Consider the following 210,394-nt stretch of genomic DNA (forward strand, 5'->3'; position numbering starts at 1 on the left):
TGTAAAAGCATTCCAGGTGAAGCTGATTGAAAGAATGGCAAGAGTGCGCAAAGCTGTCATCATGGCAAAAGGTGGCTCCTTCGAAAAATCTAACATCGAAAATATATTTTGATTTGTTTAACACATTTTTGGTTACTACATGACTCCATATATGTTATTTCCTATTTGTGATGTCTTCACTATTATTCTACAATGTAGAAAATAGTAAAAATAAAGAAAAACCCTTGAATGAGTAGGTGTGTCCAAACTTTTGACTGGTACTGTAAGTATTCAGACCCTTTACTCAGTACTTTGTTGAAGCACCTTTGGCACCGATTTCAGCCTCGAGTGTTCTTGGGTATGACGCAACAAGCTCGGTACACCTGTATTTGGGGAGTTTCTCCTATTCTTCTCTGCAGATCCTCTCAAGTTCTGTAAATTGTCCAGTGTCGATTTTTATGAATTGTTCAGCTGTCTAATGGCTTGGGGGTAGAAGCTGTTGAGAAGCCTTTTGGTCCTAGACTTGGCGCTCCCGTACCGCTTGTCGTGCGGTAGCAGAGAAAACAGTCTATATCCGGGTGACTGGAGTCTCTGACAATTTTATGGACTTTCCTCTGACACCGACTATTATATAGGTGCTGGATGGCAGGAAGCTTGGCTTGATGTACTGGGCCGTTCGCACTACCCTCTGTAGTGCCTTACGGTCAGATGCCGAGCAGTTGCCAAACCAGGTGGTGATGCAACCGGTCAGGATGCTCTCGTTGGTGCAGCTGTAGAAACTTTTGAGAATCTGGGGGCCCATGCCAAATCTTTTCTGAGGGGGAAAATGTTTTGTTGTGCCCTCTTCACAACTGTCTTGTGTTTGGATCATGATAGCTCGTTGGTGATGTGGACACCAAGGAACTTGAAACTCTCATCCCGCTCCACTACAGCCCCGTCGATGTTAATGGGGGCCTGTTCGGACCACCTTTTCCTGTAGTCCACGATCAGCTCCATTGTCTTGCGCACATTGAGGGAGAGGTTGTTGTCCTGGCACCACACTGCCAGTTCTCTGACCTGCTCCCTATAGGCCGTCTCATCGTTGTCGGTGATCAGGCCTACCACTGTTGTGTCATCAGCAAACTTAATGATGGTGTTGGAGTCATGTTTGGCCATGCAGTTGAGGGTGAACAGGGAATACAGGAGGGAACTAAGTACACACCCCTGAGGGTGGAATCAGCATGGCAGACGTGTTGTTGCCTAGTCTTACCACCTGGGGGCGGCCCATCAGGAAGTCCAGGATCCAGTTGCAGAAGGAGGTGTTTTGTCCCAGAGTCCTTAGCTTAGTGATGAGCTTTGTGGCCACTATGGTGTTGAACGCTGAGCTGTAGTTGGTGAACAGCATTCTCACATACAGTTGAAGTCGGAAGTTTACAAACACTTAGTTTGGAGTCATTAAACTCGTTTTTCAACCACTCCATAAATTTCTTGTTAACAAACTATAGTTTTGGTAAGTCGGTTAGGACATCTACTTTGTGCATGACACAAGTCATTTTTCCAACAATTGTTTACAGACAGATTATTTCACTTATAATTCACTGTATCACAATTCCAGTCGGTCAGAAGTTTACATACACTAAGTTGACTGTGCCTTTAAACAGTCTGATGAAACAAAAATAAAACTGTTTGGCCATAATGACCATAGTTATGTTTGGAGGAAAAAGGGGGATCCTTGCAAGCCGAAGAACACCATCCCAACCATGAAGCACGGGGGTGGCTGCATCATGTGGTGGGGGTGCTTTGCTGCAGGAGGGACTGGTGCACTTCACAAAATAGATGGCAACATGAGGAAGGAAAAGTATGTGGATATATTGAAGCAACATCTCAAGACATCAGTTAGGAAGTTAATGCTTGGTCGCAAATGGGTCTTCCAAATGAACAATGACCCCAAGCATACTTCCAAAGTTGTGGCAAAATGGCTTAAGGACAACAAAGTTAAGGTATTGGAGTGGCCATCACAAAGCCCTGACCTCAATCCTATAGAAAATTTGTGGGCAGAACTGAAAAAGCGTGTGCGAGCAAGGAGGCCTACAAACCTGACTCAGTTACACCAGCCCTGTCAGGAGGAATGGGCCAAAATTCACCCAACTTATTGTGGGAAGCTTGTGGAAGGCTACCCGAAATGTTTGACCCAAGTTAAACAATTTAAAGGCAATGCTACCAAATACTAATTGAGTGTATGTAAACTTCTGACCCACTGGGAATGTGATGAAAGAAATACAAGCTGAAATAAATCATTCTCTCTACTATTATTCTGACATTTCACATTCTGAAAATAAAGTAGTGATCCTAACTGACCTAAGACAGGGAATTTTTACTAGGATTAAATGTCAGGAATTGTGTAAAACTGAGTTTAAATGTATTTGGCTTGGTGTATGTAAACTTCCGACTTCAACTGTGGGTGTTCCTTTTATCCAGGTGAGAAATGGCGGTGGGTAGTGTGATTGAGATTGCGTCATCTGTGGATCTGTTGGGCGGTATACAAATTGGAGTGGGTCTAGGATGTCCGGGAGGATGATGTTGATGTGAGCCATGACCAGCCTTTCATAGCACTTCATGGCTACTAAATGAATGTTGCCACGTTGGCATGGACAGTTCACGTAGACCACCTGATGATTTGGACAATAAAATAATGTCCAGAGAGTTTTTGGATGATTGAGGGTGGGGGGGTCACTGCGTGGTGGTCGACCTGCTTGGAGTGTTGTGCTGCCGTTGATAAATTGCAGTGTATTTGATCCCTGGTCGCCATGACAGGCACTGATTAAGTGTCCAAGCAACGAAAGCAACAAGAAAACACTGTTGCAGTCCACAGGCATCAATTTACTCAGGCTTTAATTAAAATCCTGCCAGCCCAGCAGCTTCTAAGAATAGGAAAAAGGTTACGCACCGGTATATGGGGTCACAGACAGTGATGGGAGAGGAAATGGTCCGTCACATCTAGTTTTGGGCTACTTCTGACAGCCTGGTAGCAGGGTATGAGCCCGGCACCATTAAGAAAATGACTGGGTTGTTATCCTATTTTCTGTTTGCTCTTATCTCCTCTCTTTGTACAGCTCCAGTTCGTGTAATAATACCTCTCTGGCAATGGCAAGCAAGGTGTGAGTGGGTTTTGATATTATGAGACTGGTATGAGTTGCTTGAAAAGGATCCTATTGTTTTAGGTTGAGGAAATATACTCAATACTGTACAAGTGCAAATGGCTGATGCAGGGGATGGGATTTGACATACAGTATGTATGCAATAGGAATAGAGATTGAGTCAGTGACAAAGGTTAAATGAGTCAATGCTGAGATAAGAGCAACACATACAGTATAGCGTACAGAGTAGGTTGTGTCGATGCCCCAAAGACCACATCATTTTTCGTTACTGTCAATAGAGTCAATGGCACTTGAAAGGTAAATGGTAATAAATGTCAGGGGGATGACCCCGGTCTATAGCTTGAGGGTAGAATGTGTGCCAGTTCAAACAGTGGTTAAGGAAAATACACCATGGTCCAACATGCAACCTCACTGACACTGTCAGTTTCACTGAATATGTCAAAGTTGATGAGACGGCTATGGAGACGTTAGTTAAAAATCAGATTAAAACTTGTAATAACTAATCATAATCTTCTCCTCAAATTACAGAGACAGTTTGACACTTTTCCTTCCCCTGTTGGGTGCTGCTAATCTTACTTTCTGTCTAATGAGAGATGGATTAGAGACGGAGAGAGAGCGAATTGACATCGTTACCAAATGTAAAATGTTAATACATTCTAAGATTGTACAGTATGAATAGGTATCTGCCATCATGTGATCAGGCCCTGGTTGTGTTTATCCTCTCTGTGTCAGCAGTAATATACATTGTTAATGGGCAGTGAGTGAATAAACAAATCTGCATGGTCAATCTGACGTCTGCATTGGCCGTACAGTATTAAGGTGATATGGCCTCTGCAGAAGTCAGGGCATTCATACTTCTTGCGCTTCGCTGAGCAGCGCAGAGCTGGTGTGAAGGAAGTTGTCAAGGAAGTGAGTACAGTACCTTCCACCCTCACCTACCGTCAACCAATCATGTCAATGCGGAGCTATACGGAGCCCCCGCATTGTCACAAGATATGAGAGGCACATGGCAATGTAGTACAGAGCTCAATTTGGCCTCTGTGTGCCTCCGGAGACTCTGCAATTGCCTCACACCACCCACACAGCGCCTCTGACCACCTTTTCTGATCAAGCATAGATTGGCTCTCATGGCCTCTTGAACGTTAGGGAACATTTTTGATTTCTGCCTAAATAGACATACCAAAAAAGTTATAGTTTTTCATGAGATGGCCATAACAATAACTGGTAATGCTGCATAGTTTGAGAAAGGTCTGGAACATTTTTTATAAATTGCAGAGGTGTTCTCACTATTGAGGACACAAGCTCAAGTACATAGTACAAATATTGATTATATGTGATTTCTTGTTCTATTAAACAAAAGTGGGGCAATAGGTCTTGAAATTACAGACATGGTTTCTAAATATATGTAGTAACAATCAAATTATAAATGACTTATTATAAGATTTCACCTTTCTTATAAATGTAAAATAAATATAGTATGATCATACTTAGCGACAGTACAATATAAGTACCATTTCATATAACTGACTGCAGAGACATTTCTGCCAAACTTCCTCTGACTCAGAGACACTATTCAAATGTGTGCAGACTTGTTACAACAAGCTTTAAGCACAATATGATTTTGTCCGTCTGTGACCAAGAGAACGTGGTCTCTGTTTTCAACTCTACTAAATGATTTCGTATTTTTTCTTGTTGAGAGCTATCAGTCCATCACAGCAAGATAAAACGTATATTGTTGCATCCGCTCGGCTCTCCTGTTTCGTATGCGCTATTGCAAGCACAGCTACAAGGTCACAGGCACAATAAATCGTTCCTTTGTCTGGATAGGCCAGAACATGTAATTCCCTGTACAAATGGACGATTTCCTGTATCTGTGAAGGTGCGCTTGCAATAGTGTATATGAATTGGTACAACCAGCGCTTTTAGGGAGTGTAAAGCACCTTTCACAGAGCGCACTGTACACAGAAAAAAGGTCTGGAACCGATCCAGAACTGGTCAAAGTCCCTTAAATAGGGGACTTGACGGTTAAGATGATTTATGGCAATAGTAACCCTGCCTCCATAATAAGGCAATCAATTCAATCTTCTATCAATTGGATCAAATGAATGCTTCATCTTCATTCCCTGTAGGAGCCACCATAATGGAAGTTTTAAATGTCGGATCTCCATGGCAAAATGCATCATTCACCTGAGTTTAGTCAAAATGGGGCAAGTGGTGTCTGTCTAACGCACAAACGAACGCACAAGAGCATGGCCTCTTTGTCTTCATCAGATCCATAGTACGGAGACAGATTTCATTGTGGGGGACATTACATGTGATTATTCCTAAAAAATATATAAAAATAAAAACATTGCCAAAAATTATTAATTGTCAACTGTATCTGTATGGAATTGCATTGTGTATAGATAGTCTACACACCCTTTCAACATTTCTGTGAATAGGCGGATCTTATAGATCCTCATGGGAAACTTGTTTCTCATGAGGAGATGCATACACGTATAAAATGTCATGACTGTAGCGCAAACTGTACAAGATATATGCTTGCTCAAAGTTTGGCATTTCAGTTACTATAGTGCCCCTCTTGGGCCAATCAATGTGAATGCCGCATCCTTCACCCAAGTTTCGTAAACATCGGTCCAGTGGTGTCTGATATATCATGTGTTACAAACATACATACTAACCTATGTACGAACAGAGGGAGACAGATCCATAGTCCACCCCCATAATGATCATTCCCAGTACTTATAGTGAGTGTTTCTTGTTTTCACGGATGTAACACTCTGACTCATCCTCCCACTGTTGTGGGAGGAAATAACAAGCATGTCTGCCACTGTGTCTCTACTTTAGGGAGACGTGTGGACATCTTTTACCAAACAAAGCAACAGTGTAGGCGACTTGAATACAGAATCAGTCTGGTTGCCAGGCTAGAGAATATGTACTTGAGATGAATGTATTAGTCATTCACAGAAAACAAGAACCGATGGAAAGGAAGGAAATCTGAGGCTAGAGCTAGTGGTTGGCTTGTTTAAAAATATATTTCCCATGTTTCATGTGCATAAACAGTTGAATTACTGTGTTGTCCTGACACAACATGTCTTCATGCAATCATGTAAAAGAGACCCATATAACGCTAACACTAGACACAGTTGTCAAGTGTGTGTTGTCCTTGAAGTAAGTATAACTGTATAGATTGACTGCATATAGCAAGCATGAACACAGACTCCTCCCTGTGTCTGCCTGCATTGATCCCTGCACAACACATTTCTCTCATCATCCTTTCATTTACCCTCAACCTGCTTTCTCTCATCATCCTTTAATTTACCCTCAACCTGCTTTCTATCTTCATCCTTTCATTTACCCTCAACCTGCTTCCTCTCATCATCCTTTCATTTACCCTCAACCTGCTTCCTCTCATCATTCTTTCATTTACCCTCAACCTGCTTCCTCTCATCATCCTTTAATTTACCCTCAACCTGCTTTCTCTCATCATCCTTTCATTTACCCTCAACCTGCTTCCTCTCATCATCCTTTAATTTACCCTCAACCTGCTTCCTCTCATCATCCTTTAATTTACCCTCAACCTGCTTTCTCTCATCATCCTTTCATTTACCCTCAACCTGCTTCCTCTCATCATCCTTTAATTTACCCTCAACCTGCTTTCTCTCATCATCCTTTCATTTACCCTCAACCTGCTTCCTCTCATCATCCTTTAATTTACCCTCAACCTGCTTTCTATCTTCATCCTTTCATTTACCCTCAACCTGCTTCCTCTCATCATCCTTTCATTTACCCTCAACCTGCTTTCTCTCTTCCGTCTCCTTAATATTCTAAATCTGATGTGTTCTATTTAGCTCTGTTGCTTTCTTCTTTTTTTATTCACCTCTTTCTTCACCTCTTTCCTCTCTGACCACTCTCCCTTATTGCTTGGAATAATCAGTGCCGAAGCTCTCCAAATTGAAACCAGTGCAAACTGGAGAAAAAAAAGCTTTTTTCCCCTGCTCAATCAATTTCCCTTGGTTTAAATCAGGTTATTTGGCAAGAAAGCCACGCTCCCTCTAGTAGTATTGATCAAACTTTCAGTGTGGTAAATATATACTGAACAAAAATATGAACGCCACATGCAACAATTTCAAAGAATTTACTGAGTTACAGTTCGTATAAGGAAATCAGTCAATTAAAATAAATTCATTAGGCCCTCATCTATGGATTTCACATGACTGGGTAATGGCGCAGCCTGAGAGGGCATAGGCTCACCCACTTGGGAGTCAGGCCCAGCAAATCAGAGTTATATTTTTCCCCACTAAAGGGCTATATTACAGACAGAAATACTCCTCAGCGCTCCCTCAGATGATCCCGAAGGTGAAGAAGCCAGATGTGGAGGTCCTAGACTTGCGTGGTTACACTTGGTCTGCATTTGTGAGGCCGGTTGGACATACTGCCAAATTCTGTAAAACGACAATGGAGTCGGCTTATGGTAGAGAAATGAACATTAAATGATCTGGCCACAGCTCTGGTGGACATTCCGGCAGTCAGCATGCCAATTGCACGGTCCCTAAAAAATGTTTTAAAGCTGTCGTATGGTGTTGTGCGACAAAACTGCACATTTTAGAGTGACCTTTTATCATCCCCAGGACAAGGTGCTCCTGTGTAATGATCATGCTGTTTAGTCAGCTTCGTGATATGCCAAAACAGTCTCGTGGATGGAATATCTTGGCAAAGAAGATATGCTCACTAACAGGGATGTAAACATATTTATGCACAAAATTTGAGAGAAATAAGCTTTTTGTGGGATCTTTGATTTAGGCTCACTTTACATGTTGTGTTTAAGTTTTTGTTCAGTATATAGTTGGCAGAAATGATGCCATTATTTGCTGTCAAATACAGAAAGTATTCACACCCATGAATTTAAAATCTATTAAATTAGATTTTGTGTCACATGCTTACACACAATATCGAATAATGTCAGGGTGGAATTATGTTTTCAGAGATTTTTACAAATTAATAAAAAATGAAAAGCTGAAATGTCTAAGTCAGTAAGTATTCAACCCCTTTGTTATGGCAAGCCTAAATAAGTTAATGAGTTCAAATGTGCTTAAAATAATAAGTCACATAATACAGTTAAAGTCAGAAGTTTACATACACCAAATAGCCAAATACATTTAAACTCAGTTTTTCACAATTCCAGACATTTAATCCTAGTAAAAATTCCCTGTCTTAGGTCAGTTAGGATCACCACTATATGAATAATAGTAATAATAGTAGAGAAAATTACTTATTTTAGCTTGTATTTCTTTCATCACATTCTCAGTGGGTCAGAAGTTTACATACACTCAGTTAGTATTTGGTAGCATTGCCTTTAAATTGTTTAACTTGGGTCAAACATTTCGGGTAGCCTTCCACAAGCTTCCCACAATAAGTTGGGTGAATTTTGGCCCATTCCTCCTGACAGAGCTGGTGTAACGGAGTCAGGTTTGTAGGCCTCCTTGCTCGCACCCGCTTTTTCAGTTCTGCCCACATATTTTCTATAGGATTGAGGTCAGGGCTTTGTGATGGCCACTCCAATACCTTGAATTTGTTGTCCTTAAGCCATTTTGCCACAACTTTGGAAGTATGCTTGGGATCATTGTCCATTTGGAAGACCCATTTGCGACCAAGATTTAACTTCCTAACTGGTGTCTTGGGATGTTGCTTCAATATATCCACATAATTTTCCTCCCTCATGATGCCATTTATTTTGTGAAGTGCACCAGTCCCTCCTGCAGCAAAGCACCCCCACAACATGATGCTTCTACCCCCGTACTTCACGGTTGGGATGGTGTTCTTCAGCTTGCAAGCGTCCCCCTTTTTCCTCCAAACATAATAATGGTCATTATGGCCAAACAGCTTTATTTTTGTTTCATCAGACTAGAGGACATTTCTCTAAAAAGTACGATCTTTGTCCCCATGTGCAGTTGCAAACCGTAGTCTGGCTTTTCTATGGCGGTTCTGGAGCAGTGGCTTCTTCCTTGCTGAGAGGCCTTTCAGGTTATGTCGATATAGGACCCGTTTTACTGTGGATATAGATACTTTTGTACCTGTTTCCTCCAGCATCTTCACAAGGTACTTTGCTGTTGTTCTGGGATTGATTTGCACTTTTCACACCAAAGTACGTTCATCTCTAGAAGACAGAACGCGTCTCCTTCCTGAGCGGTATGACGGCTGCGTGGTCCCATGGTGTTTATACTTGCGCACTATTGTTTGTACAGATGAACGTGGTACCTTCAGGCGTTTGGAAATTTCTCCCAAGGATGAATCAGACTTGTGGAGGTCTATAATTCTTTTTCTGAGGTCTTGGCTGATTTCTTTTGATTTTCCCATGATGTCAAGCAAAGAGGCACTGCGTTTGAAAGTAGGCCTTGAAATACATCCACAGGTACACCTCCAATTGGCTCAAATGATGTCAATTAGCCTATCAGAATCTTCTAAAGCCATGACATAATTTTCTGGAATTTCCCAAGCTGTTTAAAGGCACAGTCAACTTAGTGTATGTAAACTTCTAACCGACTGGAATTGTGATACAGTGAATTATAAGTGAAATAATCTGTCTGTAAACAATTGTTGGAAAAATGACTTTTGTCAACCACAAAGTAGATGTCCTAACCGACTTACCAAAACTATAGTTTGTTAACAAGAAATTTGTGGAGTGGTTGAAAAACTATTTATAATGACTTCAACCTAAGTGTATGTAAACTTCCGACTTTAACTGTATGTAGGGGAGTGTACATGTATATAGGCTAACCAAATTGATTTAATTTGATGGTGCCTTTCTGTCCATTTGGCATTGAGGTATAGCACTAGATTTACACAACAGATGGCATGGGACATGGGCAAGTCTCTATCAGACCAATCAAGAGGTCTGATCACCCAGCGGAGTTGATTTTGGAGTGATCTTTAGTTGTAACTTGAAGTGAACTATCTCTTTAAGATAAATAATTCATACAGTATATCTTTGAACAGACTGTATCTGCGAGAAGGTACTATTCTGCAGTCCCGAAGGAATGTTTCAGTTCAACTCCACTGTTCTTAAGACCATATGGCTTATTATTCACATGGCTTTGCAAAGACTTTAAAGAGGCTTTGTAGTATAATCCACAGGTAGTACAACCAGGTGACCAGAGGGATCGCCTACTCCTTGAAATATAAAATAAATGCACCGGGGGAAAAAACGTATTTGGAGATTAAAGTGAGACTGGGTGTTTTGGTGGACACAAGAACGCATCGCTTTGCTCTCTCAAAGATGTGACTGTCTTTGGTGTGTGTCTTTGTAGAGGAGAGGTCAGAGAGTGTACAGACAGGCCTTGAGACTCCTCCGCTTTATCTTCAGGTATGGAAAGTGACGCTTCAACCATGCATGAACTGTCTCGCAATACTATGTGATCACTCTGGAGAACCTTTGTTCCCCCCACAGCACTGAGAAAGGAAAGGTAAAACAAGGTTACAACACAAGTCACTCCAGGCTGAGAAGTAGACGGAGCAATATGGAAATGGTCTGAGATAGATTTTATGTTAATGCAGCAATCTATAATGTAGTCTTAAGTTATTGAAGTGTTTAATGAAATACACTATATATACAAAAGTATGTGGACACCCCTTCAAATTAGTGGATTTGGCTATTTCAGCCACACCCATTGCTGACAGGTGTATAAAACTGAGCACACAGCCATGCAATCTCCATAGGAAAACATTGGCAGTAGAATAGCCTTCTATAAGAGCTCAGTGACTTTCAACGTGGCACCGTCATAGGATGCCACCTTTCCAACAGGTCAGTTAGTCAAATTTCTGCCCTGCTTGAGGTGCCCTGGTCAACTGTAAGTGCTGTTATTGTGAAGTGGAAACTTCTAGGTGCAACAACTGCTCAGCGGCAAAGTGTTAGGCCACACAAGCTCACAGAACATGACCGCCGAGTGCTGAAGCGCATAGTGCGTAAAAATCGCCTGTCTTCGGTTGCAACATTCACTACCGAGTTCCAAACTGCTTCTGGAAGCAAGGTTAGCATAACAACTGTTTGTCGGGAGCTTCATGAAATGGGTTTCCATGGCCGAACACCCGCACACAAGCCTAAGATCACCATGTGCAATGCCAAGTGTCGGCTGGAGTGGTGTAAAGCTCGCCACCATTGCACTTTGGAGTAGTGGAAACATGTTCTACGGAGTGATGAATCACACTTTACCATCTGGCAGTCCGAAGGATGAATCTGGGTTTGGCAGATGCCAGGGTAACACTACCTGCCCCATTGCATAGTGCCAACTGTAAAGTTTGGTGGAGTGGGAATAATGGTCTGGGCTGTTTTTCATGGTTCGGGCTAGAACCCTTAGTTCAAGTGAAGGGAAATCTTAACGCTACAGCGTAAAATTACATTGTAGTCGATTCTGTGCTTCAACTTTGTAGAAACAGTTTGGGGAAGGCCCTTTCCTGTTTCAGCATGACAATGCCCCCATGCACAAAGCGAGGTCTATACAGAAATGGTTTGTCAAGATCAGTGTGGAAGAACTTGACTGGCCTGCACAGAGCCCTGACCTCAACCCCATTGAACACCTTTGGGATGAATTGGAGTTGAACATCAGTGCCCAACCTCACTGATGCCCTTGTGGCTGAAGCAAGTCCCCACAGCAATCTAGTGGAAAGCATTCCCAGAAGAGTGGAGGCTGTTATAGCAGCAAAGCAGGGACCAACTCCATATCAATGCCCATGATTTTGGAATGAGATGTTCGACGAGCAGGTGCACAGTACACATATTTGTTGTCATGTAGTGTATCTCCTGTTTTCCTACACCCATTTCTGTTGAAAGGAGAATAATTATCAAGGGCTTACTTCACAGATTAAGGGTTTGTGGCTATTATCTTGTAAGTGGGTCATCGTGAAGGCTGCAGTGATCATCTGCATGAGCTCCTCAGGAAGAACAAACAAATGATTCATAATTGGTTCTGCCTTTTGTGGGTTTCAGTTTCAAGAAGAAATAATACATTTCAAACTACTTGAAATTATACTGCATTCACAATTTAATTAACAATAACACATTTAACCTTTTACTGCAGTGAGCTAAATCAGGGTTGCACCGAGTGTTTCTTGCTAGTCTTAAACAAATCTACTTATAAACAAAAGTATACACCTCACACATAGTTATGGGCTTTAAAAAAGAAGACACCTGTATGTACCATGTCAGATATATAGTTGAAATGTATTCGATTTTGAGTTTGCAATATTACACTTTATATACAACACAGAAGACTGAAATATAACAAAACTGTTTGACAAAGAAATGACACATTTTAAGATTTTTTAAATGTTAAGTAATGTATATTAATCCTGAAATGATGAAACATATTATTAACATTCCACTCATGAGGCCACTAGAGGGCTCTTTGGTCATTGGACTCCAGGAAAGGGCTACAAGATTTTCAACAAAAAAAGAAGAGGAAAATCCTGTGTTGACCTGGGAAAATGTACATATAAAGGTTTGGTATCAGGTGTAGACAGGTCTGTCAGTCAGATTCCAACAGATCCATGTACCCAATACCTCAAATGTTATACTGCCTACCCACGTTGAAGCTTAATATACCAAGAGCTGGTTTCATAAAGGTAAATCTGCACCATATTCCTGTGAGACATTTACAAGTGTTATAGATTATGTACAATATTGTCAAAGAGTATTCCTCTGCAAAAGCGAAATAAAACAACCCTTTTACAAACACCCGCATTGGCCTATTGTGTAACTGTACAGGATCTAAGACTTTAAGATATATATATTATTTTTATTTTTTTGCAGTTTCAGTCTAATTTCAGCAGGCATTTACTATGGTTTTTGTTTGTACTATTTTAATATATACAGCGCCTTCAGTATTCTCACCCCTTCACTTTTTACACATTTTGTTGTGTTACAAGGTGGGATTAAAATGGATTAATTGTAATTTGTTGTCAACAATCTATACGAAATACTCTGTAATGTCAAAGTTGATGAAAAATTCTAGCATTTGTAAAAAAAAATGTTTTTTTAAAGATGAACCCATGAATCAATACATGTTAGAATCACCTTTGGTGGTGAGTAGAGCTGTGCGTCTTTCTGGGTAAGTCTCTAAGAGCTTTGCACACCTGGATTGTACAATATTTGCACTTTTTTTTTTTTTATTGTTCAAGCTCTGTCAAGTTGGTTGTTGATCATTGCTAGATAGCCATTTTCAAGTCTTTGTCATAGATTTTCAAGCCAATTTAAGTCAAAACTGTAACTAAGCCACTTAGAAACATTCATTGTCGTCTTGGTAAGCAACTCCAAAGTATATTTGACCTTGTCTTTTAGGTTTATTTTCCTGCTGAAAGGTGACATTTTTCTCAGTGTCTGTTGGAAAGCAAACTGAACCCGGTTTTCCTCTGGGATTTTACCTGTGCTTCTTAGCTCTATTCCATTTATTTTTATCCTAATAAACTTCATAGTCCTTGCAGATGACAAGCACACCCATAACATGATACAGCCACCAACATGCTTGAAAATATGAAGTGTGGTACTCACTGATGTGTTGTGTTAGATTTGCCCCAACCAAACATAACACTTTGTACTCAGGACATGAAGTTAATTTCTTTGCCACATTTTTACAAAACAGGATGCATGTTTTTTCAATATTGTAACTCTGTACAGGCTTCCTTCTTTCACTCTGTCATTTAGGCTAGTATTGTGGATGAATTACAATGCTGTTGATCCATCCTCAGTTTTCTATCATAGTTGTTACACTCTGTAACTGTTGTAAAGTCTCTATTGGTCTCATGGTGAAATCTCTGAATGGTTTCCTTCCTCTCTGGCATCTGAGTTAGGAAGCATGCCTGTATCTTTGTAGTGACTGGGTGTATAGAGTACTAGAGTATGAGTCATAATAGCCATAAAACCTAGAAGTCAAACAGGAAAATAGTTCAAATTCTTTTTCCACTGCTTAATCGAGGCAAAGGTAAGAATCTCTGGATTAACTATCTAATGCTGCCATAATGAGCAGTCTGGTGACCTAGAGGCTGGAGAGGGAGCACAAGTGACAGTACACCCTCCCCTACGCGCGGCCCCAGCCGCATGACGCCGACCAAAATGACGATCCCGGGGATCAGGAGCAGACCAGTCACCTCTGCTGAGGCATGGGAAACCTGTCAGTCCGGCTGAGACGCGGGAGCATGGCAACCTAGAGCGCCGGAGAGAGAGCATATGTGACGGTACCCCCACACCGGCGCATTCGGCTCGAGCCACAGGACGCCAACCAAGGGACGATCCCGGGGATCAGGAGTGGACCATTCACCCCTGCTGATGTGCAGGAACCTATCACCAGCTGGGGCGCGGGAACCTGACAGATTGGCTGAGGCAGGGGAGCCTGGCGATCCGGCTGAGACATGAGAGCCTGACGAGCCGGTGGAAGCAGGGGGGCCTGGCAATCCGGCAAAGGCATGAAAGCCTGACGAGCCGGCTGAGACATGAGAGCCTGACGAGCCGGCTGAGACAGGGGAGCCTGGCGATTCGGCTGAGACATGAGAGCCTGACGAGCCGGCTGAGACAGGGGAGCCTGGCAATCCGGCTGAGGCATGAGAGCCTGACGAACCGGCAGAGGCAGGGGAGCCTGGCGATCTGTCTGAGGCATGAGAGCCTGTAGCGGCCGGACCCGACGTCATTCCACTTGACATAAAAAGAACAACACTCCCTGATACTTCCCTTAGGTGAGGTGTTATTCTGTAACGATTGCGCTGAAAGTCGGGAAGCAAGTTTAGGGAGTGAGTAATAATAATAGAAAATAAGAAACACGAACAACGCACAGACATGACACAGGAACAGAAACAATAACACCTGGTGAAGAAACCAAAGGTAGTGACATATATAGGGAAGGTAATCAGAGAAGTGATGGAGTGCAGGTGAGTCTCATGACGCGCAGGTGCACGTACTGATGGTGACAGGTGTGCGCCATAACGAGCAGTCTGGTGAGGCCGGAGAGGGAGCACACTTGACACTTTCCCAACAGTCTTGAAGGAGTTCCCACACATAATGAGCACTTGTTGGCTGCTTTTCCTTCACTCTGCGGACTAACTCATCCCAAACCATCTCAATTGGGTTGAGGTTGGGTGGTTTTGGAGGCCAGGTCATCTGATGCAGCACTCCATCATTCTCCTTCTTGGTCAAATAGCCCTTACACAGCCTGCTGTGCTGCTGCTCCGGTTTATTATTATTTGACCCTGCTGGTCATCTATAAACATTTGAAAATCTTGGCCATGTTCTGTTGTAATCTCCACCCGGCACAGCAAGAAGAGGACTGGCCACCCCTCATAGCCTGGTTCCTCTCTAGGTTTCATCCTAGGTTTTGGCCTTTCTAGGGAGTTTTCCTAGCCACTGTGCTTCTACACCTGCATTGCTTGCTGTTTGGGGTTTTAGGCTGGGTTTCTGTACAGCACTTTGAGATATCAGCTGATGTAAGAAGGGCTTTATAAATACATTTGATTTGATTTGATTTGGAGGTGTGTTTTGGGTCATTGTCCTGTTGAAAAACAAATGATAGTCCCACTAATTGCAAACCAGATGGGATGGCGTATGGCGAATACTGTGGTAGCCAGGCTGGTTAAATGTGCCTTTAATTCGAAATAAATCACTGACAGTGTCACCAGCAATGCACCGCAACACCATCACACCTCCTCAATGCTTCACGGTGGGAACCACTCATGCAGAGATCATCCATTCACCAAATCTGCATCACACAAAGACATGGTGGTTGGAACCAAAAGTCTCAAATTTGGACTCAACAGACCAAAGGACAGATTTCCAGGTGTGTTACTCATTATGATTTCCTTGTTAAAATAGGTGTGTTTTCTGTTGTCCTTTGCAGAAGCTTGAATTGTTAACTGTGCGTGCGTGCGTTTCCTGAGTGAGTTTTTGAGACTTAGTGTTTGTTGTTTTTGAAGTGTACTGTGATCCTGCGGCTACCTTTTCTCAGTAAAGTATTATGTTTGTCATTAACGCTACCTGCCCAAATGCATAATGTCAACTGTAAAATTTAGTGGAGGAGGAATAATGGTCTGGGTATGTTTTTCTTAGTTCTGGCTAGGCCCCTTAGTTCCAGTGAAGGGAAATCTTAATGCTACAGCATACAATGACATTCTAGATGATTCTGTGCTTCCAACTTTGAAGGCCCTTTCCTGTTTCAGCATGACAATGCCCCCGTGTACAAAGCAAGGTCCATACAGAAATGGTTTATCAAGATAGGTGTGGAAGAACTTGCATGGCCTGCACATAGCCCTGACTTCAACCCCGTCGAACACCTATGGGATGAACTGGAATGCCGACTGCAAGCCAGGCCTAATCGCCCAACATCAGTGCTCAACCTCAATAATGCTCTTGTGGCTGAATGGAAGCAAGTCACCACAGCAATGATCCAACATCTAGTGGAAAGCCTTCCCAGAGGAGTGGAGGCTGTTATAGCAGAACAGTGGGGACCAACTCCATATTAATGCCCAGGATTTTGGAATAAGATGTATTCTCTTGGTAATGGTCAATCAGCAATCTAGTAGACACAAAATAATTGAATGAAAGTAGTACACTGCACTGAAAGCTACGTATTGAAACATTGTCCACTGATGGATGCTAATGTTAAAGGTCCAATGCAGACGTTTTTTATCTCAATATCAAATAGTTTCTGGGTTACAATGAAGTACCTTACTGTGCTTGTTTTCAATTAATATTGTCAAAAATTTACAAAAATAGCTTCTTAACAAAGGGCATTTTCTCAAGCAAGAATTTTGCTAGGTCTGAGTGGGGAGGGGAAAACAGAAAATTAGCTGTTTTTGGCAGAGAGATTTGCAACTCTTTCTTTATTGGTCTATTAACAAATGTATTGCATGGAAGGCCAAAACTCCATCCCACAAAAACAGGCTGTAATGTAATAAAACACCTGAGAACAGGTTGAAAACACAGTCATGTTTTTGACTGTACTGGGCCTTTAACTCTAGTGTTTATCTCTTGGACATTTGAGAGAAGATTCGAACAGTGGCTCTACCACGTAATTGGATTGAGAATTGAGTTGACACTGGAACTGCTGCTGGCAAATGTCAATCTACATCATTTGTACATTCAGTTATTTTTCAATCCACCATAATGAACCATCATTTCAAAACCCTTTTTTAAATCATATTGAAATGTTAGGACTTTGTCAAGCAACTAGTTACTGACTAAAAAAACAGCATCATTTACCATGATTTTTTTTTTAAGTTGGAATTTGTAGCTGTGAAACTGCCATGTTCGTTTGCGATATTACAACAAAAAAGACATTACTTCAAACAACAAACACTGTTTGCTTTTTGTCTGACATTTGGATGCTTTTAAGCGAAAAATAGGATGGTGCTTTTAGGGTTAATGAATTATGCATCTGAAAACTTTGAATGATTTGCATGTCCTAAATTCACATGAATCTGATCCCACATTAGGAATCTAGGCCACAGCCTGTCACAACATGGTGTGCAAACAACAGCAAAGGGTTACATGTTTATTTTAACATCAAAAACGAACATCTTTCCAGGAAGCAAATGCTACTTCATATGTATGCCGTTCCAGTTTTACTTTTCTCAAAAGGCAAAAATGATCTTGAGGTTTCTTTTTGACTTGCACACAATGTCAGAATGAGTTAGCTTCTGAGGCATTCAGTTTGTTTCCACGGTAAAGCAACCTTGAGAGGTGCACATTTTGCTTCCAATTGTTTCGCATCAGAGTGAAAAGTATACCGTGACATTCTTTTCACAGACCTCCTATATGTGCACACGCATGCCTGTGCCAGTAATTTTTCTGAATTTAATGGTAAAAAATGTTTTACTACCTTTTAATTTGGCATGAACACAACCAGTCGTGATGTTTTCATCTGATTGTCAAACAAAATACTTCAAAAAGTAGGCTACCTGCGAATGTTCATCCATTCCAAAATAATGTCAGCATCCAAACAGTGCACTGTGCACTCAAGCCATTTGATGAATGGAAAGGGACATTGGTTACAAAACACACCCAAGTGGAAAAATACTATAATATACTATGGTATAAATACTACAGCATAAAAATACTATAGTACACTATGGTATAAATACTACAGCATAAAAATACTATAGTTGTCACGTTCCTGACCTGTTTTCTCTTGTTTTGTATGTCTTTATTGGTCAGGGCGTGAGTGTTGGGTGGGCAGTCTATGTTTTCTATTTCTATGTTGGGTTTTGTGTTCGGCCTGGTATGATTCTCAATTAGAGACAGGTGTGTATCGTTTGTCTCTGATTGAGAGTCATACTAAGGCAGCCAGGGTTTCACTGGTGTTTTGTGGGTGTTTGTTCCTGTGTCAGCGTTTGGGCCACACAGGACTGTTACAGGTTAGTCACGTTTGTTGTTTTGTTAATTTGTAGTGTTTGTTGGTTTGCCATTAAAATCATGAAAACCTCCTACTCCGCATCTTGGTCCGATCCATGCTCCTCCTCGTCCGAGGAGGAGAACGACATTGACAGCCGTTACAGAAACACCCACCAAACCAGGACCAAGCGGATTGGAGAAGGAAGGCAGGAACAAAAGCAATGGAGAGAAGAGGAATGGACATGGGAGCAAATACTCAACGGAGAAGGACCCTGGGCTAAGGTGGGAGAGAATCGCCGCTCTCGGGAGGAGAAGGAGGCAGCCACAGCCCAGGAGCGCTGGTATGAGGAGGCAGCACGTAAGAGAGGCTGGAAGCCCGAGAGGCTCACCCAAAAATTTCTTGGGGGGGGGCGGCTAAAGGGGAGTGTGGCGAAGCCGGGTTGGTTACCTGAGCCAACTCCCCGGGCTTACCGTGGAGTGAGAGGGCGTCGTACTGGTCAGACACCGTGTTATGCGGTAAAGCGCACGGTGTCCCCAGTACGCGTGCTTAGCCCAGTGCGGGCTATTCCACCTTGCCGCACTGGGAGGGCTAGGTTGGGCATCGAGCCGGATGTCATGAAGCCGGCCCAACGTATCTGGCCTCCAGTACGTCTCCTCGGGCCGGCGTACATGGCACCAGCCTTACAGGTGGTGTCCCCGGTTCGCCTGCATAGCCCAGTGCGGGCTATTCCACCTCGCCGCACTGGCAGGGCTACGGGGACCATTCAACCTGGTAAGGTTGGAGAGGCTCGGTGCTCAAGAGCGCGTGTCCTCCTTCACGGTCCGGCATATCCGGCGCCACCTTCCCGCCCCAGCCCAGTACCACCAGTGCCTACACCACGCACCAGGCTTCCAGTGCATCTCCAGAGCCCTGTTCCTCCTCCCCGCACTCGCCCTGAGGTGCGTGCCCTCAGCCCGGTACCTCCAGTTCCGGCACCACGCATCAGGCCTATTGTGCGTCTCAGCCGGCCAGAGTCTGCCGTCTGCCCAGCGGTGCCTGAACTGCCCGTCTGCCCAGCGGTGCCTGAACGGCCCGGCTGCCCAACGTCGTCTGAGCCATCCGTCTGCCCAGCGCCGTCTGAGCCATCCGTCTGCCCAACGCCGTCTGAGCCATCCGTCTGCCCAACGCCGTCTGAGCCATCCGTCTGCCCAACGCCGTCTGAGCCATCCGTCTGCCCAACGCCGTCTGAGCCATCCGTCTGCCCAACGCCGTCTGAGCCATCCGTCTGCCCAACGCCGTCTGAGCCATCCGTCTGCCCAACGCCGTCTGAGCCATCCGTCTGCCCAACGCCGTCTGAGCCATCCGTCTGCCCAACGCCGTCTGAGCCATCCGTCTGCCCAACGCCGTCTGAGCCATCCGTCTGCCCAACGCCGTCTGAGCCATCCGTCTGCCCAACGCCGTCTGAGCCATCCGTCTGCCCAACGCCGTCTGAGCCATCCGTCTGCCCAACGCCGTCTGAGCCATCCGTCTGCCCAACGCCGTCTGAGCCATCCGTCTGCCCAACGCCGTCTGAGCCATCCGTCTGCCCAACGCCGTCTGAGCCATCCGTCTGCCCAACGCCGTCTGAGCCATCTGTCTGCCCAACGCCGTCTGAGCCATCTGTCTGCCCAACGCCGTCTGAGCCATCTGTCTGCCCAACGCCGTCTGAGCCATCTGTCTGCCCAACGCCGTCTGAGCCATCTGTCTGCCCAACGCCGTCTGAGCCATCTGTCTGCCCAACGCCGTCTGAGCCATCTGTCTGCCCAACGCCGTCTGAGCCATCTGTCTGCCCAACGCCGTCTGAGCCATCTGTCTGCCCAACGCCGTCTGAGCCATCTGTCTGCCCAACGCCGTCTGAGCCATCTGTCTGCCCAACGCCGTCTGAGCCATCTGTCTGCCCAACGCCGTCTGAGCCATCTGTCTGCCCAACGCCGTCTGAGCCATCTGTCTGCCCAACGCCGTCTGAGCCATCTGTCTGCCCAACGCCGTCTGAGCCATCTGTCTGCCCAACGCCGTCTGAGCCATCTGTCTGCCCAACGCCGTCTGAGCCATCTGTCTGCCCAACGCCGTCTGAGCCATCTGTCTGCCCAACGCCGTCTGAGCCATCTGTCTGCCCAACGCCGTCTGAGCCATCTGTCTGCCCAACGCCGTCTGAGCCATCTGTCTGCCCAACGCCGTCTGAGCCATCTGTCTGCCCAACGCCGTCTGAGCCATCTGTCTGCCCAACGCCGTCTGAGCCATCTGTCTGCCCAACGCCGTCTGAGCCATCTGTCTGCCCAACGCCGTCTGAGCCATCTGTCTGCCCAACGCCGTCTGAGCCATCTGTCTGCCCAACGCCGTCTGAGCCATCTGTCTGCCCAACGCCGTCTGAGCCATCTGTCTGCCCAACGCCGTCTGAGCCATCCGTCTGCCCAACGCCGTCTGAGCCATCCGTCTGCCCAGCGCCGTCTGAGCCGTCCGTCTGCCACGAGCCATTAGAGCCGTCCGTCAGTCAGGAGCCGCTAGAGCCGTCCGTCAGTCAGGAGCCGCCAGAGCCGCCAGCCAGTCAGGAGCCGCCAGAGCCGCCAGCCAGTCAGGAGCCGCCAGAGCCGCCAGCCAGTCAGGAGCCGCCAGAGACGCCAGCCAGTCAGGAGCCGCCAGAGACGCCAGCCAGTCAGGAGCTGCCAGAGACGCCAGACAGTCATGAGCTGCCCTCCGGTCATGAGCTGCCCTCCAGTCATGAGCTGCCCTACAGTCATGAGCTGCCCTACAGTCATGAGCTGCCCTACAGTCATGAGCTGCCCTACAGTCATGAGCTGCCCTACAGTCATGAGCTGCCCTACAGTCATGAGCTGCCACCCAGTCTGGAGCTGCCACTCAGTCTGGAGCTGCCCCTTATCCCGGAGCTGCTGCCCCTTATCCCGGAGCTGCTGCTCCTTATCCCGGAGCTGCTGCCCCTTATCCCGGAGCTGCTGCCCCTTATCCCGGTGCTGGCCCTTATCCCGATGCTGCCCCTTCATTTAGGTGGGTTGAGTTGGAGGGTGGTCATTGGGAGGGGGATACGGAAGCGGGGAGTGACTATGGTGGGGTGGGGACCTCGCCCAGAGCCTGAGCCACCACCGTGGTCAGATGCCCACCCAGACCCTCCCCTAGACTTTGTGCTGGTGCGCCTGGAGTTCGCACCTTAAGGGGGGGGTTATGTCACGTTCCTGACCTGTTTTCTCTTGTTTTGTATGTCTTTATTGGTCAGGGCGTGAGTGTTGGGTGGGCAGTCTATGTTTTCTATTTCTATGTTGGGTTTTGTGTTCGGCCTGGTATGATTCTCAATTAGACAGGTGTGTATCGTTTGTCTCTGATTGAGAGTCATACTAAGGCAGCCAGGGTTTCACTGGTGTTTTGTGGGTGTTTGTTCCTGTGTCAGCGTTTGGGCCACACAGGACTGTTACAGGTTAGTCACGTTTGTTGTTTTGTTAATTTGTAGTGTTTGTTGGTTTGCCATTAAAATCATGAAAACCTCCTACTCCGCATCTTGGTCCGATCCATGCTCCTCCTCGTCCGAGGAGGAGAACGACATTGACAGCCGTTACAATAGTACACTATCATATAAATACTATAGCATTCACTGTAGTGTTTTTGCAGACTTTACTGTAGTATTCAATGTAGTGTTTTGCGGACTAAAGTCAAAGCAAAAACACTACAGTGAATAAATTTTATTTACTTTAGTATACTGTAGTATTTACAGTTAGCTATAGTATAAATATTGTAGTAACAGAACTAGTATATATTATATTAATTGTTCTTGTGGACTCTACTATACTGTGGTATTTACAGTAGTATTTTTGCAGACTGTAGTATATACTGTAGTGTTTTTGCGGATATTACTATAATATTTACTACAGTGTCTTTCTGTGGATAATACTGTAGCATTTACTATAGTATTCTACAGTATACTACAACATTCTATAGTAAGTACTACTCCTGATTGAGGGATACTATAATTAAGCAATAAGGCAAGAGGGGGTGTGGTATATGGCCAATATACCACGGCTAAGAACTGTTCTTAAGCACAACGCAACGCGGAGTGCCTGGATACAGCTCTTAGCCGTGGTATATTGGCCATATACCACAAACCCCCGAGGTGCCTTATTGCTATTATAAACTGGTTACCAATGTAATTAGAGCAGTGAAAATAAATGTTTTGTCATACCCGTGGTATACGGTCTGATATACCACGGCTGTCAGCCAATCAGCATTCAGGGCTCGAACCACCTAGTTTATAAAGTGTTGTATAGTATTCGACAGTAAACTACAGTTAATTATAAAATTATATAGTAAGTACTGTAGTATTCTATAGTAAATTGTGGTATTTTATCATGTAAGTTGTTGACAAAAGGACCTTTTTTGTAGGAAGAAAAGTTGGGAAACCTGAAAAGGGGCTGAGAGACGGGGCTGTCCCAGAATGACTTTAGTTATAGTACTAATAGAAATACATTGGTCAAGTAACAAACAAGCCACCACATGACTCACATAGCACTGCTAAACCATTGAATCATCCATAATTCAGCATACTAAATGTCATCTGGAAATATGACTTGGATGGAATGATACGTATTACTGGTGCTACCTGCCTGCTTACACTCAACAATGATATTCTCAAAGCTTTAAGTAAAGTGTGTTTTTGATTACTCCCCATCCCACCCCCTGAGCATCAGGAAAAGCTCAATTTAAACCCAATCAGTTAATGAATCAATCCATTTTACTGGATGTAACGGCGTTCCTCCACCTCTTCATCCGAAGAGGAGGAGCAGGGATTAAACCAAAATGCAGCGTCTTGATATGACATGATTTATTTTAAGTAAAGACGAAAACACGAACTTCACTTGAAACTAAACAAAACAACAAACGGAGTAGACGAACCTGAACATAAGAACTTACATAACACGATGAACTCACGAACAGGAAAATGACTACACAAAACGACGAACGAACGAAACAGTCCCGTATGGTGCAAACAAACACAGACACAGGAGACAACCACCCACCACAAACAAATTGAAAACACCTACCTTAATATGATTCTCAATCAGAGGAAATGAAAACCACCTGCCTCTAATTGAGAACCATATCAGGTACCCAAAACCAACATAGAAACAGAAAACATAGACTGCCCACCCAAACTCACGTCCTGACCAACTAACACATACAAAAACTAACAGAAAACAGGTCAGGAACGTGACACTGGATGAGAGGTTTTCTATTAATTTCTAATTAATTTCAACTTTTGGGTAGCCTAGGTGTATACAGTATAAATACCACACTGTGTACTTCAATGGGATCACTTTCTAACACTTGTCATGTGTAGTTTATAGGTTCAAATATCATCAAGCTATAAAACATGATAAGGTCAAGTTGTGACACAATGTCACAAATCAACCTTTATGGGCTTTGACAGCACACCTGGATTGAGCTTGTAAAGTTGTTTTGTCTCCGTTGCTTGTCCTGACGCAGGTGATAATGATGGCAAGGTACAGGCTGAAAGCATCTGCTAAGCCTCCCCTGATGCTGGCTGGTGCAGAGGGAGAGAGAAAGAGGTTTATTACAATGTGACAGAGCGATAAGGCTTGAAACACTAACTGGGCTGGTATTTCAGCTGCTCTATTGTCCCCAAGCTGGACACGATCATTATCAAAGCCGGAGCAGCTGGTAAAGGTCACCATCAAACTGCAGCAACGAGGCCGTACCCCAAGATCCCAATTATTATCACGCAGTTGCGGGATGACTAGCGCTCTGTCATATTCATTACCTACAGTGCCTTCGGAAAGTATTAGAACCCCTTGACTTTTTCCACATTTTGCTGTGTTACAGCCTGAATTTAAAATGGATTACAATTTGATTTTGTCACTGGCTTACACACAAATGTCAAAATGGAATTATGTTTTCAGAAATGTTTACAAATTAATTCAAAATGAAAAGCTGAAAAGTATTGAGTCAATAAGTATTCAACCCCTTTGTATGGCAAGCCTAAAATAAGTTCAGGAGTAAAAATGTTCTTAACAAGTCACATAATAAGTTGCATGGACTTACTGTGTTCAATAATAGTATTTAACATGACTTTTGAATGACTACCTCATCTCTGTATCCCACACATTAAATTATCTGCAGGGTCCCTCAGTCGAGCATTGCATTTCAGACACAGATTCAACCACAAAGACCAGGGAGATTTTCCAATGGCTCACATATAAGGGCACCTATTGGTAAAAAAAGGGCACCTAAAAAAAATTAAAAGGCAGACACTGAATATCCCTTTGAGCAAAGTGAAGTTACTAATTACACTTTGGGTGGTGTATCAATACACCCAGTCATTACAAAGATACAGGCGTCCTTCCTAACTCAGTTGCTGGAGAGGAAGAAAACCGCTCAGGGATTTCACAACTAGGCCAATGGTGACTTTAAAACAGTTACAGTGTTTAATTGCTGTGATAGGAGAAAACTGAGGATGGATCAATAACATCGTCGTTACTCCATAATACTGATCTAATTGACAGTGAAAAGAAGGATGCCTGTACAGAATAAAAATATTCCAAGACATACATCCTGTTTGCAATAACAAGCTAAAGTAAAACTGCAAAACAAATGGCAAATAAAGTAACTTTATGTCTTGAATACAAAGCGTTATGTTTGAGGCAAATCCAACACTACACATCACTGAGTACCACTCTTTATATTTTCAAGCATGGTGGTTGCTGCATCATGTTATGGATATGCTTGTCATCGGCAAGGACTAGTTACATTTTTGGGATAAAAGGAAACGGAATAGAGCTAAGAAGTAAGATTCTAGAGGAAAACCTGATTCAGTCTGCTTTCCAACAGACACTGGAAGACAAATGTACCTTTCTGCAGGACAATAATCTTACAGACTTACCCAGAAAGACTTAAAGATTTAATCGCTGCCAAAGCTAATTCTAACATATATTTGACTCAAAGGGTGTAAAACCTTATGTAAATGAAATATTTCTGTATAAAATGTACTTAAAGTTCTGTTATTGTGTGGACACTATATAAATAATTACATGGAATATGTATTGTACTTACCTGCGGTATAGTATGTTTGCTATTCATGTTTATATGGTTATTATTGGCATTGGCATTGACCGTGACCTTTCCCCTTTGAGGACATCAACACCGAGAGTCGGATCTGCACAATGCGACTCTACCACCTGTTGAGTGGGCTGTATCGTTTTGCTGTATTTGTACCGTTTGTACATGGCTGTACACCTTTTATTTCTTAGGTTGAAAGTAAAGGAAAGTAATATTGAAATCTGTGTGGGCATTCCTTGTCAAGTTACAACAAGTTCTAAAAACATGTTTTCACTTTGTCATTATGGGGTATTGTGTATAGGTGGGTGAGAGAAAAAATATATTTAATAAATGTTTTATTCAGGCTGTAACACAACAAAATGTGGAATAAGTCAAGGGGTAGAATACTTTCTGAAAGCGCTGTAGGTTACATATGAGCCAAACATTTAGCATTCGTGCGATGATTCATTCTTTTTTCATGGGTCCTTGCACTCTGTATGGCTTTAAAGTGGAACTGACAGCATTTGAACTACTTTGCAGAAATGAAACAAACAGACATTCGTAATATCTGTGAAAAATATAAAATTCCCAGTTTATGCTCACTGGTCTCATAGACTACTAGACATAACATAGTAAATGTAAATCTGGGACACTCAAATTAGTATGGTATGTTAAGTTTGGTATGGTTACATAAGATAGAAGGTTGTTTGGTCTGGGTGGATGGGTGGGCGTATAACATGAACTTCTAGCAACCCAAAGGTTGCGTGTTCGAATCTCATCACGGACAACTTTGCAACGACTTACTACTTTTCAGGTACTTAGCATGTTAGCTAACCCCTCCCTTAATCTTTACCCTTTTACCTAACCCTTCCCCTAACACTAAACCTTTAATCTAACTTCTAACCTTAACCTAACCTTAACCCCTAACCCTAACCCATAGAGATAGCTAACGTTATCGTTAGCCACCTAGCTAACGTTAGCCACATCAAATGGGAATTCGTAACATATCATACGTTTTGCAAATATGTAACATATTGTACAAATTGCAATTCGTAACATATCATACGAATCGTCATTTGTATCTTAACATACGAAATGGATGATGGATATCCACAAATTAATACATACCATACGAATTGTAACATATCATACTAAATGGAGTGTCACGGATTTATGTGCAGAATAATATGTAATGCTCTGAGACCACGTTGGTTTATGCTACAAAAACAACTTTACAAGAGCTTTTAAAAATATATTATATTTGACAAATTCCATGACGTAGAGTGAAGCATTGTTGTCAGAATAAATGGATGCAGTTCAATGCATGATTAATATAGATAATTCACCAATACATTTCTTGGTAATCCAACAAATATTGCTATCAGGTTGTAAATGACAGCTGGCCTGGTACATTGTTTGCTGCCTGCAGCCATTCGGGATGTACTGTTTCAGTTTCAATTACTCAATATTTTCGACAAAAACTGACAAATGTAACTAAGGCTTGGAATACCAATACAATCAAACTAGCAAGGGCAATGACCACAAGTCAGTCATAACATGGCACAGTAGTGACTGTGTTGGCATCAAAATCTGAGGTGTGAACTACAAGCATTGATTGACATGGTAATGGACCGATAGTATTGGGGAAAAGTTGAACAAACTCACCCCTCCGACGCTGTACTTTATACATATAGCATGTATAAAGCAACTCATTCTGTGTTGTACAGCCTCTCTCCACCAACTTCTCTCGCAGTTTAAAAATAAGAAAGGGACAGGGACCGGGTAAGGGGGGATACAGTCAATTGTACAACCTAATGCATTCATTTTTTGCGTCATCACTGCAAGCCATCATGACTCTCAAAAGCCGCGACAGCCGCTGTTTACTTCTGAAGATGACTTTAGCGCCGCCCTAAAAACCCGATTCAAATTCGACACAAACCTTCATATAGGTATGTAATGACACGTTATATAAACTCTTTATAGTGTTTTATTTACATTTTAGAGGTGATAAATTGGACAGATCGGGAGAAAAAAGCAGCTTCCCCACACGGCTTATCTCCCCCTTTCCCTATCACGCAGTAGGTTTCGCTTCCCCACCTGTCAGTCAGTGAGCTTATTTCCTTCTTCAATCATGCAGAGACGGGCAGCATGAAGGACTTGTCATTGATTTTGCTGGAAAGGGGAGAAATTGTGCTTATACATGCTTGAATACAATGGTAATCATATTACAGTTGATCTGGAAATATTACGTATTTTGGGTGCTAAAATAAGGTCAATTGTACGTTACAGCACGATGTACAGAAGAGCGTTAGCTTACAGTACTACCCATTGTTTATCAGAGTAGTTTTGACGGCCAACTACAAGCTGAAAAAGTTTGAGAGGGTTTATCTACTGTTCCCTCATTAGATTTTAGCTCATCTCGCTCTGGCTAACCTTAGTTGTTGATCTTGCTGTTGTTGTTGTGCATAGGCAACTGAAGGAGAGAAAGCCTACCTGTTCATGCTTGTTTAATCAATAGGAATGTAAAGTTCCCAAATGTAAGACGACTCCTATGGTATTTACATATTTGCAGAAATCCATTCAGGTGTATTTTGTGGCTTTTGGCGAATTTGTTCTAATGATCTAAAGTCGCACTGTTGCTTCTGCCTGTAAACAGACAGCCCAGTTCAACATGAATGATGGCAGGCCCGTGTGGAAAATGGCTTAATTGCATATAGGCCTTATATGACTGCAGTATCTATAAATTGTCCAATCGACGGTCGCTTTCGAACTCTATATTACTATAGAATTTTCACTAAATGCCTTACTCTACGTAATTCCCAAACATTCTATGAAAGTATGAAAATGTGAAAATGACCATATCTAAGTGCTTGCTTCTCAAAAACAAATATATGATTTATGTTGCTAAAACACTGTCAGTTCCACTTTAAAAGGCTGCTGTCTAGTGCTGAATTTCCTCGGGAGCTGAAAGGCTATCAGACTGGTTCTGTCACCCTCTAAACTGCTCTGCTGACTCCACTTGTGATTTCCAGGAGATATTTGATTTGTTAAACTGACCACGTGTCCATTATGACATCCTGTAAGAGGCATTAGAGCTCTCATAGCACTGCTCTTAGAGGTTCAAATATAGGTGACCTGGTCGTAATGTGCTGCACTTGGGTTGGCATATTTGACCTGCTCATTATTACTTTGACAGAAGCAGGCCTTTACCATAGCAAGTCCCAGATATTACAACTGGGAACCATGTTGGTTTAAAATCTACTTTCCGAAAATCATATTTCAAGTTACAGACATGAAATAATGCCATCTGTAAGTACCAGCAGGGGTGGAATTTGAAAAAAAATGTCAACGTTCCCCAGTGAGATTTTCAATTTGAGAGCTGCCATGTACTTTTCTGAGTCACGTCAAAGTGACTTTGATGTCAAAGGGGAGCATCTCTGCCCCTGACACACCTTGTCATGAATCTGCGTGGGCACGAGAAGTGTGCCTGAAGTTTGCATTTAGAAAACTGTAGCGATTTCATACTTAGTTGGATCAAAGCTGCAGTAGAAAGTGAGATAAACCAGGAGAGGGAGGAAGGAAGACACAGAGTGGGTTGTTGTTGGAAATGCAAAGTTGGGAGGAGAGTGCAGGGGATTAACAGTATGCTTTAGGACTGTGAGAGTTTACTTGGCACAGTTCTTAAAGAACAATATTTTGCATTTTGCATCATCATAATGATGTGGCCGGTGACACTTTTCTTCTTGAATGTCCAATATCTTGAAAACTTGACTGCTGACAAGCAAACCATTTGAGGACTGTATCAACAGTGGTCTAATAAAGAAAATACCAAAATATAGTTTGAGTGGACTTTTCCTTTAATGGGCTCAAATATAAGCACCTTCTCGTGCTGTGGACAAGATAATAGTAAATTGAATTACATCATTGACTTGAAAAGATGTGGATGTGTGTGTTGTTGGAATGGTCAGAAGAGGTGGAATAATTTAATAGGAAATGATGGGGGGGGAACAAAAACAACTCTGGTGAGAGGAACCACAGCAGATGTTATTTACAGTATACAGTACATTTACCCAGGAAAGCCATTCATTCTGGGAAGCTTCTGAAAGTCAGGAATCAAGGTAAGACCCAGATGCAGACACGTCGAATAGACAATGGTTTAATATTCCAACAGGGGCAGGCAATATACAGGTCAAGGCAGGCAGGGGTCAGTAAACCAGAGGTGGGGCAACGGTACCGGACGGCAGGCAGGCTCAGGGTCAGGGTAGGCAGAGGTCAACAATCCAGAGGTGGGGCAAAGGTACAGGACGGTAGGCAGTGTCACGCCCTGACCTTAGTTATCTTTGTTTTCTTTATTATTTTGGTTAGGTCAGGGTGTGACATGGGGGATGTATGTGTTTTGACTTGTCTAGGGGTTTTGTATGTTTATGGGGTGTTGACTTGTCTAGGTGTTTGTATGTCTATGGTTGCCTAGATTGGTTCTCAATTAGAGGCAGCTGTTTATCGTTGTCTCTGATTGGGAACCATATTTAGGCAGCCATATTCCGTTGGGTATTTCATGGGTTATTGTCTATGTGTAAGTTGCCAGTGTCTGCACTTATTGATTATATAGCGTTACGTTCGTTGGTTATTTTGATAGTGTGTTTAGTGTTCTTCGTTTCGGTAAATAAATAAGAAGAATGTATTTATATCACGCTGCGCCTTGGTCCTCCTCTCTTCCACCATACGACGAACGTGACAGGCAGGCTCAGGGTCAGGGGAAGGCAGAGTGGTCAGGCAGGCGGCTCAGAGTCAGGACAGACAAGGGTCAAAACCAGGAGGGCGAGAAAAAGGAGAGACTGGAAAAAGCAGGAGCTGAGAACAAAAACGCTGGTTGACTTGACAAACAAGACGAACTCGCAACGGATAAACAGAGAACACAGGTATAAATACACAGGGGATAATGGGGAAGATGTGCGACACCTGGAGGGGGGTGGAGACAATCACAAGGACCGGTGAAACAGATCAGGGTGTCACACTGAATGGTTCTAAAAAAAAATGTGAAGCAAGGAATTCATCTGGAGTCCTCCCTGTCATTTATGGCAGTCACTCAATAAGAATCAGTCATTGACCTTGGGGAGATGGAGAAAGTGCCTCTCAACTCCACCCACTCCTTGAAGTATTGAGGAGAATAAAGGTTATTGCAATGTACTTGGGTATTCATAGGCTGTCTCTGTGACCAATTATACTCCCTAGTAAAAAAAAATCCTTTCGGCTTATTGATTTTTCCAGTAAAAACAGAATCTGATTGTAATCCCTTTGGACTACTTTTGTCCTATTGGATATAAAAAAGTCAAATTAGAATTCTATTCGACTTATTTATTCCTATTGGGAATGAAGAGTAATCATATTGGACCATATATTATTCGAGCAATCCTATAGGATTTTGTATCTCCCCAATCAGAATCCTATTAGAACTTTTTTTCTTAATTGAACTCATTAAATTATAGTTTGTTGTCATTAGGTCAAGTACGATACAACAACATTAATTACATTTCCATTGATCTGAAACAACAGACCTATATTAATTTCTATATTCACCTATAAGAAAGCATGTCCCTTTAAGAGTGACTGATGAACTCACAGCTAGCAGAAGCTTGCAGTGTTAATTTACCTAACTCTCTAGGTCAGCTCACCACCTGTGGCTGTGCAGAGAATCTCTGGTGGTCTAACAATATTATTCTAACTGATTTATTCTTCACTGTGCGTGAATGCAGGAACTGTGAGTACAGTATTTGTTTCCTTATGTTTCCTGATGAAGTTGTCAATGTTTTAGTAATATTTTCGTCATTGTACAGTATTTTATGCTCGTGTTTTTATGCTAGCTAAGAAACTACTGTTAGTCACATTTGCCTGTCAGCTGACTAGCTAGCTAGCTAAGTTGTACCAATTTGTATGTTGTTTTTAAGTCAGTGTATTTTTATAGCCGATGATAAATATGTTTTTATTGTTTGTTATTGCTAAATATATGTGCTTTATTATAGGCAAGTCAACCCCGTTTTCATGATTTCTGGTAGATCATCAAAGTAAATAAATAAATCATGTTTTTGGAATCATTCAGCAGTTTTTACCTAATTAAGTAGACTACTATTAGAAATGAATGTTGAAACTTCCATTTATATTCCTAAAACATAAGTTGAAAATGATGCTGTCACTGCTTCCCATTGACAATAACTTTTGATAAATCAATAATAAATAAACAGTTTGTGATATATAGACAACCTACACATAAAATGTACTACTTACACATACATGTGCCACAATAGTAATCATATTACTTTATTCTTTTTTTAAACAAGCCCCTTGTAAACTGCATATGCACCAAAAACCCAGTTGTTTTGAAAAGTTGTAATTAATCACTCATATTGATTAGTGGGGAAATCAGGTTGCATGTGCTGTTGAAACTAACACAACTCTAAAACCACATGTAAACTTGAAATATTGTTTTCATCACTTGTTAGAGGACAACCAGCTGAAGACAACCGGCTACATTTTGGAGTGATGCATTTTGATTTGGTGGTTGCCAAAACGGAAAGAGAAATGTAACACTTATTTGTCAGTCACTCATATTGATATCACATTGAAATCAATAGAATGAGAGAGGGGTCGGGTTGCAGGTCCTGTTCAAACTAACGTTACTAAAAAAACACACGGAATCTTGGAATAATATGTATCTCACTGGTTAGAGGACAACTTGTATCAATTTGAAATCAATAGAGCAGGGGCCAACATTTGGGGTGCATGCACTGTTTAAACTAACACTATTCAAAGGCCACACTGAATATGAGAATCATTTTTAGAACACTGGTTAGAAGAGAATTTGCTGAAGGCAGTCATCTAAATTCTAGAATGTCGGATGGAAGTTTTGGGAGGCTGCCAAAACGGGAAAGGAAACAAATCAGTTGCTTTATTATTTAACTTAAACGAATCACGACCCGACATAGCATATCAACAGTGACAAGTGTTGGCTGTTATTTGAGTGATAGTTTGACGCTCAAATCCATGTATAGGTGCGTGGCCGGCAACTATTATAGCATCACGAATTTTCGCGTCACGAATTTTCCACCATTTGAGTTTGATGATAATAGAAGTCCTAAGACAGCCAGCTCATATAACTAAATCAACTGTACAAAACCAATGATATTGATCTGTTTCAAGCAATTTTGTGTCATGGTGATTAGTATAAACTTTTATTCTTATATCACTAATCTAAGGTAAAAAAGGATGTGCCATTACACTCAACCGATATGGTCAAAATGTGAGTAACACATATAGTACCAGTCAAAAGTTTGGACACACCTACTCATTCAAGGGTTTTTCTTAATATTTTCTACCTTCTACATTGTAGAATAATAGTGAAGACATTAAAAGTAGGAAATAACAAAATATTTTAGATTCAAAGTAGCCACCCTTTGCCTTGATGACTTTGCACACTCTTGGCATTCTCTCAACCAGCTTCATGAGGAATGCTTTTCCAACAGTCTTGAAGGAGTTCCCACATATGCTGAGCACTTGTTGGCTGGTTTTCCTTCACTCTGCGGTCCAACTCCTCCCAAACAAGTTGAGGTCGGGTGATTGTGGAGGTCAGGTCATCTGATATTTTATTTATTTAACTAGGCAAGTGAGTTAAGAACAAATTCTTATTTACTATGACAGCCTAGGAACAGTGGGTTAACTGCCTTGTTCAGGGGTAAAACGACAGATCTTTACCTTGTCAGCTTGGGGATTCAATCCAGCAACCTTTTGGTTACTGGCCCAACACTCTGACCACTAGGCTACCTGCTGCCACTGATGCTGCTGCCACTGATGCAGCATTCCATCACTCTCCTTGGTCAAATAGCCCTTGGATGTGTGTTTTGGGTCATTGTCCTGTCGAAAAAACAAATGATAGTCCCACAAAGCGCAAACCAGATGTGATGGCGTATCGCTGAAGAATGCTGTGGTAGCCATGCTGGTCAAGTGTGAATTTAATTCTAAATAAATCACTGACAGTGTCATTAGCAAAGCACCCCCAACCTATCACACCTCCTCCTCCATGCTTTACGGTGGGAACCACACATGCGGAGATCATCCGCTCACCTACTCTGCGTCTCACAAAGCCACGGCGGTTGGAATAAAAAAAAATCTAATGTCCATTGCTAGTGTTTCTTGGCCAAAGCAAGTCTCTTCTTATTATTGGTGTCCTTTAGTAGTGCTTTCTTTGCAGCAATTCAACCATGAAGGCCTGATTCACACAGTCTCCTCTGAACAGTTGATGTTGAGATGTGTCTGCTACTTGAACTTGAACTGAAGCATTTATTTGGGCTGCAATCTGAGGTGCAGTTAACTCTAATGAACTTATCCTCTGCAGCATAGGTAACTCTGGGTCTTCCTTTCCTGTGGTGATCCTCATGAGAGCCAGTGTCATCATAGCCCTTGATGGTTTTTGCGACTGCACTTGAAGATACCTTTAAAGTTATTTACATTTTCTGTATTGACTGACCTTCAAAGTAATGATGGACTGTCGTTTCCTTAGCATTTTTGAGCTGTTCTTGCCATAATATGGACTTGGTCTTTTACCAAATAGGGCTATCTTCTGTATACCACCCTTACCATGTCACAACACAACTGATTGTTTCAAACGCATTAAGAAGGAAAGAAATTCCACAAATTAACTTTTAACATAGCACACCTGTTAATTGAAATGCATTCTAGGTGACTACCTAATGAAGCTGGTTGAGAGAATGCCAAGATTGTGAAAAGCTGTCATCAAGGCAAAGGGTGGCTACTTTGAAGAAGCATTTCAAGGTCCTGGAGTGGCCTAGCCAGTCTCCAGATCTCAACCCCATAGAAAATCTTTGGAGGGAGTTGAAAGTCTGTGTTGCCCAGCAACAGCCCCAAAACATCACTGCTCTAGAGGAGATCTGCATGGAGGAATGGGCCAAAATACCAGCAACAGTGTGTGAAAACCTTGTGAAGACTTACAGAAAACGTTTGACCTCTGTCATTGCCAACAAAGGGTATATAACAAAGTATTGAGATAAACTTTTGTTATTGACCTAAATACCTATTTTCCACCCTAATTTGCAAATAAATTCATAAAAAATCCTACAATATGAATTTCAGGATTTTTTTTTTCTCATTTTGTCTGTCATAGTTGAAGTGTACCTATGATGAAAATTACAGGCCTCTCTCATCTTTTTAAGAGGGAGAACGTTTTTGCCCCACTGTATGTACAAATAAATTTACATTTCAATTTATGATGATAGTGTACACATTCAGTATTTCTCACTAGTTTAACCATTTACATTTACTAAATGCTCTTATGCACAATTTAACCGGGCGCTTTAGAGAGATCTCCCACAATGACAATCACCCTGCCTATATATTATAACCTGTCAAGCCATAGTATTGATATTATTCTATTCATTGTTATTTCAGACCACATTGTATGAACAATACAATTGGATAAATACAGCTTTATTGGACAATTTCATAGCTAAACCTTTTTTTAAATTGTTAAACTGCAATCAAGATTAAAGACTGAGGAACAGCCTCTCTCACACATCTCCAGAGCACATACTTTATCTTTGCCTAGTCACACCAGTGATAATTCCCTAAGCTTCTCAACCTCTTCAACGCACCATTACAATATGGGAGTGATTCCAGGCAAGTTCATTTGCAACATGACCAATAGAACATTTCAATTACATTTTGGAACCAGGATTTTCTTATAGGATCCTATAGGATTCCAATACAAGAATCCAATAGAAAGATCCTATCAGATATTGGAACCAGTCCTGTTGTACTCCTATAGGATTATATTATATTAGCTAAAATCATATAGCCTATTCATATAGCCTAAAATCACCATGGCCTGTTCATTGCCTCCCTTATCCTACCTCATTTGCACACACTGTATATAGACTTTTTCTACTGTATTATTGACCGTATGTTTGTTTATTCCATGTGTAACTCTGTGTTGTTGTATGTGTCGACCTGCTTTGCTTTATCTTGGCCAGGTCGCAGTTGTAAATGAGAACTTGTTCTCAACTAGCCTACCTGGTTAAATAAAGGTGAAATGAATAAATAAATAAATATAGGCTAGGTCCCAAAATCTGATAGGATTTTCTATTAGATTTGTTTTCTTGGAATCCTATAAGATTTTTTGAGTAGGGCTTCCTGTATTATTCATCAGCCTAAATATGTAATATCATTAATGGAGAGATATTGCACACGTCTAGACTGTAGTCAGCTAATTTACTTATCATCTGATGATTTTGCACTTTCAATCACAACGTGACCAATTTTAGATTTCTTAGATGGTTTGCAAATTCTTTGCCCATGAATCTGAAAGTTTAGCTATGCATTGCTATAAGGCAATGTCAGGCTAAGTAGAAAAATTGTTAAAAGTCAAGTGGAAGGTGATACCAAATACATTTTCTATGGATATGCAGTGGACCCTGGTCCATCAATGACTAATGAATAAATCACAGTGCCTGGGAAAGGAGCTCCTTAAGGCGATACAGCAGCCCTTGATGGCCAGCTGGTGTCAAAGCATTTTATTTGTTACAGGTTGAGAAAATAAAGAATCCTCATAATTTCTCAGGCTGAAAGTTTGGTATGGTTTGACAGAGTTTGTCTTTCAGTGCAGGAGAAGAATAGCCTGGTGAACCCAGAATGAACGCTACGTGAGAAGGATGAGGAGAGCCACATTCCTGTCTACATGCTGAGAATGTCAAGTATTTAACAGCATAATTAGAGCCACTTCATCACTGGGACCCTCAACGGCCAGCCAGTCAGATAAACAATAGATAATACATCCCCATCAGCATGCTCTGAATTCTAACACGGCCCAATTAATCAAAAGAGAATGTTCAAGTTGAGTGGTTTATTTATTAGTCTTACATAATGCAGATCATGTATTCACTTGTAATTTTCATAATTACTTAGAAAAACTGTTTATATAACGATATACCTAGGCAACACAATTACAGAGAATGATGAATCACAGTAGTAATACTGTAGAGCTTTTGCAGTATAATCTTTACAGTACATGATTTCACAGAGACTTGTGTTTTTTAAATTCACATCCCATTGAAAGTTTAGACTATTTCAATATTTGAATATGTTTCCTTCAAACTGATTTCTGAATACAGATGTGTGAATGGGTAGGAGGATGATATCCAATAAGACATTCACATTGTATCTCTTAAAGCAAGCAGCGGCTCAGTGTGGGTGCGTGTCTGCATGTGTGTGTGTGAGAGAGAGAGAGCAGCTCTCTGTCTGTAACAGACTGAGAATGAGTGATTAATAGGCAGACGGCGAAAGCAAGGTTGTATTTTTGTTGCAATGCAATGCAATTTCTCCATTCCTTCAAATATAATTGTTTTCTTACATTCTAGTGCACAAAGAAAGAGACCCTGACCTTGCATACATCTGTAGTTAACACTTGGGAGAAATGTTTTCCTTTTATGATCAGCTTATGTGGTGCAAGGCAATGACCTACCACTTGCTTTCTGGTATGTTCCTCTGGTACATTCCTTACCTCAATCACATATACAGTATGTTCCCACCACACTAAATGTTTCTATGTCCATTGGAGTAAAACAATACTCAAACTACTAATCTGTTGCTTGCACACACAACAAAGCTTCCTGAAGCGAGACATTTGTCCACAAAGCTTGAAGAAATGGCTTTATGAGCTTCTATTCAACACCTGACATGACCCCAAAGCAAAGAGTAATTTCATGAAGACATCCTCTTTTTCCCTTCATCAATGGTTATCTTATGAGTAATAAACAGTGCCATATATATATATACATACATGTGTATAAGGCTCTGGTAATAACAGTTCACCACATAAATTGAATCAAAACAATATAAAATGAGTCCATAATTGAGTTTATGTTTAATTTGATGAATTAAAGGATCTACCTACTAAGGACAGTTATAGCACAGGAGGACATGACCAATTTGAATAATAACAAGGTATTGAATTGCATGACAATAACACCCTACACAGACATCATGTTAGTGTGCTATCTGAATGAACTCCTGCATCCTACGAACAGTCTCTCATCAATTCAACATCTCATGAATAGAATAAGCTGCTAAAAGTATTTTCTATAGAGAGTAAGTTCACTGATTCAAATGAGTGAAAACAAATTTATTATTTATTCCCTCCTTAATGGAGATCATGGGGGGATTGACGGTCTGTATTTATCTCGCAGGTACAAAGCGGTGGGTGAAGCAGTACAGCTTGAACCTGTTAAGACCCCTATGATAAATTATGAGAAGGCAGCACAAGTTATTAAAGACGGCCTCCAGTCTCCTTTTCACCTCATTTATCATGTGATTTACTTGAACTTTCACATGTGGGCAGGCGTAAGGTCGAAGGGCAGGCATTATGTTGCAAAAGTGGGCATGTTCGTATGCTGGCTTATACTAGCTCGGTCAAAAACACACACACATCACCATTTGAACAACGGGCTACACAGACGTCTCTGACAGCGAGAGCAGCTTTGGGTCTAACTACATCGCAAGGAAGATTTGTTTCCCTATAGGAAGATCTGGAGAGAGAATTCCAACAAATCCAACCATATACACTACATGACCAAAAGTATGTGGACCTGCTCGACGAACAACTCATTCCAAAATCATGGGCATTAATATGGAGTTGGTCCACCCTTTGCTGCTATAACAGCCTCCACTCATCTGGAAAGGCTTTCCACTAGATGTTGGAACATTGCTGTGGGTACTTGCTTCCATTCAGCCACGAGCAATAATGAAGTCGGCACTGATGTTGGGTGATTAGGCCTGGCTCGCAGTCTGCATTCCAATTAATCCCAAAGGTGTTTGATGGGGTTGAGATCAGGGCTCTGTGCAGGCCTGTCAAGTTCTTCCACAACGATCTCAACAAACCATTTCTGTATAGACCTCACTTTGTGAACAGGGGCATTTTCATGCTGAAACAGTAAAGGGCCTTCCTCAAAATGTTTGAAGCACACAATTGTCTAGAATGTCATGGTATGCTGTAGCGTTAAGATTTCCCTTCACTGAAACTAAGGGGCCTAGCCCAAACCATGAAAAACAGCCCCAGACCATTATTCCTCCTCCACCAAACGTTACAGTTGGCATTGGGCAGGTAGCATTCTCCTGGCATCCGCCAAACCCAGATTTGTCCGTCAGACTGCCAGATGGTGAAGCGTGATTCATCACTCCAGAGAATGTGTTTCTACTGCTCCAGAGTCCAATGGTGGCGAGCTTTACACCACTCCAGTCGACGCTTGGCGTTCAGCATGGTGATCTTAGGCTTGTGTGAGGCTGCTTGGCCATGGAAACCCATTTCATGAAGCTCCCGACAAACAGTTATTGTGCTGACGTTGCTTCCAGAAATAGTTTGGAAATCGGTAGTGAGTGTTGCAACCGAGGACAGATGATTTTTATGCCCTACGCGCTTCAGCACTCAGCGGTTTTGTTCTGTGAGCTTGCATGGCCTACCACTTTCCGGCTGAGCTGTTGTTGCTCCTAGACTTTTACCCTTCACAATAACAGCATGTACAGTTGACCGGGGCAGCTTTAGCAGGGCATACATTTGACGAGCTGACTTGTTGGAAAGGTGGCATCCTATGATGTCAGCACGTTGAAAGTCACTGAGCTCTTCAGTAAGGCCATGCTATTGCCAATGTTTGTCCATGGAGATTGCATGGCTGTGTGCTAGATTTTATACACCTGTCAGAAACGGGTGTTGCTGAAATAGCCAAATCCATTAATTTGACGGGGTGTCCACATACTTTTGTTTATATAGTGTATGTTTGAGGCATTGGCTTCTAGTGACAAAGAAGATGTGAGTTCGGGAAATAAAGTTCAACGACTGCCCCGCGACATATGTGAATGTTATGTAACCTTATGTAGCCGAGCTACCATCGTGATACCTATCTAACGTTAGCTTGCTAAATGTATCTCTAGCTAGCAGAGAAGCAGCGGAGGAGAGAGGAAAAACACATCTGGCAAAGAGAATCTGAGTAGGGGGAGAAAAACTGGGGCACATGTCGTGGTATTTCTAACCAAAGGGAGAGACTGTATTCTTCAAAACAACTATTTATAAGATTTGCAAAAATGAAGCAATCAATAACAACCACTCAACAGTGCATCGTTAGGAAAGCTCAACGAAAAGAGTTGTCTCTCTCCTCTTATAGAAAAAGAACAACCTATTTTGTCGACTTGGCAGTTTAGCAGACCGGTGGAAACAGGGACGGAACATGGTGTGTAAAAGCTGATTTAGCTTGTCTGTGCAGATTAAGATAGCTGACGTTGCCACCATTGACCGTTCCTTCCTGCATGTTTCCACACATCTAAGTTCCTGTGGATTGTTAAAACAGGATGTCACATACTACAGTCACACCCAAATGGCTCTTATCTGTAGGCCCTGACCCATGACCCACAAAAGACGAAGCTGTATCAGCAAAATACTAACATATAACAACAGACAATTCTCAAAGTAAAACAGCATAGTATGACTAATTAAACAGTATAGTATGTAATTATTATTTAATTTGCACCGCACACATCCCAATGGGCTTGCCTTGTGATGCTGCTCCAGCAACTACAACAAACAAATTCCATGAAACTGGTATTTTGGAGAGCTGAGTGCATTCCTTGTTGTTGCCCATTGTCTACGAGAGACGCTGAGCCGCCCGCCTTTAGACATCCATCTGGACCAGCGTCATGACAGGGGGAGCCTCTGCCACCTTGGCCTTGCGGGGTAGCAGGTTGGCCAGGCTCCTGAAGGAGGGTGTGGCATGCAGCAGCTCTTTGAGGCCCGCGCGGTACTCACGGCGGATTATGCAGTAGAGCACAGGGTTGAGGCAGCTGTTGGTGTGAGCCAGACACACAGTCAGCGGGAAGGTGTAGTTCTGGACGTTGTAATATGCGTTGCTGAAGTGCACCAGGTCAAACTTAATCAGCGCGCCCCACAGCGTCAGCGCCTGGTTGGGCAGCCAGCACAAGAAAAAGGACAGCACCACGATGGCTACCGACTTGGTTACTTTGGACCGGCGCTTGTGGCGGCCTTCCGAGCCCTCTGAGCTGGCCGCTCCACTGATGTGTTGGCTCAGCACAAAGCGCAGCAGTAGCAGGTAGCACACAGTGATGACCACCAAGGGAATAACAAAGCCCAGCAGTACTTTCTGTAGCTGGTACAGCCCCAGGAGCAGCTGAGGGTTCCACCTGCCTGACTCAGGGAATCGCACCAAACACAGTTCCTCGTCGTATAGCTGGGCACTAGTGGAGTAGATGGCGTGGGGCAGGGTGGCTAGCAGCGACACTACCCAGATGCCCAGGCTGATCCACTTGGCGCTGGCTGCCGCCGTACGCCTGCTGTGCATCTTGAGGGCCGAGGTCACTGCGTAGTATCGCGCCACACTCATGGCAGTCAGGAAGAAGACGCTGGCGTACATGTTCATGATGGTGACGGAGCTGATGATCTTACACATTACTTTGCCGAAGGGCCAGCGGAAGTCCAAAGCCGTGTCAATAGCCCAAAAGGGGAGCGTGAGAACAAACTGCAGGTCGGTGAGAGCCAAGCCCATTACAAAGCAGTTGATTGAGGACTGCTTCTGACTGTGGTGTGAGTGAAGCAGGTAGAGTGCCAGAGAGTTCCCCACTAGCCCCAGTGCACACACGACAGAGTACACCAGAGCTATCATTACACGCACTGTGATGCTGGAACCATCTCCCTGAAGCTCCAGTATAGATTCCTTGCTTAAGAAGTGTAGCCAGCAGCGCAGCGACAGGTTGCCAGTAGAGCCACCGTAACCCAGTCCTGCATTATCCTCCAGTACTTGCTCACACACCTCTGGTACCAGGGTCTGCACACTGTCGTTTGGTTGCATGGCGAACTTATTCATTCACAAATCACTCAGCATGGCATGTTGGAGACCTCTTATGCTCAGGAGTAGAAATTGGTAGGAGATGCCACATTCATGATGAGGGGAAAAAAAGCAGCCTACATGTTACTTAGAACATACCTGTCCTATTCATTTTCTCTGTGGAGCTGTCTTTTTGCTAAATCCAAGTTGTTCTCCACTTTATAGGTCTGTCCTCTGCAACGCGTAGCGTATCGTCTCTCATTCCCTTCACTGAGCTCGGTGGACTCACCTCTCATTCTTTTATAGATTCCGCAGGCACGCGCAAGGTTCAGGCTCGTAATCACCACCACAGCTTCTCGCCTGTCTCCGTTAGAAACAACCCAGAAAATGCCTTGGTCGTCCTGCAATGTCTGTGCACATATCCCACTCATCATAAATACATCTCAGTACGTTCTGACATTGAATTTAAATCTTGTTTGCTGTGTGTCTTCAATTTGTTTGGTGTGTGTAAATGTGTCATGGAGTGAGCTCCGTGGCGTTATTGAATTAATTTGGGATTAAACAAAACAAACAAACAACACATTTATTCACCTGAACTGCCCTCTCTTCCTCGGAATAAACAGAGATATTATCAGCCTTGACTCAAGGTATTTTAACATCTACTTCTCTTTTTCTCAGCGCTTGAAACGTGTTGGAACAGAGAGTATGGGGAGAGAAAAGAGGCGGCACACTGTTAGCCTACTGCTCAAGTTATTATCTCGGGGATCAAATTGGACAATTGGAAAATTAACAGATATAACCAATTAAAAAATAATCATTTACCAGCTCGTTATAATTGTTTTACAAAGGGCAACAACAACAAAAATACCAATATTGTTTCCAACTGACTCAATTCTTTAACTCTCAGGCAAGGTTAATCATCAAAAGAGCATGCTTTTCAGAATGACCTATTCTTTAACCCCCTCTCCACAACAATCCTTGCAGCTGATAGGCATCAATTGACCGAGTCTAGGCACGAATGTGATTGACTGGGTTTTAACCCAGGTCGTCTGTGTGTTACAAGACTGTATTAGCCTGCTGACCTAAAGCCTAGGCATTACATTAGCTTGGGGAGCTAACACAAATTTTCAGGTCTCATGGCACATGAGCATGGTTCACTTAACCACTTTCGTTACACTTAGAAATCAGACAGTCATGGGACTAGGGATTAATAGCAGGTGTTTAGAAGGATAAAGCTGTCATATTATTTAATCTGAAATGTTTTCCTGGGGCACATTGGCAGATTCTCCCCAGTGCTTTCAGACAGGTCTCATAGACTAGACGTAAGAGAATACATGTAAATCCAGTTTCTCAAATGAGTATGATATGTTACTTTTGACATGGTTACATAAAGACAGAAGGTTACTTAAGGCAAAAATGAAAGGAGGGTGGTTGGTCAGGGTGGGTGGGCGTATAATGCGAACGTCTGGCAACCCAAAGGTTGCATGTTCGAATTTCATCACGGCCAACTTTAGCATTTGAGCTAATTATCAACTTTTCAACTACTTACCACTTTTTAGCTACTTTGCAACTACTTAACAAGTTATCTAACCCTTCCCCTAATTCTAACCTTAACCCTTTTATCTAACCCTAACCTTAACCCTTTTACCTAACTCCTAACCTTAACCCTAACCCCTAACCCCTAGCCTAGCTAACGTTAGCCACTTAGCTAATGTTAGCCACAAAAAATTGTGATTTATAACAAATCATTCATTTCGCAAATTCTTAACATATTGTACGTTTTGCTAATTTGTAGCATATTGTACGTTTAGCAAATTCGTAACATATCATACGAAATGGATGATGGACATCCACAAATTAATACATACCATAAGAAACGTAACATACTGTATCACACTAAATGGAGTGTCTCAGATTTACGTACAGAATAATACGCAATGCTCTGAGACCAGGTTGTTTCAGAAGGTAGAGATGAAAGTGGTCATCATGAGTGAAACTGTGGATGCATTCTGAGAATAAATAGGTGAGAATGCGGCGATTTCATTTTTTCAACTAAAAGCTGATAAATATACAACCAATTACAACCAGTAGACTGTTAAATATCCAATATTTTATCAATAATCTATTCAGTGAAGTAACCATTGTATTTGTAACAGTTTAAACAAACTCCTGGCTATAGGAAGAAACCTTAAGAGGATGTAGACTGTTAAAGGCAGCCAAAGTAAAATTAGGACCATCTTTCCGGCACAGCATGGTTGAGGCCGAATCAACAGGGTCAGAAGAGAGCTTGTCTATGAGAAACTAATAAATGAATTGTAAATAATTAGTATTCCAATGGGGGGATACAGAGCAATCAAACATATTCAAATCTTCCATAATAAAAGTAGTCTGGAACGGGGTTTCCCAAACCCGGTCCTGGCCCCCCCTGGGTGCATGTTTTGGTTTTTGCCCTAGCACTACACAACTGATTCAAATAATCAAAGCTTGATGATGAGTTGGTTATTTGAATCAGCTGTGTAGTGCTAGGGCAAACACCAAAACGTGTACCCAGGGGGGCCTCAGGACCGGGTTTGGGGAACCCTGGTCTGGCAGATGTTTCTACACTAACCACTTGAATGATGTAGCTGGATCTTTTCTGCTATTAGACCAAGATCATACACACAATCTACAACACATACTAAAATAACCCTGTTATATCCCCAAGTCACACATAGTAATGGAATAGGAACGTTCTTTCAGACTTTTCTCACATGTTCTTCTGACACACTAGCCATCATATCTGATGTCTTGCATTACAAATGCTCCAGTAACACTATTTCTGAAAAGAAGAACTTGGTACATTTGACTTGTGTGTTTCGATGTGAAATCCTTGAGAAAAGTGGCTGTTGCATTGATGAGAATACCTGCCGTTTCCCTGGGAGGATGAATAGGAAGAACATTGTGTTATTGTTGAAGGTAGCAAGAACAATACAGTATATCAATGCAAATGTATACTGAGTAAAGTTAGTAAAACGTACAGTACATTGTCTTCCAAAAATGTCTCGAAAATCAAATCAAATTGTATTGGTCACATACACGTGTTCAGCAGATTTTATTGTGGGTGTAGCGAAATGCTTGTGCTTCTAGTTCTGACAGTGCAGCAATATCCAACAAGTAATATCTAACAATGTCACAACAAATACCTAATACACACACGTCTAAATTAAGGAACGGAATTAAGAATATATAAATATATGGATGAGCAATGTTAGAGTGGCATAGACTAAGATACAGTAGATAGTATAGAATACAATATATACATATGAGATGAGTAATGCAAGATTTGCAAACATTGTTAAAGTGACTAGTGTTCCATTTATTAAAGTGGCCAATGGTTTCAAGTCTGTGTATGTAGGCAGCAGCCTCTCTGTGCTAGTGATGGCTGTTTAACAGTCTGATGGCCTTGAGATAGAAGCTGTTTTTCAGTCTCTCGTTCCCAGCTTTGATGCACCTGTACTGACCTTGCCTTCTGGATGATAGTGGGGTGAACAGGCAGTGGCTCGGGTGGTTGTTGTCCTTGATTATCTTTTTGGCCTTTCTGTGACATCGGGTGCTGTAGGTGTCCTGGAGGGCAGGTAGTTTGCCCCCAGTGATGCGTTGTGCAAACCGCACCACCCTCTGGAGAGCCCTCCGGTTGTGGGCGGTGCAGTTGCCGTACCAGGCGGTGATACAGCCCGACAGGATGCTCTCAATTGTACATCTGTAAAAGTTTGTGAGAGTCTTAGGGGCCAAAACAAATTTATTCAGCCTCCTGTCTGTGTGGGTGGATAATTTCAGATCGTTAGTGATGTGTACGCTGAGGAACTTGAAGCTTTCCACCTTCTCCACTACGGTCCCTATAATGTGGATAGGGATGTGCTCCCTCTGCTTTTTCCTGAAGTCCACGATCAGCTCCTTCATTTTGTTGACGTTGAGGGAGAGGTTATTTTCCTGGCATCACTCCGCCAGGGCCCTCACCTCCTCCCTGTAGGCTATCTCATCGTTGTTGGTAATCAAGCCTACTACTGTTGTGTCGTCTACAAACTTGATTGAGTTGGAGGTGTGTATGGCCACTCAGTCATGAGTGAACAGGGAGTACAGGAGGGGGCTGAGCATGCACCTTTGTGGGGATCAGCGAAGTGGAGATGTTGTTTCCTACCTTCACCCCTGGGGGCGGCCCATCAGGAAGTCCAGGACCCAATTGCACGGGGTGGGGTTCAGGCCCAGGGCCTCAAACTTAATGATGAACTTGAAGGGTATGGTATTGAATGCTGAGCTATAATCAATGAACAGCATTCTTACATAGGTATTCCTCTTGTCCAAATGGGAGTGTGATGACGATTGCATCGTCTGTGGACCTATTGGGGCGGTAAGCAAATTGAAGTGGGTCTACGGGGCGATAGTCATTTAGTCATTAACAATGTCCTTCATTGAGATTTTCCCCTGAGTCATTAACCCACTGGTGCCCAGTAAACAGTACAGTACAGTATACAACAGATAATGTTCCCTCTTCCGGTTCATTGTGACGCCAATAGTGGCTTTCATATTAGACCGCTATGATCTGGATGGAGCTCCTCCAAATCCATCTGCATGATGAACGTCATCTTGTTTGCTTTCACATTACGATTAACAATGGCTCTGATTGCTTCCTTCCTAGAATGTTTATTTTCACAGTACTGGAGAAATGCAAATTGTGTGGTGTGACCTAGAGTGGTGTGTGACCTAGAGTGGTGTGTGACCTAGAGTGGTGTGTGGCCTCTAGTGGTGTGTGGCCTCTAGTGGTGTGTGACCTAGTGTGGTGTGTGACCTACACTGGTGTGTGACCTAGAGTGGTGTGTGACCTAGAGTGGTGTGTGACCTAGAGTGGTGTGTGGCCTCTAGTGGTGTGGACCTACAGTGGTATGTGACCTAGAGTGGTATGTGACCTAGAGTGGTGTGTGACCTAGAGTGGTGTGTGACCTAGAGTGTTGTGTGACCTAGAGTGGTGTGTGACCTAGAGTGGTGTGTGACCTAGTGGTGTGTGACCTAGAGTGGTGTGTGACCTAGAGTGGTGTGGACCTAGAGTGGTATGTGACCTAGAGTGGTGTGTGACCTAGAGTGGTGTGTGACCTAGAGTGGTGTGTGACCTAGAGTGGTGTGTGACCTAGTGGTGTGTGACCTAGAGTGGTGTGGACCTAGAGTGGTATGTGACCTAGAGTGGTATGTGACCTAGAGTGGTGTGTGACCTAGAGTGGTGTGTGACCTAGAGTGGTGTGTGACCTAGAGTGGTGTGTGACCTAGTGGTGTGTGACCTAGAGTGGTGTGGACCTAGAGTGGTATGTGACCTAGAGTGGTATGTGACCTAGAGTGGTGTGTGACCTAGAGTGTTGTGTGACCTAGAGTGGTGTGTGACCTAGAGTGGTGTGTGACCTAGGGTGGTGTGTGACCTAGAGTGGTATGTGACCTAGAGTGGTGTGTGTCCTAGAGTGGTGTGTGACCTAGAGTGGTGTGTGACCTAGAGTGTTGTGTGACCTAGAGTGTTGTGTGACCTAGAGTGGTGTGTGTCCTTGGTGTGTGAGAGTGGTGTGTGACCTAGAGTGGTGTGTGACCTAGAGTGTTGTGTGACCTAGAGTGTTGTGTGACCTAGAGTGGTGTGTGACCTAGAGACGGTCAGTAAAACCAGCATGGTGTTTATCTTGTGTGCTGCTGCCTGGGTTAGACACAGGTCGTAGTGATTCACAGTCGGGTTGGCTTTGCTCTAAAGTGCTGTTCTTGGATCTGAATATTATGGCACAGTAATAGTCATTTAGAACTTTTCTGAAGTAATGTTTTCTGAGTCCGCCTTCTAGTGAGCCTTGCAGAGTCAGTATGCTATTGTCAAACGTATCAATTCAAATGAATGAGACTAAAATGGATGTTATTATCCTGTCGAAAGCTAATTAGGACATGTTTCATGTCAGAGCCCAAGGTAGGAACTTCCGGGAAGAGAGAGCCAGTAGCTAGTGTTTGGCATTTGCACAGATGGCCAGATATTGACATTTTGTAAAGCATTATGTCAGTAGACAGAGGATAGTCAAGCTGTAACATCACACAGACACTAAGGCCACGGCACAGGTTAATCCTATCAAACACCAAGATGAGCGCACCTGTGAAGTTCGATAAACCTGCAGACTTTAATCTCTTTATTGTATATCTCGGACCATACATTCAGTGATTAGCTAGCTATCTTATATACATTTTTGCATCTATAATATTTGTTGAATCATACCATACACGTCAAACAGAAATTAACAGAACCACAACTTGGCGTAAAAAACAGAAAAGCACTTCAAAACAGAAAAGCAATTTGCAGGATTAAAGGGGCAATCTGGGATTTGCCACTTGTTTTGGTAAACAGCTGAGGGATGGGGCTGGAGTAATGTAACCACTCACCAATTTATAGACAGAGCTATAGATGCAAGGAGCTATTAATGCATGGACTGACCATCCATGAGAATCTACACAGTGTTAGAATGATGTAAAACAAGCTTATATTTTGGGTCCTGATGGGTTAAGAGAGTTGAAATAATCTCCTGAGGCATTTATAAATTAAATTCTTCAATAATCAATGGTATTGTTAATTTAAAAGTCCAAAAATGTATGCTTTAATCCTGGATTGCCCCTTTAAACAAGTGAAATCAAGGACATCTCTTTGACTGTGTCCTTTTTTTTTTGTCCCTCTCTCAGGGTCTGATTTAGTGGGATATGACCCGTGGTAGGAGAACTCTATGCTGGTGGAAGATGGACAATCAAAGTGGGTCACAGAGAAGCTGATTACGAATGCTGGTCGTTGAGCTACTCTCCCCATGATTAAAGGCTGAGAGGTGAGAGGCACCACGGCAGATAACGATTGACACAAACAATCGTTGGGGTGTGCGTCTGCAGACATACACACACACACACACACAAGTCATTCATGTCAATTTGGTCAAATGAGGGAAAGGGGGATACCTAGTCAGTTGTGCAACTGAAATGTGTCTTCCGCATTTAACCCAACCCCTCTGAATCAGAGTGGTGCAAAGGGCTGCCTTAATCCACATCTTCAGCACCCAGGGAACAATGGATTAACTGCTTTGCTCAGGGGGAGAATAACAGATTTTTACCTTGTTAGGTCAGGGATTTGATCCAGCAACCTTTAATCTACTGGCCCAACACTTTAACCACTAGGCTACCTAAACACCACTGTTAGGAAGGTTGGTATAGTGTCTTTGTCATTTCCACTGACTTACTACATATGTGTCAACAAGACACTATGCACTTGAAACTGAATAGCACATCTCCATCTCTCCAGCCTGTCCCCATCCCCAAACCCCTTGATGTTGCGTGTGCCAGATATTGTCAGACTAGCCAGACTATTTCAGAATTTAATATTAAATGATCCAATTGGGGACCAAGAAGCACTGGAGAGAGAACACTTTTATTCACTCGCTGATGGGGTACTTTTTGTGTTCTGGGGTTCTATTGACAATCCAATGAGGCGAGGATTTACATGTGGTTGAGTTGTCAACTAACGTGAATTCAACGTGAAATCAACAAACAAATGTCACCAGGTCATTGGATTTAGGTTCAAAGAATACGAAATTCCGTTGATGACGTTTTTCAAATCCAATCAGTTTTCCAAGTTGATTCAATGTCATCACACTGCATTTTTGGGTTGAAATGACATGGAAACAACAATGATTCATCCAGGTTTTGCCCAGTGGAGTTGACTAGGAATGTCACACTAACAGACAAGGAAACAAACTCTGGCTGAGGGCATGTCATGGTCTGAGCATTGAGCAAGAGCACTGATTTTTGTATTTTGTCAGTGGAAGGTTATCTTAGCTTTGACCTAGTTCACTTTGGCTCACTGTCTCTCTCTGTAAATCCCTGTCATTTCAGACATTGTAAATATGCCACTGTATTTAAATTGTCAGCTTTTCATGCACTACAGAACTTTTGAGAAATCTTATTACTTTTGAAATATTATTGGAATGAGCTACTTTTTTAAAAAATTACGAGACTACACTTTAAAATGTTTAGTTTATTTGAGACCGTTTTTGTCATGTTTAGCAAGATTATTAATAAAGTTATAGTATCATAGTATCATAGTATTCAAATTACATGCAAAATTATTCTCTGAATTACTTGTAAAGCTCAGTTTTACACACCATCAGTTATGAAAAATAATAATTATTGTCTCTCTCAAAATACACAAACCTACACTGTCAATGTTAAAACAGTCAGAGGGGCAAGAGAAGCTCAATTCATCTTGAAAAATAAATTTTACAATATACAGAAATTCAGATTAAATCAGAAAACATCCTTGATACCATTTGAAAGGAAACTCTTTGAAGTTTGTGGAAATTTGAAGTTAATGTAGGAGAATATAACACATTAGATCTGGTAAAAGATAATATAGATAATTCATCATCTTTGAAATGCAAGAGAAAGGCCATTATATCACTTGGGAGTCTAGGCACAATTTAGATTTTGGCCACTAGATTGCAGCAGTGTATGTGCAACATTTTAGACTGATCCAATGAACCATTGCCTTACTGTTCAAAATGTTGTATCAAGTCTGCCAAAGTGTGCCGAATTGGTCAATTGATACATTTTCAAGTACATAACTATAGAGAACATACAAAAATGATATGGTAATAAAAAATGTAAGTTTACACACTCCCAGGAATGTCATAAATTATGGATAATTAGCTTCTGTACAGAAAAGACACTAACCTTCACACATCTAGATGGGGGGGCAGACACAGCAGGGGTTCAAACTGTAGAACCCATTTGAATATAAAAATGGATTTTATCAAACAAAACTATGCTACATTTTATCTCTGGGACCCTCAGGATGACAAATCAGAGCAAGATTACTGAATGTAAGTACATTATTTACCTTCTGAGGTGAATGTATCAAACCAGTTGCCATGATAAAAGTTTTTTTGTTGTTGTGCGCTCTCCTCAAACAATAGCATGGTATTTTTTTCACTGTAATAGCTACCGTAAATTGGACAGTGCAGTTAGATTAACAATAATTTAAGCTTTCTGCCCATATAAGACATATTTTCTTGTTACTTATGATGTCATGATAATCACATTAGTGCACGTTAGCTCAACCGTCCCGTGGGGGGGACACCGATCCCATAGTTAATTAAAACAATACAAAACAGAATAACAAACAGGGAAAAATTTAAATATATATATATATATATATACAGTGGGGAGAACAAGTATTTGATACACTGCCGATTTTGCAGGTTTTCCTACTTACAAAGCATGTAGAGGTCTGTAATTTTTATCATAGGTACACTTCAACTGTGAGAGACGGAATCTAAAACAAAAATCCAGAAAATCACATTGTATGATTTTTAAATAATTAATTTGCATTTTATTGCATGACATAAGTATTTGATCACCTACCAACCAGTAAGAATTCCGGCTCTCACAGACCTGTTAGTTTTTCTTTAAGAAGCCCTCCTGTTCTCCACTCATTACCTGTATTAACTGCACCTGTTTGAACTCGTTACCTGTATGAAAGACACCTGTCCACACACTCAATCAAACAGATTCCAACCTCTCCACAATGGCCAAGACCAGAGAGCTGTGTAAGGACATCAGGGATAAAATTGTAGACCTGCACAAGGCTGGGATGGGCTACAGGACAATAGGCAAGCAGCTTGGTGAGAAGGAAACAACTGTTGGCGCAATTATTAGAAAATGGAAGAAGTTCAAGATGACGGTCAATCACCCTCGGTCTGGGGCTCCATGCAAGATTTCACCTCGTGGGGCATCAATGATCATGAGGAAGGTGAGGGATCAGCCCAGAACTACACGGCAGGACCTGGTCAATGACCTGAAGAGAGCTGGGACCACAGTCTCAAAGAAAACCATTAGTAACACACTACGCCGTCATGGATTAAAATCCTGCAGCGCACGCAAGGTCCCCCTGCTTAAGCCAGTGCATGTCCAGGCCTGTCTGAAGTTTGCCAATGACCATCTGGATGATCCAGAGGAGGAATGGGAGAAGGTCATGTGGTCTGATGAGACAAAAATAGAGCTTTTTGGTCTAACTCCACTCGCCGTGTTTGGAGGAAGAAGAAGTATGAGTACAACCCCAAGAACACCATCCCAACCTTGAAGCATGGAGGTGGAAACATCATTCTTTGGGGATGCTTTTCTGCAAAGGGGACAGGACGACTGCACCGTATTGAGGGGAGGATGGATGGGGCCATGTATCGCGAGATCTTGGCCAACAACCTCCTTCCCTCAGTAAGAGCATTGAAGATGGGTCGTGGCTGGGTCTTCCAGCATGACAACGACACGAAGCACACAGCCATGGCAACTAAGGAGTGGCTCCGTAAGAAGCATCTCAAGGTCCTGGAGTGGCCTAGCCAGTCTCCAGACCTGAACCCAATAGAAAATCTTTGGAGGGAGCTGAAAGTCCGTATTGCCCAGCGACAGCCCTGAAACCTGAAGGATCTGGAGAAGATCTGTAGGGAGGAGTGGGCCAAAATCCCTGCTGCAGTGTGTGCAAACCTAGTCAAGAACTACAGGAAACGTATGATCTCTGTAATTGCAAACAAAGGTTTCTGTACCAAATCTTAAGTACTGCTTTTCTGATGTATCAAATACTTATGTCATGCAATAAAATGCAAATTAATTACTTAAAAATCATACAATGTGATTTTCTGGATTTTTGTTTTAGATTCCGTCTCTCATAGTTGAAGTGTACCTATGATAAAAATTACAGACCTCTACATGCTTTGTAAGTAGGAAAACCTGCAAAATCGGCAGTGTATCAAATACTTGTTCTCCCCACTGTATATATATACACACACATGTACTATAACAGGCAAAATAATGTATTTATTATTCCGTAACTCATAGTGTAAACAAGAGCCTTAGGCATGTGCTACTCTGTTTTATCATATGAAGTGTCTGGAGATGGGAGCAGAACAGAGGAATCCTGCTGGGAATACTCTCTCCAAATCACATGTCATCAGCATGTGGGCGTAGTGGGGCTCTGCGGTGTGGATTCCAAGTTACTGTAGCTATATGGCCAGTAATGGGGTCTCCCTGGAAATGGACTTGCTCGTCCATGCTATTATTATGAGACATGGGGTCAAAATTGGGCAGTCCTTGGCTGTCGTGACCAGTGCCCAGTTTACCCAGCAGAGACATAATCTCATCCACACCCTGGTCTCCCAGGACATGGTGGTCTGGAGGCTTGGCCTTGTCGTCTGCAGTTTGGTACGGCTGGTCAATCACATGCAGCACTCTGGAGGACTGGAGGTTGTGCAGGGACCGTGACTGGACTGCGGGGGCGAGAGGGACACAGGTTACAGGTGAGTATTTATTCCAGTCATTAAATGTTGAACTACAGTATGTCACACATACATCCCCAGTCCAACTTTAATTCGTTAACTGTACCCCACCCTCAACAATTTTGTACCTTGGTCTTCGGTTGTACATTTACCTAAAGACAACTAGGAATTGATTATATTCATAGAGCTAACGAACAGTCGGTTAAGATGACAAATTACATTTAAGTAATTCACAATCTTAAAACGTTGATGAGACCATTAGATATCTTTGAAGTCCATTTAATATTTTATCCAACAGTTCCTCCAACTGTTGAAAGGAATTTTACAGTCAGACAGGCTGATGAGAAGAGTGCTCAATAATACATGGTTTCTGTGCTGAGGGTTGCCAGCTCAGCTCTTTGATGTGAATTGGTGGGCCGCCTTTCTCTGCAGAGTTGTTTTAACAGTGGCGCCGTAGCAGCATCTGGCAGTAGAAGTGAGAGGAGCTCTAGTCTATTCAGCTCTCCAGCTGTGATTTGAGGCAGGAGGTATGGGGTGGCGGGGGAGGTTTGGCCAGACAGTGCAGGAGGCTGACTCACCCCTCACTGGGCTGAAGTCCCCTCCTTGGCTGACCTTGGCAAAAGGGTTCAGGCTGGGGAAGAGGATGATGGAGAAGGACAGGAGCAGTACCTGGGGAAAAAGGGAAGGGTAAAAATCACATAATTTTCTCTTTGCCAAAGTCAATAAGGTTTAGCCATTTGGGAGAGCTTCCACTCCCCAGTGGAGTTCCAGAGTGGAAGATTCACTTTTTCAGTAACTGTTGTTTAGAACTTTTCAGCTCATCCCAGTACATGGGCATCAAAGTCACACGGCTTGAACACACAATCCGTATAATTAAAATGTTTGCCTTTTCCGAAAGGCATTAGAAGAGATACAAACTCATTCATATTCATAGTGGATTTACAAGTCTAATTACTGCTTGCACTGATGTGGTGTGATTTTTGTTCTGTCCAATTATGTTGTAGACAAGGGAATCAATGGTTTGCCTCTCTGGAGTCTATCTATCTGTGTCTGTATTTACATCCGTATGTCTGGCATACATCTTTCTCTCACTCCACCTGTCTGTCTCTCTCTAATTTCACATGGTGTATGGCCTGATCTAGTAAAACTGTTTCTTAAAGTGACACTTCTCCTTACCAGGACACAAGTCCCAGCCTGGGCGGTCTTTTTGGAGCCGCCCATGACCAGAGTCTGCAGCCTGTGTAGCTGCTCCATCAGAGACCTGGGAGACACAAAGGCTCAATTAGCAAACGTTGAGACCGGGTGTACGGAGGCAGAAACAGAGCAGATTAGTGTGGAGGTCCCTCACGTATTGCATTTCTCCAGCTGGAACACTTTCCTCTGTAGCTCCTGGTTGTGTGTGCTGCAGGCAGCCATCCTGGAAGACAAACAACAAGGGAATTTCCCAGATGAGACTGACGAGCTGCTGCTGCTTGATCAGTCCAAGAAACATACTAGCTAGCTATCACTCTTACCACCACACTGAAAAACCCTTTTGTAGAATTAGATCATAATGTGACAGTCAAGTATACTGAATTACACATTTCTGACTGCAGTGGGCCCTGTGAAGTTTCTCTGTGCCACGCAACTTAAGCAGACACACATCAAGAATCTCACTGTCGATAGACTGCCGATAAGTACATATCACAGTGGGAGGCCGTTCTATCTCTTGCTAGAACTTAAGCGGTACGTGCTGCGGGCTGACCCGGTAGCGACAAACCTACCGATTCTACTTGTGGAATCGCAATGCTCGTCAGTGGCCAACAACTTGACTTTGATCCAATCAGAGAACACGTACCCCAAAAAAAAAAAAAAAAAAAATATTTTCCTTTGAGCTAGCTAAGTGCACAGACGCAATGCACACAACACTAAATACTTCCTCCAAGCTAGCTAACCACTGTAGCTAGTATTGTCGTTATAATTAAATCACAATGGATTAGCTAGCTTCCATGAAACAGCTGCCAGTGTTAGCTGCTGAGTTTTTGCAGTGTCCTTAGCTAGCTAGTGAAACATTTGGCTATGGGCTGGCACTGGCAGTATGGGATTATGGAGAGTGAATGTTTCTGCATCGTTTTGCCAGGTAGTTATCTAGCTGTGGCCATCTGGTTAGTATCAACAAGGGCTTTCTACAAAATAGAAACGTTAGCGCAGATAGCTTGGAATCTAGACCACAGGCAATACGCACGGATATGCATTGCCAAACAACACTATTGACACCTTCTGGTTTGGAGTATTTTACGTGGCTGACGACTTCCAAGGTCTTTGCTGTGTGAACACAATAAAGATTGACTGCCGACACTCTGTTCAGAGGTGCTAAGTATTGTCGTCACGCAAACGTTTGACAATCCTACCAGTGTGTCTGAGCTTCCACACACTGTTTCTTTTTCCATTTTTAAATGAAATATACCTTCCGTAAACCCGTCTTACCCAATGTGATACGAATCCGCTATTTTTAGACCTTATAGCTAGAACCTCCATCAGAAGCTAGCCATCAGCTGCTAACCAGCTAATTAGCTACTAGCTATTTAGTCATTGTTAGCCACTGCTAGCGGCTTTTACCTCTATCTCAGACACCAGCCGCTTTTACCCTGGATAATACCCGTCAGTCTGCACAGCGCGATATCAACCCTGAGCATATCAGGACTGCTTTTCCCACCATTACTCCAGATTACTGAACCATTATTACAGATCCTCGCAGCTAGCTGGCCCATCTCCCGGCCAGCTCAGTGGACCCTATGATCCCTCGGCTACACAGCTGATGCCTCCCGGACTCTTCACTAACACGACTAGATTCATCGCCGGATTCCTGCCGTAAGCTCTGGACCTTTGCATCGGATCATTGCAACTAGCTAGCTGCTACCGAGTGGCTATAGTGGCTAACGCCCTTGTCCCGAAGCTAGCACCAGTTAGCCTTGAGACAGGCGCATTTCCCGGCTAGCAAACGATATTACTCCAGCTACATTACCTCTTTTGTCAATTGGCCAGGACCCTTTGTCGACACGGAGCCCCGCAGATCCATCACGATTAGTCTGCCGACGTAATTCCATCCGATGTACCCTCAACCGGCCTTTGTCGGACGTCGATGAAGACGCTTCTGCTAGCCCCGACCTGCTAACTTTATGAACGCTGTGTCTCCTGCTTGCCAGCGTAGTAACGACTTCCCTGTTTCATCTATTGCTGTTCACTGGACCCTATGATCACCTGGCTACATAGATGATGCCTGCTGGACTGTTCATTAATCACGGTACTCCATTTTGTTTGTTTTGTTTATCTGTCTGCCCCAGCCTCGAACTCAGGCCCTGAGTGTAGTTAACTGACCCTCTCTGCCCATTCATCGCCATTTTACCTGTTGTTGTTGTCTTAGCTGATTAGCTGTTGCTATCTTACCCATTGTCTTAGCTAGCTCTCCCAATCAACATGCCTCGCTTTATGTCTTTCTCTAATGTCAATATGCCTTGTATACTGTTGTTTAGGGTACTTATCATTGTTTCATTTTACTGCGGAGCCCCTAGACCCACTCAACATGCCTCAGATACCTCTTTTGTCCCACCTCCCACACATGGGGTGACCTCACCTAGCATAACTAGAGCCTCCAGAGATGCAAACTCTCTTATCGTCACTCAATGCCTAGGTTTACCTCCACTGTACCCGCACCCTACCATACCCCTGTCTGACATTATTCCCTGAATCTATTCTACCACGCCCAGAAATCTGCTCCTTTTATTCTCTGTCCCCAACGCACTAGACGACCAGTTTTGATAGCCTTTAGCCGTACCCTCATCCTACTCCTCCTCTGTTCCTCGGGTGATGTAGAGGTTAACCCAGGGCCTGTGTGTCCCCAGGTGCTCTCATTTGTTGACTTCTGTAACCGTAAAAGCCTTGGTTTCATGCATGCGTCCCACCTAACCAACAGCCACTGAAATTGCAGGGCGCCAAATTCAAAACAACAGAAATCTCATAATTAAAATATCTCAAACATACAAGTATTATACACCATTTTAAAGATAATCATCTTGTTAATCCAGCCACAGTGTCTGATTTCAAAAAGGCTTTATGGCGAAAGCACACCTTGCGATTATGTTAGGTCAGCGCCAAGTCACAGAAAAACATACAGCCATTTTCCAAAGAAAAAGAGGTGTCACAAAACTCAGAAATAGCGTTATAAATATTCACTTACCTTTGATGATCTTCATCGGAATGCACTCCCAGGAATCCCAGTTCCACAATAAATATTTGTTTTGTTCGATAAAGTCAATCATTTATGTCCAAATATCTCCTTTTTGTTCGCACGTTTAGCCCAGTAATCCAAATGCACAGTGCGCAAGCAATTAGTTCAGACGAAAAGTCAAAAAAGTTATATTACAGTTCGTAGAAACATGTCAAACGATGTATAGAATCAATCTTTAGGATGTTTTTATCATAAATCTTCAATAATGTTTCAACCGGACAACTCCTTTGGCTTTAGAAATGAAAAGGAACAGAGCTCGCTCTCACGGCCGCAGGCCTGACTGACCTCATGGCATTCTGCCAGACCTCTTAGTCAAACAGCTCTTATTCTCTCCCCCTTCACAGTAGAAGCCTGAAACAAGGTTCCCGTTCCCAAAGAAGTTAACATCAGAAGCCTCCTCCCTAAGTTTGTTTTACTCACTGCTTTAGCACTCTCCGCCAAACCTGATGTCCTTGCCGTGTCAGAATCCTGGCTTAGGAAGGCCACCAAAAACTCTGAGATTTCCATCCCCAACTACAACATTTTCCATCAAGATATAACTGCCAAAGGGGGAGGACTTGCAATCTACTGCAGTTCTGTTATACTTTCCAGGTCTATGCCCAAACAGTTCGAGCTTCTAATTTTTTTAAATTAATCTCTCCAGAAATATGTCTCTCACTGTTGCCGCCTGTTATAGACCCCCCTCAGCTCCCTACTGTGCCCTGGACACCATATGTGAATTGATTGCCCCTCATCTATCTTCAGAGTTCGTTCTGTTAGGTGACCTAAACTGGGATATGCTTAACACCCCGTCCGCCCTACAATCTAAGTTAGATGCCCTCAATCTCACACAAATTATCAAGGAACCCACCAGGTACAACCCTAAATCCGTAAACATGGGCACCCTCATGGATATTATCCTGACCAACTTGCCCTCCAAATACACCACTGCTGTTTTCAATCAGGATCTCAGCGATCACTGCCTCATTGCCTGTATCCGTTATGGGTCCGCGGTCAAACGACCACCCCTCATCACTGTCAAACGCTCCCTAAAACACTTCTGCAAGCAGGCCTTTCTAATCGACCTGGCCCGGGTATCCTGGAAGGATATTGACCTCAACCCGTTAGTTGAGGATCCCTGGTTGTTCTTTAAAAGTAATTTCCTCACCATCTTAAATAAGCATGCCCCTTTCAAATAAATGTAGAACTAAGAACAGATATAGCCCTTGGTTCACTCAAGACCTGACTGCCCTCGACCAGCACAAAAACATCCTGTGGCGTACTGCACTAGCATCGAATAGTCCCCGCGATATGCAACTTTTCAGGGAAGTTAGGAACAAATATGCACAGCCAGTTAGGAAAGCAAAGGCTTGATTTTTCAAACAGAAATTTGCATCCTATAGCTCTAACTGCAAAAAGTTCTGGGACACTGTAAAGTCCATGGAGAATAAGAGCACCTCCTCCCAGCTGCCCTCTGCACTGAGGCTAGGAAACACTGTCACCACCGATAAATCCACAATAATCGAGAATTTCAATAATCATCTCTCTACGGCTTGCCATGCTTTCCTTCTAGCTACCCCAACCCCGGCCAACGGCACCGCACCCCCCCCCCCCCCCCCCCCCCACACAGCTACTTGCCCAAGCCTCCCCAGCTTCTCCTTCACCCAAATCCAGATAGCAGATGTTCTGAAAGAGCTGCAAAACCTGGACCCATACAAATCAGCTGGGCTAGACAATCTGGACCCTCTCTTTCTAAAATTATCCGCCGCCATTGTTGCAACCTCTATTACTGTCTGTTGAACCTCTCTTTCGTATTGTCCGAGATTCCTGAAGATTAGAAAGTTGCCGCGGTCATCCCCCTCTTCAAAGGGGGAGACACTCTAGACCCAAACTGTTACAGACCTATATCCATCCTGCCCTGCCTTTCTAAAGTCTTCAAAAGCCAAGTTAACAAACAGATCATTGACCATTTCGAATCCCACGGTACCTTCTCCCCTGTGCAATCCGGTTTCCCAGCTGGTCACAGGTGCACCTCAGCCACGCTCAAGGTACTAAACAATATTAGAACCGCCATCGATAAAAGACAATACTGTGCAGCCGTCTTCATCGACCTGGCCAAGGCTTTCAACTCTGTCAATCAACGTATTCTGTCAATCACCGCAGACTCAACAGCCTTGGTTTCTCAAATGACTGCCTCGCCTGGTTCACCAACTATTTCTCAGATAAAGTTCAGTGTGTCAAATCGGAGGGCCTGTTGTCCAGACCTCTGGCAGTCTCTATGGGGGTACCACAGGATTCAATTCTCAGGCCGACTCTTTTCTCTGTATATATCAGTGATGTTGCTCTTGCTGCGGGTGATTCCATGATCCACCTCTACGCAGATGACACCATTCTGTATACTTCTGGCCCTTCTTTGGACACTGTGTTTACAAACCTCCAAACAAGCTTCAATGCCATACAACACTCCTTCTGTGGCCTCCAACTGCTCTTAAATGCTAGTAAAACTAAATGCATGCTCTTCAACCGATCGCTGCCCGCACCCGCCCGCCCGACTAGCATCACTACTTTGGACGGTTCTGACTTAGAATATGTGGACAACTACAAATACCTAGGTGTCTGGCTAGACTGTAAACTCTCCTTCCAGACTCATAATAAGCATCTCCAATCCAAAATGAAATCTAGAATCGGCTTCCTATTTCGCAACAGAAGCCTCCTTCACTCACGCTGCCAAACATACCCTCGTAAAACTGACTATCTTACCGATCCTCGACTTCGGGGATGTCATTTACAAAATAGCCTCCAACACTCTACTCAGCAAATTGGATGCAGTCTATCAGTGCCATCCTTTTTGTCACCAAAGCCCCATATACCACCCACCACTGCGACCTGTATGCTCTCGTCAGCTGGCCCTCACTACATATTCGTCGCCAGACCCACTGGCTCCAGGTCATCTATAAGTCTTTGCTAGGTAAAGCTCCGCCTTATCTCAGCTCACTGGTCACCATAACAACACCCACCCGTAGCACGCGCTCCAGCAGGTATATCTCACTGGTCATCCCCAAAGCCAACACCCACTTTGGCCGCCTTTCCTTTCAGTTCTCTGCTGCCAATGTCTGGAACGAATTGCAAAAATCGCTGAAGTTATCCTCACTAACTTTAAGCATCAGCTATCTGAGCAGCTTACCGATCGCTGCAGCTGTACATAGCCCATCTGTAAATAGCCCAACTACCTACCGCATCCCCATATTGTTTTTATTAACCTTTTTGCACACTAGTATTTCTACTTGCACATCTTCATCTACACATCTATCACTTCAGTGTTAATTTGCTAAATTGTAATTACTTCGCTACTATGGCCTATTTATTGCCTTACCTCCTTACTCCATTTGCACACACTGTATATAGATTTTTCTATTGTGTTATTGACTGTACTTTTGTTTATCCTATGTGTAACTCTGTGTTGTTTTTTGTCACACTGCGTTGCTTTATCTTGGCCAGGTCGCAGTTGTAAATGAGAACTTGTTCTCAACTGACCTACCTGGTTAAATAAAGGTGAAATTTAAAAAAAAAAAATCATAAAAAGGCCAAGTGCAGTCAAAAATGTTTTATATATATTTCCACACTATGAGGTTGTAATAATACTGTGAAATTGTGAAAATGGTGATAATACTGTTTTAGTGTAAGACCTGCTTGAAAAGATCGTCTGAAATGTCTGACTGTTTTGGTGGGATGGAGTTTTGACCTCCAAGGTGATAAATTAGTTAGAACTTCTTAGGGCTAGGTGTCCCGCTAACTTCCGGTGAAATTGGAGGGCACGCAATTCAAATAAATAATCATAAAAATTATGGATATTAAACATTTACAGTGGGGCAAAAAAGTATCCTGGAGTGGCCTAGCCAGTCTCCAGATCTCAACCCCATAGAAAATCTTTGGAGGGAGTTGAAAGTCCGTGTTGCCCAGCAACAGCCCCAAAACATCACTCTAGAGGATATCTGCATGGAGTAATGGGCCAAAATACCAGCAACAGTGTGTGAAAACCTTGTGAAGACTTACAGAAAACGTTTGACCTCTGTCATTGCCAACAAAGGGTATATAACAAAGTATTGAGATAAACTTTTGTTATTGACCAAATACTTATTTTCCACCATAATTTGCAATTAAATTCATAAAAAATCCTACAATGTGATTTTCTGGATTTTTTTTCCTCATTTTGTCTGTCATAGTTGAAGTGTACCTATGATGAAAATTACAGGCCTCTCTCATCTTTTTAAGTGGGAGAACTTGCACAATTGGTGGCTGACTAAATACTGTACTTTTTTGCCCCACTGTAGGTACATACAACTGTCAGAAGTATATATCGGTTAAAAGCTTAAATTCTTGTTATTCTAACTCCACTGTCCGATTTACAACTGCCAGAAGTATATATCGGTTAAAAGCTTAAATTCTTGTTATTCTAACTCCACTGTCCGATTTACAATAGGCTTTACAGCGAAAGCATGCCTTACGATTGTTTGAGGACGGCGCCCCACATCAAAATATTTATCCACCAGCACAGGTTTCATAAATTCACAAATAGCGATTAAATATTCCCTTGCTTTTTGAAAATCTTCCTCTGATTTGTCATCCAAAGGGTCCCAGCTTCAACATGTAGTGTAGTTTTGTTAGATAAAATCCTTCTTTATATCCCAAAAAGTCTGTTTAGTTGGCGCCATCGATTTGAGTAATCCACTCGTTCAACATGCAAAGAAAGGAATCCAAAAAGCTTCTGCAAAACTTTGTTAAAACAAGTCAAAAAACGTTTCTAAATAATCCTCAGATACCCTAAAATGTAATTAAACTATAATATTTCATACGGAAAGAAGTATGTTCAATAGGAAAGCGATATTAGCAGGTGTGCGTCCTCTAAGTCGCGAGCGCATACACAAATTTCCAAGTCTGCATCCCAGTACTAAAACTCATTTTTCTTCGTCATTTGGAAGAATCAAGCCTGAAACCTTGAACAAAGACTGTTGACATCTAGTGGAAGCCATAGGAATTGCAATCTGGGAGCTGGATTTGGATATGCCCCTATACTTTCCATTGTAAGAGCATGGGCTCTCTCAACAACAAACAAATCAGGTTGGTTTTTCTTTGGATTTTCTCCTACCATATCTATTGTGCTATAGTCTCCTACATTATTTTAACATTTCTACAAACTTCAGAGTGTCTTCTTTCCAATGGTACCAATTATAAGCATATCCTGGCTTCAGGGCCTGAGCAACACGTAGTTTACTTTGGGCACGTCAGTTAGACAGGAAGTGGAGAAAAATAGACCCTAGCCTGAAGAATAAGAACGTGACTTCCAAACCTTTCTGCCAATAACAGCTTGTTTTTACTTTTCCCCTCCCCACTCAGAAATTGATCTTTGCTAAGAAGTTATTTGTCTTTATTTTTTACCATTTTAATTGAAAACAATCACAGAAAGGTACTTAATTGTTATCTAGAAATTATTTGATATTGAGATAAAAATGGCTGCATTGGACCTTTGATTTTAACTTTTTGTGCTCAGCACCCTGTGACATGTTCCAAATATCTTGTTAGTTTGTAGAAGTGCTTTATCAATTTTAGGCAATTCTAGTCAGAATTGATCATGTCTACTTTGAATTGAGGTCTGTGAGTCCCTGCCTTATCCATTTATTTAGTGCCTCTTGCCAGTACCTGCTCTCCAGACCATCAATATATTCCTTTTTCTTCTTCCTGCTCTCCTGAGCCGACAGCTTATTCCGGATCTTTCTGCGAATTTTCTTCAGAATCCTCTCCTCATACTAATAGAAACAGACAAAGGAAGTACATATTTAACGTGTTTACACACTTTGCAAATCCTCAAGAGCCATAAGTTGTTCTGTGAAGTTGCAAAGTGTGCAAAAAAGATTGACCTTTGTGAGAGGTAGTTGGCTAGACAGAGTCACCCCCTCCTTGGCCAGCAGTTTTTTCTCATTCTCATTAAGAATCAACTCTTGGAAGGACTGTTGGGAATGCTGTGGGGGCTGGAAGTGAGACGAGAATGTTAATACAGTAAGTCATACGTACAGCATCACAACCAGTGGCCAGCTGCAATGGGTTTTTCAGAGTGAATGGAGGGAGTGCAGAGTTACACGGCAGACAGCATCGCCCTCCATCCCTCTCATTTCATGCTTTGCTCATGCCAATTACATTGCCTGATTTTTATAGAATGACTTTACCCCTCTAACCCATTCCTCTCCACTCCAACACACTCACTCACCTACATACAAACAATTACAGACACACTCCCCCCAAGCACCACACAAACACAAACACACCCTTCATCATCACTCACCGGATCAGATGTGACAGAGAGCAGTAGGTCCTTGACAGTGAGGGGAAAGCCAGAAGACAGCTGGGTTGTGCATACATCAGAGGAACACTCTGTCCCCCCAGTCCTGCCTGGGTAGAAGCATGAGTCCAAGCCATCTGTAACCACACAGAGAGACGTGATAGGACCAGACAGAAGGGCCATCATTTGTCTGTGTATGTGTTGATACTGAGACAATGTAGGCTTTTGCCTAATGAATACATAGAGCCTACGAACACAGACTGTGTTGCTTTCAAAGGATGAACTTCTGTTCCAATGTTTGACATAAACAAATTACAATACTTAATCACATATTCCGCATGACGTAATAATGTAACTGCCTCTGTTGCTTCTTTTTACCATGAAAATTTAAACCAAGTTTTTGTTATACTTTCTGTGCTTAGTAATTTGTGCCAGCTTTGTCTTACTGATATCAATGGAGAAGTTGGCATCCAGGGCAACCTTGGTTTGTGGCTGAGGGGGGATGAAGTGGGGCTCCATGTGAGGGCTCTCAGGGCGCTGGGGGCTGTCCATCTGATCCGAGTGCGGGTCCTCACTGATGCCACTGTCACTAGGAGAGGGAGACCACAGGGGGGACCCCGACACTGAGTCACTGCCACTCAGGAGGGCATTCAGGAAGTCCTCGCTCTGTTGCTCTGCTGGACGCAACACCTGCCAAATGACACACCAAATGTGATAATTACTGTACAGCCAAACTGGAGTGGTTGAGAATGGCAGGCTAGACATGTGAATCACGTAGTAGACACAGGTAAGGGGACATTTTAAAAACACTGCAGGATAAAATCACAGAGTGAGAGATTTCACTCCACTCACGTTTGGCTCGTGGATTGGCCAGGCATGGTTGTCATGGTGTCCCATCTCCTCGTGACGGAGGATGCCATTGTTTTGATCAAACAGCAAATCAAGCAGCTCAAGCCCGTCGCAACCCTGGAACAGAACAGGCCACTTAATGACATGTTGCTCTACATTTACAACTGAGAGATAACATACAAAGAGCCTTATAGGATGGCTGTAAAAGCAATCATACCCAGGACTAATGCTTTTTATTACCATTATCGCATGGCACTCCTATCTAAAAAATGTATCAATTTGACTATGCCTTTCAATGCGTGAGTTAAATTAAGTTGATCTAGTTCTGATTCATTTGAAAGGAGAAAATTGTAAGACTATTCCTTTGTAGGCTACACGACGCACCCACATTTCTTTGTAGGCTACACGACGCACCCACATTCCTTTGTAGGCTACACGGCGCACCCACATTCCTTTGTAGGCTACTGTACACAAAGCACCCACATTCCTTTGTAGGCTACTGTACACAAAGCACCCACATTCCTTTGTAGGCTACACGACGCACCCACATTCCTTTGTAGGCTACACGACGCACCCACATTCCTTTGTAGACTTCGCAAAGCACCCACATTCCTTTGTAGACTACACAAAGCACCCACCCCGATTCACTGGCACGTTGATACAGTATGTTACCTCCTCTGAACTTGTTTCACGATACATATAACCTTGGCTGCCCTAATAACATAAATTACAAAACAAATTAACCAGGAGACACTAAAACACAGAAACTAAGACATGGGCCCTGTTACCTGATCTGAATAGTGGTCCATAATTTCAGCACTAGGGTGGCACAGGACAGAACTCCCCAAAATAAGACAAATCCAGTTAAATGTTCTGTTTCCTTTGTTGTGAAGGAGCTCTGTTCCAGATGACCATGTCTCTACTGTATCTCCCTGCTCTTGTTCTGAGGTCCAAAGTTTAAACTCCAACACAGCACACCCAGTAATCAACTCCAGGGCTGTCATCCCATTGGCCAGTTTGTAAAGATTTGATTGCTAGGGAAAGACTGACAACTAAGGAAAGTCTGTCTAGAAAAGAAAGAACCTTCTTCATGGATGAATAGATCAGAGTTTATACTTCCCTATCCTCTTATTGTGTTTGATAGCAGATTGACAGAGAATGAGGGTACCCTTTGACACAGTTTCTGTGTGATGTTAGTTAATTCATACGGTATACATGCTCTTTATGGCCTGTCAATGAGAGCTTGATTGAACATCCTTCATTAGCAAACAGTTCTGAGCTTATAAAAGTAATCAATGTACTATATGATAAGATGTATCAATTTGAAACAATCCCCATGAAAATGAAACACTGCTTTTATAACCTAATCTTTATTTGTTCATACAAATAACTGATTTAAATCGATCAATTCATTCAACTCTGACCAGAAAAAAAACTCTCAAAATTCAAAAAAAAAAAAATGTAGATCTCCAGGAAGTTGTTGTTTCTGCATATGGAAGGATCCACCTGTTGTTATTACTGGGATTCAGTTGGGCTTATGATCAAGGCCTAGGACTGCAGCATAGGCATGAATCAATAACAAACAACCCATGGGGATATTTCAATGTGTCCTCTTTTCTAAAATACATTCAAACGTGTTCGCATTTTAGTTGCAATGATGACAGATGCAAAGACCCCAGACTGGAATGGTGGCTCAGCATGGAAAATAGAAAAAGGGATGAACTGCCACTCTCAGTGTTTTAATGTGCAAGACAATCTATTAAAATCTCATTTTGTCAAATTACAAAACTGATTTGTCTGTTTCTGTTCTCAAAATATATACCAGAAGGCCTTATGAATGGCATTAAAAAGTTGATGGCAGATTCTTTTGGCAAGGCTATTAGTCTGAACATCTCGATAGTGACAGAGCTATTTCTCCAACATCTATATGCTAATAAAGCACATACAGTAGAGAAGCTATGCACCATTTATTCATATTTCTCATAAAACAGATTACATTTAATTGTTCTCCTATCAGACACTATTTCTCTTCCATCTCATGTGAGTTGTCAACGTCTTCATTTTCTATTATATCCAAAAAGCCTGACCCTTTATCTCTCCTTACTCACTGTATCACTTACAATATCTGTCACTCTTTCCTTTCGTCTGTCACTGTCCTGCGAGCTGTGTCTTCAATTTGCAATTAGATCACTGCCAATAACCAGGATGGTCTTCATATTGTGGCAGCATTAAATAATCATTATTGCTCCTCTATCTGATGGGGAATGGGTCCAAAGGTTAAAACCCTGTTCTTAGCCTGCGAGTTCCACTTGTACATTGTTACAACATCTGAAAAGCAATATAGCTATCACTACTCTCAGACTATGTGGCTTTGGGATTACCCTCATGAATATAACCTGACGTAACCGGTCATTGCTCCTACAAGCTACAAGCAAACGTTCACGTGTTGTTTGTTTAAAGCATACATCCAATTGCTACAATACAGTCTGTGCAAAAATTATTTTATTTAAAAAATTAAGACAAGTAACTAAGTCAAAAGCAACTGTGAGTGTGAGTCAAAAGCAAGTGGATGTTAAATTGGCTGGATGTAAAGGACCGAATGACAATGTTAATGGAGCATAAATGGAGGTCAAGAAAATTAACGTTGAGCATCTGTTTGGTTCGAATGATACTTGAAAAAAAAGAGAGCACTTTGCAGACTGAGTCAGAGCAGATTACTGGTTATTCTCTTGGTCACTCTGAATGGTTTTGAACAGTCTTGGTCTATGCACAATCATAATCAGTCTGCGTTCAACTTCTCGCCCAATCAGCAGAAGTCAAAACAAATAAAATGTATTTATAAAGCCCTTCGTACATCAGCTGATATCTCAAAGTGCTGTACAGAAACCCAGCCTAAAACCCCAAACAGCAAGCAATGCAGGTGTAGAAGCACGGTGGCTAGGAAAAACTTCCTAGAAAGGCCAGACCCTAGGAAGAAACCTAAAGAGGAACCAGGCTATAAGGGGTGGCCAGTCCTCTTCAGGCTGTGCCGGGTGGAGATTATAACAGAACATGGCCAAGATGTTCAAATGTTCATAAATGACCAGCAGGGTCCAATAATAATAATCACAGTGGTTGTCGAGGGAGCAACAGGTCAGCACCTCAGGAGTAAATGTCAGTTGGCTTTTCATAACCGATCATTCAGAATATCTCTACTGCTCCTGCTGTCTCTAGAGAGTTGAAAACAGCAGGTCTGGGACAGGTAGCACGTCCAGTGAACAGGTCAGGGTTCCATAGACGCAGGCAGAACAGTTGAAACTGGAGCAACAGCACGACCAGGTGGACTGGGGACAGCAAGGAGTCATCAGGCCAGGTAGTCCTGAGGCATGGTCCTAGGCCTCAGGTCCTCCGAGAGAGAGAAATAAATAAATAATTTGAGAGAGCATACTTAAATTCACACAGGACACCGGATAAGACAGAAGAAATACTCCAGATATAACAGACTGACACGAGCCTCCCGACACATAAACTACTGCAGCATAAATACTGGAGGCTGAGACAGGAGGGGTCGGGAGACACTGTCGCCCCGTCCGACAATACCCCCGGACAGGGCCAAACAGTCAGGATATAACCCCACCCACTTTGCCAAAGCACAGCCCCCACACCACCAGAGGGATATCTTCAACCACCAACTTACCATCCTGAGACAAGGCCGAGTATAGCCCACAAAGATCTCTGTCATGGCACAACCCAAGGGGGGGCGTCAACCCAGACAGGAAGATCACGTAAGTGACTCAACCCACTCAAGTGACGCACCCCTCCTAGGGACGGCATGGAAGAGCACCAGTAAGCCAGTGACTCAGCCCCTGTAGTAGGGTTAGAGGCAGAGAATCCCAGTGGAGAGAGGGGAACCGACCAGGCAGAGACAGCAAGGGCGGTTCGTTGCTCCAGTGCCTTTCCGTTCACCTTCACACTCCTGGGCCAGACTACACTCAATCATAGGACCTACAGAAGAGATGAGTCTTCAATAAAGACTTAAAAGTTGAGACCGAGTCTGCGTCTCTCACATGGGTAGGCAGACAATTCCATAAAAATGGAGCTCTATAGGAAAAAGCCCTGCCTCCAGCTGTTTGCTTAGAAATTCTAGGGATAGTTAGGAGGCCTGCGCCTTGTGACCATTCAATACACAATGTGGGATTTCAATCACATACAATGTTTTGAATATCAGCTTGATGCACGCCTCATCATATTGACCAGATGTCTCCATCTCAGTGAAAGTAAATCTAAAAGTATTCAAAAGTTTGTCTGGATTTAGGCTGTTTAAAAATATATATATATTTTCTACATTGTAGAATAAGAGTGAAACCATAAAAAAACAGATATGGAATCATGTAATAATCAAAAAAGTGTTAAACAATTTTAAATATATTTTATATTTGAGATTCTTCAAAGTAGCCACCCTTTGCCTTGATGACAGCTTTGCACACTCTTGGCATTCTCTCAACCAGCTTCGTGAGGTAGTCACCTGGAATGCTTTTTCAACAGTCTTGAAGGAGTTCCCACATATGCTGAGCACTTGTTGGCTGCTTTTCCTTCACTCTGCCGTGCAACTCATGCCAAACCATCTCAATTGGGTTGAGGTCGGGTGACTGTGGAGGCCAAGTCATTTGATGCAGCACTTCATCACTCTCCTTCTTGGTCAAATAGCCCTTACACAGCCTGGAGGTTTGTTTTGGGTCATTGTCCTGTTGAAAAACAAATGATAGTCCCACTAAGCGCAAACCAGATGGGATGGCGAATCTCTGCAGAAGGATTTGGTAGCCATGCTGGTTAAGTGTGCCTTGAATTCTACATAAATCACTGACAGCGTCACCAGCAAAGCACCCCCACACCATCACACCTCACCCTCCATGCTTCACAGTGGGAACCACACATGCGGAGATCATCCGTTCACCAACTCTGCGTCTCACAAAGACACGGCTCATCAGACCATAGGACAGATTTCCACCGGTCTCATGTCCATTGCTCGTGTTTCTTGGCCCAAGCCAGTCTCTTCATCTTATTGGTGTCCTTTAGTAGTGGTTTCTTTGCAGCAATTCGACCACGAAGGCCGGATTCATGCAGTCTCCTCTGAACAGTTTATGTCTGTTACTTGAACTCTGTGTAGCATTTATTTGGGTTGCAATCTGAGGTGCAGTTAATTCCTGATTTCTGAGGCTGGTAACTCTAATGAACTTATCCTCTGCAGCAGAGGTAACTCTGGGTCTTCCTTTTCTGTGGCGGTCCTCATGAAAGCCAGTTTCATAATAGCCCTTGATGGTTTTTGGACTCTCATTTCTCTTTGCTTTTTTGAGCTGTTCTTGCCATAATATGGACTTGGTATTTTACCAAATAGGGCTATCTTCTGTATACCAACCCTGCCTTGTCACAACACAACCGATTGGCTCAAACGCATTAAGAAGGAAAGAAATTTTACGAATTAACTTTTAACATGGCACACCTATTAATTGAAATGCATTCCAGGTGACTACCTCATGAAGCTGGTTGAGAGAATGCCAAGAGTGTACAAAGCTGTCATCAAGGCAAAGGGTGGCTACTTTGAAGAATCTCAAATATAAAATATATTTTGATTTGTTTAACACTTTTTTGCTTAGTACATGATTCCATGTGTGTTATTTCATAGTGTTTTTTATTTTTATTTTTATTTCACCTTTATTTAACCAGGTAGGCTAGTTGAGAACAAGTTCTCATTTGCAACTGCGACCTGGCCAAGATAAAGCATAGCAATTCGACACATACATTTACATTTACATTTAAGTCATTTAGCAGACGCTCTTATCCAGAGCGACTTACAAATTGGTGCATTCACCTAATGACATCCAGTGGAACAGCCACTTTACAATAGTGCATCTAAATCTTTTAAGGGGGGGGGGGGCAGAAGGATTGCTTTATCCTAGGTATTCCTTGAAGAGGTGGGGTTTCAGGTGTCTCCGGAAGGTGGTGATTGACTCCGCTGTCCTGGCGTCGTGAGGGAGTTTGTTCCACCATTGGGGTGCCAGAGCAGCGAACAGTTTTGACTGGGCTGAGCGGGAACTGTACTTCCTCAGTGGTAGGGAGGCGAGCAGGCCAGAGGTGGATGAACGCAGAGCCCTTGTTTGGGTGTAGGGCCTGATCAGAGCCTGAAGGTACTGAGGTGCCGTTCCCCTCACAGCTCCGTAGGCAAGCACCATGGTCTTGTAGCGGATGCGAGCTTCAACTGGAAGCCAGTGGAGAGAGCGGAGGAGCGGGGTGACGTGAGAGAACTTGGGAAGGTTGAACACCAGACGGGCTGCGGCGTTCTGGATGAGTTGTAGGGGTTTGATGGCACAGGCAGGGAGCCCAGCCAACAGCGAGTTGCAGTAATCCAGACGGGAGATGACAAGTGCCTGGATTAGGACCTGCGCCGCTTCCTGTGTGAGGCAGGGTCGTACTCTGCGGATGTTGTAGAGCATGAACCTACAGGAACGGGCCACCGCCTTGATGTTAGTTGAGAACGACAGGGTGTTGTCCAGGATCACGCCAAGGTTCTTAGCGCTCTGGGAGGAGGACACAATGGAGTTGTCAACCGTGATGGCGAGATCATGGAACGGGCAGTCCTTCCCCGGGAGGAAGAGCAGCTCCGTCTTGCCGAGGTTCAGCTTGAGGTGGTGATCCGTCATCCACACTGATATGTCTGCCAGACATGCAGAGATGCGATTCGCCACCTGGTCATCAGAAGGGGGAAAGGAGAAGATTAATTGTGTGTCGTCTGCATAGCAGTGATAGGAGAGACCATGTGAGGTTATGACAGAGCCAAGTGACTTGGTGTATAGCGAGAATAGGAGAGGGCCTAGAACAGAGCCCTGGGGGACACCAGTGGTGAGAGCGCGTGGTGAGGAGACAGATTCTCGCCACGCCACCTGGTAGGAGCGACCTGTCAGGTAGGACGCAATCCAAGCGTGGGCCGCGCCGGAGATGCCCAACTCGGAGAGGGTGGAGAGGAATAAACAACACAGAGTTACACATGGAATAAACAAAACATAAAAACAAAAAACAAATAAAACAAAAAGTCTATATACAGTGAGTGCAAATGAGGTAAGATAAGGGAGTTAAGGCAATAAATAGGCCATTGTGGCGAAGTAATTACAATATAGCAATTAAACACTGGAACGGTAGATGTGCAGAAGATGAATGTGCAAGTAGAGATACTGGGGTGCAAAGGAGCAAGATAAATAAATAAATAAATACAGTATGGGGAGGAGGTAGGTAGATAGATGGGCTGTTTACAGATGGGCTATGTACTGGTGCAGTGATCTGTAAGCTGCTCTGACAGCTGGTGCTTAAAGCTAGTGAGGGAGATATGAGTGTCTTCACTATTATTCTACAATATAGAAAATATTTAAAAATAAAGAAAAACCTTGAATGAGTAGGTGTGTCCAAACTTTTGACTGGTCTTTGTATGTCATGCTCCTTAAAACAGCTCTAACAATGGCACGGTGACCTTTTGCCCTATAATGGCCTTTTGGGTATGGAACAGGACATTCTGTTGTATAAGTCTATGTTTTACTGTACTATCTTTAGATAATACCTTAGGTAACACCAGTGTTTTATGGCACTTCAGGTTGAGAGTTAGAATGTAGTTGGAACTCACTAGTGATGCAGGAGGTCTGAACTCAGCACAGAGGCACCACCTGCTGGATGACTTGAACAAGTGACGTGGCAACTGGCAGACCTTCACTGTGGGAGTGCAATAATAACAAGACATTGTTTGAAATAAAGCAAAGCCATTTTTCCATAGCTTTCACACACTGTTTTATGGCACTTCAGGTTGAGATTTAGAATGTAGTTGGAACTCGCTAGTGATGCAGAATGAGGTCGGAACTCAGCACAGAGGCACCACCTGCTGGATGACTTGACCAAGTAACGTGACAACTGGCAGACGTTCACTGTGAGAGTGCAATAATAACAAGAGTACAAGACATTGTTTGAATTAAAGCTAAGACATTTTTCAATTGCTTTTTCCATAGCTTTCACTTTACATGGGATATTTCATCAAATTCAAATTGTGTACTCTAATCTATCGCTTCCCTTTAATCTGCATTAGAGCTACCCTAACATGCTGGCCTCAATGCAAAATGAATGGGAAAGATATGCACCATTTGATTTAAAATCCAATCTAAATATTTTTGTTTGTGATTGAGGACTAAACAAATGGGTTGAAATAAATCAGGCATACGTTTTATTTTAAAGGATTTTTGAGGAATGGAAAAGCACAGTCCTACATTTACTTTGGGTGAACTGACCCATGTAGCCTAAAATAGAAGTGCATTTTCTTTGAGTATAATTTACATGAATAAACATACTTGAGATTCCACTACACTTATAAGATACTGTCGAACTGCTAAATTATATATTGCTAAAGTAACTGTAGTTCAACAATTTCTGAAGTTCTGACTACAGGGTCAGGTCAGGTCGTAGCCCAACCACCCGTCAGGTGGCACTGTTATTCGTTTCACGTCATAAACGGCAGGTTGGGCTAGTCAGGTAGGGCGAGGGAAGACGTGTGCAGTGAAACGTCTATTGTTGTACCTGGGTGTGGCGCGTAAGGAATCCTCTAGCGATTACTGTTTAACGTTAATTCAGCCTAATTTCGTAGAAGTATAATTATTCGTCAATGCTTGTAGGCCATTGCCCACCAGTGTAGAATGCTACACATGGTCCTCAGAGAAAGTGTTTGTTTCTTCTGTCACAAAATGCCAAATCAACGCACCTCTCTGTCTCAGTAGACTGCGTGTCAAGACTGCGTCCGTACGCAGCACGTGAACAGTATAAAACCGTGCCTGTTGACGTAATCACTCTCTTCCCTGCCTATGCCCTCGTGAGGTGGGCAGTGTAAAATCTCGTGACTCTTTTTCCACGAAGTGAATCCATAACCATCCGTCAAAATGGTGAGTTGGATAAGTATTTTCGGAATAGTAATATCGTGTAATCATGTGTTCTGCTACTTCAGTCATAACTTTAAAGTGTAAAATGCCTGACACTAAGAAGATGGATGGTATTTGGTTACTTGGGCTTTGAACAAAATGGCACCCAATTTGTGTGAACAGACCTCTTCTTTCTGCACAGTAGTGCAGACACCCAAATGGCCCCAACTATGCCAGTTTCCCCCTGTTTGATAATGCCCCATGCCAGAGGCCACCTGTATCTGTAATGTCCTTAAAACGAGGTTCTAGCATGAAGCTACGTGTTGAAGTGCCGGTCAGTGGCTCTGATCCCTTAGCGGTCGATTGTCATGTCTTGCACGTCTAGTATTGGTCCCATATCCAGTGACGCAAACGTTAAGAACTAACGCTGTCTGTTATGTTTACAAATTGTTTGTCCTAGGTTTGCTTGTTACCTGGCCAAAGTTAATAAACTAACGCTATGTTCAAATACTGGCGTGTGCAGGATGCCGACATGTCATAAAAGCTACGTTAGCTGTGTATGCTGCGCTGTCTGAAAGCGTTGTCTCTTGGCAATAATTCGTTTTATATATTTTTTTATAACCTGTATTTAACTAGGCAAGTCAGTTTAAGAACACATTCTTATTTACAATGACGGTCTACCTTTCATGGCTATACTCTCAAGTTTAAATCTGTTCGGTTTACTATTCAGAAACAGCTGGTGTTTTAGTCTATATAACTCGCTATCCCGCTACTTGGTGGGATTAAATGGCAGCCAGGTGTAATAAACTGCCGTTTATATTTTTCTGCCGATTGCACCGAGGCCTATTTTTGTCTGATCGTTCACCGGTTACGTAGATTTCTAACGTTAGGTATAAACTGGGTCGTCGAGCCCTGAATGCTGATTGGCTGACAGCCGTGGTATATCAACAGAGATTGGGGGTACTCAATTGTCATACTTGTGTGAAAGTAAAGATACCTTGTAAAATGGCTAAAGTTAAAGTAACCCAGTAAAATACTACTTGAACGTCTAAAGGTATCAGATTTTAAATGTACTTAAGTACAGTGGTGGAAGAAATAATAAATTGTAGTACTTGAGGGAAAGTAAATGCTATACATCAATTTGCTTATATTTAGCAAACCAGAAGGCACAATTCTTTCTTTTTTGGCCGCCAGGGGCACACTCAACACTCAGACATAATTTACAAAGGCAGCATTTCTGTTTAGTGGGTCCACCAGATGTGATGCAGTAGGGATGACCAGGGACATTATCTTAAGTGTATGAATTTGACCTTTTTCCTGTACTGCTAAGCATTCAAATTGTGACTAGTACTTTTTGGTGTCAGGTAAAATATATGGAGTAAAAAGTACATTAATTTCATTAGGCATGAAGTAGTACAAAATATAAATGGTAAAGTACAGATGCCCAAAAAAACTACTTAAGTAGTACTTTAAAGCATTTTTACTTAGGTACTTTACACCACTATATATCAGACCGTATACCACGGGTATGACTAAACATTTATTTTACTGGTATAATTATGTTGGTTACCTCGGGGTTTGTGATATGGCCAATATACCACGGCTATGGGCTGTGTCCAGGCGCTCTGCGTTTTGTCATGCATAAGAACAGCCCATAGCTGTGGTATATTGGCCATATACCACACCACCTCAGGCCTAATTGCTTAATTAACTTAGTAGCAAACTCGAGAGCCAACTTTTGTGATGGCTAGTCAAATTTTCCACCGGGTGCTCTTGGCCAACCTACACGCACCATTTACTGCAGTTTACTGTTTTTGGTTGCCTAGCATTGAACAATTTAAAGCATGAATTTGGCTAATAAAGTTCTGTCAGCTAACCGAGCAGGTGAGTATGCTCATGACTGTCTGCGTGCCCGGTCCCCAATGCATCCGCTTTCAGTGCGTCATATCTGTTCTAATGGTACTACATTCCACGGTTTATAGCAATGCAGAATCAGCCATTCTCATACCTTTTGTTAGACCTCCCTACATAATGAGTTTATACAATGGGTGGGTCTAATCCTGAATGCTGATTGGTTAAAACCACATTGCAGCTGGTGTCTTTTCCACAAGTTACCACCTGCTAAATCAATGACTTTAAAAAGGCCTATTTACTGTTCCATATCAGCCCAGCCAGGCAATTTATAAACATGATCTCCACTATAAAAAGCATTTAGACATTCTCATATTTCTTTTGGACTAAATCTTGTTTTCAAATACGGAAATTTGTATAAACCTGTTTCAATATTCAAATTTGATATCCAGGTGTCCCATAGTAATGAATGTGTTGGGACGAGGCAGGCAGCGTTTCCCAGCCAGTCGAAATCATGAATCAGCTGGCATCATTTTTATGGAAATATACCCCAAAAAAGTCACTTGAAAAAAGATAAAATGAAATTAGGGCAGCTAGTTTGCACTCTTTCCAGCTTGTTTGAAGTGATTGTTGGCTGTGTTGTTGACTAGCTTTTCTGAACAGCAGTGTCCTGATGAGAGCACATTTTCTATGCCAGGTTAAATCACGCCTCATTAGCTCATTGTTATGGATGTGTCCAAATAAATGTCACTAGAAAGCCGCTTAAACTCCTGAGTGCCGCAGCGGTCTAAGGCACTGCATCTCAGTACTAGAGCCGTCACTACAGACACCCTGGTTCGAATCCAGGCTGTATCACAACCTACCATGATTGGGAGTCATAGGGCGGCGCACAATTGGCCCCTCGTCATCTGGGTTTGGCCTGTGTAGGCCGTCATTGTAAATAATAATTTGTTCTTATGGCCTTGCCTAGTTAAATAAAAGCCAGCTTGGGTAGCAACCCTAGATTTGTGTTGGGACTATCTGTGGAAGGATGAAATGGGGATGAATAAATTCATGAAAATAATATTTATGAAACAAGGCAATCGTTATTTGAATGTTGGTAACCCGTTGTAATAAAGTGCTAATGCCCTCAAAGCCATTGTTTGGATGATATATTGGCACGGTTTGCTGGTTTATCCTCAACACTGGCTTTTTGGGCATTGTCGCTTTTCCAATACTGTCAATTCCCGACGCTAGGAGAGCTGGACGATGGCGTCAGTGTGGCCATGTAAATAAGTAATAAGGCTGAGACTGCCAGAGCTGATTATACTAAATATTTATTGATGTGGGAGAACAGGGGAGACTGCTTCTATACTAGTGGCCGTTATGGAGAGAAATACGTATCGCAATAAACGGCCTCAATTCTATCGACTGATACGTTTACAACATGTGCACCAGTTTAATTTTATTTGTTATCCTTTAAACTACTCGTTTCATGGTTGTAGTAGGGCTGGTTGACGTGGCCTAATTTAATTTTTTTAAATTTGAAAAGTATTCAGACCCCTTGACTTTTTACACATTTTGTTAGCTTTATTCTAAAATTGATTCAATTTTTCCCCCCACATCAATCTACACAAAATGCCCCATAATGACAAAGCAAAAACATTTTTTTTAACAATTTTGTAAATTATATCACATAAGTATTCAAACTCTGTACAAAGTACTTTGTTGAAGCACCTTTGACGGTGATTACGGCCTCGAGTCTTCTTGGGTTGGCACAGTTGTATTTGGAGAGTTTCTCCCGTTCTTCTCTGCAGATCCTTTCAAGCTCTGTCAGGTTGGATTGGGAGCGTCGCTGCACAGCTATGTTCAGGTCTCTCCAGAGATGTTAGATCAAGTTCAAGTCTGGGCTCTGGCTGGGCCACTCAAGAACATTCAGAGACTTGTCCCGAAGCCACTCCTGCATTGTCTTTGCTGTGTGCTTAGGGTCGTTGTCCTGTTGGAAGGTGAACATTCGCCCCAGTCTGAGGTCCTGAGCACTCTGGAGCAGCTTTTCATAAAGGATCTCTGTACTTTGCTCCGTTCATCTTTCCCTCGATCCTGACTAGTCTCCCAGTCCCTCCTGCTGAAGAACATCCCCACAGCATGATGGTGCTACCATGCCACCATGCTTCGCTGTAGGGATGGTGCAAGGTTTCCTCCAGATGTGACGCTTGGCATTCAGGCCAAAGAGTTCAATCTTGGTTTCATTAGACCATAGAATCTTGTTTCTCGTGGTCTGAGAGTCCTTGGTGCCTTTTGGCAAACTCCAAGCGGGCTGTCATGTGCCTTTTACTGAGTGGCTTATGTCTGGCCACTCTACAATAAAGGCCTGTTTGGTGGAGTGCTGCAGAAATGGTTGTTCTTCTGGGAGGTTCTACGATCTCCAGAGTAACTCTGGAGACCATTGGGTTCTCCCACGATTGCTCAGTTTGGCCGTGTGGCTAGCTTTAGGAAGAATGATGGAGGTCACTGTTCTTGGACCTTCAATGCTGCAGAATTTTTTGTGTATACTTCCCCAGATCTGTTCCCGGACACAATTCTGTCTCTGAACTCTACGGACAATTCCTTTGACCTCCATGGTTTGGTTTTTGCTCTGACATGCACTGTCAACTGTGGGACCTCATAGTGTGTGTGCCTTTCCAAATCATGTCCAATCAACTGAATTTACCCCAGGTGGACTCTAATCAAGTTGTAGAAACATCTAGTGGATGATCAATGGAAACAGGATGCACCTGGTTTGAATACTTATTTACAGAAGATATTTCTGTTTTTATTTATTTGTGTGTAGATTGGGGGGATGTTAACAATTTTAGAATAAGGCTATAACTTAATGTGGGAAAAGTCGAGGTCTGAATACTTGCACAGTAGATATCTTTGTTTGTTTTTTTACCATTGTATAAATACGCTTTGTTGCAATACACTGCATTTCAAAAAGTCTGGGAAAATGTAATGAATTCAGGACAAAAAAATTATACCTAGGCTAAATAGAAGGCTAACCATAACTCAAAATATTTTAACCTGCTTTTTTTGTCATCTCTAATCTGGCTTTGAAGTCTGTGAAAATGTCCTTTTTGGTACAAATTTAACCAGAACAATGCACATCCATTACTAATGACCAACGTCTGGTAGCAGGCAATATAGAAAATTAACACCGGTCTCATAAACACTCAAGCACAAGCCCACCTTGCTATTGAGTAACACCTCATCTTTATATTTAAAGTCTAGCCAACTTGGATCCATTTGCTTGCTAATAAGGTATAACAGTTGAACTGTTATGAATACACTCGCCTGTCCTTCTACTAGGCTATATGGAATTGTTTTACGGTCATACCAAGGATAATTTTGCAATTTGACATATCAAACGAATTGGGAAAAAAATATTTTTGGCCTCACTGTTATTAGCCTATACAAGTTAATTGAATAACAGATTCACTACATGAAAGAACAGCCCCCCCCCAAAAAAAAATATTAAAATCTAAAGGAAGTTTGTTCTGGGGTGTCTCCTATATCTGAGAGCTATATTAACCCCTTTTTGTCAGTAAAGTCTCCATATATATTTCCATTAAAAAAACAGCTGGTACCGGGGAACCTTCAGACGAGTCTTCAGACCTGTGGGTGTCCTGTTGCAAAACAACCGTGTTCGTTGAGCTTCTCACCTTTACACAGAAGGATCATGTTTAGTGTGTAGTCTGACCGGTTTGGACAGACAGAAGTTGGAAGATTGGCTGTACCAACTTCAGATGTTTCCCAATACGCTTGTGGGGGTCAGTTTTGTAGGCCAAACCGTTTGGACGCTACAGGCGATTTTGTTTGAAGATCGATTTTCAGGATGTCTCATGGTCTGTCAAACACCGCTCTAGCTCTTTCACCGCAGATGCGGAAGTGCTACATAGGCAGATCCAGTGGATTAAGACGCATCCAATGAAGAGAACTCTAGCTTAACTTCTTCAGGCTGCAAGCCCGACATCGGGATCAATATGACAACAGCCTGTCCAAGTGCAGGGCGCGAAATTCAAAATCTATTTTTGTAAAATATTTAACTTTCACACATTAACAAGTCCAATACAGCATTTGAAAGATAAACATCTTGTCAATCCAGCCAACATGTCCGATTTTTTAAATGTTTTACAGAGAAAACACCACATATATTTATGTTAGCTCACCACCAAATAAAAAAGAGGACAGACATTTTTCACAGCACAAGTAGGATGAAGTAGCATGCACAAGCCAACCTAACTAACCTAAAACCAACCTAAATAACCTAGAAAAAACTACCTCAGATGACAGTCCTATAACATGTTACACAATAAATCTATGTTTTGTTCAAAAAAAATGCATATTTTAGCTATAAATCAGTTTTACATTACTGCTACCATCATAGCTACAGTAAGAAATCGCACGGGAGTAGCCAGAGAAAATACAGACACCAACGTCAACTACCTTATTACACATCAGAAAACATTTCAGAGAAATATATGGTGGATAGCTAATGAAAGAGAAAGATCTTGTGAATACAGACAATATTTCAGATTCTTTAAATGTTTTACAGCGAAAACACCACATATATTCATGTTAGCTCACCACCAAATACAAAAAGAGAGACAGATATTTTTCACAGCACCGGTAGCATGCAGCTAGCATGCAGCTAGCATGCAAAGCCAACCTAACTAACCTAGAACTAACCTAAATAACCTAGAAAAAACTCCCTCAGATGACAGTCCTATAACATGTTACACAATAAATCTATGTTTTGTTCGAAAAAGTTGAATATTTTAGCTATAAATCAGTTTTACATTACTGCTACCATCTTAGCCACCATCATAGCTACAGTCAGAAATCGCACGGCAGTAGCCAGAGAAAACAGACACCAACGTCAACTTCTAATTTCACATCAGAAAAGATTTCAGAAAAATATATGGTGGATAGCTAATGAAAGAGAAAGATCTTGTGAATACAGACAATATTTCCGATTTCTGAAGTGTTTTACAGCGAAAACACAATATATCGTTATATTAGCTTACTACAATAGCTAACACACAGCAGCATTGATTCTAGTCAAACGCTAGCGATAGCACAGTTCGACAGATATATGAAAAAGCATCCCAAATTGGGTCCTTATCTTTGTTGATTTTCCATCAGAATGTTCTCCAAAGGGTCCTTTGTTCAGAACCGTGTTCATTTGGACCTAGAACGAACGATGTCCCTGTTGAATTAGCATGGCACACTGGCCATGCCGTGCTAACCTCTCCGTCTTGACAAAATTCTTGCGTCGCATCACGTCTAAAGTCCAGAATAAATTTCAATAATATAATTAAAGTATATTGAAAAAACATACTTTAGGATGAGATTGTGACATGTATCAAAGAAAATCGAAGCTGGAGGTCATATTCACCTATAACGAGTGTTTTCCAGGAGCGCAGTCCAGTTCCTACTTCGCGCCCAGAAAAAAATATAAAGTGCGCACTTATCACTCAAAGATGTTCTTTTCAGTCCCTGACAGAGATAATCAAGTCATTTTTTCTCTCACTTCCGCATGACAACCAGGGGAAGATGTGTGACGTGTTTGTACAGTCCTAAGTGCCAAGGCCTTTTATAGAGAGTATCTTGAAGAGAGACATAGCTTCTTGGAAAAGTCACTTTTTACAGAAAATGGGCTGTAAAAAGAGTTATGTTTCACTTAGAGAAATAATTAAACCTGTTTTAGAAACTAGAAGGTGTTTTCTATCCAAAGGTAATAAATAATATGCATATTGTACGAGCAAGAATTGAGTACGAGGCCGTTTGAAATGGCAAACCTCTTTCCACTGCTTATACTTACTGCTGATTTTTGAGCCATAAGAGGTTAACTTCTCTGCGCTACGGATCCCTTTATTTCCTCAGGTTTTCGCCTGCAAAATCTGTTTTGTTATACTCACAGACAATGTTTTGACAGTTTTGGAAACTTTGGTGTGTTTTCTATCCTAATCTGTAAATTATATGCATATTCTACGATCTGGATCTGAGAAATAGTCCGTTTACCTTGGGAACGTTATTTATATACAAAAATATATATAAGAGGGAAAAAACTATTCTGGCCCCTAGCGTCAAGAAGTTAAAGGAAAAATATGCTCTTTTGTCTTTGTTGCTGTTTGGGGAAGGAGAAAAGGGGACGAGACAAAAGACAAACACTCATAAAAACAGAGAGAGAAATAAACCTTTGACTTTTGTGATACAGGCATTTGGAACATCGTGTAAAACGTACATTTGAATTAATTTTATATAGCCCAGCCCTAGGTTGTAGCCATCAATTGTATTAGCAAACTTATTTCATTTCAAACTTCACATTTCCCTAGTGTAGGCTACTTGTCATAATGAGCGACGTTAGCAAAATGCCTGTGGTAAGTGATTGGTATGGTTGGCGTCTAATTTTCAGTTTATCGTCCCAGCTCTACATTAATAATCTCCCCCCCCCTGTAGGTGAACTTTACCGTAGACCAAATCCGTGCCATCATGGACAAGAAGTCCAACATCCGTAACATGTCTGTGATTGCGCACGTCGACCATGGTAAGTCCACCCTGACAGACTCACTGGTGTCGAAGGCTGGTATCATCGCAGGATCCCGTGCCGGAGAGACCCGTTTCACCGACACACGAAAGGACGAGCAGGAGCGCTGCATTACCATCAAGTCAACGTGAGTGTCTTCTGGCCGATGGCGCATTAACATTTCTTCTGACTGGGCAGAAGTGGGAGAGGTTTTGGCTGGCCTTTGAGTGGACTAACACTTTCTTCCAATGCAGTGCCATCTCCATGTACTACGAACTCTCTGAGAACGACATGGCCTTCATCAAGCAATGCAAAGATGGCGTTGGGTTTCTCATCAACCTGATTGACTCTCCAGGCCACGTTGACTTCTCCTCTGAGGTCACAGCCGCGCTCCGTGTCACTGATGGAGCCCTGGTTGTTGTGGACTGCGTGTCAGGTAAGGACGACTTGCGCACTAGTTATGTCGGACACAATCATGCTTTCATTTCTGTAAAAAATGATGGCATGTTCTATACTTTTTGTGAACAAGTATTTCTTTATTTTCAGACATGTCATACAGGATGTCATATTGATGCTAGGTTCCATGATTACGAGGTATATTATAAAAAGGAGTAGGAGTCAGTCAACAAACCAATCCATTTGTTCTCAACATTTTCCTAGCTCACTATCTGCTCTTGTCCGTCCCTGCCCAGGTGTGTGTGTGCAGACAGAGACCGTGCTCAGGCAGGCCATTGCTGAGCGTATCAAGCCCGTGCTGATGATGAACAAGATGGACCGGGCCCTGCTGGAGCTGCAGCTGGAGCCAGAAGATCTGTTCCAGACCTTCCAGCGCATTGTGGAGAATGTCAACGTGATCATTGCCACTTACGGAGAGGATGAGGGTGGTCCCATGGGCTCTATCATGGTACGCAACTTATGTTGGCTGTACACTGCCTTGTCAGAAATTGTTGACAATTCACCTGTGAAAATGTGGCGTTGTTCCAGTTCTGTTTTGCACCTAATGACAAAACTGCAGTTTACATGAATATTGGAAGTCTTTCTCTGGAAATAGAGTTCTAGTTTCATGGCTTGGTATCAACCCTGCCCTAGTAGTAACAACTATTCTCTTACAGATTGACCCAGTCATTGGAACTGTTGGCTTTGGGTCGGGACTCCACGGATGGGCCTTTACACTGAAGCAGTTTGCTGAAATGTACGTGATGAAGTTTGCTGCCAAGGGTGATGCACAACTAGGACCTGCAGAGCGCTGCAAGAAGGTGGAGGACATGATGAAGAAGCTGTGGGGTGAAAGGTGAGGGACCAGTCACTGTCAACCTTGTAATCATCTGCCACATTGTCCTGAACTAGCTCCTGCCAGATTGCCTGGTACATGTCAAGCCTTGTCCGTTTGCAATGTAGTTAACCTCTTTAGGGGGTGTGGGACGCTACCGTCCCACCTGGCCAACATCCAGTGAAATTGCGGAGCGCCAAATTCAAAAACAGAAATACTCATTATAAAAATTCATGAAACATACAACTGTTATACATCGGTTTAAAGATTAACTTCTTGTTAATCCAACCATGGTGTCAGATTTCAAAAAGGCTTTACGGCGAAAGCAAACCATGCGATTATCTGAGAACAGCGCCCAGCAGACAAATCATTACAAACCATTAGCAGCCAAGAAGAGGTGTAACAAAGGTAAGAAATAGCGTTAAAATTAATCACTTACCTTTGATGATCTTCATATGGTTGCACTCCGAAGACTCCATGTTACACAATACATTTTTGTTTTGTTCGATAAAGTACCTCTTTATATTCAAAAACCTTGTTTTGTTCAGTAATACATTGGAACAAAGCGCAGTCACGACAGACGAAAAATCAATAAAGTACCATAAAAGTTCGTAGAAACATGTCAAACGATGTTTATAATCGATCCTCGTGTTTTTGTCATAAATAATTGATCATATTTCAACCGGACAAGAGCTTCGTCAATAGAAAAGGAGAAACAAGAAAGGGGTGCCCCCGGTCATTCACTGGACTCATGTCTAGAAATTTCCACCGTCCACTCATTGAAAGTGCTGTTTCTCCCCCATTTTTGAGTAAAAGCCTGAAACAATGCCTAAAGACTGGCCTTATGTTGTGGAAGGCATATAGATCGGGAACTGCGTCATAAGTCTTTGTATGGTGGATAGGCTTTCAATGGTAAAAAGACATTTCAAAATAACAGCACTTCCTGGATGGATTTTCCTCAGGTTTTCGCCTGCCATATCAGTTCTGTTATACTCACAGACGTTATTTTAACAGTTTTGGAAACTTTAGTGTTTTCTAACCAGATCTACCAATTATATGCATATCCTAGCTTCTGTACCTGAGTAGCAGGCAGATTACTTTGGGCACACTTTAAATCAAATTCTGAATGCTGCCCCCTACCCTAGTGAGGTAAAATGGTGATATTTTTTCCCCTTCAGGTTTTTCGACCCAGCCACTGGCAAGTTCAGCAAGTCTGCCAACGGACCTGATGGAAAGAAGCTCCCCCGTACCTTCTCTCAGCTTGTCCTAGACCCCATCTTCAAGGTGAGTGGAGACATGACTTTAACAATGTTTAGCATTAGTCCCGGTGAAAGGGAATACATACCAGCCATGTACCGATAAGGTCTGACCGGGAAAGTGCATTTCGTAGTGTGCCTTTTAGCGCTTTATGCCTATGAATGATGACTTAATACATTCTTCACTTTGACCTGATTGTCCAGTGATGTTAAACTGCAGTCTGACACATGGCAAAGGCAATTCTATAATTACCTCTCTCCATATGAGCCATCTGTATTTTATTGTATGGTCCACCCATTTTACGTTTAACTGCTGTTTCTGCTATAGGTGTTTGACGCCATCATGAACTTCAAGAAGGAGGAGACGGCCAAGTTGATAGAGAAGCTGGACATCAAGCTGGACAATGAGGACAAGGAGAAGGAGGGCAAGCCCCTGCTGAAGGCTGTGATGCGTCGCTGGCTGCCAGCCGGAGAGGCCCTGCTCCAGATGATCACCATCCACCTGCCCTCCCCCGTCACGGCCCAGAAGTACCGGTGTGAGCTGCTCTATGAAGGACCTGGTGACGATGAAGCTGCCATGGGTAAGTTTACAACCTCTCCTTTCCTTCATCTGGAAACATGGATAGTACCATATACTGGTCTGTTAACCCAACTGTCTCCTCTAAGGTATCAAGAACTGCGACCCCAAGGCTCCCTTGATGATGTACATCTCCAAGATGGTGCCCACTACCGACAAGGGTCGCTTCTACGCCTTTGGCCGAGTCTTCTCTGGCTGCGTGTCTTCCGGCCAAAAGGTGCGCATTATGGGACCAAACTTCACCCCTGGAAAGAAAGAGGACCTCTACCTCAAACCAATTCAGAGGTTAGTACTCTGGAAAGCTACACTTCAAATGTTTACTTATGTGTACTTTGTAATTTGTGTCTTGCAATCCATGAAAAACATGTAAATCTGTGACCATGCAGTAAGAACAAAGCGCATGCATGGGAGTAGCACATTCTAAATGCTGTATAAGCTCTAGTATTGAACAGTTGACTGACTCTCCCCTGTTCCTCATTAGGACCATTCTGATGATGGGACGTTACATTGAGCCGATCGAGGATGTGCCATGCGGGAACATTGTTGGTCTGGTTGGAGTAGACCAGTACCTGGTGAAGACCGGGACCATCACTACCTTCGAGCAGGCCCACAACATGAGGGTGATGAAGTTCAGCGTCAGCCCTGTGGTGAGAGTGGCTGTGGAGGCCAAGAACCCTGCTGACCTGCCTAAGCTGGTGGAAGGCCTGAAGCGTCTAGCCAAGTCTGACCCCATGGTGCAGTGTATCATCGAGGAGTCTGGAGAGCACATTATCGCTGGAGCCGGTGAGCTGCATCTGGAGATCTGCCTCAAGGATCTGGAGGAGGATCATGCCTGCATTCCACTGAAGGTACACTAGTCCTCCGTGCCTTGTTACATGTAGGGCTTTCACATGATCCCTTCTAAACTCAGCAAAAAAAAGAAATGTCCCTTTTCAGGACCCTGTCTTTCAAAGATAATTTGTAAATATCCAAATAACTTCACAGATCTTCATTGTAAATGGTTTAAACACTTTCCCATGCTTGTTCAACGAACCATAAACAATTAATTAACATGAAACTGTGGAACGGTCATTAAGACACTATCAGCTTAGACAGTAGGTAATTAAGATCGGTTATGAAATCTTAGGACACTAAAGAGGCCTTTCTACTGACTGTGAGAAACACAAAGAAAGATGCCCAGGGTCCCTGCTCATCTGCATGAACGTGCCTTAGGCTTGCTGCAAGGAGGCATGAGGACTGCAGATGTGGCCAGGGCAATAAATTGCAATGTCCATACTGTGAGACAACTAAGACAGAGCTACAGGGAGACAGGATGGACAGCTGATAGTCCTCGCAGTGGCAGACAACGTGTAACAGAACACCTGCACAGGATCTGTACATCTGGACATCGCACCTGCTGGACAGGTACAGGATGTCAGCAACAACTGAGTTACACCAGGAACTCACAATCCCTCCATCAGTGCCCAGACTGTCCGCAATAGGCTGAGAGAGGCTGGACAGGGCTTGTAAGGCAGGTCCTAACCAGACATCACCGGCAACAACGTCGCCTATAGGCACAAACCCACCGTCGCTGGACCAGACAGGACTGGCAAAAGGTGCTCTTCACTGACGAGTCGCGGTTTTGTCTCGCCAGGAGTGATGATCGGATTCATCATTGGACTGAGCTTGTTGTCATTGCAGGCAATCTCAAGGATGTGCGTTACAGGGAAGACATCCTCCTCCCTCATGTGGTACCCTTCCTGCAGGCTCATCCTGACATGACCCTCCAGCATGACAATGCCACCAGCCATACTGCTTGTTCTGTGTGTGATTTTCTGCAATGCAGATATGTCAGTGTTCTGCCATGGCCAGCAACGAGCCCGAATCTCAATCCCATTGAGCACGTCTGGGACCTGTTAGATCGGAGGATGAGGGCTAGGGCCATCCCCCCCCCCAGAAATGTCCGGGAACTTGCAGGTGCCTTGGTGGAAGAGTGGGGTAACATCTCACAGCAAATCTGGTGCAGTCCATGAGGAGGAGATACACTGCCGTACTTAATGCAGCTGGTGGCCACACCAGATACTGACTGTTTTGATTTTGACTTGATTATTCCATTTATGTTAGTCACATGTCTGTGGAACTTGTTCAATTTGTGTCAGTTTAATCTTGTTATGGTCATACAAATATTTACACGTTTGCTGAAAATAAACGCTGTTGCAAGTGAGAGGACGTTTCTTTTTTTGCTGAGTTTACAATGGTGTTACGTTACAGGCAGTGTTATCCTACTGATGTATTTAATAATTAAACACCCCCTCCACTCCCACATAGAAATCCGACCCGGTGGTTTCCTACAGGGAGACTGTGTCTGAGGAGTCTGACCAGATGTGCCTGTCCAAGTCCCCCAACAAACACAACCGTCTGTACATGAAAGCCCGTCCCTTCCCTGACGGCCTGGCTGAGGACATCGAGAAGGGTGACGTCAGCGCCAGACAGGAATTGAAGGTCCGCGCCCGTTTCCTGGCCGACAAGTACGAGTGGGATGTGTCTGAGGCCCGTAAGATCTGGTGCTTCGGCCCCGACGGTACCGGCCCCAACCTGCTGATGGACGTGACCAAGGGAGTCCAGTACCTGAACGAGATCAAGGACAGCGTGGTGGCTGGCTTCCAGTGGGCTGTCAAGGAGGTAAGCAAGACTTATGGATGTAATTTTTCCTACTTAGTTGGTCACTTTAAAACAAGCATACCATCTTTCAGAGGCACAATTCTGTGTTGGGGAATACGCCATGGGTAGTGTTCTGAGAATGTAGATTTGTCACGCAAACTGAAGTGCTTGATTTAATACCTTAAACATTACTATTTTGTTTCCAGGGTGCCCTGTGCGAGGAGAATATGCGTGCTGTCCGCTTTGACGTCCACGATGTGACCCTCCACACAGATGCTATCCACCGGGGTGGTGGTCAGATCATTCCCACAGCCCGGAGAGTGCTGTACGCATGCCAGCTTACAGCCCAGCCGAGACTCATGGAGCCTGTCTACCTGGTGGAGATTCAGGTATGCCTACAATTGACATTTAAAATGTGTCATTAAGTGTTTGGTTTCAACAAGGACTATGAAATCATGCACCACACTGAACAAGTGATGGCTAAATCCATAAAACACAATACCTGACTAGAAGTGAGCTCATCTCCAGGATAATGGAAGTTGACTAGAAAAATGCTACATCCTTGAACAGCATAGCTTTCTTGTACAGGTTGGCGTTAACCATCGAATTCAATGGCGTTAACCTTGTTTCCCCCTCTCCCTGCAGTGTCCTGAGCAGGTGGTGGGAGGCATCTACGGTGTGCTGAACAGGAAGCGCGGTCACGTGTTCGAGGAGTCCCAGGTCATGGGGACCCCCATGTTCATCGTCAAGGCTTACCTGCCTGTCAACGAGTCGTTCGGTGAGTGACCCACCAAGTGCAGTTCACTTTCCCTTATCTGATATGCACTAATCAGGGCTAGACAATTCCCTGAGTTGTAGGAAATGCCTAATGTATAAAATAAAATTGATATATGCTAATACCTGTGTTCCTTCTCCAGGTTTCACAGCAGACCTGCGTTCCAACACCGGTGGCCAGGCCTTCCCCCAGTGTGTGTTTGACCACTGGCAGATCCTCCAGGGAGATCCCCAGGACACATCCACCAAGATCTCCCAGATTGTGGCTGACACACGTAAACGCAAGGGGCTCAAGGAGGGAATTCCTGCATTGGATAACTACCTGGACAAATTGTAAAAGGCTACCCTCTCATTCCCCCCCACCCCAACACTGAGACCAGAACTGTACAGATCACCATGGGCACAAACATTTTCCATAGGGAAAGCAAAGACCTTATCAAGAGAAACAATTAGGAAGAATTGTAAACATAAATTAAATAAAAATTTAAAATATAAACGGTGGTTCGACATTCTTTGGCGAGGGTGGTGAGAACGGAAATTTGTGTGCGGACTGCTGTTAGGATCACCGGTAACACAGATGGATTAATATATGTACATTTCATACACTGAGTATACAAAACATGAAGAACACCCACTCTTTCCATGACTCTAACCAGGTGAAAACTATGATCCCTTACTGATGTCGCTTAATAATCCACTTAAATTTGGGCTCCCGAGTGGCGCAGCGGTCTAAGGCACTGCATCTCAGTGCAAGAGGCGTCACTACAGACCCTGGTTCCATTCCAGGCTGTATCACAACCGGCCGTGATTGGGAGTCTCATAGGGCTGTGCACAATTTGCCAGGTAGGCCATCATTGTAAATAAGAATTTGTTAACTGACTTGCCTGGTTAAATAAAAGTTGGTGTAGATGAATGGGGAGGAGACTGGTTAAAGAATAATTTTTAAGTCTTGAGACATTGTATGAGTAAGACAAAATATATAACTGCCTTCGAATGGAGTGTGGTAGTTCCAGGTGCACTGGTTTGTATCAAGAATTGCAGCGCTGCTGGGCTTTTCCATAAGTTACGTGTGTATCAAGAATGGTCCACCATCTAACGGACATCAGCCAACTTGACAACTGTGGAAGTGTTTATCCACATGGACCAGCATCCCTGTGGAACGCTTTCCACATCTTGTAGTCATTCCCTGATAATTGAGTGTTCTGAAGGTGTGGGGTGCACAACTCAAAATTAGGAAGACGTTCCTAAATATTTGGTATACTACACTGAACAAAAATATAAAAGCAACATACAACAAAATATTTTACTGAGTTATAGTTCATATAATGAAATCGGTCAACTTTAAATAAATTAATCCTTAACCTATGGATTTCACATGACTGGGAATACCGATATGCATCTGTCGGTCACAGATGCCTTTATTATTATTTTTTAAAGGTAAGCGAGTGGATCAGAAAACAAGTCCGTATCTGGTGTGCCCATTTGCCTCATGCAGCTTGACATCTCAATCATGGACACTCTTAATAATGACAGTTGCTTCGCGTGATGAATTGTCTCTACCTTGCCTTTGTGCTGTTGTCTGCCCAATATTTGTACCATATTTGCATGTGCTGTTTCTACCATGTGTTGTCTTAAGTCTCTTTTATGTCGTTTTGTTGTGATGTGTGTTTTGTCCTATATATAAATGTTTTTATTTTCCTATGCATAGACGTGCTCTGTTTTCAGAACCAGGGACCGCGTCCCTAGAAACCAAGGTTCTGGAACGATCAACCAGTGCTTGAGTAGTTTTGCTTTACATGGCAGTCAGTATGAATATAACTAATGGCCAGAGAACGCCTAAAATGTCACTTGACAATCAGTGTTAGTGACTGTGGCATCACGTTTTGTAGAAAAATGGATGGTTTGGTCAATCTTAATTTGTAATGCTCGTAACCCGTTGTCTAAAAGCAATAATACTGGGTGTTTATCGAAATGCATACTACCTGCTCGAGGCACGCAAATTGGGGCATGGGAGGATTAGAGTATGCGAAATGGAGCACAAGAGGGCACTAATCGAATGTGTACTCAGTTTGTACATTTTTTCAAGCATGCATCGATGCAAGCTTCAACGGAAAGTATGCAAAGACATATGACACAACCATGTAAAAGATGATGCAAAAGTTCACCGAAGTAAAGACAATTTCAAGTTTGATATTCGATGGATATTCACGCTTTCAAACCACTTGAGCCACAGACTCCAAATAAGTGTCATGATGTTGGAAAAATTGCGCACAACATTGCATAGGTATTATTTTCACCATTTTAGACATTAATTAGCTTTCCAAAGCTAAGAAACGTGGAAATGTGAGTAGCGTTTTGTATTTCTGGTTGAATTAGTTAAGGAGCGTACAAACTCTTTTTACTTTACAATTTCAATAGCTCCTTGGTCATGTGACATGACTTGAAACAAGGTTCAGAATGTCCACTCAGTGGGCCTACACTGCACACCCTTTAGTTTGTCTATTTTCATCTCACATGATTTTACATGAATTTTTCTAAGTGTAAAATTTCAATAGTTACTTGGTCATGTGACCTCATGTCTGCTGACTACCCTTCTATATTGCACACCCTTGTTTGTGTAATGTACATTTTTCATAGTTTCAAATTTGCAATAGCTCCTTGGTCATGTCAATTACACACCTAAGAGGCATGCAGTGGATATACACCCATATTGCATAACCTTTAGTCATGTGTCTTCTATATTGTTGTACATTAATATTAGTTTGACAATTAGGGGGTTCAGTCCAGTGTTAACCCTTTTCTTTAATATTTGTCTTCAATAATTGGTAGTTAAGTACTTATTTTCCATGTTTTTTATTTTTCCACAGTATTTAACTGGTACACAGTAGGAGAGAGACATATCTCCTTTCGTTGTTAATATCAACCATAAAGGAAAAGGGCAAAGTATGAGAGTCATGCTATTATTTCTCCAAACGGGGATGGAGAGAGGTAGGCTGCAGTGGGTTTGCTGGTCAATACATATACTGAACATGTAACCACAGTAATGGTGACCAGAAAATCAATGAATAAAAATGTAATATTGACAAATTAAACAATTTGTAGACCTTTAATCTTTTCCAACAGACAATTAACTTCAATTAAGTATGAAACATTAGTGTTAACTTTCTCTATCCCTGGTTGATGTACATTTCAGAGCCTCTTCAGTGTGGATGGGGTATAGCATACATTTTCAACAACAAGTTTGTGTTCTTTACTCTGTTGAACTCTTGTCTTCATTCCTAGGCACAGCACATGGAACCACCGTTGGCATGCCAAACATTCAATCAAAACAAAGTGTAACACGTTATAAATAATATCAAATATGAATGCAGTATGACAAATTACAAATTAGCCATCCATTGTGTTATATCATAAATTGTCTTACATGCCGTCACTGTTGTCAAAAGATTATAAAGATGTTAAATAAAGTTACTAACCCAGTCTTTGGGCCACATCCAGGTTCTTTATCAGTGGCACACATGAAGCAGTTGTTGGCTTTGTTGAACTGTGAAATAATAGGCATGAACTGAACATATGGCTGTCCCACACAACTACATAAAAATAAAGAATTTACTTTGAATTAAATGTCATTACATACCATGCATTTTTAGTATATCCTCAGCCGTTTCTTTTCGCAGTTGCTCCATGTGTTTTTCAAAGTTCCATATCAATGTGGGAGGGGATGTTGGGGAAGTTCTGTGCAACTTCCTTGGCCATCTACACCAAAAAATAAAATATAATTTTTGATCTAATTTTCATAACAGCTAACCATTCATTATTGAAAATGTAACTATCAAACCTGCATTACAAAGACCCCACAGCTGAAGGTGTCCTGCTGCATGGTGTGAGTTATTTTCCATGGCAGGATCTTCTCATTTTGAAGTATTCTGATTTGCCTATAACTAATGAATACCCGAGCCAAATTTGTATGCTTTTTTCCTTATTACTATAATCTAGTAGTAATTTATTAGTAGAGGTAATTTCCTTTATGCTCCATTCTACACACAGTCTAAATTATAGGCACTGAACCATTTACAGGACAATAATAAAAGTAGCATATAGGATCCAACCATATCACAGAGTGAATAAATGTAGAGCGTTTGTAGACTTTAAGAAAAAAATATGAAGTGACAGTTTCATCAGTACGTGCTTAAAGAAAGTCATATCACAAAGATCACAGATGACAGTGCCCACCAAATCTATGACAATAGAGAATGAATTGTAAGCACCAAAGTGTGTTTGTCAAAATAATATCTGAAAATGTCCGTTGTTGAACATAATACTTCTATTTGCAATAGCAATTTATGATATATGCAGTTGAGGAATATTCCATGTACCAACACTACATGTAGGACGGATATAAGACATTCCCACATACAGTATTTAAAAATATATATATTTCACCTTTATTCAACCAGGTAAGCCAGTTGAGAACAAGTTCTCATTTCCAACTGCGACCTGGCCAAGATAAAGCAAAGCAGTGTGACACAAACAACACAGAGTTACACATGGAATAAACAAACGTACAGTCAATAACACAATACAAAAGTCTATATTTTTTTTTTTTTTTTTTTTTTTTTTTACCGTTATTTTACCAGGTAAGTTGACTGAGAACACGTTCTCATTTGCAGCAACGACCTGGGGAATAGTTACAGGGGAGAGGAGGGGGATGAATGAGCCAATTATAAACTGGGGATTATTAGGTGACCATGATGGTTTGAGGGCCAGATTGGGAATTTAGCCAGGACACCGGGGTTAACACCCCTACTCTTACGATAAGTGCCATGGGATCTTTAATGACCTCAGAGAGTCAGGACACCCGTTTAACGTCCCATCCGAAAGACGGCACCCTACACAGGGCAGTGTCCCCAATCACTGCCCTGGGGCATTGGGATATTTTTTAGACCAGAGGAAAGAGTGCCTCCTACTGGCCCTCCAACACCACTTCCAGCAGCATCTGGTCTCCCATCCAGGGACTGACCAGGACCGACCCTGCTTAGCTTCAGAAGCAAGCCAACAGTGGTATATACAGTGTGTGCAAATGAAGTAAGATTAGGGAGGTAAGGCAATAAATAGGCCGTAGTGGTGAACTAATTACAATTTCGCAAATAAACACTGGAGTGAGATGTGCAGAAGATGAATGTGCAAGTAGAGGTACTGTGGTGCAAAGGAGCAAAAGATTAAAAAGAAAATAAATACAGTATGGGGATGAGGTAGTTGGATGGGCTATTTACAGATGGGCTACGTACAGGTGCAATGAACTGTAAGCTGCTCTGATAGCTGATGCTTAAAGATAGTGAGAGATATGAGTCTCCAGCTTCAGTGATTTTTGTAATTTTTCCAGTCATTGGCAGCAGAGAATTGGAAGGAAAGGGGGCCAAAGGAGGAATTGGCTTTGGGGGTGATCAGTGAAATATACCTGCTGGAGCGTGTGCTACGGGTGGGTGCTGCTATGGTTACCAGTGAGCTGAGATAGGTGGGGCTTTACCTAGCAAGGACTTATAGATGACCTGGAGCCAGTGGGTTTGGCAACGAATATGAAGCGAGGGCCAGCCAACGAGAGCATACAGGTCGCACTGGTGGGTAGTATATGGGGCTTTGGTGACGAAACGGATGGCACTGTGATAGACTGCATCCAATTTGCTGAGTAGAGTGTTGGAGGCTATTTTGTAAATGACATCGCCGAAGTCAAGGATCGGTAGGATAGTCAGTTTTACGAGGGTATGTTTGGCAGCATAAGTGAAGGATGCTTTGTTGCGAAATAGGAAGCCGATTCTAGATTTAATTTTGGATTGGAGATGCTTAATATGAGTCTGGAAGGAGAGTTTACAATCTAGCCAGACACCTAGGTATTTTTAGTTGTCCACATATTCTAAGTCAGAACCGTCCAGAGTAGTGATGCCAGGCGGGTGGGCAGATGCAGGCAGCGATCGGTTGAAGAGCATGCATTTAGTTTTACTTGCATTTAAGAGCAGTTGGAGGCCACGGAAGGAGAGTTGTATGGCATTGAAGCTCGTCTGGAGGTTAGTTAACACAGTGTCCAAAGAAGGGCCAGAAGTATACCAAATGGTGTTGTCTGCGTAGAGGTGGATCAGAGAATCACCAGCCGCAAGAGCGACATCATTGATCTATACAGAGAAAAGAGTCGGTCTGAGAATTGAACCCTGTGGCACCCCCATGGAGACTGGCAGAGATCCGGACAACAGGCCCTCCCATTTGACACTCTGAACTCTATCAGAGAAGTAGTTGGTGAACCAGGCGAGGCAGTCATTTGAGAAACCAAGGCTGTTGAGTCTGCCGATAAGAATGCGGTGATTGACAGAGTCGAAAGCCTTGGCCAAGTCGATGGATACGGCTGCACAGTATTGTCTTTTGTCGATGGCGATTATGATATTGTTTAGGACCATGAGCGTGGCTGAGGTGCACCCATGACCAGCTCGGAAACCAGATTGCATAGCGGAGAAGGTACGGTGGGATTCGAAATGGTCGGTGATCTGTTTGTTAACTTGGCTTTCGAAGACCTTAGAAAGGCAGGGTAGGATAGATATAGGTCTGTAACAGTTTGGGTCTAGAGTGTCTCCCCCTTTGAAGTGGGGGATGACCGCGGCAGCTTTCCATTCTTTGGGGGATCTCAGACTATACGAAAGAGAGGTTGAACAGGCTAGTAATAGGGGTTGCAACAATTGCGGTGGATAATTTTAGAGAGGGTCCAGATTGTGCAGCTCTTTCAGAACATCAGCTATCTGGATTTGGGTGAAGGAGAAATGGGGGAGGCTTGGGCAAGTTGCTGTGAGGGGTGAAAGAGCTGAAGAGCAAGGCCAGCCGTAGAAAAATGCTTATTAAAATTCTCAATTATAGTGGATTTATCGGTGGTGAGAGTGTTTCCTAGCCTCAGAGCAGTGGGCAGCTGGGAGGAGGTGCTCTTATTCTCCATGGACTTTACAGTGTCCCAGAACTTTTGGGAGTTTGTGCTACAGAATGCAAATTTCTTTTTGAAAAAGCTTTCCTTTGCTAACTGCCTGTGTATATTGGTTCCTAACTTCCCTGAAAAGTTGCATATCGCAGGGGCTATTCGATGCTAATGCAGTACGCCACAGGATGTTTTTGTGCTGGTCAAGGGCAGACAGGTCTGGAGTGAACCAAGGGCTATATCTGTTCCTGGTTCTACATTTTTTGAATGGGGCATGCTTATTTAAGATGTTGAGGAAAGCACTTTTAAAGAATAACCAGGCATCCTCTAATGACGGAATGAGGTCAATATCTTTCCAGGATACCCAGGCCAGGTCGATTAGAAAGGCCTGCTCGCTGAAGTGTTTTAGGGAGCGTTTGACTGTGATGAGGGGTGGTCGTTTGACCGGAGACCCATTACGGACGCAGGCAATGAGGCAGTGATCGCTGAGATCTTGGTTGACGACAGCAGAGGTGTATTTAGAGGACAGGTTTGTCAGGATGACCAAGGATCTATGAGGGTGCCCGAGTTTACGGATTTGGGGTTGTACCTGGTAGGTTCCATGATAATTTGTGTGAGATTGAGGGCATCTAGTTTAGATTGTAGGACGGCCAGGGTGTAAAGCATATCCCAGTTTAGGTCACCTAACAGTACAAACTCTGAAGATAAATGGGGGGGCAATTAATTCACATATGGTGTCCAGGGCGCAGCTGGGGGCTGAGGGGGTCTGTAACAAGCGGCATCAGTGCGAGACTTATTTCTGACGGTGGATTTTTAAAAGTAGAAGCTCGAACTGTTTGGGCTCAGACCTGGATAGCATGACAGAACTCTGCAGTAGATTGCAACTCCACCCCCTTTGGCAGTTCTGTCTCGGGGGGGAAATGTATACACATACATAGAGGCATTTTTCAGCTATGATTTTACCACTCAGAATCCAGAATGGATATAACAATGTGGCCAGCACAGTGTGGCGAAATCCTGCACTTAAGTGCGCTGCCACTTTAAGAGCGCACCGCTACAACAGGATGTAATACACCCTTACAACAATCTACTTTTTGATCTTCTTGACTTCTTATCTGGTAAACTGCTACTATGTGTCAAGAAAAGAGCCTAAATTAGGGGTTAGTGTACTCCAGTAAAAAAAGGTCTGGTTTAGATTAAAAACGTTTGCCATGTGTCCCCGTTCATAGGGGCATGAGAGACTAGTCAGTGGTAGAATTGAGTTGGCACTTTATTGGCCCAAACACCCATAGACCCACAAGGTTGAGGTTACTCATGGACAGTAATTAGTAATAAAAAATTGTTTGCATTGATGCATTGTGTCTTCTAACTGTCCAAGAATAGGATCGAAAGTGTTAGGAAATATTTGTTCCCATAAATACAAAGGAGGATGTCTGTCCTCATACCTCTGGGACTTTAGTCAGACTGCCAGACTGTGCACCACAGAGCCAATCAGGAGAGAATACATACAGGTTAACGGTGCCAATTGAAAGTCAAGGGGTGTGTCTGTGCCTTTTGGATTACTCTCTCTTTACAGAGAACCCCTGTGGTTCAAGTCTGCTCTGCCCATGTCTGAACGTGACAGAGCCAGCAGCCAAGAGAGTTTTTCACAGTATGTCATAAAAAAGTATTACACTTATGAATATATGTAAATGCTAATATGTATTAGATCCAGTACAATGGAATAACTAAGACCTGAATTTGAATCCTTCGTGTTCCGATTCCTCCTCTTTCTGTCCAGCAGGGTCAACCAAAAACACTTGGCCTGATGGTTCATGCAGATACTGGGGAAGCAATATAGAAATGTATTGATCCCTTAATACTGTTGATACTCAACAGGGTCTCTACTAACCAAATATGTGTAGTTTGAGGGGGACTGTGTTATAGACACAGTAGGGCATTTAAAATCTAATGAAATTTTATTGGTCACATACACATATTTAGCAGATGTTATTGCGGGTGTAGCGAAATGCTTGTGTTCCTAGCTCCAACAGTGCAGTAATATCTAACAATTCACAACAATACACACATCTAAAAGTAAAATAATGGAATTAAGAAATATACAAATTTTAGGATGAGAATACACTGTATACATATGAAATGTGTAAAGCAGTTTGTAAACATTAGTAAAGTGACTAGTGTTTTGTTATTCAAGTGACCAGTGATTCCTTGTCTATGTATATTTCAGCAGCCTCTAAGGTGCAGGGTTGAGTAACAGGTGGTACCTGGCTAGTGGTGGCTAATTAACAGTCTGATGGCCTTGAGATAGAAGCTGTTTTTCAGTCCCTCGGTCCCAGCTTTGATGCACATGTACTGACCTCCCCTTACCTTCTGTATGATAGCGGGGTGAACAGGCCGTGGCTCGGATGGTTGACGTCCTTGATGATATTTTTGGCCTTCCTATCACATTGGGTGCTGTAGGTGTCCTGGAGGGCAAGCAGTGTGTCCCCGGTGATGCATTGGGCAGACTGCACCACCCTCTGTAGAGCCCTGCATTTCTGGACGGTGCAGTTGCCATCATTGCCATGCAATACATGGTACATGGCGGTGATACAGCCCGACAGGATGCTCTCAATTGTGCATCTGTAAAAGTTTGAGAGAGTCTTAGAGGCCAAAACAAATTTCTTCAGCCCCCTGAGGTTGAAGAGGAGCTGTTGCGCCTTCTTCACCACACTGTCTGTGTGGGTGGATAATTTCAGATCGTTAGTGATGTGTACGCTGAGGAACTTGAAGCTTTCCACCTTCTCCACTGCGGTCCCGTCAACGTGGATAGGGATGTGCTCCCTCTGCTTTTTCCTGAAGTCCACGATCAACTCCTTCATTTTGTTGACGTTGAGGGAGAGGTTATTTTCCTGGCACCACTCCACCAGGGCCCTCACCTCCTCCCTGTAGGCTGTCTCATCATTGTTGGTAATCAGGCCTACAACTGTTGTGTCATCTGCAAACTTGATGATTGAGTTGGAGGCGTGTGTGGATACGCAGTCATGGATGAACAGGGAGTACAGGAGTGGGCTGAGCACGCACCCTTTTGGGGCCCCAGTGTTGAGGATCAGTGAAGTGGAGGTCCTGCATGTTATATTAATTCCAAAACAATAAATTAATGTACTGCTCTTTTGTTGAATATCATTTGTAAAGACAAACATTAACACTGTTTTAGCGTTTGCTTCCAGCGTTAAATGCAATGTAAACAACGACACAATGTAAACAATGATGGACTAGCATACCTGTTAATGACCTAGATTAACCAAATGGTGATTGTAATGGGTGCACCTTTACACATTTAAATCAGCCCAAGTCTAGCCTTGACATGTGCCAAAAACTGCACCAGGTCAATCATTTGGCCTGACAAATAAAATATTTTTGAGGTAGTATTTTTGTAAAATCATGTTGCTATACGTTTATATCACCCCATTTATGCATAGTCTTCCAACAATTTTATCAAACCCGCCTTGGTCACAATCAATTCAAAGGTTCACCTCTTGGGTTTTGGACTGATTTATGGATCATAGCCTATCTCTCCAAATTGTAATTTCTGAGAAAATACAAGTGATAGTACTTGTCTTTTGTCTTATTAGAAGTCCTGTCTTATTTAAAGTCCTAATCAAGCACAATATGAGGATTAAATACACTTTTCACCAGTTTTATACAGTTTGTGCTCCTTCCAACCTCCCAATTGCTGCATAGCATTTCTGACAGGAATCGCTCATTTGACAGGCCTACCTGTGAAAGGGGAGGGGCGTCATATCCCTTCAACCAGAGAAATAGGACAATGGACATTTACACACACCTTGGTTGGACTCAGCATGGTGAATCCACCTTCAATTTGATCTATTCAGAAACTATTGGAGAGATACCTTGTTGCTTTATCAGGTATGCAACAGTGCTTTTGCTGTTATTGGTAAATTTGGTTTATACTATTACTGTTTGTGTATGGAGGCCTATATGTGTTGTTAATTTAATAGACTTACCTGAGTTGGGGTCAATTCAGGAAGTAATTTGAATTTACAAAATGGATAGAAAAAGCTTGACATAAATTGCTTGTTCTTATCAGCTTATTTAAAAGTAAATACAAATCTACCTCTTCAATTATTGTATTGGATCTGGCAATGCATGGATTTGTGGTGGATGTGACAAACTATTAATTTTCTTTTTGTGACCCCATTTTAGAAAACAGTCAGATGGTAGTAGATGTGATTACGTGTGCTTATTCTTGAAAGCAGTCTTATTAGAGTGCAATATGAATAAGCTTTGTCACAATGGCATGCAATACTATGTTTTATATAATTTATCAGAGAGAAAATTACTACGTAATACATTTTGAAACTCTACAGAAAATGCCTTTGCTGACCATGATAGACAACCATCATGTCATGAATCATAATCATCCCTGAGCTCGTGAAGTGAGCGCTACTGGAGCAGGCGAGAAAGACGCTCCAGCTTTTGGGAATCTCGCGTCATGCTGCAGTCAAATTTGGCACGCTCCTATGGACACAGATAGCTGCCAAAAGGTTGAATGTACAGTTGAAGTCGGAAGTTTACATACACCTAGGTTGCAGTCATTAAAACTCATTTTTCACAATATTGAATTCGTCATATACTGAAACTTCACTGTTGTAGGTATAATACAGCTAGTGCAATCTAGACTTGCGCTAGTAAACAAATCCATTACATTAGCTACCTAAATGTGAAGTAAACACTTTTTAACATGAAAACGTGCAGGATACCTCTTTCCGGTTTCCGTTACGTTTTTTATACTGTGTTATGCTTGTTCTCATAGCACTCCTCACAGGCCGTTTGTTGTACGTTTTTCTGTTATTGGTGAGATAACACTGCCAAAACTCTGAAAGGTATTATTATTATATGTCAAAAAAGCAACACAAGATTTGTTCAAGAGTAAAATGTTAGAGGAAGGCCCAAAAAATTGTCAAAGACTCCAGTCACCCAAGTCATAGACTGTTCTCTCTGCTACCGCGCAGGAAGCGGTACCGGAGTTCTCCTTAAATAGGTCACTCATTGCTTTAAGCCACACCTCTATGGAGTGAGATACCTGCCAAAAGGTTGAATGTACATGTCGTTAGGATCGTAATAATATCCATACGTAAATTGCTAAGATTGTAAGAAAAGCCATGCGTGAAACATGAAACGTAAAGGTGAAGTTTCATCTGTGAACATACAAACACCATGTTACGATTACAGACTAAATCAAATCTTATTTGTCACATGCGCCGAATACAACAGGTGTAGACCTTACCTTGAAATGCTTACTAACAAAGCCCTGAACCAACAATTTACTTCAAGAAAGATATTTACAAAATAAAAAGCAACACAATAAAATAACAATAACGAGGCTATATACATGGGGTACCAGTACCGAGTCAATGTGCCTGGGGTACAGGTTAGTTGAGATAATTTGTGTATGTAGGTATGGGTAAAGTGACAATACACAGAAAAAAGATAGCACGTAGCAGCAGTTAAATGTGCCGGGTGGGGGGTGTCAATGTAAATTGTCCAGGTGGCCATTTGATTAATTGTTCAGCCATCTTATGGCTTGGGGGTAGAAGATGTTAACCTCTTAGTGATCCCTTCACGCGCCAATCCCTTTAGCGGGATCGATTTGACAACATCCAGTGAAATTGCAGAGCGCCAAATTCAAACTACAGAAATATCAATATTCAACATTCACGAAAATATAAGTGTAATACATCAAAATAAAGCTTAACTTCGTGTTAATTTAGCCGCTGTCCGATTTCAAAAAGGCTCTATGGTTGAAAGCAAACCATGCGATTTATCTTAGGACAGCGCCCCGCATACAAACACATGAAAATCATTTTTCGAACAGGCAGGTGCGACACAAAAGTCAGAAATAACGATATAATAAATGCCTTACCTTTGAAGATCTTATTTTTTGCAATCCCAAATGTCTCATTGACACAATGAATGGTCATTTTGTTCGATAAATTCCTTCTTTATATCCCCAAAATGTCAATTTATTTGGCGCGTTTGATTCAGAAATACACCGGTTACAACTCGCCCAACATGACTACAAAGTATCTAATAAGTTACCTGTAAACTTGGTCCAAACATTTCAAACAACGTTCCTAATCCAACCTCAGGTAATCTAAAATGTAAATAATCTATCAAATTTAAGACGGAATAAACTGTTTCTAATACCGGATAAAAACAACGTGGAGCGCGTTCCTGTTCACTCGCACCAAAATAGTAGGGACCTTAAGAGTGACACATGGAATGAATAGCACTTCTTCTTCATTTATCAAAAGAAAAACATCAACCAATTTCTAAAGACTGTTGACATCTAGTGGAAGCCATAGGAACTGCAATCTGGGCCCTAATTAATCAGGATTCCCATAGAAATCCATTGGAAAACACAATGACCTCAAAAAAAATTCCCCTGGATGGATTATGCTCGGGGTTTCGCCTGCCAAATCAGTTCTGTTATACTCACAGACATTATTCTAGCAGTTTTAGAAACTTCAGAGTGTTTTCTATCCAAATCTACTAATTATATGCATATCCAAGCTTCTGGGCCTGAGTAACAGGCAGTTTACTTTGGGCACGCTTTTCATCCGGATGTGAAAATACTGCCCCCTATCCCTAAGAAGTCAAATATTTGTATAACTAAACCAAGATAGACCACAGCCTGTCGCTTCCAATGGGAATAAATGAGTCATAGTGGACAGAACAAGCAAGGAGGTGGGCAGAGCCAAGTGCGAGCTAGCGAGTTCCTATTGGCGCGTTCTAGCATACATCTGCATATTTCCATTAGGGAACGCCTACTTATTGCCTTTGCACTCCTAAACAACACCACTTTTAAAAACGTTTGCAAAAGGTAAAGTCCACAAAACGTAGTCCACTCTGTTCATAACATATTCTAGTTTTGAGAACAGAACTGTAATTGACATCAAATGTTGATGAGAAAATTTGCGGAATGTCTGCCAAAATCAATCTCGTTCCATCTTCACCCACTGCCGGCTGTGGGCTTCCTCTCACTACCATATTTGGTAGTCAGGTGGATAAGCCAAGCGGATGCTTCACATTTAGACATCCGGTGAAATATCTGTTTCATTGTTCTATCTGTGAGGAATTGGCCATGCTGACAGCGTTCACCAAACCACAACCTCCCCGTTTTTCAACGGGCCGTTCAGTACAGCACCGTTCAATTTAACGTTACAGAACGTACAAACGTACTGAACGCAGCCCATGCCTCATTGTGTATATAGCTCAGAATTAACTAACCAATCATGTGGGTGTTATTGTGTCAGCCAATCGGCAATGAGAATACGCTCTTCCTGAAGTCAGATCAAAGATGGTCGATAAATAAAGATTCATTCAGGCCGTTTACCATTGGAAAATATGGTCAGTTCCGGTCTACTTAAGGGGGTGGCTCTCCCATAGACAGTACACAAATGCGATAGCGGCTGGGTCTGTTCTACTTAGTTAATCGACTTCCATTAGAACAGAAAAAATTAGGGAGTGGGATGTCTCGCTCCATCTTCCGTCTCTGGCGTTAGGTTGAGAGCCCATGATAAGGGGTGAGTAATAAAATATTATCTAGGTTTGCTAAATAATTACATTAAAAAGGTATATTAAAATGAATATTATTGTTAGATAAATGTTCTTGTTGGCATATTTCATCACATCTCTGACGCATATTTACCTCCTGTTCAGGGAGTGTACTGACCGTTTCCCATTGTCCGTTCCATCGATGTTTGCTAGCCAAAATTAGCTAGCTATTTATTTAGCTCGCTCTACAGTAGCCAACGTTAGAGTAGCCTGGCCAAACATATCTTCACGATTACACTTGTATAATCAAAATCAATAAATTATCGTTTTTGGACTATTTAAGTAGGCTCATTCAGTAGTTTTGACCTGATGAAGTAAAATTATGTTAATTTTTAAAGTATCATTTATATTCGTAAAACATACATTGAAAATGATACTGTTGCTGCTTCCTGTTGTTGTCATCTTTTTCTATTTATGGCTGAGTTGTCAAAACACCGGTTTTAAGTGTACAAATTCATAATCGATATGCTGAAATAAATTGTGATATTGTTAAACCCAATACATAAAAGTTACTCCCTACTACACACTTGTGTTCAGATTTACGTTACTTATATTTCGCTAAATGAGTACCGTATAAACTGTACACGCACCAATATTTACCAAGTGGTTACTCAGAACTGGAATTGATTAGGTTTGTTATACTGTAATCAATAGCGCGCGCAAATGAAATCACTCACATTGATATAACCTTGAGGACATGTACGGTTTGCGCTCTTAACAGACAGACCTCAATGAACTTGGGTATACTGCTTATAGATGACAACCTGTCGTAGCCATTTATATCTCTGTGAGGAAATTATTTCGGTAGATGGCCAATACGGAAAAAGAACACTTGATTTATGATCATTTCAACTAATCACCATCCTCACATCGGTTTCTAAAAGTACGAAAATGTATGCACTCCCTACTATACATCGCTCTGGATACGAGCGTCTGCTAAATAACTAAAATGTAAATGGCGACAGGGGTTGGCTTTCATTTGAATGATAGCTTAACCCTCAAATCCACGAATTCATGTCTGGCTAGAGACGTTTATGGGAGGAGCGCCCGATTTTTTTTTCTAGAACTGTGGTCTAAAAAGTAACGTTACAGCTGCGTTCAGTCCCATTACGTACTGGCGCATACGACAAATACACTTGTATTAAACCAAATATATGGATATGTTTTAAAAGGTGCTACACAGGATATTTGTTATTTTTTTGCATTATACTTTCAGAAAATTACCATAATATCTGGCGCTAATGGAATGATAGTGTTTCATAGCATTACTTACCCAACAGTGTTGTGATTGGCTGTGATATTTTCCTATTGATTTCTCCCACAGGAGTGGCATCTGTATTTAAAATGCGAAAGCTTTTCTGACTTTGTGGCTGTCTTATCTAGTGGAAACTGCTGTCATTTCCTGGTTGCAAAGATTCTACACTGTTCACGCAATTTCAGTTTTAGATCGATGTGAAATATATTTTCAATAACGAACATCTGTTTAAAGCTGGTGGACCAAAACCAAAAGTTCCTTTCGGTCCACCAGCTTCAAACAACTGTTTTGGACCACCAGCTTTTTGTTATTGAAAATATGTTTCACATCGATTTTAATTGTACAATGATTTCCTATACTATTCAGTAATTGTTTTCTGACATAAATAGAAATTGAGCGAACAGTGTAGAATTTCAGCAACCAGGAAACGACAGAGCGACCTGACCAAATTCACATAGAAATGTGAGTTATAGAGCTCATTCTCATTGAAAGCAAGTCTAAGAAGCAGCAGATCTGTTATGTGCTCTATCTCTATGATTCCGTTCATAATTTTCGTTTTTGTGTCTTTTACTTTTGGTTTTGTACACCAGCTCAAAATACAATATTTTTGGTTATGGAAAATATATTTCACGGCGGTTTAAATGGTACAATGATTCTCTACACTATACTTGCTTGTTTTGTCACTTAAACTGAAATTAGACAAACTAGAAGTTTAGCAACCAGGAAATGACAGCGCGATTTCTGCATAGTGCACCTTTAAGCAATCGATTTTGTGAGATTGTGGTGACTATAATTTGAGCTATTTCCTGTAATTATTGTGTGGTGAAAACCTTAGTCTGTGTAGGCTAATGTAGAAACACGTTCTGTCCACCATAGGGAACTTGGCATAATATAGCTTAATTTAAATATGTCAAAGTAATTCAATGTATTAATATATAATGATAGTAAATGTAGCACACTCACACATTCTTACAACAATTACATATTTTTTCTTCCTACTGTAACCGTGGAGAGAGCTTAATTAAAAATGCTCCTAAGTACAATTTAACTTGGCGCTCTAAGCTAGTGTCCATAGGGTCTGTGCAGCAGGCTGAACGTTTGACGTCGGTAGTCAGAGCGAGGACTAGCTACTTTATCAGAAACTTGTCATGATCATGCGTCAATAGCTGTAAAAAGGAGATACAGTTTTCGCTTTTGCATGCCTTTTATCCGACAGGAGTTAACACCACTGTTGTAGCTAGCTAGCTTATATTTATATTCTGTTTAAAGGCAAATTGGCTCTGGAAGCCAAAACAGCCAATTGCTTTAATCTAAACATGAATCGAATCTCAAATTGCGGTACGGTTCTAGAAACATAAATCCCCATACTTTCATATCAAATCAAAATAATTTCACAAATGCAAAACACCCACTTACTGTACACTGTTTAAACCGGTTTTAACACAGTAGCAGTCGGCTGTAATTTTCAGTTACAACATTTTTGTGGCATCTATCTTCCGTTTACACCGGTGTTCGAAGACGCAGATAGCTAGTTAGCGCAGGTAGTCCATCCTGTCTTTTTTCCGTAAACAAGCGCTTCAGCATGGAAATATGACCGTCTGGGAACCCAAACCCTATAAAGATGTTTGTCAATTTAACCTTTTGTTTCTTGAAAATTATTTCTCGCTGATATGAAAGATAAGGTCTTTATGCTTCCAAAAACGTAACTCAAGTGATGCGTGGTAATGTTCAACCCGAGCATCAGCGCTCTTAACAAAACTCCCCCGTACAGAAGACGCCTTCGTCCACTGACTCGTATGTGTAATGTAAAGGAACTGAGAGTCATGATCAAGAGCTAGGTTATATTTAGAATAACAAACTACAGATCTGATATAGTCCCGTCCTTCATATATCCATATTCCTCTGACAAACTCAATGAGTGAGTATAAAGTACTAATAACTCCCTAGACCTGTTTTCGAATCATATGTAATATATCCCACTTGCAGATCAATCACTGGGATAACGATATCATGGGTGGTGTGAAGCAGGAGCAAAATGATGGACCTCCACCAAGAGGCACGCAGTCCTCTGATGCAGTACAAGAAGAGGCAAGAGAAGGGGAAATACTGACATGAATAACAGTACTGTCTCTAATCTGTGTATACACAGACTACCCACTGTATGGTTATCTCATTGTTTCCTACGTGTTGTTACCATTCTATGAACTGATCTAGCTTAAAGGCCCAATGCAACTGTTTTTTATCCTAATATCAAATACTTTCTGTGTAACAGTTTCAGTCCCTTACTGTAATAATTTTCCATTAAATTGGTCAAAAAGAAATAAATAGCTTTTCACCAAAATACTATTTCCCAAGCAAGAATTTAGCTAGGACTGTCTGGAGTGGTCTGAGTGGGGAGGGATATGTAATGGTTAGTGCAATCCAGGCTCCTTGGGACATGCCAACCATAAACCTTAACCATTTTACATTTCAACTTCAATGGGGTGATGTCAGAGTTGGACATACCAAGGATCCCACTTAGACTTTTCCGATATGTAATCTAAAAACTACTTTGGAACTCTCTTCCTTATTGGTCTGTATTAACTTATACCACTTGGCGATGTCACCAGGCAAGCCAAAAATCCACCCATGCAGAACCTGCTGATTAGAAGGTCCTGTGTAGATTGTGTTTTCAACCAGCAACTATCAGGAAATAACACTTATCAAATTTCTAAACAGTTTTACAGTGTTGGTTTCATCAGCTGTTGTACAATATGATACAAAACCCATGAGAAACAGAATTCTGACTGCACTGGCCCTTTAAATTGGAGAAACGCATAAACATTGTTATGATGATGATGTCATGCTATGTTTCCTGATTCTTGATACACACTTTCACATTGCTAGCATTTTATAATTTCATCCTGGATCGCATGTCTGTTCTCTTTCTGTATAGCCTGTGAAGAAGAGAGGTTGGCCCAAGGGTAAGAAGAGAAAGAAGGTGTTGCCCAATGGTCCCAAGGCACCAGTGACAGGATATGTGCGTTTCCTGAATGAACGGCGGGAGCAGATCCGTGCCAAGCACCCCGACCTGCCCTTTCCAGAAATCACCAAGAGGCTGGGCGCAGAGTGGAGCCGCTTAGCACCTCATGACAAGCAGGTACCTTCAGGCTTTATTGGTCGGATAGAGAAATGTAGTTGTAGCAACAATTATACACTTTTTTGCCCCAGCGTTGTATTTAGTGGCAGTGCATTCAGTAGCATTGTGCATCATTTTATGCATAGTTATATTTATATGAATATTTATAGGCTAGCTAGATCTGTTTGATAAGCCCAGGTAGGCCTTCACAACTACAGGCTATCATGTTGAGGAGAAGCCTGGGAATGCAAGCTACCAGTGTATTGAGATCTCTTCTGTGTGTGTCTGGAGTGGACTGAAGTTTGCTTGTGTGCTGACCTGACAGCGCTTCCTGGATGAGGCAGAGCGAGAGAAGCTGCAGTATGCCCGGGAGCTGAGAGAATACCAACAGAGTGAGGCCTATCAGATCACCAGTGCCAAGATCCAGGACAAGAAGGTCAAGAGAGGTCAGAGTTGTGACACATCTAACTTATTAGATGAGATATGTGACACGTCTACCTTCTATTTTGTTAGTTTGACAGGGTGGTTAAAACTGTTCCTTTCAGTTTTTATGTATTTTGTTCATTTTTCTTCTTTGAGCATTTAAATAATGTTATCTTCTTTTTCAGAAGAGTCTCCATCTGTCATTATCAATGCTAACAGTTCTGGATCAGCTGCTCTGAAGGTACAGTTAGCCTTACATAATGTGTTGTGTTTCTGAATAGAGGTTATGAGTAGGCTGACTTCTGATTTTGTGCCATGTGTTAACGGGTTGATTTGTTTTGAATTATGTCCTCTAGGGTTCAGATCATCTGTCCAACAGATTTGATGTTCCAATATTTACAGAGGAATTCCTGGACCAGAACAAGGGTATGAGACAGGCAGAGGAGCGTCTCTGGGACAAACACTGTTTCAGTGAAGAAAGTACTAGCTATTTCCTTACTAATGGTTGTTTCTTTGCTCCCAGCCCGGGAAGCGGAGCTGCGGCGTTTACGCAAAGCAAATGTGGAGTTTGAGGAGCAGAACGCAGTGTTGCAGAAGCACATTTCAGACATGTACAGCGCTAAAGAGAGACTGGAAGCTGAACTGGGGCAGGATGAGCTCCGGACGCAGGCTCTGCACAGGCACCTGCTGGCCATCAAACACACCCTCGTCAGCAGCCTGTCCACTGTGGCCCTGCCAGGTCAGAACCATGTCACTGGGCCCTCTCATCCATCTCGGACCCTGATAGCACAGTTTCCCTGTATGATTTGGCTGCTTATATTTATGTTGAAGTTATCTTACCTTGAAGGTAGTAAGGTGTTTGTTGATGAATAGGCCAAAATCAACATTGATGACTTGTCCTTAGCAAGACATTTTGAAACATACAGATTTGGTTCTAATGTTTTCAAAATATTTTAAACTACAATATTTTTGTATTTCTTCCATCAACCCCCAATCTTGTCCATATAGGAATTGAATCCTTAGTTTCACTACACTTTCTCTCCAGGCACAGGTGAGACCCCCTCTCTTGGTACCCTGGACTCTTACCTGAGTCGCCTGAGTGGTACTCTGGAGAGCAATCCTCATGAGCACCGTGCCTTGCTGGCTCAGCTTCACGATGTCCTTTCTCACCTTGACAGGTAACACACCTGTGAGAAGATCTAATACCTTGAGATGTACTGAGTTATGTCAGGGAACATACATGACCTACAGTCTTGTGCGTTACCATTCTTTATAACGTTGTGTCAAATTTAAACACTTGCTAGATCTGCATGCATACAGTACAACAACTTACCTTGTTGTTTATGGATGGTCACACTGTTCTAACAGTCTCCTCCCTCACCTTATCTTCAGTGAGAAACTATGAGACGACCTCCACACCCATTCCCACTTGATGTGGATCCCAGATGGTGCAACGACCGGTCTAATCAGTGCCCATCGCAGTGTAGTCAAGGGATAGGTGGGATGTCTATCTGATGTAACAGATAAAACACAACGTTCAGTCCATATACCATTACTCTGTGGAACATCTGCATGTGTGTACAGTCTGTTACAGTTTTGGTGGCGAATATATGCCTTGGAGGCTTGGTGTGAACAGTCATTATGTCAACTGCCTTAACTGGTTCCATCTGTAGTTAATTTGGTTTGTTAAATGGAAGAAACAGTTGATATGCCTTTTATGGCATTTGGAGTGAATTAAGAGTTTTTCAAGTGAAGCCACTTGGAAATGAGGTTGCGGAAGTGTACTGGTGTCCACTGAGAGACAAAATGAACTGGAAAAGATTATAGCAATGTTTTCAGAATACTTTTTTGTATTGTAATTGATATTCGTTTTGTGGTGGGCAGTTTTGGATTAAGGGATTTTTTTTTTGTCATGGTTTATTTGCGTTAATTCAAATTGGATGTGTGTCTTCTTTGTAATTGTTTTATCAATTTGCAATAAAAGTAAATGTGTGTAATTTTCCGGATGTCATTAAGGATGAGTGTGACGCACGTAGAGCCTATAGTGACGCATGGAGGATGTTGTCTGAAATGGCCTGATGACTCAATAGCCGCAGATAGCACCTGCTGGCCCCACTTTACAATGGACAGAAGTATGGAAAAAATTATTTTGGACAGACTTGCCTGATCTTAGTTTCTAGATCCCCACCAGAGGGTGGTATAGCTCATTTAGAAAAGTCAGTTAGCTTGATTGGGTTGTACACAGTTTCTTTAAATTTGAGTTAATTTCATAATTTTCCATTCATGGATTGACTTTTCAATCCACTCTCAGTATTGACAGGTTTAATTGGTTTAGATCTTCTTGATTCACTGTAGGCCTTTCCCAATGTGTTTTTACTATAGTGTTTTTTACTATCACTTAATTAAAGCAGCAATCGGCAGTAAAAACGATAACAAAGTGTTGTCCCTGTTTCGTTTAAAAGCTGGGGGCTTGAGAAATGTAACCACTCAAATTCATAGACCGAGCTATGGATGCAAGGACTGAACAGCCATGATATCAAAATTATAGTTTTAATGATGTTTTAAGGATATATAGAGTGTTTCTTTACAGACATTGGAGTAAAAACAAGCTTATATTTGGGGTTCTGATGAGGTGAGACAGTTGAACTAAACTCGTGAGGCATTTATAAATTATATTCTTCAATAATAAATGGCTACATATCATACATTTTTAAGTGAAAAAATGTACAGTGTATATAGCAACAGCTGATTGCCCCTTTTCAAGGACATAACAAATACATTCAATTTTTTTCCTCAAAGTATGCCCTGTAATATATGTTTCTAAAAGCTTGGATTGGAACAAGGAGAGGCAGACTAATTCTAGGCGCAGAATATAATTCTGTCAGGGTAAAGATGGCATGTAAGTTATTCAATAGGTTACTTCTCTACTTTAATGTATTCCTTCTTTTTTACCCAAAGTACGCACTAGGGTAAGTCTACTTGCTTGTAGTCATCCTTGGTAGTGGACTTGAAGACTCTTTATAATCCTATTTTAGGTCCAGTTAACTGAGATTAGAAGATGTTGTAGTCTACATTTGAGATTTTCAGCGGTGCCACGTAACGTTGAGGTAGAGTGTTCCGACTGCCAAACAGCGTTGGTCCATCCCGTCCTCACTACCGTGACGTCACTCTTGGGAACTGTCCTTACAGTGGTGGTGCTGAACAAGATGGCTGTGAGTCGGGGAGCGGAGAGCTGAGGAGGAGGAAATATACCCCCCCTCCCTCCCCCCAAATTGATCCAGACTCAGTGGGTGAGAGGGAAAGGCCAGCTTTTTTTTATTGTCACATAGCAGTGACACGCAATAGCTTAGTAGTGAAGCGGAGCTGATTACGTCCACCTATTTATACAGGCTATAGAGACAGATATCTACTCCGGATTGAAGCCGGTGGACATCTGGGAGCGATCATAGCCAGAGCTAAGAGATGTCATTGCTGTGTGTTGGAGGTAAGCGATAAAAACAAACATATTTCAAGCTTGCGGTAGCCTACTGGCTGTCGAGAGAAATGCTCTTGTTTAGTCGGGTAACCAGCTGCTTCGCGGGCTGTTTTCTTCAATGAATCTCAATCTCATTCTGCTATAAAATTTATCAATTGTGGTTTTATAAATTAAGCGCTTTTTACTAAATGTGATTTAAGTTGGCTGTTAACTGAATAAACTGACAGTATGTTTGTATTTTGTGGCCAACATTTTATGGTTGTTTAATTGGTTTAATTCTTCTTTTGATTATAGGAGTGTCTTCTAGTGATAAAGAAGCGTAATAGGCTACCAATGTCATCATAAACACGTTGATTGTCAGAAGCCTATTCACCGCACCAAATTAGGATTTGAACAGAATTCGAAAACCTCATATTAGGCCTGTGGTATGAAAATGTCTGATTTCTAGTAGATAGTCCTATTTACCATATCCCCTCACTAGACTTTTGATTAAGGTTATGTCTTAGTAGTACAGTAACATTAAAACGAGTGCTTCCCGCTGTGCAGTTTTTTTGCATGCTATCTTGAACATGCACGCTTTCTATGATTACATAATACAACTTTTATAGTTACAGTAACCTCAAAATGTGGCCATGGATGAGTTACTCATTTTAATGTTTAATAAAAACTCTTACATTCGTTTGTAAGATAGCCTAAATTTAAGGCTATTTACTGTATTACAAAAGTAATATCGAACTGTGTTAGGTTGACAACGCAACCAAATATCAGCATTTAAATGAGATGTATCTAATGCTTGGGTAGTTTAATCTGAACCACTGGCTTAATAATATTCTTTAACTTTAACTTTTGGTTTAGTTGGAGACGTGAATCCAACATAGAATTTGTTAACTTGTTGACAAGTTAATACACTATTTACTGTATTGCAAAAGTGATGTTTAATTGTGTTTGGTTGTCAACGCAACCAAATATCAACATTGGAAGGAGATGTATATTTTGTACCACTGACTTAGTCTGACATTAATTCCAGTTTTTCTGGACCAAACATATCTAAGTTAAAGAATAGGACTAAATCCTATCAAATCAAACTTTAAATGCACTTTAATAAAGTTTGATTTGATTTAGTCCTATTCTTTAACTTTGGTTGATTTTTGGTTGAAATAGAGATGTGAATCCAATATATTCATTATTAACTTGAAGATTAAATTTGACGTCAACCAAAGCTTGAAACCCTAGGCCTGTATATATAATGTCTATTTTTTGTTGAACCCTGGTTTGAATTGAAACAGTAGCTGTTGATAACTTCGCAAATGCTATAATATTTTAGGCCTAAATAGTATCATTGATGATATATGACTTAGAGAGAGAGTATGATTACATTTCATTTGCTCTGCTAAACCTACCCTTTGGAATGACTTTGATAGCAACAGTGAATCTATATTTAGTAATGAGATCTCTCAATAATCATTCTCATGATAGCTCATTGGCAGTAGTCAGTGACAAATATCAAAGCTAAATATGGCTGGGCTTAGTTAAAACCCTGGATGGGCAGCCTGGTCTCAGACTAGACGTAACATAGTAAATGTAATCTGGGACACTAAAATTAGTATGATAAATTCCGTTTGGTATGGTTACATAAGACCGAAGGTTACTTAAGGCAATAACGAAAGGAGGGTGGTTGGTCGGGGTGGATGGGTAGGCGAATCTCATCATCAGAATGTCAGCTAATTAGCAACTTTTCAACTACTTACTCCTTTTTAGCTACTTTGCAACTACTTAGTATGTTAGCTAACCATTCCCCTAACCCTTACCTTAACCATTTTAGCTAACCCTAAACCTAACCTTAACCCTTTAACCTAACTCCTAACCCTAACAAGGGTTGTCTATGTTGAAAATTGCTTACCATGATGACATAACTCTGTTGTTGAATTTTGCCCTCAAAACAACAGTTGATGACTTTTTGCAAATCCATGTATTTTCCACAGATTCCACATCACAATACGTTGACAAATTTCATTGAAATCATGCCGATTCAACCAGTTTGTGCCCAGTGGACTGTTTCGCTTTTGGTCATCTAATGATGATTGCATTCCTTATGACAGCCTTCCTCTTGAGAAATCATGAGTTTCCAAGGAAATCTGCTGAATGCAGCCTTTCACTGCCGTGATCACAGTAGATTGCCTCTAGCACTAGCCTACTATGTTGAATCAGTGTTGTTGGCCATATACCCCTTCTAGAATGATTTGATTGTTTGTGTGAAATACATTTCTCAGCGGATGATAAAAGTGTGTCCAAGAGATTTTACCCTGGGCAATGGGGTATTGGCATGAATCCCTAAGCAATTTACTCTCCCAGTTACTCTCCAAACAAAACACCCAAAAGCAAATGTTTTGTAAGTTTAAAACGGCAAAACCAACTGGGAAAAAACTGGTTGAATCAACGTTGTTTCCACCTAATTTCAACAAAACAATTCAGAGTGCAGGGGCCTGTTGCACAAAAGTAGAATTAAGACATCCGGGATAAATGACTCAGCTGAGCTCAATGAAGCCAAAACATGTGCGTCCAGGCTTAATTGGTTGCACAAAGACCAAGCCAGGATGAGCAGACACGGATTCATTAAGCCAGGTGAAACCAATCCTGGATAGGTGCGCGCTCACGGCTCACTCAAATAGACCCCGCCACAGATCACAGATTAACTGATTTACCATGGCAACTAGAGCCGCGTACTTTTCCCCGTCGGAAGCACAAATCCTCATGGAGGCATACGAGGAGGTAAAAGATATAATTAAGAAGAAAGGCAACACCGCCACAGTGATAAAGCAAAGAGAAAAAGCGTGGCAAAGTATTGCAGACCGCCTGAATGCGTAAGTAGTGCACAATTACACACTCACCGCTCCGCTGAAACATCACAATTACAATTCAAATATTTAATTCACATCTCCAAAAATGCAGTTGTACTGTAATTATGAAACGGTTAAATGTTTAATTGAAATGCACTGCAGATATGAGTGAAATTGTGTAAAGTAACTCCATCACACTGTATAAAGCTATGATAAATTTTTTGATATTTTTACTGAAAACAAGACAAAAATACCAAGTAATTTTTTGCAGTGTGACTCCATTAAATGTGTGTGTGTGTGTGTGTGTGTGTGTGTGTAGATTAAACATGAACGGGCCAAAACGGACATGGCAGCAGGTCAAAATCAAATACAAGAACATTCTGCAGAATGGTATGGTCCCTGACTAATATTTAACAAAGCACAAGCATATATTGTACCCAGAAGGTGCCTGCTCACACATTGTCTGTACTGTTTTAGCAGTGAAAAAGAATACCCACAGACAAGGCACGGGTGGTGGGTCACCAAAGGCTGACCTTACCCCAGCAGAGGACATGGCCTTGGAGCTAAATAAAGGCAGGCCCGTCTTAGAGGGGATCCCTGGGGGGAAAGAGACGAGCATAGGTTCCTCCCAAGATGCCACCCGCTTCATTCAAGGTATGTCCTTCCATCTCTACATGGGATACAACCACATTCATATTGAATCAATTTGGACTGTCTGACTTTGGTTTACCTATTGCCTTGCAGTGTCTGGCAGCACTGTGTTCCTGTTAGAGCCACCAGCACAAGCACCAGGTGTGGCCACTAGCCTATATGAAGGCCCAAAATTGTGTGTTCCTTTCTGCTCTGACAATGGCATGCCCATTCGTGCGAGATGTGGTGGATGAAGAAGCACTTGTGCTGAGGAGAGCCTTCAGGCGAGAAAGGGTCTTCAGGGACCGGTTGGACCCACTGGCCTTCCCTGATGACCATCTATATGAAAGATACAGGTTTTCTGCAGATGGCATCAGGTATCTATGCAGACTACTGGGTCCCAGGATTAAGCACCGCACTGCACGGAGCCATGCACTGAGTGTGGAACAAATGGTTTGTGTGGCCTTGCGCTTTTTTGCTAGTGGAGCCTTCCTGTACTCAGTGGGGGATGCAGAACAGCTGAACAAGGCCACAATTTGCCGCACAATAAGGAGTGTGTGTCTGGCTATCAAAGCATTAGCAGATGTCTTCATCTCCTTCCCTGGCCACAGAAGACTCTGTGACATCAAAGAGGAGTTCTATAGGATTGCAGGTAAGAGGATCTACAAATTACAGGACAACTGTTAACACATAGTAGGATACTCATTACTTTGTGTGACAGGTTTCCCCAATGTCATTGGTGCAGTGGACTGCACACACATAAGGATAAAAGCCCCCTCAGGTGCCCATGAGGCCGATTTTGTGAATAGGAAATCCTTTCACAGCATTAATGTTCAGGTGAACATAACTTTTTGATATTGTCCATTGACGAACACTCTGCATTGCCAGTGATGTGCATTGATTGGTGTAATATTCCTCATCTTATGATTTCAGATGGTCTGCAATGCTGACTGTGTGATCAGCAATGTTGTGGCAAAATGGCCTGGCTCAGTCCATGACTCCAGAATCTTTCGGGCCTCTGAAATCTATCAGTGCCTATCACAAGGTAAGCCACACAACCCCTATTTATAACCATCATGGCTGTGTCAAGAATATCACTGTGTTTATGAGGTAGTAATGATGAGATTTTGTGTTGACAGGTGAATTCTCTGGTGTGTTGCTGGGAGACAGGGGGTATGGCTGCCAGCCTTTTCTCCTGACACCTTTCACAGACCCCCAGGAAGCACAGCAGGCCTACAACCATGCCCATGCCAGGACCAGGGCCAGAGTTGAAATGACCTTTGGCCTCCTGAAGGCACGCTTTCACTGCCTTCACAAATTAAGGGTCAGCCCTGTTAGGGCATGTGATATTACTGTGGCTTGTGCTGTCCTCCACAATGTGGCCTGCCTGAGGAAGGAGAGGGCCCCCAGAGTGCCACCAGCCATGGACTGGGACAATCCGGCAATCTTCCCTGATGACGACAGTGGTCGGCTGCTGAGGGACCAATATGTGTTGAATTATTTTAGTTAGTATGTGTGCTTTCAATTTTGGTTAAATATGTCCTGCGGTGGCAGAGGAATTTGGGTTTTTTTGGGTTCGTTTTTTGACGAATTTGGCCTCTTATGATGTTTGTGCGGTATACTGTGTGTAATACAAGGCTGCAGGGAGGCTACTGCATCCATTCATTTGTCTGTTCAGTTGATGTGTATGGATTTGTCCTGCATTTATTTTAGTGTGCAGACATGCAGGGTGTGTTATATACAGACCTTTGAATGTGTATGTATCATTTTGTATAATATGCTTGGATTCTGTGCTTTCCATCTTGTAGAGTCACTGTGACTTCAGTTTCGAAAGGAGCTGATGGTTTACCTGCTTTGTTTTGTCCTTATTCAATAAAGGAACATAATGTTACACATTGTGTTTTTATATTCATATGGAATGTGTATTTGTTTATATGACAGAGTACTAGGGCCACACTGAAGAAAAAGGATAAAGTCATAAATTTATGAGGCTGGTTCTTTCTGCAGAAAAGCTACATATTGTTTTTACAGTTTTGATACTTATGACAATGTGATACTTAATATTCTGGCACATCAGCATGTCTTTGTTTATGAAACCATACTGAAGTACAACTTCACGAAATGCCCCACATATGTCATTTTAACAACTGTCCTCCTTTAAAACAACTGGTTACAATATTATGACTTGTGTTTTTTTCCCCTCTGTGGCCCTACTATTCTATCATTTTATATATAGCCTTATAGTCTATGGGAAACTGTAAATTATCTAATGATAGCAACATCATCTAAAAATCATTTTTTATCCAAAATCATTGAAATTAATGATCACAAACGTTTAAATAATAACAGTGGGTCTAGTTATATGTGATAACAATGTATAGTGAGCAGTGAAATAACTATTGGTTTCCATTTGTGGTGACTGCTGACTGACATTAGGGATGAGATTAAATAGATCCTGGAATTTAGCCTGGTCTGGAGCAGGCTAGCTCCACAGAATAAATCTCCATGGTAATTTATACCATAACATATCCTCCTGCCCCCTATCCATCTTTAGTGCAACCGGATTACGGATCAATTGAGCCAGGATCACCAAGATATCCTGGCTTAATCCCTTATCCTAGTTTTGTGCAACAGGCCCCTGATGTTGAATCAACGTGGAAAACTGATTGGATTTGCAAATAGTGATCAAGGTATGGGAATTTTGCCTTTTTTCCACCCAACTTTTAACTTAAATTCAATGTCATGGTGAAATACTTAGTTGATTTCACGTTAGTTGACAATTCAACCAAATTTCAATCAAAACTAGATGTTTAACTGACATCAGAGCACATTTGGAATAGTCTTGTAACACTGAGAGTCTGGAAGCAAGTTCAGGGAGTGAGTATTTTATTAAAATAAACAGAACATAATACAAAACACACTAACAGCACACAGACATGAAACAATGATGCCTGGGGAAGGAACCAAAGGGAGTGACATATATAGGGCAGGTAATCAAGGAGGTGATGGAGTGCAGGTGAGTGTCATTATGCGTTGATGCGTGAAACAATGGTGACAGGTGTGCGCCATAACGAGCAGCCTGGTGACAAGTCTGTTTTTGGGTCAGGTTGTTTGAATATCAGCAGTTTTGTGAATCCTTTTGACCCTTTTTGCTCCCTCTGTAGCTTGTCGATTTTAATGTGTTAGTAGCCTGCCTGTTATAGATTAGGGCAGTTCTATGTTATTGTCATATATCAAGGTACTATACGTAGAGGTAGAGCGACATGCCACCCTCAGCAACCCAAACCGCCCACTCCAAAGTGTTTGTGACAGGATATGTTCTTGGCACCGTAGTTGTATAAACAAGCTGATTGCACAGATGTCAGGATTGAGACAGATCCCCAGATGTACCCTCAATATCCTCAAGCTTTGTTGGCATAGCAACCCTCTATTCCCTGGCATTTGGGCGCTTTCCCATTAGTATTGAGTGCACAGCTATGTTAGTGGTTATTTTTGGTTAACATCCAGTTGCCACGGTGAGCTTGAGAGACTTCACGGGGACTTTTCTAGGTCTTTAATACATGTAGATATGGCAGCAACAACAACCCAGGGGAGAGGAAGTGTCCCCACTGTTACCATTTTTTGTAAATGCATGAATATAACTCGGCCTATACAGGGCTTTAAGAAAGTATTCACAGCCCTTGACTTTTTCCAAATTTTGTTGTCCTACAGGCTGAATTTAAAATGGATTACACTCAGATTTTTTTTCTCACTGGCCTACACACAATACCCCATAATGTCAGTGGAATTAGTATTATTTTATTTTAACGTTTTTTACAAATTAATTAAAGAAATAAAAGCTGAAATGTCTTGAGTCAATAAGTATTTCATCCCTTTGTTATGGCAAGCCTAAATGTGCTTAACAAGTCACATAACTTCCATGGACTCTGTATGCAATAATAGCGTTGTAAATTATTTTTGAACGACTACCTCATCTATGCATGCACCCCACACATACAATTATCTGTAAGGGGCCTCAGTCGAGCAGTGAATTTCAAAAACAAATTCAACCACAAAGACCAGGGAGGTTTTCAAAGAAATGCACCTATTGATAAAAAAAGTAGACATTGAATATCCCTTTGAGCATGGTGAAGTTATTCATTACACTTTGGATGGTGTATCAATAGACCCAGTCACGACAAAGGTACAGGCGTCCTTCCTAACTCAGTTGCCGGAGAGGAAGGAAACTGCTCAGGGATTTCACCATGAGCCCAGTTACAGTTAAATGGATATGATAGGAGAAAACTGAGGATGGATCAAAAACATTGTAGTAACTCCACAATACTAACCTAATTGACAGCGCGAAAGAAGGAAACCTGTACAGAATACAAATATTCCAAAACATGCATCCTGTTTACAACAAGGCACTAAAGTAATACTGCAAAGTGTTATGTTTGGGACAAATCCAATTCAACACATTACTGAGTACCACTCTACATATTTTCAAGCATAGTTGTGACTGCACCATGTTATGTGTATGCTTGTAATTGTTAAGGACTGGGGAGTTTTTCAGGAAAAAAAAATATGGAATGGAGCTAACCACTGGCAAAATCCTAGAGGAACACCTGGTTCAGTCTGCTTTCCACCAGACACTGGGAGATTAATTCACCTTCCAGTAGGACAATAATCTAAAACACAACACCAAATCTACACTCGAGTTGCTTACCAAGAAGTCAGTGAATGTTCCTGAGTGGCTGAGTTACACTTTGACTTACAGTTGAAGTCGGAAGTTTACATACACCTTAGCCAAATACATTTAAATTCAGTTTTCACAATTCCTGACATTTAATCCTCGTAAAAATTCCCTGTCTTAGGTCAGTTATGATCACCACTTTATTTAAAAAATGTGAAATGTCAGAATAATAGTAGAATCATTTATTTCAGCTTTTATTTCTTTCATCACATTCCCAGTGGGTCAGAAGTGTACATACACTCAATTAGTATTTAGTAGCATTGCCTTTAAATTGTTTAACTTGGGTCAAACATTTCAGGTAGACTTCCACAAGCTTCCCACAATAAGTTGGTTAAATTTTGGCCCATTCCTCCTGACAGAGCTGGTGTAACTGAGTCAGGTTTGTAGGCCTCCTTGCTCGCACATGCATTTTCAGTTCTGCCCTCAAATTATCTATGGGATTGAGGTCAGGGCTTTGTGATGGCCCTCCAATACCTTAACTTTGTTGTCCTTAAGCCATTTTGCCACAACTTTGGAAGTATGCTTGGGGTCATTGTCCATTTGGAAGACCCTTTTGCGACCAAGCTTTAACTTCCTGACTGATGTCTTGAGATGTTGCTTCAATATATCCACACAATTTTCCTCCCTCATGATGCCATCTATTTTGTGAAGTGCACCAGTCCCTCCTGCAGCAAAGGACCTCCACAACATGATGCTGCCACCCCCGTACTTCACGGTTGGAATGGTGTTCTTCAGCTTGCAAGCCTCCTCCTTTTTCCTCCAAACATAACGATGGTCATTATGGTCAAACAGTTCTATTTTTGTTTCATCAGACCAGAGGACATTTCTCCAAAAAGTATGATCTTTGTCCTCATGTGCAGTTGCAAACCGTAGTCTGGCTTTTTTATGGCAGTTTTGGAGCAGTGTCTTCTTCCTTGCTGAGCGGCCTTTCAGGTTATGTCGACATAGGACTTGTTTTACTGTGGATATAGATACTTTTGTACCCGTTTCCTCCAGCATCTTCACAAGGTCCTTGCTGTTGTTCTGGGATTGATTTGCACTTTTCGCAACAAAGTACGTTCATCTTTAAGAGACAGAACACGTCTTCTTCCTGAGCGGTATGAATTCTGCGTGGTCCCATGGTGTTTATACTTGCGTACTATTGTTTGTACAGATGAACATGGTACCTTCAGGTGATTGGAAATTGCTCCCAAGAATGAACCAAACTTGAGGTCTACAATTATTTCTTTTGATTTTCCTATGATGTCAAGCAAAGAGGGACTGAGATTGAAGTTAGGCCTTGAAATACATCCACAGGTACACCTCCAATTGACTCAAATTATGTCAATTAGCCTATCAGAAACTTCTAAAGCCATGACATAATTTTCAGGAATTTCCCAAGCTGTTTAATAAAGGCACAGTCAACTTAATGTATGTAAACTTCTGACCCAATGGAATTGTAATACAGTGAATTATAAGAGAAATAATCTGTCTGTAAACAATTGTTGGAAAAATGACTTATGTCATGCACAAAGTAGATGTCCTAACCGACTTGCCAAAACTATAGTTTGTTAACAAGAAATTTGTGGAGTGGTTGAAAACCGAGTTTTAACCTAAGTGTATGTAAACTTACGACTTCAACTGTATATCTACATGAAAATCTATGGCATCACCTGAAAATTATTGTTTACCGATGATCAACAACCAATTTGACAGAACTTGACGATTTTAAAAAAGAATACTGGGCAAATGTTGCACAAACCAGGTGTGGAAAGCTCTTAGAGACTCACAGTACCAGTCAAAAGTTAGGACACACCAACTCATTCAATGGTTTATCTATATTTTTACTATTTTCTACATTACAGAATAATAGTGAAAACATAAACTATGAAATAACACATACGGAATCATGTAGTAATGAAAAAACTGTTAAACAAATCAAAATATATTTTGGATTCTTCAAAGTAGCCACCCTTTGCCTTGAAGACAGCTTTGCACACTCTTGGCATTCTCTTAATCAGCTTCACCTGAAATGCTTTTTCAACAGTCTTGAAGGAGTTCCCACATATGCTGAGCACTCATTGGTTGCTTTTTCTTCACTCTGCGGTCCAACTCATCCCAAACCATCTCAATTGGGTTGAGGTCAGGTGATTGTGGAGGCCAGGTCATCTGATGCAGGACTCCATCACTCTCCTTCTTGGTCAAATAGCCCTTTAGGTGTGTTGGGTCATTGTCCTGTTAACAAATTATAGTCCCACTAAGCGCAAACCAGATGGGATGGCATATCACTGCAGAATGCTGTGGTAGCCATGCTGATTAACCTCTCTTGGGTAGGGGCAGTATTTTCACATCCGGATGAAAAGCGTGCCAAAAGTAAACTGCCTGTTACTCAGGCCCAGAAGCTAGCATATGCATATACTTAGATAGATTTGGATAGAAAACACTCTAAAGTTTCTAAAACTGTTAGAATTATGTCTGTGAGTATAACAGAACTGATATGGCAAGCGAAACCCAGAGGACAAACCACCCCCCCCCAAAAAATTCAGCCTACCACTGTTTTCAATGGCTGTCACTTTTATTATAAGACAAAATCCTCAGAGATTGCAGTTCCTAGGGCTTCCACTAGATGTCAACAGTCTTAAGAAAGAGTTTCATGCTGTTTTTTGGAAAAATTTGCCAGAAATTGTAGTTTTTCTAGGTAGCTCCCATTTTGGCTGTAGTGTTTCCAAGCGTGTGAAAGAGAGCGCGTTCTTTGTTATTTTTCTCCGGTAAAGACAATAACGATTCTCCGTCTTAAATTTTATGGTTTATTTACGTATTAGGGTACCTAAGGTTTGATTATAAACGTTATTTGACTTGTTTGGAAAAGTTTATTAGTAACGTTTGGGATTCATTTTGTATGCATTTTGATGGAGGGAAACTGGGTTCATTATTGACTGAAGCGAGCCATCTAAACTGAGTTTTTATGGATATAAAGAAGGACATTATCGAACAAAAGGACCATTTGTGATGTAACTGGGACCTTTTGGAGTGCCAACAGAAGAAGATCATCAAAGGTAAGTTATTTATTATATCGCTATTTCTGACTTTCGTGGTGCCCTCTCTTGGCAGGTTTGTTGTGGTGCCATATTCTTCCAATTTTTTATAATGGATTTGATGGTGCTCCGTGAGATGTTCCAAGTTTCGGATATTTTTTTATAACCCAGCCCTGATCTGTACTTCTCCACAACTTTGTCTCTGACCTGTTTGGAGAGCTCCTTGGTCTTCATGGTGCGGCTTGCTTGGTGGTGCCCCTTGCTTAGTGGTGTTGCAGACTCTGGGGCTGTAACGTCTGCTTCCAATTCAAAACCTCATACACGTAGATCCCCTGAACGCAGCTCACTTTCCAGCCCACTTTCCAGCTCACACTCTCAAACACCTAGATCCCCTGAACACAGCTCACTCTCCAGATCCCAATCACCTGAATTCTAATCACCTGTTCACACACCTGTATGTCATTATCACACGCTATTTAGTTCAGTTCTTTACACCCCATCACTGTGACGTATTGTTTGTTTTGTGACACACGTCTTTCAGAGCTCTGTTTTTCCCGTGATTTACTGCTCCCGTGTATAATAGTTTTTGATTGCCTCGCTAACGATGCCTTTTGCCTATTCCCTGCCTGTACTTTAGCCTATCGGATTTCCTGTTATCTACCTATTGCCTGATCTCCTGGATTACGTTACTAGCCTTTTCCCTGCCTGTACTGTTGCCCTTTTGGACCCCCTGTGTATGACCTTCTGCCTGCCCCTGGACCCAGCTACCTGCCTCCTCCTGTGGTCCTATGCAATAAACACCTGCTGTGCCCTGCGCTTGAAACCAGCTCTCTGTCTCCCCTCATGTTCATTACAGAATACCTCACCAAAAACGACAGATGGATTCAGCGGAGCTGCAGCTACGTCTGGCCAGACAGGAGGAACGAATCGATGAACTCTGCGACCTCCTTCGCCAGTCCATTCCTGCTTCACCCATATCAGGTGTCACAGCTTCTTCTCGTTCATCTCCCCCATATCCATGCCTAATAAATATCACGGATCCCCAGGGAAATGTCAATGATTTCTCATGCAGTGTAACCTGTACATAGACCATCACCCAGCTGACTTCACCTCTGACAAAGACAGGGTGGACTTCGTCATCTCCCTACTCACAGGCAAAGCTCTGAATTGGGTCACAGCCCCGTGGGCCGCTCAAAGTTCTGATCTGTCCTCTTAATCATGTTTCCACGCCCTCTTTGAGGTATTCGACCATTCAGTTTCAGGTCGTCTCACCGGGGACCTGTTATGTGAGCTGCGACAGGGCCGTCGCTCCACCACTGAGTATGCCCTTGAGTTTCGTACCATGGCTGCCGGCAGTGGATGGAGTGAACCAGCTCTCCCTATAGTCTACCAGAGGGGTCTTAATCGGGAGTTACAGACTGAACTGGCCTGCAGAGGAGATTTAACGGACCTAAACCAGTACATCCGGATGTCCATATCCATTGGCAACCTGCTGGTGGACCGCAGACCTATAAAGTCGCCCATGGCCTGCAAGTCTTCCACGCCCTTCTCTCGTCCACCACGGTCCAATAGCCCTGAACCCATGCAACTCGGCCGCGCCCCTCTCACGTTTGCCGAGAGACATCGGAGGTTACGTGAAAACCTTTGCCTCTATTGTGGAGAGAGTAACCACCTACTCAATAGCTGTCCAATTCGCCAAACTCGAAGGGGTGACCACAACCCCTCCACTTCCGCCCGGGTAAGCACCTCTACGTTTTTGAACGTTACCAAAAGGCAGTTTGGGATCCCGGCTCTTCTTTCTGCTAATGGGGTCAATCAGTTTCTGGAGGGACTAGTGGACTCGAGGGGCTGCAGGAAATGTCATTGATGAACAATTGGCACAACAGATAAGGGTCAAGCTAATCCCTGTTAATCCTCCCTTTAGGATTAATGCGCTGGATGGACAACCTCTCGGAACTGATCTTGTGACACGCATGACCGACAGTATCACCCTTCAGATTGGCCTCCTTCACTCTGAGGTCCTTCAGTTAATGATGTTGTCTTCACCTAAAGAACCCCTCATCCTCGGTCACCCCTGGCTAAGCCTTCACAACCCTGCCATCTCCTGGCGGCAAGGGGAACTGCTGTCATGGTCTCCGTCTGTTTTAAGAACTGCTTCAGTCTACCCTGTCGAGCCACCTCTATAGAAGGATCGGAGTCTGCCATTCCAACCCACATCCCACCTGTATATGCCCAGTTCCTGGGTGTCTTCAGCAAGAAAAAGGTGTTCATTCTGCCCCCTCATCGCCCGGAGGACTGCGCAATCGACCTCCTTCCTGGGGCATCGCCCCCTAAGGGTCGGATCTACCCCTTGTCCATCCCAGAGAATGAGGCTATGGACACCTATGTAGAAGAGGCTCTCAACGTGGGATTCATCCGTCCATCCACGTCTCCGGCTGCATCCAGTTTCTTTTTTGTAAAAAAAAAAGGATGGTATTCTCCGTCTCTGCATAGATTACCGACCCCTCAATGACCTTACCATCAAGAATCGCTTCCCTCTTCCTCTGATTCCGGCCGTACTAGTACAAGTTGGACAGGCTACCATCTACCTACATAGTGCTTACAACTTGGTCCGTATCCGAAGTGGGGATGACTGGAAGATGGTGTTCATCACCGCTAGGGGTCACTATGAATACCTGGTTATGCCCTATGGTCTCACCAATGCTCCTGCAGTCTTCCAGTCCTTCATTAATTACGTATTCCAGGACATGATCAACCAGTTCCTCATCGTGTACATTGGTGAAAACTTGATCTACTCTCACTCCCTTGTAGAACATGTACAGCATGTGCAACAGGTCCTCCAACAGCTACAGCAACACCATCTTTATGTCAAGACTGAGAAGAGCGCCTTTCACGTTACTACGGTAACCTTCCTAGGGTTCGTGCTGACACCAGGAAGGGTCAACATTGACGAAGGCAAAGTCACAGCCATGCTTAACTGGCCCAAACCTGCCACCGTAAAGGAACTACAACATTTCCTAGGATTCTCCAACTACTACCGCCGGTTCATCCGAAACTGCAGCAGCACAATCGCTCCTCTCTCAGCTCTCACCAGTCAAAAAACCCATACACTCCAATGGACCGACATCGCCCTTACTGCATTTGAGACCTTCAAATGCCTCTTCACCTCTGCACCCATCCTTAGGCAGCCAGATCCTACCCTTCCTTTTGCTCTGGAGGTGGATGCATCCGAGGTCGGCTATCGAAGAGTGGTGCCGCTGATTAGAGGGAGCTCATCACCCATTCCTTGTTCTTACCGACCACCGCAATTTGGAGTACTTAAGAAGTGCTAAGAGGCTCAACCCCAGACAGGCTCGCTGGGCACTCTTCTTCACCCGATTCAACTTCATAGTCACCTACCTGCCCCGCAAGAAAAATGTGAAGGCTCATTCCTTATCCCGTCTATTTGACGCCTCTTCCTCTAACCCAGCTCCCGAGCCCATCCTGCCGCCGTCTTGTGTCGTGGGACCCATACAGTGGGAAATCCAAGCAGCCATCCAAGAGGCTCTACGCCACAACCCAGCACCTCCAGAAACCCCTGCAGGCAAGACCTAACTAATACCGTGGTGCCATACCTTGCTGAGTTCTGGCCATCCCAGAATCACCCGGACCACGGAGCTACTGCGCAAGTTCTGGTGGTCATCCCTAACAGCCGACGTCCGTGATTATGTTCTTTCCTGTCCCGTCTGTGCTTGGGCAAATAGCCCTCGCCAACTACCTAGCGGTAATCTCGAGCCTTTACCTACACAACACAGACCATAGTTCTGTATCGCCATGGATTTCCTCATGGATCTGCCAGACTCTTCCGGCTTCATGACTATTTTAGGTGTAGAGGACCGGTTCTCCAAGATGTGCTGACTCATCACCCTTCCGCATCTACCTAATGCCATGGAAATTGCCGAGTGCATGTTCCAACAGGTGTTTTGTCTGTATGGGATCCCGGAAGATATCGTTTCGGATCAGGGACCCCAGTTCGTCTCCAGGGTGTGGCGAGCGTTCTGCGACCAACTGGGTGGTATCCAGCCTATCCTCTGGATACCATCCCCAAACCAACGGGCAGACGGAACGCCTGAATCAGGAAATGGGGAAGTACCTTCGCCAACACTGCACCCACCAACCACACGAGTGGAGTCGCTATCTAGCCTGGGCCGAATACGCACAGAACTCCCTGGTGCATTCCTCACTCCATATCACTCCTTTTCAGTGTGTCCTCGGATACTTTTGCAATGCACTGTACCACCCTTACCTTGTCACAATACAACTGATTGGCTCAAATGCATTAAGAAGGAAAGAAATTCCACAAATTAACTTTTAACAAGGCACACCTGTTAATGGAAATGCATTCCAGGTGACTACCTCATGAAGCTGGTTGAGAGAATGCCAAGCGTGTGCAAAGCTGTTAAAGGCTTTTGGATTTGTTTAACACTTTTTTGGTTACTACATGATCCCATATGTGTTATTTCATAGTTTTGATGTCTTTACTATTATTCTACAATGTAGAAAATAGTCAAAATAAAGAAAACCTTCAAATGATTCGGTGTGTTCAAACTTTTGACTGGTACTGTACCTTGAAAGACTCACAGTTCTAATCGCTGCTAAAGATGCTTCTACAAAGTATCGATTCAGGGGTGTGAATACCTATGTAAATTAGATATCGCCGTAGTCCAGTGGCGTGCCGTGGGCCTGGGGCCTGGGCCTTCAGTGAGGTACTACACAGTCCCGCCCGAATTAATCCACCTCTTATTATCATCATTATGATGCCATGGCTCTAGACACTATACATTTAGACAGAAACGCAGTATAACCAGGCGTTGCGTCACCTTGAAATTGACAAATTGACATTTTTGGGTAAACAGTGTTTACCCAAAAACATGACACAATCAATGAGTCTTTTCAATATTTCCCTTCACCTTTTCATTGTGCAGCTCCGTTGCCCTGTGCGCTTGTTTTTTGAGCTGTAGATCCACTCCGGTGTCCCCAAAAGTTTTCAAAAGCACAATTGCTTGTAAGTGCCCAGCCGTACTTTGGAGTCTCGTTGCTGCCTTGGTTAGACAACTCAAGTTTGCAAAGCCAGTGTGGCTCCAAACACCAAATCGATCACTTGCAAATAATAGGCATTCCCAGCAGTACAGTTTGCAGTGCTTCTCGGAGCCTGCCATTGACAGCGTTCGTAGTTGAAACTTTGAAAGTGGCTTTCCCGCCTGTGACAGGCTTTGTGGCGTCGGGCGACCTCTCCTTACAATGTCTAACTTTTCTTGAAAAGTTCGTCTTGAGAATGGCGTTATAATTATATCCTCGACCAAATCGATATCTTCTCCTCCTTCCGCCATTGTGGGTTGAAAAAACAGCTTAGTAGTACGTGAATTAATTTGTAGCAGTGCTTCTCGGAGACCTCTCCTTACAATGTCTAACTTTTCTTGAAAAGTTCGTCTTGAGAATGGCGTTATAATTATATCCTCGACCAAATCGATACCTTGGTTAGACAACTCAAGTTTGCAAAGCCAGTGTGGCTCCAAACACCAAATCGATCACTTGCAAATAATAGGCATTCCCAGCAGTACAGTTTACAGTGCTTCTCGGAGCCTGTGAGCCATTGACAGCGCTCGTAGTTGAAACTTTGAAAGTGGCTTTCCCGCCTGTGACAGGCTTTGTGGCGTCGGGCGACCTCTCCTTACAATGTCTAACTTTTCTTGAAAAGTTCGTCTTGAGAATGGCGTTATAATTATATCCTCGACCAAATCGATATCTTCTCCTCCTTCCGCCATTGTGGGTTGAAAAAACAGCTTAGTAGTACGTGAATTAATTTGTTTATCAAAATCAGTTTCCTAGATCTGCATAGACCTGCCCATAGGACCTGCCTCTCAATATTGGTAATCCAATCAAAAGACGTGCACGCACTACGCCTGCTAGCTGGCTCCTGTGTAACACTGGAGCCAGCTAGCAGGCGTACAATAGCCAACTCTAAAGCTGATTGGTTGACACTAAATTTTCATTTCCATTCACTATAAGCTACAAGCGCCCGCACTGTTGATTCTGAAGGCCTGAGGGCAGATTTTAGACCCCTGGCAACACAAAAAGATCTAACATAAAGACCAGCCCTCCAAATCTCAACCTGGGGCTGGAAGCAGTGCAACCAAGAGGAAAGCTATGAAATGAAGAGTATAACTCTTACTCTGGGGAATAATTTAATACATATTTGTGGGAAAATATATATATATAAAAAAAAAATATATATTCTGATGATGTTTAGGCCAGCAGAGAAGGCCTTGCAGGCCCTGACGGCCCACCACTGCCGTAGTCCTATTTCATTAAAAAAAATGTCATTATGGGGTATTGTGTGCCGATGGGTGAAAAAAATACATAATTAATTTTGAATTCAGGCTGTAACACATCAAAATGTGGAGTATGTCAAGGGGTATGAATACTTTCTGAAGGCACTGTAGGTCTATTTGCATATCTTCAGATCATTAGTGATAAGGAAGAGGCTTGCTCAGTGCTCTGGGAGAGAGCAGATTCCTAGCTTCATTGTGCCTAGAGTCACATTACCATGTCAAACAGTACACACACACACTTCCTTGCTGTAATGAATGGGCTTGTTTTTATTTGAGAAACCCTCAGTCATTTCTTCTTCCCACATGAACATCCACTGAAGCTCTCAGTGTATTCCCCAGCATTTAATGTGTTCAGTGGCACAGCTAGCTAGCATGAATAATGCTGTAATCCAATGCAAGGATAATTATCTTGCGCCAGCCGAGGCCTGTTCAGTTCCATATAATCAGACACGATATTACATTATCTCATGCTCTGTTTACGTTCTGAATACATGATGCCTGTATCTTGCCTCGGAGAAGGCAAGAATCAGGCTTCTCTTTGAAAGAAAGCAAGCCCTTGGCTTTAATTCCATTTTTCCATTTCTGTGGATTCAATGTTTTTTTTATGTGCCCTTATTCTTCATAAGGGCGCATTTAATTGGATCCTGTTAAATTACACAGCCTTGACCTTTGATTATGTTGACTATTATCACGTTATAATCAAGATTCATTTCACTATACTCCCCTGAGTATGGGGTGAGTGAGTGACTTAATTTCCCCTTCAATTAGATAGAATAAGATGATATGGTGGGATTAATAAATTATGTTGTCTCATTCCTGCCTTTCAGATAATTTTTATTTTCTAGCTCCTTCTTCTGTTTCTTCATAACTGAGAATTCCTGCAGGTTACAGGTTTGAATTATATTGCTGTTGCTTGCTCTTGGTACAAATACAACTGCTCTGAAGTATGAGGTGCTTGTAAGCTTTTGATTGGAAAATCTCAGGCAATAAAACCTTGGCGCTCCACTGTAGGCCGAGAGCGGCATTATTTGCTGCAAAGAGCGAAGAGAATCTGTAATTGCTGTTGTAAGGAAGAGGACACATTTCTGAGGGTTTGCACAAAATGTTGGCTTAGTTTTTTTTGTAAACCCTCCTGCCATCACAGCCAAGATGCTTTAGCATTGTACCTGTGAGTGGCGTGAGTACCCCTCTCCTACCCCTCTCCACCACCACCCCCAAACCTCCAATCCGCTACAATTATTTTTAGTGGTGGAGGTGCAACGTGGCTCTGTTCTGCTCCTCCCTTGCTTGGCTGCACAGAGAGATTAATGGAACACAAGAAAAATAGATGGTATACACACACCACATGGCAGGAGGAGAGCGTGGGAGTGAGAGAGAAAGGGGAAATCCAGGCAGTGAATCAAGGCTAATGATGGGGAGGGCACTGCGTTGGAGGGAGGGTGGGACATGGTTGGCTGAGGCGGAGGTGTTGAGGAATAGACAGCTGAACAGGCTGGCAGAATGACTGAGTAGAATCCTCGGGGGGGGGGGGGGGGGGGGGGATAATAATGGAGCTCAACGTCTCTTTTGTTGTTTGTATTTTGCAGTGTTCCGTGGAATCACACCAAAGGGGATAAAGTAGGTTGTTAGATTGAGTAATGATATCATGAAAGACTTAGCTCTGAAGTTGGTTAAGTGCATTCTCTAACTCAGGCAACTAACTCAGAGCGAATGGTCTGGGGTCCGCAACATAATTATAATTTGTACACTGCAAATTGTCCACAACTAAGCCTAAAAAGAGATTGTATTTGAAAATAACACTAATTTCATACCTTTATTACATTAACACACAATCACATCTTTTTTTGTGTGTGGGGGAATACAGATGTCCTAAAAACTTTGTAAAACGGCGCTGCCTGTTAACGACCCCTGGTCTAACTCCTCCTCCTCCCCTGCAGACTAGCAGGTTAGATTGATATTCAGATAAAACAAACATCATCCTCAGGGTCTGTTGGGATGAGCTATTTTAAGTATATCCACTATTGTCATGATGCTTTTTTAAAACCTTTATTTAATTAGGCAAGTCAGTTAAGAACAATTTCTTACTTTGAATGACGGCCTAGGAACAGTGGGTTAACTGCCTTGTTCAGGGGCAAAACGGCAGATTTTTACTGTGTCAGCTCGGGGATTCGATCTTGCAACCTTTCGGTTACTACTAAAATCTTAATTGGCTTCATAAAAAAGGCATTCTTGTGATAATTGTTATGATATGGATTATTCATATAGGTCAGAGGGCTCCAGTTAAACCCATAATTATAGAAAATGGGTTAGTAGATATTTAGCACTCTCCGCGCCTGCGCTGCTTGCGGGCATCAGTGTTACATTCCACTGTGCCCCCAGAGAAAATCCTTTGAGGTTCATTGAGCCAACTCTGGGATTCCAAATGGACCACTTTCCTTCTTTTCCTTTTCTTAACTGCAGCTTTTGGAGATGAAGTGAATGGAGGCGTTCAGTGGGGATTAGATGGAAACCTTTGAATATTAATGCCCTGAACATGGGGGTGCTTGGCATCGGCAGGGCAGGCGGGTGGGCGCGGGATTCATTAATAATGAATGGGCCAGTTGACGTCAGAGTACGTGATAAAAAAAGTCCTGGTTGCCTAAAGTGAGCCCATAAGAGATGATAGTGGTACCTTTACCTTAACACAGGGTTTCCTAAACCCCCCCTTAGTTGGTTATTTGAATCAGCTGCGTAGTTCCAGGGTCCAAAAATAAAACGCTTACCGAGTTTGGGAAACCCTGCCTTAACAAACCTGCTTCCATTGTGTCACCTGCTTCCTCACTGTCGGCCTCACTGCCCCCTTTCATCCTACCTGTGACTACCTGTGCGTGCACACTAGGGGTGTAGTGCTGCCGGAGCAAGGAGGAGCGGCACTCCCTCACTTCTTTCAATTTGAGAATTCACGGATCTGGTAAAACTATTTCTGTAAGATTCATTCTGATGATGTTTTAATAAATTATATTTAATTACCACTAAAATTTCATGAAAAACGATAGAATGAAAAACCAAATAAATATGTATAGCAGCCTAGAGGTAGGTAAATTATGTTTTTTTCTGTCTTCTGTCTGGCAGTGGTGAGAACGATGAAGAACTATAGGCTACGTGTGTGCACTGCGGAGACCCGTCGGAGGTTTGATCACTTTGGCCAATCAGAATGTTGAAAATAAATAAGAATTCTCTGCCTTGATGTTCATAAAACTCCCCGAACCCCCTCTTGCAAAGTGGAACCCAGAACGATATGTGACCACTTGGTTACAGTGACACTGTTCTGCCGAGGACAGCCAAACTAGAGTGTCCACCTAAAAGCCCAAGGAGACTGACCCTTTCTGGAAGTTGCTGTAGCCCTGGTTGGGGTATTTAGCCTACATTGGCTATTGGTTGAGACGCAGGGCCTGTTCTAGCTTGGTATGTCAGGGTAGGAAATTGGAAATGTGAATTGGGCCAAGTTGGAGGTAATAATGCATTTAGGTTATAGTTTATTGAGATGCATGAATACACCACACCAAAGCTTGATTTTATGGCTGTTTTTAATACTTCCTTCAATTCTTTGCAGTAATGATTTAGGTTCACTACTTTGTCAGTTAATTTGGTAGCATGTTTAAGCTATGCTAATAAATTATATGAATTAATAGTTCACCTCTCTGTTTTCTTTTATTCTGTAATGGGGTATATTGTAGCCATGTGTTCAAGCTAATCAAATAAAAGTGTATTTACGATACAGAGTGTAAGCTACAGCAATAAAGCTGATCTCACAAACAGTGCAATGATACTAAGATATATGTATTTGTATTTACATTAGGCTATAGCCTACAAATAGCTGTACCACATAGTCGTATGTCTATTAGGCTATAGGCCTACCTCAAATATTGTTGTTTGTTCCTGAACTGACCGAACGGCAGAGCTATCCTTAAGCTGTCCTTCAGCACCACACATTTGTTCAACGTCATTGCATGATCCTGGTGCTGTCCTTTCAGCACCCCGAATGACGCTCCAATCGCTTAAAATGACATCTCATCAAGATCTGTTGCCTACGCCTAATAGGTCTACTCATCACTTATTATTATTATTATTACAAATAGAAGATTATCACTTCTCACAATGGTGCTAGTTTAGTAAAGTTCGATCAAAGGTGAATCAATGTCTCGCAAGATCACATAAAGATGAATTAGTATTTTAAATAATAGAACCGAATATAATAGCATAGCATAGTAGGCCTATAACATTACTGTTACACCAAAAACACCTAATTTCTAACAAGATTTTAGGATGGTTAGCTAAAGCAGAATAGTCCATGTCTGGGCATAGGCACGTTACAATTGGAGGATGCATGTTATGTATATTCTATAATGATAGGCTATTCTCTAGGCTACATCTGTCGGTACAAACTTTGATGACGTCATTTACAAAACAGTTTTGCCCTCCCTCACCTAAAAAAATAGAACACTACCCCACTGGTGCACGCACCTCTCTGAACCACTCTCGCCTGAGCATAATGCTGAGAGCCTTCCACATCTGTTGACTAATGCAGGCTTTGATATTGAGATCCAGGCATTCTGCCATCAGAGGGAGTGCATTCTACTTCTCCTCCTATGAAATGCCAGGGTCTTGTCAATCACTCACAAACCCCACATGTGATGATTTGCATATGCTGATTTGCATATTGGGCTCCCGAGTGGCGCAGCGGTCTAAGGCACTGCATCTCAGTGCTAGAGGCGTCACTACAGACCCTCGTTCGATTTCAGGCTGTATTACAACCGGCCGTGATTGGGAGTCCCATAGGGCGGCGCACAATTGGCCCAGCGTCGTCCGGATTAGGGTTTGGCCAGGGTAGGCCGTCATTGTAAATAAGAATTTGTTCTTAACTGACTTGAATAGTTAAATAAAAAATACATAAAAAAATTATAAATACAAATCTAAATCACAAAGTGATGCTGTCTTATGCAGAAAACCTTTTCAGTCCAGAGAGGTGTGGGTTATTAGTAGGTTTGTTTTTAGAAACCTGAATTTCTAGATTGATTGACCCATTGACCCCATTTTGTTTAACCCATTACAGTATGGCTCATGCTTTGTTTCTCTCTGTCTGTTTTGCAGTGAAGAAAGCCAAACTCGATGGAGCCCAAGGTGAGTCGAGACATGTTTGACCATGTTTGATTTAGTATTAAAAGTCTTAGAAACACTGCTTTGTTTTACAATAAGACTGATATTCCTTGATGTTCCACAGAGAAATTTAACACCTACGTGACGCTGAAAGTGCAGAACGTCAAGAGCACAACCATCGCTGTGCGTGGTGCCCAGCCATGCTGGGAGCAGGACTTCATGTTGTAAGTCTTCTTCCTTTTCCCCTTCTTTCTTCTCATCTTCCCAGTCTTCTTCCTTGGCTCTCCCCCTCTTTGTCCTTAGTCCTTTTCTTACTCCTTCTCTTCCCCCCACTCCTCTTTATCTTTTCTCCTCTTCCTTTTCCCTCCTATTCCTCTTCTCTCCTTTCTCTTAATTTTCTCTCTCTCTCTCTCTCTCTCTCCCCCATAGGAAATACTTACTAGTTTACACGTTGAGCTGCCCTGGGTCCTCAGTGCTCTCTCAGCGATGAGACTAGAAGGTTCTGGAGGCCTGATCTCAGATGCAAGATATGCTACTGTTGAGCTTCCCAAGGCTGCCCTGGCCCGCCATCCAGTCAGTCAGCCAGCCAGGCAGGCAGTTACACTAATGTGTTAACACCAGAGAGCACACATGTTGTGTAACACGGACTGCAGGGACTCCTGAATAAATGTTTTAAGTAGTGACGTCTAAGGTGCCCCACAGAGCCACTCTCACTGGTTGTGCAGCAGTCAAGGGAAATTATTAAGTCCAAGTTATTTTTCGGAAGTATTTCTTAACTGATAATAGGAGCAGGATGTTGCCCTGAAACAGCAGAAGAGTGAATAATAGATGATAATCACTATCTCTCTCCTGCATTTCTTAGATCCCTAAAGCTGCTAAACGTCAACACCCCTCCGTCCCCCCTCTCTCTCCCCTTTAAGTTCTTTCTCTTTCTCGGAGCCCATAATGCAGTGCCAACGTCAGCTGTTTGTGAGATTACTTCCTGGGCTCTCAAGATAAATATCTGTTTTCATATTAAAGCAGGTGTTTAGAATTAGGATTTGTTTCACTTGAGAGGCTGACTTGCTGTTGAGCGTAGAGTGAAAGTGCATCCTAAATGGCACCCTATCCCTATATAGGGCACTGCTTTTGACCAGGGCCGACAGGGCTCTGGTCAAAAGTTGTGTGCTATGTAGGGAACAGCGTGCTGTTTGAGATGCATCCTGAATCTAGCTGTGTGGATACTGAAGATGCTCAGAGTGCATATACAGTGGGGCAAAAAAGTATTTAGTCAGCCACCAATTGTGCAAGTTCTCCCACTTAAAAAGATGAGAGAGGCCTGTAATTTTCATCATAGGTACACTCAAACTATGACAGACAAAATGAGAAAAAAAACAAAGAAAATCACATTGTAGGATTTTTAATGAATTTATTTGCAAATTATGGTGGAAAATAAGTATTTGGTCAATAACAAAAGTTTATCTCAATACTTGAGGGACCTGGCGGAGTGGTGCCAGGAAAATAACCTCTCCCTCAACGTCTACAAAATGAAGGAGCTGATAGTGGACTTCCGGAAAAAGCAGAGGGAGCACGCTTCCATCCACATTGACAGGACCGCAGTGGAGAAGGTGGAAAGCTTCAAGTTCCTCAGCGTAGACATCACTTTTCGGCGTACACATCACTGACGATCTGAAATGGTCCACCCACACAGACAGTGTGGTGAAGAAGGCGCAACAGCGCCTCTTCAACCTCAGGAGGCTGAAGAAATTTGGCTTGGCACCTAAGACCCTCACAAACATTTACAGATGCACAATTGAGAGCATCCTGTTGGGCTGTATCACCGCCTGGTATGGCAACTGCACCGCCCGCAACCGCAGGGCTCTCCAGAGGGTGGTGCGGTCTGCCCAACGCATCACCGCAGGCACACTGCCTGCCCTCCAGGACACCTACAGCACCCGATGTCACAGGAAGGCCAAAAAGACATCAGCCACACGAGCCACGGGTTGTTCACCCACTATCATCCAGAAGGCGAGGTCAGTACAGATGCATCAAAGCCGGGACCGAGAGACTAAAAAACAGCTTCTATCTCAAGGCCATCAAACTGTTAAATAGCCATTCTTGGCCGGCTACCACCCAGTTTATTTAACCCTGCGTCTTAGAGGCTGCTTCCCTATAGTATATACATAGACATGGAATCACTGGTCAGTTTAATAATGAAACACAAGTCACTTTAAATAATATTTACATACTGCTTTACTCATTTCATATGTATATACTGTGTTCTATTCTACTGTATTTTAGTCAATGCCACTCCAACATTGCTCGTCCTAATATTTATATATTTCTTAATTCCATTATTTTACTTTTAGATTTGCGTGTATTGTTATGAATTGTTAGATATTACTGCACTGTTGGAGCTAGGAACACAAGCATTTCGCTACACCCGCAATAACATCTGCTAAATATGTGTATGTGACCAATACAATTTGATTTGAGTATTTCTGGGTAAGTCTCTAATAGGTTTGTGTAGCACATGGGGATGTGTGAAACTTACTCCTCAGCCTGAAGTGTCCCCACTTGCTCCAGTGAATAGCTAGCTTTTTGCGCGGCGCCAACTGTTAAGACACTTCAGGAGGGCGGTAATGTGTGCTAGCAAGGCAGAGGTGTACTCTGCCTTGCTAGCAGAAGATGTACTCGCTAAGCAACCAGTGCAACGTCCTTTACATTTGCACACTTTTATTGTACAATATTTGCACATTATTATTTTTTTTAATTCTTCAAGCTCTGTCAAGTTGGTTGTTGATCATTGCTAGACAAACATTTTAAAGCTCCTTTGTTTTGTTGATGTTGAAGGAAAGGTTATTTTCCTGGCACCACTCCATAGTCAAGCATAACCACCATGCTTGAAAATATGTGTTGTGTTGGATTTGCCCCAAACATAATGCTTTGTATTTGGTGTATCTTCTTGTCTAAGAAATACTAAAGAAAATAACTGTTCTTTAAAACATAAATCCTTCTTTATTCGAGTTAACTCGGAGCCGTACACGTATAGTGCATTGAGCTGGGATCTCCTGCTCTCCCACCGCTGTGAGTGGGCTGTGCGTCCCCTAAGTGGTCACGTGGCCTCCGATTCAATCTGCAACACTATTCAGGACATAAAGTTAATTTATTTTCCAATTTTTTTGCAGTTTTACTTTAATGCCTTATTGCAAACAGGATGCATGTTCTGTAAAGGATTCCTTCTGTTCACTCTGTCATTTATGTTACTATTGTGGAGTAACTACAATGTTGTTGATCCATCCTCAGTTTTCTCCTATCACAGCCATAAAACTCTGTAACTGTTTCAATGTCACCATTGACCTCATGGTAAAATCCCTGAGCGATTTCCTTCCTCTCTGGCAACTGAGTTAGGAAGGATGCCTGTATCTCAAAGAAATAGAGAATTAAACTAATTTTATCCTCTTTTGCTCTTTCTACCACGATATACGCTTGCTCTTATTCCAGAAAGCACACCAGATATACCCTGGCATTATGGGGCTGAGCGATGAGGAGAAACTGAAAAGTTTTTTTGTCCAATGTGGATTTCCATTTGCAGAATATTTAGATAAAGCCTGGAATAAAAGAAAAAGGGCTACCTATAATTAAATTATAAAAAGATTTAGCTTGTATAGGCTTGTCTCCCACACTAATCTTCTATTTGTGCCAGACTGGGTTCAAATGCCTTATGTTTCATTTTTCTGTATATGTTATTTATTTATGCATGTATGTATGTATGTATATGTATGTACAGTGCCTTTTGGAAAATATTTTCCACATTTTGGTAGGTTACAGCCTTATTCTAAAATTGATTACATTTTCTTTCTCTCATCAATCTACACGCAATACCCCATAATGAAAAAGTAAAAACTGGATTTTATAAATTTTTGCTAATTTATATATACAAGAAAAACTGAAATATCACATTTACATAAGTATTCAGACCCTTTACACAGTACTTTGTTGAAGCACCTTTGGCAGTGATTACAGCTTTGAGTCTTCTTAGGTATGATGCTACAAGCATGGCGCACCTGTATTTGGGGAGTTTCTCCCATTCTTCTCTGAAGATCCTCTCAAGCTCTGTCAGGTTGGATGGGGAGCGTTGCTGCACAGCTATTTTCAGGTCTCTCCAGAGATGTTTGATTGGGTTCAAGTCCGAGCTCTGGCTGGGCCACTCAAGGACATTCAGAGACTTGTCCCGAAGCCACTTCTGCATTGTCTTGGCTGTATGCTTAGGGTCATAGTCCTGTAGAAAGGTGAACCTTTGCCCCAGTCTGAGGTCCTGGGTGCTCTGGAGCAGCTTTTCATCAAGGATCTCTCTACTTTGCTCCATTCATCTTTCCTGACTATGGAAATGTGTAAATGGCGCCGGAGAGGATGGCTGACGTTTTACGTGTTCCTAACCAATTGTGCTATTTTGCAATTTTTTTACGTTGTTTGTAACTTATTTTTTACTTATTTTGTACATAATGTTGCTGCTACCGTCTCTTATGACCGAAAATAACTTCTGGACATCAGAACAGCGATTACTCACCTTGAACTGGAAGACAGTTTTTCCTTTAATGAGTCCGACGAGTCCGACGCGAAGGATATACTGCTTTCCCGGGGAACAGGCCAAAATCACTGTCATTTGCGTGAAGAAAAGGGGGCGGAGGTCGGGCTGCCTTCTGAGAATTCGTAGGCGAGCGAGTAAACTACCACTGCCATCTGTTCTATTGGCCAATGTAAAATCGATGACCTACGATCAAGATTATCCTACCAACGGGACATTAAAAACTGTAATATCTTATGTTTCACCAAGTCGTGGCTGAATGACGACATGGATAATATAGAGTTGGTGGGATTTTCCATGCCCCGGCAGAACAGAAAAGCTACATCTGGTAAAACGAGGGGTGGGGTTGTATGTCTATTTGTCAATAACAGCTGGTGCGCGATGTCTAATATTAAAGAAGTCTCGAGGTATTGCTCGAAATCTCGAGGTATTGCTCATGATAAGCTGTAGCCCACACTATCTACCAAGAGAGTTCTAATCTATATTATTCGTAGCCGTCTATTTACCACCACAATCCGATGCTGGCACTAAGACCGCACTCAACCAACTCTATAAGGACATAAGCGAACAAGAAAATGCTCATCCAGAAGCGACGCTCCTAGTGGCCGGGGACTTAAATCGGTTTGACCTAATTTCTACCAGCATCACATGTGCAACCAGAGGAAAAAACTCTAGACCACCTTTACTCCACACACAGAGATGCATAAAAAGCTCTCCCCTGCCCTCCATTTGGCAAATCTGACCATAATTCTATCCTCCTGATTCCTGCTTACAAGCAAAAACTAAAGCAGGAAGTACCAGTGACTCGCTCAATATGGAAGAGGTCAGATGACACAGATGCTATGCTACAGGACTGTTTTGCTTGCACAGACTGGAATATGTTCCGGGATTCATCCAATGGCATTGAGGAGTATACCACCTTAGTCATCGGCTTCATCAATAAGTGCATCGACGACGTCGTCCCCACAGTGACCATACGTACATATCCCAACCAGAAGCCATGGATTACAGGCAATATCCGCATCGAGCTAAAGGATAGAGCTTCCACTTTCAAGGTGTGGGACATTAATCTGGACACTTATAAGAAATCCCGCTATGCCCTCAGATGAACCATCAAACAAGCAAAGAGTCAATACAGGATTAAGATTGAATCCTACTACACTGGCTCTGACACTCCAGATGCAAGCTACCCAGTGGTGTGAGCCTACCAGACGAGCTAAATGCCTTTTATGCTCGCTTCGAGGCAATCAACACTGAAGCATGCACGAGAGCACCAGCTGTTCTGGACGACTGTGTGATAACGCTCTCGGTAGCCAATGTGAGCAAGACCTTTAAACAGGTCAACATTCACAAAGCCACGGGGCCAGATGGATTACCAGGACGTGTACTCAAAGCATGTGTGGACCAACTGGCAAGTGTCTTCAATGACATTTTCAACCACTCCCTGACCGAATCTGTAATAGCTACATGTTTCAAGCAGACCACCATAGTCGCTGTGCCCAAGGAAGCGAAGGTAACCTGCCTAGATGAATACCCCCCCCATAGCACTCACGTCGGTAGCCATGAAGTGCTTTGAATGGCTGGCCATGGCTCACATCAACAGCATCCTGCTGGATACCCTAGACCCACTCCAATTCGCACACCGCCCCAACAGATCCACAGATGACGCAATCTCCATCGCACTACACACTGCCCTTTCCCACCTGGACAAAAGGAACACCGTGTGAGAATGCTGTTCATTGAATACAGCTCAGCGTTCAACACCGTAGTTTCCACGAAGATCATCAATAAGCTAAGAACCCTGGGACTAAACACCTCCCCCTGCAACAACACGTCTGCCACGCTGATCCTCAACACTGGGGCCCCTCAGGGGTGTGTACTCCTGTACTCTCTGTTCAGCCAAACACAACTCATTAAGTTTTCTGACGACACAACAGTGGTAGGCCTGATCAGCGACAACGATGAGACGGCCTATAGGGAGGAGGTCAGAGACCTGGCAGTGTGGTGTAGGACAACAACCTCTCCCTCAATGTGAGCAAGTCAAGGAAGCTGATCATGAACTACAGGAAAAGGCGGGCCGAACAGGCCCCCATTAATATTGACGGGGCTGTAGTGGAGCGGGTTGAGAGTTTCAAGTTCCTTGGTGTCCACATCACCAATGAACTATCATGATCCAAACACACCAAGACAGTCGTGAAAAGGGCACGACAACACCTTTTCCGCTCAGGAGACTGAAAAGATTTGGCATGGATCCTCAGATCCTCAAAAAGTTCTATAGCTGCACCATCGAGAGCATCTTGACAGGTTGCTTCACCGACTGGTATGGCAATTGCTCAGAGGGTAGTGCGTACGGACCAGTACATCACTGGGGCCAAGCTTCCTGCCATTCAGGAAGAGGAAAGCCCAAAAAATTGTCAGAGACTCCAGTCACCCAAGTCATAGACTGTTTTCTCTGCTACCGCACGGCAAGTGGTACCGGAGCGCCAAGTCTAGGACGAAAAGGCTCCTTAACAATGACTACAGAAGAATTAATCAAATGGCCACCCTTTCTTTTTACACTGCTGCTACTTGTGGTTTATTATCTCTGCACAGTCACCCCTACCTACATGTACAAATTACCTCGACTAACCTGTACCCCCCTCACATTGACTCTGTACCGGTACCCCCTGTATATAGCCTTGTTATTGTATTGTGTTACTTTTTATTATTTTTTACTTTCGTTTTTTTGTAAATATTTTCTTAACTCTTCCTGAACTGCACTGTTGGTTAAGGGCTTGTAAGTGAGCATTTCACGGTAAGCTCTACACTTGTTGTATTCGGCGCATGTGACAAATACAGTTTGATTTGATTTGACTAGTCTCCCAGTTCCTGCTGCTGAAAAACATCCCCACAGCATGATGCTGCTACCACCATGCTTCACCGTAGGGATAGTGCCAGGTTTCCTCCAGAAGTGACGCTTGACATTCAGGCCAAAGAATTCAAGCTTGGGTTCACAGACCAGAGAATCTTGTTTCTCATGGTATAAGAGTCTTTAGGGGCCTTTCGGCAAACTCAATGCGGGCTGTCATGTGCCTTTTACTGAGGTGTGGTTTCCGTCTGGCCACTCTACCATAAGTGGCCAAGGCCTGATTGGTGGAGTGCTGCAGAGATGATTGTCTTTTTGGAAGGTATTCCCATCTCCACAGAGGAACTCTAGAGCTCTTCCAGAGTTACCATCGGGTTCTTGGTCACCTCCCTGACCAAGGCCCTTCTCCCCCGATTGCTCAGTTTGGCCGGGCGGCCAGCTTTAGGAAGAGTCTTGGTGGTTCCAAACTTCTTCCATTTAAGAATTATGGAGGCCACTGTGTTCTTGGGGACCTTCAATGCTGCAGAAATGTTTTGGGTACCCTTCCCCAGATCTGTGCCTCGACACAATCGTGTCTCGGAGCTCTATGGACAATTCCTTTGACTTCATGGCTTGGTTTTTGCTCTGACATATATACAGGTGTGTGCCTTTCCAAATCATGTCTAATCAATTGAGTTTACCACAAGTGGACTCCATTGAAGTTGACTCCATTGAAGTTGTAGAAACATCTCAATGACGATCAGTGGAAAAAGTATGCACCTGAGCTCAATTTCGAGTCTCATAGTCTGAAAACGTATGTAAATAAGGTATTTCAATCATTTTTGGGGGGAGGGAGAAATAAAAATGTAAAAACTGTTTTCGCATTGTCATTATGGGGTATTGTGTGTAGATTGCTGAGGATTTTTTTTGTTAATCCATTTTAGAATAAGGCTGTCAAGCCCTGACCATAGAGAGCCTGTTATTCTCTATATTGGTTAGGTCGGGGTATGACTAGGGTGGGTCATCTAGGTAATTATATATCTATGTTGGCCTGGTATGATTCCCAATCAGAGGCAGCTGTTTATCGTTGTCTCTGATTGGGGATCATATTTAGGCAGCCATTTCCCCTTTGAAGGAAGGACAGCGACAACGCTGGGGTTTGCGGCCACGACGCAAGCCAAAGAAGCAGCCTCAAAATATTTTTTTGGGGGGGCACACGGGGTGGTCGGCGAAGTTGAGGTGTGAGTCAGAGACCGAGGAGTTATTGGACAAATTGGAGGAGAGTGAACGGAGGGGAGAGTTAGAGACCTTCGAGGAGTTGTTGGACAAATTGGAGGAGAGTGAAGCGAGAGAGCTATTGGTTTAGCGTAGTATACACGGCATTCGTCCTGAGGAGCGTGTTAGCCGTCTGATGCCACCTGTGCCAGCTTCCTATACTCGTCCTGAGGAGCGTGTCATTTGTCCTGTACCATGTGGGCTGGTTCTACGCACCAGGTCTCATGTGCGCGTTTCCACAGACCAGTACGTCCTGTGCTAGCTCCCCGCACTCACCGTGCGGAGTGTGTCATCGTTCCGGCACCATCTGTGCCAGCTCTACGCACCAGGTCTCCAGTGCGCCTCCACAGCCCAGTACGTCCCGTGCCTGTGCCTGCTCCTTGCACTCTCCCTCAAATGCGCCTTCCCAGTCAGGTACGTCCTGTTCCTGCTCCTCGCATTCTCACTGAAGTGCGTGTCCCCAGTCAGGTACGTCCTGTGCCTCCTCCCCGTACTCGCACTGAGGTGCGTGTCATCAGCCCGGTGCCAAATCAAATCAAATTTATTTATATAGCCCTTCTTACATCAGCTGATATCTCAAAGTCCTGTACAGAAACCCAGCCTAAAACCCCAAACAGCAAGCAATGCAGGTGTAGAAGCACGGTGGTCAGGGTTCCATAGCCGCAGGCAGAACAGTTGAAACTGGAGCAGCAGCACGGCCAGGTGAACTGGGGACAGCAAGGAGTCATCATGTCAGGTAGTCCTGAGGCATGGCCCTAGGACTCAGGTCCTCCGAGAGAGAGAAAGAAAGAGAGAAAGAGAGAATTAGAGAGAGCATACTTAAATTCACACAGGACACCGGATAAGACAGGAGAAGTACTACAGATATAACAAACTGACCCTAGCCCCCCGACACATAAACTACTGCAGCATAAATACTGGAAGCTGAGACAGAAGGGTTCAGGAGAAACTGTGGCCCCATCCGATGATACCCCAGGACAGGGCCAAACAGGACGGATTTGATTTGATTTGATCAGCCCGGTGCCACCTGTCCCACGCATCAGGCCTCCAGTGCGCCTCCACAGTCCAGAGCTTCCGGCGACAGTTCCCAGTCCACCAGGAACTATCCAGCTTCACGTTTCGTTTGTTCGTTTTGTTATTTTTGTTATTTTTGTTCTTTAAGTTTTCTATTCCAAAATGAAGGATGGAAACATACCACGCTGCATCTTGCTCTGCTCATTTCAACGAATGTGACACATGTAGTGACTGGGTGTGTTGATACACCATCCAAAGTGTAATTAATAACTTCACCATGCACAAAGGCATATTCAATGTCTGCTTTTATTCCTCCCATCTATCAATAGGCGCCCTTCTTTGCGAAGCATTGGAAAACCTCCCTGGTTTTTGTGGTTGAATCTGTGTTTGAAATTCACTGCTTGACTGAGGGACCTTACAGATAGTTGGATGTGTGGTAAAGAGATGAGATAGTCATTAAAAAATGATTTTAAACACTGTTATTGCACACAGGGTGAGTCTATGGAAGTTATAATGTGATTTGTTAAGCACATTTTTACTTCTGAACTTATTTAGGCTTGACATAACAAAGGGGTTGAATACTTATTGACTCAAGACATTTCAGCTTTTCATTTTTTATAAATTTTTATAACATTTCTAAAAACTTAGACTTTTACATTATGGGGTGTGAATACTTTCTGAAGGCGCTGTAAAATTCATTTATTTTTGAGATGGGTTATATTGTTTCATTTCCTCATCTCATCACGTCTCTTGTTCTTTCTCATAACTCCTCTCTCTCTCTCTCTCTCTCTCTCTCTCTCTCTCTCTCTCTCTCTCTCTCTCTCTCTCTGCAGTGAGATCAACAGGCTGGATCTGGGGCTGACAGTGGAGGTGTGGAACAAAGGGTTAATCTGGGACACCATGGTGGGCACCTTGTGGATCCCCTTGGAAAACATCCGCCAGTCTGATGAGGTACGGTATACCCACCATGCCCCCCCTGGCGCCCCCCTCTCCTCCCCCACCACACCTCACCCTCCTGGGTGTACAAGGTGTTTTACAAGCAGCACATCTGAGGCTCAGACACAAGTACATCACAACACTAGACTGATACTGTTTGTTGTCACGGCATTTCAAAGTGTTTAAGGTGGAACACAATTCATATCAGGAATGAAAGGAGTTTAAGGCAGGGCTCCAGACTGTGACCATTTATTTACATTTTGCACACAATTTTAGCACATTTATTAAAATTAAAAACGGAAATATTACATTTACGTAAGTATAAAGACCCTTTACTCAAATCCAAATCCAATTGTATTGGTCACATGGTTAGCAGATGTTATTGCGAGTGTAGCAAAATGCTTGTGCTTTTAGTTCAGACAGTGCAGCAATATCAACAAGTCATCTAACAATTCCACAACAGATACCTGTCACGCCCTGACCATAGAGAGCCTTTTTATTTTTTTGGGGGGGGACACGGGGTGGTCGGCCGAGCCGAGGAATGAGCCAGAGACCGTCAGGGAGTCGAAGGAGGAACTTGACGAAAGATTCCGTAGAGAGGTGGTGGCGATGAGAGTGCTGCTGAGGAGCGTGACACCAGTCCGGTGTCATCTGCACCAGTTTCACGCATCTGCCCTCCAGTGCGCCTCCCCAGTCCGGTACGTCCTGTGTCTTCTCCACGCACTCGCCCTGAAGTGTGTGTCACCGTTCCGGTACAACTTGTGCCGGTTCTACGCACCAGGTCTCCAGTGTGCATACACAGCCCAGTACGTCCTGTGCCAGCTCCCCGCACTCGCTGTGCGAAGTGTGTCATCGTTCTGGCACCATCTGTGCCAGCTCTACGCACCAGGTCTCCAGTGCGCCTCCTCAGTTCGGTACGTCCTGTGCCTGCTCCTCGCACTCTCTCTCATGTGCGCCTTCCCAGTCAGGTACGTCCTGTGCCTGCTCCCCGCACTCGCCCTGAGGTGCGTGTCACCAGTCCGGTGCCACCTGTACCGCCCCCACGCATCAGGCCTCCAGAGCGCCTCCCCAGTCCGGTACGTCCTGTGCCTGCTCCTCGCGCTCGCCCTGAGGTGCGTGTTGCCAGTCCGGTACCACCAATGCCAGCCCCATGCACCAGGCTTCCTGCGACGAGCCCCAGTCCAGACCTTCCGGTGACAGGTCCCAGTCCAGAGCTTCCGGCGACGGTTCCCAGTCCAGAGCTTCCGGCGACGTTTCACGGTCCGGAACCTCCTGAGACGGTCCACGGTCCGGAACCTCCTGAGACGGTCCACGGTCCGGAACCTCCTGCGACGGTCCACGGTCCGGAACCTCCTGCGACGGTCCACGGTCCGGAACCTCCTGCGACGGTCCACGGTCCGGAACCTCCAGCTCCAGGGCAGGAGCCTACCTCTGCGCCGATGCCCAGTCCGAGCACGGCGTCCAGTCCAGCTCCAGGGCAGGAGCCCTTCCTCTGCGCCGGTGCCCAGTCCAGGCACGGCGTCCAGTCCAGCTCCATGGCAAGAGCCTTCCTCTGCGCCGATGTCCAGTCCAGGCACGGCATCCAGTCTCGCTCCATGGGAGGAGCCTTCCTCTGCGCCAATGTCCAGTCCAGGCACGGCGTCCAGTCCCGCTCCATGGCAGGAGCCTTGCTCTGCGCCGGTGCCCAGTCCAGGCACGGCGGTCAACTCAGCTACATGGCCGGAGTCTTCTTTGGCGCCGGTGCCCAGTCCGGGTGCGGCGTACAACCCAGCTCCATGGCTGGGGCCCTCCTCTGCGCCGATGCCCAGTCCGGGCACAGCGTTCTACCCGGCTCCATGGCCGGACCTGTTGTCTGGGTGGGGGCAAAGTCCCGCACCAGAGCCGCCACCGATGCTGGCGAATCCACGAGCGGAGTGGGTACTTCGCCCTACACCGGAGCAGCCACCAACGCTAGACGCCCACCCGGACCCTCCCCTATAGAGTCAGGTTTTGCGGCCGGAGTCCGCACCTTTGAGGGGGGGTACTGTCACGCCCTGACCATAGAGAGCCTTTTTATTCTCTATTTTGGTGAGGTCGGGGTGTGACTAAGGTGGGTGATCTAGTGCATTTATTTCTATGTTGGCCTGGTATGGTTCCCAATCAGAGGCAGCTGTTTATCGTTGTCTCTGATTGGGGATCATATTTAGGCAGCCATTTCCCCACTGGTTTTTGTGGGATCTTGTTTTTGTGTTGATGCCTGTGAGCTCTACAGAACGTCACGTTTCGTTGCTCTTTATTGTTTTTGTGAGTTTCAATTAATAAACATGTGGAACTTTACGTACGCTGCGCCTTGGTCCGAGTATGATTACCACGACGATCGTGACAATACCTAATACACACAAATCTAAGTAAAGGGATGGAATAATATAATATGTACATATAAATATATGGATGAGCAAGCCTAGGCAAGTTGCAATAGATGGTAATACAGTATATATATATAAAATACAGTATATACATATGGGATGAGTAATGCAAGATATGTAAACATCATTATTAAAGTGGCATTAATAAAGTGACTAGTGATCCATTTGTTAGAGTGGACAATGATTTCAAGTCTGTATATAGGCAGCAGCCTCTCTGTGTCATTGATGGCTGTTTAACAGTCTGATGGCCTTGAGATAGAAGCAATTTTTCAGTCCCAGCTTTGTTGCACCTGTACTGACCTTGCCTTCTGGATGGTAGCGGGGTGAGCAGGCAGTGGCTCGGGTGGTTGTTGTCCTTGATGATCTTTTTGCCCTTCCTGTGACATCGGGTGGTGTAGGTGTCCCGGAGGGCAGGTAGTTTGCCCCCGGTGATGTATCAAATCAAATCAAATGTATTGATAAAGCCCTTCTTACATCGGCTGATAGAAGCAGATGTAGAAGCACGGTGGCTAGGAAAAACTCCCTAGAAAGGCCAAAACCTAGGAAGAAACCTAGAGAGGAACCAGACTATGAGGGGTGGCCAGTCCTCTTCTGGCTGTGCCGGGTGGAGATTATAACAGAACATGGCCAAGATGTTCAAATGTTCATAGATGACCAGCATGGTCAAATAATAATAATCACAGTAGTTGTCGAGGGTGAAGCAAGTCAGCACCTCAGGAGTAAATGTCAGTTGGCTTTTCATAGCCGATGATTAAGAGTATCTCTACCGCTCCTGCTGTCTCTAGAGAGTTGAAAACAGCAGGTCTGAGACAGGTAGCACGTCCGGTGAACAGGTCAGGGTTCCATAGCCGCAGGCAGAACAGTTGAAACTGGAGCAGCAGCACGGCCAGGTTGATTGGGGACAGCAAGGAGTCATCATGCCAGGTAGTCCTGAGGCATGGTCCTAGGGCAGGCCTATTGTGCAGACCGCACCACTCTCCTGGAGAGCCCTGCGGCTGAGGGCGGCGCAGTTGCCGTACCAGGCGGTGATACAGCCCGACAGGATGCTCTCAATTGCGCATGTGTAAAAGTTTGTGAGGGTTTTAGAGCAGTAAAAATAATTGTTTTGTCATACCTGTGGTATACAGCCTGATATCCCATGGCTGTCAGCCATGCACGTAAAGGTGAAGGCAAATTCATCCCTATTGAACAAAAAATATGAAAATTATGGAGACCTATTATGACAGTAAATGAAAAGCCTAATTGTCAACCCAGAATTCATGGCAACCACTGGATAAGGTTGCCTATCAAAATAGTTCCTGCGTATACATGTTAGATTTAACAACCTATTTATTGAATATCTTCTCAGTGGTCTATTACACTTCTTAATAAAGCATTGTGAATTAATTTATAATTACTTTATAAGATGATGGTTCAAGTGTATTCTATTGTGTGACGCTGCGGGGTGCCACCAAATCATGGGCTGGTGCCACCAACTGAAAAAGTTAGTGGCACCAGTGCCACCAGGGGAAAATGTTGTTACAGGATGTATCTCCCCCGCCTCCAAAAGACTTTAGCTAGGGCTATTTTTAGCATCATCCTAGCCCTGTACAGTAACAGTCCGTGTGTGTGTGTGTGTGTGTGTGTGTGGTAGGAGGGGCCGGGGCAGTGGCTGACCCTAGACTCCCAGGTCATCATGGCTGAGAATGAGATCACAGGCACCAAAGACCCCACCTTCCACCGCGTGCTGCTGGACAGCCGATTTGAACTGCCATTAGGTCAGATGACACTCTCACTCATGTCAAATGTGCTCTCTAATGTGCCTTGAAAGTGAACTATAACCCTATCTCCTTATTATTACCTACAGTATATCTACATCATTATATCTGAATATACTCACGGACAAGGGAAGCCTATGACTGTCAAAGTATATTGCAATCATTTGGAACCATTAGAGCATTGTGTGTGCATCTGTGCGTGCATGTGTGTGTGTATGCATGTGCATGCCCACGTATGCCTGTGCATATACGATTGTCTGTCCTAAGTGACTGACCAGTAAATGGGTCTTTCTGCTTCAGACATTCCAGAGGATGAGGCTCAATACTGGGCCAAGAAACTGGAGCAGCTCAACTCCATGAGGGACCAGGGCGTAAGGCATTTCTTCTTCCTCCTCTCCTCTCTTTGTGCTTACATCTTACCCGCCACAAGGCAGGGCTATCAGTAATTGCAAAAGTCATAACTTACTCGATGCATTAAATATGATGTAGACCTTGTGTGTGTGTGTGTGTGTGTGTGTGTGTGTGTGTGTGTGTGTGTGTGTGTGTGTGGTGTGTGTGTGTGTGTGTGTGTGGTGTGTGTGTGTGTGTGTGTGTGTGTGTGTGTGTGTGTGTGTGTGTGTGTGTGTGTGTGTGTGTGTGTGTGTGTGTGTGTGTGTGTGTGTGTGTGTTACAGTACACATACCAGGAAGAGGAGAGACCACTTCAAGCACCATCAACACAATGCTGTGAGTAGTAGACACTTGATACTGCCTGTATCCTCTTCAGTCTCCTTCTCCCCTCTTTAATACAGTATCCTCCTCCCTTTCATCCTCCCTTCTTCTTTTTACTTTCTTCATGGCACTCTTCTTCCTCCTTCTCACTCTCCTCTGTCTCTTCACTCTTCCTCTTTGCTATCCTCCCCTTCATCCTCATTCTTCTCATTTTCACTTTATTCCTCCTCTTCTTCCTTTTTCTCCACCCCTTCCTCTTCTTCCTCATCCTCCTCTTCCTCCACTTCACTTTATTCCTCCCTCTCCCCTTCTTCTTCACTCTCCACCTCCTGATTTGAGGGGAAGCAGCGAATCAAATCAAAAATCGAATCATATTTTATTGGTCACATACACATATTTAGCAGATGTTATTGCTGGTGTAGAGAAATGCTTGTGTTCCTAGCTCCAACAATGCAGTAGTGTCTAACAATTCACAACAATACACACAAATCTAAAAGTAAAAGAATGGAATTAAGAAATATATAAATATTAGATTGAGCAACGTCGGAGTGGCATTGACTAAACTACAGTAGAATAGAATAGAGTATATACATATGAGATGAATAAAGCAGTATGTAAACATTGTTTAAACATTATTAGAGTGACTAGTGTTCCATTATTAAGTGGCCAGTGATTCCAAGTCTATGTATAAAGGACAGCAGCCTCTAAGGTGCAGGGTTGCATAACCGGGTGGAAGCCGCCTAGTGATGGCTAGTTAACAGTCTGATGGCCTTGAGATAGAAGCTGTTTTTCAGTCTCTTGATGCACCTGCACTGACCTTGTCTTCTGGATGATAGCGCGGTGAACATGCCGTGGCTCGGTTGGTTGATGTCCGTGATGATCTTTTTGGCCTTCCTGTGACATTGGGGGCTGTAGGTGTCCTGGAGAGCAGGTAGCTTGCCCCGGTGATGTATTGGACAGACCGCACCACCCTCTGGAGAGCCTTGCGGTTGTGGATGGTGCAGTTGCCGTACCAGGCGGTGATACAGCCCGACAGGATGCTCTCAATTGTGCATCTGTAAAAGTTTGTGAGGATTTTAGGGGCCAAGACAAATTTCTTCAGCTTCATAAGGTTGAAGAGGCGCTGTTGCGTCTTCACTACACTGTCTGTGTGGGTGGACCATTTCAGTTCGTCAGTGATGTGTACGCCGAAAAGTGATGTGTACGCCGAGGGCGGTAAGCAAATTGAAGTGCGTCCCGGGTGTCAGGTAAGGTAGAGGTGATATGACCCTTAACTAGCCTCTCAAAGCACTTCATGATGACAGAAGTGAGTGCTACGGGGCGATAGTCATTTAGTTCAGTTACCTTTACTTTCTTGGGTACAGGAACAATTGTGGACATCTTGAAGCAAGTGAGGACAGCAGACTGGGATAGGGAGAGATTGAATATGTCCGTAAACACGCCAGCCAGCTGGTCTGCACATGCTCTGAGGACGCGGCAAGGGATGCCGTCTGGGCCGGCAGCCATGCGAGGGTTAACACGCTTAAATGTCTTACTCACGTCGGCAACGGAGAAGGAGAGCCCACAGTCCTTGGTAGCGGGCCGCGTTGGTGGCACTGTACTATCCTCAAAGTGGGTGAAGAAGGTGTTAAGCTTGTCCGCAGGCAGGCTTATGGAGGGATGGAGAAAAGCTGACATGATGAATCAAGCCAGCAGGCCTGCCTCATTGTCAACTCCACACACAGTGATTTATGGCTGCTAGCTGTGTGATGGATGTGTGCTGACATACTTACACTGCCCTGTCAGACACAGCCCTGTCTGTCTGATGATGACAGCCCAGGTGAGTGGGCGGAGACGTCTGTGGATGAGTCTGGGCTGCGGTGGGTGTTTCAGTCTGTCAGTAGGTGTGTGTGTGCGTGTGTGCTTGCATGACTGCGTGCGTGGGTGAGAGACGGTTTGTGAGCAACCAGCCATGAAGGTTGGTCAGTGTACGTGTGAGTGCTTGTGCATGTGCATGCATGCGTGTCTATGTGCTGTGTTTCAATGAGTGTGTATTGATGGTGGCTGCTTATGGGCTGTGAGTCATGGGGCTCTGGGTTGGCAGCTCTGCTGGTGAGAGTTATGGCTGACTCCCCACTGTGCTCTGCTAATTACCACACCCTGAACCCTCCTTGGCCCTCCATCCGTCACAAGGTCAGCCATCTTGCCTTCCCTGCCCTGCTCCGTCTCCAGCTCCACTCTGGGTTTTACCCAGCAATCAGATTGGTTCCCGGGGGTTCAGTACCCTCACCCTGACTGGTTTATTTCCTGGTCATACAGTTGTACATTCTTTAACCTGAAGTTCATAGCTCAGGCCCAAATCAACATTGTGATAACTTCTTACTCCCTGTCCCTGTAGGTAACTGGAGTCTGTGGGGAAACCAGCAAAGTGAGTTTTTATAGCTTTTCACACAGTTAACACTATAAATGTGATGTATCTGCTTTGGCCTTGGTACTGTAGGCCTGTACTGGCAGGTTTTTAGAACTAGTCACCAAACACTCACTAGCATCCTGGGTAATGAACCTAGCCCCTATAATAATCATAATATTTCAACCATTTCCTGTGTGTGTAGATGAGGACCCAGACAGTGCGATGGACGACAGAGATAGTGACTACCGCAGTGAGACCAGTAACAGCATCCCCCCTCCCTTCTACACCACGTCTCAGCCCAACACCTCCATGCACCAGAACCCCATCCTGAGAGACCAGCGCAACTCCTCGCACATCTCCTACAACGGCTCCATCCAAGAGCTGGACTATGACAACCATAGAGCCAGCAGGTAACCTAACCTAACCTCTCTGCTGTCCTGTCCTCCTTATCTGGTTCATTATCTGGTTTACTCAGTCCTCAGGGTCTCAATAAGGGGTTCGTCCCAATAAGCCCAAGTGCCTTCCTTTCCTTGTTTCCTTCATTTTATAATTACATTTGAGTAATTTCTTTACAAGCTGCTATCCTACAGTTGTCCTAATCCAAAAACATGCAGGGTAGGTGAAATGTATAAGTTGTACATTTCCCCTGTCCAGCTCTTTGAAATCTGTGTGGGTGAAGGAAAGAAGACGAGGAAAGGAAACAACGCTGGACTATTGAGACACACACACAGCATGGATCTCACCTCCTCTTCTTAGTCAAGGGATCCATACTGACTTTGTCTCGTCTGGAGATCAACACTCTATTCTCACAGAGTAAAGCAGACTGATATAGAACAGAATAGATATGCCCCTGTGGACTTGTTTGATTTCACATTCACACTGATGTTTTATGGTAACCTGTTGTCCCATTGTGACTTCACTGTCTCTGGCCTCACTATATAAGCCTGAAGGAGCAGCCCATTGTATACAGGTCGTGTGTCAAGATCCTCACTGGCACCCTGTCACAATGATCATCGTGTGTGTGTACATGTGTGCGTGCGTGTGTGTGGCTGAAATACAGTCCCCTGTGATCACTAAGAAACTTGTTTTGCCAAAAAATCGAAATAAGTGTGTTTTTTTGTCTGTTCATCTGTTGTTCAAAGGCGCAAGTTCACTCAAACTCATGCATTGCTAGGTGCAGCCACATTATTGCATAAAGGCTTCTATCAGCAGTGATTCTGTTTTAAGATATATGAACCTGCAAGGTCCACTATGGCTAAAAACCAATCACTATCTATCTATCTATCTATCGTGCCAGTGATCTTTATGCAGTAGGTGTGCTGGGCAGTGTGTGTTTCAGTTTGGTGTTTGTACGTTGCTGTGTTTCTTTGAAAAGCCTCAGGCTGGGCTGTACTGATGCTTCTCCTCTCCTGCGTCTCCCCCCAACCTGCCAGATGCTATGATACTTTAGACTCAGCCACCAACGGGCACAGCGATCTCGATTCAGCTTCAGGTTCGAGCCGGCACACCAGCCGCCAGTACACTCTAGACAGTAGGCACTCACTCTCCGATAGGTGGGTCTCTGCACCTCCTCCTCTTCCTCCTCCTCCTCCTCCTCTTCCTCCTGCTCCAGCCTGTGAGTCCGTCCGTGGTCTCGCTGTGATGTCAGTGCTGGACCTGTCCTGTCCTCCTTGCTCGCTGTGATTGCATGCGTGCGCTGTTCGACCCCGCTCTCGCTACCACATATATATACACGTTTTGATTCTGTCTCCACCTAATAATAACTACTGTGTACACACCGGTATCACACACACATGATCTCCCCTCTCTATCGTACATCTGTTGTGAAATGTGAATGAGTTCCTCTGTTGTGTATGTTGTTATCTAAGAACTTGGAAACATAAGGGAACAGTTGTGCTACATTGATGTGAGTTGCAGTGTTGAAGTGTTAGTGTGTTCTGTGTGGCTGTGGCTCCTCTGCTTCCTCTGTGTCTCAGTGGCAGCCTGTTATTACCTCGTCCTCCTATGGTGTGCCACAGTGACAAGCAGTGTTGGGGGTAATGCGTTACAAAAATAACGTGTTACGTAATCAGATAACTTTTATGAGTAACGGAGTTAAGTAAAACGTTACTTTTTCAAATGAGTTAATATTGTTACAGTTACCTTGTTGAAACACGTGCTTTACTTTCAGAATCATCTCTACCGGGTGCTAGTTTCCATGATCTGAGCTCAACTTGTTTCCTCATTTACTCCTCGAGTGAGAGGAGAAAGACCTAGTGGTCAAACAGGGAAATGATTCCAATCGTTTGTCCACCATTCATTTTTCCCATAAGGGACTATTTTAAGTGTTTCTAAAATCCCCTATGGGGAAAATTAATTGTGGAAAAACGATTGCAACCATTTCCTTGTTTGACCGCTAGGTTTTATGGGTATTATGACTCATAATGTGGTACTCTATTGAGAGTTTTCCTGTCTAGTGGCAAGTGTGCCATCTATACATCTCTATGGGTCTATGTACAGTACGTGCGGTCTATAACCAGAACTGGCGACTCGAGAGAAAGATTTTGAATGAAAAGATAGGAAATCTGTACAGATGTTTGGCTTACAGTATATATTGTGAATTAAGCAGCCCAAATAGAGCAGCCATTGTGGACTAGCACAGGAAAGCAGCACCACAGATGGAATGAGAAACTAGTGATCAAACCTGAGTTCGTAAGTAGCCTATCTTTGGTAGAGCGAGCGTTGCTCACCTTGCTCACCCCGACAGTCAAACAAACGGTGAGATTTTCATAAAAGTAACGCAAGGTAATATAACTTGTAATATAAAGTGTTACTTTCCACACAAAGTAATATTGTAAAGTAACATGTTATTATTGTTAAATGTAATGAGTAATATGTAATATAAAGTAACTAATCCCAACACTGGTGACAAGTCCTCTTTGTTATTTGGTCTCAGTTCAAATTGTGGTAATGATGAGCTCAGGCTTTCCCCCAGCCAGTGCCAGCCCTACTGTTGGCCGAGGACCCCGGCTGTGGGGTGGCAGGAGTCATGCCTGATCAAAATGTATTGTAGCCTATCAGAGAGGGGAAGACAAATGTCCTCATGTATGTGCCACTGTGCTTCTGTCCTGCTGTTTGATAAGGGAAATGCTGGTTTCTGTCGGACAGCAGGCCTGAGTGTGTGAGTGTGTGAGTGTGTGAGTGTGTGTGTGTGTGAGTGAGTGAGTGAGTGAGTGAGTGAGTGAGTGAGTGAGTGAGTGAGTGAGAGAGTGAGTGAATGAGTGAGTGAGTGAGTGAGTGAGTGAGTGAGTGAGTGAGTGAGTGAGTGAGTGAGTGAGTGAGTGAGTGAGTGAGTGAGTGAGTGAGTGAGTGAGTGAGTGAGTGAGTGAGTGAGTGAGTGAGTGAGTGAGAGAGAGAGAGAGAGAGAGAAACAAAGAGATCGACAAAGAGAGAAAGAGAGAGAGTTTGCATGTGTGTGCGCTTCTTGATTGAGTAGCAGGTTGAGGGTCAGGATTCTGTCTGTGAGTGTGTATGTGGTTTTGTGCATATGCCGTGTGTGTATTTGTGTTTGTGTGTGTTGGTGTCCTTTCCTCAGGTGTTCTGTTTTCCTGTCCCCCCGTCTCATGCATTATTGAACCTTCACTGCTCTAATCGATAGTGTGTAAACGGGTGGACTTGTGTGTGTGTGTGTGTGTGTGTTGGGGTTTGTGTTGTTCCTGTCTGCTCTCTCTCTCTAACTCATGCCGCGTCTCATTCTCTTTCCCTACTCACTAATAGCCTCATTCATCATAGACGATAAATATATCCTAAAGAGATGCTGTTTCTCCTCTCCTGTCAGCCCAGTGTAGGCCCCCTGTCTCTCTTTATCTCTCCACTCTTATTTTCTCTCCCTCTGTTCTCGCTCTCTCTCTCTCTCACACACACACACATCACCTCACCTGAATGAGTGCCATTACTTGTTAAGGCTGTTAGCCTCCCGTCTTGTTTTGCTGTGTATTGTGTTGGCTCTGGGTGTTTGGGAATCTCTGTTGAATATACAGATGTGTATGTACAATCACCAATAATATCTCAAAATACTGAAATAAAGACCCACAACTACACCACCCAACCCACACTCACACTCATGCATCTGAACACATACTAGCCCATCCCTTGGTCTGGGTTGCCTTGGTTGGTTCACTACCTTTTTCCTCTTACTTTAGGTTAACTGTTCTGCCACACTATGGCTCCTTATCCCAATATGTCCCCTTAACTTCTTGCCGCACGGATCCCTTTAGCGGGATCATTTTCGTAAACAACCGCTGAATTGCAGAGCGCCAAATAAAATAAAATAAAAAATAATATTTATAATCATGAAATCACAAGTGAAATATACCAAAACACAGCTTAGCTTGTTGTTAATCCACCTATCGTGTCAGATTTTGAAAATATGCTTTACAGCGAAAGCAATCCAAGCGTTTGTGAGTTTATCAATCACTAGACAAAACAGTAAGAACAGCTAGCCTCAAATTAGCTTGGTCACGAAAGTCAGAAAAGCTATAAAATTAATCGCTTACCTTTGATAATCTTCAGATGTTTGCACTCACGAGACTCCCAGTTACACAATAAATGTTATTTTTGTTCGATAAAGATTAGTTTTATAACCAAAAAACGCCATTTGGTTTGCGCGTTATGTTCAGAAAACCACAGGCTCGTTCCGGTCCTGAAAGGCAGAAGAAAATTCCAAAAAGTATCCGTAATGTTCGTAGAAACATGTCAAACGTTTTTTATAATCAAGCCTCAGGTTGTTTTTAACATACATAATCGATAATATTTCAACCGGACGGTAACCTATTCAATACTACAGAGAAAGAAAATGTCGAGCTACATCTCTCGCGCGCAGGAACTAATCAAAGGACACCTGGCGCGTTTTGAAAAATCTCGCTCATTTGAAACTATGTCTAAAGCCTGGTCACAGCCTGAGGAAGCCATTGGAAAAGGAATCTGGTTGATACCCCTTTAAATGGAGGAGGGGCAGGCAACAGAACAGGGATTTTTCCAAATAAAAGGCACTTCCGGGTTGGATTTCCTCAGGTTTTCGCCTGCAAAATCAGTTTTGGAAACTTTAGAGTGTTTTCTATCCTAATCGGTCAACTATATGCATATTCTAGCATCTGGACCTGAGAAATAGTCTGTTTACCTTGGGAACGTTATTTTTCCAAACATAAAAATTCTGCCCCTTAGCTGAAAGAAGTTAACATGCCCTCTGGTCCCCACTCTGGCTCCTTATCCCAATATGTCCCCTTAACATGCCCTCTGGTCCCCACTCTGGCTCCTTATCCCAATATGTCCCCTTAACATGCCTTCTGGTCCCCACTCTGGCTCCTTATCCCAATATGTCACCTTAACATGCCCTCTGGTCCCCACTCTGGCTCCTTATCCCAATATGTCACCTTAACATGCCCTCTGATCCCCACTCTGGCTCCTTATCCCAATATGTCCCCTTAACATGCCCTCTATGGGGCCACTTTGGTTCTTTAGTGTTTATAGTGTTTCATCCCCAGTCTGGAGGCATAGGGGAACAATTGTGCCACATTGATGTGAGTTGCAGTGTTGAAGTATTAGTGTGTTCTGTGTGGCTGTGGCTCCTCTGCGTCCTCCTATGGTGTGCCACAGTGACAAGCAATGATGGGGGTAACATGTTACTTTTGTTACAGTCTGCTTGTGTGTCTGTGTATCTGACTGTGGTCCATGTGTCTACAGTCCTACAGGCAGCAGTCACTATGCCTCCTCCGGGGAGCTGAGTCAAGGCAGCTCCCAGCTCAGTGAGGAGTTTGGCCCAGAGGTCGAGGGGAACATGAGGGGCTCTGTGGAGCTCTACGATGAGAACGACGCCTACCACTCCTGTCACTCCTCTGTCAGCTACGGCTGGGATCCCGACGCACCCGAAGAGGTGTACAGTGATGAGGGGGGCTACATCAAAGATGACGAGGAGGAGGGTGAGCTTTATGAGCCCGAAGATGGAGAGGGGGAGTACGACTATGAGAGAGAGGAGGAGGAGGAGATGGACAGCACGCTAAGCGAGGAGCTGCACTACACCCCCTCCCCTACTAGCACGGCTTCCACGCTGGCCCCCAAGGCCTCCATTGCCAGGCCTCCTCTGGAGAAACAGGCCTCCCTGAGAGAGCAGCAGCCACAACCCCTCACCCTGGTTCCCTCTTCCCTGTCCCCCACCACTCAAGCCCACTCAATGCTCCCTTTCCAGCCCCCTGTCTGCACAGCCTCCACCAAGCCTACCTTCACCCCAATGATCCATCCATCCCTCATCCAGCCCCCGGCGCCCACAGCCCAGCCCCCTGCTCCAGATACCCAGCCTCCGGTGTCTGATGCCCTGGATGACATCCACCTAGACATCCAAGTGGAGAAGCCTCTGACTTTAGAGGAGGAGGTCCCTGTCGTAGAGAGCCTCCCAGCAGAAGTCCCCCCAGAGAAGATCGAGACCCCGGGCGTCAGGTGAAACCTCCCCTACTGCACTCTTAGAAAAAAACAGTTCCAAAAGGGTTCCACCTGGAACCAAAAATGGTTCTACATGGAACCTAAAGGCTTCTACCTGGAACCAAAAAAAGGTTCTTCAAAGGGTTTATCCTATGGGGACAGCCGAAGAACCCTTTTAGGTTCTAGATAGCACCTTTTTTTCTAAGAGTGTGTAATGTAGCCAGAGCACCTTCTCATATAATACTATAACAAGTATTCACTTCCCTACATCTTCTACATATACACACTACATACACACTACATATACACACTACATACTGTATACACACTACATATACACACTACATACTGTATACACACTACATACTGTATATAGCCTACATATACACTAAATACTGTATGCAGATGACATTTACTACTTATACACACTACATACACACAACATATACACTACATATACACAATACATATACACTACATACTATATACACACTACATATACACAATACATTATTCTACAGTTTTATTAGTATCCGTTACTAGCCATTACTGCCTATAAAAAAAGTTATGTTATTTTCTAACATGTAAATATCTTCACAATGAATGAGCTCCAGTCTGAATGCTCTTGTAAATTCCTCTCCCAGCTATCAGAGGCCCATCATGGAGCCTGGTTCATACAGGGCTAGGGCCAACTGGCAACGGCTCTGCAGCAAGGTCCGACTACAGCTGCAGCGGGTGAGACAGCCTGTGTGTATGTGTATGTGTGTGTGTGTGTGTGTGTGTGTGTGTGTGTGTGTGTGTGTGTGTGTGTGTGTGTGTGTGTGTGTGTGTGTGTGTGTGTGTGTGTGTGTGTGTGTGTGTGTGTGTGTGTGTGTGTGTGTGTGTGTGTGTGTGTGTGTGTGTGTGTGTGTGTGTGTGTGTGTGTGCATGTGTGTGTGTGTGTGTGTGTGCATGCTTGTGTGTGTATGTGTATGTGTATGTGTATGTGTGCACGTGGATGTGTATGGAAACCATGTGGCTGCTCTCTTTGTTTCTCGCCATAATGCTGTCACTCCTTCATATGTCCCTGCCCTGAGGTTTCTCTTCTGACATCTTTGCCCTTTCAGCTTTCTTTCATTCACTTCTCAATCCTTTGGTGGTCTGTCATTCATGTCACCTTCTATTACTCTGTAAATTGTAATCCTGTGGTTCTTTTTGCCCAGCTTTATGTTGTTAAGATAATGTGTTTTTGTTTATCCACGTTTGTTTGATTTTTTGCCACTTCCGTAGCAATTTGAATGTTGTCCGTTCTGATTGGCCAGGGCTGGAGCCGACTGCCAGGTGGGTGTGTTTGTGGTTGGTCATGAGTGCTGTGAGTGATGATGACGTGAATGTCAGTGTTGTGTCATGCTCTAAACACACAGAGAGAAAAAGAGCACAGATACAATTACTGGAATGTTAGCTCAGATAAGGATCTGTCACAAATCCACTTTCAACCATGGCCTTCAAACACAAAGGCCTCCCGACTAATGTCAATGGACAGCGAAATCACCCCCGATAACGCTCTCTTGTCTCTCTCCTGTGTTTTATGGCTGACATTATGGTTTGTTTTTTTCCCCAATGAAACACATCTTTCTTGATTTTATAGTAACAAACTGGGGTAGACTAGATAACAAACTGACTAGCCTTGTGTCACGACTCCATCGTTGTAACTAACAGTTAGACAGCTAGGGGCAGAAAACTAGGTGCAGACAACTAGGTGCAGACAGCTAGAGGCAGACAGCTAGGGGCAGACAGCTGGGGGCAGACAGCTGGGGGCAGACAGACAGCTAGGGGCAGACAGACAGCTAGGGGCAGGCAGACAGCTAGGGGCAGACAGACAGCTACAGACAGACAGCTACAGACAGACAGCTACAGACAGACAGCTACAGACAGACAGCTAGGGGTGTGATGTAGTAGACCTAATAAAACCATTTCCAGGGGTACTATGTGCCAATCACTCCTCCACATGTCTCCCCCCTCTCTCCACAGGCTCGGGGGGAGTCCATTGGGATTTGCTCCCTGTTGCTATCAGCAGGGTAAGTGTCTGTCACTATCACACCAACATACATGATAATAGCTGTATAATGATGGCCTAATGATGGCGCCGACGGATGATTGCGCCAATGGAGATGGCAGCATCGCGACTAGCTCTTAAGCAACTCTGCAGTATTTTGTTTGTTTTTGTACTATTTTTAGGTTATTAGCTCAGGAATTGTTTTGTGTCATTACATACAGCCGGGAAGAACTATTGGATATTAGAGCGGCGGTAGCTCACCAGAAATTCCAGAATTACAACCAGGATTACAACTTCCCTGGAGCGGATCCCTTGTTTTCTCTCCCCAGAGCAATTTAACTTATTCCAGAGGCTGCCCCAAAACAACACCGGCAAAGAAGAGGTACTCGAGGCGGTATTCTGGTCCGATTTAGGAAGCGTGCACACCCCCCACCACTCCTGAGTAATTTACTCGCTAATGTCCAATCTCTGGATAATAAAATTGATGAGCTCAAGGCGAGAGTTGCTTTTCAGAGAGACTCCAGGGATTGTAACATACTCTGCTTCACGGAAACATGGCTCTCTCAAAATGTACTGTCTAACTCTGTAAAGCCAGTTGGGTTCTCAGTACATTGCAGCGACAGGAACAAACATCTCTCCGGGAAGGGTGGAGGTATATGTTTAATGATTAGCGACTTATGGTGTAACTGTGATAACATACAGGAACTCAAGTCCTTCTGTTCACAAGATCTAGAATATCTCACAATCAGATTCCGACCGTACTTTCTCCCAAGATAATTTTCGTCAATATTAGCCACAGCGGTCTATATCCCCCCCAAGAGGATACCACGACAGCCCTCAAAGAACTCCACTGGACTTTATGCAAACTGGAAACCACATATCCTGAGGCTGCATTTATTGTAGCTGGGGATTTTATCAAAGTAAATTTGAGGAAAAGGCCCCCGAAATTCTATCAACATATTGATTGTTGTACTCAAACTGCTAAAACGCTCGACCGTTGCTATACTACCTTCCAGAATGCATATAAGGCCCTCCAATCGGAACACGATTCCATCTTGCTCTTCCCCTCCCATAGGCAGACACTCAAACAGGAAGCACCTGTGGTAAGGACTATTCAATGCTGGTCTGACCAATCAGAATCCACGCTTCAAGATTGTTTTGATCACGTGGACTGGGATATGTTCAGAGTAGCATCAGAAAATAATATCGACACAAGTACTGATACGGTGAATGAGTTTATCAGGAAGTGCATAGGAGATGTTGTACCCACTGTGACTATTAAAACCTACCCCAACCAGAAACCGTGGATAGATGGGAGCATTCGCACAAAACAGAAAGCGCGAACCACCGCATTTAACCAGGGCAAGAAGACTGGGAATATGGAGGAATAAAAGTTATTATAAGTTATTCCCTCCGCAAAGCAATCAAGCAGGCTAAACATCGATAAAGGGGCAAGGTTGAGTCCCAGTTCAACAACTCGAGGCCCTGTGTCTGAACCCTGCCCTGTGCAACTGGGTTCTGGACCTCCTGACGGGTCGCCCCAAGGTGGTGAAGGTAGGAAACAACACCTCCGCTTCACTGATTCTCAACACTGGGGCCCCACAAGGGTGTGTGCTCAGCCCCCTCCTGTACTCCCTGTTCACCCATGACTGTGTGGCCAAGCACGCCTCCAACTCAATCACCAAGTTTGCAGTTGACACAACAGTAGTAGGCTTGATTACCAACAATGATGAGACAGCCTACAGAGAGGAGGTGAAGGCTCTGGGAGTGTGATGCCAGGAAAATAACCTCTCACTCAACGTCAACAAAACTAAGGAGATGATCGTGGACTTCAGGAAACAGCAGAAACAGTAGAGGAAGGACCCCCCTATCCACATCGATGGGACCGCAGTGGAAAAGGTGGAAAGCTTCAAGTTCCTCGGCATACACATCACTGACAAACTGAAATGGTCCACCCACACAGACAGTGTGGTGAAGAAGGCGCAACAGCGCCTCTTCAACCTCAGGAGGCTGAAGAAATTTGGCTTGTCACCTAAAACCCTCACAAACTTCTACAGATGCACAATTGAGAGCATCCTGTCAGGCTGTAACACCGCCTGGTACGGCAACTGCACCGCACACAACCGCAAAGCTCTCCAGATGGTGGTGCGGTCTGCCCAACGCATCACTGGGGTCAAACTTCCCGCCCTCCAGGACACCTACAGCACCGGTTGCCATAAGAAGGCCAAAAAGATCATCACTGACAACAACCACCAGAGCCACTGCCTGTTCACCCCACTATCATCCAGAAGGCGAGGTCAGTACAGGTGCATCAAAGCTGGGAACAAGAGACTGAAAAACATCTTCTATCTCAAGGCCATCAGACTGTTAAACTAGCACATCAGAGGCGGCTGCCTAAAGACATAGATTAGGAATCCCTGGCCACTTTTAGAAATGGATCACTAGCCACTTTAATAATGTTCCGTATCAAGCATTACTCATCTCATATGTATAAACTGCACTCCACAATATTCTACAGAATCTAAGTCACTTTTAAATTGAGCTTACATATTGCATCACCCATTTCATATGTGTATATACTGTATTGTATTCTGTACTACACAACTGACTGTTAAACAGCTCCTCTCCAGCACATCAGAGGCTGCTGCCTATAGACATAGATTAGGAATCACTGGCCACTTTAAGGAAATGAAACACTAGCCACTTTAATAATGTATCCGTGTCTTGCATTCCTCATCTCATATGTGTAAACTGTACTCTATTGTACGGTATCTTAGTTACTTTAATTGTGTGTAAATATTGCATCACCCATCTCATATGCATATACTGTACTCTATACTATACCACCGTATCTTAGTCCAATGCCACTCTGACATACAGTGGGGCAAAAAAGTATTTAGTCAGCCACCAATTGTGCAAGTTCTCCCACTTAAAAAGATGAGAGAGGCCTGTAATTTTCATCATAGGTACACTTCAACTATGACAGACAAAATGAGAAAAAAAATATCCAGAAAATCACATTGTAGGATTTTTTATGAATTTATTTGCAAATTATGGTGGAAAATAAGTATTTGGTCACCTACAAACAAGCAAGATTTCTGGCTCTCACAGACCTGTAACTTCTTCTTTAAGAGGCTCCTCTGTCCTCCACTCGTTACCTGTATTAATGGCACCTGTTTGAACTTGTTATCAGTATAAAAGACACCTGTCCACAACCTCAAACAGTCACACTCCAAACTCCACTATGGCCAAGACCAAAGAGCTGTCAAAGGAAAACAAGAAACAAAATTGTAGACCTGCACCAGGCTGGGAAGACTGAATCTGCAATAGGTAAGCAGCTTGGTTTGAAGAAATCAACTGTGGGAGCAATTATTAGGAAATGGAAGACATACAAGACCACTGATAATCTCCCTCGATCTGGGGCTCCACGCAAGATCTCACCCCGTGGGGTCAAAATGATCACAAGAACGGTGAGCAAAAATCCCAGAACCACACGGGGGGACCTAGTGAATGACCTGCAGAGAGCTGGGACCAAAGTAACAAAGCCTACCATCAGTAACACACTACGCCGCCAGGGACTCAAATCCTGCAGTGCCAGACGTGTCCCCCTGCTTAAGCCAGTACATGTCCAGGCCCGTCTGAAGTTTGCTAGAGAGCATTTGGATGATCCAGAAGAAGATTGGGAGAATGTCATATGGTCAGATGAAACCAAAATAGAACTTTTTGGTAAAAACTCAACTCGTCGTGTTTGGAGGACAAAGAATGCTGAGTTGCATCCATAGAACACCATACCTACTGTGAAGCATGGGGGTGGAAACATCATGCTTTGGGGCTGTTTTTCTGCAAAGGGACCAGGACGACTGATCCGTGTAAAGGAAAGAATGAATGAGGCCATGTATCGTGAGATTTTGAGTGAAAACCTCCTTCCATCAGCAAGGGCATTGAAGATGAAACGTGGCTGGGTCTTTCAGCATGACAATGATCCCAAACACACCGCCCGGGCAACGAAGGAGTGGCTTCGTAAGAAGCATTTCAAGGTCCTGGAGTGGCCTAGCCAGTCTCCAGATCTCAACCCCATAGAAAATCTTTGGAGGGAGTTGAAAGTCCGTGTTGCCCAGCAACAGCCCCAAAACATCACTGCTCTAGAGGAGATCTGCATGGAGGAATGGGCCAAAATACCAGCAACAGTGTGTGAAAACCTTGTGAAGACTTACAGAAAACGTTTGACCTCTGTCATTGCCAACAAAGGGTATATAACAAAGTATTGAGATAAACTTTTGTTATTGACCAAATACTTATTTTCCACCATAATTTGCAAATAAATTCATTACAAATCCTACAATGTGATTTTCTGGAATTTTTTTCCTAATTTTGTCTGTCATAGTTGAAGTGTACCTATGATGAAAATTACAGGCCTCTCTCATCTTTTAAGTGGGAGAACTTGCACAATTGGTGGCTGACTAAATACTTTTTTGCCCCACTGTATATGTACAGTTGAAGTCGGAAGTTTACATACACCTAGCCAAATACATTTAAACTCAGTTTTCACAATTCTGGACATTTAATCCTAGTAAAAATTCCCTGTTTTAGGTCAGTTAGGATCACCACTTTATTTTAAGAATGTTATGTCAGAACAATAGTAGAGAGAATAATTTATTTCAGCTTTTATTTCTTTCATCACATTCCCAGTGGGTCAGAAGTTTACATACACTCAATTAGTATTTGGTAGCATTGCCTTTAAATTGTTTAACTTGGGTCAAACATTTCGGGTAGCCTTCCACAAGCTTCCCACAATAAGTTGGGTGAATTTTGGCCCATTCCTCCTGACAGAACTGGTGTAACGGAGTCAGGTTTGTAGGCCTCCTTGCTCGCACACGCTTTTTCAGTTCTGCCCACAAATTTTCTATGGGATTGAGGTCAGGGCTTTGTGATGGCCACTCCAATATCTTGACTTTGTTGTCCTTATGCCATTTTGCCACAACTTTGGAAGTATGCTTGGGGTCATTGTCCATTTGGAAGACCCATTTGCGACCAAGATTTAACTTCCTGACTGATGTCTTGGGATGTTGCTTCAATATATACACATAATTTTCCTCCCTCATGATGCCATTTATTTTGTGAAGTGCACCAGTCCCTCCTGCAGCAAAGCACCCCCACAACATGATGCTTCCACCCCTGTGCTTCACGGTTGGAATGGTGTTCTTCGGCTTGCAAGCCTCCCCCTTTTTCCTCCAAACATAATGATGGTAATTATGGCCAAACAGTTCTATTTTTGTTTCATCAGACTAGAGGTCATTTCTCCAAAAAGTATGATCTTTGTCCGCATGTGCAGTTACAAACCGTAGTCTGGCTTTTTTGTGGCGGTTTTGGAGCAGTGGCTTCTTCCATGCTGAGCGGCCTTTCAGGTTATGTCGATATAGGACTTTTTTTACTGTGGATATAGATACTTTTGTACCCGTTTCCTTCAGCATCATCTCAAGGTCCTTTGCTGTTGTTCTGGGATTGATTTGCACTTTTCGCAACAAAGTACGTTCATCTCTAGGAGACAGAACGCGTCTCCTTCCTGAGCGGTATGACGGCCATGGTGTTTATACTTGCATTCTATTGTTTGTACAGATGAATGTGGTACCTTCAGGCGTTTGGAAATTGCTCCCAAGGATGAACCAGACTTGTGGAGGTCTACAATTTTTTCTTCTGAGGTCTTGGCTGATTTCTTTTGATTTTCCCATGATGTCAAGCAAAGTGGCACTGAGTTTAAAGCTAAGCCTTGAAATACATCCACAGATACACCTCCAATTAACTCAAATGATTTCAATTAGCCTATTAGAAGCTTCTAAAGCCATGACATCATTTTCTGGAATTTCCCAAACTGTTTAAAAGCACAGTCAACTGCTGACCCACTGGAATTGTGATACATTGAGTTATAAGTGAAATAATCTGTCTGTAAACAATTGTTGGGAAAATGACTTGTGTCATGCACAAAGTAGATGTCCTAACCGACTTGCCAAAACTATAGATTGTTAACAAGAAATTTGTGGAGTGGTTGAAAAACAAGTTTTAATGACTCCAACCTAAGTGTATGTAAACTTCCGACTTCAACTGTATATATATTCTTAATCCATTCCTTACTTAGATTTACGTGTATTTTGGGTATATGTTGGGAAACTGTTAGATATTAATGCACTGTCAGAGCTAGAAGCACAAGCATTTCTCTACACCCGCAATAACATCTGCTAGACACGTGTATTTGACCAATACATTTTTTAGTTTTTTTTGTTTTGATAATAGTTGTGGTAGTTGTATTATTTGTATCATTGTATTCTACATTTGTGTGACTGTACTTGTCTATCAGTGTATCAGTGTTTTGTTACTTGTCATGTTGTGTGTTTTTTCGTGGACCCCAGGAAGAATAGCTGCTGCTTCTGCAAAAGCTAATGGGGATCAGAATAAACCAATATTAATCAAATCAAATTGTATTTGTCACATGCTCCGAATACAACAGGCGTAGACCTTACCGTGAAATGCTTACTTATAAGTCCGTAACCCTACAATGCAATAAAAAAAAAGAGTTAAGAAAATATTTACTAAATAGCCTCCCGGGTGGCGCAGTGGTCTAGGGCACTGCATCGCTCTGGGTTCGCGCCCAGGCTCTGTCGCAGCCGGCCGCGACCGGGAGGTCCGTGGGGCGACGCACAATTGGCATAGCGTCGTCCGGGTTAGGGAGGGTTTGGCCGGTAGGGATATCCTTGTCTCATCGCGCTCCAGCGACTCCTGTGGCGGGCCGGGCGCAGTGCGCGCTAACCAAGGGGGCCAGGTACACGGTGTTTCCTCCGACACATTGGTGCGGCTGGCTTCCGGGTTGGAGGCGCGCTGTGTTAAGAAGCAGTGCGGCTTGGTTGGGTTGTGCTTCGGAGGACGCATGGCTTTCGACCTGCGTCTCTCCCGAGCCCGTACGGGAGTTGTAGCGATGAGACAAGATAGTAATTACTAGCGATTGGATACCACGAAAATTGGGGAGAAAATGGGATAAAATTTATATTAAAAAAATTAAAAAATTAAAAAATTTACTAAATAAACTCAAGTAAAAAGAAAGTAACACAATAGAATAACAATAACGAGGCTATATACAGGGGGTACCAGTACTGAGTCAATGTGCGAGGGTACAGGTTAGTCGATGTAATTGAGGTAATATGTACATGTACTGCAGGTAGGGGTAAAGTGACTATGTATAGATAATAAACAACGAGTAGCAGCAACATAAACAAATGGGGGGGTCAATGCAAATAGTCAGAGTAGCCATTTGATTAACTGTTCAGCAGTCTTATGGCTTCAGTGTAGAAGCTGTTCAGGAGCCTTTTGGACCTAGACTTGGCGCTCCGGTACCACTTGCCGTGCGGTAGCAGAGAGAACAGTCTATGGCTAGGGTGGCTGGAGTCTTCCTCTGACACTGCCTGGTATATAGGTCCTGGATGGTAGGATGCTTGGCCCCAATGATGTACTGGGCCATACGCATTACCCTCTGTAGCGCCTTGCGGTCGGATGCCAAGCAGTTGCCATACCAGGCGGTGATGCAACCAGTCAAGATGCACTCGATGGCGCAGCTGTAGAACTTTTTGAAGATCTGACGACCCATTCTAAATCTTTTCAGTCTCTTGAGGGGGAATAGGCGTTGTTGTGCCCTCTTCACAACTGTGTTGGTGTGTGTGGACCATGATAATTCCTTAGGGATGTGGACACCTAGGAATTTGAAGCTCTCGACCTGCTCCACTACAGCCCCATCGATGTGAATGGGGGCGTGCTCGGGCCTCGTTTTCCTGTAGTCCACGATCATCTCCTTTGTCTTGATCACGTTAAGGGAGAGGTTGTTGTCCTGGCACCACACTGCAACTTCTCTGACCTCCTCCCTATAGGCTGTCTCATTGTTGTAAGTGATCAGGCCTACCACCGTTGTGTTGTCTGCAAACTTAATGATGGTGTTGGAGTCATGTTTGGCCATGCAGTCATGGGTGAACAGGGAGTAAAGGAGGGGACTAAGCTCGCACCCCTGAGGGGCCCCCGTGTTGAGGATCAGCGTATCAGATGTTTTGTAGCCTACCCTTACCACCTAGGAGTGGCCCGTCAGGAAGTCAAGGATCCAGTTGCAGAGAGAGGTGTTTAGTCCCATGGTCCTTAGCTTAGTGATGAGCTATAAAGCTTCACAACATGGAATAATACAGAACTGCATGATATTTTGATTAAATAGTTGAAGTTAAGTTGGTCCCAGATCTGTTAGGGAAAGGGGGATACCTAGTCAGTTGTACAACTGAATGCATTCAACTGAAATGTGTCTTCCGCATTTAACCCAACCCCTCTGAGTCAGAGAGGTGCGGGGGGCTACCATAATTGACATCCACGTCTTTGGCGCCCAGGGATCAGTGGGTTAACTGCCTTGTTCAAGGACAGAACAACAGGTTATTACCTTATCAGCTCAGGGATTCAATCCAGCAACCTTCCGGTTATTGGCACAACACTCTAACCACTAGGCTACCTGCGTTGCTTATGGTCATTGTCATACAAACATGGCTATACAGCCGAAACGGATCTGGCACCAAGTTAGAGGATCTGTTTCTCTCATTTCCAGTGTGTCTATGTGTGACTCACCACCTGGATTCGGTCTTATGTGGCAACATTTAAATTCTGTTTTTTACATTGGATAAATGTAGAGACTCTGAGCTACAAAATGGTATATCATATACTGCATTTGAGGAAACAATGGGAAAGTAATTCTGCTTTGAAAGTAGATCAACTTGTAAACTCACTTTTGAGAAAACCATCGTTCAATGTTTTGGTACTACTATTGGAGAGTCCTTCTTTGTCTACACCCATTGTTCAAACCCTCTTAAGCCTTAGCTGCACCCATCTCTTTAAGGGTTGATCTGTGTATTCTGTACTAACTTGCCAGCTACTTCCAGACATTTAAAAGAGAGAACAGCTCACTGAACATACTCGCCCTAGCAGAGCTGGCTAGGCTGTTACAGTATGTTTTCCAGAGTGTTGGTGACTGCAACTGTGCTGTCAGATTGTCCATTTGTAAATTCAGAGCGTTTCGCATTCAGACCGCACACTGGACGCTCTGGCCAATAAGTAGGGTTGTTCTGAAAGCTCTGACCGCAGTCAAGCTGACCATTTTACTCCCCCTAGCAGAGCTGGTTAGGCAGTTTTCATGTTACACAGAGCAGTGGTGACTAACAGTGCTGCTGGCAACAATTGAATTACGCTTTGTTGCTGACATTTACTGACACTGGACATATTCAACGGGTGTTGAGCGTTCAAAAATTAATCAGTTATTCTGCGCTCTGGCACACTAAAACGAGAGTCTTTTGTTGCGAAATGTAGCTAGATAGCGAGCTAGGTAAACAATGAATCCCAACGCATGACGTAACGTTAGTTAGCGAGCTAATAGTACACTAACTTGAAATGAAAATACTTTGTCAAAATTAGAGTGGAGTCTTTTGTTAAGACATGTAACTAGCTAGGTAAACAATGAATCCCAACGCATAACATAACGTTAGTTAGCGAGCCAGCCAGCTAACGTTAGCTAGCTAGCTAATAGTACACTAACTTGAAATGAAAATACTTTGTCAAAATTAGAGTGGAGTCTTTTGTTAAGACATGTAGCTAGCTAGCTAGCTAAACAATGGACCATAATCACACCGTTACTACCCTGCATGAAACTGCAGGTAGCTAACCATGGCTAGTCAAGCAAGTGTGTCTGAGATACGAATAATAAGATCATACACAATGTTAGCTAGCGACCCAGCCTGCTAACGTTAGCTAGCTAACAGTACACTTGAAATGAAACCACTTTGTAAAAATTAGAAACGTGTAATATCTGAAAATGTTGCTAGCTAGACTACGTATCTTACCAGTATACATCATGGTTGGACGCATTTCCTGTCTGATGCCATGCATGGTTGCCCTTAGTTTAGTTTGATGATGTAATCCAGACTGAAGTTTTCTCCATCTCCTTAGCTATCATACTCGAATTCCACTGATTTCAAAACTCTGATTTCAAAACTCGGTCCTCCAGAAAGTGGAGAGCATACACTATATACACCCAATTTACACCCAATTTGTAAGTCGCTCTGGATAAGAGCGTCTGCTAAATGACTTAAATGTTAAATGTAAATATAACGTTAGCTAGCAAACAGTACACTTTAACTTGAAATTAGGTTTATGCAGTTTTACTACACAACACATTTTTTTTTAAACGCGTTTGACACGATTACCTAGACATACTGACCAGCTCCAATAGACAGACACGTGCTATATGGCAGACCAATCCAAACTCATCTCTCGGCATGTCCAGTCCACTCATTATCTCAGCCAATCATGGCTAGCTCACTTTTTCTGTGGCTAAACCAACTAGGCTCGTAATTTAACCATTTTATTCGTATTTACAGATGGCATACAAGCTTGATATTAAGGCACATGAAAGTTCACATGTTCGAGACTAGTTGAGATGGCATTTATGCCAAAAAACGCATTTTGATTAAAAAAATAAAAATAAAAGTTCAAACAGCTCTCCTGTGAAGTCGTGACTTGCGACATACGCCTAGTTTCCTGAATCGGGTCACGTATATCAGTGGTGGTGAATGTTGTGGGGATGAGGACGGTGTGGTGATGAGGATGTTGTGGTAATGAGGATTTTGTGGGGATGAGGACGGTGTGGTGATGAGGATGTTGTGGTAATGAGGATTTTGTGGGGATGAAGATGTTGTGATAACAAGAGTGCTGTGTTTGTGTGGTTTCTCCCCATGCAGGGTGGGTGGTGCGCTGTATAGCATCGACAGCATGCCGGACCTCCGCAAGAGGAAAGCCATGCCTCTGGTCAGGGACCTGGTCAGTGTAAGTTCTGACCATATACTAAATGTATTTTACTCGATATTCACTCCTCTCTCTCTCTCTCTCTCTCTCTCTCTCTCTCTCTCTCTCTCTCTCTCTCTCTCTCTCTCTCTCTCTCTCTCTCTCTCTCTCTCTCTCTCTCTCTCTCTCTCTCTCATATCAATTTCAATTTAAGGGGCTTTATTGGCATGGGAAACATATGTTTACATTGCCAAAGCAAATTAGATAACAATAGTGAAATTAACAATAAAAAAATAACAGTAAACATTACTCACAAAAGGGACAATAAATAAACATAAACATAGATTGTATTTACAATGGTGTTTGTTCTTCACTGGTTGCCCTTTTCTTGTGGCAACGGCTCACAAATCTTGCTGCTGTGATTGCACACTGTGGTATTTCACCCAATAGATATGGGAGTTTATCAAAATTGTATTTGTTTTCAAATTCTTTGTGGGTCTGTGTAATCTTTCCAATGTGTCAAGTAATTATCTTTTGTTTTCTCATGATTTGGTTGGGTCTAAATGTGTCGCTGTCCTGGGGCTCTGTGGGGTCTGTTTGTGTTTGTGAACAGAGCCCCAGGACCAGCTTGCTTAGGGGGTTCTTCTCCAAGTTCCTTTCTCAGTAGGTGATGGCTTTGTTATGGAAGGTTTGGGAATCGCTTCCTTTTAGGTGGTTGTAGAATTTAATGGCTCTTTTCTGGATTTTGATAATTAGCGGGTATTGGCCTAATTCTGCTCTGCATGCATTATTTGGTGTTTTACGTTGAACACTGAGGATACTTTTGCAGAATTCTGCATGCAGAGTCTCAATTTGGTGTTTGGCCCATTTTGTGAATTCTTGGATGGTGAGCGGACCCCAGACCTCACAACCATAAAGGGCAATGGGTTCTATAACTTATTCAAGTATTTTTAGCCAGATCCTAATTGGTATGTCGAATTGTACGTTCATTTTGATGGCATAGAAGGCCCTTCTTGCCTTGTCTCTCGTTCACAGCTTTATGGAAGTTACATGTGGCGCTGATGTTTAGGAAGAGGTATGTATCGTTTTTTTGTGTGCTCTAGGTCAACGTTGTCTAGATGGAATATGTATTTGTGGTCCTGGCAACTGGACATTTTTTGGAACACCATTATTTGTGTCTTACTGAGATTTACTGTCAGGGACCAGGTCAGACAGAATCTGTGCAGAAGATCTAGGTGCTGCTGTAGGCCCTCCTACAGATGCACCAGATCATCAGCAAACAGTAGATATTTGACCTCAGATTCTAGTAGGATGAGGCCGGGTGCTGCAGACTGTTCTAGTGCCCTCGCCAATTTGTTGATATATATGTTGAAGAGGGTGGGGCTTAAGCTGCATCCCTGTCTCACCCCCCGTCCCTGTGGAACGAACTGTGTTTTTTTGTTGCACATTTTAAAGGCACACTTGTTGTTTGTGTACTTAGATTTTAAAATGTTGTATGTTTTTCCCCCAACACCACTTTCCAACAATTTGTATAGCAGACCCTCATGCCAAATTGAGTCAAAAGCTTTTTTAAATCAACGAAGCATGAGAAGACTTTGTTTTGATTTGTTTGTTTGTCAATTAGAGTCTGCAGGGTGAATACGTGGTCTGACATACGGTAATTTGGTAAAAAGCCAATTTGACATTTGCTCAGTACATTGTTTTTGCTGAGGAAATGTACGAGTCTGCTGTTATTTTCCATAAGTTGCTATTCACGCACATCCCCCTGTATATCTCTGTCCAGTGTCTGTTTTTTGCCCATCTTAATCTTTTCTTTTTATTAGCCAGTCTGAGATATGGCTTTTTCTTTGCAACTCTGCCTAGAAGGCCAGCATCCCAGAGTCGCCTCTTCACTGTTGACGTTGAGACTGGTGTAGCGGGTACTATTTAATGAAGCTACCATTTGTTTCTCAAACTAGACACTCTAATGTACTTGTCCTCTTGCTCAGTTGTGCACCGGGGCCTCCCACTCCTCTTTCTATTCTGGTTAGAGACAGTTTGCGCTGTTCTGGGAAGGTAGTACACATAGTACAGTAGTAGTACACATTTCTCACATGGACTAACCTTCATTTCTCAGAACAAGAATAGACTGACGAGTTTCAGAAGAAAGGTCTTTGTTTCTGGCCATTTTGAGCCTGTAATCGAACCCACAAATGCTGATGCTACAGATACTCAACTAGTCTAAAGAAGGCCAGTTTTATTGCTTCTTTAATCAGGACAACAATTTTCAGCTGTGCTAACATAATTGCAAAAGGGTTTTCTAATGATCAATTAGCCTTTTAAAATGATAAACTTGGATTAGCTAACACAACGTGCCATTGGAACACAGGAGTGATGGTTGCTGATAATGGGCCTCTGTACGCCTATGTAGATATTCCATAGAAAATCTGCCGTTTCCAGCTACAATAGTAATTTACAACATTAACAATGTCTACACTGTATTTCTGATAAATGTTATGTTATTTTAATGGACAAAAAAGTAGCTTTTCTTTCAAAAACAAGGACATTTCTAAGTAACCCCACACTTTTGCTAACTAGGATATTATACTCACACTAAATAGATGACCTAGCCCTTGTGCCATCCACCCTTGCCAATTTAACTGACTTCCAGGCTTTGAATTGAATAGCTCTGACAAGCTGTAGGCCTGCTCAGCTCCACCGCGCACTTGAATGAAGAATTACCATACAGGACTAAATAGCTCAGTACTTTGTCTCTATGAATCCAGTTCACTGTCAGACTGTACAACCCACACACTTGCACGAGAATGAACACACACATGGAGATGCAGATACATAAGCACACATGCACACACACCAGCGTTTCCATTAGCCGTAATAGCCGGCTTTTGTCCGATAAAAAAATAAATAGTAAAGCCGATAAATAAAATTGGCACAGGCCAATTGTCCTGGGAGAAGAAGAAAAAATCCCATTGTGAAATAATGCTTTTTAGCCTATTCATTGGTGGACTGGTCGTGCTTATCGGTCTATAGGTTAATTTGCATAATTGTATGGAATTAAATTAGCGTGTATGTACAGTATATTCTTTATGTATCTTATTTATCACACGCAACCAGCATACAGATACAGAGCCCTTGAGTGGAAAATCTGTCAGAAAGCGCAAGAGCTGCTGCCTGTGGTGCTTTCAAGACAACTAGGATACGAGGTCAAATCATGATGTCAGTGATCTTCAGGTCGGAATGTCGGATCTTTAGAAAGAGGCCTGAATTCCCGAGTTGCAATTCCGAGTTGGATGACCGACCGTTCAAAACTATTTTTCCCAGTCGGAGCTCGTTTATTCGCCAGTTCCCAGTTCTCCTGAACACACTGAAGTCAGAAGTCAGAGATGTATGAGTTTCCAGTTGTTATGAACACTGCATCAAACAGCAAGGGCAAGAAGGCTTCATTAGCACACCACACACCACTTTGCAATGAGCTGGAGTCAGTATGTATTTTAATGAATGTTTTAATACAAATGAGGCATGTCTTACATTGCTTCAAAGTAGCCTATTAGAGCGCTCTTTCTAAATTTTGAATACATATTTTAGCTAGAAATCCTACACCTGTAACTCTCTGGGTTTTAAATAGAGTATATCCTTTAACATTGCATATCATTGTTAAGGAAATATGGAGTTTTACACTTTGTTCCTAAGGGCTTTTGTTCTACACTCCAAAAGGGTTATTCGACTGTTCCCATAAGATAACCCTTTTTGGTTCCAGGTAGAACCCTTTTTGGTTCCAGGTAGAACCCTTTTAGTTTCCAGGTAGAACCCTTTTGGGTTCCATGTAGAACCCTCTGTGAAAAGGTTTATACATGGAACACAAAAGGGTTCTATCTGGAACCAAAAAGGGTTCTCCAAAGGGTTATCCTATGGGGACAGCTGAATAACTCTTTTAGGTTCTAGATAGCACAATTTTTGTGGTTGTTTACGTGGCACGTGATTAATAGGTCTAGATCTAAATGAATGGAAATGTCCTCCCTCCTTTCCCCCCACCCAGTATTCCATCAACAAAATGAATAACTCTCCCCTGATATAGTGATCTTTCTGTCTCTTGACACTTTCATCACGATTGATCACTCTGTATCTGTTTTGAAATCACCCCTATTCTATTGTCGCCATGTTTGTGACTGTGGCTAGAGTTGTTTGACATATGGCCCTTTTAACACTTGTTTCTCTTCCTGCTTCTTCCTTCCTCCATCTGTACTGCTAAAGGCTATGGTGAGTAACACCGTGACTGATTCCAAATGAAAAGAGAATGTTGTTAAGACGTACTGGCTTTGTTTGCTCTCAAGGGGAATAGCAATTTGTGTAGAGAAGCACTTCATTCCAGATACCCATGACCCCTGCTTTCTTGTATACACTTGGGGAGAATACAGCTGGACTGCTTTGTGACCTGTTGCCTTAATGAGATGTAATTTCTTCCAAACTATGTTAAAATATATTAAAGTAAGTAGCAAGAGAAATAGACTTCTTTCTTTGAGCAAAATCGAACTTGTTACTTTGTTTTAAAAGTGCTTATTGAATGTATTTCAATCGCAGTATGTACAAAACTACTATATATTAATCTTATCTCTTCATTCAATCAGTCATTAATTCCTTCCTTTCTTTCTGTCCCCTGCCTGGCCTACCTCAGTCCCTGGCTCAGAACTCCAGGAAGGCAGGGTTCACATCAGCTATGGCGTCCAGCACTCTCAATAACGAGGAGCTGGTGCGTTTCTGGCTCTTTCTTTTCTCTACTCTCAGTATATCCAGATAGTGGACTTTTTCCCTCTCTCCATGTAGTCATAGATTCCACTAATTCTTTGACTCTGTATATATGTCCTCTATGTTTTCCTCTCTTGTAGAAGAGCCATGTGTACAAGAAGACCCTACAGGCTCTGATCTACCCCATCTCCTGCACCACGCCCCATAACTTTGAGGTGTGGACGGCCACGACACCCACCTACTGCTATGAGTGTGAGGGGCTGCTGTGGGGCATCGCCCGCCAGGGCATGAGGTGCACCGAGTGCGGGGTCAAATGTCACGATAAGTGCCAGGACCTACTCAATGCTGACTGCCTGCAAAGTAAGTAGAGCCATGTTGAACGTTTCTCAGTGAGTGGTAAAGTTTTGTTCAGTTGGTGCTAAAACATAATATAATGATAAAACATAAACTAACAACACAAACTGTGTGGGATACTACAGACTGTAAGCTGCTTTGGATAAGAGTGTTAAATGGCTGTCTGGCATTCCCCTTTGACTGTCATACTTCAGACTTTTCCCTCCTCTCTCATCTCTCCTACATCTCTCACCCCACTCCCCTTGTCCTCTTCCCTCCCATTCGCTCACTCTGCAGTCTCAGGCACTCTCTATCTTTTATTTGAATTTAAAAATTAAAAAATTAAAAGCCATTTGTCTTTCCTTGAGATCCTCTCCCCCTTTCCAACTCTTCGTGAACGTTTCACAGGTCTACAGATACTGCTGAGCACTCATTGATAAATCACACTGTATACTATGTATGTTAATTGTAAGTTAATTGAAATGCATTCCAGGTGACTACCTCATGAAGCTGGTTGAGAGAATGCCAAGAGTGTGCAAAGTTGTCATCAAAGCAAAGGGTGGCACACTTCTTTGGTTACTACATGATTCCATATGTGTTATTTAATAGTTTTGATGTCTTCACTATTATTCTACAATGTAGAAAATAGTAAAAATAAAGAAAAACCCTTGAATGAGTAGGTGTGTCCAAACTCATATATTTTTTATTTTTAGGTAATTGAATCAGGGGCCTACAAAAGGGGGGCCGCTGGCCACATGCCACCAGTTGCCCATTCCTGCTGTAGAATAATACAACATAGACCTTATTTGTCATGTAACTCAATAAATCAAATCTGACCCTCATCTCTCTTGTCTACCCCAGGGGCAGCGGAGAAAAGTTCTAAGCATGGGGCGGAGGACAGAACCCAGAACATCATCATGGTTCTAAAAGACAGGATGAAGATCCGAGAGAGGAACAAGCCGGAGATCTTTGAGCTGATCCAGGAGGTGTTTGCCATGGTCAAAGCCACTCACGTCACCTACATGAAGCAGATCAAACAGAGCGTACTGGATGGCACCTCCAAGTGGTTGGCCAAGATCAGCATCACAGGTGAGTGAGTGAGTGAGTGTGAGAGAGAGAGAGAGAGAGAGAGGATACCAGGGTTTCAGAGTTGGAGTGCTGATCTAGGACCAGGTCCACCTTGTCCATATCAGAATCAGAAGAAAAAAAATCTTATTCATTATGATCTAAAAGGGAAAACTGATCCTAGATCAGTACTCCTATTCTGAGACCCTTTGTGAATAGTATAAGTTCAGAACCATCCATTTGTAATGCTCTGGCAGATGCCATTTGGAGTCTGACTCCATCACAACACACATCATCCACCCTCTGTCTCCTCTTGCTTGTTTGTGTTCCAGCTCTATTTGTTGTAAAGGTCATTCTGTTCTGTAGACCACTGAGTCACTGTCTGACATGAAGGAGACAGATTAGATAACGGTCCCATATGAAGAGGGATTTGAGAGGGAGGATGGGAGTGTGAGTGTGGGAGAACTCTCGACCTAGCCTGGTAAACTAGGCTCTGCTCAAGTCTTGTGCTATTGACTGTCTCTCCATCTGTTTGAGGTTTGAAGTACTCCGAACTTTGTAGACCAGACCTATACTCATGTCATTCATATTTTATTAGCAATGTTTTTGCTTTTTAAACTCCTTGAGATTTTTTTACTTGTATGTGCTGTGTACTGCAATTCAGCTTTTAGCTGCCAAGTACGGCTTACTGGTAAAAATGTAATAAACTACTACTACTAATACTATTAGCCTCTAAACTAGACTGACCGCTGTGCTCACTAGTGAAACAATGATGAGTGCAGTAGTCAGCCATACTGACCACCTGATGCTGCCACCTGTTCCCTCTCCTTCCTCCCCACAGTGCTGTGTGCCCAGGGCCTCCAGGCGAAGGATAAGACAGGCTCCAGTGACCCCTACGTCACGGTCCAGGTGGGCAAGACCAAGAAGAGGACCAAGACCATCTACGGAAACCTCAACCCTGTCTGGGAGGAGAACTTCAACTTGTGAGTAGAGAGAGAAAGTACTTTTTTTGTTTAGTCATTTAGCAGACACTCTTATCCAGAGCGACTTACAGGAGCAATTAGGGTTAAGTGCCTTGCACAAGGGCACATCGACGGATTACTGGACTGGAATAACATTGAAGGTTGTGTATTCACAGATTGTGAATGGATGACATCTCTCTCTCTCCCCCTCTCTCTCTCTCTCTTTCTCTGTAGTGAGTGCCACAACTCCTCGGACCGGATCAAGGTGCGGGTGTGGGACGAGGATGATGACATCAAGTCTCGGGTGAAGCAGAAGTTCAAAAAGGAGTCAGATGACTTCCTGGGTCAGACCATCATCGAGGTCCGCACGCTGAGCGGAGAGATGGATGTCTGGTACAACCTGGGTCAGTACAGTCACAGTACAGGGGGAAATAACCACTTGTTAAGCTAATAAACCCATTCATTGAGCCTCTGACACTTCAGATCCATATAATTACTTTCTAGGTATCCATACGATGAGGTTCATTTGGTGAACTAATTTGTGTGAACTATCCTTTTAAAAATGATTTATTTCATATAAGAGTCATTATCATAATGGTTGAGGTCTTTATCAAAGATAGTTGTTGTTAGGTTGACTGTGGTATGTGTTGACTGAGAGTCTTGTGTCTGGTCCCTCTCTGCAGACAAGCGTACAGACAAGTCAGCCGTGTCTGGTGCCATCAGGATGCACATCAATGTGGAGATCAAAGGAGAGGAAACAGTCGCTCCATATCATGTCCAATACACCTGTCTGCACGAGGTAAGTTGTGTGTGTGTGTGTGTGTGTGTGTGTGTGTGTGTGTGTGTGTGTGTGTGTGTGTGTGTGTGTGTGTGTGTGTGTGTGTGTGTGTGTGTGTGTGTGTGTGTGTGTGTGTGTGTGTGTGTGTGTGTGTGTGTGTGTGTGTGTGTGTGTGTGTGTGTGTGTGTGTGTGTGTGTGTGTGTGTGTGTGTGTGTGTGTGTGTGTGTGTGTGTGTGAGAGCATGTGCGCAGCATGGGTGCCTGCCTGCATAAAGTGTGTGTGTCTGTGCGTGTGATCGTGCACGCGAGCCTGTGTATGCTCCTGCCTTCAGGTGCAAAGTGATGTTAATAGCCCAGTCATCTTGGTTCATTTAGCTGACTGATGTAGCAGTCTTTCAATGAAGTTGTTGCTTCAGATGAAATAGAAGTTAATATCCCACAAAGGTGTCACCGCCTGCATTGCTCTATCAAGATAAATACCACATCAGATATAAAATACCACAGATAATATCTCTGACCTTCTTCAAATATGGAACTGTCTACCATGTTTATGCTAAATGATCATTGCTCTATATCAAGTCATTACTTGGTACAATATCAGGACATAGTTTGCAAACAGCTGAACCTAACAAGAGCTACTATTCAATTGTACTGTAAATAATGGTCTGTACCAAATTCTCTCAATCTTCACAATGACTCAACACACATTGCAATGGTGAGTCGTGACACTGAATGATTAATATATTCCTGTACTATTTCAGGTACTAGCTGTTGGCACATAAAACCAACTGATACATTTCTCATGAAAGTCAGTCATGTAATGAATGAATGGCGGCCCAGGACTGAATAAATGATTAATTGAGCAACCCTCTGAGCACTGATCAGTCAGTCATCCAGTTAAATAGTCAGTCAGATAGATAGATAGATAGATAGATAGATAGATAGATAGATAGATAGATAGATAGATAGATAGATAGATAGATAGATAGATAGATAGATAGATAGATAGATAGATAGATAGATAGATAGATAGATAGATAGATAGATAGATAGATAGATAGATAGATAGATAGATAGATAGATAGATAGATAGATAGATAGATAGATAGATAGATAGATAGATAGATAGATAGATAGATAGATAGATAGATAGATAGATAGAGACGGACGGACGGACGGTCGGTCGGTCGGTCGGGTCAGTTATATAGTTAGTCAATCAGTTGTTAGATAGTCAGCCAGTCAGCCAGTCAGTCACTCAGTTATATAGTTAGTCAATCAGTTGTTAGATAGTCAGTCAGTCAGTTAGATAATCAGTCAGATAGTCAGTTAGATAATCAGTCAGTCAATCAGTTAGTCAGTCAGAGAGTCAGCCGGGCAATCAGTCAGTCAATCAGTTAGTCAGCAAGTCAGATAGTCAGTCAGTCAGATAGTGAATCAGTCAGTTAGATAGTCAGTCAGTCAGTCAGTTAGATAGTCAGCCAGTCAATCAATCAGTCAGTCAGTCAGTCAGTCAGTCAGATAGTCAGTCATATAGTATGTCAGTCAGTTAGATAGTCAGTTAGATAGTCAGCCAGTCATTCAGTCAGATATTCAGTCAGTTAGATAGTCAGCCAGTCATTCAGTCAGATAGTCAGTCAGTCAGTCAGTCAGATAGATAGTGTGTGTATTTTACTCTGCTCTCCTGCTCAGACACATTCACACAGAGATCATGATGAAAGCTCCCTTCATTCAGCCTTAGCAACTTCAACTCATTAACATCATAGTCTAGATTGAATAACCCGTCTCTTTCATCCTCTCTCTCTATCTCTCTCTCACTCTCGCTCGCTCTGCCTACAGAACCTCTTCCACTTTGTCACAGATGTGCAGAGCTCTGGTGTTGTGAAGATTCCTGATGCTAAAGGGGATGATGCGTGGAAGGTGTACTTTGATGAGACTCCTCAGGAGATAGTGGATGAGTTTGCCATGCGCTACGGAGTGGAGTCAATCTATCAGGCTATGACGTGAGCTCAAATGTAGTACCCTACACACCCTGTCAGTGACACTCTGCAATAGCATACACATTACCAGATTGTAATGTGATGTATTGAGAGAACACCTAGTGTATGGTTGTGTTTAGGATGATACTGTGGTACACCCTAAACATCACAAGGGAATGCATGGGCAGCTTCATTAATACTAAAGTGATAATGTTTATGCCGTGTGTGTTCTCCCACAGTCACTTTGCCTGCCTGTCGTCTAAGTACATGTGCCCTGGGGTGCCGGCGGTAATGAGTACCCTGCTGGCCAACATCAATGCATACTACGCCCACAGCACCCAGGCCACCAACAGCGTGTCTGCCTCCGACCGTTTCGCCGCATCCAACTTCGGGGTGAGTCGCCCCAAATGAATGAGGGTCCTTTTTTGGGCATCCCTACCCCATTGAAGTTTAACTGTAATACGGTTAAGGTTACGTAAGGTTTATTGTTAAGTTTAGTGTAAGGGTAGGGGTTAAGGTTAGAGTTAGGGTAAGGATGTCCCAAGGATTCCGGATAGCACTAACCAATTAATGAGGGATGGACAGATACATAATATGATGCAATGCTTCAACTCAATGTTTAAGGTGAGCCAATGGATATGCTAGCTCTTAGGCTAATTTGTTGTGGCGTATTTTTGTTATTTCAGAAAGAACGATTTGTGAAGCTCCTAGACCAACTCCACAACTCCCTTAGGATTGATCTGTCCATGTACCGGGTAGGCTACTCTTAACTTTCTCTCTTCTATTTCTCTCTCTCTGTTTTTCAATCTGTGTCCTTACCTACCTCTAGATCCCTTTTGCAAAACCAATTAACTAGCCTGCTAATATTGTTCCTCACTAAGTCTAGGAGTCTTAGGCCTAGTTAACTGGTCTGTAACCAGATATAAGATGTGCATCGATGTGCGAAATCTGCGTATTAAATCAAATAAAATTGTATTAGTAGCATGTGCCGAATACAACAGGTGTAGACCTTACAGTGAAATGCTTACTTACGAACCCCTAACCAACAAATCCGTTAAAAAAAATACGGATAAGAATAAGAAATAAAAGTAACAACTAATTAAAGAGCAGCAGTAAAATAACAATAGCAAGACTATATACAGGGGGGTACCGGTACAGAGTCATTGTGCGGTACAGAGTCATGTAGGTAGAGTTATTCAAGTAGCTATGCATAGATGATAACAACAGAGTGTAGCAGCGGTGTAAAGGGGGGGGGGGACAATGCAAATAGTCTGGGTAGCCATTTGATTAGGTGTTCAGGAGTCTTATGGCTTGGGGGTAGAAGCTGTTTAGAAGCCTCTTGGACCTAGACTTGGCACTCCGGTACCGCTTGCCACTCTGAGCTGTCTGATGCTGTTATGGGACTGTTCTAAGTGCAGACACAAACAATATTTTTTTTTTGGGGGGGGGGGGGGGGAGAGAGATAGATAGATATAAACTACCAGGATAAACTTCAAACTCTCTCCCCCCAAACAAAAGTATTGTTTGTGTCTGCACTTAGAACAGTCCCATAACAGCATCAGACAGCTCAGAGTGGCTGGGCCTCGTGGGCAGGGAGACCTCTAATTTCTCTGCTTTCTCTGTCGCTCACAGACACACACAAATACACACTTTCTCTCTCTTTCTATCTCTCTCTATCCCTCTCTGTGTGATGTGAGAAAGGAGGCTGATGTGTTAATTGGGCTGATGCCTCGTCATGCACACACAGGGTCAGTGAGGTGAAGAGCTGAGGGAATCAATGGCAGAGAGAGACTACTTCTTCAGCACCACAGCTCTGGCTAGATTATACAAAATCTCACTGTGGATCTATCATCTGTGTGTAACAGAATAACTTCCCAGCCAGCAGTCCTGAGAGGCTGCAGGACCTCAAGTCTACTGTGGATCTGCTCACCAGCATCACCTTCTTCAGGATGAAGGTAACTCTCTCTTCTCTTTCATTTCACTCCATCCGCTCCTTGGATCACCTCTACTTTGCTCTGGTTGGTACCACATGTATCCATTCTTGTTTACACTGTACAGTATCGCTACACTACATGCTCTTTTCAAACATGCATCTTCACTGAGTTTCTTTGACCCAGTGTGGTTGTATGGGCTTTCCCAGTTTCAGTAACTTCTCAATCTGTCTGTGTCTGTGTGTCTGTACTCAGGTACAGGAGCTACAGAGTCCCCCTAGAGCCAGTCAGGTAGTGAAGGACTGTGTCAAGGCCTGTCTCAACTCCACCTACGAATACATCTTCAACAACTGTCACGAACTCTACAGCCGCGAGTACCAGACAGACCCGGTGACTTTGTGTCTGTGTGTGTGTGTGTGTGTGTGTGTGTGTGTGTGTGTGTGTGTGTGTGTGTGTGTGTGTGTGTGTGTGTGTGTGTGTGTGTGTGTGTGTGTGTGTGTGTGTGTGTGTGTGTGTGTGTGTGTGTGTGTGTGTGTGTGTGTGTGTCTCTCTCTGTCCGTGTCATTAGCACCTCAGGTGGTCTCCATCAAGCCTGTACAGGATTTTTATATGGATTTACAAGCCTTGTTTTTGCGTTATTAAAGTGGGGCGATTCATTCCGACTCCCTTCATGAATTTCAAAAGCTAATTTTTCCTTTGAATAAAACATTCCACCCTGAGGTTCCTTGCAATATTTTGTTAAATCTTCAGTTCATTCTTCAGTTTGAACCTCTGCGGTGGTATGAAAACTTTTTTCTGACTTTGTCAGCTTTCTTCAAAGCACTAAACTTGCTACATGTGGTTTGATGGGTTCATCAGCTCATTAGAGTAGCGAAGAGATAGATATCATTGGAGTTGAGTGGTAGGGAAGAGATATATATCATTGGTGTTGAGCGGTAGGGAAGAGATATATATCATTGGTGTTGAGTGGTAGGGAAGAGATATATATCATTGGTGTTGAGTGGTAGGGAAGAGATATATATCATTGGTGTTGAGTGGTAGGGAAGAGATATATATCATTGGAGTTGAGTGGTAGGGAAGAGATATATATCATTGGTGTTGAGTGGTAGGGAAGAGATATATATCATTGGTGTTGAGTGGTAGGGAAGAGATATATATCATTGGTGTTGAGTGGTAGGGAAGAGATATATATCATTGGTGTTGAGTGGTAGGGAAGAGATGTATATCATTGGTGTTGAGTGGTAGGGAAGAGATGTATATCATTGGTGTTGAGTGGAAGGGAAGAGATGTATATCATTGGTGTTGAGTGGAAGGGAAGAGATGTATATCATTGGAGTTGAGTGGTAGGGAAGAGATGTATATCATTGGTGTTGAGTGGTAGGGAAGAGATATATATAATTGGTGTTGAGTGGTAGGGAAGAGATATATATCATTGGTGTTGAGTGGTAGGGAAGAGATGTATATAATTGGTGTTGAGTGGTAGGGAAGAGATATATATCATTGGTGTTGAGTGGAAGGGAAGAGATGTATATCATTGGTGTTGAGTGGTAGGGAAGAGATATATATCATTGGTGTTGAGTGGTAGGGAAGAGATATATATCATTGGTGTTGAGTGGTAGGGAAGAGATATATATCATTGGTGTTGAGTGGTAGGGAAGAGATATATATCATTGGTGTTGAGTGGTAGGGAAGAGATATATATCATTGGTGTTGAGTGGTAGGGAGGAGATGTATATCATTGGAGTTGAGTGGTAGGGAAGATATATATATCATTGGTGTTGAGTGGTAGGGAGGAGATGTATATCATTGGAGTTGAGTGGTAGGGAAGAGATATATATCATTGGTGTTGAGTGGTAGGGAGGAGATGTATATCATTGGAGTTGAGTGGTAGGGAAGAGATGTATATCATTGGAGTTGAGTGGTGACGACGCAATATATATCGGACAAACTACGATAGTAGCTACAATAGTAGCCCATGTGATAGTATCCCAGTGACTGAGTGTTGTTTTGTCCAGGCCAAGCCAGGAGTGGTCGCTCCAGAGGAGCAGGGTCCCAGCATCAAGAACCTGGACTTCTGGTCCAAACTCATCACCCTCATCGTGTCCATCATAGAGGAAGACAAGAACTCCTACACACCCTGCCTAAACCAGTGAGTCTATCACTCTCTCTAACCATATCAGTCTGTTTCACTGTCACTCTCTCTCCCCCTGTCTCTCTTTCTCTGTCTCTCTCCCCCTGTCTCTCTTTCTCTGTCTCTCTCCCTCTGTCTCTCTCCACCTTTACATCCATATGTAACTCCGTATCTGTTTCTTACCATCTGCCACGCACAGGTTTCCTCAGGAGCTCAACGTGGGTAAAATCAGTGCTGAGGTGATGTGGAACCTGTTTGCTCAGGATATGAAGTACGCCATGGAGGGTGAGCACTGAATAATGTTGCACCTCACCACACTGTTGGTCTAGATCTGTCCTAGTAGTTGTCTTCTGTTTTTATGGGGCTGTTATAATGCATTTACAAGCAGATCTGGCACTCTCTCTCTTTTCTCTTTTCTCTCTCTCTCTCTTTTCTCTTTTCTCTCTCTTTTCCTCTCTCTCGATCTCTCGCTCAACTCTCAGAGCATGAGAAGAACCGGCTGTGTAAGAGTGCAGATTACATGAACTTGCACTTCAAGGTCAAGTGGCTGTACAACGAGTACTGCAGAGACCTGCCCTTCTTCAAGAGCCGTGTGCCTGAGTACCCGGCGTAAGTGCCACCTGTGCCATGATGACACACACTCACCTTAAAACACACGCATGCATGCAGGCACATACCCACATACACACATGCACTCACTCACACACTACCTCCCTGGTACTATACAGCACAGCCCATAAGCAGTTCCAGATGGACTGCAGCGGCAGGTTTTCTCTCAGACCCCAGAAGTAGTTTGAAATCAAAAGTTCCCGTGGGGTTGATTCAAATTAAACCACCCCCATGTGATGTCTCCTAGGTGGTTCGAGCCATTTGTCATCCAGTGGTTGGACGAGAATGAGGAAGTGTCTCGAGACTTCCTGCATGGTGCACTGGAGAGGGACAAAAAGGATGGGGTAAACTCTTCTCCTTATGTTCTCAAAATGAAAGTTGCATTGTTTGTGGCAGAATGAAAGTAATCCCTTCCTTTGTAGCTCCTCACTAAACCTCCTAGTTATAAGGCAGACTTGTCCTCCTCCACGTCTCCAGCACTCATCAAAGACTTCCCTGAGACAATGGATGCCGAAGCACAGATGTTGCAGGGGAGACTCGAGCTCAAAGTAGAAAGTAGGGAGTTTAGAATATAAAGAGATGTTCTCAGAAAGTAGAGAGAGGCTATAAAGAGATTTGTGCAGACTCTTCTCCGGTAGGGAGATAAAGTCTGACTGTACCAGCCTGTGGATTAATGAGCTCTGTTCCCAACCAATGGGAGCTGCCCTTCCCTCATTACCCAGTAGCACCTGGGGGAGCCACCACACTTACCTCTGTCTGCCAATTAGAGGCAGACAGACAGACAGACCCACCTGACCCGGCCGTCTGTCTGGACTGCTGTCTGGCTGCAAACAACCCTAGTGGTCCTCAGGACAACTATCATATCTATTTACTCTCTCAAAGCTCAGTGGTCCTGCAGGCCAGACACCATCTCTCTCTCTTCTTCCCCCGTCTCTCTCCCCTGATGTTAACAATCCATGGCCTCTGTCCCCCAATCATAATGGTATCTCTACTCCTCTCCCCTTCTCTGCTAAGGACCACTCTCTCCTCTTCTTCTCTTCCTTCCCCTCTCTTCCTTCCTCTCTCTCTCAGCTGTGTTAAGTAAAACTCTTTCCTCTCTTTTCCCTCTTTCCCCAGTCTCTGTCTCCTCTCCTCCCGTTTCTCTCTTAATGCTCTCTCTCTCTCCTTTCCCCCTACAGTTCCAGGTGACTTCGGAGCATGCTCTGTTCTCCTGCTCCGTGGTGGATGTCTTCTCTCAGCTCAACCAGAGCTTTGAGATCATCCGCAAGCTGGAGTGTCCCGACCCCCAGATCGTAGGCAACTGCATGAAACGCTTTGCCAAGGTACACTACAGTATTCTACACACTATAGCCACTTCATTCATGGCTTCATGATGGTAAGCTGAGCCTAGTCACAGAGACAGTGGTTGACATACTCCTATCTCCTCCTGCTCTCTCCTCAGACAATTGGCAATGTTCTCATATCCTACTCTGACATTATCTCCAAGTGCTTTGCTAACTACGTCAACATGGAGAAAGTGGTGAGTGTCCAATCACTGGACGTGACACATGTTGGGTGGGGATGCTCATCAGTATAGTGTAGTGTTTGTGCATTTCAGTGAAAATGTGTGGTATTTGGATAGTGTAGTGGATAATGACTTTGTGTTGTTTGCAGCCATGCATCCTGATCAACAACATCCAGCAGCTTAGAGTTCAACTGGAGAGGATGTTTGAGGCCATGGGAGGAAAGGATGTGAGTGGCTCTCATATCCCTGTCTGTCTGTCTGTCTGTCTGTCTGTCTGTCTGTCTGTCTGTCTGTCTGTCTGTCTGTCTGTCTGTCTGTCTGTCTGTCTGTCTGTCTGTCTGTCTGTCTGTCTGTCTGTCTGTCTGTCTGTCTGTCTGTCTGTCTGTCTGTCTGTCTGTCTGTCTGTCTGTCTGTCTGTCTGTCTGTCTGTCTGTCTGTCTGTCTGTCTGTCTGTCTGTCTGTCTGTCTGTCAGTCATTGCCAAGAATGTCAGCCTTTTTTTGTTTTTTGCAAGCTCTATTCTGAGCAAAGATTATGATTTGTTTCGTTTTTGGACTGTGTTAGGTTTGAATCCGTCCGTCCGTCTGGGGATGTGTGTGCCTGTGTGGACAGGTGTGTGTTTGTGTGTGCGTGGACGGGTGTGTGTTTGTGTGTGCGTGGACGGGTGTGTGTTTGTGTGTGCGTGGACGGGTGTGTGTTTGTGTGTGCGTGGACGGGTGTGTGTTTGTGTGTGCGTGGACGGGTGTGTGTTTGTGTGTGCGTGGACAGGTGTGTGTTTGTGTGTGTGTGGACAGGTGTGTGTACATGTATCTATTGGTGTGTGTGTTTCAGCTGTGCAAGGAGGCCAGTGACTTCCTGAAAGACCTGCAGTTGAAGCTTAACACTGTGATGGATGATCTCAGCAGGATTTTTTCTGTCAGGTGAGCTAGGCACACTGGTGGGGACTGTCAGGCAGCAGAGAGGCATCAAACAGCCATTCCATCTACCCATACTCACCAACTCCAATATATATTTCATTAATATCACAGTGCCTTTCTCTCCATGCTACGTAGTCTCATCCGAATATGTCAAAATGATGGCATTTAACCTTTTTATGTCACTTCAGCTGAGATATTAGTTACGTCACTTTCTATGTCTCGTGTGTTTATGTGTGTGTGTGTGTGTGTGTAGTTTCCAGCCACAGATTGAAGACAATGTGAAGCAAATGGGAGACATCCTTGGCCAGGTGAAAGGGACCAACGTGGGAGCTAACAACTGCAGCAGTGTGGCCCAGGACGCTGACAATGTTCTGGAGCCTATCATGGATTTCCTGGACAGCAAGTGAGAGAGAGTTGTCCTGTAATGTTGCTAATCCCTTTTTGGCTGCAGTCTCTATTTCTTTCTTGATTTAACTTTTCCAGTCTCTTTCAATCTTGACGTCTTTTTCCCGCTCCCTATCCCTGTCGCTCTCTCTTTTAACTCATCTTCTCATCTTGTTCTTTCTTTCCTTCTCTTTTTCTTCATCTCTTAATCTCTCTCTGTGTCTCCTCTGTCATCTCTCTCTCTTATCTTTCGGTTTGAACACCATTTCTTGTCAATTCTTGGCTGGTGCGCTATGTTGGACTCCCTTCTGTCGCTCATTATTCCCTCCCTCCCTCCCTCCCTCCCTCCCTCCCTCCCTCCCTCCCTCCCTCCCTCCCTCCCTCCCTCCCTCCCTCCCTCCCTCCCTCCCTCCCTCCCTCCCTCCCTCCCTCCCTTCCTTCCTTCCGTCCTTCCTTCCTTCCCTTCCTTCCTTCCCTTCCTTCCTTCCTTCCCTTCCTTCCTTCCTTCCTTCCTTCCTTCCTCTACCTTCACTCTGTCTCCTGCCAGCCTGACGCTGTTTGCTAAGATCTGTGAAAAGACGGTGCTGAAACGTGTTCTGAAGGAGCTGTGGAAACTGGTGATGAACACTATGGAGAGGACCATCGTCCTGCCCCCTCTCACTGACCAGACGGTACGAACACACACCCTTCTGAGCATGCAAATATTCATGCTCACACTCACATGCACGCAGTCACTCACACTCACATGCACGCAGTCACACACACTCACATGTACGCAGTCACACACTCACATGCCTGCAGTCACATACACTCAAATGTACGCAGTCACACACTCACATGCCTGCAGTCACATACACTCAAATGTACGCAGTCACACACACTCACATGCCTGCAGTCACATACACTCAAATGTACGCAGTCACACACACTCACATGCCTGCAGTCACACACACTCAAATGAACACAGTCACACTCACATGCCTGCAGTCACATACACTCACATGCACATAGTCACACACACTCACATGCACGCAGTCACACACACTCACATGCCTGTAGTCACACATTCTTTGATACACACACACACACAGCCCACACTACCAACTGCTACACAGGCACAAACCACTTCTCAGTATGGGATGAGAACCAAGACAGATCAGAGTTATTTTAATTCAAGGGATTCATGCTCTGATATGTGGTATGTGAGGGAGATATATTTAAGAAATAAGGGCCGAGGAGGTGTGCTATATGGCCAATATACCACGGCTAAGGGCTGCTTTTTGCACGATGCAACGTGGAGTGCCTGGACACAGCCCTTAGCCGTGGTATATTGGCCATAATGTCACAAACCCCCGAGGTGCCTTATTGCTATTATAAATTGGTTGCCAACATACTGTAATTAGAGCAGTAAAAATAAATGTTTTGTCATAACCGTGGTATACGGTCTGATATACCACGGCGGTCAGAAAATCAGCGTTCAGTCCTCGAACCAACCAGTTTATAATGAATATTTTATCAGTACATCAAACTCTCTCCCACATACGCACACAGTGAGCAGCCAGGACAGTCATTAGACAGGGAAGAAGTAGGGCTGAGATAGATGGCAGACATTTTGTGTACATTATAAGATGCTTACAAGTGACTGTATAATAATAGATCTGATTAGTGATTATTAATTAATGATGGGCCTGATACGGCCCTCTCCCCGGCCCCCCAGGCCACATACAAAAAGACCCCCACTCTTCCATTCACTCCATAGATTTTGGTGAAACCCAAAAGTGGAAATGGGAAGTAGTGCACAATGTCATTCTAACCCTGTTCTCCAGGATGGTGCTCCTAGTCACAAACTAACATCTAAACTCAACTACTTCCAACTCAACAGTGACATTGATACAACTGTTGAGCCTTTCATGTTGGACAGCAGCCGGTATATTTATTTTGCTTTTGATATATCTGTTCTCATTTTTGTTTGGTAACAAAAGAGCCTCACATCATTCTATAGTAGTATGGTTGCCCTGTATCTCTATCAGTTAGACCCGTCTAGTGTGGGTTTGTCCCACAGGGGCAGAGACAGAGTCCAGAGGGGGTGTTACAGTTACAGTACCAGTCTCAGTACTGTAGGTCACTCTGTCCTATCCATCTGATATGTGTATTACTGCTGCTTGGAGGATTGATCTGGGGCTCTGTGCAGCGTCACTGACCCTCCTTTCTGGTTATTACATCCTGCTCCCACTGCTCTTCCTCCACAGATGATTGTAAGTACGGCACTCCTGCGTGTCAGTGTGTCTGTCTGTCCCACAGTCCGTTAGTGAAGGGTGGTCAGTCCTCTGTTATATGTGGCTGCAAACTGTCCGCCTTTTGTCCCCCACATCCTCACTCCTCCTATCTGTCTCTCTGTCTTCTACCTGCTCTGTTGTTCCTCTCCTGTTCTCCTCTCTTCTCCTGTCCTCCTCCACCTCTGTTCTCCTCTCTTCTCCTGTCCTCCTCCACCTCTGTCTCTCTCTCTGTTCTCCTCTCTTCTCCTGTCCTCCTCCACCTCTGTCTCTCTCTGTTCTCCTCTCTTCTCCTGTCCTCCTCCACCTCTGTTCTCCTCTCTTCTCCTGTCCTCCTCCACCTCTGTCTCTCTCTCTATTCTCCTCTCTTCTCCTGTCCTCCTCCACCTCTGTCTCTCTCTCTATTCTCCTCTCTTCTCCTGTCCTCCTCCACCTCTGTCTCTCTCTCTATTCTCCTCTCTTCTCCTGTCCTCCTCCACCTCTGTCTCTCTCTCTATTCTCCTCTCTTCTCCTGTCCTCCTCCACCTCTGTTCTCCTCTCTTCTCCTGTCCTCCTCCACCTCTGTCTCTCTCTCTATTCTCCTCTCTTCTCCTGTCCTCCTCCACCTCTGTCTCTCTCTCTGTCCTCCTCCACCTCTGTCTCTCTCTCTGTTCTCCTCTCTTCTCCTGTCCTCCTCCACATCTGTCTCTCTCTCTGTTCTCCTCTCTTCTCCTGTCCTCCTCCACCTCTGTCTCTCTCTCTGAGGTGACAGCTGCATGGTGCATTCCTGACTGACTCAGAGAAGGCCCCACTCTCCCCCATACAAACCCTCCAATCGGACGCCCCCCTGCCTCCCACTGCCATTTGCCCTGCACCACCCCCAGTGTTGCCTTGTTCTTCTCTTGCATATTGTCCCAGGACTCCCTTTCTGGGTGACTCTGACGTTGTCGCTTAATACCTGGTGCCTGCCCTATCCCCTCTTCTTTACCCCCCCCCCATCTGTTCCCTGTTTGAAGTGTATCCCCCTGCCCTATGTGGGTTTGTTGCTTGTATCTGATCTACTCCAACTCCCCTGTAGAAATTCTCCCAGTATGTCTCTGCAGGCCTGCTGTGTTGATCTGTCCTGGTTTGGTTCCATGTCCTGTTGTTGTAGAATGATAGTCATAATAGCATAGTGATAAGCTAAGGTATATACTTTCACCAAGGCTGGTCTATACCAGAAGTGGTGTACTACACTTGTGGGGGTTAGGACTGGTGACACACACATACACATACAGTAGACATACAGTAACAGTCAACAGTTTGGACACATCTACTCATTCAAAGGTTTTTCTTTATTTTGACTATTTTCTACATTGTAGAATAGAATAATGAAAACATCAAAACTATGTAGTTACCAACAAAGTGTAAAACAAATCTAAATATATTTTATATTTGAGATTCTTCAAAGTAGCCACCCTTCGCCTTGATGACAGCTTTGCACACTTTTGGCATTCTCTCCCTTGAATGAGTAGGTGTGTCCCAACTGTTGACTGGTAGTGTATGTCTGAGAACCCACTTCTGCTCTACATCACAGAAACCCTCTCAATGCTTTAGATGTTGTTGTGTTTCCTCAATTGTATCGTCCCTAGTCTGTAACATCTGGATTTCTGTTTTTTTTTACTTACTTTTCTAGAATAACTAGAATTGTTCTAACATTGTTTAAAAATATATATTTTTTAAATGTTTGAATCTCTCTGGTGGAGATGTTTCTGGCCGCCGGTGGCCTTCCGTCTTTATCTGAAGCTGGAATGGGCTCATTACCAAGACTGCTCAATGATAAATGATAAAACATGACAATGATAAAACATAGACCTCTGGATTACATTATGTTGATCCATCGATTTTGATCTGTAGATTTTGCTGGATTACATTATCTGACCCATTAGAAATGAGGACTGATTGGCTTTGAACCATGTCCATTAGCCTAGCAGTTACTAAGATGTCCGCTCCATTAGTCAGTCAGCCAATCAAACTGTGAGGACCCTTCCTGAAGTATTAACCAATGTCCTCTCTTTACAGGGGAGGGTGAAGCTTGCTTGTCACAGTGATGTAAGGACTAAACTCACTCTAGCTCAATGTGTCTTCTCTCCTCTGTCTCTTTTCTCCGTTTTTTCTCTCGCCTGTCCGTCATATTCAAAGCAGTGGAAGCGATCGTTTCTCTCTTTTGTTTTTTAAATGGGGTTCCTCTTTGCCAGATTCCCGTACAGTTCTGTCTGTTGTAGTCCACCCCCTGTAGACGTACCTGGAGCTACCTGTACCCCAGCCTCCGCACAGCCCAACTACTGTTGGAACATGGAGCGTTGACATTACAGTACATACCGTTAGCACACTAACAAACACCCCAAAGGACAGGACTGCTGTTTGCTCGTTGCCTGACCATGACCGCGGTTCCTCAACCGACTTGCATTGAACGTCCATGATGGCATAAATGATTTGATAAGCCACATTTATGAGATGAGAGTGAACCCTTCTTGGTGTTGTCCTGTCGTAGGAGTATAATGGTTTGTTTGTTTTGTCTGTTCTCTATTTGAAGAGTGTTCTCTTAGAGATAAGATGTAACCGCAGAGTGATGGGTGCTGTGTGGGGCACTTAGTGGTATATTCTGAGTATTAAAGAGTCGTCATAGATACAGGATATATCACCACAGTGCTACTGCGAAGGCTGTGGGCTTGGTTGAACCTCTGCATTTACTGTCTGTGTGAGTGTGTATTGTGTGCGTTTGTGTGCTGCTGCGTGTGTGTGTCTCTGCGTGTGTGTGCTCTTACTTACAATAAGCTGAGCTCCTGTCTTCTCTTGCTGTGTGTGTGTGTGTGTGCGTGCGTGTGCGTGAAAAAGATAATGACTAGTATGACAGCTAGTATTTCTGAAAGTCCTGTAATGTGTTGAGTGAGTTTTGGAGTGTGAATGTGAACATTTTCCGTCTTTTGTGACATGACGGTAATCTGTGTGACTGTTACCCTGCGTCGTGATCATAATGAAGTCCTCTTGCCTCTGTTCCCTCTATCTCTCTCCCTCTGGTTTTACCTCTGCTCGCCTCTAGGGAACCCAGCTCATCTCCAACGCTGCCAAGCAGCTGGGACAGCTCTCCAAGATTAAGGTACCGCACATCTTGTCTCGCGCCACATTAGTACTGTCTGCATTTAAAAGTTCTGTATTTAATACTATCTGCATTTAAGAGTTCTGTATTTAATACTATCTGCATTTAAAAGTTCTGTATTTAATACTATCTGCATTTAAGAGTTATTTCTTTGTGTTGTTATCCTGTCTATGTGTGTGTTCCTCAGGAGCACATGGGTCGTGAGGAGGCCAAAGCCCTGTCGCCTAAACAGTGTGCTGTGATAGAACTGGCCCTGGACACCATCAAGGTACAACTCAAAACTACTGTCTTTCTCCTGAACCTAAGCTACAGTCACACAAACACACACACACACACACAAAAAACACACACACACAAACACACACACTTTGACCTGATCAACTACGACTTTTTAAAATATACATCATATTATATTATGAATAGAGTGGTAATTTTAGGCCTTCCATTGAAGTCAGTAAAAGGCTTAGGCTAGTACAGTTAAACAACCCTAATCTAGAAAAATTTATGAAAGACATTTTCCCAGCCATGTCCTGTCTAACTGTAGCAGACAGGTCTGTGATTCAGTTTGAGAAGGTTTCCTGTGTAGCCTGTGTAGTGTGATTTAAGGCAGATTAAGCTGAGGTAAATATGGCTTATTTATAATGGTCATTTGAATAAGGGCTTGTTAGTGAGCCAATGGCAACTACTTCTCTGCCTGACACTGAGAGTATAGTATGCCTATGGAGTACTAAACCATAGAGTGCTAACATAGTCGTGTATCAGGAAACGTCAAGGTGTGGCTTTCAGAAAAATTAAGTAGTAGGAATGAAATGTCTGTATAATGTCTGAAATGTATCTGCATGTCATTTGTTTCAAGGGCATACGGGTGTGGGTCTTGTAGTGCATACTCAACACACTTCAGCCTAGTTTGGAAACAACTATAGTCTGACTCTGTGCCCTCTCTCTCTCCCGCTCTCTTTCTCTTTCTCTCTCTCTCTCTGCCATACTGTAGCAATACTTCCATGCTGGAGGGGTGGGTCTGAAAAAGACATTCCTGGAGAAGAGTCCTGACCTGTTGTCTCTACACTACGCCCTGTCCCTCTACACCCAGGCCACAGACAAACTCATCAAGACCTTTGTTTCATCTCAGATCGCACAAGGTAGGGTGCCTGTCCAACCCCTCTTTCCCCCCTGTTTCTCTCTCTCAATCTCTTTCTGCCTCTTCTCATTTCCTTATCTTACTCTCAAGTCTTCCATTTCTTTACTTCCTTCCTCTCTCCTCCACCTCTGTACAGTCAGTTTCTCTCTCACTGTGCTTAATGGACATGGATGTGTGTAATATGGCCACTTACTGAGTGTAATATGATGCCATAGCTCCGTGTGTCCTTGTTTGCCTTCTGTGCTGGTATGTATCAGAGACATTCTCTAACATATCCTGTGTTGTGGTTACTCCAGAGTTTCCCAGAGACCCACTATTTTATTTCCTGTTAAATATTTCAGTGGCGTTGTAGAGCAGAACCAACTGCTTTGGAGGGGTGCTTTCTCTCCGGGTTATAAAACATTTAAGTCTCTAGTCAGGCTCTCCGGGAGCTTAAAGAGAACCCGTTATGTGATCAGACAGGTATTTGAGATTGAATTAAGGAGAGATTCTCCTCTCCTCTTTCTTCTCCTCTCTCCTCATCCCTCCTCATCCCGTGATATAACAGTGATGGTGTATTAGGTGGTGGAAACATTGACACGGTCTCTGAACGCCTCTGGCGGGAAATGAATGATAATTTGAAATGTAATTAGAATAAATATCATTGGTGATTTTAGAGAATGTTTAACCACACTTCATAGCAATGGCACAGCCGGAAGGAAAGCTGTGTGTGTGTGTGTGTGTGTGTGGACCACCATAGACTGTGAATGATGATCACCATAGACTGTGAATGATGACCACCATAGACTGTGAATGATGACCACCATAGACTGTGAATGATGATCACCATAGACTGTGAATGATGACCACCATAGACTGTGAATGATGACCACCATAGACTGTGAATGATGATCACCATAGACTGTGAATGATGACCACCATAGACTGTGAATGATGATCACCATAGATAGTGAATGATGACCACCATAGACTGTGAATGATGATCACCATAGACTGTGAATGATGACCACCATAGACTGTGAATGATGATTACCATAGACTGTGAATGATGACCACCATAGACTGTGAATGATGACCACCATAGACTGTGAATGATGATCACCATAGACTGTGAATGATGACCACCATAGACTGTGAATGATGACCACCATAGACTGTGAATGATGATCACCATAGACTGTGAATGATGACCACCATAGACTGTGAATGATGATCACCATAGATAGTGAATGATGACCACCATAGACTGTGAATGATGATCACCATAGACTGTGAATGATGACCACCATAGACTGTGAATGATGATTACCATAGACTGTGAATGATGACCACCATAGACTGTGAATGATGACCACCATAGACTGTGAATGATGACCACCATAGACTGTGAATGATGATCACCATAGACTGTGAATGATGACCACCATAGACTGTGAATGATGATCACCATAGATAGTGAATGATGACCACCATAGACTGTGAATGATGATCACCATAGACTGTGAATGATGACCACCATAGACTGTGAATGATGATTACCATAGACTGTGAATGATGACCACCATAGACTGTGAATGATGACCACCATAGACTGTGAATGATGACCACCATAGACCGTGAATGATGATCACCATAGACTGGAAGGAGGTACACTGGACGACAATGATGTAACTTCACTAGACGAGCCTCCCGGGTGGCACAGTGGTCTAAGACTTTGCATCACAGTGCTAGCTGTGCCACTAGAGATTCTGGGTTCGAGTCCAGGCTCTGTCGCAGCCGGCCGTGACCGGGAGACCCATGGAGATGCGGACAATTGGCCCAGCGTCGTCCGGGTCAGGGGAGGGTTTGGCCCGGCAGGGATGTCCATGTCCCATCTCGCTCTAGTGACTCCTGTGGCGGGTCGGGCGCAGTGCATGCTGACACGGTCGCCAGGTGCACAGTGTTTCCTCTGACACATTGGTGCGGCAGGCTTCCGGGTTAAGTGAGCATTGTGTCAAGAAGCAGTGCGGCTTGGTTGGGTTGTGTTTCGGAGGACGCACAGCTCTCGACCTTCGCCTCTCCCGAGTCTGTACGGGAGTTGCAGCGACGAGACAAGACTGTAACTACCAATCGGATACCACAAAATAGGGGAGAAAAAGGGGTAAAAATAAATAAAATTAAAATGAAAACTTAATTAGACGTCACTGATAACAGGATAACATAAGTTCTATATCTGAATATATTTGACTCTCTTTTGACTCTCTTCTGACTCTCTTTTGACTCTCTTCTGACTCTCTGCACTCTTTATATTTCTCCATGTCTCTTCTATTTTCTCTATCCTTCTTCTTCCTCCTCCTCGACCCCCTCTGTCCACTAGTTTTCGACGGGAAGGGGGTGAAGTTCACGGCTAGTGAGGATGTGTACCCAGAGAAGGGTATGTGGACACTAAGGGCCTGAAAACAACAGGCATCCAAGACCCCAGACCTCCACACACATACGCATCCTCAGACTATCCTCCTGCCTGCTCAACCTTAACCTCATCCCAATACGCACACACACGCGCACACGCACGCGCACACACACACACACACACACACACACACGCGCGCGCACACGCACGCGCGCGCACACACACACGCGCGCGCACACGCACGCGCGCGCACACACACACACACACACACACACACACACACACACACACACACACCACACACACACACACACACACACACACACACACACACACACACACACACACACACACACACACACACACACACACACACACACACACACACACACACACACACACACACACACACACACACACACACACACACACACACACACACACACACACACACAACTCCTCCACCGTCCCTCCAATGTGCAGAGTGGCCAGTCATCCCTCCTCAGGGCAGGTCCCTCCAGCAGTGACAGGAGGTGACAGTTCCCCCTCCCTTCTCCCCTTCGGCAAAACACAGAATCGTAAAATCAGCAGTGGTCCCTATGGTCAGGTGGCGCTCTCTTTGTCAGGGTACAGTACCAGTCAAAAGTTTGGACACACCTATTCATTCAGGGGCTTGTCTTTATTTTTACTACTTTGTACATTGTAAAGTAATAATGAAGATATCAAAACAATTAAATAACACATATGGAATCATGTAGTAACCAAAAAAGTGTGAAACAAATCAAAATATATTTTATATTTGAGATTCTTCAAAGTAGCCACCCTTTGCCTTGATGACAGCTTTGCACACTCTTGGCATTCTCCCAACCTGCTTCATGAGGTAGTCACCTAGAATGCTTTTCCATCAGTCTTGAAGGAGTTCCCACATATGCTGAGCACTTGTTGGCTGCTTTCCCTTCACTCTGCGGTCCTACTCATCCCAAACCATCTCAATTGGGTTGATGCAGCACTCCATCACTCTCCTTGGTCAGATAGCCCTTACACAGCCTGGAAGTGTGTTTAGGGTCATTGTCCGGTTGAAAAACAAATGGTAGTCCCACTAAGTGCAAACCAGATGGGATGCCATATCGCTGCAGAATGCTGTGGTAGCATTCTAAATAAGAATGCCTTGAATTCGAACTAAATCACCGACAGTGTCACCAGCAAAGCACCCCCACACCATCACAACTCCTCCTCCATGCTTCACGATGGGAACCACACATGCAGAAATCATCCATTCACCTACTCTGCGTCTCACAAAGACACGGCGGTTGGGCTCATCAGACCAAAGGACAGATTTCCACCGGTCTAATGTCCATTGCTCGTGTTTCTTGGCCCAAGCACATCTCTTCTTCTTATTGGTGTTCTTTAGTAGTGGTTTCTTTGCAGTGGTTTCTTTTCGACCATAAAGGCTTGATTCACACAGTCTCCTCTGAACAGTTGATGTTGAAATGTGTCTGTTATTTAAAATCTGTGAAGCTTTTATTTGGGCTGGAATCTGAGGTGCAGTTAACTCTAATGAACTTATCCTCTGCAGCAGAGGTAACTCTGGGTCTTCCTTTCCTGTGGCAGTCCTCATGAGAGCCAGTTTCATCATAGCGCTTGATGGTTTATGCGACTGCACTTGAAAAAACTCAAAGTTCTTGAAATTTTCTGGATTGACTGACCTTCATGTCTTAAAGTAATGATGGACTGTCGTTTGTCTTTGCTTATTTGAGCTGTTCTTGCCATAATATGGATTTGGTCTTTTACCAAATAGGGCTATCTTCTGTATACCAACCCTACCTTGTCACAACAGAACTGATTGGCTCAAACGCATTAAGAAGGAAAGAAATTCCACAGATTAACTTTTAACAAGGCACACCTGTTAATTGAAATGCATTCCAGGTGACTACCTAATGAAGCTGGTTGAGAGAATGCCAAGATTGTGCAAAGCTGTCATCAAGGCAAAGGGTGGCTACTTTGAAGAATCTCAAATATAAAATATATTTTGATTTGTTTAACACTTTTTTGGTTACTACATGATTCCATATGTGTTATTTCATTGTTTTGATGTCTTCACTATTATTCTACAATGTAAAAATAAAGAAAAACCCTTGAATGAGTGTGTGGGTCCACACTTTGGACTGGTAGTGTATATTAGAGCTGAGGGACTTGCTGAGGGTCTGATTTCACGTCTCCTCCTCCTCAGAGATTTAGACACACACAGCTCTCCAATAAAGAAGCCCTCTAATTTGTACTGTATTGTGCAGCTGTTTAATTATAACCAGTTTAGCTTGCTTTTATTCCAAATAAAAACGTTTTGTGCTGCACCCACTGACAGTCCCATCATGCCCCTGGACAGAACTCCTACAGAACTCAACGACACACCAACGTTTTTCAGTCACCACTGATTAAGACATAAATCATTACAAACTCACATTTTAGGGAAAGAAAGTCAGTCAACCGACCTACCTACAATTTCCACCATCATCTCTCCTCCCTCCCAGACAAACGATGTCCGTGCCTGACTGGAGCCCGCTACAGGGCCCTGCATGTATCCCCCTAACGCTCACCACCCCCCAGGCCTATCAGCATGGAACAAAGGACCCCTAGCCCTAGAGCCCAAACCCAGGCCCAAGGCTATCCTGTGTTGTGTGGAGAGGTACACACATTCCCTGGTCAAGTGCACTTCAAATCCTGTTGGCTTTCTGGGCAAAATTCCTCTTGTCGTCGCAAGATAACGAGCACTCTATAGACATTTTTATTTCATTTATTTATTTCACCTTTATTTAACCAGGTAGGCCAGTTGAGAACAAGTTCTTCTCATTTACAACTGTGACCTGGCCAAGATAAAGCAAAGCAGTGCGACAAAATCAAACAACACAGAGTTACACATACACAAACGTACAGTCAATAACACAACAGAACAAATATACAGTGAGGGAAAAAAGTATTTGATCCCCTGCTGATTTTGTACGTTTGCCCACTGACAAAGAAATTATCAGTCTGTAATTTTAATGGTAGGTTTATTTGAACAGTGAGAGACAGAATATCAACAAAAAAATCCAGAAAAACACATGTCACAAATGTTATAAATTGATTTGCATTTTAATGAGGGAAATAAGTATTTGACCCCTCTGCAAAACATGACTTAGTACTTGGTGGCAAAACCCTTGTTGGCAATCACAGAGGTCAGATGTTTCTTGTAGTTGGCCACCAGGTTTGCACACATCTCAGGAGGGATTTTGTCCCACTCCTCTTTGCAGATCTTCTTCAAGTCATTAAGGTATCGAGGCTGACGTTTGGCAACTCGAACCTTCAGCTCCCTCCACAGATTTTCTATGGGATTAAGGTCTGGAGACTGGCTAGGCCACTCCAGGACCTTAATGTGCTTTTTCTTGAGCCACTCCTTTGTTGCCTTGGCCGTGTGTTTTGGGTCATTGTCATGCTGGAATACCCATCCACGACCCATTTTCAATACCCTGGCTGAGGGAAGGAGGTTTTCACCCAAGATTTGACGGTACATGGCCCCGTCCATCGTCCCTTTGATGCGGTGAAGTTGTCCTGTCCCCTTAGCAGAAAAACACCCCCAAAGCATAATGTTTCCACCTCCATGTTTGACGGTGGGGATGGTTTCTTGGGGTCATAGGCAGCATTCCTCCTCCTCTAAACACGGCAAGTTGAGTTGATGCCAAATAACTCCATTTTGGTCTCATCTGACCACAACACGTTCACCCAGTTGTCCTCTGAATCATTCAGATGTTCATTGGCAAACTTCAGACGGGCATGTATATGTGCTTTCTTGAGCAGGGGGACCTTGCGGACGCTGCAGGATTTCAGTCCTTCACGGCGTAGTGTGTTACCAATTGTTTTCTTGGTGACTATGGTCCCAGCTGCCTTGAGATCATTGACAAGATCCTCCTGTGTAGTTCTGGGCTGATTCCTCACCGTTCTCATGATCATTGCAACTCCACGAGGTGCGATCTTGCATGGAGTCCCAGGCCGAGGGAGTTTGACAGTTCTTTTGTGTTTCTTCCATTTGCGAATAATCGCACCAACTGTTGTCACCTTCTCACCAAGCTGCTTGGCAATGGTCTTGTAGCCCATTCCAGCCTTGTGTAGATCTACAATCTTGTCCCTGACATCCTTGGAGAGCCCTTTGGTCTTGGCCATGGTGGAGAGTTTGGAATCTGATTGATTGATTGCTTCTGTGGACAGGTGTCTTTTATACAGGTAGAAAACTGAGATTAGGAGCACTCCCTTTAAGAGTGTGCTCCTAATCTCAGCTCGTTACCTGTATGAAAGACACCTGGGTGCCAGAAATCTTTCTGATTGAGAGGGGGTCAAATACTTATTTCCCTCATTAAAATGCAAATCAATTTATAACATTTTTGACATGCGTTTTTCTGGATATTTTTGTTGTTATTCTGTCTCTCACTGTTCAAATAAACCTACCATTAAAATTATAGACTGATAATTTCTTTGTCAGTGGGCAAACGTACAAAATCAGCAGGGGATCAAATACTTTTTTCCCTCACTGTATGCACAGTGTGTGCAAATGTAGAAGAGTAGGGAGATAAGCCAATAAATAGGCCATAGAGGCGAAATAATGACAATTTAGCATTAACACTGGAGTGATGGATGTGCAGATGATGATGTGCAAGTAGAGATACTGTAGTGCAAAAGAGCAAGAGGGTAAGTAATAATATGGGGGTGAGGTAGTTGGGTGTGCTATTTACAGATTGGCTGTGTACAGGTACAGTGATCGGTAAGCTGCTCTGACAGCTGATGCTTAAAGTTAGAGAGGGAGATATAAGACTCCAGCTTCAGTGATTTTTGCAATTTGTTCCAGTCATTGGCAGCAGAGAGCTGGAAGGAAAGGCGGCCAAAGTAAGTGTTGGCTTTGGGGGTGACCAGTGAAATATACCTGCTGATGCGCGTGCTATGCGGGTGTTGCTATGGTGACCAGTGAGCTGAGATAAGGCGGGGCATTACCTAGCATAGACTTATAGATGACCTGGAGCCAGTGGGTTTGGCGACGAATATGTAGTGAGGGCCAGCCAACGAGAGCGTACAGGTCGCAGTGGTGGATAGTATATGGGGTTTTAGTAACAAAACGGATGGCACTGTGATAGACTACTTCCAATTTGCGGAGTAGAGTGTTGGAGGCGATTTTGTAAATGACATTGCCGAAGTCAAGGATCGGTAGGATAGTCAGTTTTACGAGGGTATGTTTGGCAGCATAAGTGAAGGAGGCTTTGTTGCGAAATAGGAAGCCGATTCTAGATGTAATTTTGGATTGGAGATGCTTAATGTGAGTCTGGAAGGAGAGTTTACAGTCTAACCAGACACCTAGGTATTTGTAGTTGTCCACATATTCTAAGTCAGAACCCGTCCAGAGTAGACATGTATGCACACTGCCTCAGTATAAATGTGACTGGGCTGCTGGGCTGCTCCCACAGCAAGGTCCCTCTAGTTGCCATGCTTGCTCTGTGTAAAGGGTTCAGCAAGGAATGGGTTTGTCCATCTGACTGGATCCATCTCAGCATGTTACTTGCCTACTCTGCTCTGCCCAGCAGCAGTAGAGGAGGACTGTGATAACCCTCTCCTCTCTCACTACCAGTCTCCTCTGACCTGTCTCCCACTGCCATCACCGCTGCATCCTAACTGAAAGGCTCCTACCCCCTGGGGCTGGGCAGGCAGTCACAGGGCAGCTATGAGTGGTTTCATGAAATTATCCGAAGAACTTTAATAACATCATATGCTTCTCATATTTAGTTTGCCTGGAACTGTTAACTGAAAAGTTCTTTACAACCCCAAACCACTTATAGCTGCATTCTCTGATTGTCCCCTCATACAAGCCTACTTCTCTCAAGCCCAATGAAATATGTTTTTTCCCCCACCCTCAGACACAGTTACATCTGCCAGACTTAAGCATACAGCCTATCATGACTGTATTGTACAGAGGGAGTATGGGCTGAAGGGAAGATATTCTGGCTATAGTGTTGCCCTGCCTGCAGCAGTGAAAGAGGCCCCACTCTGGGCCACAAAGGAGTGACTTGTGCCCCTGTCCCTGTCAGGCTCTGGTGTGGACGACGCCGTGGGAGAGGTGTCTATCCACGTGGAGATCTTCACCCACCCCAACACTGGAGAGCACAAGGTCACCGTCAAAGGTCAGTGTCCAGTCAATTCGGTCAGATATTTCATTTTACCATGTCTTAAAAATTGTTGTCAGAAGGTTACTCATACCACAGAAAATGTCTGTTTGGCTTTGTTGGACGGGGTGTGTTAAAACCTTGTTGATAAATTACCTCCCGTATCTATTTATTTTGTCCTCTCCCTCTCTGTCTCAGTGGTAGCAGCCAATGACCTGAGGTGGCAGACCACGGGGGTGTTCCGTCCCTTCGTGGAGATCTACATCATTGGTCCTCATCTAGCTGACAAGAAGAGGAAGTACGCCACCAAGTCCAAGAACAACAGCTACGCCCCCAAATACAACGAAACGTTCACATAGTGAGTACTACAGTCTGGCCTCAGTGGTACAAAGCGTCTGCCGATTTTGGTGGCATCATATTGGAAGTGACCATGTTGAATATGGAAGAGGGAATCCTGTCAGTTTTTCATCTATTTACCTGATCACACTTCTACATTCCAAAGTGGTGGAATCAGTGTCATTGACTCTAAGCTGTGTGTCTCTGTCTTCTCTCCTTGCAGCGCCCTCAGTAACGAGGTGGGCACAGAGTGTTACGAGCTGCAGGTGTGTGTGAAGGACTACTGCTTCGCCCGGGAGGACCGTACCGTGGGCATAGCCGTAATGCAGTTGAAGGACATGTCCTCTAGGGGCAGCGTAGCGTGCTGGCTCCCCCTGGGAAAGAGGGTCCACATGGACGAGACGGGCCTCACCGTCCTCCGCATCCTGTCCCAGCGCAACAACGACGACGTGGCAAAGGAGTTCGTCAAGCTCAAGTCAGATCAGCGCTCTCCCGAGGAGGGCCGAGGATGAGAAGTCTTTATTCGCTCAGCGCCATCTACAGGCTAGGAAGTCTTTATGCGGACTGACTGCAAGCCAAACCACTGCCCTGATTTTCAAGTGTTGGTGAAGCGCAGAGAAACAGTTCTTTACTATAGTACTGTTCATACATCTTATTGAAGAGGACTTGTGATACCATCTACAGGCATTGCCCTGGTTGTCTTGAAAGCACCGATATCTTTATTATGAATATAATGAATCGTCTAATTTTGCATACATATATTCATAAACACAACAAACTCACAAAACAGACCAACTTACTACAACACATTCACACAAAGAGAGTTTAAAGGGATAGTTCGGGATTTGATCTACTTCCCCATAGTCAGATGAACTCGTGGATACCATTTGTATGTCTCTGTGTCCAGTATGAAGGCAACTAGAGGTAGTTTTGCGAGCCAATGCTAAATAGCTTAGCAAAAAGACTTGAATTCCTCGGGTGGAACTAGTCGAGGAGACAGCGCGAAGAGTTCAGGTCTTTGTGCTAACCTAGCACTAACACTAGTTAGAAGTGGCTTACGAAATTACCTCTAACTTCCTTCATACGGGACGCAGAGACATAATGGTGTCCGCTAGTTCATCTGACTCTTACGAAGTAGATAAAGGGCTGCATTGCCAAAATCCTGAACTATCCCTTTAAGTCATAGAGTATATTGTCTTCTTTATCTGTCCCTCTCTCCATTTCTCATAGCATGGGCCATGTCTATTTGTGCTCTTCCAATCACACATTTGAACTAGAATCTGCCAATCTTGACCAGTTCCATGCATAGGTATCTAAATGGTCCTGGAGATCAAGATCTTATAAAGATCTTGAAAGTCTTTCACTTCCTTTATCTAGACTAGACTAGTGCCAATGGATCAATCAATAACGTTATGTCAAGTCAAGCCCCGAGCACAATTTAACAGGACCAACTGTGTACAGCAGACCATCAGGCTTTTAGGCCTCATCCATTCCAAAGAGTAAGGTTTACACAGACTGGTTTATGATAGTGTTTCTATGAGTTTTGAACCTTTTTTAATTCCCCTGTGGAGTTTTCTATAGGAGAGCAGGCTGGACTAAATATAGATTGAAATGTTTATATATATTATATAGAGAGATATTATCGGTCAATTTATGATATATTTAAAGACTATATGAAGACTTTGAACTTGAAAGCGTGTCCCTGTCTGTGTCGGTGTTTATAAGTCTGTTTGTCTACCCTGTTACAGAGCGCACTGCCTGAAACCTTCAAATGCCTTGTCCTGTCAAACCTGTTGTCTGTCTTCAGTACAAAGTGAGAGCAACCTGATGAAGACAAGCCTCGGAGCACTGTGATTCATCAGTGTGTGTGTGTTTGAGAGAAAGAAATGAGTGAGTGTGTGTATATACTGTTTATGTGTGTCATAATATTACACCAGTGACATAATGTAGACACCAGTGTTCCCTGCTTGTGTAAATGTGTTAATCACAGAAAGCCATTGAGAGGAGAGAACACAATACAGTAGAAGAATGCGTATTCTATAGTATATTATGTTTCTTTGAGAATTTCCTAAGTGTCTTTGACTTCGGGGAATGAAAGTAAAACATTTTTGGGAAGGTTTATTGCTCGTTTGATGGGAAAACATTACGTGTGTGAACAGAGCTCCATTCGTTTGCCTTGGAAAACAGCCACCTCCTCTCTCTCCTTCAACCTCTCTGATCGATATGTGTCAGTGTGGAGGAGAGCATTTAGAGACAAAAGACAGAGATGTTTCTTACCGCTTGCGTTGCTATAGCAACCTCTTGTCAAATGATGATGTCAGGCCACACGTGACCCCCACGGTCTCTTTCTTCCCCTCTGCTGGGGCAGGCACACATAACCTAGACATGACCACATTTACCTAAAATGGCCTCTTACCAGGCTGTCTGGTCCTGGTTTTGTGCACACGGGGTCTGGTCACAAGGGCTATAGTACCAGTCCTGCCCACTCCAGTGAGACTTGCCATAGATGGTGACTGAGATAGCTTTGTGGGAACAGGACCAGTGTCTAGGGCTGCGTATGTGAACACTTGCCGTCTTGTTCATGGCGCTCACATTTAGAAGCAGCACATGGAAAGCATGGAAGGCTATTCAGCACAGGGAACCATTGGAGGTGTAGTAGCTCATATTGTGACCATGCTGTATCTAGTGCCATTCTAGGACCTCCACCTGAATCCTTTATTATTGATTAAACTGCCTGGAGGAGGTTGAGGCTGCAGAAGAGGAATGTATGTATTCCTGTGATGTCATGATTGGCTTATATTATGACTGTGATTGTAATGACAGGTCTCTCTGATCTCCTCTTCCCTCTACAGCCCACTGCACTGCCTCCCTTCCCTCTATAGCCCACTGTACTGCCTCCCCTCTATAGCCCACTGTACTGCCTCCCTTCCCTCTATAGCCCACTGTACTGCCTCCCTTCCCTCTATAGCCCACTGTACTGCCCCCCCTCCCTCTACAGCCCACTGTACTGCCTCCCTTCCCTCTATAGCCCACTGTACTGCCTCCCCTCTATAGCCCACTGTACTGCCTCCCTTCCCTCTATAGCCCACTGTACTGCCTCCCTTCCCTCTATAGCCCACTGTACTGCCTCCCTTCCCTCTATAGCCCACTGTACTGCCCCCCTTCCCTCTACAGCCCACTGTACTGCCTCCCTTCCCTCTATAGCCCACTGTACTGCCTCCCCTCTAAAGCCCACTGTACTGCCTCCCTTCCTTCTATAGCCCACTGTACTGCCTCCCCTCTATAGCCCACTGTACTGCCTCCCTTCCCTCTATAGCCCACTGTACTGCCTCCCTTCCCTCTATAACCCACTGTACTGCCTCCCTTTCCTCTATAGCCCACTGTACTGTCCCCCTTCCCTCTACATCCCACTGTACTGCCTCCCTTCCCTCTATAGCCCACTGTACTGCCTCCCTTCCCTCTACAGCCCACTGTACTGCCTCCCTTCCCTCTATAGCCCACTGTACTGCCTCCCTTCCCTCTATAGCCCACTGTACTGCCCCCCTTCCCTCTACAGCCCACTGCACTGCCTCCCTTCCCTCTATAGCCCACTGTACTGCCTCCCTTCCCTCTACAGCCCACTGTACTGCCTCCCTTCCCTCTATAGCCCACTGTACTGCCTCCCTTCCCTCTACGGCCCACTGTACTGCCTCCCTTCCCTCTACAGCCCACTGTACTGCCTCCCTTCCCTCTACAGCCCACTGTACTGCCTCCCTTCCCTCTACAGCCCACTGTACTGCCTCCCTTCCCTCTATAGCCCACTGTACTGCCCCCCTTCCCTCTACGGCCCACTGTACTGCCTCCCTTCCCTCTACAGCCCACTGTACTGCCTCCCTTCCCTCTACAGCCCACTGTACTGCCTCCCTTCCCTCTATAGCCCACTGTACTGCCTCCCTTCCCTCTATAGCCCACTGTACTGCCCCCCTTCCCTCTACAGCCCACTGTACTGCCTCCCTTCCCTCTATAGCCCACTGTACTGCCTCCCTTCCCTCTACAGCCCACTGTACTGCCTCCCTTCCCTCTATAGCCCACTGTACTGCCTCCCTTCCCTCTACGGCACACTGTACTGCCTCCCTTCCCTCTACAGCCCACTGTACTGCCTCCCTTCCCTCTACAGCCCACTGTACTGCCTCCCTTCCCTCCCTTCCCTCTACAGCCCACTGTACTGCCTCCCTTCCCTCTACAGCCCACTGTACTGCCTCCTCTTCCATCTACAGCCCACTGTACTGCCTCCTCTTCCCTCTACAGCCCACTGTACTGCCTCCCTTCCCTCTACAGCCCACTGTACTGCCTCCCTTCCCTCTATGGCCCACTGTACTGCCTCCCTTCCCTCTACAGCCCACTGTACTGCCTCCTCTTCCATCTACAGCCCACTGTACTGCCTCCTCTTCCCTCTACAGCCCACTGTACTGCCCCCTTCCCTCTACAGCCCACTGTACTGCCTCCCTTCCCTCTATGGCCCACTGTACTGCCCCCCTTCCCTCTACAGCCCACTGTACTGCCTCCTCTTCCATCTACAGCCCACTGTACTGCCTCCTCTTCCCTCTACAGCCCACTGTACTGCCTCCTCTTCCCTCTACAGCCCACTGTACTGCCCCCTTCCCTCTACAGCCCACTGTACTGCCCCCCTTCCCTCTACGGCCCACTGTACTGCCTCCCTTCCCTCTACAGCCCACTGTACTGCCTCCCTTCCCTCTACGGCCCACTGTACTGCCTCCCTTCCCTCTACAGCCCACTGTACTGCCTCCTCTTCCCTCTACAGCCCACTGTACTGCCCCCTTCCCTCTACAGCCCACTGTACTGCCTCCCTTCCCTCTACGGCCCACTGTACTGCCCCCCTTCCCTCTACAGCCCACTGTACTGCCTCCTCTTCCATCTACAGCCCACTGTACTGCCTCCTCTTCCCTCTACAGCCCACTGTACTGCCCCCTTCCCTCTACAGCCCACTGTACTGCCTCCCTTCCCTCTACAGCCCACTGTACTGCCCCCTTCCCTCTACAGCCCACTGTACTGCCTCCCTTCCCTCTACAGCCCACTGTACTGACTCCCTTCCCTCTACAGCCCACTGTACTGCCTCCCTTCCCTCTACAGCCCACTGTACTGACTCCCTTCCCTCTACAGCCCACTGTACTGCCTCCCTTCCCTCTACAGCCCACTACACTCCTTCCCCTCCCCTGGGTTTTGGTCCATCTGCCCCAGGTATTTAAACAACAGGATATCAGTGACTCTGTTCAGACTCTCTGCAAGTAGCTGCCCTTACCAATTACAACTTACTCTGATGGTCCAGCCCCGAAAAGCACTTAATATATATCACAGATTTTGATTGTGGTTCGCCTATTTAAACATGTGTACAACTTGAGTCTATCTAATCGGTACAGTTTCTATCTAGATCAGTCGGTTTGGAGCAATCGTATAATGTTTACAATGCAAGTAATTATCAGCACAAAGTGCTTTCGTTGAGTCTTGTAAATGCTGTTTTGAAACGGGTGACAATGGCTAAACATCATGGAGAGCAGTGTCAACAGAATCAGCGTAGAGAGGATCGACAACATACTGGTCATCATGGGTTTGTAAATAGTACTTCTGTACCAGACATATATACACGAGATATATGGAAAATGTATATAGAAATAGTTACACTGAATGAAGTGATAATGCTGCTACTATCTAATGAGACGTTTATAGTCCCTGAATACACAGCCTCACAGACTGCTGTACTGTAACTGTACTAACGTACTGGTATTGCAGCTGTAGCAATGAATGGCACAATATCTTATTTATTGCTGTTGACAATGATACAAGTATATTCGGTCACTGAAACCATTCTCTTTCAGACGTTTAGTGTCTGTGTGTTGAGGTAAAATAGGAAATCGCACCCTTTCAGGTTTGCATGTATGTAGTACAGACAGGTACGAAGGCATGGTACAGACACGCAGGTACTGTCACTGACACGCCCACATAGGTAGACACGTTGGCCGTGTTCAAGAGCATCAATTGACTGATCTACAGATAATAATGAGTAGCTGATTAGGATGGTGATGTAGATCAGTCAGTCTGCAGTCGCCGACTGCAATCTTCGAACACGACCACACAGTGATGCCAGCCCTGTATATAGGAAGCAGTGCATGATGGGAAAAAACATGTATTGCGCCAGCACGCGTTATTTGATGTTATATTTGGCAATTGTCTTCTACATTTATCTTAATATTATTTAAACATTTTCAGAGGTTTGTGAATATATATATATGTACTGCTGATGATGTGTGACTGTTACAAAGTACTCGCATGAGAGGATTTTTTTATACTGAAGATGTTTCTATTTTGTTTTATTCTGGGTGTTCTTATTGGGGGGGGGGGGGGGGGGGGGGGGGGGGGGGGGGGGGGGGGGGGGGGGGGGGGGGGGGGGGGGGGGGGGGGGGGGGTGGGGGGGGGGGGGGTGGGGGGGGGGTGGGGGGTGTGGGGGGGGGGGGGGGGGGGGTGTGTGGGGGGGTGTGGGGGGTGGGGGGGGGGGGGGGGGGGGGTTGCAGCATTGCTGTGTTTCTGCTTCCAATAAAATGTTAGAGAAAATCTCTCATTTTCATAGTGTCCATTTGGATCAGAGTGAGAAACATATTTACACTATTATGTTTACATTGTATAATTATAATAATGTATTCTTATATCTGGAACATAGTACCAATTTCTAAATTTATTAAGCACACATTTCCAATGTACAAACTTTCACAGTAGAAAAGTGCACATAGGTAGGCATTGAGGTAGGTGGGATGC

General features: G+C 43.5%; 6 protein-coding genes, 1 long non-coding RNA gene and 1 other non-coding gene across 15 annotated transcripts; 5 read left to right on the forward strand and 3 right to left on the reverse strand.

The window, feature by feature from the left end:
* Window positions 1-37,467: 37,467 nt before the first annotated feature.
* LOC139578308 (relaxin-3 receptor 1-like) lies at window positions 37,468-41,801 on the reverse strand. The gene has a single exon (XM_071405715.1). It carries the CDS (start codon window positions 41,482-41,484, stop codon window positions 40,279-40,281), a length of 1,206 nt encoding a protein of 401 aa, XP_071261816.1. The 5' UTR covers window positions 41,485-41,801; the 3' UTR covers window positions 37,468-40,278.
* A 10,509-nt stretch (window positions 41,802-52,310) lies between these two features.
* LOC139578333 (cyclic AMP-responsive element-binding protein 3-like protein 3-B) lies at window positions 52,311-65,164 on the reverse strand. The gene is made up of 10 exons (XM_071405781.1): window positions 65,011-65,164; window positions 64,226-64,339; window positions 63,820-64,063; window positions 63,377-63,510; window positions 62,955-63,065; window positions 62,737-62,843; window positions 54,142-54,210; window positions 53,970-54,054; window positions 53,372-53,462; window positions 52,311-52,784 (listed from the first exon to the last, which is right to left on the reverse strand). The coding sequence occupies exons 1-10, from the start codon at window positions 65,029-65,031 to the stop codon at window positions 52,459-52,461; spliced, it is 1,302 nt and encodes a 433-aa protein (XP_071261882.1). The 5' UTR covers window positions 65,032-65,164; the 3' UTR covers window positions 52,311-52,458.
* A 7,879-nt stretch (window positions 65,165-73,043) lies between these two features.
* On the forward strand, window positions 73,044-88,551 carry LOC139578310 (elongation factor 2b). 2 transcript variants are annotated; one of them, XM_071405720.1, is made up of 14 exons: window positions 73,083-73,167; window positions 81,472-81,686; window positions 81,793-81,974; window positions 82,085-82,132; window positions 82,231-82,442; window positions 82,651-82,829; window positions 83,987-84,092; window positions 84,393-84,645; window positions 84,731-84,926; window positions 85,123-85,489; window positions 86,949-87,302; window positions 87,488-87,670; window positions 87,927-88,059; window positions 88,199-88,551. In XM_071405720.1, the coding sequence occupies exons 5-14, from the start codon at window positions 82,296-82,298 to the stop codon at window positions 88,390-88,392; spliced, it is 2,112 nt and encodes a 703-aa protein (XP_071261821.1). In that variant the 5' UTR covers window positions 73,083-73,167; window positions 81,472-81,686; window positions 81,793-81,974; window positions 82,085-82,132; window positions 82,231-82,295; the 3' UTR covers window positions 88,393-88,551. The 2 variants fall into 2 exon arrangements, with proteins under 2 accessions (XP_071261820.1, XP_071261821.1); XM_071405719.1 differs by lacking the exon at window positions 82,085-82,132 and having other exon boundaries at window positions 73,044-73,167.
* LOC139579919 (small nucleolar RNA SNORD37) lies at window positions 84,223-84,291 on the forward strand. The gene has a single exon (XR_011675926.1). It is a non-coding gene; the product is annotated as a small nucleolar RNA SNORD37 (small nucleolar RNA).
* A 2,591-nt stretch (window positions 88,552-91,142) lies between the features above and the next one.
* Window positions 91,143-105,632, reverse strand: LOC139578312 (uncharacterized). 3 transcript variants are annotated; one of them, XR_011675527.1, is made up of 3 exons: window positions 105,296-105,632; window positions 91,693-91,811; window positions 91,143-91,599 (listed from the first exon to the last, which is right to left on the reverse strand). It is a non-coding gene; the product is annotated as an uncharacterized lncRNA (long non-coding RNA). The 3 variants fall into 3 exon arrangements; XR_011675526.1 differs by lacking the exon at window positions 105,296-105,632 and adding an exon at window positions 92,499-96,563; XR_011675525.1 differs by lacking the exon at window positions 105,296-105,632 and adding an exon at window positions 92,499-96,576 and having other exon boundaries at window positions 91,143-91,811.
* On the forward strand, window positions 98,832-109,417 carry LOC139578311 (SWI/SNF-related matrix-associated actin-dependent regulator of chromatin subfamily E member 1-related-like). 3 transcript variants are annotated; one of them, XM_071405723.1, is made up of 9 exons: window positions 98,832-98,913; window positions 105,866-105,967; window positions 106,815-107,018; window positions 107,323-107,443; window positions 107,606-107,661; window positions 107,777-107,846; window positions 107,944-108,159; window positions 108,466-108,598; window positions 108,813-109,417. In XM_071405723.1, exons 2-9 carry the CDS (start codon window positions 105,890-105,892, stop codon window positions 108,823-108,825), a joined length of 891 nt encoding a protein of 296 aa, XP_071261824.1. In that variant the 5' UTR covers window positions 98,832-98,913; window positions 105,866-105,889; the 3' UTR covers window positions 108,826-109,417. The 3 variants fall into 3 exon arrangements, with proteins under 3 accessions (XP_071261824.1, XP_071261823.1, XP_071261825.1); XM_071405722.1 differs by lacking the exon at window positions 98,832-98,913 and adding an exon at window positions 102,446-102,593; XM_071405724.1 differs by lacking the exon at window positions 98,832-98,913 and adding an exon at window positions 102,446-102,593 and having other exon boundaries at window positions 107,609-107,661.
* A 129-nt stretch (window positions 109,418-109,546) lies between these two features.
* On the forward strand, window positions 109,547-206,854 carry LOC139579664 (protein unc-13 homolog A-like). The gene is made up of 39 exons (XM_071408519.1): window positions 109,547-110,904; window positions 133,610-133,639; window positions 133,740-133,839; window positions 144,129-144,246; window positions 148,270-148,393; window positions 148,694-148,764; window positions 149,067-149,118; window positions 151,481-151,510; window positions 151,695-151,902; window positions 157,214-157,963; window positions 158,590-158,794; window positions 174,583-174,604; window positions 175,451-175,572; window positions 175,709-175,928; window positions 176,763-176,990; window positions 177,808-177,949; window positions 178,163-178,332; window positions 178,612-178,727; window positions 180,543-180,706; window positions 180,922-181,075; window positions 181,369-181,437; window positions 182,548-182,637; window positions 182,869-183,003; window positions 184,629-184,762; window positions 184,944-185,029; window positions 185,227-185,353; window positions 185,601-185,697; window positions 186,532-186,675; window positions 186,795-186,872; window positions 187,007-187,084; window positions 187,688-187,776; window positions 188,027-188,176; window positions 188,705-188,828; window positions 193,492-193,548; window positions 193,736-193,816; window positions 194,540-194,687; window positions 203,177-203,269; window positions 203,450-203,609; window positions 203,811-206,854. The coding sequence occupies exons 1-39, from the start codon at window positions 110,883-110,885 to the stop codon at window positions 204,097-204,099; spliced, it is 5,277 nt and encodes a 1,758-aa protein (XP_071264620.1). The 5' UTR covers window positions 109,547-110,882; the 3' UTR covers window positions 204,100-206,854.
* LOC139578309 (putative nuclease HARBI1) lies at window positions 113,257-116,274 on the forward strand. 3 transcript variants are annotated; one of them, XM_071405718.1, is made up of 7 exons: window positions 113,257-113,756; window positions 114,052-114,122; window positions 114,210-114,386; window positions 114,477-115,014; window positions 115,084-115,199; window positions 115,296-115,407; window positions 115,502-116,274. In XM_071405718.1, exons 4-7 carry the CDS (start codon window positions 114,543-114,545, stop codon window positions 115,870-115,872), a joined length of 1,071 nt encoding a protein of 356 aa, XP_071261819.1. In that variant the 5' UTR covers window positions 113,257-113,756; window positions 114,052-114,122; window positions 114,210-114,386; window positions 114,477-114,542; the 3' UTR covers window positions 115,873-116,274. The 3 variants fall into 3 exon arrangements, with proteins under 3 accessions (XP_071261819.1, XP_071261818.1, XP_071261817.1); XM_071405717.1 differs by having other exon boundaries at window positions 113,257-114,122; XM_071405716.1 differs by having other exon boundaries at window positions 113,257-114,386.
* Window positions 206,855-210,394: the final 3,540 nt, after the last annotated feature.

Source organism: Salvelinus alpinus, chromosome 6 (genome assembly GCF_045679555.1).
Source record: "Salvelinus alpinus chromosome 6, SLU_Salpinus.1, whole genome shotgun sequence".
NCBI classification, from domain to species: Eukaryota; Metazoa; Chordata; class Actinopteri; order Salmoniformes; family Salmonidae; genus Salvelinus; species Salvelinus alpinus.

Excerpts from the sequence above, each read along its gene's own strand:
- LOC139578308 (XM_071405715.1), bottom strand. The coding sequence starts at position 41,484 with ATGAATAAGTTCGCCATGCAACCAAACGACAGTGTGCAGACCCTGGTA.
- LOC139578333 (XM_071405781.1), bottom strand. The coding sequence starts at position 65,031 with ATGGACCACTATTCAGATCAG. Across the intron at positions 64,064-64,225 it reads GGCCAATCCACGAGCCAAAC|GTGTTGCGTCCAGCAGAGCA; the intron begins GTGAGTGGAGTG and ends GTCATTTGGCAG. Across the intron at positions 53,463-53,969 it reads AGGCTGGGACTTGTGTCCTG|GTACTGCTCCTGTCCTTCTC; the intron begins GTAAGGAGAAGT and ends CTTTTTCCCCAG.
- LOC139578310 (XM_071405719.1), top strand. Across the intron at positions 85,490-86,948 it reads ATGCCTGCATTCCACTGAAG|AAATCCGACCCGGTGGTTTC; the intron begins GTACACTAGTCC and ends ACTCCCACATAG. Across the intron at positions 87,671-87,926 it reads TCTACCTGGTGGAGATTCAG|TGTCCTGAGCAGGTGGTGGG; the intron begins GTATGCCTACAA and ends CTCTCCCTGCAG.
- LOC139578311 (XM_071405723.1), top strand. The coding sequence starts at position 105,890 with ATGGGTGGTGTGAAGCAGGAGCAAAATGATGGACCTCCACCAAGAGGC. Across the intron at positions 107,019-107,322 it reads TAGCACCTCATGACAAGCAG|CGCTTCCTGGATGAGGCAGA; the intron begins GTACCTTCAGGC and ends CTGACCTGACAG. Across the intron at positions 108,160-108,465 it reads GTCCACTGTGGCCCTGCCAG|GCACAGGTGAGACCCCCTCT; the intron begins GTCAGAACCATG and ends CTTTCTCTCCAG.
- LOC139579664 (XM_071408519.1), top strand. The coding sequence starts at position 110,883 with ATGTCATTGCTGTGTGTTGGAG. Across the intron at positions 180,707-180,921 it reads TCAATCTATCAGGCTATGAC|TCACTTTGCCTGCCTGTCGT; the intron begins GTGAGCTCAAAT and ends GTTCTCCCACAG. Across the intron at positions 203,270-203,449 it reads GCACAAGGTCACCGTCAAAG|TGGTAGCAGCCAATGACCTG; the intron begins GTCAGTGTCCAG and ends TCTCTGTCTCAG.
- LOC139578309 (XM_071405716.1), top strand. The coding sequence starts at position 114,543 with ATGAAGGCCCAAAATTGTGTGTTCCTTTCTGCTCTGACAATGGCATGC. Across the intron at positions 115,200-115,295 it reads TTCACAGCATTAATGTTCAG|ATGGTCTGCAATGCTGACTG; the intron begins GTGAACATAACT and ends TTATGATTTCAG. Across the intron at positions 115,408-115,501 it reads CTATCAGTGCCTATCACAAG|GTGAATTCTCTGGTGTGTTG; the intron begins GTAAGCCACACA and ends TTGTGTTGACAG.